The sequence below is a fragment of the Haematobia irritans genome, chromosome 3 (assembly GCF_050003625.1).
Source record: "Haematobia irritans isolate KBUSLIRL chromosome 3, ASM5000362v1, whole genome shotgun sequence".
Taxonomy (NCBI): Eukaryota; Metazoa; Arthropoda; class Insecta; order Diptera; family Muscidae; genus Haematobia; species Haematobia irritans.
The window spans coordinates 60,650,589-60,906,934 of record NC_134399.1 but is presented as its reverse complement, the minus strand read 5'-3'; the positions used below and the strand labels follow the sequence as shown (position 1 = coordinate 60,906,934).

The 256,346-nt window shown below is 33.8% G+C and overlaps 11 protein-coding genes and 2 long non-coding RNA genes across 17 annotated transcripts; 8 read left to right on the top strand and 5 right to left on the bottom strand.

Annotated features, from left to right (window-relative positions):
• The first annotated feature begins 14,137 nt into the window (after positions 1-14,137).
• LOC142229560 (uncharacterized) lies at positions 14,138-32,263 on the top strand. Its single transcript, XM_075300125.1, has 4 exons — positions 14,138-14,272; positions 25,463-25,818; positions 25,902-26,241; positions 29,486-32,263. Exons 2-4 carry the CDS (start codon positions 25,493-25,495, stop codon positions 29,843-29,845), a joined length of 1,026 nt encoding a protein of 341 aa, XP_075156240.1. The 5' UTR covers positions 14,138-14,272; positions 25,463-25,492; the 3' UTR covers positions 29,846-32,263.
• Positions 32,264-35,384: 3,121 nt separating this feature from the next.
• SWIP (strumpellin and WASH-interacting protein) lies at positions 35,385-49,579 on the top strand. 2 transcript variants are annotated; one of them, XM_075300917.1, is made up of 8 exons: positions 35,385-35,495; positions 35,562-36,106; positions 36,172-36,393; positions 36,878-37,618; positions 37,684-38,046; positions 38,102-38,963; positions 39,025-39,242; positions 48,374-49,579. In XM_075300917.1, exons 1-8 carry the CDS (start codon positions 35,477-35,479, stop codon positions 48,857-48,859), a joined length of 3,456 nt encoding a protein of 1,151 aa, XP_075157032.1. In that variant the 5' UTR covers positions 35,385-35,476; the 3' UTR covers positions 48,860-49,579. The 2 variants fall into 2 exon arrangements, with proteins under 2 accessions (XP_075157032.1, XP_075157033.1); XM_075300918.1 differs by lacking the exon at positions 48,374-49,579 and adding an exon at positions 39,317-39,553.
• Positions 45,714-46,531, bottom strand: LOC142230271 (uncharacterized). The gene is made up of 2 exons (XM_075300921.1): positions 46,430-46,531; positions 45,714-46,365 (listed from the first exon to the last, which is right to left on the bottom strand). Exons 1-2 carry the CDS (start codon positions 46,439-46,441, stop codon positions 45,766-45,768), a joined length of 612 nt encoding a protein of 203 aa, XP_075157036.1. The 5' UTR covers positions 46,442-46,531; the 3' UTR covers positions 45,714-45,765.
• A 1,177-nt stretch (positions 49,580-50,756) lies between the features above and the next one.
• On the top strand, positions 50,757-59,177 carry CalpC (calpain C). Its single transcript, XM_075300919.1, has 2 exons — positions 50,757-52,105; positions 56,369-59,177. The coding sequence occupies exons 1-2, from the start codon at positions 51,393-51,395 to the stop codon at positions 57,684-57,686; spliced, it is 2,031 nt and encodes a 676-aa protein (XP_075157034.1). The 5' UTR covers positions 50,757-51,392; the 3' UTR covers positions 57,687-59,177.
• A 165-nt stretch (positions 59,178-59,342) lies between these two features.
• scw (screw) lies at positions 59,343-61,147 on the bottom strand. The gene is made up of 2 exons (XM_075300920.1): positions 60,454-61,147; positions 59,343-60,391 (listed from the first exon to the last, which is right to left on the bottom strand). The coding sequence occupies exons 1-2, from the start codon at positions 60,857-60,859 to the stop codon at positions 59,457-59,459; spliced, it is 1,341 nt and encodes a 446-aa protein (XP_075157035.1). The 5' UTR covers positions 60,860-61,147; the 3' UTR covers positions 59,343-59,456.
• A 145-nt stretch (positions 61,148-61,292) lies between these two features.
• On the bottom strand, positions 61,293-61,710 carry LOC142230272 (mitotic-spindle organizing protein 1-like). Its single transcript, XM_075300922.1, has one exon. The coding sequence runs from the start codon at positions 61,632-61,634 to the stop codon at positions 61,368-61,370; it is 267 nt and encodes an 88-aa protein (XP_075157037.1). The 5' UTR covers positions 61,635-61,710; the 3' UTR covers positions 61,293-61,367.
• Positions 61,711-64,184: 2,474 nt separating this feature from the next.
• On the top strand, positions 64,185-65,492 carry LOC142230267 (uncharacterized). The gene is made up of 2 exons (XR_012720631.1): positions 64,185-64,532; positions 64,693-65,492. It is a non-coding gene; the product is annotated as an uncharacterized LOC142230267 (long non-coding RNA).
• A 1,255-nt stretch (positions 65,493-66,747) lies between these two features.
• On the top strand, positions 66,748-70,040 carry Dip-C (dipeptidase C). The gene is made up of 3 exons (XM_075298699.1): positions 66,748-66,840; positions 68,136-68,154; positions 68,372-70,040. Exon 3 carries the CDS (start codon positions 68,378-68,380, stop codon positions 69,818-69,820), a length of 1,443 nt encoding a protein of 480 aa, XP_075154814.1. The 5' UTR covers positions 66,748-66,840; positions 68,136-68,154; positions 68,372-68,377; the 3' UTR covers positions 69,821-70,040.
• Positions 70,041-78,042: 8,002 nt separating this feature from the next.
• On the bottom strand, positions 78,043-188,869 carry Prp16 (ATP-dependent RNA helicase l(1)G0007). 2 transcript variants are annotated; one of them, XM_075299186.1, is made up of 5 exons: positions 186,901-188,869; positions 186,642-186,835; positions 84,360-85,272; positions 78,833-78,974; positions 78,043-78,770 (listed from the first exon to the last, which is right to left on the bottom strand). In XM_075299186.1, the coding sequence occupies exons 1-5, from the start codon at positions 188,780-188,782 to the stop codon at positions 78,173-78,175; spliced, it is 3,729 nt and encodes a 1,242-aa protein (XP_075155301.1). In that variant the 5' UTR covers positions 188,783-188,869; the 3' UTR covers positions 78,043-78,172. The 2 variants fall into 2 exon arrangements, with proteins under 2 accessions (XP_075155301.1, XP_075155302.1); XM_075299187.1 differs by lacking the exons at positions 186,642-186,835; positions 186,901-188,869 and adding an exon at positions 92,944-93,055.
• On the top strand, positions 154,388-173,814 carry l(1)G0469 (lethal (1) G0469 NlpC/P60 domain-containing protein). Its single transcript, XM_075299273.1, has 4 exons — positions 154,388-155,689; positions 170,057-170,235; positions 172,683-172,787; positions 172,885-173,814. Exons 1-4 carry the CDS (start codon positions 155,068-155,070, stop codon positions 172,972-172,974), a joined length of 996 nt encoding a protein of 331 aa, XP_075155388.1. The 5' UTR covers positions 154,388-155,067; the 3' UTR covers positions 172,975-173,814.
• Positions 170,242-172,305, top strand: LOC142228764 (uncharacterized). Its single transcript, XR_012720264.1, has 2 exons — positions 170,242-171,817; positions 171,872-172,305. It is a non-coding gene; the product is annotated as an uncharacterized LOC142228764 (long non-coding RNA).
• Positions 188,870-191,118: 2,249 nt separating the features above from the next.
• na (sodium leak channel non-selective protein na) lies at positions 191,119-228,999 on the bottom strand. 2 transcript variants are annotated; one of them, XM_075299662.1, is made up of 19 exons: positions 228,968-228,999; positions 219,566-220,632; positions 219,107-219,219; positions 218,912-219,022; positions 210,474-210,617; positions 210,155-210,412; positions 208,443-208,971; positions 207,639-208,381; positions 207,451-207,576; positions 202,372-202,737; positions 201,549-202,299; positions 198,642-198,941; positions 198,383-198,577; positions 197,953-198,139; positions 194,338-194,514; positions 194,187-194,264; positions 193,838-194,111; positions 193,614-193,776; positions 191,119-192,040 (listed from the first exon to the last, which is right to left on the bottom strand). In XM_075299662.1, the coding sequence occupies exons 2-19, from the start codon at positions 220,583-220,585 to the stop codon at positions 191,309-191,311; spliced, it is 6,267 nt and encodes a 2,088-aa protein (XP_075155777.1). In that variant the 5' UTR covers positions 220,586-220,632; positions 228,968-228,999; the 3' UTR covers positions 191,119-191,308. The 2 variants fall into 2 exon arrangements, with proteins under 2 accessions (XP_075155777.1, XP_075155778.1); XM_075299663.1 differs by having other exon boundaries at positions 202,372-202,710.
• A 21,565-nt stretch (positions 229,000-250,564) lies between these two features.
• LOC142229763 (plasminogen receptor (KT)) lies at positions 250,565-252,620 on the top strand. 2 transcript variants are annotated; one of them, XM_075300333.1, is made up of 3 exons: positions 250,565-250,954; positions 251,017-251,257; positions 251,882-252,620. In XM_075300333.1, the coding sequence occupies exons 1-3, from the start codon at positions 250,874-250,876 to the stop codon at positions 251,953-251,955; spliced, it is 396 nt and encodes a 131-aa protein (XP_075156448.1). In that variant the 5' UTR covers positions 250,565-250,873; the 3' UTR covers positions 251,956-252,620. The 2 variants fall into 2 exon arrangements, with proteins under 2 accessions (XP_075156448.1, XP_075156447.1); XM_075300332.1 differs by having other exon boundaries at positions 250,567-250,954; positions 252,145-252,620.
• The last annotated feature ends 3,726 nt before the right edge of the window (positions 252,621-256,346 follow it).

Here is a 256,346-nt window from a genome sequence, read left to right as displayed (position 1 = left end):
AAACTATTTTGAATTTAAAGTAAAATTTTGCAAAAACAGTGCCGCCTATATAGCAATTTTGTTCTTTCTTAAATATATTGACTACAACTAAAGTAGTGGTGTAAGACATTTGGCAACGGACGTATAAAAAAACTCCGAAACTCTTTTCCGGATTAATGTAACATTATTTCAAAGTCAAAGTTGGTGTATGCAGATGCTTTACACCATTTTCTAAATTTTATTATTAGTGTTTAAAATAAAAATAAATTCAAATAAAATTTTATTAAAAGTAAGCGAACCGTGATTTGAACCTGGATACTTAAATAAACCTTGAATTCAACTCACTCATCAACGAGTTAGGCCACCCCCTCGACGATAATCTGCGCAGCGAAACTTTCCTATGACGTAATTCCAGGTTTTGTCTTTAAGTAAACACGGGTAGACCTCAACATACATATGACAAAAATAAGTAAATAATTTTCGACATGTTCCAGAAATTCATTGTACATTTTTAGCAAAATTTACAAATTTTAGGAAATTTTAAACTTTTTTCTGAAAAATACGAAATCCTTCATTTGTGTAACTTGTTCTTCTTTTGTAGTTCATCTACATGCACACAAAAATTATTAAATTTAAATAATTTTCTCATATTGGGGAAATTTAAACTAAAACATAATAATTTTCATTAACTAAAATAAAGTTAAGTTGACTTTAATGCCATGGTGCGTTCACTGTTTTTAGTGTAGGCATTCTTACTTTATAAACCAAAAAATATAATTGCAACCACTTTATTTTCGAGTGACCTACGTGCACCAAATTCATTGCAATTCATTTAATAATAAGTTTTTTTCTTGAAATCATGTCCGCATTTCTATTGTAATTTAACTAGATAAATCTAATAAATATTATGGTGTATATTAAAAAGAACATTGGCAATACTACAACATTTAACGTGAGAGCAAATAGAAAATACCCATTTAACTCTTTAAAAACCAAAGAGAACCAAATAACTTAATCCCGTTACTATTTCAATTTTTGAGAAATGGATTTTGGGGTGGAAACGCAAACACACATACTTGAGCGTGAACTAACACTTGCAATTGTAGTGGTATATCGTTTAGTTGAGTTATTCGCCACATAGTTCAAATGATTGGCATAGCCGAATAGGTTGAGCGTTCGGTACAATCTAATTTTGTTCAAGGGTTAGGTGTTCGAGCCCACTTTTGACTATATTTATACATATATATGTGTATATACATATTTTTTAAACCCTCCATCATAGGATGGGGGTATACTAAATTCGTCAATCCGTTTGTAATGCATTAAAATATTGGTTTCAGACACCATAGAGTGTATTTATACATTCTTGGTTGTGGGGAAATTCTGAGTCGATGAAATGAATTTTTTAGTAAAAAAAAAACAATACAGTAATCAAAATAAATAAAAACGTGTCACAGTCAATCAAACGTGGACTCGAACTCGCATCTGTTGAATAAAGAAAAATACGCCAAACGCTTAACCTACTAGACCATCCTAACTCCACTGAATACTTTAGCGAATAGCTCAACTAAACGACTACAAGAAATGATAACGATCTCTTATATGTGTGTATTGGGGTTTCACTCATTTCCTTAAAAATTGAAATAGTAACGGTGTTACGACATTGGTTCTCTTGCGCTTTAAAAGGGTAAGCATACATTTTCTCTTTGCTCCCTCATTGCACGTGCGGCATAGTGTTGCCATTGAGCGATTTTATAATATTCTTGAATTTAAAATTTGTTAAAATTATATTTATATTTAACCCAAAGAGCATCTCATTCACACAAATTGTGAATGATACCAATCTTTTGCATCACGTATAAAGATTATATGAATTACACTGTATAGCAAAAAATTGTATTACGCAAATAGTTAACAACAAACTAAGTCTAAATAAACTAAGTTTACATCTTCATTTTAATTATAGTATTACCTTAAGTTTACGCTACTCATCGTACGCTAGATACCTTAAAAACTTAATTACAAACTTAACGAAATCCTAAACGGCACTTATGCACTTTAGCTCTATACAGTGTCTAAGATTTATAAATTTTACTTAAAATTTTGAATTTTAACAATATATTAGATAAAAAAAAAAAAATATTAAATAAATTTAGTCAATCTTTGCTTAGCACCAAGAAATCTCTTGAATGCACAGCAACAAAAAATTTGGGTTCCAGTGCTGATATTTGTGGAAAACAACTAAATTCACTACTTATGGTAAATATCAATCTTCGAAAGTTTTCTCAGCATTAAAGAATCATAACAATAAAAACTTACAGTAGGTGCAAAACCACGACTTGTTTGGTGGTAGTTTTTATGAAACCCAATATAGCAAAGGGTTTCATAAAAATTCATTACTTGTGCAATTTACTTCTAATGACATTTCCTGGGTGTGGAGATTATACCAACTTTCTACAGAGGTTTTTCATTAATTAATTGTCATTAATTTTCGGAGTTGGTAACCCTCTTGACTCTGTTAAAGCATAGACCAAGAAAATATAGAGACATACCTTGATAATTCACCATGGTTTTGTTTATTTGCAGTGCGCAGTCATTCCACTCAATTGCGCAGTCAAGTGACTCAATTTATTTTTGGAAAACGAGAATAACCGTATAAATTAGTCAATTTGCATTACAAAAAAGGTGTGGATGAATAGTATTTTATAAACTTTCACAGTATTTGGTGTTTCAACGAGAGAACAAAGGAAAGAAAACAAATTAAAGCCAAATTAAAAAATCACTCAATTGCAGACGAAAAAGAGCCATCTACGGTGTGCAGGCAAACTACAGCGCTGTAAATTCACTTGAGATGTCTATACCTTCCTTGGTCTATGGTTAAAGCAACTGAAACAGGTAAGCCTCAGCATTAACCAAAATGGCGTAATTGAAATGTAGACATCTTACAGAAACTATGTATGTTGAGGTCTACCTGTGTTTAATTAAAGACAAAACCTGGTATTACGTCATAGGAAAGTTCCGTTGCGCAGATTATCGTCAAGGCAGTGGCCTAACTCGTTGATGAGTGAGTTGGAATCAAGGTTTATTTAAGTATGCAGGTTCAAATCAAGGTTGGCTTACTTTTGATAAAATTTTATTCGAATTTATTTTTATTTTAAACACTAATAATAAAATTTAGGAAAAAGTGTAAAGCATCTGCATACACCAACTTTGATTTGGAAATAATGTTACATTAATCCGGAAAAGAGTTTCGGAGTTTTTTTATACGTCCGTTGCCAAATGTCTTACACCACTACTTTAGTTGTAGTCAATATATTTAAGAAAGAACAAAATTGCTATATAGGCGGCACTGTTTTTGCAAAATTTTACTTTAAATTCAAAATAGTTTTTCTTTAAAGCCACTTTTTTGCAAACACAAAAAAAAATTTTTTTCTTACCCTAATCTATTACAATTGATTCCAAATTTGAACAGGCGTATTTGGGTATACCAAAATCAATTCTGGAACAAATTGACACCATTCCGGAAAGCAGCTTCCTAGTACTATACAACAGTGGTTATTTCATGTCGGCAGGATAATTCGTTCCGAAGATATGGCCACTGCTCCCGGCCAGAATCTGCTATGAATGGGCCACATTTGAACAGGCGTATCTGGGTATACCGAAATCAATTCTGCAATAAAGTGACACCATTCCGGAAAGTAGGTTCCTAGGACTATACAACAGTGGTCATCCCTTGTCGGCAGGATAATTCGTTCCCCAGATATGGCCACTGCTCCCGGCCAGAATCTGCTATGAAATGGGCCACATTTGAACAGGCGTATCTGGGTATACCGAAATCAATTCTGGGATAAAGTGACACCATGCCGGAAAGTAGCTTCCTAGGACTATACAACAGTGGTTATTTGATGTCGGCACGATAATTCGTTCCAAAGATATGGCCACTGCTCCCGGCCAGAATCTGCTATGAAATGGGCCACATTTGAACAGGCGTATCTGGGTATACCGAAATCAATTCTGGGATAAAGTGACACCATGCCGGAAAGTAGCTTCCTAGGACTATACAACAGTGGTTATTTGATGTCGGCAGGATAATTCGTTCCCAAGATATGGCCACTGCTCCCGGCCAGAATCTGCTATGAAATTGGCCACTTTTGAACAGGCGTATCTGGGTATACCGAAATCAATTCTGGAATAAAGTGACACCATTCCGGAAAGTAGGTTCCTAGGACTATACAACAGTGGTCATCCCTTGTCGGCAGGATAATTCGTTCCAAAGATATGACCACTGCTCCCGGCCAGAATCTGCTATGAAATGGGCCACATTTGAACAGGCGTATCTGGGTATACCGAAATCAATTCTGGGATAAAGTGACACCATGCCGGAAAGTAGCTTCCTAGGACTATACAACAGTGGTTATTTGATGTCGGCACGATAATTCGTTCCAAAGATATGGCCACTGCTCCCGGCCAGAATCTGCTATGAAATGGGCCACATTTGAACAGGCGTATCTGGGTATACCGAAATCAATTCTGCAATAAAGTGACACCATTCCGGAAAGTAGCTTCCTAGCACTGTACAACAGTGGTCATCTCGTGTCGGCAGGATATTTCATTCGAAAGATATGGCCACTGCTCCCGGCCAGATTCTGCTATGAAATTGACCACTTTTGAAAAGGCGTATTTGGGTATACCGAAATCAATTCTGCAATAAAGTGACACCATTCCGGAAAGTAGCTTCCTAGCACTGTACAACAGTGGTCATCTCGTGTCGGCAGGATAATTCGTTCCAAAGATATGGCCACTGCTCCCGGCCAGAATCTGCTATGAAATGGGCCACATTTGAACAGGCGTATCTGGGTATACCAAAATCAATTCTGGAATAAAGTTACACCATTCCGGAAAGTAGCTTCCTAGCACTGTACAAAATTGGTCATCTCGTGTCGGCAGGATAATTCGTTCCAAAGATATGGCCACTGCTCCCGGCCAGAATCTGCTATGAAATTGGCCACTTTTGAACAGGCGTATCTGGGTATACCGAAATCAATTCTGGAATAAAGTGACACCATTCCGGAAAGTAGGTTCCTAGGACTATACAACAGTGGTCATCCCTTGTCGGCAGGATAATTCGTTCCAAAGCTATGGCCACTGCTCCCGGCCAGAATCTGCTATGAAATGGGCCACATTTGAACAGGCGTATCTGGGTATACCAAAATCAATTCTGGAATAAAGTGACATCAATCCGTATAGGTGTTTCTTGGAGCTTTATAATGGTTTTTATGCCATGTCGGAAGGAGATCCCGTTCCATCGATATTAGCACTGCTCCTGGCCAAGCATCTGGTGCGAAATTTTTCTGCTTTGCTTCTATTCAGTTTTGTATTTTTTGGTCTGAAAAAGGGTCATATTGATGAGGAGCTGGAGCAATCCCAAAATCAATTCTTGATTCGCTGTTTCTTTTGTTCGAAAAGGCGTCTTTAGGAGTATGGATTTGTGTGGGAGCTATGTCGGCAGGATGTACCCCACTCCTCCTGGACGCATTCCTCCCCTCCGAAAATTCATAGGTAAAATAACCAATATTGGAGGAACAATTTTGGAGTTCTGAAATATCGCTTCAACAAATGTTTACCCTCTGGTTGAAGGGTGTTACAAGCACATTAATTTGTCATAAATTTTAGGTCAGAGGGTAGCTTCGTTCCTGAGATATGGCCACTGATCCCCTCCAGAAATTTAGGATAATAAATACAGAAATTAAAAGAGCGTATTTGGTGTCTTAAAAATCAAATCTTGATATATGCTATACCTTGTTCGATAGGTATTTCATAGGACTATACACTGCCGCATAAGTAGTCCTGGCAGGATATCCCGTTCCAGAGATATGATTCCCCTCCCATTGCCAAATGTCCCACCACATATCTCTTGCGGTGGTTAATATATTTCCAAAATAAATAAACCGTTATGTAGGGTGTTCCCCTGGCATTGTTCCTGCGAAATTTTAATTTTAAATTCCCAGTAGTTTTTCCAAAAAATCAGTTTTTCGAAAAAATCCCAAAATGTTTTTACCCTAATCTATTACAATTGGTTTGTGTCTAGGGTTTTAAATACGTATTTATCTTCACACACATCATATTAGGTCAATATTTTTTTTTTCGTGTAAAATTGAACATATTTGATTTATACGTTATAGATAAAAAACTGTTTCAGAAAATGATTTATTTTTTACATTTAATGGATATCAATAAATTGACTAGTTAAAGTTATACAATTTTGTAAAAGAAGGCAATGAATATAGAGCATTTTTGACAAGGGGATTATATCCTCAAATTTTTTCAGCTAACGGTTAAACTGAAAACCAAGTTGTATTTTTACCTTTTTTATATTTAAAATTATTGGAAGCTCGAATAAAAACTAGTCACTACTTTTTCTCATCTTTCTGGTAACATTCGGATACCGTTTCAATTTCAATTTGGGTTTATATCAAAAATGTTTTTGTTATAGGTAAAAATAAAAAATTGGAGTAAACTAAAGTTTTTTTTTGTGATATAATAGGTTTGAAGTTAGTTGCACTCAAAAAAGTTTACTTCACTCAAAAAGCAGTGAATCCACTAGGAAGGAAAATTTTGGTTAATTTTAGGAAAGTTAAGATAATTTTAGAAAATTTTAACTAAACTGTATTACAACTGCAAATGTTACACGGATTTCACAAAAATAAGTACATATTTTTCGACCAGTTCAAGAAAATTTATTGGTCACAATTAATTGTTTTCACTCATTTGAAGGAAAAAATTCATGATGGGCGCATTATTAGTAAAATTTACAAATTTTAAGTAATTCTGAAATATTTTGTGGGAGGCACAAATTTAAAATTAAAAACTTTCTTTCAGTTAAAATTTCATTATTTTAAAGAATTTACACAATATTAAGGATAAATTTCTTGTCCTTAATATTGTGTAAATTGCGTGTCTAAAAATTTAGACAATATTTTTGTCAGTGTGATAAGGTTTTGCTTTGTGTATCCGTATACGACTCGTTGTAATAGAACAAACACCAGACAAGAAACAAATAAAAGCACTATTATCCGTGGTAATGGTTGTAAATGCTAAAGGAATGCATACCATATCTATATTGCTCTCATATTGTCAATGTTTCCGGAGCAGTTGCAACTGCGTTCGGAGGAAAGGTTTAAATTCAACGAATGGAAAAACAAAAACACTGAAATACTCACTGCAACTTTACTCTTTGACATTTACTATAATAGTTTGTAACAGGTCCCAAAGGCATCCATTCACTCATACAATCCATTAAATATTTACTTTAATTTATATCAGTGAAAATCTGTGGTCTCCATCAATCCAACAATTAGTACATGTCACATTGCACTTCAGTATACTCTGTGTCATAAAATGTGGTTGTGACCTGATATTAAATAAATCTCGTTTTATATAGTAAATTTAGTTAACCGACACTGAAACAAACATTTAAATATTTTCTCGAAAGCAAATATACAATTTGCATTTTAGGCGTGAATAAAAAAAACGTTCACAGTCGATTTCTTTTATATTAAGCACTGCTATTTTCCGAAAAGGAATTGCTTTATTACACAAATTGCAGGAAAAAAGGGCTTCCAAAAAAGTAGTTTGGATCCCCAATTTGTGACCCGGAAGTAGTGCAAAGTTGGATCATCTCCAATGAATTTTACATAGGCTTGTCATAGGGCGAAAGTATTCCATTTTTGGATCCTTTGCATTGCTTTAGAAGTTGTGCCTTGGAAGTTCATTTGGATGAAGAAATTAAAAAAAAAAACTAAAAACTATTTTTTCCAATTTCACTTTTTCTTTTCATCAGTATTTTTGTCAGATTTTTATTTATGAACGCATGTTCGTGGAAGTAGTGAATACCTAGTTATATGGCTACCTTATCACAAAGATCCGTACCTATGATCCTGACTACCGCCTTTGTATTTGAGCGGGAAATTTAATGAGGATATGTCGCTGAAAATAACCAATAGACTACTAGCTGCACTGTCGGTAACCATTTATATACAAATGAAGTCCTCAAATGCATTCTTTTTCAGATTTCAAGGATAATTTGACAATGTCCTTCTGTTACACAGAAAAAAAAATATCACCAAATATTTCCAATTAAAAAGTTGATTGAAATGAATTGATATAATTATTTTTTTAATCATGATAGAAACATTAAGTTAGTTAAGCCAATGATCGAACATTTTTAAATTTTTTATTAAAAAATTATTGATACAATTAACTTTTTAATCAAACTCAGAAGACAAGTCAGTTAAAAAAAGTAATGGAATTTTTTTTAAATTAATTTCAAACAATTAATTTTTAATTGATCTTAAAACACTATCGGCCATTTTCATGTAGCTCCGTTAGGCTTTAACTGCCAGTTAACAGAAAGAAAATTCCAAATATCTTCTCTCCGGTTAACTTTAACTGAATTTTTTTTGACAGTTAAGATCCTAATTGGCATATAGAGTATATACGCTATGCCCATAATACGGTTTAAAAATTCGTTAGTTAACGGAGCTCCATGAAAATGGGAGTATGTCAGTTAAGAAAGTAATTGACAATAGCTACGTTTTTAATAAAAACAATTAAATGAGTTTTACAATCAACATGAATGAAATCAAGTTTTAAATCAGTGTTGTTTATATTCAATAAAAATTTTGATTGATACTATAATTTTCATGATTAAAGACATGTCAATTAAAAAAATAATTGTATCAATGATTGAATCAGAAAAAATTTTTTTGTATGTACCAGTATCCAAGCAAAAAAAGCGTCGCCAAAAAAGTAATGAAAATGTTCTTTTTGGATCTGGAAGTGGTGCAAAATTGACGCAGAAGCGATGAATTCAACATGGGCTTGTCTCCATTTCAACAGCCGTTGCACTGTATTCGCATCACTTCTTTAGATGTGATCCGAATTCAATGTTTTGGATGTAAATTAAAAAATTCTGTGATATTTTGTCAAATAAATAAATAACTATTATAATTTTTTTTTATAATTTTTAATGGATTTTAACGCTTGTCGAAAACGTTTGACCTCGAATATATTCAAAAATTCACAAGTTTTTTACAATTTAGCATTTTTTCGACAAAATTTAAATGATTTGTACCATTTTATGAATTCTTACTCTGTTTTTAACCTATATGAAACAAAAAAGATAAAATTACATTGAAAGTATGAAAAACCCAAGTTATAAAAAATTGAATTAAAACAACTTCCTGGGTAGTTAAAACAAAGAATATCATTGAGAGTGCATCTTCTGGAAGTGCTTTTAAAGTTGTGCCTTTGGAAGAACTACCAAATTTTTTTGCTGGGATATTAACAGGTTGGCTGATAAGTCCCTGGTCTAACAAAGAAAAACACATTTTTCGCAATTCGAAGAACATTTCAGAAATTTTTGCCATCGTTCTCAATGTCTTGTGGCACGGTGCGTTGTCTTGGTGGAACAAAACTTTTTTCTTCTTCATATGGGGCTGTTTTGCCGCGATTTCGACCTTCAAACGCTCCAATAATGCCATATAATAGTCACTGTTGATGGTTCTTCACTTCTCAAGATAATCGATAAAAATTATTCCAACACGTTCCTTTGATATCTTTAAGGCCTCTGCTATCTCGATCAACTTCATTTTACGGCCATTCAAAATTATTTTGCGGATTTTTTGATGTTTTCGTCGGTAACCACCTCTTTCGGGCGTCCACTACGTTCACCGTCCTCCGTGCTCATTTCATTTATACCAATCAATTATCGTTGATTTCCCTGGGGCAGAGTCCGGAAACTCATTATCAAGCCAAGTTTTTGTTTCCACCGTATTTTTTCCCTTCAGAAAACAGTATTTTATCACAACACGAAATTCCTTTTTTCCATTTTTTTCACAATAAGAAAAGTTGCTTCACAAAAGACGCTCTATCTCACAAATTACAGCGTCAAATTTTGACGCGAATCATTTGAAGGTTGGTACTATATAAAAATAATATACATTTAATACTAGCGACGCCATCTATGTCTCAGACCGGGGACTTATCAGCCAACCTGTTATATCAAAAAGTGAATTGGTTAACATGGGGTTTTATTGTTGTTTATATTTACTTAAAATTTTAAATTAAAAAATAGTACATTAGTGTTCTGTGTTACTGTTGCATTGAGATACCATATTTGGTGAGTTTTTATCGTATCAATGATCTATTTTATAAGACCATTTTTTTATACTTAAGGTAATGGTGGTATAATAAGTTTGCCAGTCTATCGATTTTTTAAACAGGGTGAACGTCTTAGAGACAACCTAACGATGTCCAACTGTGTGCCCGTCTCGAAATTTTACCAAAATTTATAGAAATTGCCCACCAAGCATATCTACAAAAACATATATCCAATTTTAGGGGGAAATCCACAAAATTGGCAATAATACCCGTTCGCCATTTATTAAGACATCGGAGAGCCACTAATACTTTTGGATACACAAAATGTAGAAATCAGAATTGAACCTAATGGAAAAATGGGGTAGTCATCTTCGGTCTGGAAAATTATAACAGAAAGCAACATGTAAAGATTTTTGATCCTCTTAAGTCTCTCTGAGTAAATATACCTTAATGTGATTGTTACCCACTTTTGCCTTTAAATATGCCGCATGAAATCTGGATGAGAAACGTTGCTCTCATTCCATTTCTATTATTTCAACACAATATCTTAAATATAACAAGTATATACGGCCGTATGTTCGGCCAGGCCGAATTTTATGTACTCTCCACCATGGATTGAGTAGAAACTTCTATGAAAGACTGTCATCCACAATGGAATTACTTGGGTTGTGTTATCTTAAAACTTTTTAACATCGTTTTCTAAATTGTGAGTTAGTCCATACGTGGTATATATTAGACAAAAAAGGTATGTATAGGTAAGTCTACAAATAATTACGAATCGATATGGACTTTTGCACGGTACGTAGAGAGCCAGAATTGAAATATGGGGGTCGCTTATATGGGGGCTATATAAAATTATGAACTTGATATGGACCAATTTTTGTGTGATTGCGGATCGATTTATCTGAGGGCTATATATAACTATAGACCGATATGGACCTAGATAGGCATGGTTGTTAACGGCCATATACTAGCACAATGTACCAAATTTCAACTGACTCGGATGAAATTTGCTCCTCCAAATGGCTCCAAAACCAAATGTCGGGATCGGTTTATATGGGGGCTATATATGATTATGGACTGATATGGACCACTTTTGGCATGGTTGTTAAATATCATATACTACCACCACGTACCAAATTTAAACCAGATCGGATGAATTTTGCTTCTCCAAAAGGCACCGGAGGTCAAATCTGGGGATCCTTTTATATGGAGGTTATATATAATTATGGACTGATATGAACCAAGTCCCGCATGGTTGTTGGATACCATATACTAACATCAAATTTCAATACAATCGGTTGAATTTTGGTATTCTTATATGGGGGCTATACATAATTATGGACCGACTTCGACCAATTTTTGCATTAGTGTTTGAGGCCATATATTAACACCACGTACCAAATTTCAACTGAATCAGATGAATTTTGGTCTTCCAAGAGGCTCCGGAGGTCAAATCTGGTGATCAGTTTATATGGGGGCTATATATAATTATGGACCGATGTGGACCAATTTTTGCATGGTCATTAGAGACCCTATACTAACACCATGTATCAAATTTCAGCCGGATCGGATTAAATTTGCTTCTCCTAGAGACTCCGCAAGCCAAATCGGGGGATCGGTTGCTATGGGGGCTATATATAATTATGAACCGATGTGGACCACTTTTTGCATGGTTCTTAGAGATCATATGCTGACACCATATACCAAATTTCAGCCGGATCGGATGAAATTTGCTTCTCTTAGAGGATCCCCAAGCCAAATGTGGGGGTCCTTTTATATGGGGGCTATACGTAAAAGTGGACCGATATGGCCCATTTACAATACCATCCGACCTACATCAATAACAACTACTTGTGCCAAGTTTGAAGTCGATAGCTTGTTTTGTTCGGAAGTTAGCATGATTTCAACAGACGGACGGACGGACATGCTTAGATCGACTCAGAGTTTCACCACGACCCAGAATATATATACTTTATGGGGTCTTAGAGCAATATTTCGATGTGTTACAAACGGAATGCCAAAGTTAATATACCCCCCATCCTATGGTGGAGGGTATAAAAAATAAGTGAAGGGATATTTCCTTTGCCTTGTACAACGAATCAATAAATATGGTCGAAGGGAGTAAAAGGCTCACACCCCTTAACCAACAAATATCGCGGCAACTTGTTTCGCAGTGGTGAAGAGGAATCTCTCTTCTTACTATGTACAGTATATTAAACCCTCCTCTTTCTCTCACTCTCTAATAGAGGACACTGTTAACACATAAAAATATGTTCCAAAAACAACACCACTATAGTAGTAGTGGACAATGGGAAAGCAAATAAAATAACAATGATGCAAACGAAAATGGAACAACTCCAAAAATAATTAAATTTTCAATAGAATAAAACGTTAACACTGTTTTAGGCTATGTTTAAAAAGAGCTCCCGCCGTCCATAAATCAGGGCTGGGGCATCTCATGTCTTCATCCCCCATGTCTATACCCCCCATTCTCCACCATAGGATGGTGGTATACTAATTTTGTCATTCCGTTTGTAACACGAGGAATTATTGGTCTCAAAGCCCAAGAAGTATATATATTCTGGGTCGCGGTGAAATTCTAAGTCGGTCTAGCGATGTTCTTTCGTTTCGGTATAGCCCCCATTTAAACCGACCCCAACCTCTTGGAAGAGCAAATGTTTTACTTTTTAGCGTTTTAAGCTTAATCCAAATATTAACAATAATTGCCGCCGTGCCCTTCGGTACGAATAACATAATTCTTAGGGTAGCAGTGGGCGTTTTACTGGCAATCCCGCAACCATCCAAAAATTGGATCATATCGGCCCATAATTATATACGAGTACATATAGCTCTCATATAAAGCGATCCCCAAATTTGACTTCCGGAGCCTCTTGGAAGAGCAAATTTCATCCGTTAAAATTTGGTACATGATTTTACTACAACGAATTTCAACCATCCGGTGTGAGTATCTTTGTTTTAAAGAAGTCGCTTCACCACATTCAATAAAAATAAAATAAAATAAAATAAAATAAAATAAAATAAAATAAAATAAAAAATAAAGCAGTATCCTCAAACTGATTTTTTATTAAGTTAATATTTTTAACATTTCAGAAAAGTAAACAACTTAAAACTTCGTTTTATGTATAAAACCCACAGTGCCACCCAATACCCCTTCCTAGTAAACACAATCTTCAAACCACTTAGTGGAAGGGGCAGGAAAGAAAACATTAAGGGGGCTGATGACGTCTGGCCCAGCGTATGGTAAAAGCAATTTACGCTGTTGTAATCTAGACGTTTGTTTTTCTATTTACACAGTGCCACAGATGTAATGGAACGAAGGTGGATAAATCAGTCTGTAAACCCCCAATTTCCATGCAAGGCCTACAACGATTTCGGCAGTGACGTTGATTTCGATTGATAAGAATGTTGTTGTTGAGGCGAAAGCACAGAATGTGGTAGTCGTTATAGACGAATGTACCGTTAAATTCATTTGCAACACCACAGGCATGTAAACCAACACTCGAAAGAAAACCAACCACCCACTAAAACCTCAAAATATGTTAACTCAACCAGTAACAGAATGTAAGAGTGAGAACCAGAGAGTAGGAAATGAAAATGAGGGATGAGAATTCAAATGCATTTCGTTAAAGAGGACACTGAGAGAAAGACATGCGCTCTGTCCTTAATGTTGAATTCTATTATCAAAACACTAGCAAATCTGATTACAAAGTTCAGTATTTACTTGATAAAAATATTTAAGTGAACAAACAATAATGATAACGAGGAGTTATAGAAAATAAACAATTTGAAAATATTTCTTAAAATTGTTTATTTCCATAACTTTAATTCGTATCCATTCTCTCTATCTCTCTCTCTCTCTGTTATCTCTCTTAATGAGAATTGTACTCGGTTTTGTTTATTATTTTCTCCCAAAGTTTCATCAAAAAAAAGTTTCATCAATGATAGAGACTTATTCCTTTATCCTTTCTCTGAAATTTCAGTCTAATTTCAACCACAATTCGAATAGGTTATCCACAAGTCAAGACCATAGGAAATTCCATCAGAAATAGCAAGAAAATCTGAAATAAGAAGAATTATTTCATTAATAATTAATCGATTTGCATAATTGGTAAGTTTGTTGTCTGCTCATATCTTGCGTTGGCATAAAAAGCAAAACATAAGTGAAAATCTAATGTGAGGACCCTTGCGTCGTCTGCCCCAAAACGAAGGAGTCATGGCCTTATGTGTGTACATCAATGTGTACTCAATTTGGGGAAAATTGATTTTTCTAAAGGCAATTACTCACTCCCTTAGTCAAATGACAATGCAGGTAAAACTGTTGTGTATACAAAAATAACAAAAGGACATACACATATTTATATATTATACTCGTATATTGGGAGTATAACAAATCCAGAATTTGTTAATCTATCTATGGAAAAACGCAATAGAATTTAAAAAAAATATATAAAACAAAGGCTAATTACAAGTGTATTTAAATAAATGTGTGAAATATTACAAGACATTGTAACCACTTTCTAAAATATGCTTTAAAAATGGTAGTGTTTTCTTGTATTGATATATGATACTACACAGTCGGTCAAGTACTATCCATATCTTTTAATTTTTCTGGAAAATAGTCGTGATTTCTTTCAAATACAATCGGTATGTGAATCGTAAAATATATAACTTTAATAACTTTACTGTACTTTCTGTATCAAAAAGTGTTGTCCATAGTTCTGATCAAATTTAGTGTATTCGAGGATAGTTCGATAAATACTCAGCCTTACATCTTCAAGCAGGAATACCGCAAGAGCTATTTACTATCATTTAGTAAATTTCCGTAAACAATTACTTCCTAAATTTCAACTCGAAATATTTTTGTTTTTACGGGGTGTGTAAGCGGGATTGAGTCCACAGATACTCTCAAAATGAAAAGTGACATATCGATCGGAGATATGAAGTGATCTTCGTTGGCTGCCAAATTGCACGTCGGATTTTAATGAACTCCGAAAACTGCTACAACAAAGGGTAAATTGTATTATAATACCGCCGATGAAAATGCATGGCTGAGATAGTAAGCATGTCAAAAGATTACGTGTCACATATCCAACACAAAATTTCGGCATAATGGGTGCCTCGTTTGCTACCTCAGAAGAGCAAACTCATCCGTGGGCCGTTTCAGAGCAGCGCTTAAAGCGTCGTGACAGTCAACGAAACATGGATCCACTGGTATACAACTAACCTATACAACGAAAGCCTAGGAATAGTTAAAATAGTGCACTGAACAAGGTATACAAAAGTCGAAAACAAAATGAAGCCGATCCATTTACGGCTGAAACGATACAAATTTGTCTATTCAGCGCTGGTCAATTATACTTGTAAAAAAATAATTAAAGGAATCTGAATTGATGAGATTAGTATTATTCCGCCGACAATTGTTGGCCAGTCGACGCCGCTGCCGATTAAGTCTGACTGAAGTATAGTCAATCAATTAATTTATATTACTAAAAAGCTGGAAAAGGATTCAAAATTTTCCCCTATGCTGACAAAAAATGAATGTACCCTATTTCCGCTTTCCCGTCCCTTCCGGCCGTGGAACTTACATCCCCATTACGTAGAAATAGCTTACACACCATATTCCGGACCATTTCGGGGTTGGGGCAGAGGGTTGTAACCAGCTACATAGAAATGTACTCATAAGATGGCTATAAAGACTAAAACACTAAATACTCAAGACTTTACTTAAATACTCACGACTTTAGTTTGATACTAATGTTAGTATCAATAAAATTATGGAATGAATTAAAATCAACACACATTCTTCGGATAGATTCAAATAACACGTAATTGGAATCGATATCGAATCAATAAAGAGGAACCGATAATTTCTAGATGGCTTACAGGAGATTTTAATCTCAATCCTGGATACTTGTACAGCACAGGAAAAAAAAATATATATACATATATATATATATATATATATATATATATATATATATATATATATATATATATATATATATATATATATATATATATATATATATATATATATATATATATATATATATATATATATATATATATATATATATATATATATATACATAATCCCAATGAAGATGCCTCAGGGTAAAAAGTAGGAATTGTTTCTGTAAATTCTATCAATATATAATTCATAACCCATATCGCAGGGTTATATTCAAGAATTGGTCTGACAAGGGAGGTAAAAAGCCGCTTGGTGACGTAAGGATACGATTCGGTTTCATAAGGTGCTGAGCGAGCTTTATGCAGCCCAGAACATCAAAGACCAATTTTTGGACAGAAAATAAAACAATTGTAAGCAATTTTTCAGATTGAAATAATGTTAAATTTGCCAACATAATCGGTAGTAACTTCGACTTGTGTAACATGCGACTCGGCGGGTTCATTCTTGACTAATCGCTCTTAGTTTTTAAACTCGAGTCAATTCTACTAATTGACGAAAGAAAATATCGAAAAGTCTAATTTGAATTGAAAGAAAAATGTAATGTACCTCTGTGCTAAACATTTATATATGTCTCTACATTAAACGTCACTTTTGCACAATGTCATTGCAGCCAAAGATACACAGAAAAAAATATCACCAAAATATTTCCAATTAAAAAGTTAATTGAAGTTGAAAATTTTTTCAATTAATAAATTAATTGATACAATTAACTTTTTAATCATGATAGAAACATTAAGTTAATTAAGTCAATGATTGAAATTTTTTAAATTTTTAATTAAAAAATTAATTGATACAATTAACTTTTTAATCAAATTCGGAAGACTAATTCCCTTTCACTACCGAAATAAACCTAATATTAAAAAACTTTAATTTTTCTTCTGGTTTTAGTTGAACTAACAGCATGTAGAACAAAAATTGCCATTTTGAAAACCTACTTCAAATACTTCAAGAGCTATATGAGCTTGTTTTGAAAATTTGATTCTTGAATTGTGACCAAGAGGCCTTACGAAAATAAGCGCTATTTGGCCTATAATGTCCTTCAAAGTGTGAGCAAAAATACAAAAAAAGAACCCGAAAAAGTGTCAGCTATAGTTTTGGTATGAATGTCCATTTACTAGAAACATACAGTAGAAAAATTGTCTCAAATTTACGTATTTTTCGTTTATTTCTAAAGAAGTTTACAAAAATGTATTTTGGACCTCACCAATATGGAAAATATTTATAGGTTATTTAGATTACTTTAAAATAACATCGAGAAATAAATCAAAACTAAGTGGAAAAATAGAATTTGGTGTCTTTTTCGAATGTCCTTCAAAGCGGACATCGGTAGTGAAAGGGTTAAAAAAAGTGCTGATTTTTTTTTAAAATTTTAATTAAAAATGTATTTCAAACAATCATTTGTTAATCCAAATAAAAACTCTAAGCCAATTCAGAAAGTAATTAAAAATAGTTACCTTTTTTAATTGATAAATTAATTGAGTTTTGCAATCAACATCAATTAAATTTTTAATTGAATCAATTAAAAAATTAATTGAAATTTGCTGAAAAAATCAATTAATTTTTTAATCAAGAATTTTTTCTATGCCCAATTAAAACTGTGATTGATACTATCATTTTCGTGATTGAAGACATTTCACTTAAAAAATTAATTGGATCAATTAATTTGGTGATAGAATCAGAAAATTTTTTTTTGTGTGTACCTATTATGCTGGTCTTGGGAAGACGTATTTTCAGACTTGGAAAGGTGTATCGTGTGTTATGTTAAAATAAATCGAAACTTTTCCATTTTTTATAATTATACAATTATTTTTCGAGCTTTATGGACAGATATAGATTAAGGAACATGGTTAATAGAGCCATTGAAAAGAAAACGCCAGATACAAATTAATACACGCCATTTTTTTTATACCACACTGTGGAACAGGGTATTATAAGTTAGTGCATATGTTTGCAACACCCAGAAGGGGACGAGATAGACACATGGTGTCTTTGGCAAAAATGCTAAGGGTGGGCTCCTGAGTCGATATAGCGATGTCCGTCTGTCCGTGAACACATTTTTGTAATCAAAGTCTAGGTCGCAGTTTTAGTCCAATCGACTTCAAATTTGGCACAAGTATGTGTTTTGGCTCGGAATAGATCCCTATTGATTTTGGAAGAAATCGGTTCAGATTTAGATATAGCTCCCATATATATATTTCGCCCGATATGAACTTATATGGCCCCAGAAGCCAGAGTTTTAATCTAATTTGCTTAAAATTTTGCACAAGAAGAACAATTAGTACTATAGTCAAGTGTGCCAAATTTTATTGAAATCGGTTCAGATTTAGATATAGCTCCCATATATATCTTTCGCCCGATATGGACTAATACAGTCACAGAAGCCAGAGTTTTATCCCAATTTGGTTGAAATTTTGCACAGGGAGTAGAATTAGCATTGTAGCTATGCTTGCCAAATTTGGTTGAAATCGGTTCAGATTTAGATGTAGCTCCCATATATAGCTTGCGCCCGATTTACACTCATATGACCACAGAGGCCAATTTTTTGCTCCGATTTAGTTGAAATTTTGCACAGGGAGTAGAATTAGCATTGTAGCTATGCGTGCCAAATTTGGTTAAAATCTGTTCAGATTTAGATATATCTCCCAAATATAGCTTTCGCCCGATTTACTCTCATATGACCACAGAGACCAATTTTTAACTCCGATTTAGTTGAAATTCTGCACAGGGAGTAGAATTAGCATTGTTGCTATGCGCGCCAAATTTGGTTGAAATCGGTTCAGATTTAGATATAGCTCCCATATATATGTTTTTCTGATTTCGACAAAAATGGTCAGAATACCAACATTTTCCTTGTAAAATCGCCACTGCTTAGTCGAAAAGTTGTAAAAATGACTCTAATTTTCCTAAACTTCTAATACATATATATCGAGCGATAAATCATAAATAATCTTTTTCGAAGTTTCCTTAAAATTGCGTCAGATTTAAACGTTTCCCATATTTTGTTTATTTTTTACTAACATTGTGTTCCACCCTAGTGCATTAGCCGAGTTAAATTTTGAGTCTATAGATTTTGTAGAAGTCTATCAAATTCTTCCAGATCGAGTGATATTTAAATGTATGTATTTGGGACAAACCTTTATATATAGCCCCCAACACATTTGACGGATGTGATATGGCATCGAAAATTTAGATCTACAAAGTGGTGCAGGGTATAATATAGTCGGCACCGCCCGACTTTAGACTTTCCTTACTTGTTTTTTTTTTTTTTTGTAAAATAATCTCTGTGATTAGGTTAGGTTAGGTTAGGTTAAAGTGGCAGCCCGATAAAATTTCAGGCTCACTTAGACTATTCAGTCCATTGTGATACCACATTTAACTAAAAGTACCTATTACATATGGGCACTTCTAGTCTTAACCACTGAACCTTCTCTATTATTAACTTTTGTGGAACCAACCAGATTGCTCCAAAAACATTAACAAACTGCTTAAGTTAACGTTTTCCAGGTCAGCCAGTAATCTAAAGCTATATGCTCCTAAAATTCGCTTACTCCTTACACAAAAAGCAGGACACTCACACAAGAGGTGTTTAATTGATTCCTTTTCCTCCACGTCATGACAGCTTATACAATAGTCATTATACTTCGCACCTATAGTTTTTGCAAATTCGCCTATCAGGCAGCGACCCGTTATAGCAGATATTAGGAGTGCTATCTGACGCCTTGAGAACACTAGCATATCTAGTGTGCGGTTTAAGTTTAAATGGGGCCATATTTGCTTGGTGTCGTTACAACCCTTGCAATTTTCCCATCGAATATTGGCCATCATAACAGCCTTCTCACGCAGTAAGAGCTTGCAGGTGGCCAGAGGCATACCAACAGATTCTAGTTCCACTGGAATATGTAAGGTAGTTCCTAGCCTTGCTAACACATCTGCTTCACAGTTCCCCGGTATGTTCCTATGACCAGGCACCCATATTAGGTGAATATTGTACTGCTCAGCTATCTCGTTGAGAGATTTGCGGCAGTCTATGGCCGTTTTTGAGTTAAGGAACACAGAGTCCAAGGATTTTATTGCAGGTTGACTGCCTGAGTATATATTAATGCCAATATTTGTTGGAACATTACTTCTCAGCCAATTCACCACCTCTCTTATTGCCAATATTTCAGCCTGAAAAACACTACAGTGATTAGGTAATCTTTTCGCTATTCGAATTTCCAGATCTTTAGAATATACTCCGAACCCCACTTGTCCATTCAATTTGGAGCCATCAGTATAGAAATCTATATATCTTTTATTCCCCGGGGTCTGTGTACACCACGCCTCACTGTTGGGAATTAGATTTTCAAACTTTTTGTCGAAAAGTGGTTTTGCCAGGGTGTAATCCACTACGTTAGGCACATCTGGCATTACTTTGAGGACCGAACGATGACCGTACATTTTTTCCGACCACAGCGATAGCTCGCGCAACCGCACAGCCGTTGTTGCAGCTGACTGTTTGGCCAAAATGTCTAAAGGCAATAGATGTAGCATGACATTAAGGGAGTCTGTTCCTGTCTTACTAAATGCGCCTGAGATACATAAGCTCGCCATACGCTGAACTTTATCTAAACAAGTCGGTTTCTGAAGTGCCGGCCACCAGACTACAACACCATATAGCATTATAGGTCTAACCACTGCCGTGTATAGCCAATGCACAATTTTTGGTCTTAGTCCCCACTTTTTCCCTATTGCCTTTTTGCACGAGTACAACGCTACCGTGGCTTTTCTCGCCCTCTCTTCAATATTAAGCCTAAAATTCAGCTTCCTGTCCAAAATAACGCCAAGGTATTTTGCACACTCACCAAAGGGAATTTCAGTACCCCCTAAGGAAATGGGCCTAACCGTGGGAGTTTTGCGATCTTTGCAGTACATGACTATTTCTGTCTTTGCTGGATTTACACCAAGACCATTATCTTTCGCCCATTTCTCAGTCATCCGGAGAGCTCTCTGTATAATATCTCTGATTGTGGATGGGAATTTTCCCCTGACTGCTAGCGCCACATCATCTGCGTATGCCACCACTTTTATCCTTTCTTTTTCTAGAGAAACCAGAAGGTTGTTTATAGCAACATTCCAAAGAAGAGGTGATAGAACTCCTCCTTGGGGAGTGCCTCTGTTCACATACCTTTGTATGTTTGCTGTGATTACTTGGATTTCTGATGAAACTTGCATCTCAGCTCTTAATTTAAATTTTGAGAATTTACTCTGTCACGAGAATGTTTAATTTAATTTTCTTTAGATTTCACCCACTGTGCATGGCTTACTAACATTTTCATATGCTTGCAAAAAAACCAAAAAATACTTTGCTTACGAAGCAAAATCGTTATACTGTTGTTATACTATATGTATACTAGAACAGAGAACCATTTTTAAATGAATAATAGAACTGCAGTCCAAGCAGGCAAGAATACTAGAGTGACCGCAACTTATATGGGGCAAAAACAATGTCGGAATCTTGTTCGCCTTAATCCCACAAAACGAATCCCCTTTCCAGATATTGGGATAGCCAAAATTTGAGCACGATTAAACGCGTTAACACGTGCCGCTTTTCGCTCAAAATTTGAAAAAAAAATTTTTGGCCAAAAAGTTTGGCGGCACTTGTTAACGTCGTTTAATCGGCTCAATTTTTGGCTATCTCAATATCTGGAAAGGGGATTCGTTTTGTGAGGTGAAGGCGAACAAGATTCCGATATTTTTTTTGCCCCATATAAGTTGCCGTCACTCTAAAGAATACAGATGTTTTCGACTTCATTAGTTCCCTTTATTTTACAAACTACTCATTTCAATTATGTACAATGCTAATCTCCAAAACCCTACATGTGCAAAAAAGGAATAAAGTAGAAATTATATTATCTTCCAACACTCAAAAAATATGAACTGATGTTCGATGTTAATTCACACTGGGATTACTAAATTATCCGAATTTATGCTGATACTTGGTTGATACTATCAACTTGGTAGTTTCGCTACAAGTAGAGGTTGCTGATAAGGAATGTGGCAGTTTTGACACGATCGTCCATCCAACCATCTTGCAGTTAAAGGTCTTTATCCAAATCGATTTGGCAAACCTACGTCACCTCTGTTGGCTAAGCTATAGTTTAGCCAATGTGAGATTATTTGGGGGCTATGTATGACTATGGGCCGATATGAACGAATTTTTACATAAATGTTAATGAGGCATATACCGATTTCACGTAACAAAATTAAAGCGGGTCGGATGAAATTCGCTTCTCCATGACGCTCGAGAAGCGGCCGATATGGACGCAATTTTGCATGATTGTTAGGAGGCATATACAGGCAGGCAGGCTATACCTATAATACATTTGCAATACCGTCTAAACTACATCAATAACAACTACTTGTGTTTCAAGATTTGTTCCGTTTGGAAGTTAGCGGGATTTCAAAAGACACATAACCTGAAACCAATATTTCGTATATGATAGAATGACAAAGATAGTACACCCCCATCCTGTGGCGAAGTATATAAAACTTGGTTCAAAAATTATTTGATTGCAAAACTCAATCATTATTTTAATTGAGGCAGCCAATTATTTCGTTGAACTTCCCCTTCTTTTAATTCACTTTTAAGGTAAGTACTATGTTCATTATTCAAGCAATTCAATGAATCAGTTAATTTGGAAATATTAATAACATTTTATATCCTTCACCACACTGTGGTACAGGGTATAATAAGTTTGTGCATTTGTATGTAACGCCAAGAAGGAAAAGTCTGAGATCATTCGTTTAGTATACCGATCGTCTTAGAATTGAATTCTGAGTCGATTTAGCGATGTCCGTCTGTCTGTCCGTCCGTCTGCCTGTATATGTAATTTTGTGTGCAAAGTACAGGTCGCAGTTTAAGTCCGATCGTTCTCAAATTTGGCACAGAGTTTTACTTTGGCTCAAAGACAATGCTATTGATTTTGAAAAAAAATCGGTTCAGATTTAGATATAGCTGCCATATATATTTATCACCGATCTGGTCATAATTGACGTATTTATCAAGGTATTTTCTTAAAATTTCTCAAGGCCGAATATTTGGAGGCTCTCGTAAAATATGCAAAATATCCAAAAATAGCCAAATCGGTTCAGAGTTAGATATAGCTACCATATATATCTTTCGACCGATATGGACTTATCTGGCCCCAGAGTTTTACCCTAATTTGCATGAAATGTTGCACTAGGAATGCAATTAGTAGTGTAGTCAAGTGTGGTAAATTTTATTGAAGTCGGTTCAGATTTAGATATAGCTCCCATATATATCATTCGCCCGATTTGGAATTATATGACCACAGAGGCAAAAGTTTTACTCTAATTTACGTGAAATTTTGCAGAGGGAGTAGAATTAACATTCTAACTCCACTTGTTAAATTTTGTTTAAATCGCTTCAAATTTACATATAGATTTCGAATATATCTTTCGACCGATTTAGACTCATATACCCACAGAGACCAAAGACTTACCCCGATGTATGTTAATATAGTCGGCCCCGCCCGACTTTAGACTTTACTTACTTGTTTGTCTATATTTTTTCTGGGCTTTCAAGGCCATTTTTAATGCGAATAAAACAAATAGCGAATTATTCCATTTTGCTGGATTTTCAATTTATTGTTAATTAAATTTCAAAAAAACGTCCATTAATACGATTCTAATAAAGTACTTATGTTGCTATCACATATGGTAACCGACTTATTAAAATTGTATTTAATACAATATTAAATTTTTGCAATCAATGCCTACACTCAAAAAAAAAGTGAACTCTCTATTTCACTAAAGCCAATTTAACTTTATTTTAGTTCATAGAAATATTATGTTTGGAGAAAGTTTTCTTTACTCTAATACTTTTTTGTGTACGTTAGTTATATTAACTAAACCCGAGGAAAAAAATATACTCAAATGAAGCATAAAGATTAACTAAATTCGTGTCTTCCACAAAATAGTTCAGAATTTCTTTAAATTTGTAAATTTTACCAAAAATGCGTCCATCGTGAACTTCGTATGTCACTAAAGACATTCTTGCAATTTTGAACTCCAAGTTTTTTCTTCAAACTACAAAATTTTCTTTAACAAGTGAAAAAACTTAGTTATGTCTAATAAATTTTCTTGTATTTGTCGAAAAATATTTACTTATTTTTATGACTTCGGCGTGATGCCAACGTTTGTAATACTGTTTAGTTAAAATTTTCTACAAATATTCAAAATTTTCTAAAATTAACCGAAAGTTTTCTTCCTGGTGGGTTCACTGTTTTTTCAGTGTAGGATCGTTTCCATCCATAATGTGACAAGACTTGATAAAAATATTATCATCTTCATATCCTAATTCATTCATTTTCCTAAACATCTAGTTTCTGAACCATAATGCTATACAATACAAATATTTTATATGATTCTTATGGATAAAAAATTTAATTGGAAAAAATCAAGACAAAATATGGAATGGTTCAATAATTATAGACAATTCAAAATTTTGCGTTTTGCGAATTCGTAAACGAGAACATGGGAACGAATATAGTATTCTTCTTTATATGAAATAATTTTCTTGTAGTATTTATAATAGGGTATATGATTTTGCATTTTCTTTTTCTATATATTTTTTTTAATTGATATATTTTGGTGACATTTTTTCTTTATCGTTTGCTGTTATTCCGATCTATACACAACCCTTCGAAAGAAAAAAATTCACGAAAATTTTTCAATTAATGTCTTCAAAATTTTTAATTGAAACAAAAATCAATCACAAAAATTAATAGTATCAATTAATGTTTTAATTGCATCAATTAATTTCTTAATTGACTTTCAATTAATTTTTTAATTGATACTATCATTTCTGTGATTGAAGACATTTCAATTAAAAAATTAATTGGATCAATTAATTTCGTGATTGAATCAGATTTTTTTGAGGGTTAGATTAAAGAAAAACGATAGATACTTCATCTGTTAATGTTTATTAGTTTCAATTTTCAACATTGAACATTATATCGTCATTTAAACTGTGGGTTTAAATGAAATGGGTTTTTAAGTAAACTAAGGACAAAATTGTATATTTTGAATCTGCTCTTTAAATTCCAAGAAACAATTCACGAACTCATTATGTATTAGTCGAAGGAAATATAAGGCGTATAGACCTCATTGGTCTGTTTTATGACCAAATTAACCATTCATACTTACACACAAACACAGGAACACATACATACTTTATTGATGGATACGTACAACACATCAATTAAATGCATCCCCATTAATTTAGTTCACTTACAACATCCTTTCTTATTTTCCTTTCCATTGCAGCAAACGACCAAGACTACCACTGCCATTACTATGCTGGGTAATTGTGTAGGTAATTGCGCTTTCAGTGCACCACCGCCTCCCGACTCCATATTGTCCATGCCCCCACCCCCATTACCATCATTTTTGTTGCCAAAAACTGCTGTCCTACTATCGCCGAACAATGATTCACATCCTTGCTTTGCTACATTGATGTGCGATCCGAATCCACATCCACGTGAAAGTGGCATGGAATTCGTTGAACTCACTGGCACCAATAGTGGCCTGGAGAATACATGGCTTTTCGTTTTAATTTCATCCTGTGTTGGCGTATTAATCCTGGGTGGACTTCTGGCCGTCATTCTACTTAAATGTCGAGAGTAAGTAGTCTTTGTGAGTCCAATGTGAATAATGCCACTAACGACAACATGCTCCTTTGGTTGCATGTTTCTCTAAATTACAGCACACTTTTCTCCAGCTGCAATTTGTCCTATCACGACAGCAACATCAAACAGGGCACCATGTCCGCATTGGGTGAACCATCAAAGTCGAATCCCTTCATGGCCGGTGGAATTCTGTATCCTTGTACATCAGCTAATAGTCGTGACACGCTACAAAGTCAAATGGCCAGCGATAGTCGCTTGCTGTGGGCCACATTAACGCCACATGGTACACGTCATTTTATTACCGATTATCCCGTAACCACGGCCCAAGAGACAAATGGTCACTACGAAGTTGTGGATTATCGTACCAAGACTCCTAATCAGCCGTATCGTGATTATGTTAAGCGGACACCTATTAAGGTATGTTGGACAAGTATAATAATACCAAGCAAGAAAATTTGCATATGCAAATGAATATGATTTAGTTGACGACACGCAGAGGGATGTCCGCATGGTATATCCTTCGGAAAACGTGTTGAGATTTTGATTTTGTTAATTTTCTTAAAATGTCCTTAATAAAATGGTCACTGTGTGTGTGTGCGCGCGCTTGTGGATGGGAGATGTAGGTGAGATTTTGAGGCTGCTAGGGGACAAGAAATTTAGGGGAGTGCTATGTAACCAATAATAAGTGTAACCATAGTTAAACAAAAATATATTTTTGTGCTAGGGATGCCAAAGGGGAGTGTAAATAGCTGAACTTCTAATCGAAAAAGTCCCCTACGGGAAATGGATCCGTTGTCCCTGGTAGACACGGGCCAGTCTTAGTTCTGGTTAGAACGTATGGAAAACTCAAAAATCAGTGAACCCATCAGGAAGAAAAACTTTCAGAAAATTTTAAGCAAACTATATAACAAAAGCCGTTTAAACGCCGATATCACAAAAATAACTAAATATTTTCGTCAAATTTAAGAAATTTTATTATACGTAGTTAATTTTTTTTCGCTTGTAGACGAAAATTTCGTAGTTTAAAGAAAAAGATTGGTGTTCAAAATTATAAAAATGTCTTTAGCTCCATACGCATTTGTGGTAAAATTTACAAGAAATTCTCAACTATTTTGTGGGAAATACGAATTTATTAAATCTTTATGCTTCATTTGTGTACTATTTTGTACACGCTCCCAAAAAATCGCTTCTGTAACATATACTCCCAAACATATTTTGCTTCAAGCATATACATTTTTGGCTATTGCCCAAACATTTATATGTTTGATCTCTTCCAATATATAATATGTTTGAAAGCATATTGGTCTAAACAATATATGTTTGGGTAGTCTAAGTTCCAAACATTTTGTATTTTTCCATCCAAATTCAATAATGTTGTCTTCCAAAAAACAATATGTTATTATTTGAACATATAATATGTTTGGAAGCATTTTGCACCCAAAAATATTATATGCTTAAAAAAATTCTCCCAAACAATATTGTGCTCAAAATTTTATTTGTTTATTTATATATTTACAATCATAATGAATTATGAAAATAAACAGGTAATATAGGTGCTAACAACATAGGTTTTCGACCTGAATGCTCAAAATTTTGTTTCTGCCCAATTGTATATTCCCCCACATCTTTCTCACTTTCACGAGATTTTTTAGTTCTTAGCACCTTTTTCTGTAATACAAACATTGTAGAAGAAATTATTCAATTGTATGATTTTTTTTATTTTAATTTTACCTTTTGCCGGACGGGGATTCGAACAGCGGACCACACAGTTTGTAAGGATCAAAGAAGTAGCTGATCAAATGCCCAAGGAAAAATAAAATGCTAATTTTGTAATAACAAGCAACAACCACCAACTTAATTCAATATCGCTCCCTGTTAAATAGCGCTCCAAGCTACTAAACACATATATGTTTATAAGCTATTTCTAAATTAATATATGTTTGCATCCAAGCATATTATATTTACAAACATTTTATGTCCCAAACATAATATGTTCTAACATATTAACATATATGTCCCAAACATGTTATGCTAGTTTATGAACATTATATGCTTGCACTCAAAAATATTGTGTTTAAAAATTTGTGTTCCAAACATATAATGTTTATAGCCAAACATATGAAAAACAGTCTTTTTCATCCGTGTACTTCATTTAACGCTGGTATGCAAACAATATTAAAGCTAAGGATCCTTTATCAAAACATAATAATGCTATGAACTAAAATATAGTTAAATTGGCGTTAGTGCCCAAGAGAGCCCACTTTTTTTTTTGAGTGAAGAGACCGGTCACTTTAAATATGGTTTAAACTAAAAAACAACGTGTGTAGCAAACGTTTTTCATTTTATTTTTTACATGAGGTATTTGAACCAATCAAGTTGGTTCAACAGAACTGAATAATTGGGCGTGTTTACAACTGAAAATGTGCACATGTACACCAAAATGTAGATTTTTTAACGTTTGGTAGATTGGAAGAGTTCTTGATGTTTAAATGTTTCAAAATATTCTTCTCCAACTAAGATGTACTTTACAAATTTTCTATAGAAATATTTTTGTTATAAAATTTTCTATAGAAATAAAATGTTGGCAACATTTTCTATAGTAATAAAATTGTGAAAAATATTCTATAGCAATAAAATGTCTACAAAATTTTCTATAGAAACAAAAATTATCCCCAGCTTCTATGTCAGTAGGCCATTATACATGATTTATAGAAATGTTCTAAAAAAGGTTTAATTTATCACGTCTTTGAATTTTGACAAAATTTTATAGTTGTTGTATAGTTGACCTTTAAGTATAATTTTTTGTAGAGTTTGTAAGGCTTGAGGTCATGTTGTAACAATACAATATAAAATTTTAGTTTTTATAGTGTTTTATTTTTAATTCATTCCAATATTTCGAACACCATCTTTGTCCGTCTTCAGGGAAATTAAATTTTAAACAGGAGATCTTGTTGTGACATGCTCGCCAATACGTTTGAGTTTACACTCATAAGAAATAAAATTTTGACAAAATTTTCTATAGAAATAATTTTTCTTTGTTCTATAGAAATAAAATTTTGACAAAATTTTCTATAAGAATAAATTTTTGACAAAATTTTCTAAGAAATAAAATATTGACAAAATTTTCTATCGGAGTGAAATTTTGTCAAAATTTTATTTCCTAGATAACAGTGAGTAAATATTCAAAGAAAATATGAGTTCCTGGAGCGCTTTTCGTAAGTACACGCATAGAAGGAATATGATCACTGCAAAGATGTTTGAAGAGCATAATGTAACATGGGGAACATGTATCGTGTTTATTTATTATTTTATTTTCTGGGAAATTATGTAGTTGATTTCGTTATGTTCATGTTTGGCTTGCGGTAATAATATTCCTTCTCCGGGTGTACACATCAATATAGGAGTGAATGACGTACTCCATTCGAACCTTGTAGAAATCGTTTAAAAAATTTTTAGTGTTGCATCGCGTGGAACTGAATTTTCTAAGCGATCCTCAAATAAGAAACTTTAACATGAACCACTTTTAGTAAAAGCCTCAAGCAGTGATTAGATTGTTAATCCACTCTTTAATTAAATTTCATTAATGCTATAAATAATTGTATGTGTATTTTTGGTCACTAATAATTATACTAAACTAATTTTCGAATGCACACTTTTTCAGTCCTTCGACAACAATGGATTTATTGATTATGATTATGAGGATCCCACTCCTTTAATGGATTCCTATCACGATGACATGGATTCTGGATACCAAGAACCTCAAGAAGTTCTAAATACCATGCAAAGAGTATCGCCAAGACCACGTGTATCTTCTCCCACACGAATTGATAATCCTAATATGGCACCCCTAAACTACTATCCGTCGAATCCTCGCAATTATTCCACCCATCATTTACCATCAGCCAACAATTCTCTCCAACGTCCCACTAATTTGGCACCAGGTTCAGCAACTTTGAATCGTAAAACTACTACAAGCAGACGCATCAGTGACGCTTCATCCTACAATGGACAAAATATCTAAAGATAGGAACTTTAGAAGTAAGTCCAAGCTAACAAAAGCACATTAAAATTGAATCAGAAAACCAGTGTGGAATTGTGGTTTCAATGAAACTGAAATTTGAAACAGAAAGATTTGAATATGGCAGAGAGAAAACGTAACGCACAGTGGAAATTACAACGAAACACGAATTTTCAAGGAGCCCCAAGCCACAATAATCAAGTATAATAAGACGATAACACCAAAGACCTACAAATAAACAAAAACAACAAAATAATAAGAACATATAGCAATATTTTAAAATTTCAAGAATCTTAACACAGTCTAAAAGTACATGCTACTTACCAAATCTATTCGCAGACACTAAATTTCAGACCATAGAAAATAGAAATTAATTGCATCCCAAAAAAAAAAACTCGTATTAAAAAAAGCTTCAAATTGACAAATGCATACTACATATAGCAATATACTACTACTAGTATTAGTAAATCATCGATGATAGGAACATCAACAAGAATTAAAACGCTAAATTAGTATTTAGGCTTAGTTTTTAAATCATAATCATGTCGATATTAATATTGGCATTTGAGTCTTTAAATTTAGAACAAATCGTAAAGCCTGGTATGCAGCACAAGTCCGTTGTGCAGCAACTGCATTATCGACCACCAACAGGATTGTTTACTTTTTCCCCATAAGAAATACATGTCTAAATCGCCCTATGCATGCAGCAGGAATTTTCGAAGCATCCGTACACTGGGCTTCAGAAAGGCGCAACTGCTTTTACTTGCGAAGTATTTGTTGGGATGCTAATCATTGTTTACATTTTTCACATAGGAAACACACGCCAATATCGGCATGTACCTGTTTTGCCATGTAGCGGAAATTTCGCTAGAATTACATACCGAGGCTTAGAAACGATACCAGGCGTATTTCTTATGAATACCGGAAAATTCATATACCGGACGAACAGGCAGGAAATTTCGTTTTCATGCCCATAATACAATTTTGTTATCTATTTCTTATGGAAGCATATTGTGAACAGTCGATAATACCACCTCACGGATTTTTCTTTAGCAAAAAAATTATTAAATTTCTAGAGCTTTAAGCCTTTAGCAAAAATACTCTGTATGTATTTCTAGCGGAAACTTCTGCAATCCATAAGAAATGCATTCCCATATTTGTTAACGCAAAATTTCATGTTATCGATTGTATACAGTTTGTTCCCATAAAAAATGAATTTTCACACCCGCCTAAAGCCCGATATGAACCTCTAGCGGAAATATCGTTTGCTTACTAATAACACAGTTTTGAAAGGTGTTTCTTATGAAAGCAAAATCTAAACATTCGAAAACAATTCCTCGCGGAATTTTCGTTAGCAAATCTAGCTATGTATTTCTTATGGGCAGCAGAAATTTCCGCTAGAGGTGCATACCGACCTTTAGAAGGAAATGGTTATTTATGTCACCGAACATTGTGTTAGAATGAGATTATCGTTGTTTACATTTTCTTCCTTAAGAAACACATGGCAAAACTAGCAAACGAAATTTTCGTATACCAGGATTTAAAGGCCGGTGGGCACCTCTATCCAATCAATTCATTGACTTGTTTGCTATCGAAAATTCCGTGAAGAATTTTTATCCTTGTTATACACGGGAAAACTGTATTATCGGCACATAACAGGAATTTTCGCAATAGCTGCACACTGGTATTTAACGACGGCTAAGTACTAATGATCTGTTGTAGAAGATTCTCTTATATAAAGGGCCGTGTATACATAATGATTTTTATTTAATAATTTAATTAGTTGAACTTACAGTTAAAAATATTTCTTCAGTTTCTTTACCCTTTATGAAAAGCAATCACATTCATAAAGGTTTCTGCATAGAACAAAATCTTCATGTATACACGACCCGAAACAAATATAATGTCCATATAAATATAGTAAAACTACAACAATTTTTAAAATATTGAATATTCCTACAAGTATTAAAATACTCAAAACACGCATATATATTCCTCAATCAAATACTCACATCACAACATGTATCTTTAAGAAATATTACGTATATTTTTTTTTATTTAAGAAACGAGAAAAAATGCAAACTATTCCTTGTATATTTTAAAAGCAAAAGCCAGAATCAAATTGAAAAATGCATACTTTAAAATCAAATACATACTTAATAAATATATACTGACATGAGAAATCCATTAAATGCAAAATCTATAGCAAACGGTTGTGTTATATTTTAATTATTTACTAAAACGTTTCAGTTAAATCCATTGAATTTCATATAGAGGCATAACCATCTTATATATACAGCTGTTCAATATTAACTGAAGCTCAATTTGATATTCTTTTTAAATTTTATGATTTAATTGAATTTATTATATAATATGTATAAGTGGCTACATGATATAAAAAAAACACATAAATAAAATCAACATTTTTAATAATATATAAATTATACGTGTTTTTTATTATTATACGATAATTAAAAAGAATTTGTTAAATCAAATTGGAAAAAATTACCACATTTCATGCAAATTGCTTAAAACAGTTTCTTGTTCAATCATGGCGCTCTTAAAAACATGGCGCACATTTCTTAGCAAAACATGAAATGATAAACTAGGATAAACTCTGCTGATAATGGCAAACACCGACTGCTGTTTTTCAATAGATGGTATATTTTAACAGTTTGTGTGCGGTAAATCCAATATATTGCCAATTTTTGTTATCACTCGAGTTTTCTAAATGATTAATAATTTTTGTTACAGTTCTCGGTTCCAAGAATGTCCCTACAGTAGATAACGGATATAAGAAAGTCGCAAAATACACAATTATTTGACCCATTACAACGTGATGCAATGGGTCATCCAAGTTTTGAGCGAAGAACAAACTATTTTTTAGCAGTAGATTATCCCCTCTCAGGATAATGCTGATGACATTTCCAAGTGTTTCACACTTCTTTAATAGGTTTCACCGTAATTCAAAACACTGTTCGGACTCGGTCATTGAGCTAAGTATGGATTCGGGCAGCACTCGGTGATAAGAGAGAAGTTCACCACTGTGGTATCACAATATAACGGTTGGCTGATACGTCCCCGGTCTGACACATAGATGGCGTCGCTACTATTAAATGCATATTATTTTTATATATTAACAACCTTCAAATGATTCGTGTCAAAATTTGACGTCTGTAAGTCAATTAGTTTGTGAGATAGAGCGTCTTTTGTGGAGCAACTTTTGTTATTGTGAAAAAAATGGAAAAAAAGGAATTTCGTGTTTTGATAAAATACTGTTTTCTGAAGGGAACAAATACGGTGGAAGCAAAAACTTGGCTTGATAATGAAATCAACAATAATTGGTTGGTATACAAAATTCAAGCGTGGTGAAATGAGCACGGAGGACGGTGAACGCAGTGGACGCCCGAAAGAGGTGGTTACCGACGAAAACATCAAAAAATCCACAAAATGATATTGAATGACCGTAAAATGAAGTTGATCGAGATAGCAGAGGCCTTAAAGATATCAAAGGAACGTTTGACCAAAAACAACAACGTGTTGATGATTCTGAGCGGTGTTTGCAGCTGTTAACTCGTAATACACCCGAGTTTTCCGTCGATATGTGACAATGGATGAAACATGGCTCCATCACTACACTCCTGAGTCCAATCGACAGTCGGCTGAGTGGACAGCGACTGGTGAACCGTCTCCGAAGCGTGGAAAGACTCAAAAGTCCGCTGGCAAATTAATGGCCTCTGTTTCTTGGGATGCGCATGGAATAATTTTTATCGATTATCTTGAGAAGGGAAAAACCATCAACATCAACAACCATGACTTTTATATGGCGTTATTGGAGCGTTTGAAGGTCGAAATCGCGGCAAAACGGCCCGTGCCACAAGTCATTGGGAATGATGGCAAAAATTCATGAATTGGGCTTCGAATTGCTTCCCCACCCACCGTGTTCTCCAGATCTGTCCCCCAGTGACTTTTTCTTGTTCTCAGACCTCAAAAGGATGCTCGCAGGGAAAAAAATTGGCTGCAATGAAGAGGTGATCCCCGAAACTGAGGCCTATTTTGAGGAGTACTACCAAAATGGTATCAAAAAATTGGAAGGACTTTATAATCGTTGTATCGCTCTTGAAGGGAACTTTGTTGAATAATAAAAACGAATTTTGAAAAAAAATGTGTTTTTCTTTGTTAGACCGGGGACTTATCAGCCAACCTGTTAAGTGAGCCTGTCCTAACCTAACAACTTCATTCGGCCATAAAACAAACAAACAAAAAATAACGTTGTAATTTTCAAAAGGGCCTAAGTCCCTATTCGACTGTGCATGCTATTGCTTGTTAGTTATAATGTTTTACAGCTTATTTTCTCCTTGACTTGCTTGTAGTGTCTGATATCATTCTTATATTTCACTTATTACGAAAAATGGATAGATATGAGTTATAGTGCAATTGACTAGTTACCGTCTCATAACCAAATTTTCTTCTAGGAGTTTTATATATAATAGGATTGTCATCTTGCGTTCCTTTTGTCAGTTTTTTTGTTTTTTTTTTTGTTCTTATAAACAATTCAAATATATAAAATCCATCTTTTTCCTAGTGAGGCCAGCGCATGACAGCAAGTGTTTTTTCTTTGATCGGGCAAAATGTTTGGTAAAATTATCTGACAAAATGTGACTTTATTCCATTTTGATTTTCGATCATTTTTCACCAATACATCTTTCACAAATTTAAGCGTAATAACAGTTTTCATTGCTTTTTTAATATTTTTACTCCTGGTGCTTCAAAAATATAAAAAAGGCTCTCCTTGCAATAGTGATAGCAAAACACTTTCAAAAGTGGTTGATACTCTTCCCATCACAGTTACCGATTGTTTTGCATCCTATCGAACATTTATCACGGTTTTACCATGTATTTCTTATGGGAGCAAAATGTAAACAATCGATAACAACGCCTCCCGGAATTTTCGTTAGCAAATATAGCAATACATTTCTTATGTGTGGCGAAAATTTCGTTAAAGGTGCATACTGGCCTTTATTTTTGTGAAAACTAGCGGCTAATCTCGAACTTAATACTCACCTTAAATGTGAATAATATGCGCTTTACAGACTATCAGTTATTACGGTCGGTGTTTGTAAAGAATCTTACAGTGTGTCGGATCGATACAACTTGTCGGCGGTGACTAAATAATCGGTAAATGTGTTATCGATCCCATAAACATGCGGCAGTATCGATTATGCCTTCTGACTTAACTTGTAATGAGCACTATATATGGGATATGTTCGACACGAGCACTGTCGTCCGGAATAACTGATAGTCTGTAAAGCGCATAATGCGCCGATTATTTAGTCATCGCCGACAAGTCGTATCGATCCGACACATTGTAAGATTCTTTACAAACACCGACATTCCGTCCATAATAACTGAAGATAACATTTTTGTAAACTGTAGTATCGACATTTTCAGTGAAGATATTTTTATAATCACCTAAACAGGCGAAACCGTCAAACTACCTTATTACTGCACCATGCCTTCATTTCAGTTTATGAATGGAACAGCTGATTTTGTTTATCGGTATATTCAGGATGTTTCTTTGTTGATTAATTAAATTCATAAAAATTATTAAGCTGCACACTAATAGTTACAAATATGGATCAAAGTGTAATAAGTATGTTAGTGTATAAATTATATGTATTCTAAACCAATCTAAGCCTTTAAAAACTTATTATTATAGTTTCATCGGCCGAGCAACAGTTGAAGAATTTTGGTTCATTTCTGGAGGATCATGATAAAAAGCTGAAGAACCTTCTCAACAAGAACCAACATAATGGCAACAGTGAGAAACCCCTAACAAGATCCCCTCTGGTCAAAATAAATTATGCCTCCAATAGAGAAGAATTATCTCTGGTTAAATTGCTAGAATCGGAAAGGGTATTGAACAAAGTTCTGCTCACGCTATGCCATCTTTGTGAAGAAATTAATTACATCAATAAGGAAGCTGATGAAATCCATTTGAAATTTTTATATAAAGATGAGGAATTGCTACTCACATTACAAAATGTTGAAAGCGGTGGTGATGAGGGAGATGTTGACTTGACAAAACAACACAATTCGACGAATAGTAGTGTCTTATTGCAAATGAGCGAATCCATGGAATTTTTGTGTAAAATGAATTTTCTCTTGCAACGGTGCATTCTACTGTGTAATAATCTCTTGCATCAATGTGGTGCAATTTTGGATAACGAAAACAATGTTTCAAGCGTTGACATTAAACTAACGGTAAGGAAACATTTGATTATTTAGTAAAGAAAATCCAATTTTCAATCTAATTTATTTATTTTAAGCATGTGTGTGATTATTTGTCACAAATATTCGTAACTATTCTTATTTTCGATGAGATATTGTATCGTTCGAATTTCGCCCGCTATTGGTTGATGTACAAGAAGGCAGTGGAAACACTAACAAACAGCAAAACATATTGGGAAAACTGCACAACATCAGAGTTGCATGGTATACATAATTGTTTGCAGGAACTGGACTTCCTTTTTAGTGGTCATATATTTCGGGTATGTATTGTTGCTTTTATGGTGAAATTAAATTACAATAGCTTCCGAACAAACATAAAATATATCGGCTTTAAATACAAGTAGGCGTATATTACAAGTCATATAGGTTCAAATTGCGCATATCGACCAAGTCTATAGGCACATAAAACATATTCATACTATATTCATGTTATATACATCTACATACATCGGTGTCATAATTTCTTGGACTTTGTTTGGTATATGAAGTTAGTATTTTCTTTATAGCTACCGTAGCAAAAATGGCCCATAATTAGATATTGCCCATATTTATATATATAGGTATCCATTACTAAAGTGATTTTTCCTGGATACATTGGTAGCTTTTGCAATGGTTTTGGCTGATTCAACAATGATGTAGAATCATCACATCATTGTCGAATCAATTACTGTGTGTTGTGTCTAAATAAATTTCCCCGCAGCAATTTTAATCAAATTTCAATACAATGACTGTTTACCATTATAGCATTTTCTCGACAGCACATTTAGTTTGAAAGAAAAAATAGGACCCCGAGGTATGGGCCTGCTAAATAAACAGTTCAACGACTATCTGAAACAACAGCTGCATGATGTTGAGAAAACAAATCCTGGCGAATTAAATGTTTTCACCGATACGCATCATATCATTAGAGTTAATGCATTTTGTGTGGTATTTCATGATTTTTGCGGTCAAGTGGATGTCAAGTCCATAAAACATTTGTTTGAAACAAATTCCAAATACCAAGGAATTATGTTGATAGGAAATATTGCATGGTCTTCCCTTGATTTCCTTAGCAAAAATGCATTTTCATTGGTAAAGGCCCATGGAAGACATCTTTTGGATTTAAAACGGCAACAACAGCTATTTCTACAAATACATGGACCGAAATTAACAAAAGATTGCCGAACATTTTGTGGTGAAGTAGCCCTATGGTCTTTGAAAATAAATAGAGCCTTGAGCCGAGGACCCTTTGATCAAAGAATAGAACAATTCAAGGAACTTGCTAAATACCTAATGGAAGGTATACGAATGGCTGGCCATTTGAGTTTCTTGGTAAAGGGAATCGTAAATTCACATGAGAATTTACAAATAGCCATGAGGAAAGAAACATTAATGGCCATATGTAAACTACTGGAAATATTGAAAATGATACAACTGTCATTTTATGACCATGCCTCGAACATAAGCAAAATAATGCATTGCATTTCACAGTATTTCCAATACAAGGTATTGAATCTTTTATTGGTATTTTGTTGTTTTTCACTAAATTTATTTATCTAAATTATTCGAAGGTATTACATTTATTGAATACGAGCAAGAAAAAATTACTCTCGTCAAAGCTTCGAGACAAAGGTGTGGATGCCTTGTCAGCATTAAAAATAGCTGAGCGTTGTTTGTATGGACCACCAAGTAAAGTTCGAATACTGGTGGCTAAACTAGCCTTCGATGTGGCTTGTAATGGAAGCATTAAAATGTTATCCGTTGAACATTTCGAACGTTTTCGTTTGCTGATACAACGCATCGAGATGATTAGTGATTTTCAGGAGCATATTACACAGATTTGTGATACTTCATTTTTATATTGGCATCAGTCAATTTTAAGGGCATACCTTAAACAAATTATTGACAAAAAATTGGATTTCCATTCATTCCAAGTAAGTGCATATAGACTCTGTAGTCGTCAGAAGAGACCTTGTATTTTATTTGCAGTATCTGGTGCAAGCATCCAGTGATTGCAATGATCATCTAAATGTACTCAACTTTGGTAATTCTACACTCTCTTCAGAGTTGCAAAAATCAAATTTTGAAAATATTCGTAGTGAAATTATAAGTAAGCTTTGTGCACAAATTGAAATTTTCTTACGTTTGGAAGTCCATGTGAATTTGCAAGTGGAAAAAATGAATCCATTTGATCAGGGCATAAACGATTACAAGGAACTGATAAATGTTTGCCCAGTTGAAGTGAATGGCAGTTATTTGATTTTAAAGGATCATGTTGAAAACTATCTAAGCGCAATGTTTTATAATCTCACCACCATATCATTACACGATTGGAAAACCTATGAAGAAATGAGACATTTGGCCAACAATCGCTTGCTTTTGAAACCAGTTGAAGACTACTTACCCAATCAAACGTTGGAGCAAGGTATCGATATTTTAGAAATTATGCGCAAAATTCATGTATTTGTTAGTTCCTATGTCTACAATATGAATTCGCAAATCTTCGTGGAGCAACATAGTAACAACAAACATTTGGACACCATTGGCATAAGACATGTGGCAAATTCATTACGTACCCATGGAACTGGAGTCATAAACACCACTGTTAATTTCACATATCAATTTTTAAAACAAAAGTTTTATACTTTCTCGCAATTTTTGTATGATGAACAAATAAAATCTCGCCTAATGAAAGAGTTGCGATCATTTGCCGAATGCAAACAACAGAATAAATATCCATTATATTCATATGAAAGAGCAGACGCCTTCAACAAAGATATACGTAAATTGGGTTTGGCTAAAGATGGGCAAACGTATATGGATCTTTTTCGTAAGGTCATAACACATGTTGGTAAGCGGTTAAAATTTAATGTAATCATTAAGATTTTTTCTTATTGATAATTTTTATTCAGGAAATGCCATGGGTTATATTCGCTTAATACGTTCCGGTAGTATCCATGCAAATTATAGTGCCAGTTTGTATTTACCCAAATTCGATGAAAATTTGAAATTTCATAGTGCTTGCAAAGACCAAGAATTGAGTGATGTTCTTCAGACTGCAGCCGAAAATCTGGAGACTAATATTAAAAATCTGGCAAAGAGTTTCGCTGATAGCACCGATTATTTTAAGGTAAATATTTATAAGTTTTTTGTTTGCTTTTTCAATTAGCCGTTCGAATATTGTACTAAGCCTACTAATCCTAGATCAAGAGATCAGTCAGTATATACATGGGGAGCATGTGAGGCAATGTCATGAAGCTTAGGGAGAAACAATGTCATAAAGGCACTTAAGTGCCGGAAACCGTTTGGAATATGATTAAAATCAAAAATTGTACTTTTGGATTTTTAAATTGATTTGATTTATTGGTTTATATATTATACCAAGCACAACAAGATAAATCTTATAAATTATAGTACCGGTCGAAAGCACTGGCCAATATATACGGAGGGGTGGGATTGAAGTTTAAAAGCAGCTTGAGCCAGAAAATACTGTTTTAACTGATCAACGGGCTAAGACTCGCGGAGCACCTGGAAAGCGCGACTTTCTTGTATGTATAGTTCAGGTTCTTTTGTGCAAATTTTTTTGTAGCTGTACCAAATAGATTATATTTAACAGATTGTTAATTTTGACCAAGTCTACTTTAAGTTTTTATGATTTTTTTTTATTTTCAACTTTTTCAAAATTTAGAAATGTCGACTTTTGATGCACGTGATTTTTTGTCTTTTTGGTGAGTTATCTGCTTTAGATAATTTTAGGTATATAAAAAGGAATACAAATCGAAGAAAACGAATATAATATTACCTTATAATATATTACTTTAATGTGACGATCATATAACAACAAAAGGTCTTGGGTAGAAAATGTCTTGGGCAGGTATTCAAAGGATGAAAAACAAGAATTGCTGGCAAAGTTCGTAATAAAATGAGCTACGGCTTAAGCGGTTTGCAAGTCAGCCTTGAGTAATTATTGTGAAACGTGGATAATTTTACACATTCATGTGCACTACATCTCCGTAACTTTTATGAGCCATAAACATCATTGACATAATATAATCCTCTACATATAGTCTTAGAGTTGACATAAAAGGATTTATTTGAAATTCCCCTTTCAATCGAACATATTATTGCCAGACTTTTATTGGGCTTTCGTTAAGTCTATTAGTCGAATTTGAAGTGCGGACAATTTAGCTCACAGACCACGAAAATAGTAACAACTTTACAAATTTTAATTAATAATACACCATAAATCCATTGTAATATAATGTGTTAGGGGGTAACCCTGCAATCATAAACATAATAATTCGCAACAGCGATAATACTGAAATTGCTAGACAAGGATAGCAATAGAGCAAAAACTGACGCGCACAAAAGCAACACGTTCAACCGCGTTTTTCAGCGTTTCTATTATTGTATAGTTTTACCATTGTTACGAAGAATAGGAATAAACACTTTGCTTTATATCGTTAACATTAACAGTTATAGTCTTTTATTTAAAATAAAAGCACAACATTTGTGGCGACGAAGACGGAGCAATAAAATTTTTTCTAATTTTATTCAAGTTATTGTGAAATTCTTATAAGCAAAATGTCCGACGACAAAATTGTAAGAATTTTGGCTGAACAACAAAAAGCCATGAACGCACAAACACAGTTGCTCGAGAAACTCGCAGAACTAATCAAAGGGAAGGAGTCATCCACATCCACTGCAGTTTCCCAAACAAATTCAGGCTCATCTAAAGCTGCACTTATGGAGTCATTGGCACACTCAATGACAGAATTCGTCTATGAACCAGAAAGTGGTCTCACATTCCAGACATGGTACAACCGTTTCGAACATGTGTTCGAAAGGGAAGCAAGTTCTTTGGAAGACCATGACAAAGTGGCTCTTCTCTGGAGAAAAATGTCAAACCAAGTCCACGAACGCTTCACAAACTACGTTCTGCCAAAGAAACCCACAGAAATGCTACTGAAGGACACAGTCGATCGTCTAACAAAACTTTTTGGTAAAACTGAAACACAAGTTGCACAGCGCTACAGATGTCTACAGCTGGCGAAAGCAGACAACGAAGACTTCAGAGAGTACGCAAGTCGCGTAAACTTGCAATGCGAACTTTTCAAAATGAACGAATTGCAACCCAATCAATTCAAGTGTCTTATTTTCGTACTTGGTCTCAAGTCCAGTAAAGACAATGAAATCAGGATACGTCTTCTCAAAATGCTCGATGAAGAAACCGACGGCATGAATTTGGACAAATTGGTGGATGCAACACAAAGGATCTTAGACCTGAAAGCAGACAACACTTTGATCGAAAATCAACAAAAGGTAATTTGTGCTGTTACGAAGGCAAAAAGCGATTCTAAGCATGCAGACCGAACACCAAAGACACCCTGTTGGTTTTGTGGAGATTTACATTACGTTAAATTCTGTCCCTATCGAGATCACAGATGTACCAGATGTCACCAAACTGGACACAAGGACAACTACTGGACAAGTGCAAGAACTAGCAGTACAACAAAACCGTCTCATAGTGGAACCAAGCAGAAAAACAACAAAAAGTCCAAAAACAATTTTCGCACAACGGCAGTTTTCACAACAAAACAACTAAACTTCAAGGAACTTCGTAAGTATGTCACTGTACATTTCAACGACAAGCCCGTGAAACTGCAAATAGACACAGCATCAGATATCTCCATGATTTCTGAGCAAAATGGAAAAATATCGGCAAACCCGAAGCTCATACCACCACTGACAGCGCTAGTGACGCCAACACAAACAACATTAAACTTCTAGCTAAGTTCAACGTAAATGTCACCACGAACAACACAACAAAACGTTTACAGTGCTACATCACAGATGTAGATCAACTCAATATCATGGGTATCGATTGGATACAAGCATTTGAACTATGGGACAAACCAATTTCGATCTGGTGTCGTCAAATTTCTCTTGACGATGAAATAGCGGCATTAAAATCTAACTATCAATCTGTATTCGACAATTCTAGTCTCGGACTTTGTACAAAAACACAAGTTAGAATCCAATTACTGCCCAATGCAAAAGAAATTTTTGTTCCAAAGCGACCAGTCCCATATGCGGCAAGAGTAGAAATCGAAAATGAATTGGAAAGACTTGAAAAAGCCGACATAATTACACCAGTGGACACGTCAAGGTATGCAGCACCAATAGTAGTGAGTAAACGGAACGGGAAAATTAGAATTTGTGCAGATTACTCAACTGGACTAAATTCAATCGTTGAGTCTAATCAATATCCGTTACCAACGCCAGATGAAATACTCTCCGATTGCCATACAGCAACAATTTTTAGTCATCTTGACCTATCAGACGCCTACCTTCAAGTGGAAGTTGACGACGATAGTAAATACTATCAACACCCACAAGGGTCTGTATAGATTCAACCGCTTGACGCCCGGCATCAAATCGGCTCCAGGGGCATTTCAGAGGATAATGGACCAACTTTGCAACGGCATAGATGGAGCAAAAGCATACATAGACGACATTATGCTTGCCAGTAAGTCAATTTCTGATCATATTACTAATTTGAATTTGCTTTTACAGAAAATTCAAGAATTTGGTTTCAAGCTCAAGATTGAAAAATGCCAATTTTTCAAAAACCAAATAAGGTACCTCGGACAAGTCATCAGCAAAGAGGGCATTCGACCCGATCCGAACAAAATCGACGCCGTTCGAAACCTAAAGTTACCTCAAAATATATCAGAAGTTCGAAGCCTTCTGGGTTCTATCAACCATTACGGTAAATTTGTCAACAACACGAGAAATTTACGCAAGCCTCTAGATGACCTATTGAAAAGGGATACACCATTTCAATGGACCCCAGATTGTCAAGCGTCATTGGATGAGTTTAAGAAGATTCTCTCATCGCCTCTTCTTTTAACGCATTACAACCCGGAATTACCGATACACGTCGCGGCCGACGCTTCTTCACACGGTATTGGAGCAGTAATTTACCACACATTCCCAAACGGCGGTATGAAGGTGATATATCACGTTTCAAGATCCCTCACACAAGCAGAGAGGAAATACAGCCAAATAGAAAAGGAGGGCTTAGCGTTAATCTTCGCAGTGCAAAGATTCCACAAAATGTTATTCGGACGCAGGTTCACGCTACATACCGATCACAAGCCTTTACTAACTATATTTGGTTCCAAAAAGGGAATCCCTGTATACACCGCAAACCGACTACAACGTTGGGCCCTAATTCTACTTGCGTATGATTTTGAAATCACATATACCAACACCAACGATTTTGGTCACGCAGATGTTCTTTCAAGGCTAATCTCGAATCACGAGAAACCACCTGATGATTACATTGTCGCTTCAATATCACTCGAGAAGGACATACAACACGAATTGAGCGAGAGCATGTCAACTCTTACAATATCACACGAAATGATAGTAAATACTACCAAAAAAGGCAACGTTTTGCAACAAGTCATCAAATACATGCAAAATGGTTGGCCCGAAACTAGTAAGACAATAAACGCTTCCGTTCTTCAACCGTAAGGAATCACTCTCAATGGTAGACGGACGTCTTATGTTCAACACCCGAGTCGTAGTACCCGGTATTTTTCATCAGAAAATTCTCAAACAACTGCACCGAGGACACTTGTGTGCTGAAAGGAGCAAATCGATTGCACGGAGTTACGTGTACTGGCCGAACATCGACAGACAGATTGAGGAATATGTTCGTAAGTGCCAAAACTGTCAAAAGGCGGCAAAAAGTCCGGTTAAAACCAACCTCTGTTCATGGCCAGTCACATCCCACCCGCTTGAGAGGATACACATCGATTATGCTGGACCTGTAAAAGGCAAATATTACTTGGTGATTATTGACTCATACTCAAAATATCCAGTAATATATGAGACACAAACCATGACTGCAATCGCAACAATAAAACTACTTACCGAGTATTGCGCTCTGTTTGGTAACCCAGAACAAATCGTCTCAGACAATGGCACTCAATTTTGTTCTGAGCAATTTCAAACATGGTGCAAGGAAAGAGCGATCTTACACACAAGGACAGTGCGATTCCACCCAAGCTCCAACGGGCAAGCTGAACGATTCGTCGACACGCTTAAGCGAGCATTGAAAAAGATGGAAGGGGAAGAGAATACCACAGCAGCACTTCAAACATTCTTGGAAGTATATCGTTCCACTCCAAACCCCAATACTTCAAATTCCAGAACTCCAGCGGAATCTTTTATTGGCAGAAAGATGAGAACTGTCTTTGACGCCATTATAAGACCAGCTCCAAAGGAACCAAAATTTAACAAGGAAATGGAGGAGCAATATAACAAGAAACATGGTACACGACCTAGATCTTTCGACCACGGCGATCTAGTCTACGCCAAAAACTTCAAGGGCAACAAAAGCTACTGGGTTCCTGGAGAAATCATAGAAAGAATTGGTAAAGTAATCTATAATACACACATCGACGTTGGAGACAAAAAGATACTCGTCAGAGTACACGCCGACCAACTTCGAACAAGAACCGCAGATATTTCATGCGATGAAACCACTTCGACAGGATTACCTCTAGACTTTCTACTGGATGAATTCAAGATTACAACTACTTATCAGAATGAAGACTTTGCTACACCACCATCTTCACCAAACTGGGCTCCTCAACGTATAGTATCAAGAAGACAGCCAGTGGAACCAGTATCGCGATCTCCGCTTCAAATCTAAAGAGGGAGATGTTAGGGGGTAACCCTGCAATCATAAACATAATAATTCGCAACAGCGATAATACTGAAATTGCTAGACAAGGATAGCAATAGAGCAAAAACTGACGCGCACAAAAGCAACACGTTCAACCGCGTTTTTCAGCGTTTCTATTATTGTATAGTTTTACCATTGTTACGAAGAATAGGAATAAACACTTTGCTTTATATCGTTAACATTAACAGTTATAGTCTTTTATTTAACATAAAAACACAACATAATGTTAGTTTATAATTTGACATATAGGGGGCAATCGTTTATTTTGATTTTAAAAAGCCAACAGCAATTGAATTTTACGGCGTTTCTTAGAATCCCCACCGTGTCGATAACAGTCATATCCGATATCTGAATCTCATCCGAAAAGCGCCGTCATTGTTGAGAAGTTGTACCACCTCAAGTTACTAAATTAACAAAAATATTACTTTTAGATCTGTAAAGTTATAAGCATTTGAAAGTTCGATTCTATCCTAATCGCTACCATAGTGTGGATTGGATAGGTATTCAATGGCGATCTGTGGTATTTTTATTTTTTAAATAAATAGAGAATTAATAATTATACAAAGATCTAAAAACTATATTTTAATGAAATCTTACATTTATATGTTAGAAAGGTTCTTGTTGTGTACTTTTAATTGTTTCCTAATAGACGCATAGTAAAGATACTCTAACAATCCTTAAACTTGCCTTTCTAAAACTTTTCAATAGTGACGGGGCTTTTCCGATGAGATTTCGATATCATATACGACTGTTTCCGACGTGTTGGGAATTCTCAAAAGTGCCGCCAAATTCAAAAAATTGTAACAAGGATAATCGAAACCATTTAAGAAACTACTCAGATTATATTTCACCACTTCAGTTTGAATTGATTTATTAAAATTTCACAAAGTTTTTATTCATTTTTACCTCTTTTTTGTATAAATTTTACATTTAGTGCTGTTTGATCTCTATGCCACTTTCTATGTCTGGATAGTCCAGCTGATTGTTGATATGATTTATCGCAGAGGTCACATTTATATTCCTTATTTTGTTTGTGTATTGCTTTGTGATGATACAATGTTTTACTGTTTGAAAAATCCTCGCCGCATACTAAACAATAATGTCGTTGGTCATTGGCTGTGTTTCGATCACTATTATGACTAGTTTTGTGAGCATTCAATTGGTATGATGAAGAAAATCCAATAGCACAATATTCACAACAATAGGGTTTTTCCGTTGTATGTTTTTGTTGCCGATGAACAATTAAATTGCATTTTATATGCGTATGATAACCACAATGTTCACAGATATAATTTTCTCTGTTCAAATGATACCGTCGCTTATGATCCGAAAGTCTTTTGGGATTCTTAAAACTCCGACCGCATGCATGATAATTACATATATATGATCCGTTTCCAGGAATATGGGAAAAGAGATGATAACGCAAAGTTCCTTTGGATTTGAAGGCTTTACCACAGTGGTCACAGATGTAGGAGTCTGTACGCGGTATTTTCTTAAAAAAAAAATATTTATTTAATGTCCTAATAACATTGCGATTTTCTTCTTTTTTTAATTACTTGTTTAACCATTGCAGTTTATTGCAAAGAGATTATTCTCGCCGTACTTCCTACCAAGTAAATTGCAAATGCAATTATTTGTCAACCAATTCGCTTGAGATCTGGTAGCAGAATAATAAAGGGTATTCGCATTTTATTTTATTTGTTTTTTCCTTTTTTTGTGTGGATTTTTAACATCAAACAAATTACAAAAATCTAAATTTAACAATAGAGACATTCATAAAGGGTGATTCTTTTGAGGTTAGGATTTTCATGCATTAGTATTTGACAGATCACGTGGGATTTCAGACATGGTGTCAAAGAGAAAGATGCTCAGTATGCTTTGACATTTCATCATGAATAGACTTACTAACGAGCCACAACGTCGAATTTTCAGTGAATGGGCCCTAGAAAAGTTGGCAGAAAATCCGCTTTTTTATCGACAAATTTTGTTCAGCGATGAGGCTCATTTCTGGTTGAATGGCTACGTAAATAAGCAAAATTGCCGCATTTGGAGTGAAGAGCAACCAGAAGCCGTTCAAGAACTGCCCATGCATCCCGAAAAATGCACTGTTTGGTGTGGTTTGTACGCTGGTGGAATCATTGGACCGTATTTTTTCAAAGATGCTGTTGGACGCAACGTTACGGTGAATGGCGATCGCTATCGTTCGATGCTAACAAACTTTTTGTTGCCAAAAATGGAAGAACTGAACTTGGTTGACATGTGGTTTCAACAAGATGGCGCTACATGCCACACAGCTCGCGATTCTATGGCCATTTTGAGGGAAAACTTCGGAGAACAATTCATCTCAAGAAATGGACCGGTAAGTTGACCACCAAGATCATGCGATTTGACGCCTTTAGACTATTTTTTGTGGGGCTACGTCAAGTCTAAAGTCTACAGAAATAAGCCAGCAACTATTCCAGCTTTGGAAGACAACATTTCCGAAGAAATTCGGGCTATTCCGGCCGAAATGCTCGAAAAAGTTGCCCAAAATTGGACTTTCCGAATGGACCACCTAAGACGCAGCCGCGGTCAACATTTAAATGAAATTATCTTCAAAAAGTAAATGTCATGGACCAATCTAACGTTTCAAATAAAGAACCGATGAGATTTTGCAAATTTTATGCGTTTTTTAAAAAAAAAAAGTTATCAAGCTCTTAACAAATCACCCTTTAGTATCATGATGCTGCTACTTTGACTGCTACTAAATGCAACGAAATTAATCAATTCACTTTAGGTGTGAGAAAAATACAGATTTAGTTAATCGTCACGATTAGTTGGGCGTTCGTTAACATAGGCATTCTGTAAGCACATATGAATCTCGTCCGACCATGTACCCTTTTGTGATAAATCAAGACATTTCCCCTCATTATTAAGTATGAGGCGAAATGTAATCATTAATGCTTGATAGTGCATGTATTTTCAACATTGCCACGTAATATTGAAGTCATTTTTAAAAGAAAATATAGATAGGGGGTGTTTAGTACACAAACGCATTTTGTTCTTTGCCAATCCGGACATATATTATTAATTACCATTAAAATGTACTTTTAATTTGATTGATGTTTTCGACACTTTTAATTAATTTTTGTTGTTGATTCAATTAAAACTTTAATTGACCTTTGATCGACTTTTTTTTTAATTGAAACATCAATTATTTGGATTGTACTCCTTTTTCAATTAATAATTTGATTGATTAAATTGCCAAATGATTATCACTTAGGTCTTTCTGATGTGTTTTTTGATTATAGTTTAGTTTTTCCTTTGATTTGAGTAAACTAACAAATGAACCTAAGTAATTCCAAGCTCAATTTTCAATTATATTTTTTATTTAATTGAAATGTTAATAATAATAATAATAATTAGTATAGAAATTTATTATACGATATAATTATTTAATCCTCCTAAATTATTTTGACTAGCCATGTCTAATATTTGATGCTATTTGATCTAATTTCTAGTTACTAGTGGATGCCTTTCAGCCATTTTTCCGAAATCCTCATAACTTGCATTTGCGCAACTTTTTCCTCATTGTACCACCGCTGATAATGAATTATGTAGAATATATGCTAGCAGTTAAATCCAAAATAAATAAAAAAGATCGTGAAGAAGCTGTACTCTTCGACGATGGATTTGCTGTGGGCCTCTCTTATATTCTTAAACTACTTGATCAAATTGGTGATTTTAACTCTTTGCAATGGTTTACAACAGTAAAGGATCGATTTGAAGCCGAACGACGTAAAATCAAAGAGATGTTATTGGAAATCAATAACTCAAGTGGATCAACTTCATCCAAATCGAACACAAATGCTGCGGCATTACAGAAAGACGAGAATGAAAAATTACTCCAGACCTTAGTTCTCACAGAAAGGCGAGTGAATGCTCATCAAATGGAATATAATTTATTATATTATAATTTATGCAGTGCAAAAATATTTTTCCAATAAACATTTAAATAAAGTGTATTCACAATTACATTTAGTATATGTTATACACCTTGTAAATAATAATATGGATATGCCATGCCAAAATAATTGTATAGCTAGCGGTATATGTATCAATTCTCACAATTTTGGGACGAAATTAAAAATTTGAATACACTCAAGAATAATGGATATTTGAGGGGTGATATACAACCAAAACAATATTAACAAGTCTTGTAAATCTGTTACGAGTCATTTGAACAAAATTTAAAAATTGCCACTCGCTAGACCAAGTATGACAGAAGATAACTTCAGTGAATTGATAAACGATTTTCTATGAATTATAATTTTATATACAATTAAAGATTGATTATCCATCCAATAACCAAAATTTTATATTATAATGAAATTATTTAGTTAGAAAAAACTTACCTATATGCTTACATTGACTGTTCAAAAGCAAAAATATAGAAAAATCGCTTATGTCTTCTTCACACCTAGCCAGATGCAATGATTTTTCTTCGATATAATACAAATACATAAAGAAGTAGATTTTGTTAGTAAATGTTTTGTGCCAGGATGAACACTGAATCAGACAAGTAAAGTGTAGCAGTATTGTGCGTTGTCATAATGGCAAGGCATATCCAAAGTTATTGGAGTAGTTATAAGTTATGTATTTTACTCTTTAAAAATATTGATTTGAATTAGTGTTAAATAAAACTGTATTTTTTATTGTATAACTAACACTTTCAGTTTTCTGTAATTATTACTTTCTCAAGGTGGGTATTAAGTTCGAGTTTAGCCACTAAAATCGATAATAGTTCTATAAAAAAGTATAAAATAAACTTGATTATAACTTGTGGGGCATGATCCATAGCAGCAATTTAAAAACTTTATTTCCTTTAAAATAAATTATTAAAACAAGTAATTACTGTGTCTGCATGCCGAATTGTGGCTTCATACCATAGTGAAGGAACACAATTTGCTGTAAATTTTCAGCAGACAAAATTGCCAATGAAGATAGCAATGAACAACTGCTATGTTTCAGCAGGTTGATTTAATATCAATAATGGTCATATAAGAACTTTCTTTGTAAAACACATATTTTCAACAACACTCTCTTGGAAAATAATCAAAAACCAAAGATAACTTGCAAACAACCCCATTCACATACAAAGAACATTTCCAACAAATTTCTTTGAGGCAATGGCCTGTGTAAAGTTCGCAATATTGCGTTAAAATATCCATATTTCTCGTTTGTTTTTCTTTAATAAATCATTTTATAGAAACAATTTTTTTTAAATTTTAAGGTGAGTATTAAGTTTGAGTTTAGCCGCAAAAATCTGTAAAAGAAGAATAACATAACCTTTTTGGCAAATTTTATTATACCTTGAAAAATCTTATTTTCTTTAAAATGTTAATAATCATAGAATAATCACAGAAAAAAAACATGGCTATTTTAGCGCGATAACGCTAACTTAATACCGTCCTTAAGCGGCTAAACTGAACTTAGTACCCACCTTAAGGTGCTGTGGCAGCCACGAACTTGCTGTCTTCTCAAAAAGAACAAGATGACAGCCCTTCAGCTGAGAGATGAGTTGTACAGCCTTTATTGGTAGAATTTTTGTAAAAGAAAAATCCATTAATTGTCGCACAAATTTGTATTAAATAAAAATAGTTTTAAATACTTGCTAAGTGAAACGGAAGTCTTTTATTTACACCAACAACTCTATTGCAATAGAAATTATACTGGTTTGTGATTTGAAAATAATGTAACAACCACTTAACACATAGTCGTATTTTAAGCCACTCTTATCGACGTTACCATATTTTCAAGCTGATGAAAAGTGGCAACATAGTTGCGCATGCGCATGCCTAGTTCCAATTGTCAATTAAAACATTCCACATTTCTGGTTGGATTTTTGATGTTTCCCATTCGGGTGGCCACGTTTGCGCAGCCTAACTACTTTATTTTTGCCTCTTTGCGTTCTACCATTATTTGCGTGTGTGATTTTATTTTTCATTTTTATTTTCTTACAACTTTCACTTTGTGTTTGGACAAACGAACTGCAACGATCGGGTGGTAGTGTGAAATTTTGGTTTGTTGTTTTCTCGAAATTTTCCCAAAACAAGGTCATTTACAAGTGTTGCTTGCAAAAATACGTGATTGGAAAATTAAATAAGTCTGCATACAAAACAAAAATATAGTATTCGCCCCTTTTTTGGAAAAGGGTTAATAAACGAATACGGAATACAATTTGACGTGGAGTGCTCTTTGTGGTGTTCAATTAGAAATTACGTAGTCACTTAAAGTAGTCTAGTATCCATCGTCGTCGATGGTTATTGTGTCAAGAGTTTCTTTTGGTAAAATCTTGTTAAAGCAAAAAAAAAACAGCAATAATATAAATAAAAACATATGGAATTCTTTGGAAACTAAAACGCCCACAAACTTTATCGCACATAAAATTTGATTTGAGCCTAAAAACAAAAATCCACAAGTCAAGTGGCAAGCAAAGGTGTTCGTTCATGTGGTTTTCGCACCTTAAAACGTAAAGAAATGACGTCAAAATATGAACGTATCAAAAACGAGTGTCGTGCTAATAATGCTCTGTGGGAAGATCCAGATTTTCCAGCGGTTCAATCATCAGTGTTTTACTATCAGACACCACCATTCACATTTCAATGGCGGCGCATATCCGAAATTGTCGACATCAAAAATGCCTGTTTTGTCAATGAATCTGAGAATTTCGATGTTATACCAGGAAAAATGGGTGATCGCTGGTTAGTGTCATGTTTGGGAGTTTTGCACTCTTTACGTAATCTCTTCTATCGCGTTGTGCCAGCCGATCAGAGTCTGGACAAGGCCAATGGTGTTTTTCGCTTTCGCCTTTGGTGGTGTGGTGAATGGGTTGAGGTGTTGGTGGACGACCGTTTGCCTACAATAAATGGACGTTTGGCTTTTTTACAGCCACAAGGCTCGATTTGCTATTGGGCCTCATTGCTGGAGAAGGCTATAGCGAAATTGCATGGTTCTTATGAAGCTCTCAAATATGGCACTCGTTCAGATGGTTTGAGTGATTTGTTGGGCGGAGTGGTGGAATGTATACCCATCAAAGCTAACAGTACGTCGGAATTGATACGCCCTCAACAGCTGAAAGCCCATTTGGATACAACATGTATTATAACGTGCATTGCAGACACAGCAGTGGCCCAGCACAAAAATGCTACTGAACGTTTGCCAAATGGCATAATTCCTAATGTTAATTACAGGTGAGTTTCTATTCTCTTTATTGTGAGCTCTATACAGTTTATGCGCTTGGTTGGAAGAAGTAGTGTAGGTGAACTAGATAAAACTGCAGGTGTTTAGGGATTTCGTTGGCGAGTAATAAAACATTAGGAGATTTGGAGATAAGCCGATGTATAAATCCTTGGAATAGTTTAACAATTAACACCAAAAATATTTGTTTTTCTTCGATCACGAAATTAATTGATCCAATTAATTTTTAACTGAAATGTCTGCAATTAAACAAATGATAGTATCAATCACCAAAGTCAATTAATAAATTAATTGATACAGAAACATTGATACTTTTTCAATTAAAAAAAATTTGTTGAATTAATTAAATTTTTAATAAATAGAATATTTTTTAAAACTCAATTAAAATTTTAATTGAAAAAATGTTCGTGATCTTTTTTCTGTGCACTATAGACTCATCTTGGATGATTTTACCTATTCCTATTACATGCATTCGTTATAAGGTCCAATATACATCGCCCCACAATGAATTTTTGCTAGCGATTCACATCTTGGTCTAACGGATACATATTTCATTTGGGCGCCAATAATACAGTTGTCCAAAAATGTCTTATTGGTGCGAGCAATGTTGCCAAATATTGAGAAGCGAAAATAGGAAGCTCAAACAAATTTTATAGCAGAAAATAGCGCTAAATTTTAAATGGAACTTATTAAATTGTCGACTTAAAATTGATTAATATTTACTATTTTCAATAATCAGTACGAATTTGAATATTTTTAAAGGTTAGCAAACCAATGCATCACGTTTCATACCTATAGAGCCCATATCTATGAAACCGAAATAAATTCGAATTCATAATGCCGTCAAGCAAGAGTAGGTTCGCGAAGTCATATCTGGATAAATCTTCGTAGGGTAGCTAGAGGACGGATACTGACATCATATGCTGAATTTTTATCTCCAGAAAACTGTGGATCGGTATTTATGAAGGCTGTACCTAAATTGGTCCGAGACTACACGCTTGCACCGCCATTTGACTTACATCAACAACTACTACTTGTGAAAATTTTCAAGCCCATAACTTGGCTCGTTCGAAAGCTAATATGATTTTAACAGACAGACCGGCGTATAGGCTATATAAACTCACCAAGACCTAGAATATATACATACACTTCATGGAGTCTGAGACCAATAATACGGTTGGGTTTGTGTAACTACACACAAAAAAAAATTTTTCTGATTCAATCACGAAATTAATTGATCCAATTAATTTTTTAATTGAAATGTCTTCAATCACAGAAATGATAGTATCAATTAAAAAATTAATTGAAGGTCAATTAAAAATTAATTGATCCAATTAAAAAATTAATTGATACTATTAATTTTTGTAATTGATTTTTGTTTCAATTAAAAAATTTGTTGATTCAATTAAATTTTTAATTGAATGTTTTTTAAAACTCAATTAAAATTTTAATTGGAAAATTTTTCGTGAAATTTTTTTCTGTGTATGTACATTAATGCAAGTTTTGGTTTATCTGAAATTGCAGTGACAACACAGCTATTCTAAATGTAAAATAGCTAAATAGGCACCACTTTAATAAAGATGTAAAGAAATGTAAAATTTCCATTAGAATTTCATTCTGAACTTTAAAGCCCACAAAAGGGGAAATTTCTGAAACCCATAATGCGTTAGTGTATTTTTGCATGATTATCGATTGTTTACATTTTGTTCCCATAAAAAATTCTGTGTTATGACCAGGATTTTTCGAAAGTCTTTCGTACTTCGGGGAGAAAAATAAATTATCGGTAAAATCGGAAAGAAAGTAGTTCCATAGATAACTATTGGTTAAATTTGAAGTACCTCTATGAACACTTTAGTTAAATACGCTTTTTTTTTAAATGAAATTTATAAATTTGTCATAAGGCCGGTATGCACCTCTAGCGAAATTTTCGGTAGCAAAAATTTATTTAAGTCTACAACAAAAAAACAGGGCTGTGTACACAAATTTTAAACCAGCTAATCGTTTTTAAAAATTGTTAATATATGTTCCAAATATTCCTCAAATAAATTGTTTATTATTTACAGACCTTTTAAAACTTTTACGCACACAATGATTGTAATAAATTAAATGTTTGCTGCCAAAATATGCTTTTAACAACCCTGTTATTTTCATTAGAGGTGCGTACCAGCTTGCGATATTGAACGCTACCGAAAATTTCGTTAGCATAAATAGCAATGCATTTCTTATGGGAATGAAATTTTTCGGTAGAGGTGCATACCTGCCTATAGAAGCAAAAATTATGTGTAATTTTTTGCTGAGTAAATTAGTACAGTTGGATAATTTTTTGCCATTCATTTAATTCCTAATATCGCCATCTCTACTTTTGTATTGTGCAAATTGAATTCTTTCAAATTTCATAAAAATATACGCACTTCTTCACATAAGCAATTCAATATAAAACATTTGTATTTTTTTACATATAGTCTGTGTAAGATTTCTATGGCTCAGTCATAATCGAGGATGTATGATAATGACTTTAAAAGTCAGAACTAAGTAGTACATGATACTACAAAAGCAAACACCGTGGGATGTCAACCAATGCACACAACGTTCTTTTTGATCTACTGGTTGAAGTTTATGAACAATATTTTATTCAAAATTTAAAAAAGAGTGGAAAAAATATTTATAGAAAAGTTTGTCCCATATCTACGTGCCCAAATATGGTCGATTAAAGCATTGTTTATTGGACGGATGTTTTTTTTTTTGCCAAAGTACATTTGCTTTTACTTCTCAACGGTATGCCTCCGTTTAAAATAACAGTTGTTTGTTGCCAAAGTATGTGACATGAATTAATTGATTCATTTAAGAGAATTTATGAAATTGTCAACATATAATATTCTTCCATTATTTGGGACGAGCACAGACGCTTAAAGGTTTGTATTCTCGCACATACTAAAAAACAGACTGCAAGTAATGTGCCAGGTGCTAAATTAAAAAAAAAAAAAACTACTGAACGCTATCAGTAAATACTTTGATTCAGATTTGTTAGCAAACGCAAAACGTATCTAATAGATTATCTTCCTTTTTAGTGGAAATGCCCTGCAATTTTTTGTCTTGCGCCATACAGAGTCTCAACCTACGATTTTCGTTTTGAAATTTTCCACAATCCAATGCAATTTTCCTCATAAACTAAACCTTTATATAAAAATCAAACACCTTTATATAAAAATCAAATGCTAAGATTATACTATGACATGGTTAATATCACCATGATATGGCTCCAATGATTTTTTTCTTTAGTTTTAGTGAATATTTTCTTTTATGACCGAGTCGTTGCATTTATAAATTTTAAAAAAATTTTCTTTTTTCTATAAAAACAGCCCAGCAAAAAGTGTAGTTGAAAAAGAAATGGAAATGTTGTTTGTAGATCTGGAAGTGGTGCAAAATCGCATCAGAAACAATGAGTTTACATGGGCTTGTCATAGGGTGGAAGTCATCTTTTTAAGCATCCACTGCATTGATTCCGCATCAATTCTTCAAATGTGTTGTTATTTCAGAATTTTGAATTCCGTTGTTTACTGTTGTATCATAATTTGACAAAAAAGATCAGATATTAAGAGCAAGTACAAAAAATTAAGATTACTTTTAATGTTCTATGAAAACTCCTGGATTATCTGTTTCGTTGGTTTCTGCCAAACGTATTTTGGGGCAATGGCATCTAAAAAAATTAATAGAAAAAGGTCTTAGCTTAAATAGCGATGAATATCTTATGGGTAGAGGAATTTTCGCTCACGAAAATTTCCTAAATAATTTTGTATGGTTACGAAAACCCTTTATTAGCACCAATTCAAAAAAAAAAATTATAGCCTTCAGTTACTCCTGTTACCCAACAAATGCTGTATCCATTTATATATTTATTTAGTTTATTTAATTTAAGTCATTCAAATCCTTAAAGCCTTAATTAAAATGAACTACTCTAATGGATATTACAATCTTACATGAAAATATAAATAATAACAATCTTATAGAAAATTGAACTAGCAATCTTAAACCATTTTTTTAAATGAGTAAATATATACATATTTTTTAATTTTTTGTTTTTATTATATGTTCGCAAGTTTGAAATTTAATAATAATATTTTTAATTTAAGAATATTTTAGATCCCATTGAAATTAAAATATATTTTTATTCTGAGTGAAGAGACTACTCATTACTCTCCTATTTTTATATAAATTTGCTCAGTATTTTAACATATGCATTTTCTCTCTTCACATAGGCTTTGTTCTCTGGATAAAGTGGAAACTCTTCTGGGTGATGCGGTTCAATTGGTCCGTATCAAGGACCCTCTCAAATGCAATGCATTTGCAAACAATAATGATTTTGAAGGCGATTGGTCCGCTATGTCAGCAACCTGGGAGCGTGTATCGGTACAAGAACGTGATCGGTTATTTGGACAATTAGATGTTGGCGAGTTTTGGATGTCTTTTCTGGACTTTACACAGACATTTTCTAGCCTAGAAGTTATATACTTGGATGCAGACACGGCAAAAGACGAATTATCACTTCAGGATAGGCCAAAACGTTGGCAAATGAAAATGTTCCAAGGTCAATGGAAACGTGGAGTAACCGCTGGTGGTTGCCGCAATCATGAATCATTTCACATTAACCCTCAACTCCTAATAAACATACCAGAAAAACAAGAAATTGTGGTGGCGTTAAACCAACATACGGCCGTTGAACCAAAAGTCATTGGATTTACCATGTACAAAATGAGTGGAATAGCAGGTTCAAAAGTTAATCAAAAAATTACCGAAAGTTTACCCAAAGAGTTTTTCAGAAACCATCTTAGTTTCCTGAATTCAGACTATGGAAACACGCGGCACATTACTTGTAAGTGTCAATTAGAAGTGGGTCAATACGTCCTTATGCCAACCACATATGGACCAGGAGAAGAGTCCAGCTTTACAGTGCGTATACTTGGCACATTACCATTACGATTGTCATTATTGGAAACACAAACACTAATGCTATTGGACCCATTTCCGGTGCTCAAGAATGAAGCGGATTCAATAAAAATCAAAAATGTATGTCAATATGAGCCAGTTTTTATGCAACTAGCAGATGAGAATAAAACCATCAATTGCTTCGAACTGCATGAACTTCTGGATGCCTGCCTACCAAACGACTACATAAAGGGTTGTGCAAATGTCGACATCTGTAGGCAAGTCATTGCACTGCAAGACAAAACTGGAACGGGTCGTATTAACTTTATACAGTTCAAAACTTTTATGGTCAATTTGAAATCATGGCAAGGCGTTTTTAAAATGTACACCAAAGAGAAAGCCGGAATTTTACGGGCCGAACGTCTTAGAGATGCTCTCTATGATGTAGGCTTCCAGTTGAGTACTGATATTATGAACTGCATCATGCAACGTTTCATACGTAAAGACGGAACATTACGTTTAAGTGATTTTGCATCGGCAGTTCTACATTTAACAGCAGCTTTTGATTATTTCCAACGCAAAGACCATAATCAGGATAATGTTATTGAAATAGAAATGTCCGATTGGATAAAATGTGTTTTGCGTTGTTAACAACGACACTTGTCTTTCAAAATTTCGAAATAGGTAAATTGAAACAAAATAGTTGGCAAAAGAAAAAATATAGTCTAATTTAGTATTTATTGAATATTACTTTAATCTTAAGGATCCATAATCATTATCCATGTTCATTAATTTTTGTCTTCCTCATAACATCATCCTTGTGTGCTATAGAAATTATATATATACGTTATGAAATTTAGATACCATTTAAGTTTACAATACCAGATTTGTGCAATTATGGAGTTTTTCCATAAAATTTCTAAATTTATGCATACGTTCAGAATGTGAAATTTCATATATTATAGTATGACCTGTATTATATAATGAGTTTCCAAGAAACTTTCAATAAAGAGGTATTTTCTTCGTTCAACTTCATCCTTGGCATACATATAGATGGGATAAAATAATTCGAAATTCTCGTGCAAACAATAAGAAGTGTGCTCCATACCAATAGCAATTCATTTTTATATGTAGCCTAAATTTTCGCAGGGGATATGCATGTCGGGCGTGAGGGCGAAATGCAATAGTCCTTGAAAAAGAAACAGTTATCGGATTTTACTAGCATTCTATAGTGGCTATGATTTTAAGTGAGGACATTCTATAATTTTAATTTTTACCATTACATACTAAGATATTGGAAAAACAAATTTTTAGAAAGATGTAGGGGAAATATGGCGATTTAAATTCGTTGTTGCTACTGTAAATAGATGCACATTTCTTATAGGTAGAACGATGTCCTTTTGTCCATTCTTCTTCTATTTCGAAAGGCTTTATATTTGTTGCTGTTGAGTAGGAGTCGATCGTATACAATATGCGCCAAGAAGAAACATATTAATACAATTTGAATGAGTTCTCAGGCAAAAACGTTGAAAATATTTTTCGAATTCGAGTGATTGTTTTTCTTTTGATGGGGTTTTGTACGATTTACGTGTGAAGTCTTAAGTTAAGTCCGATGAGTACTTACATTCTGATGCTAGAGAATAGTAGGAGTAATTATTCGCTTAGTACATTCTCGTAGAAGACAATTGTCGAAAGGCCGGATTCGTATTTTTATTTTCACGGCGTATGTTTTTTCTAGCTAAGGCAGTGAAATCAAAGAACTTTTGGTGCCGACTACGGTAAATATTTCTTTCAATATTATCGCAGAAAAGGGTTTAACAAGTTTCGCTGTAGTCGATGTTTGGTAAGCCACACCATGTGATCCAAAAAAGGTTACATGAATGTAAAGTGGCAAAAAGGTAAATACAGGCCTGTACTAAGTTTTTTCATTGAAGGAAGCCAAAGGCTGCGTATAAAATTCTGAGAAACGTTGTTATCAACTCTCGACGGGGAATTTAAGCCAGGTGTGCTGTTTTTTTAGGTATATGTAAACAATCAAAAATTGTCTTTTGACCTACTAAATAAAATTTATTATATTAATTAATAATTTTGTATAAATAACAACGCAAAAAACAAACAAAATTTTGGTACTATTGCAAATAATCTATATATTGAGTTTAATGTTATTATCGAGACATATAAACTTGTTTCTTAAAAAGTAAGATTTTAACGAACGCACTCTGCAAATACCCAGTAGCTTATGTAAAGAAATATTACCAAGTCCTTAAATATATTTGTTGAATAACTCAATTTTTAATATATGCACACTTATTTTAAGTTATATTAATTTTATTAAATTATATTTATAAAAAAAGAATAATAATTAAATAAAAACTAAACAAAAAATCTAAAGTTTCTTCCACCCCCATATAAAACTACGTTTCAATGGCAGCCACATTCCTTGGCTACACTTTGTGGATATTTGCTTAAATTCACACTATCCTCATTTAGATAATGTAATATTGATATGGAGCCTAAAACGGTGGGTACACAACAAGGTTTTGGCAAATTCGGTTGTTTTAAATGCATTAAAGTCTGAACAATTGCATGGTTGGTGGCATTCATTTTAGAACCTAAAGGAAAATTGCACTCGCCTCCACAAAAGAAGGCCTCAAATTTCTTTGGTGCAATAACCCAATCGTGCATATGCAAATCATTGAAGTCCAAAGTAAAATTTAAACGTTCACAAGTCTTGGGCAACTTATAGATCTCCTGTATTGGTTGTGGTGGTGGTCTTCGTTGGTAAAAATCAGCTTTTCGTTTTCGTTTGATGACGTCACGTTTGAAACGTAATTTCTGGATTTTGTTCATCAACTCTGGCCCATTAAAGTAACCAATAATAAAAGGTTGTAAATCAATCATTTCGTCAGTGACATTGGGTTGTACCATGCCCAAATCGCTAGGCAATATTTCAATAGATTTCTTTTCATGAGCCGCATTTTGCATTTCCAATGACACGCCTATCACCAACTCATTAAGTCGATTGACCTGTGAAGATTTATGTTGAAGCCATCTGCTCAATATGCGGGTCATATTGAATTCTAACCAGCCTTTATGCGTGGTTGTTGTATTCACCGACGCCAAAATTCTTAAAGCACCAGTATACTGTTTACGTGACCACACACGTTGATAAATAGATATAGATGCTTGCTGGGTGTCAGTATTCTGAACGAATTTTCCTAAACTAGGCTGTTGATAGAGACGCAACGCTGAGTGTACCAATTGTAAGTCACGGGGTACATCGTTTGTGTTAAATCCAATGATCATATCAGTGGCGATAGGCAAGTCAGCAATATTTGAATTTGGCGCCAATATTTCTAAAATAATTTTTGTAAAAATTTATAATCAAATTTAAACAAATGCTAATATTAAAACTTACTTTTACTAGAAAAGGTTATTATATTGTTACACTTTTCAATTTCCATGCGATCGAATTTTGTTATAAAGCGTTCATCTCTTAAAGCTCTTCTCTGGCGTCCTCGAGTTAAGTGCTCTCTTACGTGATCCAATTCTTCCTCATTTTCTGTTATATCATTATAGACTTCCAGAAGAAATTTCGATGCCGAATTTTTTAGAGACATTTGCCGTTTCAAACGTTCGTGGTGATCTGGCCCCAAACCCAGAATATCAACCATGTCAAATTCATATCCATTTAATTCTTTTACATCATTATGTACTGGCAATTGGTCAATAGTCTCCATTATAAAATCGGATTTCATATTTTGTGCAAACGTAACTATTATAAATAGAACCCAAGCAAGCAGTATACTGAACAAGTTTAACATTTTGTGATGTTATTCTATTGCCTACTGGATTCCAATTGTCAACATATGGTCTAGGGTGATTACATTTTATATATGTTGAACTTATCCTAAATGTAACGGTTTGTCTACCTGAGGAATGCGACAAATCTTATCTGATTTATGACGATTTAACCGTTTCACTCTATACCTGTTGTATCCTAAAGGTGTGGGTAATTTCAGTTGAGGTAGTATAACTAGCAAAGTGTTTTCAATAAGAAGTGTTTTCTTGGAAAGGATCACATGTTTAAGGTAAGTGGGATGGAGGATTTCTTTAGTGAAACATATTGCATAAACCAAATAGACCTACATAATTAAGGTATATAACATATTATATAGAAAATGTTGATTTACACGAGCAGTACTTGTTTTTCAGCCATCTGCATATCCTATTTCACAATGGAAATGAAATTAACAGTTTATTTATCATTTATTTTTTTATTGTAAAATCGAATATCTTAAACACTAAACAATGCTTATTGGTTACACATGACTATTGTTCTTCATTACTTCGTAGTGCGGATACTTCCCGTCGTATTTGTGTAATTACTTCAGCCAATGCCTGAGGATGAACACCAGCTTCAATTAGTTTTATGCAAGTATCCAAACTTTCCGCATTCAGGCCTGTGTTCAACAACTGTGAGATTGCATGAATATTGTTGCGTATAACCTGAGACTGCTGAAGTTTCAAATAATTACTTCCATTGACTTTGTTTGAGCCTCCATCAAGGCAGTCTCCACTACCAGGTTTATTAGACATCTGTTTTAAATGTTAACAAAATCTCATCCAGATTTGACAGATACGAATAGAACCCAATAAACACAGGATGAGCGTTTTTCAAATGCAACAACTTTTCAGTTTGAGGGTAAATATAATTTTCAACATAAATTCAACTTGACTTGAAATAGCTCATCTTCAATACATCTTCAAATTGTTTGCGAATTACTTCCATTTTGCCAAAATGTTGACGAAATCTTTGAAAAGGTGTTGAAGATAATATGAGAAAACTTTGACAAAACACTACCCTAAAATGCAACGAAAAAAACCATGTGGTTTTCAATACTTATTTGTGCAACGAAGTTCGTGGTCAATTGCAAGAAATTAAAAAAATGGAAAATTTTAGACAAATAACCAAATAGTTTATAAAAATAGGTAAGTGAAAATAAAAAATGAAATAAAACTTTAAGGAAGTCACTAAATGTATATCTCTTTGCAGAAAACTAAAATTATGGATTCTACGTTCTTGAAAACATTAAAAAGCTGACCGATGAAAAAATGGTGGACAATTAAGGTGGGTATTAAGTTCGAGTTTAGCCGCTAAAATCGCCATTTTTTCACGATTACTTTTCTTTAACAATACTTTTTAAGGAATACAAACTTTGTGAAAACTTGCTTTGGGCTATTCCCCATCAAGTTATAGTAAAATCTGCAACAAATATGTATAATTTTATTCCTTTTTTTATTGATTTAGTTTTCACTTTAGTGAAAAAACTCGAACTTAATACCCACCTTTAACTGGAACTGCTTCAAATAGTTTAAAATAATTGGTAAGTCAATATGCAAAATTAAATCAACACTTTAGAGAAGTCACTAAATTTAAATCTCTTTGCAGAAAATTAAAACCTTTGGATGCTACATTCTTGTAAACATTAAGAAGCTGACCAATGAAAAATGAGTTGCTTATAGACAAGAAAAAGTTTCCAGAAGCATTACAAGTGCAACCAATTAAAATTGTTAAAAACAACAAATTGTTGAAATCAACAACTTCTGGATGAAAATGTGCATCAAATCGTCAGTTTAATTCATATGCTATTATCAGTTTAAAATGGATATTTTGTGAATTCGTTCTGCTGGAAATCAATTCTAACACGCGGTCCAGTACGTTCCTAATTTCAATTTGCCCGCATGTTAATAAATTTTAATGCTGTTTTATGACACCAAAAGGAAGGAAAACGAATTATCAATGCAAAAGTGTTTACTAATAATGTTTAAGATATTTAAAGTTTTGTTGTATGTTTTTTTGTGTTCTTGTTTGTTGATATGTTTAATAAGATTATTTATCAATTGGTATTGTAGTGTATTATGTAGTGTAGTGTATTATTATATATTTTATTTTGATGAAAATGAATAAATTATACAAAATTCATAGAATTTTGGCTTTGACTTTCAATTTGAAGTGGGGATATCATTCATACAAATTTAGGTTGAAAAGTATTTGACTCGCATCGAAAATTGTTTGACAAATTATTGAGTAGCGATGCATTTCAATTTGAGGATAACACTTGAGATATTATTGCTAATGTGTTGAATTTCACTGTTGAGGGTAATGTCTGTTTTTTGTTGAGAACGCGATTTTCTCAACAATTTCTCAACTTGAATATTACCCTAATCCTTTGAAAAAATGTTTGAAAAATTGTTGAAATTTAGCATTTTTCAAACGTTTGTGTTTATTGGGAATGGACAATGTTATACGAATTTACGAAGGAGATGGGTATTTAGGTAAATAACATACCAAATTGAAAAGCGTTCAAAATTATTTGTTATAATTGCAGAGAGAATGGAAAGACAAGAGGACGAAAAGTTCTCTTGTGCGAAGAAAACAAAAGCTTTGGTATTACCGACTTGGCGATCGAAGCGCTGTTTTGATAAATTATTTATAAAGGCATCGGCTGTTATAATTTCAAATTGTCTGCCAAAAAATTTAATAGAATGAAAAGATTTATATAAAATAATATATTTAACTACACAGTAGGTTCTAAATCTTTTTTTCCTTACGTTTCTTAAAGTCGGCAGAGAACTGAACTGGGTGAAGCCGACGCAAACTGTATGATATTTGAGACAAGCGCCGACAAAAACTGCATGATATTAGAGAATTTTTCCTCATGACTGCCACCTATTGACGCAGTTTCGCTTCACAGTTTCGTCCTCTTGTATTTTTATTCTCTCTGATGATTGCGGCAAAGATGTTGCCAAATTTCTATCAAATGAACCTGATTCAAACAAAATTATTTTATATTGGAAAAGCAAATATTTGGACAAACTCAACCTTTACAATTTTAATATTACGTTCACAATATTTGGTCGAAATCCTCATACATTTCAGTAGATTTTCAAATCCTCATAGATCTCAGTAGATTTGTAATAGGCAAATATTAGCTGGCTCGTAGAGGATTTCAAAAAAATCTTCTTCAAAATCCCCTATACTGCCTTGTACAATTGTGGTTTTAGTACTAAAAATGCGCTTTTTGGAACCCTGTCCCATTTTTCCATGTGGATGAATGTGTGTGCACATACGGGTTTGTGTTTATATTGATATATTTACAAACAGCTGTTAAATCCTCAAATCTACGAAATCTCCTTATTTTGCCAGTCCGAACACTGGAAATTTGTAAAGAGATTTGGGTTCTAATAGTGAAATTTCGTTTCTAGTGCGAACGTAGTATGACAATGTGTTCAATCGATTCAATTCTTTGATGACAAAATAATGCTGTAGTATCGATTATGCCTTTGGACTTAATTTATATTGTGGCCATTATATGGGATATGTTCGACTCGACCACTGTCGTCCGGATAAATTTATAATATGCACGGCGCATAATAATTCTTCTCTTATTTCTTTCTTTCAAAAAAAGTTAAAACGTTCATAATTATATAATTGTGAGTACAATAAATATGGGCGCCGAAGCGTAAAAATAAGTTGAATAAATTGTAATTTTTTCGACCTGCTTTTTTTCATTGTATTTTGGCCTTATGTTCTTCAAAGCCTTTTTTATTCGTATTTTCTATGAAATTTATTTATTTATAATGCGCTTTACAGACTATCACACCCAGAGAAATGGTTGGTTGCAATTCGATAATTACAATGATGAGGAAATGATGTCAGTAACTTATTTTTTGTTACAAGAACAATGTTTTGATTATTTTCCCCATTATACATTAAACACGACCATAAAAAAGTTCACAGGATCAAAACGAAATTCCCATAACCATTCAATTGGTTACAACAACCAATGCCGATACATTTGGTTTTATGCTGCATAAAATTCTTGAGCTAACCACCAGCATAGTGAGACCTACATCATGGGAATCAACAAATGGTTGGTACAACCAAAAGTTGAGTATACTAATAGAATCTTAGTTCAATTATAGGACGGGCGTAAGATAGTTGTTGCAACAAATAAATATTTATATCAACATCGACATGGTAAATGGTATGACGCTACAAAATTTGCAAAACGGAATATTACAAAAGTTTCCATAAAAATTGCAGGCTTCATACACCAACAAACACAAATACTTTTTACGGCAAGCGAGCTTTTTTTTTATTGTATTAAGAATACAGGAAGAGTCTAAGTCGATCTGTATTTATATCTAGAGGCTTAAGGAAGAAATTTCTGGCAAGTATATATTGAATTAGGTTCTGTAGTTTGACCACATAATTGCAACCTAATAATCATCTGTCATTGGTACATTACCTATAAAAAATTGTAAATTGTAATGTAAATTGATCTCACATATATGCAGATCAAAGCCTCTGTTGTTAGCACCTTTTGTATTTATTTTCGTAGTTTATTATGATTGTAAATCTTGTAATAAATTAATAAAATCTCAATATAATCTGCCCTTTCATTTGATATTGGAATTTGGTTGGAATAATAGTAAAGAAAATCGAGGGCGGTTGCACCAACAAACAAAACAATTAATATGAAATTGCGACAACCAATGCAAAGTTGATCCAACATACTACCATGTAGTTACAATTGCCAAATGTTAGTTGTGCTGACAGATATCATTGATAGTTGATGGAGCCACCTGCTTTCGGTTGGCAAATAATTCGGTTAAAGCAACGAATTTGTTTTCCGTCCGGAATAACTGCACCCAGTGTGTCGGATCAATACGACTTGTCGGCGATGACTAAATAATCGGTAAATGTGTTATCGATCCCATAAAACTTTGTAACTATATAATAATAGTTAAATAAGCCTGCCTTCAAATACCCGTCGGACGTGTTAGCAGCACACATTCCACCTCAATGCAATTCATTTGCCGCTCTACCCTTCTTTGCCGAAGGTGGCTACCAAAAGAGACATATCTGTGGCCGAGTGTAGCCTGAACAAAGTACGTAAAGAAGTCATAAACTTATTTGAAGAACACCTATGCCAGATGTGTTGAGAGGGCGCATCTCCGCATTATTGCACCTATATTATAACAGGAAGGGGTACTGTAGTTTAAATTAAAAGCCTTTATTTTTAAATATTTTTAAAATATGTAGAGATCTGTGTACATGAGATGAGGATTCGGTACTTGAATGCATCCCCTCCTGGGGCATGACACGACTCTTTTATTGGTTTGCTTTTTATTTGTGGTTTTTACCTGAAATTACAGAGAAATGATGCATTTTGTTTGCAACTCCCTTAAATTTTTTGCGGAAATTATTTCCAAAAAGTGTACCATTATTTTTCCCCTTTTAATGGTAATACCAATTGTCCCCCAGGGAAAAGTTTCGTATTTTGTTTCTAGGGAGTTGTTTTTTTCTGAATTGGGCCAATAGTAAAGTTAAAATTGAAAACTTTACCCAAAATTCGACAAAATCCATCTGAGGTACTACATAAGCAAGATCGCCGTCAACAACTCGATTAAGTGAACACCAGTTTGGTGCTGTATAACGATATACAAATTATTTTAAAATCCCAAAAATTCGGGATCCCGAAAAGATTTATAATACTCTATCTCGAATGTCAGCCCTAAAAAAGAGATATTCATAAACAATTGAAAGTTGTTTTAAGGCCGCTACCGCAAAGTAATTGAACTCTGCTTTGAGCCAATGTAAAACAGCTGATTTTCTATCTTCCCAGCCCTGTCTTCGCAATCGCAAAAAAAAAAAACAAAACATGAGAAAATGATAACGTATCCAACTGCAAGAAAGACCCACAAATAATAAGCTGTTTTATTGTAGATTCGTATTAAAGGCCTGCACAAGACGTCTTATAAGACATATCAAGACATTTTTGTCTATTGAGGGTCATTGTTTACTCTCATTTGTTCCCGCAAATCATTGTATTTTTCCCTACACATGAACTATTATCTTGTGTGTACAAATACAAAAACTCACGCCAAACACTATTTACATATTCAGCATTTGCAAACTTACACACATCTCGCGTATTTGCAAGTTTTATATGGTGTACCTATTGTATTTCCATCTCCACGCTAGTAAAATGTATAAAACCACCACCATTTGTTTGGAGTTGTGAGTAAGTGAGAGAAGGAGAAACTGAGAAGCAGAAGAGAGCAATATAATGTCAAGTAGGGATGCCATATCACAATAAAACGAATGCTTTTATAGCTGAAAGCAGGGAGATTGATGGTAATTGCGGTGGTAATCAAATTCCTAAATATTTTTTGGTTTAAACTGGTAATATTACTACTAATAACTGACTATTTTCAGACTATTGCACCAGCAACTAACAATGAAAATATAACGGTTCACATATGAATTCTCTCCATTAGTGTTACCGCCTATTTTGCCGCTGCATGTAAATATAAAACTCCAAAATCGCAATATTTTCAATAAGCATAGAAAAGACAACCATATTATGTTATTTGAATTTTGATATATAACATAGGTACCTTTATGTTTAAATAACTAATAAACCAACATTCGTTATTTTTAAATTAAGTTTCTTTGCATTTCGATTAATAACATTTAATTAAAGGAGGTGATTCAGAGTCGATCGGTATATATTTTATGGGGTCTAAAATCAATATTTCTGGTAGGCACATTTTTTGTTTTTGTTGTTATTATACCCTGACCACTATTTAGGGTATAAAAATGAATGTAATTGATCGAAACACAGTCAAAAAATACCACTTTTTCTTCCTACAAGTTGGCAACTCTGACTAACAAATGCACCACAAAAGCATAGCAAAGCAAAAAGATGAATCTCTAGGAATACTCGGTCGCTATGCTTCGTGTCCCGAGTATTTGATGTTGTTTTGTGTTATTTATTCATTATCGATGAATGTGTTTATGCATTTTGCCTTTGCAAAGAGAGTATTTGAGTTTGCGGGATCAGGGCAAATATTGGAAGTACGAGTATTTGTTGAAATAAATACACACTATGTTTAATTTGCTCAGAGCTTCTTCGGTTACAAATACTATTTGTACTCTCATCTATACTCTCATGTCTTGACTTTGGCCGTAAACACCATTTGGTATTTGCCTGCCAAATACATTTGTGCAGGCCTCTAATTCGTATTGCAGCGGAACAATTACAAAGTAAGTGAGCGGAATAGCTAATTCATACAATAAAAAAACTAGAAAAGAATAGGTCAGCGATAAAGCAAGTCATTTGAGTTGCTGGATAAAAGACATTTAAAATGGGTGTTTTCTTTGATATCAAAATAATTGCCGAATTAAGACTCGAAGAAAACGACTTGAAATTTATGTATAGAAATTACATTGAATATTAACTTTCTATTTCATACTTTCACAGGAGACGATGGCATCGTTCCAAATGAGTCCATCCACTTATGCAGTGCCTATGGCTTTGTTTAGAAAAAATCGCCGCAATTTGTGTGCTGCACTACGTGGACAATCTGCGGTAGAGAAACGAACCTACGTACTCTTGGAGGGCGGCAAAACTGTAAGTTTCAACGATACGGATACAAGTTATCTCTTTCGCCAGGAATCCTATTTTCAATACCTTTTCGGAGTGAAAGAACCTGATTGCTTTGGGGTGTTGAATGTAGATTCAGGAGAAGCTACACTTTTTGTACCTCGTCTACCAGAAGAATATGCAACATGGATGGGTCGGTTGCATACATTGGAAGAATTCAAAGCTATGTATGAGGTTGAAGAAGTGCGCTTTGTCGATGAAATACCAACGTTCTTCGAGAAAGTTAATCCTAATCTTATTTTAACTTTGAGTGGCGTAAATACTGATAGTGGCTCACGTTCCGAACCTGCAAGCTTTGAGGGTATTGAAAAATATGTGGTCAATTGTGATTTATTGCATCCCATTGTTGCCGAGTGCCGTGTAATAAAAACACCAGAGGAAATCGAAGTTTTACGTTACGTCGCCAAAGTATCTTCTGATGCTCACATCAAGGTTATGCAATTTATGGCTCCAGGTCGTAGTGAATTTGAAGGAGAATCAGTTTTCTTGCATCATTCTTATTCTGTCGGTGGTTGTCGCCATACTTCATACACTTGTATTTGTGGCAGTGGAATTAATTCTGCAATCTTGCACTATGGTCATGCTGCGGCTCCCAATGATAAAGTCGTCAAGAATGGCGATATGTGCCTCTTTGATATGGGTGCCAATTACTGTGGATACGCCGCAGATATTACTTGCTCTTTCCCAGCAAATGGTAAATTCACTCCTGACCAGAAGTTCATTTACAATGCTGTATTGGATGCTCGGAATGCCGTTCTAAGCGAAGCTCGTGAAGGCGTTTCCTGGGTAGATATGCATCGTTTGTCATGCCGTGTAATGTTACAACGCCTTAAAGAAGGCGGTATGTTGAAGGGAGATATTGATGAAATGCTTGCCGCTGGTTTAGCAGGTATGTTCCAGCCTCATGGACTTGGCCATTTAATTGGCCTGGATGTTCATGATGTTGGCGGATATTTGCCCGGCCAGCCCCCACGCCCCGACGAGCCATGGCTAAGTAAGTTACGCTTTGCTCGTATCCTTAAAGCTGGAATGTATGTCACAGTAGAACCTGGATGCTATTTCATTGAATCCTTAATGGATAAAGTTCTAGAAGATCCCATTCTCAACAAATTCATTGTTAAAGAAGTATACGAACGATTCCGCTCCTTTGGCGGTGTGCGCATAGAAGATGATGTTCTTATTACAAAAACGGGCAATGAGAATTTTGCTATTGTCCCCCGCACTGTAGAAGAGATTGAGAAGTGTATGATTGAAAGAAGTTCTTAGTTGGGAGATTTACATTGCAGATTGTAAATAGTTGTATAAATATTTGATATATAGGGGGATTTATAGCTTGATATACTTCCAATGTGTATGCTATTCACATCGACAAATGTAAGTATGCGTGTGAACAAATTGATTGGACAATGTGGGTTGTTTTGATAAGAATTTTTGTATTGATAATCGTATCTATGATAAATAAAATTGTATAAAAGATTAGATTGAATTGTTTGTCTTGTTACTAAATGGAAATAATCAAAGGGATTACTTCAAACATGGTTTATAGCAGTACAGAATATCGTAGGATTTATTATTAAAACTAAATTTGATGATTAGAAGCACAATTCTATACCACAATTATAAGAATTAAATGAAATTTCCGAAGTTTTTATAATCGACTCTCTATGATCTTAAAACTCATTGCACATTGCAATTAAAAGCTGTCCTATTTTTATATTTGACTCAATGACAAGGGTTGCTCCCCACTCACGGTTGCCACTCGAGCAAAAAAAAAATTTATCAAGATTTGGAGCAGATTTTACCAAAAAAGTACCAAACAAAAAAATCTTATTTTGTCAAAATTTTATTTCTATAAAAATTTTGTCATTATTTTATTACTATAGAAATTTTAGTCCTAATCTTATTTCTATAGATTTTTTTTCAAAATTTAATTTCCTAGAAAATGTCAAAATTTTATTTCTATAGAAAATTTTGTCAAAATTTTATTTCTATAGAAAATTTTGTCAAAATTTTATTTCTATAGAAAATTTTGTCAAAATTTTATTTCTATAGAAAATTTTGTCAACATTTTATTTCTATAGAAAATTTTGTCAAAATTTTATTTCTATAGAAAATTTTGTCAAAATTTTATTTCTATAGAAAATTTTGTCAAAATTTTATTTCTATAGAAAATTTTGTCAAAATTTTATTTCTATAGAAAATTTTGTCAACATTTTATTTCTATAGAAAATTTTGTCAAAATTTCATTTTTATAGAAAATTTTGTCAAAATTTTATTTTTATAGAAAATTTTGTCAAAATTTTATTTTTAAAGAAAATTTTATCAAATTTTTATTTTTGTTGAATATTTTGTCAAACTTTTAGTTTTATAGAAAATTTTGTACCTCTTAGTTGGAGAGGATATTTTGCAAAATCTACCAAAACAATTCTACCAATCTACCAAACAATAAAAAAATCTAGCATTTTTGATAGAATTCTACCAACTGTGCAACCGTGTCCCCATTACGTATTTTACGATAGATAAGATTTTATATGGATTATTGTCAGCCTTTTGTGGTCACAAAGCTGTGGTTCTAATATCGAAGATAGCGCTAAGTCCGAATGGCAATATGATAACATGTTACTGCAGGGTATATCAGTCCAATATATCTTAATTTTCACATTAAAGAAATAAAAGAACCCTTCGGCCTTCTTAATTTGAAAAGTGTTGAATTTATCAAAATGCATTTATGCTAAAAAGAATACGAAAACTGAAAACTCGAAAAGTCAATTTTTATAAGATTAAAAAAAGTATACTTTTCGATTCCCTATTGTAAAACTTTTAACATTTTTTAAATTCTACGATAATCGACTGTTATACTTTTGACAGGTATAGTGGCACCCCGTTTTTTCGGGCTCACATAGTTAGCAGTGCATAGGGAGTGTACTTTTTAATTCATTATACCCTTCACCACTACTGTGGTACAAGGCATAATAAGTTTGTGCATATATATGAAACGCCAAGAAGGAAAAGTCTGAGAACCGTCATTTAGTATATCGATAGTTTTAGAATTAAATTTGGAGTCGATTTAGCGATGTCCGTCTGTCTGTCTGTACAGTACAGCTCGCAGTTTAGGTCCGATAATCCTTGAATTTGGCAATCGGTTCAGATTTAGATATAGCTGCCATATATGCTATCACCGATCTGGTCATAATTGACGTAGTTATCATCGCATTTTCCTAAAATTTCGCACAACCAAATATTTTGGGGCTCTCGTAAAATATGCAAAATGTCAGTCAAATCGGTTCAGATTTAGATATAGCTCCCATATATATCTTTCGTCCGATTTCCGACGCCATATAAGTCGTCAAAGACAGAATTTTGTCCTGATTTGCTTCAAATTCTATACACACAAAAAATTATCACCGAAATTTTTTCAATTAAACACTTAATTGAATTTGAAAACGGATTCAATTAATATGTTAGTTGATTCAATTAATTATTTAATTAATTCTGAATAATATCCAATTAAAAAATGATATTTATTACGTTTCCAATTATTTCAATCACAAATGTGATTGAAAATTTTTACGTTCCCAATGAAACATGTGATTGATTCAATCACCTTTTTTTTATTCATTTCCTTTGGGGATCAATTTTATTTCGTCAAATTGGGCAATCCACCATTTTAATAAAAAAAAATAATCTAGTATAAGAATATTTTTTTGCAATCAAAATGTGGGTTATCGTATTAATCTTTCAAGTTGCGAAGTAGTGTTGGCATTAAATTGCATTTTTGTTTTACATGTCTGTTTCAGTTTGAACCCAAGTAGAGATCAGCATATCTGATACATAACCTAATGAGAAGCAATAAAATTTCTATGCAATGGTAAAACATTTCTTCCTTTTGGATTTAACATAAAAATAGTTAAATTTCCAGAATTTACAAATAATCATCAAGATTTTTGTCTCTGATTGGTTCAGATTTTAATAGATGATTTCAATGTGTGGAAATTTTGGAAAGGAATTGCTACTAAAATTAAATTAAACCGAGCCCCTTTTATGCCAAAAGACTATAAAGGCAAATGAAGATTATAACTAAGGAACTAAGAAATCAGGTAATGTTTAACAAAATTAACATTTAATTAAACAAAAATAAGTTCAAATTATTCTATTTACTTTCAGAAAAACTAATTTAGCTTACAGGTTGCTGACTTATTGGAAATCTAGGCGCATATTAGAAGGAGCATGGTTATTATGATAAGGACATGGTTATTATGATAAGGAAGATATTGATTTATACAGTTTATTATTACACCCTTTAGTTGTTATTTATAGTAATTGTAAGTGTAAGTTATGTTAGAAAAAACACACAAATGACTAGAACCAAATTCTTTAGTCTATTGCATAATTCACAAAAATAAAATATTGAATATGTTTTATAAGAAACGCATATTTTCTCTTATTTCAAATAAAACTAAACAAGATTTTGGGGGCGCAATATATAATTTTTTTGATTGAAATTTATTGGCAATTTCAATTAATTATTTAATTGAATCAATCAAATAGTTGATTGATTTTTGTCGTGAAATTAATTAAAATTTTAATTGATTCAATTAAAACATTGATTGAATTTTATGTGAAAAACCAATGACTGTTTTAATTGATTCAATCACACAATTAATTGATTCCGTGACAAAAGTCAATTAAATTTTTAATTGAAAATCGTGTTGGTTTTCAATCAAAATAGATGATTGATACTATCATTTTCGTGATTGAAGACATTTCAATTTAAAAAAATTATTGAATCCGCGAATTTCGTGATTGTAATCAAAAAAAATTTTTTTTTGTAGTATCGTTAATTGTGCCAAATTCGGTTGAAATCGGTTCAGATTTAGATATAGCTACCATATATATGTTTCGTCCGATTTGGACTCATATGACCACGTGAAATTCTAACTATGCATGTCAAATTTGGTCAAAATCGGTCCAGACTTAGATATAGCTCCAACATATACATATGTACTCCAGAGTTGGGGGAATATGGTAGAATGTTTCATATTTTAGAACCATTATCAATGGGGTTTTCATCCAATTGACTCGATAGTTTCCACAGAGAATATATTTAATATGCTATTTAAGTGTGTCAAGTTTGATCTAATTTGGTTCAGCTTTAGATAAAGCCTCCATATATTTTTTCCGGTTTATACAAATATGGCCAAAATACCCACTTTACTTGTTTTGTATCTGATACTTTAATTTGGAAATAAAGAATATAAATCTATTCAATGCATATTATCAATTAATAATTTTATGGAATCAATTAAATATTTGATTGGTTTTAGTCGGGAAATCAATTATAATTTTAATTGATACAATTAAACTCATAATTAAATTGGATTTCAATCGAAATGGGGATTTTCATGGTTAAAGACATTTCAATTAGAAAAATGAATCTTCGATTTTCGTGATTGAAACTAAAAAAATGTGTGTAGTTAATAGCAATGAAAACGTTTGCGTTGCTATAATGCAATCGATATCGAATACCGTGATTACCAAATACAATATACTTAGGAAGATGGTAAATTGGCTGCTGAGAACATCAAACCATTGACGGCTCTAAGCCACTAATTGTCGTTTACGCGTTTGGTTCGACACATTAAAATGCAAATAAAAAGAAATTAAGAGTTGGAAATATTTTGGATCAAACGGGAAAATATAATTTGTAATTTATTGCTCAATAATTAACATTGTTCAATTTAAAAAATTAAGTTTTTTATTTAAAAAAATGCAAACAAAAAACAAAAAATCGAAAAAATAAGATTAAGGGATTGTAGTTATATGAGAAGATGATGTGCAGTGGTGGTGAAAAAATGATTCAACTTGGGAGAAATGATTCACGTATGTAATTTCCATAAGAAATTAGCATATAAGATCCATATTGAATCATCTCACCAAGCCAGATCTTACTCGAGATTATGGAAATGTGGATTAGCCAACACTGAAAGATATGTATAGTCCGGCTTGTAAGATGGGTATCTGGCATTTTCTTTTCAATAGAATAATACCAATTCCTTAATCTTCATGTCCAATTAGCTCGCATTTAAAATTGTAAAGTAATTGATTTGGATGAAAAAACAGCCTGCGTTGATATCAGGCTAACATAAAAAAATACAAACAATGTAATTTCTTTGGTATGACGCAAGCCAATTTCCTATCTTCTAAAGTTTATTGTCTTTGGTGATTACTCATATCAAATTGGCACATTATGAGCCGTCCAGACTATAAATTTATCCGGACGGAATGTGTTTGTAAAGAAGCTTACAGTGTGGCCGAACGCTATGAATTGCCGGATGCAAGTAAAATATCGATAAATGTATTATCGATCCCATTAACAAGCTGAAGTATCAGAGAATGAAGCCGACCGTTTTTTTTGTCAGCGGCGGCTGACACTAATTTTTTGCCTCCGGTGGCGGTGGCTTGACGGCTAAACCGATATAAATTTGTCTATTCGGCGGCGGACAATTATCCATTATAAAATAAATTTGATATTATTCGTTTGGTAATGAGATTAGTTGTACAACTAATCTTACAATTACATTTACATTCCATTCAAATTTTCTGAGCTAAATTTTGGCAAATTTATTATAGCAACTTGACACTGACGGATTTTGGGTGGAAAGACAAACATTTTGACAAAAAATACAATAATTATTAATATTTTTTCTGATTTATATAATTATTTTTGATTAATTGGCGGCTAATTTTGAGTCGACACCCAATAAACACAGGATGAGCGTTTTGCAAATCCAACAACTTTTCAGCTTGAGGGTAAATATAATTTTCAACATAAATTCAACTTGACTTGAAGTAGCTCATCTTCAATACATCTTCAAATTGTTTGCGAATTACTTCCAATTTGCCAAAATGTTGACGAAATCTTTGAAAAGGTGTTGAAGATAATATGAGAAAACTTTGACAAAACACTACCCTAAAATGCAACGAAAAAACCATGTGGTTTTCAATACTTATTTGTGCAACGAAGTTCGTGGTCAATTGCAAGAAATTAAAAAAATGGAAAATTGTAGACAAATAACCAACTAGTTTATAAAAATAGGTAAGTGAAAATAAAAAATGAAATAAAACTTTAAGGAAGTCACTAAATGTATATCTCTTTTGCAGAAAACTAAAATTATGGATTCTACGTTCTTGAAAACATTAAAAAGCTGACCGATGAAAAAATGGTGGGCAATTAACTGGAACTGCTTCAAATAGTTTATAATAATTGGTACGTCAATATGAAAAATTAAATTAACACTTTAGAGAAGTCACTAAATTTAAATCTCTTTGCAGAAAACTAAAACCTTTGGATGCTACATTCTTGTAAACATTAAGAAGCTGACCAATGAAAAATAAGTTGCTTATCGACAAGAAAAAGTTTCCAGAAGCATTACAAGTGCAACCAATTAAAATTGTTAAAAACAACAAATTGTTGAAATCAAAAACTTCTGGATGAAAATGTGCATCACATCGTCAGTTTAATTCATATGCTATTAACAGTTTAAAATGGATATTTTGTGAATTCCTTCTGCTGGAAATCAATTCTAACACGCGGTCCAGTACGTTCCTAATTTCAAATTGCCCGCATGTTAATAAATTTTAATGCTGTTTTATGACACCAAAAGGAAGGAAATCGAATTATCAATGCAAAAGTGTTTACTAATATTGTTTAAGATATTTAAAGGTTTGTTGTTTTTTTTTTTTGTTCTTATTTGTTGATAAGTTTAATAAGATTATTATTTATCAATTAGTATTGTAGTGTATTATTTGGTGTAGTGTATTATTATATATTTTATTTTGATGAAAAAGAATAAATTATACAAAATTCATAGAATTTTGGCTTTGACTTTCAATTTGAAGTGGGGATATCATTCATACAAATTTAGGTTGAAAAGTATTTGCAACGATGTTAATTTTGAATTTGACTCGCATCGAAAATTGTTTGACAAATCATTGAGTAGCGATGTATTTCAATTTGAGGATAACACTTGAGATATTATTGCTAATGTGTTGAATTTCACTGTTGAGGGTAATGTCTGTTTTTTGTTGAGAACGCGATTTTCTCAACAATTTCTCAACTTGAATATTACCCTAATCCTTTGAAAAAATGTTTGAAAAATTGTTGAAATTTAGCATTTTTCAAAGGTTTGTGTTTATTGGGCATATTCGGCGGCGCGACTGTACACTATCGATTATGTCATGGCTGAACAAGAAGGTTAAATCATGGGCCCATATGATTACAATTTTTTTATTTCGGCAAAATTTTAAGATGTCAAAATCATATGTTTATGGTGATTGCAGCTCTCCAAATGACACTGCATAGCAAATGCATCTCAAACAAACTCGCGCATTCATAGCTGGAGAATTGTTCAAAGATGACTTGAGTATCTCGATAACATATTCCAGACCCAAAATACCAAGCACATCAGTTTTTAAACTGCATCATAAACTGGTTTTGTTAATAAATGGCGAAGATCCCTTTGACTGACTTTCATTCTTAACTTTGGTGGGTATTATAGTCTTATTTGTCTCATATCGGCGTTCCTCGGATGAATTATCCAGTTCACAATCACTCATAGGTGACGCAATTAAATTTGAACCTTTATTTTTCTCTGGATTTGAATTATTTTTTCAGGACAACTGAAAGAATAAATAATTGTCACTTTTACCAATGCCATACGATTATCTTATCAGCTGATTTTGACTTCTTAAAATTGTAAACAACATATTGAAATTTGTTGTTTTTGTTATCGTGATTCAACCTCCTTATTCAGCCATGGATTATGTCTTCGAACGTAACGTATAGTGTGGCCAATATCTAGGATATGTTTGACACGAGCACGTCCGGATAAACTTATAGTCTGAATGGCGCATTACTCACATTTCGAAATCGGATGGCTTAAAATTTCGCACAGTGCAATTGTGTCTGATACCCTTTGAATGTCTTCAAAATATCAGTCATATTTATACTTGGGCATAAAACATGCCTAATACTCTGTAGAGTCGTGGATAGGGTACAAATTCGCACAAGTTGTACCATGAAATAGAAAAAACTATCGTTGACTAAAAATTAAAGCATACTTTCAGGCGAAATTCATTACTGTTACGGTACGGTCACACTAAGCAAATATTTGACAGAAATCAAAAAAGAATTCGTCGCCATAGTAAAACCGGCAAATATTTTTAGCTCATATTGGGTATATAACATCATGATAGGAGTCTTTTCCAAAAACGGCATCCGGATATTTCGAAAATTGTCCTGGAAAAAAGTTTGACACTCATTTTCGTCAAATATTTGCCTAATGTGACCATACCCTTAGCAATAGCTAAATTATATTCATGCTTTGATTACTGTTTGCGAATGTTGGGTTGTCCGTATCATATTCAAGTTTTATAATTCAATTTCAAGGATCATTTTTTTCAACAATACAACAATAATCAAAATCGTATTCAAAAACAATTTTTTTTAAATATATTTCTTGTATCACTTTCTTGAAATACAAAATTATATCGAATGAATTTCTCGACTATATATAGACAAACTATTACAAATTATTTACCGGCACAAGTCATACTATATTACAAGCCAATCTTGGATGGAGTACGACGAGGGGTTGCATGTCCCGGTGTAGCTATTTCTTGTTTATTAGCTAGCTGCTCTTCACGTTGGGCTGCTTTTAACTTACGCTCTTCCATTTCTTCTTGTGCTAAACGCATTTGGGTTTCCATTTCCTTAAGGTGTTCAGCTGCTTGCTTCTTTTTCTCACGACCACTACGGCCAGTTTCTTTGACAGAGAAGAACATAGGACCCAATTCCGCCAACCAATAACCATCGACAGCGGTGGCACATTGCATATACTCCTTGGCTGTCATCACCAATTCGTGATATACCACATAATCAGGGGTGGTGCCAAGACCATATAATGCTGATGTGGGATGAAGATGACAGGGCATACCAGTACGTAGGTTCACATACTCTCCAATGCCTTTAAGTCGAGCCGCTTGATAGAAATAAGCGGAACAAATACATTTTCGTATAATATCCCAATCGGTACCACATGACTTTACAGTGAGCTTTTGTTGTAGCATAATATCCTTGAGTTGTTGCCGTACTTCACGTACTTTACGCATAGCCTTAACATGAATGAAATGTTCATTGCACCAATTGGAACTATAGCTGTAGTTGTAGAGTAGAATAATTAATTATGTGGCGAATAAGATTCAGTATGCATAACTTACTTGTTTTGTTTCCATTGTAAATAAACATTGAGGTATGTTAGATGGTCTGATTCAGGAACTTGGAACTTTTCACGCACACCATCTGCCTCTTCTTCGCGACCCTTTGGGCGGTAGAATATAGATGGCACTGAAAGCATTGAAACTGGAAGAGCAATGTTTTATTAATTAGCAACAATAATGTGATAGACAGTTAGGTTGGATTAGGAACGGCCTCAAATTAACATAGGATTCTTTTTTAATACGTGATAACGCTTTACAAGGAGAGAAGAAACATGATTGACACAATCATATTCGAAGAGCAACCATGCTCCATGTTGGCTCAGTGAACATGGTTCTAAGAAAAATAAAATTGTCCTCATCTAAAATGTTGTTATATTGATAAAAAGAAATTTGTTTCCATTAATAGAGTAGTATCCTGTTGTTGTATTATTGTTAGTATATTAATGTTAGAAATAAGAGAAATGTTTTGAGTAGTATTTAAAATGCTGATTTAAGTAACTGTATAAGGCCTTTGTAAGGCTTAGTTACATATGAAAATAAATAAATTAAATTAAAATAAAAGACAATGGTCACGATCTAAAATGTTATGGTATTCGCCAATAATGTTTTTCTTCCAGTTAAAAGAAAAGAAAGAAAAAAAGGACGCCACTTGAGAAAAGAAAACACGAAATTAACTTTATTTATTTGTTTTGATTTATTTATAAACTAATTCATTGTTTATTTGTATTTATAATGTCGTGCAAGCAAACATCACATATTTTTACACACTCTATTTTGGTTCAATTTCAACAATAAGTAATATGTCCATATTTACTTCGTGCCCATCAAATGTACCAACGCAGACATCATGTAATTGCAAATAAAAATAAATTATACCATATATCAAAATGGAGAACAAAAAACAGGTACATTTTTTTCAATTACACTGAAAAAACAGTGAACCCACCAGGAAAGATAACTTTCGATTAATTTTAGAAAATTTGGAACTTTTTTAGAAAATTTTAACTAAACGGTATTACAAGCGCTGGCATCACTCCGATATGGCAAAAATAAGTAAATATTTTTCGACAAATTCAAGAAAATTTATTAGACATAACTAAGTTTTTTCAGTAGTTAAAGAAAATTTTGTAGTTTTAAGAGAAATCTTGGAGTTCAAAATTGCAAGAATGTCTTTAGTGACATACGAAGTTCATGATGGACACATTTTTGGTAAAATTTACAAATTTAAAGAAATAATGAACTATTTTGTAAGAAATACGAAATTAGGAAATCTTTATGCTTTATTTGTGTATAACTTTTTCCCGTTTTTTAGTTCATTTAACTAACATACGCAAAAAATTATTTGACTAAAATAAACTTTTTCCAAACATAATGATTCTATGAACTAATATAAAGTTAATATGGCTTTAGTGAAATAGAGAGTTCACTTTTTTTTGAGTGTACACTTTCCTTTTTTGTGTTCACATAAAACCACGTGCCACTTCTGAATAAATAAATTAACGCAAAACACAGTAATTCCGTATTCTCCGTCCATTCCAAGAAACAATCAACACACGACTGACGCGCAAAATGAAAATCGTGTGTACCTGCTCAATGTTTTTATAAAATTCTTTTCGCTGCAAAAAAATTAAAAAAGTAAATGGTCACGAAAACAATGTATATGGTCTTTATGGCCATGTAATGGTTCTAGACATGGTTATACGTAACCTGTAAAAATACTTTTTTCTCTGCAAAAAAGTAAACAAATTAAATGGTCAGGAATACTGTAATGGTCTCAAATTCTATCATTTAAATAATAGAACATGTTTGAGAACCATTTAAATGCCTATTGCCAACATATTCTCCGCTCGAAAATTATTTTTACAAAGACAAAATACATGGTTTTCGCGAAAATTACCTACTCTAGATAAGCATTAAATGAATGCGACAACCATGCCCAAACATGTTTTTTCTCTGCGTATATCTGATGAGACTGTCCTAACCATCGTAATATATTTCGTATTGATCTGCATAATTTATTCACATGTACACTCATGGGATTCGAGGTTTTAGTTAATGCACAGAAAAAATGTTCACCAAAATATTTCCAATTAAAATTTTAACTGAATTTTCAATAAAATTTTAATTGATTTAACAATTTTTTTAATTAAAACAAAAATCAATCACACACAAAAATTTTTTTTTGGATTCAATCACGAAATTAATTGATCCAATTAATTTTTAATTGAAATGTCTTCAATCATAGAAATGATTGGTATGTCGAAGTCAATTAAAAAATTAATTGATCCAATTAAAAAATTAGTTGATACTATTAATTTCAGTGATTGAATTTTGTATTAATTAAAAAAATTGTTGAATTGAATTGTTGAAAATGTTGAATTGAAATTATTATTTGAATATTTTTGAAAATTCAATTAACATTTTAATTGGAAATATTTTGCTGAAATTTTTTTCTGTACACAAGAAGTAAGTGTATCAATTAATTTTTTTAACTGGATCAATTAATATTTTGATTGCCTTTGGTGATTGATACTATCATTTCTGTAATTGAAGTCATTTCAATTAAAAATTAATTGAATCAATTAATTTCGTGATTGAATACAAAAATTATTTTTTGTGTGTATGAGGTTTAAATAAGGTTCGTGTTTTGTTTCACTGAAAAACATCTTTTCACCGAAAACAATAAACCTTGAATCGTCGTAAGGTTCAATTACATAATATGCGACGACAGAAGGGACGGGGTTTTTCAGTTTGAAGCACCTATCCAAGCTATTGCTTTCAAAGACAAAATTCAATTCTTCAATCAACGGACGCATGGTATGTAGCTTTTGAGTTTTAAATGTATTTTTATTTGTTTAAAGAACTTTTTTATTGGAAGTCAAGTTTAGAATGGAGAAAATTTTCATGAATGACAATATTAAAAAAGTTTTTACAAAGCCTTCTATGATTACAAATTTAAAATAGAAATAGAGTGTAATGATACAAAGTTGTTAAATCTCTCTCACTCTATTAAATTTAATTTACTTCTAAATATTTGAAAATTTACATTTCCTAATACCTTTGTATAAATATCAGCAATTTGGTCAGCTGATCTAACATATTTTACTTCTATGTCTCCTTGAGCCAAATGATCTCTTATGAAATGGTGTTTGATATCGATATGTTTCGATCTTTTGCATTCAGTGTTCTTTGCCATAAATATGCATCCTTGATTATCCTCATATAAATGCACGCAATACATAACGGCCACAATATTCAAATCCCGCAAAATTCCTTTCAACCATATTGCTTCTGAAGTAGCAGCACTTAATGCGATGTACTCAGCTTCAGAAGAGGATGTAGCAACGGTAGCTTGCTTTTTCCTTGACCAAGAAATTGTGTTATCAAATATTTGAACAATGAAAGATACATTTTGGGTCAATTAAATCCGATGCCCAATCTGTGTCACAATATCCAAGAAATGTTTGACACTTTTTATTTCGTTTATAACCAGATGTAATTATTTGGAGCACTTGATGTATCTTAATATTCTCTTCAACATTTTCCAATGAACTTCCGTTCTTTAAGTTCTTAACGTACTGGCAATAATCATGTTTAGACCTTATAAATCCGATCTTTAATAAAAATGCGTTAAATCTTTCATTTCAGCATCGTGGACTTTGTTTTAGCCCATAAAGCAATTTATTTAATCGAATAATTTTATTCTTGTCGAGGAAAATTCCTTCGGGGTCTTCCATGTATATTTTTTCTCTTAATTCTCCGTGAAGAAAGGCAGTTTTTACATCCTTTTGATGAAAATGATAGCTGCGTTGGACACCTATGGTTAATACCATTCTTAATGTCATGAGCTTTGCCACTGGTGCAAATCTTTTTGCAAGAAACTTTTGCCACCAATCTGGCTTTTTATCTCGAAATTTGTTTCTTTCTTCAATCGAAATACCCACTTTTACTTAAGAGGTTTGACATTATTTGGTCGTTCAACAACAGTCCAGACGTTGTTATCATCCATCGATTTAATTTCTTCATCAATAGCATTTAACTATTCTGTTTTATCATGCCTCATTAATATATCTGCGTAAGTTTCTGGATTCTCACTTACAATGCAATCAACCACATCTGCGTTATAGCCAGGGTTGGCCTGTCACAAACTGTGACTTTTGCGACATACATTTGCGACGGTATAATACGTATGTCGCAAAAGTCGTAAACCTACTGTAGAAAACCACATTTTGAATAGAAGAAATCCTGAACATTTTTTAATTTAGTTTGACAGCATTCGCTGTGAGTTTATGCAGAAATTTGTGAAAGTTTTCCCATGGTCAAGCCTATTTTCTTAGGTGATATCGAAATTCCCGTTGGTGAGTGTGCAAAATACCTTGGAGTTATATTGGACAGAAGACTGAACTTAAAGCTAAGAAAAGACGAGAGAATCCACGGTTACCCTGTACTCGTGCAAAATGCAATAGGGAAAATGTGGGGACTAAAACCGAAAATTGTGAACATTCCTAAGAATTGAAACTTCTTCGCACATACCATCGTCTTGGATATCATCAAATTCGCTGCCTAGCCGACACGACTAAAGTATTTTCAGTTTGCGACTTTTGTTACTTTTTCTACATTTACGACGCGTATGTGACGTTTACGACGTTTACAACTTTGCGACAGTCGCAAACCTAAAAAAGTTTGATACAGATAGCTCGCAAAATAATCAGTAAAAGCTTTTGGTATAAGACCCCTAGCACTTCTTCTTAAGCCAGTTGATGTATCATACTTTGTGCCGAGATTTTGGTTACTATTGTCCGGATTTTCTTCCTCGGTATCATGAGTATTAAGCGTCCTCAATTTCTAAACAACTATTTTCTGTACTTTGATCACATATTTTTCCATTGCCATTAATTAAGTTTCCAGTATTAATGTTTTCCTTCCCACTCTTTTGTTCATAGTTGCCTACTTCAGTTATGACACTTTATTTATCCCTCTCTTGTTCATAACTATCTATTTCAACAATATCATCTTGAGCACCGCTGGTGTTTCTGGTCCACTCAAGTTTCTAGTTGAGCATCGATTTAACAAATAAACTGCCGTCAGTGCTTCTTCTCCCCACATTTCTTTCGGAGTATTTGCACCTATCAACATTGCTCGAACTTTTTCAACCAATGTTCGATTGAGCCTTTCAGCAATACCACTCTGTTGTGGTGTATACGCAATTTTTTCTTCAATTTGAATACCTTTGCCTTTATAATATTTATTTGCTCTTTTGCGCAACATATGTTCCTTGCATATAGTGTAATAATAGAGTGTAATAATACAAAGTTATTAAATCATTTCAATAGTAACTCAACATTTACAAACGAACAACGCTTGAATTTTATGATCAAAATGCGTGCTCTTGTAAGAAACTTCATCGCGAGCTTCTTATCGAAAAATTGTGTTCAGTGACGAGCAATGCAAAAGTTACCAATGCATCTAGGTAACATATAGATTTTTGACATAGATTGCAAAATATTAAATAAATATGTACACTTACCTATAATCAAAACCTCTGCACTGCATTCCATTTGACATGAAACAATTAACATCTGGCACTGTGGAGGATCCAGAGGGAATTCTGCCATTTGTCGACCCAATGGCGTTAGAGCTCCTGTATGATCTAAGGCACCCAATATCCAAAGTTGATACAAGGAATTCAAGATATTATCTTGTGGTGGTGGATCCATAAAATGGAATTGCAACAAATCAACCACACCCAAAGACTTTAGCAACAATACTGTGTTGGCCAAATTAGTTCGTTGAATTTCAGGTACTGTTAGAGGCAGTAGTTCATCCTTGTACTGACGTTGGGTATATAAACGGAAAGCTTGTCCAGGCCCAGTACGGCCAGCACGACCAGAACGTTGATTTGCATTGGCCTGCGATATGGGATAGATTTGGAGAGCATCCATACCAATGCGAGGGTTATAGACTTTCAATTTACAAAATCCGGAATCGATAACGTATATAATACCGTCCACTGTAAGTGAGGTTTCGGCAATATTTGTGGCCACCACACATTTGCGTAAACCTTCGGCGGAACGTTGAAAAATTTTCGCTTGCAAATCCGAAGGTAATTGTGAATAGATCGGCAGTATAGATAGCTCGGGGGCATTGTCGATTTCACCCAAACGTTCGGCCAATACCTCGCATGTGACCTCAATATCTTCTTGACCCGGCATAAAAATCAACATATCACCTTCATTGGGTGTTAGATGGATTTGAAGGGCCTGTTTCACGGCCGACTCTACATAATCCTCACAAGCATTCTTGCTAAATAAAACATCGACGGGGAAGGTGCGACCAGGTATTGTGAAGGTCGGCACATTGCCAAAGAAGGTGGCAAACTTGGTTGAGTCCATGGTGGCTGAGGTAACAATCAACTTTAAATCACGCCGGCGGGCTACAATCTGCAATGGGAGAAGGGGAAAAATGAGAGAAAAACAATTAAAAATATAAACAATGCAGGTATTATAAATGATTGAATTTTCCGAGTTCAATAGGTCAAGGGAATTTCTTATGAATTCTCTCTGATTTTTCAATCGTTAAGGGATGAATTAAGTAGCGATTCTCTTTGGGTTTGTAAATAAGCCCCAAAATTTACTCTTAAGAAAAATTCACCACACTTGTAACCACCGGGCAACGATGATGATTGCCGAATGTTTAGAGAGTATTCGTAAAAAATTACACACGCACGCACATTTCACTGTTCTCTTTGTAATCTTGAAGTAAATAATGTGTACTACATATTTACATGTGTATATATGTCATTTGTGTTGGGTTCAGTTAAATTGGGTGGGTTTGTTATTTTTTTTCTTTCTATGTGCACATGGAATATGGGAGACTACTGTCGTAGTTTTGAAGTAGACACATGCCTGTCGGCACGTAGTCACGCTCATAGCATAGGCTGGAGAGACCATATGACAACAAGATGAATTGTCCCATTCTAAAGTGTAAATTCCATTTGTGCGTGTACCACTGATATGTACGAACACAAATTAACAACTGGCGAAGGGTACAACCAAGGTCACTAAGAAGTGTGGAAGGTTTTGTAATAATAAGGATTCGTAACATGGTACAATATGAGTTGTAGGAGTGAACGAATTTGTGAAGGACCCTAACTCATAAGATCAATGGAAACGGAATTGCCAAGATGTTTACTTTTAATAACCCGAAAACTTATCGATTCCATAGAGTTATAGTTCGAACTCCTCCGCCACGCAGACTGGGAATAGCATTTGATTGGGCTAAACCGAAAAACGCGAATCCAATAAGACAGATATATGTCTATTTATCAAATAAACAAAGAAAGTCCATTATAATATTTTCTCGTCAAACAAAACATACCTATTCGCAAACATAAGATGTTTGCGGTGAACATGTTACATTCACAAGGGTAATTGAACCAATCGTTCCATACCCATCAGTATACTGAATGACGTCAATGGAAGCAAAGATCAGACTTAAGTATTGAGGCAGTGGACTGAGATCAAAAAAAACAAGTCGAACATTCAATGGATTTTGCAGTTATCAATGGTGGAGGCTACCAGCATTGTCTAACGTATACACTGAAAGCGGATTTTTCTGAGGAACGAAATTTTAGACAAGCGACGTTTTCTTTTACCGGTAAAAAAATTCACTTTAAAAGTAAATGAAAAATATTAGAGACAATCCTAGTATCATAAAATCGGATTTATTTGCTTTTACAGAAAATACTTTATATAAAGGGGGATTTCGTTTGTCTAAAAGTATTTTTGCTTTGGGTGTAGCCGAGTTTGATCTGCTTGGGAATATATAACCAGCGAAATTTTATTTTGATCCAAATTTTTTCCAAAATCGGGCCGAAAGTCCAACTAGTGGACCAAATTTCCAATTTCGAAAATATGCCTTTAAAACTAATTTATTGCTGTACACGCAGAGAAGGAATATGATCACCTCAACCATGTTTCGAGAGCAAAATGTTATTTTTGGACGGTGACCATGGAGTTTTTTTTTGTCGCAAAAATGTTGTTTTCTCGGCAAACATATACATGGTTGCCGGAGTCTGACATAGGCTTTTTGAGAAAATAACATGTTTGCCGCAAACATGTTACATGTTCTCCGTCCAAAAGTAACATTTTGCTCTCGAAACATGGTTGAGGTGATCATATTCCTTCTCTGCGTGTACATAAAGTAAACCAGAAAGGATTTAATACGATTTAGCGGTTGATATCGGAATCAAAACTTCGACTTTTCAACTTATTTTATAATTTGGAAAAGTAGACTTTTTGAAAAGGTTGACATTAAAAAGTCATCAAAAAAATGACTTCAACTTTCGTCTTAGGCATTCCAAGACAACAACAGACACACAAGTAAAATCGGGAGATCTGTAGCTCTATGAAGACCGATCTCTCGATTTTACTTCTTGAGAGAATACATGGCCGGTTTCAAGGATTTTAAGTTCCCCAGGCAACGCACTGAAATTTTCGAATCAAAAATGCCAAATGAAAGCAGGAATTAATAAAATTATACACTGAAAAAAGCTCGTCCGATTCCAAAAATTTTATCTTCTCCCAGAAAATAGTGAACCCACCAAGAAAGAAAATGTAGATTTATATTAGAAAATTGAATTGAAATTGAAGAATATTTATTGAAAATTATATTTTTTCTGTTGTTAAAGTGTCTATAGCGCTATATGAAGTTCTAGATAGACATAATTTAAGTAAAATTTACTCATTTGAGAAATGTATGAACTCAATTTCAGCAAACTTCATCTATTTCAAAATATGAACTATTTTCATAATTAGTAAAATTGTGTACTTAATTTGTATAAAACTTTTTTATCATTTTTAGTTCACGTCATTAAAGCGTGTAAGGAAAAATAAATCCGTATATGAAAATTCGTTTCAGCGCCACCTATATGCGAAAAAATGAGTTATATACGAATACAAAAAAAAATTTGCGATGTAATCCTCCATAGAAATTGGCATAAATTGGCCGCAGCCTCGTGAAAGACCAAATTTCAGATTTTGTTCGTGAAGTTATAGTGTGGCCTCAACCACCATGAAAAAATTAGTCCATATCAGTCAATAATTATATGTAGCTCCCATATAAACCGATCCCTAGATTTGCCTCCACATTATTCCAGGCCATATATTGAGACTCCCAAACACATTTACCAATATGCGTTTTTACCTTCGGATAGAACATCTATCTTTCACATATAAATCTGGAACCCCATCATTTTCCAGTTGGTCACAGTGGTCTCTTTTCTCTCGAGGAGCACACGCACAGAAAAAACATGTTTGGACATGGTTGCCGCATCCATTTAATGATTATCTAGAGTATGTAATTGTCTCGAAAACCATGTATTTTGTCTTTGTAAAAATAATTTTCGAGCGGAGAAAAATATATGTTGGCAATAAGCATTTAAATGATTCTCAAATGCCGCAAACATGTTCTATTATTTAAATGATAGAATTTGAGACCATTACAGGGTCGGGAAAATCATGTACCTGACCATTCTATTTTTTTACTTTTTTGTAGAGAAAAAAGTATTTTTATAGGTTACGTATAGAAATGTCTAGAACCATTTCATGGTCATAAATACCATGTACATTGTTTTCGTGACCAGAGAAGAAGAATTTTATAAAAACATTGAGCAGGTACACATGATTTTCATTTTGCGCGCCAGTCGTGTGTTGAGAATATGGAATTACTGTGTTTTGTGTTAATTTATTTATTCGGAAGTGGCACGTGGTTTTATGTGAACACAAAAAGGAGTGTATTTGAAAAAATGTGCCTGTTTTTGTTCTACTTTTTGATATATGGTATAATTTATTTTTATTTGCAGTTACATGATGTCTGCGTTCGTACATTTGATGGGCACGAAGTAAACATGGAATGATTAGTTATTGTTGAAATTGAACCAAAATAGAACCAGAATACAAATAAACAATGGACTAGTTTATAAATAAATAAAGTTAATTTTGTGTGTTTCTTTTCTCAAATGGCGGCCTTTTTTCGACGACGAAAAAGTTTTTTTCATAAAGATCAAAACATTTTAGGTTGTGACCATATTCTTTTAGCTGGAAGAAAAACATTTTTGACGAATACCATAACATTTTAGATCGTGACCATTGTCTTTTAATGGAAACAATTTTTTTATCAATATAAAAACATTTTAGATGAGGACAATTTTATTTTTCTTAGAACCATGTTCACTGAGCCAACATGGTTGCAGGTGAAAATGTTACATGGTCGCCGCAAATATAGCTCCTATCATATTATTTTGCCCTTCGAATAGGATTGTGACAATCATGTTTCTTCTCTGCGTGCAGTGCCTCCACCTTTTTCCTGGCCATATATTGAGACTCTCAAACACATTTAGCTGTTTCAATTTTTACCAACGGATAGAGCACTAAAAGATCTATCTTTCATATATAAATCTGGAACCCTATCTTTTTCCATTTGGCCACAATGGTAAAATTTTTCTCTGTTTCGTATATACAACATTACTGCGATTCTGGCAAAATCGAAAGCTATCGTTTCAGTTTATCTTTGGTTAAAATTTGGCTTTTCTATCTCTTCCCGTTTGGCCAATTTTTATGGAGGATTATATCGCAATTTTTTTTTTATTCGTATATAACTCATTTGTTCACATATAGTTGGCGCTGAACCGGATTTTCGTATACATCATTAAAGCAAGCAAAAAATAATTAAAATAAGAAACATTTTCTCACATTTGGCACAATAGAATTAAAATCAACTAATTTTCATCAATTAAAATAAAGTTAAATCGGCTATAAATTTCGTTGTCTTTTTTCTGGGTTTTACACTAATACTTTGACATTGCATCGGAGCCAAAGAAGCAGATAATTGAAGCAAGTGTACATTTATGAAACCATTTAAATTTTAATTTTGAATACTTGCTACCAGGTGACAAATTTGAACTTATACGTTTTTCTGTTTTTTTCTTCATGTGCCATCAGTGTCTTTAAAAATGTGTTAAGGGCAACTCCTATTTTTGAACGTTTTTTAGCGTTGTTGTCAAGATGCAAAAATATTAATTTTTCAGAATTATTAATGCCAAGTTAGCTCAGTCCAACAAAATGTTTTCTCATGTAAAGATACCCATTTTAACTCGAATCACTTAACTATAAGGATATTATTTGCAGTGTACTTAATTTTTAGACAAAAAAGTGGGAATAATTAAATTAGAAAGAAAAGAAAATTGTATTTAGATGACACAAGGCAAAGTCATTTTTAGTCGCCATATGAAGACCCAATCAAAAATTTCCCTTTCTTATAAAATATATTATTTTAGTGAAAATATGCCCAAATTTAGCTCGGAATCAATACCAATGTCATTAGAGTAAAGACAAAATCTTTGGAACTGAGAGCTTTTTTCAGTGTTGGTAAATTTTAGTCGCTGAAACAAAAATATTAGTAGACGCTGTGGATCACTGCATGTCACAAAGGCCATTTTTGATTTCTTTGAACCATGGTTGAACAGAAAAAACGTTATGGGGAGGAAGTGCTGTGGAAAAATTAAGTATTTTTTGGTGCAATTTCATTCTTCTTGGGTTAAATTAACAGGTTGGCTGATAAGTGCCCGGTCTAAAAAAGAAAAAAAATTTTTTGTCAAAATTCGTTTTTATTATTCAACATAGTCCCTTCAAGAGCGATATAACGATTATAACTACCTTAAAATTTTTTGATACCATTTTGGTAGTATTCCTTCGGTTTTGCCTCAGTTTCGGCGATCACCTCTTCATTGCAGCCAAATTTTTTCCCTGCGAGCATCCTTTTGAGGTCTGAGAACAAGAAAAAGTCGCTGGGCCAGATCTGGAGAATACGGTGGGTGGGGAAGCAATTCGAAGCCCAATTCATGAATTTCTGCCATCGTTCTCAATGACTTGTGGCACGGTGCGTTGTCTTGGTGGAACAACACTTTTTTCTTCTTCATATGGGGCCGTTTTGCCGCGATTTCGACCTTCAAATGCTCCAATAACGCCATATAATAGTCACTGTTGATGGTTGATGATGATTATTCCATGCGCATCCCAAAAAACAGATGCCATTACTTTGTCAGCGGACTTTTGAGTCTTTCCACGCTTCGGAGACGGTTCACCGGTCGCTGTCCACTCAGCCGACTGTCGATTGGACTCATGAGTGTAGTGATGGAGCCATGTTTCATCCATTGTCACATATCGACGGAAAAACTCGGGTGTATTACGAGTTAACAGCTGCAAACACCGCTCAGGATCATCAACACGTTGTTGTTTTTGGTCAAATGTGAGCTCGCGCGGCACCCATTTTGCACAGAGCTTCCGCATATCCAAATATTGATGAATGATATGACCAACACGTTCCTTTGGATTTTTTTGATGTTTTCGTCGGTAACCACCTCTTTAGGGCGTCCACTGCGTTCACCGTCCTCCGTGCTTATTTCAACACGCTTGAATTTTGCATACCAATCAATTATTGTTGATTTCCCTGGGGCAGAGTCCGGAAACTCATTATCAAGCCAAGTTTTTGCTTCCACCTTATTTTTTCCCTTCAGAAAACAGTATTTTATAAAAAACACGAAATTCCTTTTTTTCCATTTTTTCACAATAACAAAAGTTGCTTCACAAAAGACGCTCTATCTCACAAACTAATTGACTTACAGACGTCAAATTTTGACACGAATCATTTGAAGGTTGGTACTATATAAAAATAATATGCATTTAATACTAGCGACGCCATCTATGTGTCAGACCGGGGACTTATCAGCCAACCTGTTAGCTATGCCATCAGTTGAATCTACATTCTAAAAATAAAATGTTCCTTGTCTAAAGCTGGGTACTATGTTCAGTTTTCAAGCTGAAAACCAGCTTGTTTTCACAGTTACTTTTTTTTAATTAATTAATTTTGAAATAAAAAATTATTTGCAATCAATTCCTCTGATCTTTTCCATCCATTATTTGTCAAGACTTGATCAAAATATAATCGTCTTCACATACACGGATGAAAAAGGCTGTTTTTCATATGTTTGGCTATAAACATTATATGTTTGGAACACAAATTTTTAAACACAATATTTTTGAGTGCAAGCATATAATGTTCATAAACTAGCATAACATGTTTGGGACATATATGTTAATATGTTAGAACATATTATGTTTGGGACATAAAATGTTTGTAAATATAATATGCTTGGATGCAAACATATAATAATTTAGAAATAGCCTATAAACATATATGTGTTTAGTAGCTTGGAGCGCTATTTAACAGGCAGCGATATTGAATTAAGTTGGTGGTTGTTGCTTGTTATTACAAAATTAACATTTTATTTTTCCTTGGGCAATTGATCAGCTACTTCTTTGATCCTTACAAACTGTGTGGTCCGCTGTTCGAATCGCCGTCCGGCAAAAGGTAAAATTAAAATAATAAAAAATCATGCAATTGAATAATTTCTTCTACAATGTTTGTATTACAGAAAAAGGTGCTAAGAACTAAAAAATCTCTTGGAAGTGAGAAAGATGTGGGGGAATATACAATTGGGCAGAAACAAAATTTTGAGCATTCAGGTCGAAAACCTATGTTGTTAGCACCTATATTACCTGTTTATTTTCATAATTCGTTATGATTGTAAATATATAAATAAATAAATAAAATTTTGAGCACAATATTGTTTGGGAGATTTTTTTTTAAGCATATAATATTTTTTGGTGCAAAATGCTTCCAAACATATTATATGTTCACATAATAACATATTGTTTTTTGGAATACAACATTATTGAATTTGGATGCAAAAATACAAAATGTTTGGAACTTAGGCTACCCAAACATATATTGTTTAGACTAATATGCTTTCAAACATATTATATATTGGAAGAGATCAAACATATAAATGTTTGGGCAATACCCAAAAATGTATATGCTTGAAGCAAAATATGTTTGGGAGTATATGTTACAGAAGCGCTTTTTTGTGAGCGTGTAGTATTCACCTTAAAGTTTATAATCAATATCAAAATCTTTTAATTGTAATCAAAGTCTTTGGATACAAACCCACTTTTTATTAATGCACCGTTTTTTTTCTTTTCTCTAACACTTACGATTGCATTTGTGGACAATAAATATTTCGTACACTTTTAGTTGTTATTTGTATGGTCTTCGTCGAAATGCAGCATACGATGGAGGAAGGTGTGTCACACCCGTCTTTATTTAAAATAAAATATTACTATTATGACCGGAACAACCACAAGAAATCATAAATATGATTACACCAATTCATATTGGAAAGAAAGCAAATATTGCTGTGTAATGCAATGGAGGCATGACTTGGCTTTTTCGCACCATTCTATTGCTTATTACAACGGACAATGAGTAAAAATGTCCATTTATATTGAATGAACTGATTATTCAAAATATTTCAATTGATGTAGGTTAAAATTTTGTAGTTTTGTAATCTACGAATGTTTTTGGAAATCACTATGGAAATCACTATTACTGGCACAACACGCAGAAAAAAGTGAACCCACAATGAGAGAATGAGGTTAATTTTAGAAAATATTAACTAAAATATTTTACTAATTGCAACATGACACAAATAAATTTAAAATTTTTGTGAAAAATTGAATAAAATTATAATAATATTATTTTCTGTTGTTTACGAAAATTTCATATTTTAAAGGAAAAAATTAGACTTAAAAAAAAAGTTCAAGACAGAGACAATTTAAGGACATTTTATTCATTTCAGTAACTTATGAACGCAATTTAAGTAAACTTCACCCATTTTAGGAATATATGAACTATTTTCAAATTTAGTAAAATTGAGAACTTCATTTGTATACAACTTTTTTTCATTCTTAGTTCACGTCAATAAAGCTAGAAATAATTAAAATAAGGAAACTTTTCTCTCATTTGGCAAATATTAAATCAACTAATTTTTATGAACTAAAATAAAGTTAAATCGTTTACATTTTTCTGAAGTAACCAATATTTCCTTCACATTGCAAAATTTACATACTACAAATTTAATACTTCAAATATTGAAAAAAGGTCTTAATCAGATTCATGCATTGCATTTTATATGAGGCGAAAGCGAACTTTATACTGAAAAAACATTGAACCACCAGGAAGAAAATTTTCGGTTAATTTTAGAAAATTTTGAATATTTGTAGAAAATTTTAACTAAAGAGTATTACAAACGTTGGCATCACGCCGATGCCATAAAAATAAGTAAATATTTTTCGACAAATTCAAGAAAATTTATTAGACATAACTAAGTTTTTTTCAATAGTTAAAGCAAATTTTGTAGTTTGAAGGAAAAACTTGGAGTTCAAAATTGCAAGAATGTCTTTAGTGACATACGAAGTTCATGATGGACGCATTTTTGGTAAAATTTACAAATTTAAAGAAATTCTGAACTATTTTGTGGAAGATACGAATTTAGTTAATCTCTATGCTTTATTTGAGTATATTTTTTTCCTTGGGTTTAGTTAATTTAACTAACGTACTCAAAAAAAGTGAACTCTCTATTTCACTAAAGCCAGTTTAACATTATTTTAGTTCATGGAATTATTATGTTTAGAGAAAGTTTCCTTTACTATAATAATTTTTTGCGTACGTTAGTTACATTAACTAAAAAACGGAGAAAAATTATACATAAATTAAAGATATACAACATAGTTCATTATTTCTTTAAATTTTTAAATTTTACTAGAAATGCGTTCATCATGAACTTCGTATGTCACTAAAGACATTCTTGCAATTTTAAACTCCAATTTTTTCCTTCAAATTACAAAATTTTCTTTAAGAAGTGAAAAAACTTAATTATGTCTAATAAATTTTGTTAAATTTGTCGAAAAATATTTACTTATTTTTGTGATATCAGCAAAAATTTTCTTCCTAGTGGGTTCACTGTTTTTTCAGTGTAATTATTTTGGTATTGATTCCGAACCAAAGAAGCGGATAATTGAAGTAAGGATAACTTTAAGAAACCATTTGCTTTTTGAGTTCTGCGTTCTTGGTTCTGGGAAACAAAATTTAATTTATTACAGCTTTTTTCTTCATGTCCCATCAAAGATCTTTAAAAACTTTTTAATGACAACTAAAATTTCCAAATGCAGACTCGACTGAGTCGAAATTATGCTTCAAGTAAAATGCGTTTTTAAAATAAAATATAGAATAACATCTCCTATTATTGAACGCTTTGTAGTCAAGATACAAATTATAAACAAATTTAGATGTAAAAGATTTAATTAATTTTGAAGATTTGTTTTCAGAATTATTAAAGCCAAGTTGACCTTAGTCTAACAAAATTCGTCTTCATGTGCAAATTTATTTGGGTCAAATCACTTAACTATAAGGACAAAGCGACTTCATTGAAAAGTTGATCGACTTTTGGACTATTTTATATCATTTATATCAGAGAAATGCGTATTACTCGTATGTTATATGCTAGCCAAACTTAGCATTCGTATTTTAAAAACATGAAATCTTACCTCATGACAATATTCTTTTCAGTGTATATGTGATATATACTTTAGTTAAATTGATATCGTAATGGACTGAATAGTCTAAGTAGGCCAATATAAATACATTTGTTACAGGGCTTAAACTTAATTCGCATATTTCAACGGGTGAGAGTACATTTTGGAGATCGATTGCATGAACATTAAATTCATGCGCACTTGAGAAATCAACAAATATGACTATAAAAACATAAATATAATTTTTTGTTTAGTTTGGATCAAGGCCATTGGGGATAACAACAAATATTGCTGTTTTTTAAACAATTTAATAAATAACAGAAACTAAGACACATAATTTGATTTTATTCGATCTTTTTTTTTTGTATCAAATAGAAAAGATCTCAAGGTTAAAAATTCTTTTCTATTTATTATACCAAAAGTTTTACAAAGTTCGATCTTAAAAAATAACCGAGTTCACGAGTCGAATACTATATCTGTGGGCAATTTTTCTTTTTATACCCTAAACCAACGTTTCTTAAACTAGGGGTCGTGAAAAAATTATGAGGGGTCGCAAGAAACAGGATTTTATTACTTTTAGACATTGCATGATTCATTGCGAAGCATTGGTGGCCAAGAAGGTATCAAGGAAGGTATCTATCGGTTTTACAAGATGCAGTTAGAATCATCAACTTTATTATTTGACACATATATTCGAGAAACTGAACGAACTAAATTTGTCTCTTCAGGGGACGTAACATATACAAATATTTTTAATTTGGGCAATAAAATCCAAGCATTTGTGGAAAAAATAAATTTATGGAAAAGTTCAATCACAAATTACAGATTTGAAATGTTTTCATACACGAATGATTTTGTTACTGAAAATGATTTGGATTGCAATTTTATCAAGACGACTATAATTGATCATTTGGAATCTTTGGAAGAACAATTCAAGAAATATTTTCAGCCAGATTTTGATTGGGTGCAAAAACCACTCAATGAATCAATTCAAAACATCACACATATTCCATTAAAAGCTCAAGAAGAATTCGAGGAACTTTCGAGCGATACAAATTTAAAGCTAGAATTTGCTCAAACAAACTTAAATACTTTTTGGATCAAGGTTAAAGGCGAATTTCCAATACTCTCCGACTTAGCGATCAAAATGCTACTGCCATTTGCTACCACATACTTGTGCGAATCAGCGTTTTCAACGCTAAATCAAAAAATCGTTCTTACCTTACTGATGTTGAAACAGCCCTGATACATGCGCTATCTGAAATAAACCCGAGATTGGATCTACTATGTAAATTAATGCAAGCACACCCATCTCATTAATTATATACTTTTTTTGTTTTTGCTTCTGAATTTTGAATTAATTTTAATTTTTACATGGACATTCATACGCATTTTTCGTTTGGTTTCTGAATTTTGATATTAATTTTAATTTTTTGTAATAAGAAATTTATAGTAAATATGTTATTCTGTATACATTCTTATTATTTTAAATACATTCTATATAAAATCATTAGAACCTGCATTTTCAAAATTAAATTATACTTTGTTGGGGGTCACTAAAAATTGCGTATTACGAAAATGGGTCACGTAACAAAAAAGTTTAAGAAGCCCTGCCCTAAACCATATAGTGGTCGGTGTATAACAACTTTGATTTGCAAGGAATATTGAGTTTGACCCCATAAAATAAAAATACCGATCGACTAGAATCACCACCTGAGAAGATTTAGCCCTTGATGTCCGTCCGTCTGTCCATGTATTTATTGTTCTCAGGATTCCAGTCGCAAATATTAACCGATTTTAATGAAATTTGGTACAGGGTGCAGAGATGTGCGCGGGAGTGAAATTTCACTCACGCACATTCACGAAGCAAAAATGTTTTATTCACGCATGCTCACGCACGATACGTGTGGTAGCCAATCACACTCACGCACATTCACGGAATGAAAACCAGTACTCACGCCCGAACTACTTTTAAAGACTCACGCACGATTCACGAGACTCACATTTTTCAATCGGGAGTGAGCAAAGGTAACAAAATTCAGTTAACACATGTAACACTGCTACTTTAGTGATTCCCAAATCAATAATTCGAAATTTCAGTTAGCGATTACTAAGTTGCCTCATTATAAGATTTACGTTCAATATATGCTTTTGGACAAATTAAGGAGGCCATGATTTTTCTTTAAACCATTTTCTAAAATTTCATTATCATACTTGCCTTTAATACATACCAAATAATTTTAGAAAACTAGGCAGGCCATGGTTTTCTTTAAATCAATTTTATTTCATTATGTCAACGACTAATTTAAAAGACTTTCTTTAATATATTTGATTCTCCTGTACTTGCCTCGAAAATTTTGTTTTAACCATAGTAAGCCTTGGATTTTGGTTTGGAGAATTTTGTTGATTTTGTTGTGAGGACAGAAATTAAAAGAAAGAAACATATTTGAAACTTGAATAGTTCGGTCACTTTTGTGTGATAATAGACTCTGTAACAAAAGTAAAAATTTTATAAATAATAGAGAGCTTGGTGACCGCGAGTGATTAATTATACAAACAATTATTGAGGAACATGTTCTGTGAAACCATCGATAATATAATTTTCTGCCGTTTTGAATTAGTTCTAATATTCTGGACGAGAAAACACCATTTGGGTTTGCCAATTTTTGCCCTGCTGACCGTTAAGGCAGAGGAAGCTGATGGGTTCTTTCGATATATTGCCAGGATTCAAGAATATAACGGACAACTAAAAATTTTGGATTTTCAAAATCAGTGTGGGGAGATAACTTCTCTAGAACGCTGCAAAGGATAATTTTATGTGAAACAGCTTTTTGATTCCCGGCTATTGGGGTGAGATTGGTGAAAACCCCATATTTTTGAAAATCAAGATATTTTACATTGCAAGAGCACTTAATAACCAAGGATACGTTGTCATATAGAGAGTTTTATTTCATTAATTGCATAAGAGAAATAGGAACAAGTATATACAGCAGTAAGTTCGGCCGGGCCGAATCTTAAATACCCACCACCATGAACCAATTATTAGGGTTTCCTTTGAAATTTCAGGAGGGCTTGAGGACTTGAGGACACTTCCCGATGATAAATTTAAAGATTTCACCTATGAGGACTATATCAGATTCTGGATTTAGTTCTAAATTTCAGGCAAATTGGATAAAAACTACGAATTCTATAAGCCCAAAAAGAAAAATCGGGAGATCGGTTTATATGGGGACTATACCAAAAGATGGACCGCTACTCACCATTTTTGGCACACCTCTTTATGGTTCTAAAATACCTCTAGAATTTGAAATTGAGGCAAATTGGATAAAAACTACGGATTCTATAAGCCCAAGAAGTAAAGTCGGGAGATCGGTCTATATGGGGGCTATACCAAAACATGCACTGACACTCACCATTTTTGGCACACCTCTTCAAGGTTCCAAAATACCTCTAGATTTTCAATTTCGCGCAAATTGGATGAAAACTACGGTTTCTATAAGCGAAAGGCCCCAAATCGGGAGGTCGGTTTATATGGGGGCTATACCAAAACATGGACCGACACTCACCATTTTTGGCACACCTCTTCAAGGTCCCAAAATATCTCTAGATTTTCAATTTCGCGCAAATTGGATGAAAACTACGGTTTCTATAAGCGAAAGACCCCAAATCGGGAGGTCGGTTTATATGGGGGCTATACCAAACCATGGACCGACACTCACCATTTTTGGCACACCTCTTCAAGGTCCCAAAATACCTCTAGATTTTCAATTTCGCGCAAATTGGATGAAAACTACGGTTTCTATAAGCGAAACACCCCAAATCGGGAGGTCGGTTTATATGGGGGCTATACCAAAACATGGACCGACACTCACCATTTTTGGCACACCTCTTCAAGGTCCCAAAATATCTCTAGATTTTCAATTTCGCTCAAATTGGATGAAAACTACGGTTTCTATAAGCGAAAGACCCCAAATCGGGAGGTCGGTTTATATGGGGGCTATACCAAAACATGGCCCGATATAGCCCATCTTCGAACTTGACCTGCGCGCAGACAAAAGACGATTCTGTGCCAAATTTCAGGACGATAGCTCCATTATTGAATGCTGTAGCGTGATTACAACAGACAGCCAGACAGACAGACGGACATGCTTATATCGTCTTAGAATTTCTCCCTGATCAAGAATATATATACTTTATATAGTCGGAAATCGATATTTCGATGCGTTACAAACGGAATGACAAACTTATTATACCCCGTCACCATTCTATGGTGGTGGGTATAAAAATAATTTCATTGATGTGCATATAAATAAGACGAAGACGTTTGTCTCCATGCGAGAAATCCTACAAAATTTTGGCTTTATCCATAACAATAATTTTTTTTTTTTTTAATTTCCGAATCCTTTCCGCTAACTACATAACAACTTTTCTTTATCTATATAGTTAACAATTTTTTTAATGTTTTAAAGTCATTTAAATCAACTTTCATTTAAGAATTATTTTAATTTATAAATGTCTGTGTATACCTTAAATTAGAATTCACTTATCCACTAATCAGACAAAATTTTTATAAAAACTTTCTCGTGAGCTATGCAATTTTGAAATATCTATAATATACATTTTATACCATTTAAGAACAACAGATCCGAAGTCATCAGGCCTGGAGACAACTAAGGATTAATTTGGTGAGTCAAAATTTATTTATTTCATTTTTGTATATTCTCAAAATTACACTTTAATATTTAACAATTTTACTACATTACACCTATAAAATGTTAGCCAGATCTTAACTAAATTCGATCAATTTTTTTTATCTAACATCAATTTTATCTTTTTGTCAAATTTTAAACATTTCTCCTACGTTATTGTTAGTATGTTTAGTAACTTTTTGTTAATAAATTTTATTTAGTCAAGTTTTCTTTAAAAATTTGTTACCCTATATTTATGTACACACAAAAATTTTTTTTTCTGGTTCAATCACGAAATTAATTGATCCAATTAATTTTTTAATTGAAATGTCTTCAATCACAGAAATGATAGTATAAATTAAAAAATTAATTGAAGGTCAATTAAAAAATTAATTATTCCAATTAAAATTTTTAGTTTCAATTAAACAATTTGTTGAATCAATTAAATTTTTAATTGAATATTTTTTAAAACTCAATTAAAATTTTAATTGGAAAAATTTCCGTGAAATTTGTTTCTGTGTATGTAAATACAATCTATTGAAATGAATTTCTAAGTTTAAGTTTTCTTTACGAAAGGTGAAAAACTCATTGTAGAGGATGGCAATCCGGGTCAACATACAAATGTTGATATGTATGGGTGGGAGGTTTAAGAATAGGCGGCAGGTCGACATCTAATGCTGCACTTTTAAATAAACATATTTCAAAATTTTTAGTTTCTATTTTGCTCTAATATCCCTACTTTGCTCATCTGTGTCCTACCAAAAGAGCTTCCTTATTTTACTTATATGATAATGATTTTGTGTCTGCTTCCAAAGAGTAAGAACCGCCCAAGACTGAGCACGGCCGGCGGCAAGGAGGTAGCCAATCTCGGAGGAAGCAGGGCCCGTGAAGGTGGATCGTTACACACACGAGTAAAGCTGAGTACTATGTTCAGTTTTCAAGCTGAAAACCAGCTTGTTTTCACGTTTACTTTTTTTTAATTAACTAATTTAGAAATATAAAATTATTTGCAATCAATTGCTTGGATCTTTTCCATCCATCATTTGGCAAGACTCGATCAAAATATAATCGTCTTCATAAATATATTTGTACGTGATTCAGGTGTGTCACTAGAATTTCGTGTCACGCTCACACCTCAAACAGTGTGTTTTTATGGAACTTTTTGAATTTGGAAAAAATCGGATCAATTTGAGATACATGTATCGATTCAATAAATGGAATTGATTGTACACTTACAGAACTAGTATACCACTAAAATTGAGTCCATTATTAAAACAAGTAAGGAAAGTCTAAAGTCGGGCGGTGCCGACTATATTATACCCTGCACCACTTTGTAGAACCACATTTTCGCCATATCAAATCCGTCAAATGTGTTGGGTGCTATATATAAAGATTTCTGTTCCCCTATACATGCATTTAAATCTGACTCGACCTGGACAAAATTTGTTAGACTTCCAAAAAAACTGTAGGCTTAAAATTTCAATCTAATCCCCGGGGTGGAACACAATGTTAGTAAAAAAACAAGTGAGAAAGGAAAAAGTCGGGCGGGGCCGTTTATATCATACCCTAAACCACCCCTACTGAATTAGTAAATATTGTTTGTGGGGTATCAATGGTACAGGTTTGGGGAAAACCGCATTTCCATATTTAGGAATGGGGAATGGGAGTTTAATCACAATCTGAACAGAAATGTCTGATTTTAGGAGCTAGAGTTACATGTAAGTCTAAATACGATCGGCTAATACATGTACATTTCAAATTCGAACAACATTGGTTAATAAATAGGAGTATTATTGCCAAATTTGGGAAAATTAATCGATACATATATATGGGAGCTATATCTAAATCTGAACCGATTTTAACCAAATTTTGTACGCATAGTAACAATGTTATTTCTACTCCCTGTGCAAAATTTAAAGTAAATTAGGGAAAAACTCTGGCTTCTGGGGCTATATAAATGCATATCGCCGAAAGATATATATGGGAGTTATATCTAAATCTGAACCGATTTCATCCAAATTTGGCATGCATAGCTAAAATATTAATTCTACTCCCTGTGCAAAATTTAAAGCAAATTAGGGCAAAACTCTGGCTTCTGGGGCCTTATAAGTGCATATCGGGCGAAAGATATATATGGAAGCTATATCTAAATCTGAACCGATTTCAACCAAATTCGGCACACTTTACGACACTTTCAATTGCACTTCTTGTGCAAAATTTAAAGTAAATCAGGCTGAAATTCTGGCTTCTGGGGCCCTATTAGTAGATATCGGGCGAAAGATATATATGGGAGCTATATCTAAAACCAAAATCAATAGGGTTCTATTCTGACCCAAAATACATACTTGTGCCAAATTTTAAGTCGATTGGACTTAAATTGCAACCTAGACATGGCTAGATCGACTCAGGGACCGACCCTGAACAATATTGCCAAAGACACCATGTGCCTATCTCGTCTCCTTCTGGGTGTTGCAAACATATGCACTAACTTATAATACCCTGTTCCACAGTGTGGCGCAGGGTATAAAAAAGAGAAATCCGTTAAATTAGTGTGGGTTAAGTAGCCGAATTTGTGAAAATCGAGTAATATACATATTTAAGCCTATATCTAAATGTGAATAAGATCGTTTTTTTTTATGATTTTATGGCCAAATTTAGGCAAATCTGATGATACATATATATGGTAGCTATATCTAAATCTGTACCGATTTGGATGATATTTTGCAGGTTTGAATCGATTGCAAGGAAATACATTGCAACATCGCGGATCAAATTTATATGTACCAATTATGTACGGAAAATATAGAAGTGTGAAGCATCAGCCACACGTATATATCCAAAACTTTTTTTAATAATTCCCCCAAAGGGCATAGGTTTGGTATTTCAACAGGAGTGATTAGGGAATAATATAGACGCCTTACTTTACTCAAGTGTTTTACCATGTGAGTTTGCAAGACAACATACAATCCTTTATGTGGAAATTCAAAACCTATACAATTATGTAGTAAATTCTTGATATTGTCAACTTCTTCATACAATTGGTGCTCATAATCACACTAAAGTCTCTGCAGATTGAGTGCTAGTATAATAGTTGTCTTTACGTTTTTCTCGTATGGCGAATGCATTATGACAATTAGACCAATAGCAAACACATTAGCTTAAGTAAATGAGAGTATTGACTATTATGAGAAAGAACGTAATATCTTCAATTAACATTATTGACAAATCACGTACTTCTTATAGTTGGAGGTCATTTGAAAATTGTTCTGTCATAATGTTTATGTACTTCTTCAATTAGCATTGCCCACACCTGATACTTGTTAATAATATTCACACGTAGAAACTAAATTTTCAATTTATTAAAATTTGACTTTAAAATTACATGTTGATTTACATCTTTGTTTAAAATCCATGTGTAAAAAAGTAAGAGCGATTCATGTTTATTTTACCAATTAAATTAATTTGCAGATTTAAAAGAATTATGACCGGTTTCTCGTCCTATATTGAAGAGAGCACATAATGTGCTCTACATTGGTATTTTTAGGGGTAAAAAATATTTTAAACCTGGTAAAATTGAGCAATTCTCAGCAAAATTCGGAGCAATTCTGTCATGAATTTGAAGACAAAATGGGGTTGGAGGTCAAATCAAATTCCTAAATATAAGCAAGTATGCATTAGCATTACTTTCGCTACGTTTATAAAATGCTTCTGTTGGCAGGGCATTTTCAAAGTTCGACATAGTTAAAAACAAATTAAGAAATCGTATGTTAACTTAAACCGCTGGAAGTATTTTAAGAGTTGAGTATTCCTTAAATTATGGATGTTATAATTTACACCTACAAATGAAACGATTAAACTATTCACTTCCAACAAATTGTAACTGCAACTGCAGAAGATTTAGACATTTTTGACACTTTTGGCAAATAATAAATGAATTTTATTTTTTTTTCCACTTTATAAACCGATTTATTTTGAAGTAATTTGATTAAAACATTTATACCTTGATTTATTTTGTATTGCCTGCCTTTTAAATTGATATACATATTGTATTATTATGTTTTTTTGCTGGATGAATTTTTAAAATGTATCGTTTCAGGATTTTTTCACAAAATTTGGAAAGCCATTTTGTACTTATTTGCAAAAAAAAAAATTGGGGGTTTTTTACAAAAAATTTAGACCAATTTGGGGGTAAGGTTCAAAAATAACTTGCAACTCTGCTGTAGTATTACAATAGACTGAATAGTACAAGTGAGCTAGAAATAGTGGGATGCCACAACACCTAACCTAACCTACCATATTACCACATTTTTAATTAGACAAAATACTTTTCTCCACTTTAAGTGGAAAAAAACTCTTTTATGCGAATAAATAAAGAAAATATCGCTTCTTTGAAATGTTTAAGTGCTCTTCGTAAAATTACTCTTATGTATTTTACTCTATGAATATAATAACGACAACCATGCTTCTTCTATGCGTGTAAAGTATAAGAAGGCTATCAGGAAGGTGACAGTGCACTGAAAAAAAGCATACTCGGTTCCAAAGATTTTGTCTTTACTTTAAAAAAATTGGTATTGATTCCGAGCCAAAGAAGCGGAGAATACAAGTAAGGATACTTTTAAGACACAATTCTCTTTTAAATTTAGGTTTTGTGTACTTGCTTCTAGGAAGTAAATTTAAATTTTTCGCTTTCTCAGCTTTTTTTCTTCATATGCTATCAAAGTCCTTTAAAAACGAGTTAACGGCAACTTTATTTTCCAAATTAAGACTCGACTTCCAGTAGAAATTATGCTATGTTTGAAGTAAAAAACTTCTTTAAAATAAAGTTTTGAAAAACATATCCTATATTTGAACGATTTTTTGCTTTGTAGTCAAGATGCAAAAAGACAATTTCATTAAATTTTCAAATTTCATTAAATTTAAAGAATTTTTCTGAATTATTAAAGTCAAGTTGACCTTAGCCTATAAATTTTTTCTTTCATGTTAAGATACCCATTTTTAAGTCAAATCACTTAATTATAAGGACAATATGACTTCATTGAAAAGCTTAATGACTTTTGGAGAAGGAAAATAACTTTATTTTAGAGAAATGCGTCTTCTATGCTAAGCAAAATTTGTATTCGTATTTTAAAGACATGAAATCTTTGACCTTACGACAATATTTTTTTCAGTGTGATTATTCCTCGCTTAGGTCTAAATTAATGGCAATAGTGCACCTTAACGCCTTTATTGGTCTTTATTTAGGAATATAATTAAATGAGCAACAAAACATAGCATTTTATTTTGTTGCTTACATTTCGTATCATTGGGAATTTCACCAACAAAACGCAGCAACACGACTAAACGCAAAATATGCATATTATATAAAATTTATTAGATAAACATGACAGAGAGAAAATGGTGTGGTCTTTGTCAAATTGACCCTTCTTCATATGATTTGAAAATGGCATTATTATGTTTTTCACATATTCCGGTGTAAGCAATATCCTATCCTATAATATATGTGCTTCTTGTAAAATATGTTTGGACATATGTTATAGAAAATTTTGTCGATATTTTAATAATGTTGGTATTGATTCAAAGATCAAAATAGCAGTGATTGTAACAATTTCAGATTTTAATTTAGGACCCAGCAAAAAAATTTGGAATTTCTTCCTAAAGTACATCCAAAAATGGGCTTCTAGAGATGGATTTAATTTTCATTTCACAAGAAGTTCTTTTGGGGTGATATATAAAAATCCTTTGTTTTTCGCAGTTTTCGCAATAAATTAAAATTTTCTGAATTTTACTGTGCATAAAACAAAGCAAGGACTAATAAAATAATAGAAATTTCCAAACAATATTCGAAAAGTATATCGATCCATTTCTCAACAGACAGTGATAAAATATTGGCTGGTATTTTTCAAAGTATCTTTACGTAGAGATAAATGTCGAAAAAGTTAAGAAACAATTTATTTTTATATATGTTTTCCTATTTTTTTAAATAAAATCCAAATTATTGAGATAGCATCACATCTGAAGAACCAAAAAAAAAACAAATTAATGCTGGTTTAGTAGAATTTACCTTTATGTAAATATACATAAATGAACCTAACATAATAGGCCTAGCATTTATTTATTTAGAAGAAATGTATGTATTTATGACATTTGTTTACTTTATTATTTAAATGTGAAGCTGATCACGTTGCAATTCTTTGGGGGTTTTGTTTTGTTTGTTTGCTCACATGATTAATTGAAAAATGCAATTGATTCCGATTATTCAGTTATTCGGAAATGAAGTTCTTAAATATAGTATATATCTTATCGTAAAATTTATTATGGCTGTATAACTGCTGCTTTTATCATGGGATGGACATACTCATCGCTTATAATATATACATATGTTGATCATTATCATCATTACGATTTATTTCGCAAGAACGTAAATTATTGCAATGAATACTACGTTTGTTGTTTTTTTTCCAAATTTTTTTCTTATTGCTGTTTCATTCATTGCTTTTTTTCTTATAAATTTATATGTATATCAAAATTTCAAATAAGTCATTAATGTCTATCCTTTGAGTACTATTAGAATTTATTTAAGTAGTTCATGTGATTTGCTATCAAATATCAACAACAATAAATTCAATTATTGAAGAAACTAAATGAATACAATCTATTATGCCATAAAAATGCCATACCTTAAATATAACATTAAACTGGGGGTGGTTTGGGTTTGCAATTTAAAGTTGAAATATGCCATATACCAACAATCAAGTCTTTCTTTTCCACAATTTTAAATTTGTGGAAAATAAAGGTTCGCTACTACAAACTTAGAGGTAGGCTCAAAGAGAATGGCCCCATTCGATGTTTAGGTAATCCATCACGACTATAAGATTTTTATTTTAGTATAGTTTCCAAATTTGTACAATATTTATTTAAAAAATGTACACAACAAAAATAGTACGATTGAAAAATGGCCACTGCAAACTTTCTTCGTTTGTTACAGTTTTTTATAACTTCCCGAAAAGTTCAAACTTCTATTACTAAATTTCGATTAAAAAAATGTTTATGTATTATTCAAAATTATTCGAAAAAATTTGCAATATATGTCAAATTATATTTCGAGAAAATATTTCATAAAAAATTTGCCGTTGCACTATGGAGGCAACGACCGGATTTTGAGGTAAAAACTACACAGAAACCGTTAATATTGCATGTTTTGTATTAAATGTCTATTTTTTTTCAATTCAATTTTAGACCAATTGACCAATTTTGCACACATATGTGGTCAGGTTAGACCCCTATTGATTTTGGAGGAAATCGGTTAGATATAGCTCCCATATATATCTCACGCCCGATACGTACATATAAGGCCCAAGAAGGCATAGTTTCACCCCGATTTTCTTAAAATTTTGCACAACGGTTATCAGATTTAGATATAGCTCCCATACTCAGCAAAAAATATTTCAGCAGTAAAGTTTTGTTGCGCTTTTTGGTATACAATGAAGTAGGCAGTGCATCCACACTGCATGTATCGGCGGCAATAACGTAAACGAGTAATCAAACTAGTTTATGATCATTCGTTTACGTTATTGCAACCAATTCATGCAGTATAGATGCGCGAAAGGTAGTGCTGTTTTCCTTCATACCAATAACAATATTGCTCACTTCTGAGCAATATTGTTATTGAAATGAGCAATTATATCAGCGCTATGTTGAAGCTGCTATAAATCGGGACATCGCCCACAAAAATCAGCGCTGATTCGGTTGTATTGTAAGCAGTTCGTACTGCCTCTCTCCCTTACAATCCTGCTGAAATAGTGCTCCATTTTTTGCTGGGTATATATGCTTCGTCGGATTTACACAAATGTGACCACAGAGACCAAAGTTTTACTGCGATTTACGTGAAATTTTGCACAGGGAGCAGAATTAACGTGAAGCATTTTCCGCAAACAGCCAATGGGAGGCATCTGCTTTTTGTGTTTCTTCCCTTTTTGTTTGGCTCGAGCGAAAATATTACATGTTTTCTTAATTATTGATGCCATTAAAGCTTACTTTGTATGACTTTAAAATCACATGAAAGTACACACAATAACCTTTCTTCCCATACCAAAATGTCGGTGAATACACGTGAATACAGAAAGTACTATTCCACGAAACACAAACATTGCATTGAAAATTATAAAACAAAAACTTAAAGTGGTAACATATTTCTTTTATCACAAACTTTCTTTTTGCACAAAACTGTAGTACTATTTTCCATTTTACGGCCAATTTTTTACAATGTGTTTTTTTGACTAGCGATTCAAAATGTAAACTATCTAAAAACAGCCAACTTTGCCAGCTTGTTTTAAAATCACTGAGTTGCCATATGTTTCCAATATTTTGTATTTCGAGCTACTGGGATGTCTGAAACAGAATGACGTTATCAGTTTTTCCAATTCAAACTACCGAAAAACTGACTTTTCGCCGCAGAATCCGGTCGTTTGCCCCATAATGCGCTGCACAGTGGTCGATGCCTTTGGCCAAAAATAAAGAATCAAAGTTAGAAATTTGTCAAAAAGTGTGGCATCACTGTTCCTCATGCAAACAAGGTTTTACAATTTGTATTTGTTTTATTTATTTTTGTTTTATTCCATCTGTACTCTTTAAGAACGGCTTCAAAAGAGAGAGTAAGCAGTTGGTTTTTGAAGGGTGAAAAATTATAAAATTAAGTGCACTTTTAAATAAATATAAATAAAAGAAAAAAAATTATATCGAAATAAATCGAAATGAATATTGAATTAAATGATAGCTATATTTTAAAATAAAAAAGTGTGTAAAAATTGCTTTAAATTTGTTATAAAATCAATTTTTGTCAGTCTCATTGTTTCGTGTTCGTTCGTTTTTACATGTAAATTTTATGTAGAGTTTTGGTTGTGTTCCCCCCCTGAAGTCTCCAATGGGATTTTTTGTGGTTTATTAGTTAATATTTCAAGATTCCAAATTGATAAAAATCAGCTGCTTTATTTCGCCCCCCTTTGTGTTATCTCCCTAATACCGAAGTGGTCTTGTTTCTTTATATCCAAATATGAATTTTTATGTGGTGTTTGTTAACACTAGCTTACACTGAAAATGTACATTTGATGACTTATTTATGTATTTTGATCTGCTGAATTTGAAAATGAATGTTAAAAAAATTTTTATGAAACCGTTTTTGAGATATCCCGTTATTTTTAGTTTTTTTCTGATTATAATAAGATCTGTGATAAGTTAAGTGGTTCAAAATATATCGATGAAAATATGGCGAATTTTCAAAACAATCTTGTTTTACAACTTCATGAAAATTGGATAAAAACTACTGCCCTATACCACTGGCTATATCAACACATGGACTGATTCACATCATTTCCTTTACATCTACTTGTGATCTTAAAATAATTCTAGATTTCAAATTTCAGAAAAATCGGATAGAAACTACGTTTTCTAGAAGTCTAAAAAATAAAATCGGAAGATCGGTATATATAGGGGCTATACCAACACATGAACCTATAACCATAATTTTCTTCACACCTATTTGTGGCCCTAAAATACCTCTGTATTTCAAGTTTAAGGCAAATCGGATAGAAAATACGGTTTCTAGAAGCCCAAGAAGTAAAATCGGGATATCGGTCTATATGGGGGCTATATAAATACATGGACACCATTTTTGGCACTCCTATTTGCGGTCCTAAAATACCTCTAGATTTCCAATTTCAGGGAAATCGGATAGAAACTATGGTTCCCTTAAGCTCAAGAAGTAAACTTTGGAGATCGGTCTATATGGGGGCTATACCAAAACATGGACCGATATACACCATTTTTAGCACACCTATTTTTGGTACTAATATACCGTTAGATTTCAATTTTCAGCCAAATCGGATAGAAAATACAGTTGCTAGAAGCCCAAGAAGGAAAATCGGGAGATCGGTCTATATGGGGGGCTATACCAAAACGTCATCAATCAATCCCATTTTATCATTAAATAGTCCTGACATTATTATAAAGCCGTGACCGAAGTTTCAAGATGATAGCTCTACTGGAAGTATTTTTGGCCGCTAAGTCCATATAGCACCGACCACTGTGCGCTGGTGTGATTTGAACGTGTGTTTTTGTTCATACTAAGCAAAGATGGTCCAAGTAGAATTTTTTGGGTTTCCTACTGTCAAAAAGTTGTAAACGTCGAAAACGTCATATACCTGTATAAAAGGTAAAAAAACGTAGTAAATGTCAAAAAGGCCTACAGGACTTAGATTTGATTTCAAAAACTATTTTTAGTATCCTAAGCCATGAAAACGTCATATTGAAGTATTTTAGATTTTTTTTATAATAATATTTTGAAATTTTTATTCAAACGAAATTTGTACGATTCGCTGGCATATACATTTGAATGCAACTCGTTTTCATTGTTGTGGCACAAATCGGAGTTAGGTACAACGTGTGGGCATGCAAAATACCAACCACGCAGATTTAATTTTATTAATAATCATTCCCAAATCAAGTAAGACATAAATGGTTCTAATAAACGTACAAAAAAATATATTTTTGCCAAATACTAAGTATTTTACGAAGGTTAGCATTTTCTTTTTTATAAAGAAAAGTCATTCATAAATACAAAAATTAAAAAAAAAGTACGAAATAAACGGTTCTAAAAAAGTATTCAATAGAAATTCGTATATTGTCAAAAACTAAGTATTTTACGAAGGTTTACGACGTTTTTGACGTGTGGAAAATTACGTCGTAAATGTATGTCAAATACCTTACAGTTTACGACAGACCATCTCTGATACTAAGTAGTTAGAATGTTATGCCTAGGTGTCATATTACAGTCATATCACAAGCCATTATGTTATGTTGCCATCAAACCCATGTTGAACCCTCGGTCGGAGCGAAAAAGGTTTTCAAGTTGTAAAAATTATATAACTAAAATATAAAAGTGAAATAAAAATATTGGTAAAAAAGAGAAATTGGTGAAAAAATTGGTTTTTAGTTTTTTTGTTTCTTAATTTAAATGAACTTCCAAGGCACAACTTATAAAACAATCAAAAGGATCCGAAAATGAAGTACTTCCGTTCCATGTAAAATTCTTTGGAGATAATCCAAGTTTTCACAACTTCCGGATCACAAGTTGGTGATCCAAACCAGGGATCCGGAGCGGTCCATTTTTTTCGCTCCGCTCCGCTCCCGCTCCGGAGAAAAAAAAAACCGCTCCGCTCCGAGAAAAAAAAATCGCTCCGCTCCACGCTCCGCTCCACGCTCCGCTCCGCTCCTCTTCGAATAAATTATAGTACAAACATTGTATTATTTGTTCAATTGAGTTTTATTTTATTTAGAAAAATCGGGCGGTACATATATGGGAGCTATAGGTAAATCTGAACCGATTTCGATGATTTTTTGCACATATAGTTAGTGCTATAGAAGATTACATTTCGCCAACTTTGAGTAAGATCGGTTGATAAATAAGGGTTTTATGACCTAATTTGACAAAATCGGGCGATACATATATATGGGACCTATATCTAAATCTGAACCGATTTCGATGAAATTTTCAGACTTAAAGGGTGATACAGAAGATTATTTTGTGCTAAATTTGACGACGATCGGTTAGTAAAAAAAGTGCAACGTGACCCCATTTGTCGAAATCGGGCAATACATATATATGGGAGCTATATCTAAATTTGATCCGATTTCTTCCAAAGTCAATAACGTTCGTCCTTTCATCAAAATCGGTTAATAATTGCGACCGAAATCCTGTGAACAACAAATACATGGACAGACGGACGGACGCCAAGCGCTAGATCGACTCAGGAGGTGATTCTGAGTCGATCGGTATATATTTTATGGGGTCTAAAATCAATATTTCTTGTAGGCACATTTTTTGACAGATCAAACTTATTATACCCTAACCACTATGTGGTTTAGGGTATAATGACTTTAAAACAATGTGTTGAAATATTTTATTAATTTTGAAGATTTTTTCAGAAATATTAAATCCATTTTGACTTCATTAAAACGAAATTTGCATTCATGTTAGGATACACATTTTTATGTCGAATCACTTAGCTATAAGGACAACCAGACTTCATTGAAAAGTTTAGAGACTTTTAGACAAGGAAAAACTTTTTTTCAGAGAAATACGTCTTCTATTCTAAGCAAAATTCGTATTCGTATTTTAAGCATGTGAAATATTTGGCCTCCCGACAATATTCTTTGCGGTGCACCATCTACTATTTAATATGTGATAGAAACCAAATTTATGAAAATGGACCAAAATGGACCAAATTCTGTTTGGTCTGACCATCGGACTAAATTTAAAAATTAGAAATCTTTTGGACCAATTTTGGTCCGATCGGACCAAAACGGCAACGCTGATTGGTATTGAAAGTCTATACACAGAGTATAAGTAACTACTCTCCGAAAGTTTTTTTTGTTTTGCAACAGACGTAGAGAAGAGGTTTTGTTATATATGTAATGTGTGTGTGTATGTTTATGTTTGCAACAACCTCCATCGACATCAGTCCGTGGTATACCTACGAATATTCTTACTCAGATCTAGTGTTACCTAATTTCGCTTTTTTCCCCTTTATTGTGTAATAAATGTATATGCGCACATTTTTCAACCAAAATTGAAACTATCCATAATTTTAATTAAATTTTCGAGAACTAATATCAGAAATAAGAGAATGCTACACCCAGAAAAAAAGTGACCCCTTCTTTAAGTTAAAATGAACTCATTGTGAAGAAAGTTGAACTTCGTATAGCGCCAAAGACATTTTATTTGTTTGAACGATGTGATTTTCGTAGAAATTAGGAATAATGCATTCCATATATTAGTTAACAATTTCCTATATTTATATACCACTATACTACAGAATGAAAAAATTTAACTAATTTGAATTCATATATGGAATGATTTTATTGAAATTTTTTCATTCATTTCGACAAATCTTACACATTTGTGGTAAAACTTTTACTTCATTATTAGAACTGCTTACATTTGTTTTTAAATACAATTTTATTTATTTCTATAAGCAATTTTATCTTCAAAAAAAGACATGTTTTATTAATATATTGAATATATTTATTAAGAATCAACAGCATCGAATCTCTTTGAAATATTAGTTTATTATTCCACTATTTCCAATTTCCGTGTGATATTATCAACTGTAAAACGCACTTTTTCTTCTTCTTGTACTTTTCACTTTTAATAAGTTGCTGCCTAACGATTTTGTCCTCCTTTTACAATTTCAATACCTACAAATATAAAAAATCATAAAACATTTTTGTTGCAAAAGGTTAGCGTCACTGATAATTGAAGATTCCAAAATGAAGACAAATGGAAATGTTATTCTGCTGGTGTTTTCTTTCTTTATACACTATCACGAACATTGATAGATTTATTTAAAAAACGAAAATTTTTCTCACTAATTTAAAATAACAAATATATTATATATTTTATTTGTTATTTATTATATTATTTTACCATATTATTTTTTAACAATCTCTCCGTATACCAAAACAACGCGATTCCAACTAAAAAAACAACCGATGCGCAAATATATCGATTACACCCACGCGCAAACACATCGATTACGATGACAGGTATCGATTACAGGTAGACAATAGAAATTTAGGAAAATTTCCTATATTCTAACAAGTGTGTTTCCTTAAGTTTTGAAAGGATTGCATACTTCTTAGTACGAATGAACTAAAATATTTTTCTATGCCGAGTGTTGTTCGTATGTATGAAAAACTTTCTATTATAAAGGAAGTCGCAATTATCATTTTATAAGAAATTTTACTAATTTTGAGGAAACTTGGTTTTAGTTCGGTTTTTGTTTATTTTTACGAATGCTTTGTTATCGGTGAATAAAATTTTCTTTTTCAGTAGTAAATTCTTATATTCAGCGAAGAAAATAGTATGAGTAAAATCCCATGCCTTATTCTAGTTAATGAACTATTCCTAACTGCTTACAGTTTAGGATTTTTTTACTAAAACGAGTAAATTTTATTATTTTTCACAAAAATTTACCTTAATGGAAATAAAATGGATAAACTATATTGATGAAATTTTTTTCCTTTAGTTTCGAAGGCACTTTTTCTGGGTGTAGGTATAGTACAATAGTAAAGCAAATGTGAATGAAAAAAAGCATGCCCGATTCCAAAGATTTTGTCTTTACTTTAAAAGTTTGGGTATTAATTCCGAGCCAAAGAAGCGGAGAATACAAGTAAGGATACTTTAAAGACTTAATTCTCTTTTAAATTTGGGGGTTATGTACTTGCTTCTAGGAAGCAAATGTTAATTTTTAATTTTTTAGATTTTTTTTCGTCAGTTGTTATCAAAATCCTTTAAAAACGAGTTAACGAGTTATTTTTTTTTCCATATTAAGACTCGAATTCCAGTAGAAATTATGCTATGTTTCAAGTAAAAAGCGTCTTTAAAATAAAGTGTTGAAAAACATGTCTTATTTTTTAACGATTTTTTGCTTTGTAGGCAAGATGCAAAAAGGTAACAAATTTAAAGACAATTTTAAAATTAATAAAATAATAATTTCTTAATTATTAAAGTCACGTTGACCTTACCTCAAAAATTTTATCTTTCATGTTATGATACACATTTTTAAGTAAAATCACTTAATTATAAGGACATTACAACTTCATTCAAAAGTTTATTGACTTTTGGACAAGGAAAAAAACTTTATTTTAGAGAAATGCGTCTTCCATGTTAAGCAAAATTTGCATTCTTATTCTAAGGACATGGAATCTTTGACTTCACGACAATATTTTTTTTCAGTGTAGAAAACTATAAAATTAAATATAAATAAGATCGTTTAATTGCATTTATTTGACGTTCATTACAAACATCTTTGTAGTAATACGGAATGAAATTGATCGAAAGTACTGTTGTTACTTTTACAACACATACTAGATATATATTTTGACATTTGCCGTTTTTGAAAACAATTACTAAAAAACACGCTGTGTTTTCCCCAATGTACGTACGTACAGAAATACATATCGTACATTTTAAACGTTTACTCACACTACGCTAAGTACTAGCTAAATTTGAAATTACCTACACAGTGTAATTTCAAAGTTACACATTTCATTCAAGTAATATTTTATTCGGAGCGGAGCGGTTTTTCATTTGGAAATCGCTCCGCTCCGGCTCCGCTCCGCTCCGGATTTTAGAAATGCCGCTCCCGCTCCGGCAAAAAAAGGGCTTGCTCCGCTTCGCTCCACGCTCCGCTCCGCTCCGGATCCCTGATCCAAACTATTTTATTGACCATCGAAACCTGAGAACAACAAAGATACGGACAAAGGAATGGCCGTATAGCCAGAGCTGTATCAATTTCAGGAGCTGATTGTACAAATTTTCACCCACATTAATTTACTATACTCCGACTACATTAAGGTATAATTTTTTAATTCCACGAAAATTAGACACCTCTTCTATGGACTTTTTATATAGGCTCTATAATTTCACAACATACCATTATGTCTGATATATGCGAACAAATTAAGAGCTACGTGACATTTTAATCTCAGTCCACTGTGTTCTTCGTCAGTCATATTTGCAAATTTTTGTTTTTGTTTTTGTTTTTTGTATTTTTATGAAGGCAAGAAAAATAAATATGTGAATCGTATTTGATATTTGTGCGTGTCAGTGTATAATAGAAATTAATAATAATTTTATCATTATTATAATGAAAATTGTATTCGGGTTGAGTTTTCCCCATTGGCATTTCCTCCATATGAAAACTCAGACAGACATACTTGCATAATTAATCGCAAATAAATTAACAGACGTTTTATGTGTTCTTTTTTTATTAAATGGACACATACGAGTATATATTTATTTGCGTGTGTGTAGATATAAACAAATATGTAATAAATTTATAATACTGGATAACAAAGGAACTGTACGTTATGAATATTTATTATTCTCATAGAGAATATTCACATATGAACTTGCACAAACACTTGATTATACACATTGTCATCTTCAACTCAGAGGAAGGTCCTGTGAGGAAAAACAATCCAAAGATATGCACTATGTCATTCAGGACTATTTGGGTATGAGAAATATCTGGAAAAATATTGAAGAGTTAATGATTGAAGGCTCCATCATTTCAATCTGAACCGACTCTGCTACTTAAGTGCTACTGTTATAAAAGGATATATTTTGGTATTAAACAAGTATATACGGCCGTAAGTCCGGCCAGGCCGAAGCTTATGTACCCTCCACCATGGATTGCGTAGAAACTTCTACTGAAGACTGCCATCCACAATCGAGTTACTTGGGTTGCGGTAACACTTGCCGATGGCAAGGTATCTCAAAACTTCCTAACACAGTAATATATGCCACATAGTCCATACGTGGTATATATTAAACTAAAAAAGGCCGATTAAATACGTATACAATTAAGTTTAAAGTTTCTATAGAAATAAAATTTTGACAACATTTTCTATAGAAGTAAAATTTGGAAAAAAATTTCTATAGAAATAAAATTTGGATAAAATTTTCTATAGAAATAAAATTCTGACATAATTTTCTATAGAAATAAAATTTTGACAAAATTTTCTATAGAAATTAAATTGGAAGACGTACAAATATTTAATGATTTAGGTGTGTTATTTGATCGCAGACTGAAGTTTGATTCTCATGTTGAGTCAATTGTCTCCAGGGCTATGTCCACACTGGGTTTCATTAAGAGATGGTCGAGGGAATTTAATGATCCTTACCTTTCGAAACGTATCTATACCTCACTTGTCCGTCCGATCCTGGAATATGCGTCTGTCGTTTGGTCTCCCAGTTATCAATGTTATGTTGATAGGGTTGAATCGGTTCAGAAGAGATTTCTACTTTTTGGTTTACGTTACGTGGTTTAGGTTGGAATGATCCTCTGGATCTCTCTCCTTATGTAAATCGCTTGAAATTGATAGATTTACCGACTCTGGAGCGAAGACGTTTAGTGTTTGATGTAATTTTTATTAGTAGACTCCTGAAAGGTGAAATCAACTCACAGCAATTGATTAGTAAACTTGACATTAATGTTCCTTCACGTGTTACGCGACAATACATTCCATTGAAACTACCCGTCGTTAGAAATAATTGCGAGGAACACAGTTCCTTTTACCGCCTCTGTAGACATTACAATGAATTTAGCAACGTATTTGATTTATCTGATCCGATTCATATTGTTAAACGAGTTTTGATACACGTCGTCCAGCATCGTACACCACTTTAAGCTTTGCCTTGGAACTTCGTTATAATTCTACCTAAGTCTTTACCCCGTACCCTGGAAAATTGGCTGTCTCGAGAACTGTTCCAGTAAAATTCTCTCCTGTTCTTATCGCATCACTGTTCCTGCCTTCCAAGTTGTTCCTGCTAACCTATATCATCTGTCAGCAAATTGTTCCTGCCTCTACCGTTCTATTTGTCTCTTCAATTTACTGCTTCCTGATTTACTGTTTCCTGATTGTTGTCTCACCAATTCCTATAATCTGATGGATTCGAATGAATCGGATGAATTTTGCTCCTCTAAGAGGCTCCGGAGGTCAAATCTGGGGATCGGTTTATATGGGGGCTATATATAATTATGGACCGATGTGGACCAATTTTTGCATTGTTGTCAGAGACCATATACTAACACCATGTACCAAATTTCAGCCGGATCGGATGAAATTAGGTTAAGTTAGGTTAAAGTGGCAGGCCGATTTGTTTCAGATTCACTCCATTGTGATACCACATTAACTAAAAGTACCTATTACATATACATATACGATTATTTTCATCTGTTGAACCAACCTGACTAAGTTAACGTTTTACAGGTCCGCCAGTAATCTAAAGCTATATGTCCCTAAAATTACACAAACCAAATAAATTGTGAAAAATGGCACTTTCGATTTATGCGAAAACCGGATTTTAAACATCGTTTAACCGGCTTTTCCCATTTAAACTTTGCGTAGAGATGCACAGAAATAACAGCTGATTCATTACCAGTTTCAACGTTGTGCCTTTAGTGGTAAATTTGACACTTTTTTCAAGCGACTTTTGTGTTGTGACATACTTTTTCATTCTTGTGCCATCTTCTTTCGAAACTGTGGCACTTTTTAGTTAATTCATTCTACACTGAAAAAACAGTGAACCCACCAGGAAGAAAACTTTCGGTTAATTTTAGAAAATTTTGAATATTTGTAGAAAATTTTAACTAAACAGTATTACAAACGTTGGCATCAAGCCAATGTCATAAAAATAAGTACATATTTTTCGACAAATTCAGGAAAATTTATTAGACATAACTAAGTTTTTTCACTTGTTAAAGAAAATTTTGTAGTTTGAAGGAAAAAATTGGAGTTGAAAATTGCATGAATGTCTTTAGTGACATACGAAGTTTATGATGGGCGCATTTTTGGTAAAATTTACAAATTTAAAGAAATTCTGAACTATTTTGTGCAAGACACGAATTTAGTTCATCTTCATGCTTCATTGGAGTATATTTTTTTCCTCGGGTTTAGTTAATTTAACTAACGTACACAAAAAATTATTAGAATAAAGAAAACTTTCTCTAAACATAATAATTCCATGAACTAAAATAAAGTTAAATTGGCTTTAGTGAAATAGAGAGTTCACTTTTTGTTGAGTGTACATTATTATTTTTTTTTAGATTTTGATTCCAAATACCATGAAGATTACGGTGTTTTAACAAATAATCTAGTTCTCGAGCCGAATACTATACTTCCTTTTATATGATGTTTCCAGTGAACATATGCAACGCCTAAAAGAATACACTCAAAAAAAAGTGAACTCTCTATTTCACTAAAGCCAATTTAACTTTATTTTAGTTCATAGAAATATTATGTTTGGAGAAAGTTTTCTTTATTCTAATAATTTTTTGTGTACGTTAGTTAAATTAAAAAAACCCGAGGAAAAAAATATACTCAAATGAAGCATAAAGATTAACTAAATTTGTGTCTTCCACAAAATAGTTCAGAATTTCTTTAAATTTGTAAATTTTACCAAAAATGCGTCCATCATGAACTTCGTATGTCACTAAAGACATTCTTGCAATTTTGAACTTCAAGTTTTTTCTTCAAACTACAAAATTTTCTTTAACAAGTGAAAAAACTTAGTTATGTCTAATAAATTTTCTTGTATTTGTCAAAAAATAGCGTTTGTAATACTATTTAGTTAAAATTTTCTACAAATATTCAAAATTTTCTAAAATTAACCGAAAGTTTTCTTCCTGGTGGGTTCACTGTTTTTTCAGTGTAGAAATGAGTTTAATTCTCGTTATGAAAATTTTTGAAAAGAGTACGCCACGTCTAAATTGCGAGCGACACTTCATGTGCAAATTTTGGGAAATTCTCAACTGTAGCGCAGATCATTTTTTTTTATTAAACAATCATTTTCAGCGACAAACTGCATTTTTTTTTACTAAAAAAACGCAACATAAAAAGAATGAATCAATTATTTTTTACTATAAATTATTCAATACAATTTAAAACTCACCCAAAAAACAGTTTTTGAAAAAGTTTTATTTAAAATAATTTTGATTATAATAAAGAACCGTCGAAATATTAAAAAGTTGTAAACATTATTTGGAGTAAAATAACTTTCTATCGAAGAAACTTGTCCTTTATATTGTATAATTATCGCAAATACATATTAAACTCAAGGATATGGGTAAATTGTAGGGATTTACGACTTTTCGATATTTTCAAATTATGAAAAATTCGACTCGATTTTTTCAAGATTTGAAAATTTGACTTTCTATTTTTGCGAATAATGACATCCACTTTTAACGTCGCATCTTTCGATTTTCATCATAAGTTGAAATTTCGTCTTTTTGATGAATTTTTAGCGGTGTATTATCCCCTCCCAGTAATGCTGGTGACATTTCTGCGTGTATTCGAGCTTCTCTGGGTTTCACGTTAATTTGAAACAGGCCGGTCCCCTGTCATTGAATCGGAATCGGGCAGTGATAAGAGAGAGAGAAAGAGTTTACGATTTTCACAATATTTGTAAAAATATTTTTAAAAAAAATTAATTGTTTTAATTATTGTTTACTCAAAATAAAAATCATTCACAAAAATTATGGGTAAACTGTGATTGATTGACGACTTCTCGATATTATCGAAATTTTTTTTCAAATTTTAAAAATTCGTCTTTTAACTTTCGTTTTATTTTTAATGAATTTTTGACTTTCTGACGAATTTTCAACTTTTTGATTATTGAAAAGTCGGTTTTTAACGTCGCCACTTTTCGATGAAAATATTTACATTACGTTTCTTTCTCAATACAAATTCGACTTTACGACTTTTTCGTTAAAAATCGAGCTAAATCGACTAATCGAACTTTATGTTAGCCAAAAAAAACTTATCGGCCTTTGATATGGATAAAAATCGACTTCACTTCAATATCGACATTGGCTAACATAAAACTTCGACTGCTCCATTTTCCAATAAGATCAAAAGTCGATTAGTCCAATTTGAAGATTACAAAAAGTCGACTTCGACTTGTTTTGGAGCTTAAACTGTTTGCTGATTTATTATGATGACGATTTCTTTTTTTCATTTTTCAACTTTTTAACTACACAACTTTTAAACTTTTTTTCAACTTTTTAACTACACACATATATGTTCGATGAACCTCTCAAAATTTGGCATAAACAAAACACTTATCACTTCATGCCGTAAAATTTTAGAAAATTTGAAAAATAAATGAGGAATACCTTCATATCCATATATAAATTTTATACGATTGATTGTGTGTACGTACACTGCCGCGCTTCTTAATAATTTCAATTACCATACATGATAATCAAAAAGTGTTATTGAAAGTTTCTGTTCTAAAAGTAGGTTGAAGATATCTTTTACCTTAAAGAATGTTCAAATGAAAATTTGCGATTCAACATATCCTAATATACGAAGGAAATAAAACCCTTCATGCAAGGTTAGTTTATTAACCTCAAAATGTTGGTGTCTGGTTTTCATCTTGAAAAAATAAAAATCGACTCCAAAGCATCAAGAAGACTGAGTTTCCGAATTTTCACATCCTCTTGTGGGATGTTTATTGGACAAACTACTGGTCACAGCTATCAGACAATCGATGAAGCCAATCATCGCACTTCCAGGTACAAAAGACACAGAAAAGTATCACTAATTCAAAATGAAAAAATATTCAATAAATTTGCCAACTTCGTATTACGTAACATTTCGTTTAGTGGTTAAAAGATAAAGAAAAAGGCTTTATTTTGTTTTAAATTTTGGAAAGGAAAAAATTTATTTCATTTCACAACTGTAATTAATTTACTTCACACATCCATGTCGCTGCCTTTTGACATACTTGCACAAATATTTGATTGATTTGGCGGAATGACAACTCTAATGGATTTAATGCACCGCACGGTCCATGCACCATCTCTGTTGTCGTGTAGATGGGGATCAATGACTGAATCAGGAATTTCAGCTGATATGATGTCATCCACTTCATTTGAATTTTTTCAGCAACCAAATTAGGATATGAGCATGCGGTAGCCCACGCTTCTGCCATTCCACCGAGTACATATAACAACGTGTGTCACCAAAAACTCAATACTTAGTAAGGATATCCATCATAACCTTGAGTTTTTGCTGAATCCGAAGTTCCGTATTCGTGCTTGTGACAGGCTTCCATTATAAGATGATGGGAGAATGGTCAGACGTCTAATATTCTGAACATCGCCATCTGAATGAATGAACAGCATCACGCAAGTTTATATAGTCTCAGAACGTAGCTTTGACTAATTGAATCGGATTAACTCAAACGTTCGGTCTCGACTTTGACATATATACCCACAGCGAATTGCTGGAATAGCCGACGGCACTTCAGAATGGTATTCTCCTAATGTGTACAAATTATCATATGATACGGATTGCGCTTAGACTTTTATTCGCTGATACGCCAGAAAATTCAAAATTAAATGAATTGTTAATGGAAACAATACCCACCGTGGTGCAATGGTTAGCATGCCCGCCTTGCATACACAAGGTCGTGGGTTCGATTCCTGCTACGACCGAACACCAACAAGTTTTTCAGCGGTGGATTATCCCACCTCAGTAATGCTGGTGACATTTCTGAGGGTTTCAAAGCTTCTCTAAGTGGTTTCACTGGAATGTGGAACGCCGTTCGGACTCGGCTATAAAAAGGAGGTCCCTTGTCATTGAGCTTAACATGGAATCGGGCAGCACTCAGTGATAAGAGAGAAGTTCACCACTGTGGTATCACAATGGACTGAATAGTCTAAGTGAGCCTGATACATCGGGCTGCCACATAACCTAACCTAACCTAATGGAAACAATAACAGCAATAATTAGTGTATGGATATTGTACCTGTAATTGGATTTACCATCTTCAACGTGATGTCGTATCCGTCTTGCCCTTGCCAATAAATGATTGAATATTGTAACGCATCTTACAAACGATGTGTCTCGTTTACACGATGCTTGATATTGCTTCTTCGCTGAACGACAATGTCTCGCGATTTAGTTGGATCGCCAACAATAATTGCAGCAACATCATTAACGGTGGGTGCATTTAATCTTCGCACATGTTCACCTGTTGGGGTACAATCCGCTCTTATGACAAATTTGTGCGTATCCGCTGGCATTCGTTCCAATGCTGTTTTAAACATATCAGCGACAGCATTATTAGCGTGAAAAAAATGCTTGCAATTGTTCAATAATTGGTCTCTTTAACTGTTGTGTTCCCAGTATATTGCACCGAACATTCAGCTGAACCACCATCGACGAAAGTAAATAAATTTGCAGAAATGGATCATCTAATGTTGGCACCATTGAACCATGCAATAGATATATTTGCGCTTGTATCTATTTACAAACAATCATTTAGTGAAGAAATGCGGTATAACTTCTGATCGTGTAGTGAATACTTAGTTGTTATGTATTGCAATTCATTGTGTTGGTGTGAGTATGTGTTATATCTTTTAACTTGCAAGTCGGCATGAAGCCGCCTTCTCGAAAGATATTAGCTCCAAAGGTAGTATTCAAGGATGTGTTGAAGAAAATGGCTGGAATCGGGATCACTTCCATCGAAAAATGATTTCAGTGGCTGTGGTGGTGAAAGTAATGGATCCAGTTTGACTTTTACACTTGCGCAGCACAATCCAGCCGTTTTTTTTTTTTTTTGAATTTTAACGCATTGCAATATCGGCATATAGTCGTCATTGGTCCAATATCTAAATTTTCGTCATCACTGTAGGTCGGGATCATATTGGAATACCAAGGGATTGTATGCCAAAGATCTTCGTGTGCTCACGCGTTGTCTCAATCGGGCATATTCTCTTATTATATTTTTTCTTTCTTCCCTTGAATTCTGTGAATACACTTGTTGCTGGCTTGCATGTCTTTTGGCCAGCCGATGTTCGCTCGTCGACCTATTTTGGACTATAGGCAGAGTGGTGAATTTTACGTTCCACCTTAAAGACAAATGTCTGCTGTTGAAATTCAATCAAAATTTTCACTATACACGCAATTGATTTGACGATTTCCAATTGAAATGTTAGGAAACGATTAAGTTCTTTTTTTTACTATTTTTTCACAATTTCACAGTGTACACAATTCCGGTTTGTCACATAAATCTTTGTCACATCAATTTTCATAAACATTACCGAATATATTTTATTGAATGACAATTCAAGTGAAAAAATAAAATTATTTTATAACAAAAGCAACTGCGATGAATTCAAATTATAATTTTCAATATTCATCTTTTATCAATTCAGAGCAAATATCGTTTGAATCATTAAAAATCGTTTTATTTGCTATAATTCATATGGTTGGATTTCTGAGTTAAATGGTTGTCAGAAAAATGCTATACTTTTCTTTTAACAATCTTCTTTTAATTTTTGCGTATATCCGTTTTATAAGTAAAAGTCATTGTGACCATATAGCAATACATACATTCAAGCAATTCTATTTATAGACCAGATTGTATGTAGGAAATAAACAAGCAGATTTAAAGAAGCTTCATTTAAAGAGTACAAACTACTTTAGTTGCAAACGTCCGACCCTCACAAATAGTGTAACGTTTAACGGCCATTTTCATGTAGCTCCGTTAGGCTTTAACTCCCAGAAAGAAAAATGCAAATATCTTTTCTCCGGTTAACTTTAACTGCAGATAAGTTTCTAACTGGCATATGGAATATATACGCAAGATGACAAATATGTACATATCACGGTTTAAAAGTTCGTTAGCTAACGTAGTACTAACGGAGCTTCATGAAAATGGGGGTAAATAGTATAAAATTGGAAATAATGTAATTTTAGATAAATTCCAACATTTTCGTTAGCTTTCAAAAGAAGGCATGTTATATAAAATGTATAGATTTGTCTTAAAAAAAATATTTTTGGATCGAAAAGAAAATTTTAAACTATGTTTTTTGGGGAAACATTATTTTTTGGTTGTATAGTGAACTTGTTCATACGGGCAACAGTGTAACAAATTCTCTGCAAATATCAATAATGTCTGAAAAATATGTTTGCAAAACGGAAGGTGTGTATCTGAAAAAGCGAGAGCTTCAGTAATGAGAATACATCGAAATAATCACAGTTTCTCTTAATATTCGATATTCTCCTGTATTCAATTACTCGTTTTCTCTTTTTAAGAAACAACGTGGACTAAGCAAATAAAAAAACAATAAGAGTAATGAAATGAAAGGCATGAAGGATAAATGAATACAAAATATCTACGTATAGATAAATTCTTCGACAAATCAGGGGGTAGGAGAAACACGAACACACACCAACAACAATGGCCATAAATTATTTTTTGTTTGACCCCCTTCTCTTTGAACAAAATTTTGTCAATTGCCAATTGTTGGTAGAATATACAAACAAAGTGAAAAAAGATTAACAAAAAAAGAAACCTGTGGGCATGATATCAGCTTGCGTTTTTTGCAAGTTTTATGAAGTTTCGTGTGTAAACAAGCCATGAATGAGGTGAATAACACCAAAGATTAGCAAAACAAAATGGAAAAAAGTAAACAAAACGCAATTGCCTTGGTGTTGGTCTTAATGCGTCGTTCAAATTTTAAAACCTCACTTTAAAAGTTATTTAAATGTTGTGTTAGTGTTTACATTCCCCCTCTTTGGTTGCTGTACTAACACTTTCATCTTTATTGGTGTGTTGTCAAATTCATTTCGTACTGCAATTAATTTGGCACAAATTTTCAAAAAGACATTCAAATGGTTCTGAAGATACAAATCGTCCAAATGACTGATGAAGCCAGTATTTTTATTAGCGAAGACGAGAAATTTCAAGAAAATGATAGGGAATCAAGCAACTCTTCTACCTTGTCTGAATTCATGAATGATACTCGTTTATCTAAAATTTCGTTTGGAAGGATAGATTTTTCGGACCATTTATACGAGTGCATTTTTCTCCTGAAAAAAAAATTCTTTCCTCCGGGACGAAAATCTAGGTAAACGAAATTCCCCTATGTTATAAAGTATTGCATTTAAGAAGAATAAAACCTAATTTATGTCGAAGGTGGACATTTGAATAGTTTAATGTTTAATATAGCACTTGCTGAATCTATCATATTTTGGAACATAGTAGCTTTAAATAAATTTTTCCGTGAATACATTCTAATAAAGAACTGTGTTTTTATAACCAAATCTCATTCTTTTCATTTTTGGGGGATCAACTAAAAGACAAAAACGTAGAGAATAGCAATACAGAGAGATTTTAAAAGAAGATTACATACGTATAAAGACGAAGAATAATGACGACTGAAGAAAGAATATAATGGACCATGAAGCAAAGAAGAGCCGAGACGAAATGTCTGAATACATAGATGGTGTTCAGGAACCAGCTTTGGAATATGTTCGTCTGCCTGTATGTATGTTGTAATCGTATTACACCCTTCTCTAATGAAGCTGTCATTTTGATTCGTCTTTTGTCTGCGCAAGCAGATGGGCTATATTGGTGCAGGTTTTGTTATCGCCCTCATATAAAACGGATCTACCGATTTGATTTTTTGGGCTTCTGGACACCAACATTTATTATCCGATTTGCCTTAAATTAAAAATCTTGAGTTATGATGTGTATAGGTCCATGTTTTAATACAACCCCCATATACACGCAAAAAAAAAATAATTCTTTCCTCCCAAACGAAATTTTAGACAAAGTTCGTTTCTCATTTGCTTTTCGTTTATTCTTTTCCAGGATGTAAAAACAATTTCATAAAGACTAACTCAAAAAATTTTTGTTTCTGGCTAATTACATTTTCCCTCACATCTTTCTCACTTCCACGAAGTTTTTTAGTTCTTAGCACCTTTTTCTGTAATACAAACAATGTAGAAGAAATTATACGATTTTATAAATTTTTAAATTTTTTTTTACCTTTCGCCTGGACGGAGAATCGAACCGCGGACCATGCAATTTGTAAATCAACACACTATCCACTGAGCCATGTGGCCGTTATTGTCATCAATAGACAATTACCCATATAAGTTATATTTATATAGCATAGCTTGCGGCGCACACGAGCCGATTAAACAAAGTTTATTTAACAGAAAAATACATTTAGTTGGGCACCGTGGAGCAGTGGTTGCTACGTCCGACTTGCATGCCAAGGGTCGTGGGTTCGATCCCTGCTTTTTTTTTAATATATGGTCGGCAGATTCCGAAAAAATGTTCAACATTACATTCTACTATATTAAATTTTTACTATGAACTGTAAAATGTGTCTTATTAAAGACCTAAATTTAGAAAAGAACAGTGTTTGATATAAACGAAATGGACTGTGTTGTTGGTTCAAAAATAACTTTTTTTATTGAAAAAATTTATTGAAAACAAACTAATTTTTTGGTGATAAAAGTGTATACTTTTCGAAGCAATTCAAAAAACTCAAAAGAAAAACGTTTTCGGTACACGTTTTCCAAACGTTTTTTTTTTCTTTGCGTGTACAAAAAAATTTCCAATGATGGAATATAATAACAAGTATTCACGAAAAAATATGTAAATGAACACCCATTTTATGGAAGAGTCCATAAATTTATAAAAATGTACAAATTCATATTTTATTTATTTTTGTTTGTTTTTTTTGTAGGTGAGTCGAATACGGTGTGCATCGGTTCACGGTTTCGAATTGCATTTGAGCTTCCGTTTTGAATTCTTGGGCACTGCTATTTTTATCCAATTGCGTTGAAATAATAAGTTGTTTAAGTATTTTGTGGTCTAACAGTTTGGCTGATAAGTCCCCGGTCTGACACATAGATGACGTCGCTAGTATTAAATGCATATTATTTCTATATAGTACCAACCTTCAAATGATTCGTGTCAAAATTTGACGTCTGTAAGTGAATTAGTTTGTGAGATAGAGCGTCTTTTGTGAAGCAACTTTTGTTATTGTGAAAAAAATGGAAAAAAAAGAATTTCGTGTTTTGATAAAATACTGTTTTCTGAAGGGAAAAATACGGTGGAAGGAAAAACTTGGCTTGATAATGAGTTTCCGTACTCTGCCCCAAGGAAATCAACAATAATTGATTGGTATGCAAAATTCAAACGTGGTGAAATGAGCACGGAGGACGGTGAACGCAGTGGACGCCCGAAAGAGGTGGTTACCGACGAAAACATCAAAAAAATTCACAAAATAGTCTTGAATGACCGTAAAATGATTGTTCATATCATTATCAATATTTGGATATGCGGAAGCTCTGTGCAAAATGGGTGCCGCGCGAGTTCACATTTGACCAAAAACAACGTGTTGATGATTCTGAGCGGTGTTTGCAGCTGTTAACTCGTAATACAGCCGAGTATTTCGGTCGATATGTGACAATGGATGAAACATGGCTCCATCACTACACTCCTGAGTACAATCGACAGTCGGCTGAGTGGACAGCGACCGGTGAACCGTCTCCGAAGCGTGGAAAGACTCAAAAGTCCGCTGGCAAAGTAATGGCCTCTGTTTTTTGGGATGCACATGGAATAATTTTTATCGATTATCTTGAGAAGGGAAAAACTATCAACAGTCACTATTATATGGCGTTATTGGAGCGTTTGAAGGTCGAAATTGCGGCAACACAAGTCATTTCGAACGATGACAAAAATTCATGAATTGGGCTTCGAATTGCTTCCCCACCCACCGTATTCTCCAGATCTGGCCCCCAGCGCTTTTTCTTGTTCTCAGACCTCAAAACGATTCTCGCAGGCAAAAAATTTGGCTGCAATGAAGAGGTGATCGCCGAAACTGAGGCCTATTTGAGGCAAAACCGAAGGAGTACTACCAAAATGGTATCAAAAACTTGGAAGGTCGTTATAATAGTTGTATCGCTCTTGAAGGGAACTATGTTGAATAATAAAAACGAATTCTGACAAAAAAAATGTGTTTTTCTTTGTTACACCGGGGACTTATCAGCCAACCTGTTATAAAGAGGTATGTCCAATTTGGTCCATATCGATATTTGATATACCCCACTTATAAACCGGTCTCCTTATTTGATTTCGTGGGCTTTTGGACAACACAATTTTAATCCGTGTTGTCAAAAATTACAAATCTAGAGATATTTTGGTTCACAAATTGAGGATTCTTTGAGTCCTCACAATTTCAATAAAAAGCTTCTTCAGCATTTCTGTGAGTTAAATTAAACCCATCATAACTGTTGTCGCTAACAATTTTAACTTTATTGCATTTAAATATTTAATAATTGGTTTTATTAGGGAAAGTGCGTTTTGATTTTAGTTTAGGATATCTATATATAAGTCGCATAAATTGTATTTCTATCAAAATGGGCCTTAATTGATTAATAAAAGATTGAATTGAATATGGTGTGTATCGGATGATGTTTTGGTATAACCGATCTGCACTAAGGATGCACTTAAGAAATTTGAGTTTTGCGTACTTCAAAATCCAGAATCTGTTGTAGCTTCCATATGTAAAGAATTTAAATTTGCCTTCGTGAAGTGCACCATTTCAACCGATCATTTTGAGGAAGTAGGTTTAATCAAATCCATTTGAAATTCTATATAAAGGGTGATTCTTTTGAGGTTAGGATTTTCATGCATTAGTATTTGACAGATCACGTGGGATTTCAGACATGGTGTCAAAGAGAAAGATGCTCAGTATGCTTTGACATTTCATCATGAATAGACTTACTAACGAGCAACGCTTGCAAATCATTGAATTTTATTACTAGAAAAGTTGGCAGAAAATCCGCTTTTTTATCGACAAATTTTGTTCAGCGATGAGGCTCATTTCTGGTTGAATGGCTACGTAAATAAGCAAAATTGCCGCATTTGGAGTGAAGAGCAACCAGAAGCCGTTCAAGAACTGCCCATGCATCCCGAAAAATGCACTGTTTGGTGTGGTTTGTACGCTGGTGGAATCATTGGACCGTATTTTTTCAAAGATGCTGTTGGACGCAACGTTACGGTGAATGGCGATCGCTATCGTTCGATGCTAACAAACTTTTTGTTGCCAAAAATGGAAGAACTGAACTTGGTTGACATGTGGTTTCAACAAGATGGCGCTACATGCCACACAGCTCGCGATTCTATGGCCATTTTGAGGGAAAACTTCGGAGAACAATTCATCTCAAGAAATGGACCGGTAAGTTGGCCACCAAGATCATGCGATTTGACGCCTTTAGACTATTTTTTGTGGGGCTACGTCAAGTCTAAAGTCTACAGAAATAAGCCAGCAACTATTCCAGCTTTGGAAGACAACATTTCCGAAGAAATTCGGGCTATTCCGGCCGAAATGCTCGAAAAAGTTGCCCAAAATTGGACTTTCCGAATGGACCACCTAAGACGCAGCCGCGGTCAACATTTAAATGAAATTATCTTCAAAAAGTAAATGTCATGGACCAATCTAACGTTTCAAATAAAGAACCGATGAGATTTTGCAAATTTTAGGCGTTTTTTTAAAAAAAAAAGTTATCAAGCTCTTAACAAATCACCCTTTATTATCAAATAACCTGCTGTGACGAGGGGGTTTTAAAGCAAACTACAATATTTGGTCCATGGTGGTGGGCATTTAAGATTCGACCTGGCCATATACATATATTTGTTTTGTTAGCTTTTAAATATTTTTAGCTTCAAAACAAACCCTCGATTGAGTAAAAATTCGTTTCTCAGAAAAGAAAACTTTTCTTTCAGTGCATGAAATCACAATCACGTTTGCTACCCAAATCATAAAAAATGTACCAAATTTTTAAGAAAATCCTACCAAATTAAAAAAAATTTTGGTGGATGTCATAGGGGAAAAGCTGTTTCTTCCAAAGAAATATTTTATATTTTATTTTAGAATATTATGTTTTCATTAGCTTCACAATTTAAAATATATATGCATAAAACGATCATTCTTAATAGCGACTATTTTTTTGGTGTATAAATATACCTTGATTTTTAAATGTGTCGAAATTTTAAATGTTGACGATGGGAAACTTACTATGTGATACCACATAGTCACCTGAAGGTGCACGCAGAGAAGGAATATGATCACCTCAAAAATGTTTCAAGAGCAAAATGTTACATGTTTGTCACTAAAATGTTACTTTCTCGTCAAATATAACCTGCTTGCCGAAATCAGATACATGATTTCCGAGAAAATAACATGGCTGCGAAAACCATGTTACATGGTTACCGCCCAAAAATAACATTTTGCTCTTAAAACATGTTTGAGGTGATCATATTCCTTCTCTGGGTGTGGGTACAATGTTCGGTCTTTCCGTAAGAACTGCAAATTAAAATTGCAAAATAATAAATGAAAAAAAATTATATTTTTCAAAACTTGGATGGAAAGGGTCCAAAGCATTGATTACGTACTATTTTGTCGTTTGAAATAAATTGATTGAAAAATGTAGCCGTGAAAATAAGCTGGTTTTCGGCGCGGAAACCGATTTGCCTTAATAGTTCGATAATTCAAAAACAGATGTTATAGAGAAATAATTGAAGTACCTCTTTGCATGGGAATATTTTGCAAAATCTACCAAAACACCAAGAATTGCACCAAACAGTAAATTTTAGGCCAACAAAGGTTTTGTTATTAAAATCGCTTTTTTAGTCCAAACAAACCATATTTTTTTGCAATCATTACTATTTTTTATTTGCAATACCTTGACAGCGTTTACAAAAAGTGTCTCCAATCCGCTTAAGGAAAACTTTGGTTGTCTAATTTTGTATTAATTACTGAGAAAAAAAAATCTATTCAATTTCAATATATTTACAAAAAAAAAAAAACAGGTCTAAATATTTGCATCTGAGTACACTATTTTTCTAATGAAAATATGTACTTTAATGCTGGCAACTCTTCAATGCCTTTAAAACGAATGCGTTTCATTTTACAAATGCGTTACAAAACAGATGGATCAAAGTTTTACCCATTTGTGAACATTCCCAATTAAAATATTGTACACAAAAACAACAACCCACGATCTTGTGTATCTTGCCTCGAGTAATCACACAAAAATGCAAAAACAAATTTTAAATTTATATGTCGTAGTATTATTTTTTATTTTTACTTTGCTTTTTCACATTTGTTATATTTACAATATCTTGGCGCTTGAATTAGTGTTATTTTGCATTCTTTGCACCCTATATTAGGTCTGCATAGCATATTAATTGTTTATGGGTATTACGAAGGGATATAAAGATTATAAATGCGACATAAAAATTCTAAACAACTGTATTTAGTAATTCGTTGGCAACCGTTCAAGCATTATAAATTAAGGAACGAAAAATAAAACGAACAAAAAATTCAAAGATTTATACGACAAATTCAATGTCGTAACCATGTAACAATCGTAAAAATAGCTTAGCATCAAAAACAATTTTGTAATCAAAAAGTAATATTTTGCCCAAAAACCAGCGTAAAAATTGTGGGGTCTGGATGACCTACGTCGTCATCTGATGGATCCACGACATGAGGTGGAATTTGAAACTGGCATTTGGCTTTATACATACCTTCTAAGTTAATAAGGAAAAATTCTAACAGTTTTGGAATTTCTTATGATTTAATAAAATATTTTTTGTTTTGAAAGAAAGTCATTAACAATGAGATTTTTTTTCAAATTTGGTAGATGTTTGGTAGATATTTTGATTGATTATTTTTAGCTTGTATGGCAAACGTTGCCATATTATCACAACATTTCAATGAAAGTTTTGATGGTGCTCAAAGGCGTTTATGATAGAGTGTCCTAAGAAGTTCATTGAAGATAATCTATATTTGCCCTACTGCCAAATCACAAGTTGGAGATCTATTTTTTATTGGGTAAGGGTATATTTAAGTCGGTTAATCCGACAAATGCGTGCCTACTTGTTTTAATGTTGCATTGTTTTGAACGAAGTATGAACAAATCTAAATATAGATTTGTACTGGTCTGGTGGCGAATAGCACATTCTATACGACACACAATCACAATGTGAGACAGCGGGTGAGAAAAGAATGTTCGTCGTCGCCTTCGTTTATATTTTTTGCTGTCTGTTGGGCAGTCTGTCAATAAATACATTGAAATAGGTGCACACCTACATATTCGCATCGATATCACAGTGCTTCATACATTCAATCGTTTCACATTGATAGGTGAAGGGGGTGACAGATGAGTGAATGGGCAAATGAATAGACTTGTATTTGAGCCTATGTAAATGATGCCTTGTTTTATTGTTGCTTATATTGGTTGTTCTTTTGATTTCATTGCTGTTCTCTCGTGCTTGTTTTTTTTTTTTTGTTTTAATGTAATATAATAATGTTAACTTATGGACTCATTAAAGGTTTCTTTTTATGATTGTTTAAGTAATCTGAACTCTTTGGAATGTAGATGAAATTTTTGAAACAAAAAAAATATATGTAATTCTTTGGGATCATTGAATTGGTCCAGACCGGAAAAGGATTAATGGCCGTACGGTGCAAAGATATAATAAGACCGAAAGACTACTAAATTTGTTCGTGTTTCTTCAAAATTTTATCACAAAAATATTTCTTGTTTATTACAAATTTGCCAATTTTGGCGTAAAAAAAAAACAATTCGACTTGGAGGATTCGTATGTTAAGCACTATTTTTTCTAAAATAAACCAGTAGCTTTATGACACAAATATGACACTGGCATATATTACAAAAATATTATTTGTTTATTACAAATTTTCTATCAAAAATCAATTCGACTTGGCGGTTTCGTATGTTAAGCACAATTTTTTTTTTCTAAAATAAACCAGTAGTTTTATGCCACAAATATGACACTGTAATCCACGCATAATTACCTCGTTGGGTAATTATCCGAGTGGGGCATTTATTCATGCTCGCTTAAGTACCTAATATGATCTGTCATAAACTGTAAGGTATTCGTCATAGATTTCCGACGTATTTGATCATACGTACTATTTCCGGTTTGATTTGACATAACCATATGAAAGTCGGGCTTAAGGCAGGTACTATGTTCTGTTTTCGAGTTGAAAATCACTTCATTTTCGCGATTACTTTCCCTTAACCAAAATTATAAATGAAAACAAACATATTTCTGTAAAGTCTTGGCGAAATTTAGAGAAACATGAAGCTGCGCATTAGTTGAGTTAATGTATTTGCTTTCTATTGATCTGCTTTAATAAAGTAGCCGCGAAATAAAGTCAACGCGAAAAGCGAACATATTGCTGACTTTTATATATACATTTAAATCGACGTGGTTGGTATTTTGTTTTCCACACTAGGGCTGTCACTCGGGATAAAGCCTGTCCCGAAATTCCCGGATTTTCGGTACGAACTGTTTTGCTCCTACATACTTTGTATTAAAGGGTGATACGGTCAAAATTTGGTCAATATAAACTTGACGTATTTCTTTCAATTTTGCATTTAAAAAACCTGAACACCCCTCATTTTGAAGGTGTGTGTGTGTAGAATGTTGCTCCTATTTTGATTATGGAATTCACTCTTCAGTTGTCAAAATGCCGTCCAAGCAAGAAGAGCAGCGTATCAAAATTTTGCTCGCGCATCGCGAAAATCCGAGCTACTCGCACGCAAAGCTGGCAAAATCGCTAAAAGTTGCCAAATCAACCGTTACAAATGTAATTAAAGTGTTTGGGGAACGTTTGTCGACAGCCAGGAAGTCTGGATCGGGGGGAAATCGAAAACCGGAAGCCGCTGAGATGATAAAGAGAGTTGCCGGTAGTTTCAAGCGAAACCCTAACCTCTCTCTCCGAGATGCCGCAAATAAGCTGGGTGTATCGTCTACAACCGTGCATCGAGCCAAAAAACGAGCCGGACTATCGACTTACAAGAAGGTAGTGACTCCAAATCGCGATGATAAACAAAATACGACGGCTAAAGCGCGATCCCGGAGGCTGTACACGACGATGATGACGAAGTTAGACTGCGTGGTAATGGACGACGAAACCTACGTCAAAGCCGACTACAAGCAGCTTCCGGTACAGGAGTTTTATACGGCAAAAGGAAGGAGAAACGTAGCAGATATTTTCAAGCACATAAAACTGTCAAAGTTCGCAAAGAAATATCTAGTTTGGCAAGCCATCTGTACCTGTGGCTTGAAAAGCAGCATTTTCATAGCTTCTGGGACTGTCAACCAAGAAATTTACATGAAAGAGTGTTTGAATAAACGTCTGCTGCCTTTCCTGAAGAAACACGGTTGTTCCGTACTGTTTTGGCCGGATTTGGCATATTACCATTACGGTAAAAAGGCCATGGAGTGGTACGCCGCCAACAACGTGCAGGTGGTTCCCAAGGACAAGAACCCTCCCAACACGCCAGAGCTCCGCCCAATTGAGAAATACTGGGCTATTGTCAAGCGGAACCTAAAGAAGACCAAAAAAACTGCTAAGGACGAGCAGCAGTTCAAGGCAAACTGGCTTTCCGTGGCGAAGTAGGTGGACAAGGTGGCTGTACAAAATCTGATGGCAGGTGTCAAGCGTGAGGCCCGGCAATTCGGATTTGGAAAAGCGAAAGTCTAACTGAATGTTTGAATTTTATACTAATTGAACTTGAAAAAGAAATTTAATTTGATTTTTTAAATAAACGATTTCACCGATTTACACGCGTTTTCCCTTGACCAAATTTTGACCGTATCACCCTTTACTGAAGAGAAAGTAGTGAGCGCTAAACAAATCTCGTGAAAGATACAAGAAATACAAATAAAAAAGAGCTACACTCAAAAAACGGTGAATCCTCTAGGACACCAAAGCCAATTAAAGTCTATTATTGTTATGTTTTAGTTAAAGTTTCCTTGAATTAAAAAAAGAGAGAAAAAATTATATACTAATAAAGTATAAAGATTTACTAAGCATTTCCAACAAAATAATTCAGAATTTAAAATTTGCAAAGGTTACCATAATTGTGACCAACTTGAACATTTTGCAATTTTTAACTCCAATTCTTCCAAATACGAAATTTTCTTAGACAACATGAAAAAAATAATTTTTTTTCAACATGATTAAAACTATGCCCAATTTTGTAATATTCAGAATCGCAACTTTTCCGGCGATATTTTTTTAAACCTAAAAAATATAGACTTTTTAGGCAATATAGTCTTTTTTTAGTGAGAACTTCCAAGTATAATTGGATTTAAGCCCGATAGTATCTGAACAATAATTTTTTTAAGAACAATAAATTTTTGCGATTCTGAATATCGGAGCATTTTAATTAATTTTTTCAAAATTAAAACTTACAATTTCTTTCATTGTGGATTCATTGTTTATGTATGTGAGCCTACTTTACTATTTATCTTCCAATTGTACATATCTACATGAGTAAAATAGGCACGTTCTTTTGTTTTATTTCACATGACAACTTTGGCCAATTTTTGATAACTCGAACGTTTTCATTTCAAATTGTCACCTACATTTCCACTGGGACTGCGATATGAAAGATAAGATTTCGGTGAACTGTTAAAAATCAAGTGCCCTCAAGGTCTTGACGCCACAACTCTGCACCGTCAATGACGCATAGTGACGCATGAAATGTTAAAAATTTATTTCGATAAAGGGTTTGGAATTTTGAACCTTAGCAATGCAATTCTTCTATATATGAATATGTTCCGCTAATCCCATAATTAGTCATTGTGTTTAGAACTTAAGATTACTATTACGGTAGTTTTCTGTGAATGTTATCATGGGTTTTATTAACATTAGTAATGAATGACAGAAAAATATAAATTGATCCCTTGAAATAATTCGCCTTAAATCCCATATATAAAGTTATAGTATTAACAAATTTGTTTTATTTTTCTATTCTAAAGGGTGATTTGTTAAGAGCTTGATAACTTTTTTTTTAAAAAAAACGCCTAAAATTTGCAAAATCTCATCGGTTCTTTATTTGAAACGTTAGATTGGTCCATGACATTTACTTTTTGAAGATAATTTCATTTAAATGTTGACCGCGGCTGCGTCTTAGGTGGTCCATTCGGAAAGTCCAATTTTGGGCAACTTTTTCGAGCATTTCGGCCGGAATAGCCCGAATTTCTTCGGAAATGTTGTCTTCCAAAGCTGGAATAGTTGCTGGCTTATTTCTGTAGACTTTAGACTTGACGTAGCCCCACAAAAAATAGTCTAAAGGCGTCAAATCGCATGATCTTGGTGGCCAACTTACCGGTCCATTTCTTGAGATGAATTGTTCTCCGAAGTTTTCCCTCAAAATGGCCATAGAATCGCGAGCTGTGTGGCATGTAGCGCCATCTTGTTGAAACCACATGTCAACCAAGTTCAGTTCTTCCATTTTTGGCAACAAAAAGTTTGTTAGCATCGAACGATAGCGATCGCCATTCACCGTAACGTTGCGTCCAACAGCATCTTTGAAAAAATACGGTCCAATGATTCCACCAGCGTACAAACCACACCAAACAGTGCATTTTTCGGGATGCATGGGCAGTTCTTGAACGGCTTCTGGTTGCTCTTCACTCCAAATGCGGCAATTTTGCTTATTTACGTAGCCATTCAACCAGAAATGAGCCTCATCGCTGAACAAAATTTGTCGATAAAAAAGCGGAGTTTCTGCCAACTTTTCTAGGGCCCATTCACTGAAAATTCGACGTTGCGGCAGATCGTAAGTCTATTCATGATGAAATGTCAAAGCATACTGAGCATCTTTCTCTTTGACACCATGTCTGAAATCCCACGTGATCTGTCAAATACTAATGCATGAAAATCCTAACCTCAAAAGAATCACCCTTTAATTGGTCTTGGAAAACTTAAAACATTAAAAACCTTTGAAATGAGTCTGTTTGGCTTTTCTCGAGTTTATAACTGCCACCAATGTTCGAAAGTGTATACCTTAAGAAATATTCATTATATTGGTAACAAAAATCCATATAGTGTTCAGTTGACAAGAGATGTGTCTAGAACTGTCCTTCAGGTGAATGTGGCGAACACCGGCTTGGGAGGTTTTGAATATGATAGTACCTGAAGAGCTCAATACAAATAGGCATCAAGAGAAAGTTTCGTTTAAATTTTTTTGCTTAAACGAACTAAAAAAGAGAAAAAAGCTATACACAAATAAAGCATAATAAAGCAAATTCCAATTTTGAACTATCAGAATTTCCTTACAATTTTAAAGTCATATTTTATTTGAAAATTTCTCTAATCCCACAAACCCATGATTTTACGACTCATAAAATGGATGCGCTTGGGGAGATATATATAGTACACAAATAAAATACTAGCGGGCAACACTCACATACTAAGAGAGAAGTTCACCACGCAAAGTGTGCTATTACAGATGAAAAAAATAAAACTAGTATACACGGCTGTATAATCGGAAAGGCCGAATCATATGTACTCTCCACCATGGATTGCGTAGAAAAGTCTACTAATAGTTCAAAAGATATTGATTGGCAATTTAGCACGCTGTGCCACGTCTAGTATCAAAATGGACTACTAGGGCAGTTCGGAAACTTCTTAGCCTAGCACAAAAAGCGCGGTATAAACAGAAAAAAGTTAAGTGTTTTGGAAACTTCCACCTCTGTTATGAACACATGTTAAATTTTGTTTCGATCTGTCAACTCCTTCATATAGAAACAGGTGTTCCCTCGTATATGTGCAAAAAACCATCGAAATCGGTTCAGATTTAGCTCTAGCCATAAAACCCTTATTTATCAACCGATCTTACTCAAATTTAACTATATGTGCAAAATATCATCTAAATCGGTTCAGATTTAGATATAGCTCCCATATATATGTAGCGCCCGATTATAACCTTAAAAAATTTGCCCCTTATAACCTTATTTTTGACCATAGTGGCATAATTTATTAACCAATCTGTAATATCAACAAAACCTGCAAAATATAATCCAAATCGGTTCAGATTTAGCACAAGGTAACCTTCTGTGGTATCAGTCAAATCTGGAATATATAATTGAAATCGGCTCAGATTTAGATATAGTCCCATATACCCAACAAATAAAATTGGAAGTTCTTCTAAAGGCACAACTTTAAAAGCACTTCCAAAAATGCCCTCACAAAGATGTTCTTTATTTTAACTACACAGGAAGTTCTTTTGATTCAATTTTTTAAAACTCGCTTTTTCGTATTTTTAATAAGAAATTTTAAATTATTTTGTTTCAATAGGTTAAAAAGAGAGTAAGATTTAATAAAATAGTACAAATTATTTAAATTTTGTCGAAAAAAATTCTAAATCCATTCTAGAAAAATTGAAATTTTTGAAAATATTTGAGGTCAAAGCGTGAGAATGCATTAAAAATCATAAAAAAAAAAATTATAAAAAATATTTATTTTGCAAAATATCACACAATTTTATAATTTACATCCAAAACATTGAATTTGGGCCACACCTTAAGAAGTGATGCAAATTCAGTGCAACGGCTGTTGAAATGGTGGGCGTCCATCCTATGACAAGCCCATGTTAAATTCATCGCTTCTGCGCCAATTTTGCACCACTTCCGGACCCAAAAATTATATTTTCGTTACTTTTTTGGGGACGCTTTTTTTGCTGGGTATATGCATCGATCGATTTTCCCAAATTTGGTCATAATACTCTTATTTATTAACCAATGTTGCTCAAATTTCAAATGTACATGTATTAGCCGATCGTATGTAGACTACATGTAGCTCTTATATAAATTTATTGCCCTATTTTGCAGAAATTTTGGATTTATTACCCACATTGAGCGATTTTCTCTTTTTTAATAATGGACTCAATATTAATGGCATAATAGGTTCAGAATCAACTATAGCTCCTAATATCAGACATTTCTATTCAGATTGTGATAAAACTCCCATAACCATGCTTGGGTTTTCCCCAAGCCTATATCATTGACACCCCACAAACAATATTTACTAATTCAGTAAGGGTGGTTTACGGTATGATATAGTCGGTCCCGCACGACTTTCTACTCACTTGTTTTTTTTTTCTAAAATTGCCTAAAATTTTCATTCCTAGTTGGTTCACTGTTTCTGCAGTGTACTTTCTTAGTTATCTCACGCACCTTCGGTATGTGATTACAAGATCATTCAAACAAACAAAAAATATATATCTTTCTTCCAAACCGAAAATTATTTGCATGAAGAATTTAGTTAGCACAGGCACAAACTACTTTTTAGCAGAGCTCTGTCTATTAGTTAACAGAATTGCATACAGGTGTTAACAGATCACTCTAAGGAGCTAACAGATTTATCTTCTGTGCTAACCAATGATATTTTGTATCATCAGGAATCACGTGAGTCGTGATCAAAATCCAAAGCAACTCTCGTGAATGTGCGTGAATGGGACTAAAATAAATATGTCGTGCGTGAGCGTGCGTGAGAAATAAAATCGGTTCGTGAATGTGCGTGAATAAAATTTCTGCAAAATCACGCTCACGAAAATAAGTTAATTATTCTTGCAATTAGTAAATATGTGTTCTATGTCATGCTGTAATAGCGTCGTATTAATAGACGTATTTTTTGCATAAGTAATTGACGAAAATTGAATATCCAATAAATAAATCATCCCTGATGAGGCTGGAAATAATCCCAGCGAAACGTTGGATGGAAATAATGGAATAATTCAATTCTTGCTTATTCGCATGTTAATGTGACCTTGAAAGCCCATTAAAAACAAAAGCTAAGAAAAATTTACAATTGATACAATTGTTGATTCTTAATAAATATATTTAATATATTAATAAAACATGTATTTTATTGAAGAAAAAAATGCCTATATAAATAAATAAAATTGTATTTAAAAACGAAGATAAGCAGTTTTAATTTTTAAGTAAAAGGTTTACCACAAATATGTAAGATGTATCCAAATGAATGAAAAAAGTTCAAAAAGTATGAATTCAATTCAGTTAAATTTTTTCATTCTGTAGTATAGTGGTACATAAATATAGGAAAATGTTAACTAATATATGGAATGCATTCTACCTAATTTCTACCAAAATCACATCGTTCAAACAAATAAAAATGTCTTTGGCGCTATACGAAGTTCAACTTTATTCACAATGAATTCATTTTAACTTAAAAAAAGGGGTCACTTTTTTCTTGGTGTACATTCAAACATATGGCAAATAATTTTACAGAAAATCGTGTTTTTTGGCTCAAGTTTTGGAGACGCTTGATTAATTCAAATTTAATTAATTTTTTTTTTGCAGAAAAAGTGTTGGAGATATTTTTTCTATACGATGAGATATTACGATTATTTTTACAATAAAGTGGAGTACATATAATTCCATTTTCACACGAGGCAGTACATATTCTCTATAAATCAGTTTTTTCAGTGTATTTTTGGTTCGAAGTTAGTACAACGAGTCGAATAACGTCCTTGTTGCAAATTTAAGGTCCGGTTTCTCAATTTCTTGTTTTTATTTATCGTGACGATCATACAAAAAAAGTACTAATGTTATCCTCCGGTCATAAATGACTTAATTTCAGACAAAACAGAAATAATTTCATAAGAGTTATATAATAATTATTGTTTTATTGTGCATAATGTATTCCCTATAATAGCTTCGCTAAAAAACTCAATGCACAATATAAATGGCATTAGAGTAAGCAAAATCCCCATTGATTGACTAGCTAACTGACCTATTCTAGATTTGCCGCGAATTCTGATGATGATGAGTTCACAAATAAAATGCAATCGCATGAATAGACAGAGATAATGACGCCATACGACAACGGAATATTAAGCAATAAATTCTACAATATAATCGATGCCATAACGATTTTCTGTCATGCATATTTAGATAAATTTTACAAATGACGATTATACTGAACTGATAGTGTGATTACACTGACTTTTTGTCGACAATTGGAAAATCGACTCTTACCCAATTTCCATGATTGTTAAAATCGCTTAATCGATTATCGACATTGGACAAAATTGACAAAATCGGATTTAAAATATCCAAAGTTTTAGATTTTTATACCTGCCTACCAGAAATATTGATTTTAGACCCCATGAAATATATACCGATCGACTCAGAATCACCTACTGAGTCGATCTAGAGCTTGGTGTCCGTCCGTCTGTCCATGTATTTGTTGTTCGCAGGATTCCGGTCGCAATTATTAACAGATTTTGATGAAATTTGATACAGGGTGTTTTTTGGGTACAAGGACGAACGCTATTGAATTTGGAAGAAATCAAATCAAATCAAATTTAGATATAGCTCCCATATATATTTATCGCCCGATTTCTACAAATGGGGTTAAGCTACGCTTTTTACTAACCGATTATCGTCAAATTTGGCACAAAGTAATCTTTTTCATCACCCTTCAAGTGTGCAAAATTTCATCGAAATCGGTTCAGATTTAGATAAAGCTCCATATATATGTATCGCCCGATTTTCCCAACTTTGGCCACAAAACCCTTATTTATTACCCGATCTTACACTCAGAGAAGGAATATGATCACCTCAAACATGTTTCAGGTGCAAAATGTTATTTTTGGATGGTGACCATGTAACATGTTTGTCGCAAAAATGTTGTTTTCTAGGCAAACATAACATGATTTCCGAAAACAGATACATAATTTCCGAGAAAATAACATGGTTGCAGCGAACATGTTACATGGTCACCATCCAAAAATAACATTTTGCTCTTGAAATATGTTTGAGGTGATCATATTCCTTCTCTGGGTGTACTCAAATTTAGCAAAAGGTAACCTTTTGTCAATCAATCAAACCTGCCAAATATCATTCAAATCGGTTCAGATTTAGATAAAGCTCTCATATATATGTATCGCCCGATTTTCAAAAATTTGCCCTAATAACCCTATTTTTTACCAAAGTAGCCTTATTTATTACACGATCTAACTGAAATTTAGCACAAGATAACCTTCTATTGCATCAATCACACCTGCCAAATATTATCAACACATATATGTATTACACGATTTTGAAAAAATTGCCCCTAATAACCATATTTTTGACCATAGAGGCCTCATTTATTATGAGATCTTGCTCAAATTTAGCACAGGTAACCTTCTGTGGTATCAATCAAACTTGCCAAACATTATCCAAATTAACCAACGTTACTTAAATTTCAAATTTTGATGTATTAGACGATCTATTTAACCATTCATGTAGATTATATATAAATATATTGGCCGATTTGTACAAATTTGGATTTATTACCCAAAATAATTGAGCGATTCCCTATTTTTTTAATAATGGAAGCAATATTATTGGCATACAAACTTTATAGGTTCAGAATCAACTATATCTCCTAATATCAGACATTTTTGTTCAGATTGTGATAAAACTCCTATAACTATGTACCTCTTAATGTTCTTACATATGGAATCATATACCACTCATACCCCACAAACAATATTTACTAATTCAGTAGGGGTGGTTTAGGATATGATATAGTCGGCCCAACCCAACTTTCTAATTTACTTACTTGTTTTAATTATCTTTTCCAAATTTGATAGCAGCAAACTCAGTATTTTTGGTTCTACATTAGATTACATGTAAAAAAATACGGCTTTATGACAAGACAGAATTTGGTATTAGATGCTAACATATATCTTTATGGAAAGAAACATGCCTTTAGCATCAAATTGTTACCGAAATCTAGAATCGGGGTTCAAATTGTTTATATCCAACTAAAGTTTTGCTTAAATACTCTAAGAGTTTGATATGAGAAAAAACAAGAGATCAATAATATTCAGTTCATCTATTCAAAACTAGATAAATAACTTATTTAATATATTTTATGTTATTTCCACATTCATTGGAGACTAGATTGCTTCACATCCTACACCCAGAAAAAAGTGACCCCTTCTTTAAGTTAAAATGAACTCATTGTGAAGAAAGTTGAATTGTGTATAGCGCCAAAGACATTTTTATTTGTTTGAACGATGTGATTTTCGTAGAAATCAGGTAGAATGCATTCCACATATTAGTTAACATATTCCTATATTTATGTACCACTATACTACAGAATGAAAAAATTTAACCGAATGTAATTCATATATGGAATGATTTTATTGAACTTTTTTCATACATTTGGAAAAATCGTACATATTTGTGGTAAACCTTTTACTTCAAAAGTAGAACGGCTTACCTTCGTTTTTAAATACAATTTTATTTATATAAGCAATTTTTTCTTCAATAAAAGACAGGTTTTATTAATATATTGAATATATTTATTAAGAATCAACAGCATCGACTGGCCTTGAAATATTAGTTTATTATTCCTTTATTTTCATTTCCAATTTCCATGTAATGTTATCAACTGTAAAACGCACTTTTTCTTCTTCTTGTACTTTTCACTATTAATAAGTTGCCGAAGACGAATGAAGGGGTTGTTATGCTTCTGGTGTTTTCTTTTTATAGTTTTATTTTTAATAGTTTTCAAAAAAACGAAAAAATTTCTCACTAATTTAAAATAACAATTATTTTATATATTTTATTTGTTATTTATTATATTATTTTACTAAATTATTTTTTTACAATGTCTCCGTATATCATAACAACACGATTCCAACTAAAAAAAAACAACCCACGCGCAAACATATCGATTACGTCGATGACAGGTAGATGAAAGACATGTAGGAAAATTTCCTACATTCAACAAGTGTGTTTCGTTAAGTTTTGAAAGAATGGACTACTTCTTAGTACGAATGAATATTTTTCTATGCCAAGTGTTATTCGTATGTATGATAAGCTTTCAATAATAAATTATCATTTTATAAGAAATTTTACTAAATTTGAGGAAACTTTTTTTTTAGTTTTTTAGTTGGTTTTTTGTTTATTTTTACGAATGCTTCGTTATCAGTGAATAAAATTTTCTTGTTCAGTAGTAAATTCTTATACCCAACGAAGAAAACAGTATTAGTAAAATTCCATGCCTTATTCTAGTTAGGTTAGGTTAGGTTATATGGCAGCCCGATGTATCAGGCTCACTTAGACTATTCAGTCCATTGTGATACCACAGTGGTGAACTTCTCTCTTATCACTGAGTGCTGCCCGATTCCATGTTAAGCTCAATGACAAGGGACCTCCTTTTTATAGCCGAGTCCGAACGGCGTTCCACATTGCAGTGAAACCACTTAGAGAAGCTTTGAAACCCTCAGAAATGTCACCAGCATTACTGAGGTGGGATAATCCACCGCTGAAAAACTTTTTGGTGTTCGGTCGTAGCAGGAATCGAACCCACGACCTTGTGTATGCAAGGCGGGTATGCTAACCATTGCACCACGGTGGCTCTAGTTAATGAATTATTCCTAACTGCTTTCAGTTTAAGATTTTTTACTGAAACAAGTAAATTTTATTATTTCACACAAAAATTTACCTTAATTTACCTAATTGATGAACAGTTTTTCCTTTAGTTTTAAAGGCACTTTTTTCTGGATATACAAAAGAAAATAGTAGTAATCAAAGTATAAACAATATTGGATTGTAAACATAATAAATACATGGGTCACATATACACCATACGACTCACATCTTCAAATCATTTGCTCATTTGTCGTCGACTAACGGATCGACAACGCAAAACAAAGATAAATATGAGGGTATGACTCTGGTCCATATGGATGCTGCCTTGGGCTTTGTGTGCTCTGTAGTTTGCAATGATTCTAAAACAAATCTGACACAATGGCCACTTGTTAACCTTATTTCAATTAAAAAATTAACTTTTTTAAAAATAAACATAAACATCATTTTTTGTGTTGCTTACACTAACCGCGGGTATTATGCCGTTCATTGAACACTGGTGTCAAACACAATAGGGACTTCTAAACAATGGAAAATGCTTTTGCATAAACTAAATATTAAATAACCACTCTAGGGAAAGAAAATATTCAAAGGTATATAAAAAAGGGACATTACCCTTATAATTTTTTATCACTTTTACTCAAAAACAGTAGTTTGCTTTTCTTAGAAAAAGAATGAGTGAAAGTGGTTATACCCGCTAGTAATGTGGAGGAAAATTGCCAAGCAAAATTAGAGTTATTATACATAAAGCCCTCCTCTAAAAGTAAATGCTGAACTACACTGAAAAAATATTGTCGTGAGGCCAAAGATTTCATGTCCTTAAAATACGAATGCGTTTTTTGCTCAGATGACGCATTTCTATGATATAAAGTTATTTTTCCTTGTCCAAAAGACGGTAAAATTTTCTAATTTAAATTTCCAAATTTAGATTCGACTTTAACCCATTACCGCCCTCGTCTCCACATGAGGACACTTGTTTAATGTCAAACAACTATGAACTATGAGTGTTATTTTTGTATGACAGCCTTATACTGCATCTGATCTATAAACAAAGACACTTGGTCGCATTTGATAAACAAGTGTCATATTCAGTGCGTTATATTCTGGTTATTATTCGGATAACTTTCGTAAAATACTTTCAATAGTTTTATGTGTACCAAGTGATCTAAAATCTATAATTCTTCACATATAATATCTCGATTGTGTGTAGATAAAATGTTAAGTTTATTATAATAAAAAGGTTTAAAATTGTACTACCATGTAATTGCCCAATGTCCCCACATGGGGAAACCCCTTTTTTCTAAAAAGTGTCAGTTTTTTCGAGTAAAAATCTCTTTAAAATAAATTGTTGAAAAACATCTCCTATTTGTGAACGCTTTTTTGCTTTGTAGATGAGATACAAAAAGTCCACAAATTTAAAGACGATTTCATTAATTTTGAAGAATTTTCCAGAGTTATTCAAACCAAATTGACCTTAGTCCAACAAAGTGTTCTTTTATGTAATGATACCCATTTTTAAGTCGAATCACTTAACCATAAGGACAAAATGACTTCATTGGAAACTTTATAGACTTTGGGAAAAGGAAAAAAAGTTTATATCACAGATATGTGTCTTCAATGCTAAGCAAAATTCACATTCGTATTTTAAGGACATGAAATCATTAGCTTCACGACAATATTTTTTTCAGTGTGCTCATCATATAATTAAATAAAAAGTCACCGTCTAAAATGTTATGATCTTGTTGAAAACACTTCTTCCGTGGCCAAAAAGGATCAGTAATCAATCATTTTTTGATTAATTACTGATTTATTTGCGTTTATAATTATGTTCCGGGAAATATGAAACATTTATATGTAACCTATTTTTGAGCACTAGTGATGTAAGTCCGACATATCCAAACATTTTTAGGTATAGTCCCATATCACAATGGACTGAATAGTATAAGTGAGCCTGAAATTTAATCGGGCTGCCACTTTAACCTAACCTAGGTATAGCCCCATACACAGAAAAAAGTAAACTATTTTATAGGATGAATGAACTACCTCGTGCGAAAATTGGACTAAATCGTACTCCATACTTCGATATTTTCACAAAGCGTTGTCAAAACCAGGAAAATTTAATGCCATGGTGTACTGTTTAATTGCACTTCACTAAATTACACAATCTCATAAACCATTTTTGCCATACAGTAGTTCATTCTTACTATTTTTGGGAATCTTTCGAAAATTTTCTTCTGATTTAGTTCATGTTGAACTTATGTTGAACTTATGTATGATGGCAAATGTTCGATGGGAGAATTGCAACGGCTGTAACGACACCAAGCAAATATGGCCCCATTTAAACTTCAACCGCACACTAGATATGCTAGTGTTCTCGAGACGTCAGATATCACTCCTGATATCTGCTATAACGGGTCGCTGCCTGATAGGCGATTTTGCAAAAACTATAGGCGCGAAGTATAATGACTATTGTATGAGCTGTCATGATGCGGAGGAAAAGGAATCAATTAAACACCTCTTGTGTGAGTGTCCTGCATTTTGTGTAAAGCGCAAGCAACTTTTAGGAGCATATTGCTTCAGATTACTGGCGGATCTGGAAAACGTTAACTTAAGCAGTCTGCTAATGTTTTTGAAACAATCTGGTTGGTTCAACAAAGAAAAATAATCAAGAAGGTTCAGCGGTTAAAACTAGAAGTGCCCATATGTAATAGGTACTTTTAGTTAATGTGGCATCACAATGGACTGAATAGTCTAAGTGAGCCTGAATCTTAATCGGGCTGCCACTTTAACCTAAGCTAACCTAACTTATGTATGAGGTCATTGAACTTTATACCCAGGTTTAGTTTATAAAATGTTTGATACATACTTTAAAAAAATTAAAAAATTTTCGAAAAATATAACAAAATTTTAATCATGTTTTGGCAATAAAAATAAGTTAAATTTATGGTTAGTTTAACTACGGATTTTTTTTTATTGTATAAACCGACATCCATATTTTGCTTCCGGAGTCTTTAGAAGAACAAATTTCAACCTATCCGGTTCGTACGTGCTGTAAGTATACAACTATGCAAAAATTGTTCGACATTGTTCCATAATTATATATAACCCCCATATAAACCGATCTTCAGATTTGACTTCCGCAGCCTCTGGGAGGAGTAAATTTCATTCGAACTGGTTGATATTTGGTACGTGATTTTAGTATATGCCATCTAACAACAAGAATAAATTGGTCCATATCTGTTCATAATTATATATATCCTTCATATGAACCGATCCCTAGATTTTTAGAAAATGTTAACTAAATTAAGTAATTTTTTTTCACATGCTATAGAAAAATTTGTATTTTGAAGGAAAAAATTAGAGGGTAAAAATATGAAGTAAATAATATTTTATTTGCATAAACTCATGACCTTGAAAGTCTGACTAAAAACTCTAGATACGTAAAAAAATTGCAAAAGTTCAAGATTTTTGTGGCAAATATGGATTTAGTAAATCTGTGTGTTTCATTTTTAGTTAATTTAACTGACGTACACAAAAAATATTAAAGTAAATCAAACTTTCTCATATTTGGGGAAACTTTTACTAAAACATAATTTTCATTTTAACTAAATCATAATAAATTTCCAAGTAGAAGTGGAGGGTTCAACCTTTTTTGAGTGCGGTGATCACGTTTCCAAGGTTGTTTTTATATTTGCATGTTGAACGGTGTTTTTTCTTTGCTGTGTAGAAGTGTAGTAATTTCCTATTGATAAAATGTTTTCGTAAACGCGGCAATTTTTTTTTTTATAAATAAGTTGGACGAGAAACATACAGAATATTAAATATCTGTATATTGAGAGAGTCAATTCCTTAATTCTTTTCGAAATCTTATCGTTCAATGCCAGTGAAATGAGAAAGATGTTTATGTTTTTTAGGACCATAAAACTGTCTGCTCATAATGACTTTCGTTTTGCAAAAGAACTTGAAAGTTTATTGACATTATCATACAGCTGTTTCTTTCGGTGTAGTTTTCACAACAACTATCGATAATAATGTCTGTCACATCTATCAACCACCTCTCTCAATCACATCCTCTCCATAGACAACATTTAAAAATATAAACAAAAACCCAATAAAAACAATAACTGAGAGAGGCACTAAGAATTTTGTTAACCCCCCGCAATTTAGCAGTGCAATACTGCTACATTCATTGCAAATATTGTGTAGCACCAACAACAATGGCTAGATATACATATACACAAATAGATAAAAAAACAACCATACATCTATGTATATATAGGTGTGTAATATTTTTATATTATTGTTATAAAATGTATGAATATATTTTTTTTGCAAATGCAATATCATGTTGTAGGTGGGTGGATGGGTGGGTGTGTATTAATGGGTTTTAGGTGTGTGCGAATGTCTGAATGGTGAATAGAGATAACGATAGCTTTTTTGTTTTGATTTCGATAAACGTTCACATATACAATAAACCCCAAACAAAATAAATGCAGAACAGTTTCACAATGGAGAGGCCTGCATTGAAGCAGACACAATCATTTATGTGTATATAACATTTATGTGTATGTATGCATATGTACATATCATATTAAGGTTTTTAAGTACTACAGTGGATACCAATTTTATTGCACATAGTTTAAGTGTATATTAGATATTGGTGATAACTACAAGTTTGGATCTAGAAAGATTTTTTTTTAAGTTTGTCTTGTAAATTAACAGACTGTTTCTGTATGTCGACCGAGCTCTATAGATAGAAACTTTCTATGCATTTCCGTCGATCTATAGAGCTCGTTGGACATAGAGAAACTGGCTGTAAATCTTGTAGCAGCTAATTGCTATCACCACAAATAAAAAAATTCATTAGAAAATTTTGAATTGGAGTCTCTCAAACTGGGAAGAAGACTCATAGTTGGAAGACCTTTCCATGTATTCTCATGGCATAAACTATATTTTAACAAATACGAGGTGTATCTGATCTTTTACACAGATGGATGAAAAGTTTGCATTTGTAGGAGAGAATTTATCTACCAAAAGGCGCTTGTTTAATTTCTCATCCATCTACACGTGTGAACTTCTTACAATTAAATCATGCGTAGAGTCAATTAGCTACACTGAAAAAACAGTGAACCCATCCGGATTTTTTTTTATTAATTCTAGAAGATTTTTAATATTTTTACAAAATTTTAACTTAACAGTATTACAAACGTTGGCATCACAATATCACAAAAATAAGTAAATAGTTTTCGACAAATTCAAGAAAATTTATTAGGCATACATAATTTTTTCACTTGTTAAAGAAAATTTTGAGTTTAAAAACAAGTAAGGAAAATCTAAAGTCGGGCGGAGCCGACTATATTATACCCTTCACCACTTTGTAAGTCCACATTTTCGATACCATATCAAATCCGTCCAATGTGTTGGATGCTATATGTATCCATACACACACTCTTAGAAAAATATGTTTTTCATATGTTCCGATATAAACAAAATGTGTTTCGGGCACAATTTTAAAACATAATATATTTAAGTGCAAACAAGGAATGTTCCTAAACTAACACTAAATGTTTGGGACATCTATGTTAATATGTTAGAATATATTATGTTTGGGGCATGAATGTTTCATAAAAATCATATGTGTGAATGCAAACATATATAAATTTACAAATTTCGACTAAACATACATATGTTGTGATATTTTATTCAAAGCGACAGAGAGAGTATAGAGAAAGAAATAGAGATGGAAACCGGGAGTGTTGACGGGAGAGTCCACGTGGCAAACAAATGTATGTTTCTGTTAAATAATGTTATGTTTGCATGGGCTCGTGGGCGCTGCAAACTATGCTATATAAGTGTAACTTATAACGATAATTATCTACCAGTGACTATAACAGCTACGTAGTCCAATGGGTAGTTTGTTGGCTTACAAACTGTATAGTCTTCGGTTCGATTCTCCGTGCAGGCGAAAGGTAAAATTTAAAAAATGTATAAAAGTGAATAATTTCTTCAACATTATTTGTATTACAGAAAAAGGTGCCAAGAACTAAAATATTTCGAGGAAGTGAAATTTACGAGTATGTTAGGCAATGAGCACAATCGTCTTTGGGAAAAATCCTTCCAAGCATATAATATTTTTGGGCTCAAAATGCTTCCAAACATATGATATGTTCACATAAAACAAACATATTAATGTTTTGGCAGTATCCAATAATATATGTGCTTCCTGCAAAATATGTTTGGAACATATGTTAAAGAAGCGATTTTTTTTTGAGGGTGCATATATTCTATATATAGGAGCAGATCTGTACAGAGTTCTGCAATACTTATAGATTTTACATTTAAGTCGGCTAATGCGCTGAGGTGGAACACAATTTTAGTACAAAAATATAGGAAACATTTAAATATGAACCAATTTTGAGGCAACTTCGCAAAAGTGTATTAATGATTTATCGGTCGACAGATGTGTATTAGAGTAGTAGAAAAATGTGAGTCATTTTGAAAAGTTTTCGACTTAGCAGTGGCGATTTGATAAGGAAAATGTGGGTATTTCGGCCAGTTTTGCCTAAATAGGAAAAACATTTATATGGAATATATCTGAACCGATTGCAATCAAATTTCACATGCGAAGTGACTATGTTGAATCTACTCCCTGTGCAACATTTCACGTAAATCGGATTACAACTTTGACCTCTGTGGTCATATGACGGAAAATCGGGCGAAAGATATATATGGGAGCTATATCAAAATCTGAACCGATTTCAACTAACATAAACACGCATATGCAGAACCTTAATTCTACTCCTGTGCAAAGTTTCAAGTTCAATTCTACTCCCTCTGCAAAATTTCACGTAAATCAGAGTAGCACTTTTGCCTCTGTGGGCATATTAGTCCAAATCGGGCTAATGATATATATGGGAGCTATATCTAAATCTGAACCGGCTTCAACTAAATTTTGCACACTTATGTTAACGATACTATTAAACGTACTTGTCGTGCAAAATTTGAAGCAAATCAGGGCAAAACTCTGGCTTTTAGGGCCATATAAGTCCAAATCGGACAAAAGATATATATGGGAGCTATATAGCTGATATTTGGCAGTTTTTACGGGACTGGCAAAACATTCAGATGTAAAAAATTTGAAGAACGTCGGTTCATAAATACGTGAATTATGATCAAATCGGTGATAACTATATATGGCAGCTATATCTAAATCTGAACCGATTTTTTCCAAAATCAATAGCGATTGTCTTCGACCCGAAGAAAGACGTTATGTCAAATTTGAGGACAATCGGACATCGCTATATCGACTCAGAATTTAATTCTAAGGCGATCGGTATACTAAAAGATGGGTCTATGACAATTATTTCTTGGCGTTACATACAAATGCTCAAACTTATTATAAAAAAAAAATTGAGTAAAATTTACAACTTTATAGAAATAATCAATTATTTTGTGAGAAATACGAATTTAGTAAATCTTTATGCTTAATGTGTGTATAATTTTTATCAGAGTAAATGAAACTTTCTCCAAACATAATAATTCCATGAACTAAAATAAAGTTAAATTGGCTTTAGTGAAATAGCAAAGGAGGCACTAATGGATGCTGACGATGATACTATTCACTTTCAACGGATATATAAAGAAATAATTCTTGACCTGTGAAAAATAACAAAACTATTCAAACTAGAAATCCCGTCTCCCAAGGTTAAAAACAAGCCAGTTTAACAAGAAATGACTTAATCAAATTTAATAGATTAAAAATTGGTCACATAAATAAATAAACTATATTTTGTGTAATGAAATACTGAAGATTACAGGCTTGAAGCGTTATTAGCGTTGTGTAACTTCAGTATGACACTTTTTTATGATGCCACTAAATGTCATACGTTTTCAATTTTTGTGCCACCTTTTGGACTTATTGTGCCACATAAAATTAATTTCGTTTATGCTATTATAGTTTTTAATTTGTAATTTTTTTAGTTTTTAAATTTTAATTTTTTTAAATGCATAAGCACCAAGAAAACATAGTTGCAAACGTCTGATCGTCCCTTTCTTACAAAGGATGAACCATAGGTTTTATTTTTTTGCTTGTAAGTGCAATGAACAAAAGATATCTATTATAAAATGCAAATGTTTTTCATTAAATAAACCGTCAACCCACTGTTATTTTTTACGAATCTCTTGCATTTTGTGATAACAACGATTAACAAGAGAATTTTCGCATTTATTCACCTATATTGAAGAGAGCTTAAGAGAAAAGTTCACCTTGCCAGAATTCGGATTTTATTCTGTTTTTGGATTGTGGCAAAAGGCACGTAACCTACGAACACATGGGAATTTAGAATGCTTCCATTGATATACAACTTAATGTAGAATTGACACGACATAACTCATAAAGAGAAAAGTTTGGAAAATTCTACAAACACACAAAATCATATAGAGAGAGGTAGAAAACATTTGATTTTGTAACACACTTCAATGGAGCGAAAACAACACAAGCACACCAGAGATGGAAAGCTATGAAAATATTCTAAATTAGTACAAGTTTTTGACTCTACGCATAGAGCGATATGTAAACAAATTAGATTACAAGATGCAATTTTAAGTGTTTCAACAATAACTCATTGTCACAGTGATTTTTTTTTTTTAATTTATAAAAATTTATAATGCATACTTAGACCAAACAAGAGGTGTGCGCGTGACACGAAATTTTCTTGACACGCGAGATTCACGCTTGAATCACGTGAGTCGTGAACAAAATTTGAAAGAACTCTCGTGAATGTGCGTTAATGGGACTAAAATGAATATGTCATGCGTGAGAGTGCATGAGAAATAAAATCGGTTCGTGAGTGTGCGTGAATAAAATTTCTGCAAAATCAAGCTCACGAAAAAAATCAATATTTAATTCATACTCGTATGTAAGCTGAAATTAATTAAATTAATTTCAATTTACATACGAGTATGAATTAATTTAGCTCTCGAACTATATTCTATTTTTGAATTTTGTTACCTTTGCTGATTTCCGTTTGGAAAATGTAGTGAGTCTCGTGAATTTGTCGTGAATCGTGCGTGAGTGTGAGTGAAATTTCAGTCACGAGCACACCTCTAGACCGAACTTCCAGAAAACAATTGTATAAATTTGATAGCGGTTGGACCATCAATAGGGTGAATGCGTAAACAATTCGAAGCACAATTCAAGGATTTTCGTCTAATTTTCATGGACTTCTCAACGAAATATATTCCATGCCAAGTTCATTCTACAATGACATTGACAGCCAACTGTTAGGTTATGGAGTGGTTTCATCATTTCAGGCAACTCGAATGACTATCAATTTGGCTATTGAGAAATAATGGAGCAATATTTTATCAGCAATACATAGTTGAATTATTACTTGCCATTGATTTATTCTATACCATGTTGTGTTCTTCCAATTAATTGATCAAATAAAGTGCTAATTCTATATGCGTTTAGTGAATATACGCCTATCAATGAAATCTCTTTTTCATATTGAAAAATTACTACAATTTTCTGTGCCGCCAGTGTATTTCCCATCCCTGAGTTACACAGCATAATTATTTGTCACCACTCCCTCTCTATCTCTCTCTCTCTCTCTCTCTATCTATGAGTAGCGAGTAAGAGAACGATTGTATGGTGAATAAGGTGAATAGAAAACAAAACAAACCGGCTTTAAATAAACCCATTTGCCAGCGATTTTCGGTATTTATCTTGTGCATCTCATACAGAGTGGAACTCAGAATAAAATCGAAGAAGACCAAGAAATTTTAAAACTTCGAACGTTTGCAGTAAATAATAAAACAAAAGAAATAATAACGCAATCAACTCGGTCATAGACACAACTAACGGATTCGCTTTTGTAAATAAGCTATCTGAAGAAAAAACAATATTACCAACAATAAGTTTCTCTACTACAAACAACAAAGTGCATTTATTTACGAGCATATTTAACCAATAGAAAAAATTTAATTTCTGTGTTAAATTAAGTGCAAGTAGGATACACGCAAATAGAGAATTGATTACAAACAATAAATAAATCAACAAGACCAAGAAAGTAACGTGAATTCATACAAAAACAATTCACCAATCACAAAAAAACAAACGGAACACTTGCCAAAAAACAAATTCCTCTCGGAAAAAAACTAGTGAAAGTTAATACTGTTGGGTTTCTGGCTCAATTATATGTCCACAGTCTAAGTGAAATAATTGTTTGAGTAGTACATTGTGTGCTCGTACAGATATAAAATAAAAAAAAACAATCAAGATTTGAAATTTTTGAAAGCATTCCAAATTGAAATTTTAATAAAGAGGGGGCCTTTATAAAAATAACCACAATCACGGCGCCAATAGCAGCATCAATACCAGAACCCGCTCAAGATATGAATCGATCCAATAGTTTTGTCAATGCCCTGAAATGGTGGCCTTTACAAAACAACCATCAGGTTAATGCAACAAATCAAACAACTGCCTCCCATACAAATGGTGATGGAGGAGGCGGAGGTGGTGGTGTAGGTTTCCGGGTTTTCATGCCTTTTAATAAATCCCAAACTCATGCCACATTTGGTAGTTCAGTGGCAGTGCAAAAGCTACGCGAATCCAAGTGGTTTAAGGCAGATGAACAGCGCATTTTTTGTGCCGTAGTCGAATGCGGCTTCATTGTAGAGCTACGCAGCAGTGCTGCTGTGGCACGTAAGTTAGCAGTCCAGGAACAGCGACGTCAACGTCTGCTGAGTTTAAGCAAAAAAACACCACCACGACAACGGGATAATAGTAATAGCAGCTCAAATGATAGCAGCTGCAGCAGTAATGGTTTCCAACGCATTGAGGACCTCAGCGGTAAATCATGTATGGAACTTGGCAAAAATCAAACCACAAATATGTCCTTGTCATCTGATTATGATGATTATTATGATGAAGATGAGGAAGATTTGGAATTCCAAGATGAAAATGAAACACCAATAGCTACATGGTTCGGCATTGTTTTATGCAAAACCACAAAAGGTAAGTGTTTTGGTAAAGTGGTTTGGATAAAAATTGCACCTAGTCCATATGGTAGGATAAAAATTATTATTTGCTCCAAAAAATAATTTTACACAAACGCTCGATCATATTGGTCAGATGATACGATACAAAGAAAATTTTATTTTCTTTGATTTTCTTCGACCTTTTTATGTTATAATAATAAATTAATGATTTTTCAAAAAGACCTCGAGCTTGAAAAAGCATTAATTTATTATTATAACAAAGAAAATATCCATTATGGTAATTTTACTTTAAGTACATGAAATTTTTCGTTAATCATGAGAAATGCATTACAAAATCTAAATAATGCATTATATTTATGAAATTGTTCATACGTATAATGTTATTCAATTTTATCGAAAAATTAGGTTAATGAAGTCTTCTGCTAGTTTATGTGTCACAAAAGTTTTCCTCAGGGCAAACACCCTTGTAGACAAAGCATAACAAAATTAATGAATTTCTTAATTAAAATTAAGCGAAACAATTTCATTAACCCTTTTTGATATTACGTTATTGTGATGAAATGTCTTTTAAAGCGGAATCTTTTTGTATACTTTCATTGCATAAATTAAAAATGGGAAGAGCGTTTTAATTGTATGAAATGATTCACTATTCAATATGGAATAACGAATAATTTCTTAATATTTTCATTGAACTTTTTTTTATTTTTATAAAGAACATTTTTCATTCATACAATGGAAACATTCATTAATTGCATGAAATATTTCGTTATTTAATAGAAACACGAAAAGTTTCTTTGTTGAGAAAAAATCTTTCTCTAAAATTTCGTCACGAAAAAATTCAAAAACGATGCCTTTTTTATAAGAATGACCACGGATTTTTATTGACATGATAAGTTACAACGTTATTGAAACGATTGAATGCTAAATGGCGTCTACAATCAAAGGAATTAATAGACTGTAATTAAAACATTTCGTCAGCAAATGTAATTGTGGCGAAGAAACAAAAATATACGATGTTGTTTGTTTACATTTCATTTGCAAATAATCATTCTAAAATATTTATAACACAAATAAGTACCTATTTACTAATCAAATTCAAGTGAGTAGCCCACTCGTGACATTGTTTTTTTTTTTTAATACACATGTGTCTTTCTTCTTCACAAGAAAAAAAATGAAAAAAACATTTATGAAATGTTAATTTTTTTTTATTTATTTATAGATGCCAAATAAATTTTGTTGATATCACGAGTGTATATTTCTTCACACCCGTTCAAATTCACAAAGTTTACAAATTTCTTTGTAAATTGTTCAATTTATATCGAAATAGCAATAGATCAAAAATTTAGTTTTCAACCCATCCACTAACTTTTACTCATCTTTATTTATATTTCTGGAAGCCATCGTGGTGTAATACCCACAGAGGATCAGGTTCCAATAAAAGTCTCTCTTCTCAGAATGAATTTCTCATAAATTATTAGAGAATTTTTTCTGTAATATACAGCGAAGATGACACGGAGTGTACCAATTCAAACGACCACATTTCTAAACCCACTGCCCCAACGCAGCTTCCAATATTTTTTCCCGATAATACTTATAATTTGCTTCGACCCTGGCTCAATGAAAACGATTGGAGAGCTGGCATGGACAGTCACATAAAATAACTTCGGGTGCTCGGTCATGGACCCGAATTCTCGTGAGCTCGGTTAAGTAAATACGATGAATACTGGTATTTACGAAATGCTTAAGTGTTAACAACTTCTAGTCAGAGATCATGATTTTCGAAAAGCGCAGCAATTCTTTTGGTCCTTCGAGGCGAACATTGTTTTTGTTTGATATAAGATAGTGTGCTTGTTGAAACTTTTAAGGTTTTGGCATGAGATCGTTTTCTAATATGTGTATGTTGCAACCTTTCACGGCGCATTTGAAAATTGGAAGCCATTGACTGCCACTTCGGTGTGGAATTCGATTTTTTCTAGTTAGAGAACATGATTTTCGAAAAGCGCAGCAATTCTTTTGGTCCTTCGAGGCAAACATTGTTTTTGCTTTGGGTATTTCTTTGCTACCAGAATGATTATAACGATTTAGGGTGCGATACACAAACATTTGTTTCACTTTGAATGGTTTGTTCACTTTGAAGGTTTAGTAACCGATTGTGATTTTCCTGTCAAATACAAAGCAATCGCACTACTACTCTTAAATTCCATCACGAAAACAAATATGTATTTCACTTCTAGTTTAATGGATGAACTTGATGTCAGCTAGCCTATATATACTTCCAAGAAAGTTAGAAATCACTTAAAAGTTTTCTGACTATCCGTATTTTTTAATAAATATTTTTTTTATATTAAATCTCAGGACTAACTAATTGCGTCGCATCCTTAAATACGCCCAAAGAAAAAGTTCTTTCCTCCTGAACGAAATTTTAGACAAACGTAATGTATCTCTGTTTTAAGGTATTTTTACCATAATTTATGACTAAATTTACATTGTATTTAATATGCTTTATTTGATTTTAAAGAAAATAAAACTTTGCTTGTCTAAAATTTCTCTCATCCGAAAAGAAATCCCTTCTTTCCGTGGATCTTCATTACCAAAAAGAGGAATCATTGGCTTAGAGTCAATAAAAAACAACTTAAACGAAAGTCAACATCTTTGAGTGTAACCATTCTTTCATTTGTTATCTACCCCTTTGCACGATTTATTGCTATTATGAACCAACTTTTCTCATTAACTGTATGATATATTTTTAGCAAACATTTCTTTTCTGATTTATTGTTTTTCTTGTTGTTTCAAAAAACATTCCAAAAATAAGAAACGTGCTAAAAATTTCTTTATGATATAGCCACAAATGTCGTTTTGATTTTCTTACCCGCTCGATGAAATCTCTTAATAGTCTCCATGGATTTAGAGGACACACAAATTGACAAAAAAACGGGGCAGCTCTTATAATCTATATATATGCTGGTGGGGGAAGTGATTCGAATCCTCCAAAATATATAAAAAAAATATATAAATTCGCAGCACTGTAAGATCAAGTACATGTATATGCCTACATGTATTCAAACAAAAATACTCATCAAATAGATAATGTGGCGAATGAAAATGTCATAATACGTACATGTGAGACCCTCGACTATAGACAATCAGGCGGTGGCAAAATGATAACAAAGCTCCAACCAACCAACCAAACAAGTTGGACATCTCTTACAAAATTACATGGCATACCAGAAAAGCTTATTATAAAAAAATGTTTCCTCTTCATTATCAATACGAGGTTAGTGGTTTCTTATGGGTCTTCTGCCTCCTACCACAATTGCATTGGCAGAACAAGTGTGAGCTTCAAGAGTTCAATGAAGTCGGTGGGCGATGAATGGGGGCAGCAACCAAAACAGAGGAAATGCAAATTTGCATATTATGGGGGGAATAATGATGGTTGCTTATTTGAGTAGTAATTGTCCATGTCTATAAATAAGAGATGCCATTCGGCATCCAGAATGGGTAATGTGAGTTAAAACATGCAAACAAAAAGTTGACATAAATCTGAAAATTTAGAGTTTTATCTAAAGGTTTATCATATTGAGTTGGAGTTAAATAAGCGTTTATTTCTATAAGCAAATCATCAATGCAGATTTATTTAAACCATAAATATTTGTCTTTAAATTAAAGACACAAAACCTTACCGGATACAAATTGCAATTTGTAACAAAGATACAAATTTTCAAGAGAAGTATGCTAACTTGAATAAAAAAATTAAAAATACAAAGACAAAATTCTAATACGAGTATTAACATGAAAACATAATTATAAAATAAGTTTTTTGTCTCTTCTATACTTGTTTTTTCCTGGTTTAAATAGTCACTTGAAATATTTTATACTCTAAAAAAGTTGGATTTATGTTGATCATTTAAACCATTTTTATGTCCTTATATCCTATACCCAAGAAAAAATCTAAGGCATTTTATATTTCCTAATTATTTGGTTTAAACTGCGAAGAAACCTGGTTTTCAGCTTGAAAACTGAATATAGTACCCACATTTAGCATAACATTCATGGAAGTAGATCTATTTGTTTATGAAAAATGTGTTATGCCGACAGAATTTAAAATTTTCCAAAAACTAAAACAAATTGTCACATTATTAAGGACAAATTTATTTGATATAAAGATGAATTAATTCAAAGGAAGTCCATTATAATGTTTTAATTTTTTTATTGAATATATCCTTAATGAGAAAAAATATTTTTGGTTTTATAAAATTATCTTTAACCTTGAAATAGGGAGCCACCGTGGTGCAATGGTTAGCATGCCCGCCTTGCGTACACAAGGTCGTGCGTTCGATTCCTGCTTCGACCGAACACCAAAAAGTTTTTCAGCGGTGGATTATCCCACCTCAGTAATGCTGGTGACATTTCTGAGGGTTTCAAAGCTTCTCTAAGTGCTTTCACTGCAATGTGGAACGCCATTCGGACTCGGCTATAAAAAGGAGGTACCTTGTCATGTGATAGGAGAGAAGTTCACCAATGTGGTATCACAATGGACTGAATAGTCTAAGTGAGCCTGATACATCGGACTGCCACCTAACCTTGAAAAAAGTGTTATTTAACTCATTAAAAGCAAATAAATAAAAAAAAAAATTGGTTGCCAAAATTTTGCAAAATTGAAAGGGGTGAAATTTACCACCACCACACTCAAAAAAAAGTGAACTCTCTATTTCACTAAAGCCAATTTAACTTTATTTTAGTTCATGGAATTATTATGTTTGGAGAAAGTTTTCTCTACTCTCTCTAATAATTTTTTGCGTGCGTTAGTTAAATTAACTAAAACCGAGGAAAAAATATACACAAATGAAGAATAAAGATTAACTAAATTCGTGTATTCCACAAAATAGTTCAATATTTCTTTAAATTTATAAATTTTACTACAAATGCGTCCATCATGAACTTCGTATGTCACTAAAGACATTCTTGCAATTTTGAACTCCAAATTTTTCCTTATAACTACAAAATTTTCTTTAACAAGTGAAAAAACTTAATTATGTTTAATAAATTTTCTTGAATTTGTCGAAAAATATTTACTTATTTTTATGACATCGGCGTGATGCCAGCGTTTGTTATACTGTTTAGTTAAAATTTTCTAAAAATATTCAAAATTTTCTAAAATTAACCGAAATTTTTCTTCCTGGTGGGTTCACTGTTTTTTCAGTGCACAGTATATGTTTCACTTCAGTAGTTAAAGGTTCAATTGAGATTTTCAAATTAAAAGGAATCTTTCATTCTCCCAATCAGATAACTAAATGATAATCGAATTATATGCCTCTATGTTTGAAGGCATATAAGGAACACTAGACCTTAAAAAAAAAAAAAAAAAAAAAAACTTCAAAGACAAATTCTTCTACACGTAATACTATATTCAGAATGTCTCAATAAACTGAGAGATCTCATATCAGTAAGCTAATACAAATGATTTATATGTCAACACACCTTCATTCCACGGTAGAGGAGTGTAACACAAAAACTATGCAACAACAAAAGAAAAACTGTCTTTGAAGGTCAATTTTCTTTTAAATAACTACAATATCAAAAGACTGTTCAATTCGAGAAACTTCGAATGACATCCCTAATATGAATTAGTTGGTCTCGTTTCTATGCTTTGTAGTGAAACGTGTTTGTTGTTTTTGTTTTACACTCAGTAAAAAAACCGACCACTTCCAGCATTGAGTCAGTCGGTAAAGACGGGCTTAAAATCATATTATTAAATTATTTGAATAGGTCGCACAGTGTGAATAGAGGGGTAGGAAGGTAGTAGAAACACTGACCTGAGAGTGTGACGATTGTGTATATCTGAATTCGTGTTGAAACGTAGAAAATCTGGAAAGTTCTTAATGATTTTTGACACTACGACTTATTCACCATGACGGTCAGTAAGCAGCGGTGGTTAGAGTATTTCGCAGCATAGAAAGTAAATAAATAAACCATATGGCTTCATCGCATGTTATGGGTAGTTGTATTCAATAAAATGACAACAATGGTAATATCCAGCACATATGAAATAAAGAGAAATATCCTATTATCTTTATTACGCTCTCTTTCTGAGTAGTATTCTCTTAGAAACTACAAAAATGAGCTACTAAAACAGTTTTATGAAGAAATCGGTAATTTCGGAATTTGCGGTTTTAAAATTGAAAATAGAAAACTTATATTGTACGTATATTAAAAAATTGGACACTAGGTTAATAGTTGCAGAGAATGGATCTTTATTGCAAAAACATACAAATCTAAGATATTTCTCGGATGTGAAAAGTTTTTAGTATGTTATATCAAAATGTGCAATATTTCTATTGAATACATTTCATATTTAGATGAGATGTCAATCTAACATACTACACCCAGAAAAAAGTGCCTTCGAAACTAAAGGAAAAAATTTTCATCAATATAGTTTATCCATTTTATTTCCATTAAGGTAAATTTTTGTGAAAAATAATAAAATTTACTCGTTTCAGTAAAAACATCCTAAACTGTAAGCAGTTAGGAATAGTTCATTAACTAGAATAAGGCATGGAATTTTACTCATACTATTTTCTTCGCTGGGTATAAGAATTTACTACTGAAAAAGAAAATTTTATTCACCGATAACAAAGCATTCGTAAAAATAAACAAAAACCGAACTAAAACCAAGTTTCCTCAAAATTAGTCAAATTTCTTATAAAATGATAATTGCGACTTCCTTTATAATAGAAAGTTTTTCATACATACGAACAACACTTGGCATAGAAAAATATTTTAGTTCATTCGTACTAAGAAGTATGCAATCCTTTCAAAACTTAAGGAAACACACAGTTAGAATATAGGAAATTTTCCTAAATTTCTATTGTCTACCTGTAATCGATACCTGTCATCGTAATCGATGTGTTTGCGCGTGGGTGTAATCGATATATTTGCGCGTCGGTTGTTTTTTTAGTTGGAATCGCGTTGTTTTGGTATACGGAGAGATTGTTAAAAAATAATATGGTAAAATAATATAATAAATAACAAATAAAATATATAAAATATTTGTTATTTTAAATTAGTTAGAAAAATTTTCGTTTTTTTAAATAAATCTATCAATGTTCGTGATAGTGTATAAAGAAAGAAAACACCAGCAGAATAACAACCCTTTCATTTGTCTTCATTTTGGAATCTTCAATTATCAGGTAATATTCAGTGACGCTAACCTTTTGCAACAAAAATGTTTTATGATTTTTTATATTTGTAGGTATTGAAATTGTAAAAGGAGGACAAAATCGTTAGGCAGCAACTTATTAAAAGTGAAAAGTACAAGAAGAAGAAAAAGTGCGTTTTACAGTTGATAATATCACACGGAAATTGGAAATTGTGGAATAATAAACTAATATTTCAAAGAGATTCGATGCTGTTGATTCTTAATAAATATATTCAATATATTAATAAAACATGTCTTTTATTGAAGATAAAATTGCTTATAGAAATAAATAAAATTGTATTTAAAAACGAAGGTAAGCAGTTCTAATTATGAAGTAAAAGTTTTACCACAAATGTGTAAGATTTGTCGAAATGAATGAAAAAATTTCAATAAAATCATTCCATATATGAATTCAAAGTAGTTAAATTTTTTCATTCTGTAGTATAGTGGTATATAAATATAGGAAAATGTTAACTAATATATGGAATGCATTATTCCTAATTTCTACGAAAATCACATCGTTCAAACAAATAAAAATGTCTTTGGCGCTATACGAAGTTCAACTTTCTTCACAATGAGTTCATTTTAACTTAAAGAAGGGGTCACTTTTTTCTGGGTGTAAGGTGAGAAAAAATTGCTAGTTTGCTACTTTATACAACTACTTTTTGTTTTGAGATAATTAAAATATGCCAAGCGATATGATGTCGTAAATTTAAAGAATTTTCCCTAAATGCCAAATTTCTTACTAGCCCTCCAAATTGTCCCCATATTGGGACTTTTTCGTCCCAATAAATTTTGACATGTTTTATGAAAAAAGTAAAGGAATATCCCCTGTTGTAAAAAATCCGTAATATTTTAAAAATTGAAAAAATTGGCAATTTTTGTTATGCCTGTTTATGAGTTGCAATAAGATGAAGGTTTTAAAACACAAAACAAGGAGGCGGGTGTTGAAAATATCCGATACAAGCTCTCATCAGCTTTATGTTAATTATGGGTATAAAGAGTCATCGAATTTTTATCTTATGGAAATCGTCTTCTAAATGCTCGAGAAATAAAACTAGGAGTTGGGTCAACATGTGTATTTATGAATCAAAATTTTGTTCTAAATAGTCAAGAAATAAAATTGGGTGATCGATATGGCGTTGTTGGACATATATGAACTCTATTCTATATGCATGGGATATAGCAGAGCAGAGTAAATTCTAAATTAGCTCTTGGACACCAAATAAATGCCGTGGTATATAGAGGAGGGGAGTTTTTATTTTTATATTTGAAAGATTCCCTTGACTTCTTTAAGCATGTAGAAGAAAAGAATTTCATATAAAACGTAACTCTAAACCTGGTTTAATGAACTGAATAGACTTCGGAAATTCCCCACCAAATCCCCAAGTCCCCAACCTGATTTAATGAACTGAAATACTTCGCCATATTTCGCCAAATTCCCCATAAATTTCCCCCAATTTCTGGAAATTCCCCACCAAATCCCCAAGTCCCCAACTCACGAAAAAATATCCGAGATTTGGGGAAAACTTCCCAATACTGGCAACACTGATCTATACATTCATTTGTCGGGTGACATATATATAAGCCAGTATGTGTCTTGTTGCGCACTTTAACTTCTTCTTTCCATCACACTTATAAGAATCTCTGTGTTAATAACGAATTTTATATTTTTTCTGTTTCCAAGATGAGAGCCAGGGCACAAATGATCTCTTGTCCGATATAATGGACTCTATACCTTGTGACACCAGCCAGAAGGGCTGTAGTAATAATGAAGGGGCACATCTGTGCCGAATAGGAGCAGAGGATGATGGTGTATATAGATCGTTTATACTGAGTTACGAAAACATTTCATGGGATACTCGTTTTCAGCAAAGCGTCGTTGTAGATAAAAAATTTCTCGTTCCAAAGATATAATTTTTAATATACTATCTATATATTGTTCAGGTTGATGAAGGCAAATTATTATATTAACATTTTTTCGGTAGGTTCGAGTGTAATTCAAAATGGTTTCATAAATTGACGGAATATATTCTGCCCTAATAAATATGACAAACATATATTTCATTTGTAGTTTAGTCGACATAAAATTTTAGGTGGAGAAATGTCATTGTCTCATAATCCTAACAAAACCATTAAAATAGATGCAAAGCCCTTTTTCAGTATATTTACCTATGCTATAATAAATTTATGGGAAAAACACAACATCATATTGTTTATATATGATCATATATAGGTCCAATTCCCGCAAGACATTCTAGTAAAGTCTATGACATGCGTTATTCCAACTTTAAACTAGGTCTTTATAGTTTTTATATTAATTATTTTATCTTATATTGTTTGTAATTTTTCTCCATTTATTAATAATTCTCTAATTAATCTAGCTTTAAGTTTTTTCAAGAATTCTTTTCATTTTTTCTAGGATTTTCAAGGATTTCTTGATTTTTTGATGGTGATTGAAAAGGTACGGCTATCAAATTATGTTTCTCTAACTTCGATTTAGTATATTTCTTAAAGAATATGTAAATATGTTTGGTGTCGTATACGAAGATTCAAGAAATTCAATTTTCAAAGAAAAACTAAAAATTGTAAGCTTTTTAAATTACTTAATTTTCTTATGTAGATATTTAGATTGTTTTTAATTAAAATATTTACAGCCATTTTCATGTAGCTCCGTTGGGATTTAACTGCCAGTTAAAAGAAAGTAAATTGGAGATATTTTCTCTCCGGTTAACATGACTTGAAAAATTTGCAAGCAGTTAAGTTCCTAACTGGCATATGATTATATAGACAGTGTGTTAAAGTAACACTAAGGGAGCTTCATGAAAATTAAGATTAATCGTTTAAATTTTCAATAGGAGTACATATAAAGTATTCATATGGTCGTCTGGAAATAAATTAAGCCTGAGAAAATGTGTTTTTTTTTTTGTAATTGTGTTAAGAAATAATTGGCTTATATTTGCAATAAGTAAAATTTACTTGCGCTGTGAACTATTTCTAACAGGATAAATTTTGATACAAATTTTGTAACGAAGGAATTCAAGTCGTTGAAATCCTAATGTAAATAATGAATTAAATTATTAAATTCAATAAAAAAATATTTAATTAAATTAGAAAAAGCACAAAGTGTGCAGTAAATATTTTTTTGTTTTTTCCGTGATAAAACAGAATCGAAAAAGTTTTTCGTCACATTTTTGAGTAAAGAATATATCTTCGACTTTATTAAAATTGTATTAGAATAATACTTCCTATTAATAATGACAATCCAAAGTACAGTTCATAGGTTTTAGTTTATATTTAGAAGTTCTTCGAAGTCTATATTGAAACTTATGATAGCTAAAAAACAACTTTAATAAATTTATTATTGACCAATCTCAACAGTTTGTCTACTCATTCAATTAATTGAAATTAATTTTAGTTACCATTTTCAGATAAAGCATATACAAATGTCATTTCAAAATTAGTCAAATATTCAGTGTTTTGTTTTGTTGTTGGTAATACAAAAATGTTTTTGTTTTGCTATCAATTCTAGATTATTCTCGAAGCAATAAATTTCACATAGAACAAGTAATTGTTAATCGAATTTAATAATGGCCGATAATATTGACAAAACTTTATTACAGTTGTTTTATAGGGCAAGGGAGTTTTGTCTAACATAAATATTTGGGTCACCTTTGTTTTAAAAATTTCATAGAATAAATAAATAGAAAAAGTCTTAACTGTTTGAGATTATATACAAATATTTTACGTTTTAAATATTTTGCAATTATTAATTTCAAACAACATTATATTTTATATAGTAAATGATTGATGAATTTCTTATTATGAATAGTCACGAGCTAAGTAATGAGTTATCATTACGACGATAAGACCATGCCGCCAATGTGATTAAAAAGTGTCATAAATGTTACTTAGAAACCCAAAAATTGCGAAATTTACTTTATGATAACAGGCATTAAGTGCAGATAAATCAAATACAAGTCAGTCAAGCCTCTTTCAATATTACTAAATATCAGAAATCCATTATATTTTCATGAAATTAATGGCTTTAATTACCACATTTCGTGGTAGTTAAAGCCACAGTTCGATTTTGGTTGAATTTACGCCGTTTTTTCGATAATTTTCTTATTAAAACTTCCCTCGTTTCGATTGGCAAAACATTCGATTTTCATAAGCCTCTATGGACAAGAACAGATGGCAATAACTTTGTACCATGTCAGAACTAAAAGGTGGATGCATAACAATCTCCCATCTAAGCTCTGCGAGCGAATAAACTTCGCTGCCAGTCCCATCCAAATGCACAATAAAAACTTCCTGGCGACGTTGTCATATGTGATCCAATTTTCATCACCAGTCACTACACTAAAAACAAAGCATGCCCGTTTCCAAATATTTTGTCTTTACTTTAAAAATTTTGGTATTGATTCCGAGCCAAAGAAGCGGAGAATACAAGTAAGGATACTTTTAAGACACAATTCTCTTTCAAATTTGGGTTTTGTGTACTTTTCAGCTTTTTTTCTTCATATGCTATCAAAGTCCTTTAAAAACGAGTTAACGACAACTTTATTTTCCAAATTAAGTAAAAAACGTCTTTAAAATAAGTGTTGAAAAACATGTCCCATATTTGAACGATTTTTTGCTTTGTAGTCAAGATGCAAAAAGACAACAAATTTAAAGACAATTTCATTAAATTTAAAGAATTTTTCTGAATTATTAATCAAGTTGACCTTAGTCCAAACATTTTTCCTTTCATATTATGATACCCAATTTTAAGTGAAATCACTTAATTATAAGGACAATACGACTTCATTCAAAAGTTTATCGACTTTTGGACAAGGAAAAAAAGTTTATATTAGAGAAATGCGTCTTCTATGCTAAGCAAAATTTGCATTCATATTTTAAAGACATGAAATCTTTGACCTCACGACAATATTTTTTTCAGTGTAACCGCTTCAGAAATGGTTCATAACACCAGCTTAAAAAATTATTGATAACACCAATAATTGTATCAATGATTCTTCATTGAAGGATTTAGGTATGATTTTTTCTTTAAAATATTAAAATATTAAAAATTGCAAGAATGTCTTTAGTGACATACGAAGTTCATGATGGACGCTTTTGTTATAAAATTTACAAATTTAAAGAAATAATGAACTATTTTGTCAGAAATACGAATTTAGTAAATCTTTATTTAGCATAAAGAAAATTGAACTGAAACATAGTTAAATTGGCTTTAGTGAAATAGAGAGTTCACTTTTTTTGAGTGTAAAAAATAAATTTCAAAAAAAACTCTTAACCTTTTTATGAAGGTATTTTGTGTTCAAACAAAATATTCAAAATCTCAGTTAATTTATAGATCATTTTCTTAAACCTCAAATGTTTTTCTCTACATTTTCTATCTTCAAACACCCCCATGATCCGATATCCGGTATTGCAAGAATTTTTCTTATAACGCAAAAACGAAAATACTATCGGACTTCAATCTACTTTCAAATTGAGCTGGAGAACTATATTGCGAAATTTATATGTTTTAACCCAAGGAAATATCGCCAAACGAAATATATTAACAAAATGATGCATCATTTTCTTGCGGAATAAGTGGAAAAAAAAACAAACTAAATTAAACTGATTTTCAAAATTTAATGCGAATCATTAAACTTCGCAAATCAAGATTTCAATCACAGATTTTTTTCTGATTCAATCGCGAAATTAATTGATTCAATTAATTTTTTAATTGAAACTTCCTCAAGCACGACAATGATAGTAGAATTCACAGAATTAAATACAAATAGAAAATATATTTGACTAAAAAATTAATTGATTTATTCGGCACTTTCAATTAGTTGCTTAATTGGTTAAATTAAAAATTTAATTGATTTTGGTCGAAAAACTTAAACAATTTTTTAATTGATACAATCAATTATTTAGGTGTGTTATTGTTTACTTATTTATAATTATTTTTTCCTTAAGATGAAATAATTTTTTGTAATTTTACTTAGTTTATACTTTCTTATAAATTTTCCAATTATAAATATAGTGGGATTTTTCTTTAGATTTGTGTGGACATTTAATGAAACAGTGAATGGTATATAAACTTATTATGGATTTTTTTATTTAATTTAAATATTAATTGGGATAATATAATATTTTTATTGAAATTTTAAAGTTGATTAAACAGTTAAATGTATCAATTAATTTTTTAATTGATTTAACTTCAACAAATTTTTTAATTGGAAATATTTTTGTGATATTTTTTCTGTGTAACTGTCATTTGCCATATAAAAGGAGATATCACATATCGAAAAGTATGGATTTTAAGTGTAATGACCATTTTCAATTTAAATTTTTTTTTCTGTTATAGTTTTTGGAAATTTTCCTCATCATAAATAAAGTGAATAAACATCCCCAAAAACTGTGTTGATCGCTTTATTGAAACCATATTTGAGGTCTGGCATATACAAAACAAATATTTTTGATTTTTATATTCTTGATATTCTCACGACTTGTTGTTTGCTGTATTAAGAAATACACGCACTGCTTTTATTTCCAGTCTTTTCTATGAGTGAAAATCATTCATTTTTTAAACCTTGTAAAAGCAACGTAATATCCATAGCCCTACAGATACGAAATGTTTATTTAAACAAAAATTTAAAACTAGGGCAAATAGCCTTTAACCTTTTCATAGTAATATCTACAAAGTGATATGATGAACATTTAAGGCCTACCTAAAATGAATAGACTAGAAATTTCCTTTTTTTGTTTATCTTACAAATGAATTATTTAAAATGACACAACAGCCGAACAAGCAAGCAAGTTTTAAATTATATCAGAAATAAGATAATTGCATTCGTGGTGGTTGGAATTCCTAAAGAATTTAGAGTGAATTAAATAAAATTGAGCTGAGATTTGTTTTAAAATCAAACAAAAAATGTGCGAATGTGTGTGGGGGTATACAATGAATGATGACAATAATTTGCAGAACTTGTATTTGCGCTTAAGTAAATTGTTTTTAATATTTTTTAATGGATTACAAAATTGTTCAAAAAATGGAAATTTTTACGAAATTTCCAACTGAATGAGAATTTCAGAACATTTGTGAACATTATACAAATATACAGAATAACAATTTCTAACTACTAATACTAAAAATGTATATTAATAATTTTTTGCTATTTTCTTTATTTACAGACAATAAACCCAAACCCGAGACAATAGAAATATTTTCTGTGAAAATACGTGAAAATGGAACATTCAAAATGTTAAAAATGTCCCTGGAGGATGTTTGGAAAAATGGCTGGGAATTACGTATTAATAATTTCTCCGATAAAGAAAAGCCTCCACACAATGAAAAGGATATAAGAAATCAGGTATGTTTCTACACTCAAAAAAACTAATTTAAGTGCAAACGAAATTGCATTATAGTCAACAAATAAACACTAATATATGAATACCATAGACATAATTGCCTATAGTGGGATTTATTTGGCCTTAAAGAACGAGAGTTTGAAAATATAATTCGAGAAAACGGAAAATCATTTCAACTAGTTTAATGGACAGTGTAATTTTTAAGAGGAAATCCCAAGATTTATTTAACTTAGATAGACAGATCGTTTTATTCTATTGTCCCTTCAGTCCATTCATTAACTAAAATCCTAAGTCACGTTTTGCCGTTGAATTCACCCAAAAACATGTAGACTTGGAAGAAAACTTCATTTTGGTATTGATACCGAGCCAAAGTCACGGGTCTTTAAACTAAAAACATTTAAAAGAATTAATGGATTTGGTCTTTTCGGTCTTTTACCAAAAAATTATAAGTCCGCTATTTGTTGTTAGATTTTGTTAAGGGCTTATTTTCTTTGTAAAAATTTCAGCTATACGCAAAAAACCAAAATTGCTGTTAGCATCGTGTTTTATACTTTATATGAATTTTTATATGGTTTTTTTCTGCCACATTTTTACTAAAAAACGCCGTTTTTTAACTTTTTTAAGCCGCCAACATCCAAACTACTTATCCGATTTGAGAATGAGTTGTAGACGGCTCAATTTTTTAATTTGAGTAGCACTATGATCAAATAGGTCAAAGAAGACGAAAGATATGCTCAAAATTGTAAGTGTACCTCCAAAAATTAAAAAAAAAGTTCAAAAATTTGTATCTCGAAAACCAATCGACAGAAAATTTTTTAAAACTCATTTTCGTGTTTAGTAGGTCAAAATCAATGGGAAAAAGTATGCTAGAAACAAATAACAGAGAAAATTTTGTTATTTGTGACCTAGTGTTATTTATGGCACGAGTGGCACCCGTGGCTAACAGTCGCCTTAGCACATTGCAAAACCAACGGAGTTGCCATAATAACTTCTAACGAATATTTTATTTCATGGCCAAAGAAAAACGAAAGCCGTTCACAAAATCGTGAACACCCGTGGGCGAAACCGTGAACATTCCGTTTTGAATTTTCGTTTCATTTTCTTGCCGCCCGATTTTGGAACGTAATTTTTTCTATTATTGAACTGATATTTTGATAATGCATTTTTAAATAGACTTGATTTTACATTTACAACAAACATTCTTGTATCGAAATGTATTATTTAGAAAATAGCTTATTTAAATATTCACCAAAAACAGGGAGCTAATCACGGCATTCGATATCGAATTCATAATCGTATCGAAAAAATTGTCGATACGATTAAAAGTTTGGATCACGCCATTCGATCGAAATTTGAGCAATTTCTCTAGCATTGCCAACAGCAAAAAACGAAGCAGAACAAAATGAAATGACGAAATTATGTTAGCGGCACAAAATAGAATGTAAATGTAAATTTTATTGCATTATATATTATGGACCCATATCTCTATTTACATTCCTCCGAATTCTTTCCTAATTGGAGGATGAGATGAATATAAAATAATTCGGCGACAGATAAGGAATAAGAGTGCACATTGTTATTGGTGTAAGTACATGGGTTTGAAATGGTGTGCACTGTTAGAAAGTCACCTTTTTGCAGGCTCAATGGACGATTGCGGCTGACGAAGGAGGCATTCAAATGGAAAATAATTTTTGGTGGCATGTCAACGTCAATTCTATCGCTTTACAATTGTCTGCCGTCTTAAAACTTTTTGCCAGTGGAAGCCTTCATCATTCACTATTCTTACAAGGTGATCCAGAAGCATTATGTTGTCACGGAATGGTACCGTAATTGGTTGATCACAATCTCTTGGATATCGATCTAGGATGGGCACTTTATATATGGTTCTTTGCCAAGCGAGGATGCTCGCTCCCGAACTCTACTATGACCAATTTTTGTTTAACTTTTATTGCTGTTTCATTAGTTCTAAATATTCAAAATATGTTCATTATATGTGAATTTACTACAAATTAGCAACAATTCGAACTAAAACTAATATATTTACTACAAATTAGCAACAATTCGAACTAAAACTAATATATTTGCTATTCCTATATGGCGAAAACAAAGTAAAAAACTAGTAAAAAATGTTTTACGATTGCAATTTACCAATCGAAAATATTGTCGATCAAAAAAACTCGATATCGACTCCCGTGATCCGAAAAATTTAGATTTCGATCAAAAATTTCGATATCGAATGCTGTGATTAGCCCCCAGATCCTATAAAGTGGAAGTTTTGCATACCGATTACAAGAAAACATAAAAGATCTAAATTGAAAAAAAAAAAACTTTTTGTTAGGATATCAATTACATATCCATTGTTTGTCAAATGAATAAATAAAAAAATCGTCCAAATTTAATAATAGATAATAATTAATTTACGTTATCCCTCTTATCCGTTCTTTTACAGATATCCTTTGCACGCAAAGCTAAACATAGCTTGTGGAATAATAATCAGCATTTTGTATACTGGTGTCGTTATGGTAGCCGCCAGCAGGATGTTCGGAAACGTCAGGTAAGGTACAAGACAATTAAATTCCATTGGAATTTGTTAAATAAACGTTGAAGACAATTACCACGGAAATATCTAACCATGGAATTTCTCTTTACAGATGTCTGAATGTGTCAAATGGGGTAGTGTGGGTATGAATGCTGGCATGTTGTTACTGATGAACAAGAAATCCTATTCCGCTTCAAAGTAAATGCAACAACAAAAGTAAACAAAAAATATTGAAAAAAAAGAAAACACTATAAAGCTAATCTTTCTACTTTTTGTTTCAAAAAAGACTACCAAAGAATGGCTTAATTATTTTATAAATGATCAATCAAATTTAAATAATGAGGGTTAGAACATTTGTTAATTTTTTCAATGATAAAAAGAGAACTAAATTAAAAATATCGTTACCCAACAAAAAAGTCCCGCTATAAATAAATGAATTGCATTTCAAGAAAATAAAAACAACGATAAGATAAACGTTAAGCTAAATCTTATTATAGAACACAACTTAATGTTTTGTCGAATCATATACATATATTTTATAAAAGAAAAATTCTTTAAAAGAATATATAAGGAAATACATGTTCTAGTCCTCGACGGAAACGAAGCACAGTCCACACTAGCCAAACCTTATAGAAACTAAAGGATGAACTATTTGATATCTCTTAACGGAAACCTCTAAGTACCAATTTATAAATGGAAAGATGTATTTACAACCCTACCATCTACCAATCACAAAACCTGTTTAGCGATAATTTGTTCTAATATAAACTGTGAATTTTATTATAGTTATTATTTTATCTTTTTTATGAAAAAAGGAATGAATGAAGAAAAGACTTATTTATTATTATTATTATTATTTTATATACATTGAACTTAGTTTTTATAAGAACAAAAAATATATGAATTAGTTTATAAGTGCTTGTTGCTATTGTTATATCCCCTCCAACATTATCTATTAGCTTTTAATTGTATTGCAGCAAATCAAATAAAAATAAAATCTATATAAAGCGTTCATGTTACGTTGTAGAACGAAATCTAAAAATTGTTTTTAATGTGAGATATCTCTGTTAGTTGCTATAAACATGAAAATTGATTTTGATTTATATTCTTAGCGCCGTTATTATCGCAAATAAACTGTTTAGATTTCTAAACACGCTTATGACCGCTTCCACATTCTCCTATTAGTACGTAACCGGAGTATAAACCACCGGTTAGTGTAACATTTGTATGCCATCAGATGTTTTATCAAACCGATAAATAATAACAAGACATTGAGAATCGACCCTTAGAGAAGTTTTCATGCCCAATTCCTGTAAACTGTACAAAAATCCATTCGAACGAAAGGCAGTCATGCAAATTTGAAAGAATTTGGGGTATTCTTTTTTTGAATGTTTGTTTCGTTCGTATGAGAGATTCGGTCCGGCCGAATCTTAAATATCCACCACTACATATTTTAACCTACATTATTCCAATGACCACGAGAAGCAAAATCTGAGAATTTTACTTCTAGTTTCGAGCAATTTGGATGACCTGTGCGCCTTCTATTCCCTCAAGAAGTTGAATGGGGAGACCGGTGTGTATTAGAATTATAATGATGCCATACTCATATAAAACCAATTTGACGCATCTCTTAATGCTTTAGATTTACAACATCAGGTAAATCGAATACAAATTGTGGTGTCTAGATGCTCAAGATTTCAAAACGTGAGCCCTACCAAAATATAGACCGCTGTAAACCAAATCCGTCAGATGTTTTTGTTGACCTAAAATACAACTAGATTTAGAATTTCAGGCAAATTGAGGAAAACTTGTGGCGTCTAGAAGTCAAATCAAGATATCAGGCAATATGAGGGTTTTACCAAAACATGGATAGATAAAAAAAAAAACAAATTCAACACATATATTTGTGGACCCAAATTACCTCAAGATTTGCAATTAAGGCAATTCAGATAAAAATTGTGTTATCTAGACACGAAAGAAGTCAAATCGGGAGATCGGGGAACCATACCAAAGCATGGACAGGTATACATCATACTCGGCACACCTCTTTGTGTACCTGAAGTACCTTCGTATTTGCGATTTGAAATCAAATCGTATAAAAATTGCGGTGTATAGAAGCCCAAGAAGTTAAATATGGAGATCACCACATTCGGCACACGTCTTTGTGAATCTAAAATACCATTACATTGTGAATTTCAGCAAAAAAAAAAATGGGGTGCCTACACACTCAAGAAGTTAAATCGGGAGAACGATCTATATGGGGGACTAAAACGTCCCAGCATAAAAGCGTCGCCCAAGAAGTAGTGAAAATGTTCTTTTTGGATCCGGAAGTAGGGCGAAATTGGCCCAGAAGCGATGAATTTAACATGGGTTTGTCATAGGACGGATATCCACCATTTCAACATCGTTGCAATGAATTTGCATCAGTTCTTAATGTGTAATCCGAATTAGAAATTTGTGAAATATTGCCAACTAAATAATTTTTATAATTTTTAATGATTTTTAATACGGTTGATCTCATATATTTTTAAAAATTCGCAGAATGAATTTATCGTTCTTTTCGACACAATTTTAATAATTTGTACCATTTTAATAATTCATACTCTGCATTTAATCTATTTGGAACAAAAAAGGTTAAAAATACCCATTAAATATACTAAGAAAGGGAGTTATAAAAATTGAATCAAAAGAACTTCATGCGTAGTTAAAATAAGGAACATCTTTGGGAGTACATTTTTGGAAGTGCTTTTAAAGTTGTGCCTTTAGAACAACTTCAAACATTTTTGCTAGGGTGGACCGATAGTCACCATATATATGAACCTAAGGTATGTCTAGATTTCTGGTAAATCGGATGAAAATTTTGGTGTATAGATTCTCAAAACCATAAATTGGGGGATCGGTTTATATGGGAGCTATATCAAAACCTGAACCGATGTAACTCATCTTCGAACTTGGCCGGCATGCAGACAAAAGACGAATCTCTGCCAAATTTCAGGACGATAATACCATTATTTTAGGCTATAGCGTGATTACAACATACAGACGGATCGTCTTAGAAATTCTTCCTGATCAAGAGGACATATACTTTATATAGTCGACAACAAAATATGAAGTAACTTGCCTTTCGAAATAGTATACTCAAATTTTACCTCGTTTGGAATACGAAAAAAAGGTTAGGTTAGGTTAGGTTAAAGTGGCAGCCCGATTAAATTTCAGTCTCACTTAGACTATTCAGTCCATTGTGATACCACATTTAACTAAAAGTACCTATTACATATGGGCACTTCTAGTCTTAACCACTGAACCTTCTCTATTATTTACTTTTGTGGAACCAACCAGATTGCTCCAAAAACATTAACAAACTGCTTAAGTTAACGTTTTCCATGTCAGCCAGTAATCTAAAGCTATATGCTCCTAAAATTCGCTTACGCCTTACACAAAAAGCAGGACACTCACACAAGAGGTGTTTAATTGATTCCTTTTCCTCCACGTCATGACAGCTTATACAATAGTCATTATACTTCGCACCTATAGTTTTTGCAAATTCGCCTATCAGGCAGCGACCCGTTATAGCAGATATTAGGAGTGCTATCTGACGCCTTGAGAACACTAGCATATCTAGTGTGCGGTTTAAGTTTAAATGGGGCCATATTTGCTTGGTGTCGTTACAACCCTTGCAATTTTCCCATCGAATATTGGCCATCATAACAGCCTTCTCACGCAGTAAGAGCTTGCAGGTGGCCAGAGGCATACCAACAGATTCTAGTTCCCCTGGAATATGTAAGGTAGTTCCTAGCCTTGCTAACACATCTGCTTCACAGTTCCCCGGTATGTTCCTATGACCAGGCACCCATATTAGGTGAATATTGTACTGCTCAGCCATCTCGTTGAGAGATTTGCGGCAGTCTATGGCCGTTTTTGAGTTAAGGAACACAGAGTCCAAGGATTTTATTGCAGGTTGACTGTCTGAGTATATATTAATGCCAATATTTGTTGGAACATTACTTCTCAGCCAATTCACCACCTCTCTTATTGCCAATATTTCAGCCTGAAAAACACTACAGTGATTAGGTAATCTTTTCGCTATTCGAATTTCCAGATCTTTAGAATATACTCCGAACCCCACTTGTCCATTCAATTTGGAGCCATCAGTATAGAAATCTATATATCTTTTATTCCCCGGGGTCTGTGTACACCACGCCTCACTGTTGGGAATTAGAGTTTCAAACTTTTTGTCGAAAAGTGGTTTTGCCAGGGTGTAATCCACTACGTTAGGCACATCTGGCATTACTTTGAGGACCGAACTATGACCGTACATTTTTTCCGACCATAGCGATAGCTCGCGCAACCGCACAGCCGTTGTTGCAGCTGACTGTTTGGCCAAAATGTCTAAAGGCAATAGATGTAGCATGACATTGAGGGAGTCTGTTCCTGTCTTACTAAATGCGCCTGAGATACATAAGCTCGCCATACGCTGAACTTTATCTAAACAAGTCGGTTTCTGAAGTGCCGGCCACCAGACTACAACACCATATAGCATTATAGGTCTAACCACTGCCGTGTATAGCCAATGCACAATTTTTGGTCTTAGTCCCCACTTTTTCCCTATTGCCTTTTTGCACGAGTACAAAGCTACCGTGGCTTTTCTCGCCCTCTCTTCAATATTAAGCCTAAAATTCAGCTTCCTGTCCAAAATAACGCCAAGGTATTTTGCACACTCACCAAAGGAAATTTCAGTACCCCCTAAGGAAATGGGCCTAACCGTGGGAGTTTTGCGATCTTTGCAGTACATGACTATTTCTGTCTTTGCTGGATTTACACCAAGACCATTATCTTTCGCCCATTTCTCAGTCATCCGGAGAGCTCTCTGTATAATATCTCTGATTGTGGATGGGAATTTTCCCCTGACTGCTAGCGCCACATCATCTGCGTATGCCACTACTTTTATCCTTTCTTTTTCTAGAGAAAACAAAAGGTTGTTTATAGCAACATTCCAAAGAAGAGGTGATAGAACTCCTCCTTGGGGTGTGCCTCTGTTCACATACCTTTGTATGTTTGCTTGCCCTAGTGTGGCTGAAATACGTCTCTTCATTAGAAGTTCGTCTAACAGCCTAAGTATACCTGGATCAACATTCAGAGTTTTCAGTCCATTTAATATCGAGCTAGGATGGACATTATTGAACGCCCCTTCGATGTCTAGAAACGCCACGATTGTGTATTCTTTGACAGATAGTGAGCTTTCAATAAAGCTGACCAGTTCATGCAATGCGGTCTCAGTAGACCTGCCCTTCGAGTATGCATGCTGTCGTTTCGAGAGCAAACCTGAATCGACGCTAGTTCTAAGATACATGTCTATCATCCTCTCCAGGGTCTTAAGTAGGAATGAGGATAAGCTGATTGGTCGGAAATCCTTCGCACTCGAGTGAGAGGCTTTTCCTGCTTTAGGTATGAAGACGACTTTTGTTTCCCTCCACTTTTCTGGAATATATGCTAAGTTTACACATTGTTTATAGATCACCGTCAACCAGGGGATAATTCTTTCAGCCACTGCCTGTAACTCCGCCGGAGTAATTCCATCAGGTCCGGGGGATTTGAATGGTCCAAAGCTATTTAAAGCCCATTTTATTCTAGATTCCGACACAATTTCCTCGATAGGAAATGATCGCTGAGCCTCTGTTACACCGCCGGAACATGGTTCAACCGTCTGATTTCCAGGGAAGTGTGTGTCCAAAAGTACCTCCAACGTCTCCTCACTGGACGTTGTCCAATTTCCCTCCGATGTTTTAATGAAACCTGGAGCGGTGTTAGTGGACGCTAGTACCTTCCGTAGTCTGGAAGCCTCTGACGTATTCTCAACACTGCTACAGTAATCATCCCAAGAGTTTTGTTGAGACCTTCTCAGTTCTCGTTTATATTCTCTCAGATTCATCTTGTAAGTGTCCCAATCCTCCGGAGCTCTTGTGGACTTTGCTTTGTTAAAGAGCTTCCTGCAGGATTTCCTCATATTACTTAACTCCGTAGTCCACCATGGCGGCCGATTTTTTCCCCTTGGCTTTCCTCTAGGGCATGCAGCTTTCAGTGAAATGTTGAAGGCCTTAGTAATCCGCTCCACTGCGTGTTCGATATCTTGCACAGTGCTCATATTTGTATCCGGCACTTCCGGTATCATCAAATTGAACGATTCCCTATACCTATTCCAATCAGCTTTCCTAACATTTGGCGGAAATATGGTCTTTGAAGTACGAACAGCCAATCTGAAACTGATGTAGCGATGATCTGAGAAGCTATGTTCCCTCAAAACTTGCCACTCAGATATCTTATCATTCAGTTCCGGAGAGGTCAACGTTACGTCCAAAACCTCTTGTCTGTTCCTGGTGACGAAGGTTGGTGCACCTCCCTTATTGCAAACTACCAGGTTAGTACGCAAAATAAACTCTATTAGCGACTCTCCCCTTGCATTAGTATCACTACTTCCCCAAATACTATGATGTGCATTTGCATCGCATCCCATAATGAGTTTTGTCTTTGTTTTTAGTGACTCATCAACTAAGGTCTTAACGGCACAGGGTGGCATATCCCTATCATGTCCCATGTAGACCGAAGATACCCAATATTTGCATGTGGATATCTCTAGACTGGCTACGACAGTGTCTGCATTGCTCAATGAAGGAAGCAGAAACAAGTTTAGTTCGTTTTTAGCAATTATACATGCTCGATTTATATCGTTACCGGTATTATGCAAAAGTTTGAAACCCGGAGTGCTTAATTCACAGATCTTGTTCTTATATATGTATGGTTCTTGAATAAGAACTATATCTATGTCTCCTTTCATCAGGAGAACTTTTAAGGCAGCACAAGCGGCCTTACAATGGTGAAGATTTATCTGGAGGAACCGTAGAACCATCCAAATTTTCAACCACCGTCACATCAGCCGCTTCAATTGAGTCATCAAGGGCTTCCTCTTCACAGATCTCGGTGACTCTCGCAACAATCCGCGGTTCAGCTTTGGTGAGGCTTGAGCCTGTAGAAACTTCCCGCATATGATTTTCGCCATAGTCTGCAGGTTTTATGTCTCCTTCGGCTTCGCTAGGAGACTTTTTCACTGCTGACTCTACCGGAGGCTTGTCCGTTTCGGTATCCTTTGGCTGATCGCTTTTGTATACCTTCATATGGATATCATGAAAGCCATAACTTACGCGTCCTTGGGTCTGGGCTAGATGTTGCAGCGACTCTATGTTTAATATAAACACCGCATGTCGTCTTGGTCCATCCACCTCATCCAAACGACCAACCTTCCAATCGGCGGTTGGAAGATCTGGGTTACATTCTTTTAGTCTCTCTAGTATTGACTCAGGATCAGGAGGGTTTGCCGGTATCCATGCATGTGCTCTAGGTTTAGCCGGTATGTCTTTTTTATCGACTAACTCCAAAGCGGCTCCTTCCCAAACTTCACCAATTAGCATCAATGCAGCTTTAAAGCAATCCATAGACCTCTGGTCTGCAAAAGCTATTAACTTATATCGTCCTTGATACCATCCAGCATCTTGCCGTCGAGGACTTGGTCCGGGAAACTTTTTTCGCACCTCTGAGTAGACACCAGACATCGCGTTCTCAATTTCCCCCCATTTTTGCCTTGGAATCATACCGTCCAATGCTCCTTTATTAATAATAGCCATCACAAGGCTGTCTTTTGCAACTGAGGCAAACGATCTTTGATCCCGTTTAGAATATGGTAGCTCATCCGGTGATCGTTCCCTTTTTCCAGCTTCAAGAATTCCTTGAGCCCATTTTAAGGAATCACTTTGCTTAGCCGACAACGTGCTTGGGTCGACTGATCCTAATTTCTTTAGGATAAACAAAGCATTTCTTCGTTCCTTGAATCTCTTTCGAGAGGGATTGCCTCCTTTTGATGTCGTCACCTTAGAAAAGGTTCGACTTGCCAAAATGTCACCGCCAGTCGACCCGTCTACAGGTCGACTAATTGGGCCTGACTCTTGGTCGCTGCCCAAATTTATAACTTACAGTCGTTACCCGTCCACTGGGCCCTGAAGTTAGCAACCCAGTGGATGACTTTGAATTTCGCTGCATGGTGGTTTATTATTTCCACCACACGTGAAATTCGTAATAAGTACTTATTACGATGAAATCCTCCGCTATTAGAAAACACGTCCGTTCAGTTCGACGGTTGAATTTAGAGTATAATATATAAAAAGGTTAGGTAAGGTTGAAGTTGCAGCCGGATTTAGTTTCAGGCTCACTTAGACTATTCAGTCCATTGTGATACGAAAGAAAGTTTTCTTATGAGATATGGAAACAGGTCATCAGTGTGTATTGAAATGTTTTCTAAAATAGAATAGTATGCTGAAAAATTAGGCATACATATTAAGAGACAGCATTGAATTGGTGCCATATAAATGAGCGACGTCCAATTTCAATTTTAATATTTAATTTAATAAGGGGGTTTCAAGCTCTGGGTTGGTCCAAAACAAGACTACAATTCGGTGGGTTCAACGTTAAGAAAACTGCAAATGCCCATATCTACTAAATTGGTTTCGTAACAGCTTCGAGACGTTGAGTTGATAAACCTTAAATTCCTGATATGGATATTGTGGGTGTATTTACTTCTTTGTTGGTTAAACAACAAAGCAATGTTGTTTACGAAAGTCCATGCAGAGACAACAATAATGAACAATGCGATCTCTTATACATAGGAACAACAAAACGAAATTTACACACAAGAGTAACTGAACATCGAATGGATATAGGTTAGGTTAGGTTAGGTTAGGTTAGGTGGCAGCCCGATATATCAGGCTCACTTAGACTATTCAGTCCATTGTGATACCACATTGGTGAACTTCTCTCTTATCACTGAGTGCTGCCCGATTCCATGTTAAGCTCAATGACAAGGGACCTCCTTTTTATAGCAGAGTCCGAACGGCGTTCCACATTGCAGTGAAACCACTTAGAGAAGCTTTGAAACCCTCGGAAATGTCACCAGCATTACTGAGGTGGGATAATCCACCGCTGAAAACCTTTTTGGTGTTCGGTCGAAGCAGGAATCGAACCCACGACCTTGTGTATGCAAGGCGGGCATGCTAACCATTGCACCACGGTGGCTCCGAATCAGCGTTGCCAATTTTTCCCGCTAGATTTGGCTTTTTTTGAAGACGTTTAGCGGGGAAAAAATGCATCTAGCTTTTAGCTTTTTTTCTGGCTTTTTTTCATGACCCTTTTATCTATTTTTGGCTTTTTTATTTTCGACATGTTCCTATTGAAATATGGATAAAACTTCGATTTTATCTAAGCTAGAATACGGGTTTCCGCATATTTCAAAGCTCAATTGAAACATTAATAATTATTCCAGTCATTATGCGGGCATTTTTGCAGCAAATACACCCGGTTGTAAAGTTTTTTTTAGCATTTGTGAATTTCTCTTATATAAACTATTTTCCTTGTCCAAAAGCCGATAAAGTCGTTTTGTCCTTATACGAGTAGTTAAGTGATTTAACTTAAAGATGGGTATTTTTCATGAAAGAAGGCTAGGGTCAAATCTAAAAATTTCTTAAAATTAATGAATGTCTTTAAATTTGTGGAGTTTTTTCATTTTGAACACAAACCAAAATAGCGTTCAAAAATAGAAGAGGTTTTTCAACATTTTATTCTACTTAAAGTCGAGTCTGAATTTGGAAATTTAAGTTGTCGTTAGCACGTTTTAAAACACTGTGATAGCTCATGAAGAAAAAGGTGAAAAAACGAATAAAGTCAAATTTGACTCGGAATCATTAGTGTACAAAATCTTTGGAACCGAACATAGAAATAATTAAGGAAATAAAGTTTTGAATGTGGTATTATTTTTTTTTAACATCAAAAAAGGCAATAAAAAATTCGTAGTGATAGGATCAAAACAAATCTGCTATTTATTAATGGAATGGATTTACATTTACGAAAATTGGACAACAATAGGTTTGTATGGGAAATTTTCGAATAAAAGTTATTCAGTATAAATTTGCAAGACAGTTAAAATGGGTTTTATTCTCTTGGGCAAAATTAGGAGAATTTTACACGTTCACGAATTTATGATTAATTCGATTAAAACGAAATATATTGATATTTTCTAATGCAGTTCTATGTGACATTGTGCAATATATCGCACATTGGACTTGTTGATGATTAAAAAGCTGATAATTGCAAGTTTACTGGGAAAAATGTTTTTCCTAGGAAATATAAACGAAGGACGAAAAATTTGTGATAGTAATCAAAATGTATCGAGTACGCAAACAGACTTAAATTTTCTTACAGTCTCACAGAAATGGAATTAAAATTAATACAATTAAAATAATATGCATTTTAAGTGAAATAAAGCCTTTAAGTTTGTTAAATTTCAATCAAAAATGTGACTTTTGATACAAAAAAATTTAGCTTTTTTTCTAGCTATTTTTTTAATTTTTTAGCTTTTTTTGGTTAGTTTTTTGGACAAATCTAGCGGTTTTTGGTGAAACAATTCTGGCAACGCTGCTCCGAATGGACATAGAAAAGAAAAATGAGAGTACAGCATTATCACAACATGTATTGCTCCATGGACACACAGCTGATTTTGAAAACGTACGCATACTAAAGGTAAAATTACATACCATGCGTTCAATGCGTTAAATCCGTCCGATGATTGAAGAGTTGAAACTTCTCTTTGAAATTAAAAACTCGAATAGTCAGCCGCAAACAGAAAAAATCAACCCTTCCATCAACGCACAAATCAAAACCATATGACAAGTGTTGTCAACGCACTCGAACGCATTGAAAAGTTAAAAGTTCGTCAACTTCATGCGGCCGTATGCGCCAGTTACGTTGTCGTGTAACTCAAACAATAGTATTTCCCACATTTTAACTTTTTTTGACAATTGCATATAACGTACGCACGCATGACCGCATGGTATGTAATTCCACCTTAATTCAACCTTAAAGAGGGAAAATAAAGAGATAAATAGACTAACACACAGACAGAACAATGAATGTTAAAGAGGACACTGACAATTTAAGCGTTAGTTACAGAGTTGCAATATCTTAATTCACTGTGATAATAAATTTAAGCTGTGTTTTGTTTTCATATCTATTTTAATTTTATATTCAGATTGTCCGCTCAAAATTTATGTTTAAAAACTGTGATATAAGTATTTAAATGTAAATTTTGAGAAAATAATTTTGTAAGTTGAAATCCCAGCAAAAAATAATTATAAAATTGGAAGCACTTAAATATTAGTTTTCATACTGTAGGCACTATTCTGCACAAAGTTGTAGGGGCAGAATTCAGCGTTATTTCTTCTAAATGTGTAAGTTCTTCGTATATAGCGGGAGCCACCGTGGTGCAATGGTTAGCATGCCCGCCTTGCATACACAAGGTCGTGGGTTCGATTCCTGCTACGACCGAACACCAAAAAGTTTTTCAGCGGTGGATTATCCCACCTCAGTAATGCTGGTGACATTTCTGAGGGTTACAAAGCTTCTCTAAGTGGTTTCACTGCAATGTGTAACGCCGTTCGGACTCGGCTATAAAAAGGAGGTCCCTTGTCATTGAGCTTAACATGGAATCGGGCAGCACTCAGTGATAAGAGAGAAGTTCACCACTGTGGTATCACAATGGACTGAATAGTCTAAGTGAGCCTGATACATCGGGCTGCCACATAACCTAACCTAACCTAACCTAACCTTCGTATATAGCGGGCGACGCAAAATTTATTAAAAATTTGTTAAAGTATGGAAGTGCTGAAATTAGCGTAATTCCGTTGCACTAGAGTAAGCGGGTGCTTCCTCCTTCACTTACCAAGTTGCACTTTCGTAAGCAAGAGAAATTTCTGTTTTTTTTTATCACGGCTTCTTACGAACGAACAATTTTGTCCGGAGAGATATTAGTAAAAATAAATCAGTTGATGTATTTGAAGGATAAGGACGTATTTTGCGGACGATTCAATTCATTTTGTGTTCTCTTGTTTTGTGTATTGTTGAATTTAATTCAAGGTAGGACTTACTCTTGCGACCAGCAACGCGGATCGGGCCCAGCTAGTATAATTATGAAAAAGGGAGACTATTACTAATGTGTGTTCATTTCATAATTTTTAAAGGAAGTATATTGCCGCTATCTGGTAGTACTTTAGCGCTATAATGGTTCCAATATTCGAAAGTATTATCTGCATTCTTGAGCGCACTAAAGTTGTAATGATTTCCTCGTGTAAATGTACTGCTTCTGAAAGCGCTGAATTTCATACAAAGGAGAAGCGCATTTAAGTGGGACATTTCCTTATAAATTCATCAGTGAATTCCTCGCAGAGGAAGCGCTGATTCAGCAGGTTTTTTGCTGGGATGCTTCAATTAAAAAAGTGTAATCGATCATTTTATTATTTTTCAAATAGACGAAATCCCCTGGAAGAAGTCAACAAGTATTGACGAAACGTTGGGATAAAAATGTAAAAAGGGTTTCTTCTTTACATCAATGAATTTAGGTCCAATTAGCTAAATAAGACATAAAAGGAACAGAAAATATTGACCAAGCAAACGATTAAACATAAAAAGTTAGTACTCCCTCCTTATTTAGCGGTGTTTAGCTATATATAGAATGGTAATGCGTGCAAACTTGGATCATCTCTAATGGATTTTACATGGGATTGTCATAGGACGGAAGTATCCCATTTTTGGATCCTACGCATTGCTTTAGAAGTTGTGCCTTGGATGTTCATGATAAAAAAATAAAGAAAAACCCTTCTCAACTTCCATGGAAGTGAAAAAGTCAAACGGAACAGATTCAAATCCCAGCGGGGATGATTTTTTTTATTCTTTTTTTTTAATAATTTTTTTCTTTTTTATTGATTTTCTATTCTTTTTTTGTGAAATTTAATTGTATAATATATATAATAAAACTGCATCGAAATTTTTTGCGAAATTTAATTGTCCAAAAGGACTGCATCTGAAGTTAAAAAATCGATAGGAAATCCCGGGATGTGCTTTAAAAGAAATGTTTGTGGACTTGTCCAAAAGGACTGCATCCGAAGTGGAAAAAAACTTGATGGGGGATTCCGGGATGCGTTTTAAAATAAATGTTTGTGGAATAACGTCCAATTTTTTTGCAGAGATGCTATAGATATCTCTTTGCGGAGCGAGATTATACAACCTATTTTGGATGATACACATTGACTACACGAGCCGAATTGTTTCATTCAAAATTTTCCTTGATGGACAATAACCGAAAATTGGTTTACAAGGTTGTGTCATCAAATTATGAAACCAATATACTCCTTTTTATGGAGGTTGTAAAAACGAAAAAATAATGCAGCAATATGACATGCATTAATTATACATCCTATATGCCTAGAACATTGTAAAATATGGATATCGATCTACATAAGAATATGTATTAAATGTTGTTAAATGGAATATAAAGAAACTGTTAGAGTTAGATAAGTTCGGTTGTAAATTATGGGTTCAAATTTTAGTATATATATCTTTCACATATATGTATAGCCTGATTTTCTATGATTTTAACATATCAAACTCATTTTATTACTCTCTTTATATGGGATAATAGAACGATATCAAATTTTATTTATATAATGGATTTCAGATTTAAACTGGGCCTTTAGAGTGTGGGGGCTTTATATGATACTTTTGGCTTGGCAACTTTACATCAAATTCTTGTATTTGAAGATTAGTAGAAACAAAGATTTCAAATTTAGGCCGATAGCCTCTAGTGGCCTTAGAAATACGTTTATTATAATTTGTAATTATAATATATTAAATAATAAATTAATAAATAAAAATACAAGTCCAAAATTGTTGTTTCATTATTCTAATAGGCAAAGTAATAATAAAAAATCGGTTACTCACCTCACGCAATAAACCAAACAAGACGTCAGTAGAAAGTGAACGTTCATGCGCTTCGTCCATAATTATTGCAGAATATCCATCTAAATCTGGATCTCTTAAACTTTCACGAAGCAGTATACCATCTGTCATGTATTTTATGACAGTTTTCTCAGATGTACAATCCTCAAAACGAATAGCATAACCTACTTCTTCTCCTACAATGCGAAAAAAGCAACTATAACTTTGTGCGACTTTAAAAATATATCAATGCTATACTTACCTAATTTTGTACCCATTTCATCGGAGACACGTTTAGCCACTGACATAGCAGCAACACGACGTGGTTGAGTACAACCAATCATACCAAAATTACTATAGCCATCCTCATGGAGATACTGAGTTAATTGGGTAGTTTTTCCACTGCCAGTTTCACCGACTATTATGATGACCGAATTCTCTCGTATGATGTTTAAAAGTTCTTGACGGGCCGCAAATACAGGCAAGAAACGCCTCTGCTCAGATATGGATTTTTTACGGGAGAAATCACTCGTTCCCGTAGAGCTATCTTGATCACGCATGTGATCGGCGAACTTTTGATCTTTTCTATAGTCGGCCGTATCAGTATCTTTGTCATACTTGGCATCTTCTTCGTCTGCCTTTTTCTCAATGCCCATTATATTACCAAGTTTAGTGCCACCCAATTCCCAATGCTTTTTTTGAGCCTTGCGTCTTTCTTTTTGTTCACGATAGACGCGTACTAAAGCGCTACCTTTGCGTGCCAATAGGGCCATGTCTGATGTGGGATCTTTTACTGGTATAACCGGTTCGGGTTGTTTAGTGAAAACAATACGTCCATCTAGAAATGGTGGTATAATGTGATGAACTAAAAGATGAACACGTTCCAAAGCTTCTTCGTCGAAATCATCATTGACATTGATAGACATAACCACACCCGATGTCAACATTCGATTCCGTTCCCACAATTCATTGTCCTTGTTGTTTTGTCGTTGTTGGGCACTAATACGTTTGGTACGCTTTTGCTCGAGCATTTCTTCGCGCTTCTTAAAGTATTCGGCATTAGCTGATCCAAACGGATTGTGATCATCGTCGTAACCTTCGTCAATATTGTACCATTCACGATCAAGACGTCGTTGTTCTTCTTCCCACATGTCGCGGTCTTCTTCATTTTGACCCCACGGTTGGCGCGTACTACGACTTGTGGACGGCGTAGCTCCAGAACGTTTGCGATCATGGGCCCATTGATTATATTTATGGGAAGGTGTCGGTCGGGTTGTATCATCCTCGCGTTGTTGATCCCTGCGCGATCGGCTGCGGGAACTAGAGGAAGAGTGGGATACAAAACCACTGCTGTTACTACGTTCTGACCAATCGCCCTTCTCAGAGCTGGCATAAGACTTTGGTGTAGGGAAGTCCCAAGATGATTTCCGATACGAACGTTCACCTTGCTCATCATCGTCCCATGCACTACCGGACACTGATACTCCAGACGGCGTTTTGGGTTCATCTTTAAATCGTGGTGTATTTACACTTCGAGAACTATGGTCTCTGTCGCGATCACGATCGCGGTCCCTATCCCGTCTTCTTTCACGACTTCTATCACGATCGCGGTCTCTATCTCTATGACGATCGCGATCTCTTTCACGGTATTTATCTCTAGATGAGGAGGACCTGCTTCGATCTCGATCATCCCTGTGTTCTTTAGACGAATAGTGGACTCCTCCTTTGTTTTTATCTCTTTTGATATGTTCTCTCAGGCGTTCTCGTGCTTCTTCCGACACTCCTCCGGTATGGGATGGCGTTTCATCTTTATGAGCTCTCAGCTGACGACTGACTTTTTGAAAACTTTGCGTATCTGGCTTCTTAAAAGCAAACTCACTCACATTGCTAGGAGTTGAAGGCGTTCTGTTACCACTCCCTTTGTCATCATCATCATGCTCATTATCTCTGAATGAGATGAGACGCTCCTTATCTTCACGTTCTTTCCGTTTTTGTGCCGCCAATTTATCCAATCCCAAAATCGAAGGTTTGGGAACTTTAAATTTATTGCCTTCATCAGATTTTGCTTTTTTAATAATAAGACCGCCTCCAGTGCCACTCGTACCTTCCAGCCGGTGAATGCCAGATTCGTCGTCATCAGCCATAACTACTCCAAATTATTGCAAACCTTTTTTTTGGAGTAAAATAGTTACTCGAAACGTTCACACCGGCAAATTGAATAAACTATTGCAATAATCACACAATAATAACATTGTTTTTGTTGGTCTTCTGTTGCGTGAAGGTAAAATAACAGGGTAACACATGCTGATATAAAACAGATAGATTCCAGAAGGTGATTCAGAGTATTGAAAACATATTTTAAGTCGTTTTTTTAGGTTGAAATACGTGTAAGAACTATATTATCGGCATGTACTCGAAATCGGTTGGTAGAGTTTGCGAAAAATTCACAGTATGTGCCGATAACGCTGTTCTTATGGGGGAAAACAAACAACCGAAATTAGCACTCAGCTTTACATATACCAAAAAAGGCATTTTCGCAAAAGCTGTATACCGGAAATACATGGCAGAACTTCCTTATTAGCATCCAATCGAAATTTCCGGTATAGACACATACCATGAATTAGATAAACGTGATAAAAACAACAAGAGAGCGTACAACTAGCAGATTGGGGGGTAAAAGCTCGCGCCAAGTTTCCATTAAGCCTGTTATGCATCTCTGGCGGAAAATTGAATCATGCGACAGGAATTTTCACAAGAGCTACATACTGGGTTTAAGCCTGGAACGCAAATTTCGTTTATGTGCCTATAACACAATCTTTATATGTATTTCTTATGGGAGCAAAATTAAAAAATCGATAACAATGTCTCACCGAATTTTCGTTAGCAAATATAGCAATGTATTTCTTATGGTTAGCGGAAATTTTGTTAGAGGTGCATACCGGCCTTAATGAAGAAGTTGCTTACCAAACAACCTAATCAGCGCTGATTTTTATGGGCGATGTTCCGATTTAGAGCAGCTTTTACATAGCGCTAGGCTGTCCATTACATCTCTTTTAAAGAGAACATGTTCTCTTTTTGTGTTCGTATCTTTTTGTTCACTCTCTTTTTTTGGTGCGTATTTTTATGTCCAACAGTGCTCTTTATGTACTCTATTTCAAAAAAAAAATCCTAGATTGATGGAATTTTATTTATTTAGTAGGAACTCGCCACAATTGATCGCCACTAATTGTTTACTGGGTTAAATCTGTTGACAAATTAAAGGCCGGAACACAATTGCGACGTTTCGACGTACGGCGTAAAAATTAGAAATATATGTAATTGAACGTACGACGTAAATACGCCAATACGTTGTCGTCGTCAATTGTGGGCGAGATCATAGGAACATGTGTGTTTTATTTTTGACAGCGTATTTTTGAATTTATTTTGTTTATTTTTTAAGAAAATGTGATTCTTTTTGTTTTTTATTGTTGTATTATATTTTTATTTCGTTGTTTCTATCATTAGAAACTATTATTATTTTAATTTTAACATCAATAAAATTATTCATTATTTAATAAAGATTTTTTTTATTGTAAACTCTTTTTTAGTTAATATGTTCTCTTTTTTTATAGCGAAAGTTATCTTTTGGAAATTATCCATATGGAAACCCTACATAGCGCTGATATATTTGCTACTTTGAAGCACTGACTTTAAAACATCTATTACGCGCCAGTAGTGGCAGTCTATGCATGTGAAAAAGATGCTCGATTTAGTAGAATTACTCTGAATTGTTATACAATCTGGGGTTGCATATGTTATAGCATTGTTGGTATGAAGAAAAACATGCATTTGTTGCAATAACGTAAACGAATGATCATAAACTAGATTGACTACTCGTTTACTTTATTGCTACCGACACATACAGTGTGGATGCACTGCTTACTTTATTGTATCCCAAAAAGGGCAACTAAACTCTTACTGCTGAAATATATTTTTGCTGGGTTATTACCGATTGTTTACATTTTACTCTAGTAAGAAATACATTGTAAAACTGTGTTATCGGTACGCATACGAAAATTTTCCTTGAGCTGTGTACCAGGCTTAAATTGTCTAAATTCGTCACTGTCAAATACAACGCCGACAAAAAGTGAAGCTATTGACGACGAAAAACGTCGCGTAACTTTTTGTCGATAGCAAAATAAATCGGCAACAGAATACCAATTACAGACTACAGACGAAAAGCGACCTCGATGACGACATCAGGAATAAAGGTGAAGGTTAGGAATAAATTATACGGTATGATGGCAGCCCAACATTTTAGGCTCATTTAGGCAATTCTTATGACATATGTAAAAAAAGATGTTTCCCAGCATTGAATTTTCATGAAAATTAATGATATTCAGAAAATATTAGCGGAAGGCATAGAATTACAAAATCAGCAAGACGACAACTGCTTGTCTGTTTTAGCTATCACGAGCATAATATATCGATATCTGTAATATATTTTTTAACAACTATATTTTCTTTATTATCTAAAATCTAACACCAATATAACAATTTTACAGGATTCTTATAGATAAGCTAAAATATGTGTGTACCTTTTTCCATAGGACTAACACTATACTGCATTATAAAAATATATTCATATATAAATACTATTTCCATTAATACTATTTGGCATGTAATCAATACTATATTTCATCATCGCTGTTCTGGGTGCAAAGAACCTGTTCCTGCCACCAATCATGAACTTCATACACTGCATTGGCCTGATTATTAAATGGAAGCAGTTTTGTACCAGGAATAATGTGTGGCATTAATCCTGATGGACTACCTAGTGCTGGAATATGTCCATGATCGAAATGATTAAGCATTGGATAGTGAAACTGGCTTATATCGGCGGCAAAGAAACTGTTTTTCTTGTGACCTGGCCCAGAAATAACCGGAGCTGGCACCACGGGAAGTGTACTTGTTGTCATCGAATTTTTCTTTTTCTGTTGATTTGCAATGTGCAAGCGTTCCTTGTCGCTCAGAGTTGAACGCTGTTGAGGATCTGAGGATGTTGGAGCGAGAAATTTACGGCCTGCTGAACTTCCAGTGGAATCGGATCGATTCAAAGCATATCCACGTTTTGTGGCTGCTATGACACGTTGTGTAGCCTGAACGGTGGCAGTTTCTGCTGCTCCCGGTGTTGAAGCCATGGCGCTCGTACTAAGATCTTTTTCCTCATTTTCTGTAGAACTAAAGGTGGGCGAGAAAGCATCACTAGTAGGAGGACAAGTAGCAGCTGCTACGGAACCACTTATTGTTGCTATTGCTGACTTATCTCCCAGACCAGTAGGAGTCTTGTCTTCCTGTACACTTGGACGCATCATGGGTTCGTTGGTAGCACGAAGTCCAGCTATTAGAGAATTTTGTTGTTTCTAAAAAATAAAATATAAGAAATCGTTTACATATTCTTTGTAACGGTCAGCATGCAAATCTAGCGGAAATTTCATTATCATGTCAATAATAAAGTTTTTCATATATTGCTTATGGAAGTAATGCGTCGTTCCCAAAATACCTTTATTCGTACAAAATGTCTGACAATCAGCTTATAATGCGTTTTACAGACTATATATTCTTTACAAACGGAATGTCTGCGTTTGCAAAGAATCTTACAATGTGTCCAATCGGTACGACAATTCGTTGATGACTACATAAATGAGATCGGTGACGCATATGTATATAGATGTTTTCTTATGAAGCCCGGTATGCAGCTCTTGCATGCCAATTATGAGTCTTACAGATTATAAGTTTTTCCGGACGGAATGTCTGTGTTTGTAAAGAATCTTACAGTGTGTCCAATCGATACGACAATTCGTTGATGACTAAATAATCGGTAAATGTGTTATCGACACCATAAACATGCAGCAGTATCGATTATGCCTTCGGACTTAACTTATAATATGGCCAATATATGGGATATGTTCGACGCGACCACTGTCGTCCGGATAAACTAATGCACTTTACAGATTATTAGTTATTCCGGACGACAGAACTCGTGTCAAACATATCCCATATAATGGCCATATTATAAGTTAAGTACGAAGGCATAATCGATACTGGAGCCACCGTGGTGCCATGGTTAGCATGTCCGCCTTGCATACACAAGGTCGTGGGTTCGACTCCTGCTACGACCGAACACCAAAAAGTTTTTCAACGGTGGATTATCCCACCTCAGTAATGCTGGTGACATTTCTGAGGGTTTCAAAGCTTCTCTAAGTGGTTTCACTGCAATGTGGAACGCCGTTCGGACTCGGCTATAAAAAGGAGGTCCCTTGTCATTGAGCTTAACATGGAATCGGGCAGCACTCAGTGATAATAGAGAAGTTCACCACTGTGGTATCACAATGGACTGAATAGTCTAAGTGAGCCTGATACATCGGGCTGCCACATAACCTAACCTAACCTAACCTTTATGGGATCGATAACACATTTACCGATTATTTAGTCATCGCCGACAAGTCGTATCGATGGGACACACTGTAAGATTCCTTACAAACATCGACATTCCGTCCGGAATAACTGATAGTCTGTAAAGCGCATTGTAGTCTGCAAAGCGCATTACAGCTCTGCAATACATTTCTTATGGGAGCAAAATGTTTTTGTATAAATGTCCATTTACTAGAAACATACAGTAGACAAATTGTCTCAAATTTTCGTATTTTTCGTATATTGTTAAAGAAGTTTATAAAAATGTATTTTAGTGCTCACCAATATGGAAAATATTTATAGCTTATTTAGATTAAAGTCTTTAAGCCTACTTTAAAATAACATCGAGAAATTAATCGAAACTAAGTGGTAACATAGAATTTGGTGTCTTTTTCGAATGTCCTTCTAAGTGGACATCGGTAGTGAAAGGGTTAATCGACATGCATTTCTTATGGTTCCAATATACTAATGCACTACCATCAAAATTTAGCAAAAGTCGATAAAATATATAATTTTACATACGTAAGCATTTTGGGCTCTTATCTTTTTAAGGCAACCTTCCAGCCAATTTCTAATGGTCATTTTGGCAACTTCCTCTTCCACTAAGTATTCAAACTCTTCTCGAGCTAGTAACTCCTCTAGTTGTAAGGCTTTTCGGATATCTACCGAACGATATGATAACATGCTGCAATACAAAATATATAAAAAATACTAAAATAAAAATATATGACATATTCGTTACTTACTTGATGACATCGTGGAAGGTAACATCTTCACCATTGTGTAACTTATCCAGTTCATAGCACATGTATTTGAAGAGCAAACGATCCTTTTGGGGATCGCACTCTAAACGCCCTTTTAACAGACGTAAAATGAATTTCACTCTACGCACTGGTATCACTCCACGCTGATGAATATCCACAATATTCCAAGTGTTTTGAAAGTTCCGAATGTCAGCATATGATAGTAATGCATCTTCTTCATTTGAGTAGAATAAAGAAAAGTTCTCCATGATAATAGCTGCAAAAATAAAAATATGGATTAAATCAATTGGCATCACAATTCTAACCCAAATTGTGAACTGATAAAACTAACCCACAAGTAAGTTCAGCACTATATAAGTGATTATTACATAGAAGGTGCAAAAGTAAATAAGGCTGGCTGTAAAATTACCTGATTTCGAAAATAGAATAGTTAGATATTAAAAAATACGCAAATTTAAAAAATCATCAAGCACAAGACTTACCACAATCAGTTTCCCAGTAATTTTTCCCTGGTGTACAGTACGGAGGCTGGACCATACAATCATGCATAATTTTATTCCAATCTTCGCCTGTTACAATACGAAATAGCATAGCAACTCCCGTTACAGGAGAACCAAAATTAGCCCTTCGTCCAATACCTTCTCCATACTTAACAGTACCTGTAATTAAAGACAGTTAATTAATAGAATAGTGCCGAATGGTGAAATTGTTCCATACAAGCTCCGGCCTAAAAAATAAAAATATTTTAGCAATGATTTGCCTACTCTCTCAAAGTGATTTCATACATGGCGTTTAATACCAATCCGACTTGGCAATAAATCCCAATATGCGCTTCTAACGAAATAAAGGGTTATTTTTAAGTTATTATCTTTTTGTCAACACTGGTTTGGCGGTCAACATTTCCATGATATAATTTTCAAACATGGTCCCTACTATCGTTTCAAATAAAGGTTTTATTCAATTTTCTGGATTTTGTGTGTGTGTGTTTTTTAGAAAACATGTCTTATAGGTCTTAAAAAATCACCCATTACATGACAAGATCAGGGAATATGGTATATGCAGATAATATAATATGGTACCTTTTTTCGCTATCTACGCCCCAAGAAAGAATCACTTCAAATATGTTTCAAGAGAAAAATGTTAGTTTTGAACATGTATCATGTTTGTCGCAACCATGTATCGGATTTCAGCAAGCATTTTTTTAAGGTTCGTGATAGGTTTTCAAAAATTTCGCATATTAATCGGATTTAATTAAATTTCTACCGAAACTGACTTTATTTATGTGGTCTATATAACCATAGACCGATAAGAACCAATGTTTTCATGTTTGTTAAAGCGTGTGTATTAACATCGCGTCCCAAATTTCAAACGGATCGGATGAAATTTGTCCCTTCCAGAGGTTCCCGAAGCCAAATCTGAGGATCGGTTTATATTTGCATCGTTATTAGAGGGCATATACTAACTTAACGTACGAAATTTTAACCGGATCGGACCAAGAGACTCAACAAACCAAATCTGGGGATCGGAGGTTATACCTAAAAGTGGTCCAATATGACCCATTTGCAGTACCATCCTACCTTCATCAAGTTTTTCTAGATGCGGACGGAAATCGCTGGATCGACTGATAATTTCACCACGGCCCACAATACTTTATGGCTCTGAGACCTATATTTCGGTGTGTTAGAAACGGGATGACAAAATTAGTATCTATAACCCCCATCCAATGGTCAAGGGTATAAAAATTGGTCAGAAGTAATAAAGTACAATGACTCTGCCAGTACTTTTATTTTATTAACTGAATCCACTATAAGAGTTCTCTGTTTGCCAAATAAAGGAATCGAACGAGTACTTAGCCAAGTGAACATGGCGAAAAAAAGTTAAAATATGGTGGAGCAATGATTAGCATACTCGCTTTGCACACCAGGGGCAATGGATTTTATTCTAGTTTCGACTGTTGACATTTCTGATTATTTCAAGTCTTCTCTAAATGGTTCCGCACGTAATGTGACAGCCCGTTCGCAAGTAAAAAAAAGGTCGCCTTCCATTGAGCAACACATAGAAACGGGTAGCACTCAATGATAAGAGACAAGTATGATAAGACACACATTTTTTCTCACAATAGTAAACAGTTTCGGTTTCGAACAGGCCCTGACCAGAGAATGAAGCCGCCTAGTCGCGCCGCTGATTTCAGTCGCCGCCGACCATTTTTTGCCAGTCGACGCCGCCGCCGAATATGTCGACTCATCTCGACTCAAATTAAGCCGCCAATTAATCAAAAATATCTATTTAAATCAGAAAAATATAATAATAATTGTAGTATTTTTGCCAAAATGTTGAACCTTCCATCCACAATCACTCAACTTCAAACTGCTATGACATTTTTGCAAATATTTAGCTCAGAAAAGTTTAACTACACAGATGAAAAAGACTGTTTTTCATATGTTTGGCTATAAACATTATATGTTTGGAACACAAATTTTTAAACACAATATTTTTGAGTGCAAGCATATAAATGTTCATAAACTAGCATAACATGTTTGGGACATATATGTTAATATGTTGGAACATATTATGTTTGGGATATAAAATGTTTGTAAATATAATATGCTTGGATGCAAACATATATTAATTTAGAAATAGCCTATAAACATATATGTGTTTAGTAGCTTGGAGCGCTATTTAACAGGGAGCGATATTGAATTAAGTTGGTGGTTGTTGCTTGTTATTACAAAATTAACATTTTATTTTTCCTTGGGCAATTGATCAGCTACTTCCTTGATCCTTACAAACTGTGTGGTCCGCTGTTCGAATCCCCGTCCGGCAAAAGGTAAAATTAAAATAAATAAAAAATCATACAATTGAATAATTTCTTCTACAATGTTTGTATTACAGAAAACGGTGCTAAGAACTAAAAAATCTCGTGGAAGTGAGAAAGATGTGGGGGAATATACAATTGGGCAGAAACAAAATTTTGAGCATTCAGGTCGAAAACCTATGTTGTTAGTACCTATATTACCTGTTTATTTTCATAATTCATTATGATTGTAAATATATAAATAAATAAATAAAATTTTGAGCACAATATTGTTTGGGAGAATTTTTTTGTAAGCATATAATATTTTTGGGTGCAAAATGCTTCCAAACATATTATATGTTCACATAATAACGTATTGTTTTTTGGAAGACAACATTATTGAATTTGGATGCAAAAATACAAAATGTTTGGAACTTAGACTACCCAAACATATATTGTTTAGACCAATATGCTTTCAAACATATTATATATTGGAAGAGATCAAACATATAAATGTTTGGGCAATACCCAAAAATGTATATGCTTGAAGCAAAATATGTTTGGGAGTATATGTTACAGAAGCGATTTTTTGTGAGCGTGTAAATGTAAATTTGATTGTAAGATTGGTTGTACAACTAATCTCATTACCATTCGAATAACTTCAAATTGATTTTATAATGGATGATTGTGCGCCGCCGAATGGACAAATTTATATCGGCTTAGCCGTCAAGCAGCCAGAGGTAAAACTTTAGTGTCAGCCGCCGCCGACAAAAATGGGTCGGCTTCATTCTATGGCCCTGACCCTGAGATAACCGACTGCCATTTTTTTATCGATAAGGTAATTTTTTCTAGCTTGACCGAGCAATGTCTTCTAATATATTACATATTCAAACTTATTATTTAACAATTAGATTGTTTGTCAAATTAGATATCATCGTATTACTTGCTTGAAATTGTTAATGTTATTGCACTAGTTAAATAAATTTTATTTAGCTATACATATTTAATTAATTTAGCTATTTTCTGCTATTAGTTTCGTTTGATCTAGCTATTTTTAGCCCCCAATAGTTAGCAACATTGGATGTGTAAATCGGGATTTATAAAATTTTCCCAAGACTGTAATACTCAGAAATGTCGCTAAAATTATCGTGTGATTTATCCACAGCAGAGAAAAGTGCTTTGGTATTTATTGAAACACGGTGGTTGGTTGATTTCCAGAAGATAAATTTAAAACAAAGTTATCGACAAGCATTTATATGATTACGAATCTAAGTAATTATGTTTTTGTTTTACATAAACTCACCAAATAATATTGTTCCAGCCAAAGCATAAAAGAACACCAACAAAAACATGCCGAATATAATGAAAAATGATTTACACACCGATACACCTACAGTCAACATCAACATTTTTAGCGTGGTGTGTTTGCCGGTTATGGTGAAAAATCTCAATATAACGACCATAAATCCGAAAAAATATGATAAGTCATTCTGAAAAGAATATAACACATTTATATTCCAAATATTCAATTCTTAAGCTCGGTATGCAGCTCTAACGAAAATTCCTGTTGCATGTCAATAATACAGTTTTGCTATGTATATCTTATGGCAGTTAAATGTAAACAATCAATAACAACTCCGCACGGAATTTTCGTTTACCAATATAGTTATGCATTACTTAAGGGTAGCGAAAATTTCGCTAGAAGTGCATACCGGGCTTTACGTTTAAATTACCCTTAATATGGTTTGTAGAAATATCCAAACCACTCCAGAAACAGTGACCAATAAATCGTAGCGATTGCGTCTCGATTGCCAATAACCACGTGGTGTAAAGGCAATAATTTTCATAACCACCTCAACGACGAAAACAAATGTTAATGTGACACTTAACAAGATGCAAATCTCTGTTATACTCTCCCCTTTGATCCACTGAAATCAGTTGAAGAAAAAATTGGCGATAAACTTTCAATTGGTTGATTTTTTTCATACATACCGTTATCGACAATAAAGCACTGTTTATCAATACAATGGCTGCTATAAAACGCTTAAAATATATATGCTGCGTAACATCGTAGGCAAAGGCTCTAACTTTACGTCCATCCGGACGAGGTGGTAGATGTAGGGGTTGGGCGATTTTCAATCTCTTCTTCAGATCACACCAACGTCTCTGATCAACGGTCAATAGCGCCGTACCTTTATTCTCTGAATAGTTTGCAATTACAACACCAACAAACAAGGTGAGACCAATCATACAGCCCAAGAAAATGTAAATGTGAATATAAACAGCTTGTATCTGAAAAGATAATACACGATTAATTTGATTAGTTATTCAAATGATTGCAAACAATAATAATAAGAAATTGAGTTTTCCTATATTTTTAATTGCATTGTGAAACCCCAGGTGATGAACTTCTTGCCACACAACTACTCCAGTATGTCACACAACTAAGCCAGTATTCAGTTTATAGTGCGCTCAAACTTCTTTTATCCATAAAACTTTTAATTTTTCGCGGAACTCGTTGTTTTCAACGAAATCTACAATATGTTGAGGTCCATTTTGCCAATCTGAGATCGTATTCAAATAGGAATGAGATAGTTATAGGCAGTCCTCCAAAAACTCCTCGTACTGAAACCACTTCCCACATAGATCATCATCGGCTACTCCTATTCAGCGCAGATGTGTTCTCAACTCTAGGTATCCGTCGTGATTCCCAAAGCCATTCTGACTATCATCCTACTCTCTTTCAGTAGTGCTCTACTTTTTTTCTTTGTTTTCGCCAACCCATAGTAATTTCATCGCGCTTCCAACTGATGCACTATTTCACTCGTATTTGTCTCCCGTGCCCATTCATCCAACTTGACCGCGCAACCTATATGGTCTTTTCGAGCACCAAGTTTATTTAGCTTGGTTCTCTAGCTCTTATCACCAGTTTGGCATGTCTCGGCATTCATATGATACGGATCCTAGCCTATTCTGACAAAACATAGATCATCCATTTGCAATCCAATACGGTTCGTGATGCCACCGTAATTTTCATGTTCTCTGACATCGGGGAATTTCCGAGCCCTTAAAAATATTCTATTACCGCCGCAAAAAGGATAGAACCATCGTTGACAAAGCATTTCGGCGTTCGGCTGAATCTGGGATAGATCCCATGGCCTCCGTAACGTAATACGTAACGTAATAACGTTTATTTACCGGCGAAAACACCATCGCCGGTAAATAAACGTAACTTCCGATAGAGATGTAAGTACTGCATTATCTTCACATAAACAATATTTTATCTAAGTAGACATGATACATAAGAAATACGATGTTATCTATTCTATCGAAGATTCAGTGGATATTGGTATTGATTATTTTGATTATCATCCCCCATTCTAAAGGCCGGTATGCACCTCTAGCGAAATTTTCGGTAGCAAAAATTTATTTAAGTCTACAACAAAAAAACAGGGCTGTGTACACAAATTTTGAACCAGCTAATCGCTTTTAAAAATTGTTAATATATGTTTCAAATATTCCTCAAATAAATTGTTTATTATTTACAGACCTTTTAAAACTTTCACTCACACAATGATTGTAATAAATTAAATGTTTGCTGCCAAAATATGCTTTTGACAACCCTGTTATTCTCATTAGATCATTCGTTAGCATAAATAGCAATGCATTTCTTATGGGAATGAAATTTTTCGCTAGAGGTGCATCCCGGCCTTAAGGACAAAGGGACCCACCGTGGTGCAATGGTTAGCATGTCCACCTTGTATAGGAAGGATCGTGGGTTCAATTACAGTTTAGACAAAAACACCAACAAAAGTAGATTATCCCCACTTAGGAATGTTGGTAAAATTTCGTAATGCTAAGGCTATTTCTACTTCTCTAGGTGGTTTCACTGCAATGTGAAGCGCCCTTCGGTTTCGGCTATAAGTAGGATGTCTCTTGCCATTGAGCTAAACATAGAACCGAGCAGCACTCATTGATACAAGAGAAGTTCACGACTGTGGTATCGCAATAAACTGAATAGTCTAGGTTAGCCTATATTTAACCTAAGGATAAAAAGCCTACATCAAAGAGTTTTTCCACGTATGGTCATGTTAAGGAAAACTTGCATTAAAGATAAAGAATGAATCCATTTTAAAGACCGTTTTTCTCGTCCCAACAAAAATATATCTAGTAAACGTGTCTACGCAGTTCTTATAATATAATATCATAACTGGCTTTATGAGAGAAAATGTAAAAAGGTAAAACTCCGTGGCCCATTTTATCGACTGTTTCCTATAAATAGCTTGAAGTATGTTATCGATTGTTTGTATTTCCACCTATAAAGCCCAATACGCATCTCTAGCGGAAATTTCCTTTGCCTGCTGTTTAGATTTCTAAACATGCACTATCTACAATATGTGTATTTAGGATAGATAAGGTTTATGGCATAATAAAATGAAAACGCATTACATGTGTAGCCGAAACTGATAACGCATCAATGTGGTGCACATGCGTGGCCATAAATATTATTAAGGGGTTCGTGTTCTTAGCTAGTTTAAGATTTAATATTTTTTAGAATAAATTAGTAACTTACAACCACTCGTGCGTGTAGAGACTATTATTTATTTACATTCTGTTAAGGAGTATTATAATTTCTTTGCACCCGCCAATAAGATAGTTTTGCTAAGTATTTCTTAGGAGAGCAATACGGAAACGATCGAAAAAAAAGTCTGTATAGATTTGTCCATATTAATCACGGAATTTTCGGTGGCAAATGTTCCAAAGTAATTCTTATGGGTAGCAGAAATTTCGCCCCCACAACTGTTTGATTAACATGCAAAGAACATTTTCATTAGTGCCTACCGCACCTAAAATGTGAAATGTGTTTGAAAACTCAATGCTTCTACATTTTGAACTTACCGGTCCAACAACTTTTATAAGTACATCTCTTACATCCAGCCATCCCTTAAATGATAACACTTCGAACAATGTCAACATGGCATCTCCAATATTATCAAAATTAAATCTTCGTGGATTAGCCCATACTCTAGGTACTAACATGGCCGGGTACGATTCACCTTCTCCGAGAGTTAGTTTCATCTTTGTGACAAAAACGCGGCGCATAAAAACACCCACACAATCTTCACGTCTGCTTATGGTTGGATCATTGCAACGAGCCAAACGACCTCCATACAATTGCACTCCATAGCTTGCGAAAATGAACATCAACAGAATCAGCAAAGTTGATACTAAAAGAATTTCCTTGAAGCCGCGGCATAACTCATAGACAACTTTACGCATATGGGGTACCAATGTAAATATTCGTAAAGGCCGTATACAACGTAGAACCATTAGCAATTGGGCTGCAGAATTGGTGGGGATTTGCTTAGGCATCCAGCATAGAAACAAGGTCGAAACTATATAAATGAATACATCCAACACGGCTGCCACGTCTTTAATATAGGCCTTGGGTGTGAAAAACAATCCATCTGCCAGAATTTTCAAAGCTAATTCCAGACTCATAAAGATAACAAAGGTATATTCGGCTATCTGTAATGTTGGATGATCCATAACACGATCATTGGGGGTCTCAAACATCATCGATATGCAGGAGAGTGTTGTAACAAAAATCATAACCCAGTCCAAATAGGTTACTAGGCCCAGAAAATTACTGAAGTAGAAAATAGAAATGTCCAATTTGAGAATAAGTGTATGGTAACTATTCGACGGATCTACTACTTACTGTAAACTTTTATATTGGACTTTTCGTTCCTTCCCCGTCAAAGGATCTTTGAGTCGAGCATCGTAGCGTCCATGTACAATTTTCTGGCAAATTTTCCGAAATCTGCTTTCTCGCGGCACAAGAAATAAAGGCGTATCGAAAAAAGGATGATTCTCACGCAAATCTTCTTCTCTTTGATTACGTCTCATTTCTGCTTGTTGTCTTTTCGCCTGCAATAATTTAATATCCAAATCGTGGGGTCTTGCTCTTCCTGAATTCGCTCTGGGTGCCGAAGCGATATCACCATTTTCCATGAGATGTTCATAAGTTTGTTTTAGTTTTATGGAACCAGAACGTACACTGCGCCGAATGGATCGTGAACCAAACCTGTAAAGACAGTTCATATAAACCAGAGGTGGGCCGCAGAGAGCGTTTCCCATAAGAATATGCCCTCTACCACCATATCCTTAAGAGAAACTCTGCTGCTCTGCACTAGTGCCCACCACTGATATAAATATATAATGTACAACCATCTAATTTAATATTGTATGGCAGAGGACAATATCTCATTGAGATGACTGAACAGTAATAAACGTCCTATTAAAGATCCCCAAAACAAATAGTCTACATGCAAATTGAAAGCTTTAATAAGAACAAAAATTACCCAAATTAAGTTACGTATGGACCATAAGTAACTTAATTTGTAAAATTGTGCATATTACTATAGTTTATATTGTTTCAATAAAATACGCATAGTAGACATTAAAAATAGCATTCGCTTGCGTGATTTCTAGTTCAGAATGCAACCTTGTCGAAAATTTCGCTACACTAATAGAAAAATCGGCTTTCTATGTTTATGTATCGTGTATAGTCTTCGAATTTATAGAAATACTACAGGACAAAGGAAAACTGATATGTTTGTGCAAATTTATTAAGGCAAAGTCGAATATCAAAAAATATTTCATCGGGAGGTTTAAGTGAAATTCCCTTTGGGTTTAGTGAATAATCCGATTTTATTCTGATGATTGCCTGATAGTTTCGCTGCAAGTAGAGGATGCTGATTAGGAATGTGGTAGTTCCGAAACGACCGACCATCCAACCAACCATCTTGCAGTCTGAAGGGCTTTGCCCAAATAAATTTGACAAGCATACTTTTCCTCTGTTGGTTAAGCTATTCTTGTAGTTTAGTCAACGATTGGTTTTAAGCTGAAATCAAAATAATAATAATAATAATAATAATAATAATAATAATGCAAGATAGCTGACACGAAGTATTACCATCACACCGGCATCGCACCATAGTTATAATGATACTGGTCAAACATCATAGTATTTTCCTGGCTTTTATCACCAAATTGAGTCACTTTCATTTCAAAAAATTCACAATTTAAAAAAAAAAAATATATATATATATATATATATATATATATATATATATATATATATATATATATATATATATATATATATATATATATATATATATATATATATATATATATATATATATATATATATATATATATATATATATATATATATATATATATATATATATATATATATATATATATATATATATATATATATATATATAAATTTGTCAAATTTGTAAATTTGTATAAATTCGGAGGTGCACAATTTTCCATTATAAAATCAATTTGATATTATACGAATGACAATGAGATTAATTGTACAACCAATCTTAAAATCAAATTTATATTTCATTCAAATTTTCTGTGTTAATTTTTAGCAAAATTGGTTGGCATTGGCAATTTGGTTCTGATCAATTGTGGGTGGAAAGTGCAAAAATTTTGAAAAAATACTACATTTATTAAAGCTTTTTCAGATTTTCTGAATAATTTGTCGACTGGCAAAAACTTTGATACTCGCAGTGTTGCATAGGGTCCAAAAATTGGGCGAAAAACGGTAAAACGGGGCCTTAGCCCGCCAGGAAATTTTGAAATTTTCGACTCAAATATTTGAAACGAAAAAAATTGGCGTGAAAAGTAAAATTATATGAAATTAATTTTTACACACAACGTGTGAATAATTTAAGGAGAAAATTTCCAAAATTTGTTCGAAGATGAGCAAAGGCATTGCCATTTATACACTCAACGAAATGTGAACCCACTTTCTATTCCAAGAGCTACTTTCCAAATTACTTTGTTTCTAAGAAATTGTTTACTATTGTGAAATTATTTCGTAAGGACTTGGGTAGAAGTGTTGGCCCCTCATCTGCGTACATCATTGATTTGGAAAATATATACCATACATACTCGTATATTGTTAGGTTAGGTTAGGTTATGTGGCAGCCCGATGTATCAGGCTCACTTAGACTTTTCAGTCCATTGTGATACCACATTGGTGAATTTCTCTCTTATCACTGAGTGCTGCCCGATTCCATGTTAAGCTCAATGCCAAGGGACCTCATTTTTATAGCCGAGTCTGAACAGCGTTCCACATTGCAGTGAAACCACTTAGAGAAGATGTGAAACCCTCAGAAATGTCACCAGCTTTACTGAGGTGGGAAAAACTTTTTGGTGTTCGGTCTAAGCAGGAATCGAACCCACTACCTTGTGTATGCTAGGCGGGCATGCTAACCATTGCACCGATCTGGATGGATTCTGCTTCAAGCATATATATTTTCAGAATATGTTCAAACAAAAAAATGTTTGCGCTGTGCAAAAATGTTATGTTTCACCTTAAGCATATCTTTGTTTAAGGCTCCAAATAGTTAATTCTAGTTTCTAAACATTTGTTTGCTTGCAACAAAATTTCTTAAATATAATTGTGTTAGAATAGAAATAAGCATGTATGTTTGTAATAATTAAAAAAAATGTAAGTCGATAAGCACGAAATTACATCTTCCCATAGAAGGAAAAATTAACTAAAAGTAAAGAAAAAATCATGACCATTTTAAACATACTGTAGTTCGTTCTTACTATTTTTGGGAATCGTACGAAAATGTTCTTTTGCTTTAGTTCATATTGAACTTTATACACACGTTTAGTCATGAGACGTACTTAACAAAAGGATAATTTCATTTTCCAAATATTTTATTTATACCCACCACCATAGGGGGGTATAATAACTTTGTCATTCCGTTTGTAACACATCGAAATATTGCTCTAAGACCCCATAAAGTATATATATTCTGGGTCGTGGTGAAATTCTGAGTCGATCTGAGCATGTCCGTCCGTCCGTCCGTCCGTCCGTCCGTCCGTCTGTTGAAATCACGCTAACTTCCGAACGAAACAAGCTATCGACTTGAAACTTGGCACAAGTAGTTGTTATTGATGTAGGTCGGATGGTATTGCAAATGGGCCATATCGGTCCACTTTTACGTATAGCCCCCATATAAACGGACCCCAAAATTTGTCTTGCGAGGCCTCTAAGAGAAGCAAATTTCATCCGATCCGGCTGAAATTTGGTACATGGTGTTAGTATATGGTCTCTAACAACCATGCAAAAATTGGTTCACATCGGTCCATAATTATATATAGCCCCCATATAAACCGATCCCCCGATTTGGCTTGCGAGGCCCCTAAGAGAAGCAAATTTCATCCGATCCGGCTAAAATTTGGTACATGGTATCAGTATATGGTCTCTAACAACCATGCAAAAATTGGTCCACATCGGTCCATAATTATATATAGTCCCCATATAAACCGATCCCCCGATTTGGCTTGCGAGGCCTCTAAGAGAAGCAAATTTCATCCGATCCGGCTGAAATTTGGTACATGGTGTAAGAATATGGTCTCTAACAACCATGCAAAAATTGGCCCACATCGGTCTTTAATTATATATAGCCCCCATATAAACCGATCCCCCGATTTGGCTTGCGAGGCCTCTAAGAGAAGCAAATTTCATCCGATCCGGCTGAAATTTGGTACGTGATGTTAGTATATGGTCTCTAACAACCACGCAAAAATTGGTCCACATCGGTTCATAATTATATATAGCCCCCATATAAACCGATCACCAGATTTGACCTCCGGAACCTCTTGGAAGACCAAAATTCATCTGATTCAGTTGAAATTTGGTACGTGGTGTTTATATATGGCCTCAAACTCCCATGCAAAAATTGGTCGATATCGGTCCATAATTATATATAGGCCCCATATAAACCGATCCCCAGATTTGACCTCCAGAGCCCCTTGGAAGAGCAAAATTCTTCCCATTCGGTTGGAATTTGGTACGTGATGTTAGTATATGGTATCCAACAACCATGCAGGAATTGGTTCCTATCAGTCCATAATTATATATAGCTCCCATATAAACCGATCTCCAGATTTGACCTCCGGTGCCTTTTGGAGAAGCAAAATTCATCCGATCTGCTTGAAATTTGGTACGTGGTGGTAGTATATGATATTTAACAACCATGCCAAAAGTGGTCCATATTAGTCCATAATCGTACATAGCCCCATATAAACCGATCCCGAGATTTGATTTTGGAACCTCTTGGAGGAGCAAATTTCATCCGAGTGAGTTGAAATTTGGTACATTGTGCTAGTATATGGTCGTTAACAACCATGCTTAACTAGGTCCATATCGGTCTATAGTTATATATGGCCCTCAGATAAATCGATCCCCAATCACACAAAAATTGGTCCATATCAAGTTCATAATTGTATATAGCCCCCATATAAGCGACCCCCATATTTCAATTCTGGCTCTCTACGTACAAAAAGTCCATATCGATTCGTAATTATTTGTAGACTTAACTATACATAACTTTTTTGTCTAATATATACCATGTATGGACTAAATCACAATTTAGAAAACGATGTTAAGAAGTTTTAAGATACCACAACCCAAGTAATTCGATTGTGGATGATAGTCTTTCGTAGAAGTTTCTACGCAATCCATGGTGGTGGGTACATAAGATTCGGCCTGGCCGAACTTGCGGCCGTATATACTTGTTTTGCAATAAAAATAAATTAAATTTTTTCGATGTACTGGCAACAACAACTAATGAGTTATTCTGGATAGAACACCAGGGCTACGATGTTCTGGATTGCTCATTCAAATATTGCATCCAGTACTAAAAGAAAACTAAAGGCCTAATGTTGCATACGTTTCTTCCCCATTACTTACTTTTTTTGGTCAACTCTCCACGGTTTCGAATGCGTTATCGTCCCCTGACTCTTTAGACCACATTTTCCACCCACTACTGGCAACATGGCAGAATCTCCCAACATTAAGCGTTGATTGTTGGAATCACTTGAAAAGAAGAAATCTCATTATTCAAAGGAATTTCGCATCAGAGAAAATTTCGTACTTACTTTATAATGTGGGTGATGGCTAACTTTCTTAAGCTACTTCCAGCCGAACGTACTTTGGCCGTTTTATTCATTATTCTTACGGGTTTTTGTTTACGGAATACCATCTTCGATTCCCAATATTCCGACATGGGTCTCTTACAGCTCTCCATTGAAGGATCATCCGTTTCAAGTTCAATCACAAATTGCTTCATAAAAGATTCTCGCACCTTGGGCAAGGTAAAATCATTGGGTATCCGATGTAATATAGTCATCTGCGGTGATTGGGGAAATTTCTCAAATATCCTCAAGCGAAATGGCAATGTTTCCTTAATTTCAGCGCTTTGCTCGCGGAACTTGAGTTGCTTCAATTTCTTTATGTCCTCATCCAATTCCAAGTTATCCAAAATAACCGCCACGAACAAACTCAGCACAATGAGTGTTACGAACAAATGGTAGAGTATGAAATATATAGCCACTAGGGGAGTAAGAGTTTTACTAGTTCGTATCATTGTTTCGTCCATAACTTCTACCCAAGCTTCTTGGGTTAGAATTTGAAACATAGACATAAATGCCTCGGGAAATGTTTCAAATTTAGTAAAGTCACATAGGAAACAAAACAATTGCATTGATATGCTTGAACTAATGATCAGCAAGCAAACGGTGAATGTGATGAGAGAGCCAAGTTTTTTGCCAGGACCAAAGATTTTGTAGACAAATCCTTCGAGCATGGGTGAAGCTTTAATGAGGCGAACGACTCTTAACACCTGGAATACAGACATAAGACATATGCATTAACGAGCCTCTAAAATTCATCAGTTCTCTTACTTGGAAATATGTAAAACCTGAGAGATAAAAGTATGGTACAATATGTATCGTTGTTCCTGCCGCCAACAATAATTCAAACTTATGTATGGAATGTTTGTAATATCCTCGCCAACCCAAACAATAGATCTTAAAAAGTGTTTCCAAATCCAAAAGGAATGTAAACGCAGCCTCAATGTAATAGTAGCGTTCATAAAATACATGACGTGGACGACCATCATGTTGAAATGTCATGGTGGCGGTGACAATACCATTGGCCAATATAATTGACATTACCAACATACGAAAATATGGTGATCGCAATATGGCGTGACATGTTTCGGGTGCCAATCCTCCATGTTTACTGTCATCGATGGTTACCAAACGCCAGCCTTGATCATTGCCACTTAGAATCTGAGATGCTGCTGTCTTTTGTATATGACCTCGAGCACCCCACATTTGTTGGAATTGTACACGGATTTCATTGAAAGTCTCGGTGATAACAGCAATGAAGACATTCTTCACCAACCATGCCAGGAAAAATATCATTGTGCTAATGATTGAGAAAAGAGGATTAGATTTCGGTGACATTTCAAATAAATGATTAGTTTTCTTCTTGGGAGAATATATAAGCGGTCGATAACAGCGTGAAATATAAGTGTTTTCGCCGACAAAGATACCTGTGGTTAAAAAATCGCTACAAATATACAAACTACTTTTTTCATGATGCGATTTCATTTTCTTATCACGAGCCGCTCTAGAATACAAGAGGACGAACACGGTCGGCCAGGGTTGAACTGTCGCAAACTGTGACTTTAGCGACATACATTTACGACGGTATAATACGTATGTCGCAAAAGTCGAAAACCTAGCGTAGACTACCTAATTTTGATCAAAAAAATGTTAAACATTTTTTTAATTTAATTAGTTTGGCTCGCCGATAAAAAGGATGCAAAAAATATACTGTTACATTCGATTTATTGAAAACTCAACTAGTTTTACATCTCACATTCGTCCTTCAAACTTTTCGGGTTTCGCAGGGTCCATTATGTTCATCCAAGCTTTTGTTGCATCAGCGACCGACTAGCTAGTTTTGAGAGTTTTTAAATAGTATGCAAATTGACTCTAAATAAACAAAAAGTGAATTTATAAAATTCTCTCTAAACAGCAATTCACTTATGCAAGACTCAAGTAGTGGTTTTTCGTCGCTATAAGTTTTTGCAGAAACTTGTGGAAGATTAATTATATAAAGAAAATTATATTATTAGGTGTATAGATCACGTCACGTTTACTGCATCATCGAGTAGGATATAGTAATTTTGGCTTGAAGTCTCCCATTGATATAAGCCTATTCTCTAGTCTATTTTTTTTTTAAATCCGTTAATAATTTTATGAATATTCCTGAGAATTGAAACTTCTTCGAACATATCGTGATCTTGGATATCATCGAATTCCCTACCCAGCTGACGCACAGTGGTTCCAAATGGCCTTTTTTGGGAATAATTCTGCAACTTTTGAACGGATAAAGATATCAACATAATTTTTTCTTTGTGTGAAAGCTGAGGTGGTTTACGCGTAAATGTTAAAGTAAATGTAAATGTAAAAATCTGTATCAAATATGTAGGGTATACGTAGTTCAGTATATGCCTTTTCACTTACCATTGCTTATTTTTTCACAATTTCTTATACACAGTCATCTAACTAAATATCCACGATAAGAATATAAAGACTATTACCTGAAATAGAATGCCGCCCTCCAAGCTGGCAATGAGTCAATGGCACGATACATTATAAAGACCCAACCCTCTTGGGAAGCTGCCTGGTAGACGGTAAATATACTTGTGGCTATATCCTCGAAACCATTAAAGCCAATCACATAGCTGCTAAGGAAATCCAACTTCATACATTTCATTCCAGGTGAACATTGATAACCAGAATCCGGATCCATGGAACAAAATGTATCGGGTATAGCTAAAGAATTCAATGTCAGGAGTCTAAAATGGAGTTGAGAAATAAGAAAATCAATGTCAATCAATGGATGCATTTCAAACTTACGGTCGATCATGTTCATCGTATTCACTGTTGTTCATAACACAATGATTTTTCAATTCGCCAAAGAATTGCACACCCATTAGTCCATACAAGGACATAAAGAATAGGAAGAATAATGTTACATTATAGATTTGTTGACTCGATCGCCTGGAGAGAAAAAAGAAATTCATTTAGTACATTGAAACAAATATTGACCAAATGTGAAGGGTTATGCAACCATAATGTTAGGACAGGCAAATTAAACAACATTAAGGACACATTTCTTAAAAATAATGAATTTTGAATTAAAAGAAACTTTTAAAGCCAGACCAAGCGGGAAAACCCCAAAGCGGCAAAGCTGCTTTAAATTCAGGCATCACTGTAAACTAAGGTCCACATCGGATTTAGCTATAGATCCCATATATTGTCAAGTTACTTTTTACAATACCATCATGTATTAGCTAATCTTTTTCAAATTAAGCAAGGGTAATATTATATAACAAACTTTGAATTTGAAAAATATTTGGGATATCGGTTCAGATTTAGATAAAGCTCCCATAAATATATACTGCTGTATGTTCTTAAATACGAACATGGAATAGAAGTGCTAATCATTAGGCCATTGTTGAGATTTGGGTCTACCTCCCAAATGCTTAGGTTTACTAATTCAGTAGGTGTGGTTTAGATATGATATAGTCGGCCTGGTCTACCTTTTACTCATTTGTTTTTATTATAAATTATTAATACAACAAGTATGTATAGCAGTAAGTTCGGCCAGGCCGAATCTTAAATACCCACCACCATGAATCAAATATAATAGTTTCCTTTGCAAATTTCAGGGGGGTTTGATGACAGATATTCTCCCAAGCAGATCAGTTCAACCAGTACACTTCCCGAAGATAAATTTAAAGATTTTACCTATGAAGACTAGATTAGATTCTGGATTTATGAGAACCATTTTTGTTTGAATTTTAGAGGAATTATAAACATCGCTTGTAAGTGTGCAAGTAAATTATAATAAAAATAACGCCTTGATTTGAAATCTAAAATAGATTTTTACCCCCATTATTTAAATGATTACGATAAGTAAAATCTGACAATTTTGCATTCAGTTTCAAGCAATTTTCATGATCAGTCTGTACCCTCAAGTAGTGGAGGCCTTACCAAATGGATCGATAAAAACAAAATCCTATACGGGTTTTTGTGGGTCTAAAATTCCAGTAATTTACAATTTCAGGCAAATTGGATAAAAATTTCGGTTTCTAGAAACCCAAGGATTTAAATCGGGAGATCAGTCTTATGGGGGCTATGAAAAAACATGGACGGATAATATTCAGCACATCTAATTGTAGTTCTATAATCTAGACCCCAAATCGGAGGGCCGGTTTATAAGAGGACTATATCAAAAACTGTACCGATACACAATATATTCGCACACCTATTTTCGGTCCTATAAAACTCTAGATTTCCAATTTCAGCCATATTGGATAAAAACTGCGGTTTCTAGGAGCCAAAGAAATAAAATCGGGAGATCGGTCTATATAGGGGCTACACCAAACCATGGACCGATGCACGCCATTTCTTGGCCACCTCTTTACGGCCCTAAACTATCTCTAGATTTCCAATTTCAGGCAAATTGGACAAAAACTCGGTCTACATGGGGGCTATACCAAAACATGGACCGATACTCACCTTTTTGCAACACTTCCTTATGGTCCCAAAATACCTCTAGATTTCTAATTTCAGGTAAATTGGATAAAAACTACGGTTTCTTTAAGCCCAAGACCCCCAATCGGATGATCAGTCTATATAGGGGCTATATCAAAACATGGACCGATACTCACCGTTTTCGGCACACTTCTTTGTAGTCCCAAAATACCTATAGATTTCCAATTTCATGCAAATTGATAAAAACTACGGTTTCTATAAGCCCAAGACCCCAAATCGGGAGTTCGGTTTATATAGGGACTACATCAAAACATGGACCGATACTCACCATTTTCGGCACACCTCTTTATGGTCCTAAAATACCTCTATATTTTAAATTTCAGGCAAATTGGATAAAAACTACGGTTTCTATAAGCCCAAGACCCTAAATCGGGTGATCATGGGGGCTATATCAATATATGGACCGATACCCACTATTTTCAGCACACCTCTTTGTAGTCCCAAAATACCTCCAGATTTCCAATTTCATGCAAATTGGATGAAAACTACGGTTTCTATAAGCCCAAGACCCCAAATCGGGAGGTCGGTTTATATGGGGACTACATCAAAACATGGACCGATACTCACAATTTTCGGCACCTCTTTATGGTCCTAAAATACCTCTAGGTTTTCATTTTCAGTCAAATTGGATAAAAACTACTGTTTCTGTAAGCCCAAGACCCCAAATCAGCAGGTCGGTTTATTTGGGGGCTATATCAAAACCTGGACCGATAGCCTGGATGATTTGCCTGCAGACAAGATAAGTGTTCAGGCAAACGATTGCTTCATTATTGAAGACTGTAGCGTGATTACAACAGACAGATGGACAGACGGACATGGTTAAATCGTCTTAGAATTTCTCCCGGATCAAGAATATAAAGGGTGATACGGTCAAATTCAATCAATATAAACTTGACGTATTTCTTTCAATTTTGCATTTAAAAAACCTGAACACCCCTCATTTTGAAGGTGTGTGTGTAGAATGTTGCTCCTATTTTGATTTTGGAATTCACTCTTCAGTTGTCAAAATGCCGTCCAAGCAAGAAGAGCAGCGTATCAAAATTTTGCTCGCGCATCGCGAAAATCCGAGCTACTCGCACGCAAAGCTGGCAAAATCGCTAAAAGTTGCCAAATCAACCGTTACAAATGTAATTAAAGTGTTTGGGGAACGTTTGTCGATAGCCAGGAAGTCTGGATCGGGGGGAAATCGAAAACCGGAAGCCGCTGAGACGACAAAGAGAGTTGCCGGTAGTTTCAAGCGAAACCCTAACCTCTCTCTCCGAGATGACGCAAATAAGCTGGGTGTATCGTCTACAACCGTGCATCGAGCCAAAAAACGAGCTGGACTATCGACTTACAGAAGGTAGTGACTCCAAATCGCGATGATAAACAAAATTTGTCCAAAAAATTATAAATTTTTAAATTTGGTCCGATGGTCGGACCAAATGGAATTTGGTTGATTTTGGTCCATTTTCGTTAAATCGATATTTTTCCAAATAAATAGAAATACAATTTTGACAAAAATTTCTGTACAAATAAAATTATAACAATATTTTCTATAGAAATAAAATTTTGTACAGAAATAAACTTTAAACAAATTTTTGTATACTCGTAGATACAAAATAATTCAAAAATTTTGTAAAAAAAAATAAAATTTTGCAATAACTTTCTATATAAAAGTTTGACGAATTTTCTATAAAAATAAAATTTTTTATTGAAATAAAGTTTTGGATACATTTACTATAGCAATGAAATTATGACAAAATTTCCTAATGAAATGAAATTTTGATAAAATTTTCTATAGAAATAAAATTTGGAAAAAAATTCTAATTAACTAAAATTTTAACAAAGTTGTTACAGAAATAAAACTTTGACAAAATTTTCTATAGAAATAAAATTTTTGTGACATTTTCTATGGAAGTAAAATTGTGACAAAATTTTCTATAGAAATAACATTTTTACCAAATTTTCTAAGAAATAAAATTTGGACAAAAAAAATCTATAGAAACAAATTTTTGCCAAAATTTTCTATAGCAATAAAATTGTGACAATATTTTCTATAGAAATAAAATTTTGACAAAATTTTCTATAGAAATTAAATTTTTACAAATTTTTTTACAGAAATAAAATTTTGACAAAAAATTCTATAGAAATAAAATTTTGACAAAATTTTCTATAGAAATAAAATTGTGACAAAATCGTTTGGCTTGAGGTCATGGACTAATGAAAAATGCTGGTGTTGTTGGTTTTCATTACTTTTTAAACATTGTAAAAGTTAATACTGTTAAATATTTAAATTATTACAATTTATAGATAATATCTCGCTGAAGATGATCACCGATGGTGTATCGAAATATCCGAGAACAGCAACATTTCAATAAAAAAGTAATGAAAAACAACAAAACCAGCATTTTTCATTAGTCCATGACCTCAAGCCAAATGAATAATCCCAGAACTAAATTTTTTACAAAATTTTCTATAGAAATAAAATTTTGAAAAAATTTTCTATACACCGGAAGAATTTTCTTCGTAAAAAGAACGAAAAATTGCGATAAAAGTACGAAATTTGTCATTGTTTTACAGCCAAAGATACTTTTCATTAAAAGTACGAAATATTACATACTTTTTACGAAGAAAGTTCTTCCAAAATTTTCGTAGATTGTAAGAACATCTTACAATCTTACATCTTAAGTTTTTGAATAATTTTTAGTTTTATTGCTTCACTTTTATTCATAGCGCGCTATCAACCAAGGAATAATAAAGGAATACACTCAAGCACATTATCACAGGCAATTTTATGTCGTGAACGGAAATTTTACAACTTCAATGAAATTTCTTCGTTATTTTAAAGAAAATGTTTCGTACTTTTTATGAAGAAATTTTAAGGCAGAATGTTTCGTAATTCGTAAAAACTTCTTCACAAAAATTATGAAATTTGAAGAATGTTTCGTTAAAAGTACGAAACTTTTACGAAGAAAAATTAATTTAGAATATTTCGTAGACGTTTCGTATATTCGTAAAATGTTCTTCGTAAAATTTACGAAAATTAATGAAAATTTCGTTGTTTTAATGAAGAATTCACGAAGAGTAGTTAATGAAGAATTCTTCGTAAAATTAAAGAAGAGAATTCTTTCGGTGTAGAAATAAATAGAAATAAAAATTTTGAATAGAAATAAAAATTAGACAAAAATTTCTATCGAAGTAAAATTTTTAACTTTTAAATGATATTAATATAATTTGGGAAAATGGTCAGCTGGTAGGAATTTTGGTTCAATTTTGGAAAAATCTTGGTCCAAAATAAAAATTCATTGTAGCATAAACTGTTTTATAGCAAAAATGAACTACCTAGTGCGAAAATTAAACTAATTTATACGCCATATTTTGAGATTTCCACAAAGCGTTGTTAAAACCACGAAAATTTAATGCCCTGTTGTAATTTTTAACTGCAGTTCATGAAATTATACCCTCTCATAGAAGAAAAAATTAACTAAAAATAAGAAGAAAATCATTGGCACCAAATCATGGTCATGTTAACCATTCATTCTTACTATTTTTGGGAATCGTACGAAATTTCTTTTGCGTTAGTTTATATTGAACTTATGTGTATAGCCATTGAACTTTATACCCCCGTTTAGTTCATAAAATGATTGAGACATACTTGAAAAGATGAAAATTTCATTTGGCTGTGGAAAATTTCGCAAGAAATAATAAAATTTAACTATCAACAAATAATTTTTTTGCAATAAAAATAATTTAAAATTAGCGATAGTTTAACTACGGATTTTTTTTCGGTGTATTTTTGCTTTTTGGGATTTAATAAGGATTGCCATTTTTACTGAAAGTCCTGTATTTACATAGATTTAAATTTTGTTGTACAGCATACCGCTTAAATAAATAACCTTATACATAAGAAATAAATATATAATAAATATATAAACTTGAATTTATTCGTTTCTTCTGCTTGAAAATTTCAAAAAAAAATTATTAGACATAAATAGAAAGAAAATTTCGCAGTTTGATGGAAACAAATTGTACCGTGGTGCAATGGTTAGCATGCCCGCCTTACAAACACAAGGTCGTAGGTTCGATTCCTACTTCGACCGATCACCTAAAAGTTTTTCAGTAATGCTGGTGACACTTCTGAGTGTTTCAAAGCTTCTCTAAGTAGTTACACTGCAATGTGGAACGCCGTTGGTACTCGGCTATAAAAAGGAGGTCTCTTGTCATTGAGCTTAACATGGAATCGGGCAGCAAGCAGTGATAAGAGAGAAGTTCGCCACTGTGGTATCACAATGGACTGAATAGTCTAAGTGAGCCTGATACATCGGGCTCCCACCTAACATAAACTAAACCCTAAACCTAAGGTTCAAGATGGGCGCACCACAGTAGTGGTGAAGGATATAAAAATACATATTCCATATGAGTGTAGTATATAATACTTTGGAAGTAATATGTTATTAAACCAGGGAGATTGGAGTGCAGGTACTGCGTAAAGTTTCGAGTTTTTGGAAACAATACCATATACAAATACAAAATGTAGTCTTTATTCAATGTGCATGTGCATAAAAACACCATTGTTATAATATAAAAGATTATACGTTCTAAATTGAGGGCAAAATTCTACCAAATAAAGACATTTTAATAAAACTCATTGTTTTAAAATATTATATCTTTAAATTTTGGACACAAGAAACTATTTTTTACTTCGAACTATCTGTTATAAGTTAGATTTTTAAAATGGCATTTAACTCATAATGGATTGCTTTTTTAAAATACCGCAAGAAGAAAATAGAAATTTCGATAATTAGGATCTGAATCCAAATTTCAATTATAGAGAACCTACACGAAAACAAAATAATTACCTAATATCAAAGACTATGCAACATAAATTGTAGGGCACATAATTTGCACAACATTAAGGACAAATTAAATATAAAGACAATTTAAATAATTCATAACATTTGCTTTAAACATGATTTACTTAAATGTATGATACCAATCTTTGAAATCTACGTCCATCCGTTAAAGTCGTATGTTTAAAGTTAAGCAAGTTTTCCTCAAAGAAAAATATTTTTCATTTAAAGAAATAATCTTTAAATTAACAGATATATTTAATTTTTTAATTAAATATAAAAAAAGCTTCAAATATAGACGATTTGCATCTTTGGTTTAAAGTTTCTTTTTTTGGAATTAAGAAAACTTTTTTTTACTTGGAATTGTCAGTTATAATTAGGATTTTTAACTGTCATTTATTTTTGTGTGGATTGCTTTCTTAATATATCCTAATTTTAATTTTACAGATCCTTAAAGTTTTATTTTAAAAAAGCAATATCTTTCGCTCGAAATCATTACCAAAATCCTTAAGGAAAGGTTAAAATCTTTAAATACAACTAAAAACTTTTTTAGTGTTGATATAGCGTTCGGGTGATTCCTTATAACTTCTTTATTTAAAAACAAGTAAGAGCAGAGTTAAGTTCGGCCTGGCCGAAGCTTAAATACTCACCACCATGGATTGATTTAAATCCCTTTGTTGGTAGTTGTCTTTCCGTCAGGCTACTGGGTCCGTTTCTACAGATGTTGAAATCATCAAGAATAAATCATAGACCGAAAATGTGGCTCAGGGTATGAAATACTTCTATAAACTATCAAAGAGTAGCATAATTTTAGCAGAGTACTGAAAATTCCTTTTGGAAAGTTGGTTCCGATTAAATAAGCCTTTCAGCTTGACGTATACCATATTACCACGCTTTTTCATAAACTTTTGAATATTTCGGGGTGAATCCAGTCGTAAAAGAAGCGTGGAATTAGGTATTTAAAATACCTCCTTTGAGAAAGCTCACTATATTTTGGTCTTTGGCTATGTCATGATGGGTTTGTAAACTTTGGATGGTTTAGTAAAACAGCTGTATTTCATCTCCCGCATCGAGCTCAATATTGACTGGATCCGTGTCAGAAAATTGTGTGGGTGTCACCTATGCCCTCAAGAGGAAAGATCGGAAGATCGGTCTATATGGGCGCTATAGCAAAACATGGACCGAGATATATATATATATATATATATATATATATATATATATATATATATATATATATATATAATATATATATATATATATATATATGTATATAAATATATATGGATATATATATATATATATATATATATATATATATATATATATATATATATATATATATATATATATATATATATATATATATATATATATATATATATATATATATCCATATATATTTATATACATATATATATATATATATATATATATATATATATATATATATATATATATATATATATTTATATCAAGCCATGGACCGATACACATACACCAAATTTGGCACTGTTCTTTGTAAACCTCATATACCTGTGGTTTTAAAATTTCAAAAAAATTGGTTGAAAATTGTGCCATCTATGCACTCAAGAAGTCAAATCAGGGGATCGGGGGCTATGCCTATCTTCGAACTTGTCCTGCTTGGAGACAAAAAACTAGTTTGTGCAAAAATTAAGCAAGATAGCATCATTCTTAAAGGCTGTAGCGAGATATCGTTATATCATCTTAGAATATCTCCCCGATCAAGAATATATATATACTTTATATAGTCGGAAACCAATATTTCGATTTGGTACAAACGGAATGGCAAACTTATTTACCCCCATCACCATCCTATGGTGGTGGGTTTAAAAATCAAGTGTTTGAAATAAGGCCATAATAATTTTATTGAATGCTTACTTGAATATTTGATTGATACGACTTTTTGGCATCGAAAATTTCAGGAAGACTCTTAGGAATCGTATCATTATCAATGGTCTGGGGGCTCTCATCATCGACAGTGAGGAAAACCTAAGGAAAGAAGACAGATAATTAAACTACGTTCACATTTCTTCGAAAGATATTTATACTAGTTAGGATAATGGCAATACTTACTTTGGCACCACCTCAAGGATTTCAAATATTTGGAGGATTATTGAAATCCATAAAAAGAATACCATTGAAAAATCAAATTGACACCAATGATCCTTTAAATATGGAACTTCGCCCTAGTGTTAGTGTTAATATATGGGGGTTAAGAAAAGGGTTAATAAATCTTTACATTGACAATAGTCGTCATAGAAGATTAGATTGCGATATATGTCATGAAGGGATTTAAAGATTCATTCGGGAAATGAATCACGTTAATTTTTCTCTGTATTTAAGGTTCACTTTTTCTATAATCAAATCCTTGTGAAGAAGGGAACATATTGTTGAATAAGCCGGTTTCCTTTCTCCACTTGGATTGTATTTCGATGGCCAATTCGTTATAATCTAATAGACCAAACCCTTTCATGACACTGGGCCGCCGTATCGCACACTACGTTTTCAGTTGAATTTGGTTGGAATACTCACGTGCACTACGCCGCGTATGTGCATTTTGGCTATCATTTCAGCGGTAAATAGTAGCGTCACCGCTATGTCCGATACGAATGTTATTGACTGCAGGGGTGGATATCGTTCGAAAGTTTTCGGAGTATTCAATGAGACTGAGGCCAAGGCTACTAAAGCGCAAAGTCGCATTAGGCGCCTTACCCACAGTTTATTCACCCATTCAATATCGGCACTTTCGTTGAGCGATTCCTCAGGACCATAATCGGCGAGAAATGGTTCGCCGCCTTTTAGACTTTGCCTGCGACCAAGCATCTTGTTACCAATGCCGGTTGCAAGTCCAAGTCCAATTGGCGGAACCCCAGTTATAACTGCAGCATTGCTACTAATACCGCCGCAAATGCCCATACCGACGCCGCCTAAGTTGCCTCCGACGCCACTAAGTCCGCCAGATGTTGTAGCCTGAACATTGCCCCCGCCTCCAACACCGCCACCACTACCTCCAGTCGTCGCCGAAGCACTACCAAGTTGGCCTGCAGTGACACCAGAACCATTATTATGCCCGGACGATCCACCAACACCTCCGACAGGTCCTCCAGAGGTGTTGTGAACAGTATAACTGTTATTTATGGCAACAGTGGCCGATGTTCCCAGCATTGGTCCCATATTGGTGATGGGCATACGCAGACCACTGCCACTCCCGCTGCCTGAATTCAGAACAGTTGGACTATTAATGCAACTGGTGCCATCAAAGCCATAACCTCCAGTTGTGCTACTATTATTTGCCGACTGTGAGGTATAAGGATGTGTACCTCTGGTACTGTCCGTATGTTGGAAAGTGAAATATTGAGCCTGTGTTGAATTCAGCGATTGATTACGAAAGATGTGTTGTTGTAAGAAATGGCTACTAGCGCTGTGACTAATATTGGGCGTAACTGTAGTACCACCACTACCACATCCCGCACCTACAGGTTCGAGATTTGATGCTGAAAGTGTTTTATTACGACCAGCTACTAAACGACGTGTTCGCAATTGTTCACTCATCCAAGATGCCTGTCGTCATAATCACAATAGCGGTGGCTTCCAAAAATCTGAAAACATAAAAAATAAAATAATTTAATACTTAATAACATAAAAGGTGGCACACTCATTTGAAAAAAAGTGGCACAGTATTTCATAAAGAAAATTCAACGCATTTATATCAGTGTACACTCAAAAAACAGTGAACCCACTAGGAAGGAAAATTTTGGATAATTTTAGAAAAATCAGGCTAATTTTAGAAAAATTTGACTAAACTGTTTTAATACAGATTTAACGCCGATTTCACAAACTATGTTTCAACAAATTCAAGAAAATTTGTTACACATAATACTTTTTTTCACTTGTAAAAGAAAATTTCGAAGTATGAAGGAAAAAATAGGAGTTCAAAATTGCGAAAATATCTTTAGTGCTAGTAGTTCAAGATGTGCGCATTATTGGTAAAATGTACAAATTTTAAGAAATTCTGAACTAATTTGTGGGAGACACGTATTTATGAAGATTTGCTAAATACGTGTCTGCCACAAACTAGTTCAGAATTTCTTAAAATTTCATTTGTGTATAATTTTTCCCCTCTTTAGTTAATTTAACTAACGTACCCAAAAAATTATTAAACTCAAGAAATCTTTCTCAAAACATAATCACCCATGTTCCGATATTCGGAATCGCAAATCGCAAAAATTTAGTTTTCTTATAAAGAAAAAATTAAACAATTAGTGTTCATAAGAATAACAAGTTCTAACTTTCTTATATACGTTTTTTCATATATGAGATGTGCTTATATTCGCTATACCCGTGTTTGGTAACTATTTTTTTACTTCTTCGCCATAAAATAAAAATATTTATATCATTTAAGTATAGATATAACTACACTGTTAGAAAAATACGTTTTTCATATGTTGCGATATAAACAAAATGTGCTCGGGCACAATTTTTTAAACACAATATATTTAAGTGCAAAAATGTAATATTCCTAATCTAGCATTAAATGTTTGGGACACATATGTTACAATATATTATTTTTGGGACAAGAATGTTTCATAAAAATAATATGTGTGAATGTAAACATATATAAATTTACAAATTTAGAGTAAACATATATATGTGATATTTTATTCAAGGAGCGACAGAGAGAGAGAGAGAGTATAGAGAAAGAAATAGAGATGGAAACCGTGAGGGTTGACGAAAGATATCAACATAGCGAGAGAATCAAAAGAGAACAATTTCTGTGAAACTGCTTTTATGTTGTTTCGGGAAACTGTTTTATGTGTTCATTTGTTTTGGCTATGCGCTTGGCTTGTTAATAAGGCTTCGCCAACATTTGATATGCTTAAGTCTAAATATTATTTAATTTGAATATTAAATTGCGTATTCGGAGTAAAGAGAATAGACATTCGGAACCAAGAGAATAGACATTAAAAAAACAGAATTGGTTTTTTTGCTGTGAGAGCAGCAATTTAAATATGTGCACACTCAAAAAAATCGCTTCTGTAACATATACCCCGAACACATTTTGCTTAAAGCATACATATTTTCGGGATTGATCCAAACAAAATATTGTTTGTATTGTTCAAACAAATTATGTTTCACCTTAGGGCATACTCTGGTAGAAAAAATTTTAATGACATTTTCTTTGTGTGGATATATGTTTAAGGCGCCAATTGGCTACTTGCAGCATACACTCTAGGTCTCTCTTTCTAAACACATATATGTTTATAAGCTATTTCTAAATTTATATATGTTTGCATCTAAGCATATTATATTTACAAACAGTTTATGTCCCTAACATAATATGTTCTAACATATTAACATATATATCCCAAACATAACACGCTAGTTTATGAACATTATATGCTTACACTTAAAAATATTGTGTTAAAAAGTTTAAGTTCCAAACATATAATTTTTACACCCAAACATATGAAAAACAGTCTTTTTCGTCCGTGTGTGGACATGTATTTTGTTTATCATTCTGGGATTATGGGCACAATTTTTTGTTTTGGTTCGTCAAAAGAAATCGGAAGGTACGACGAGTAAGTCAAAATATTTAGGAAGAAACGAAATTAAAAAAAAAGATCTTCAGAAAAAAATAAGTTTAGTTCCTATTTATTAATAAGTAGACCAATATTGACGGACACTTTCAAAATAAAAGCGGGTATTTAGTTCGAGTTTTGCCGCGGCAAAACTTGAATCTCTAAAAGCAGAATAACAAAACTTTTTTGGCAAATTGTATTATAACTTGGTGGGGAATGATACAAAGCAACAATTGAAAAAGTTTATTTTCTTTAAAATGAATTATTAAAGAAAAGAAAACGTGAAAACATGGCCATTTTAGAGCGATAATGCCAACTTAATACCGGCCCAATAGATAAAAATGAAATTAAGTACAAAATTATTCGTTAATAAATATTCATTTTTATTTGTATTTCTAACTACGATAAATTTTAAATGCATTTAAAATGGTGTTAAATGCTAATAAAAAATAGTTCACACCTAAATAGATTTATGTTTATATTGTAAAATTATTTATGTTTATACTCGACTTCACGTTCTTCATTTGTTAGAGTTTTTGAATTCCTTCGAAAATTTCAAAGTTTTATACCAAAACCTTTTTTTTTGTTACAAAATTGTTTTTTTTGCAATAAAAATAATATCTTATCCAAAAGCTCAGTCCATTTCGTTTATATCAAGCACTGTTCTTTTCTGACTTTAAATCTTTAATAACACACATTTCGAAGTTTCACTGTAAAAATTTAATTTAGTAATATATAAATATATAAATTTTAAAAAAATGGTGTTCGGTCGGAGCAGGTATTGAACCTAGGATCCTTTGCATGCATTGCTCCACGTGGCCAACAAATGTATGTTTCTGTTGAAAACTATTTTGTTTGCATCGGCTCGAGGGCGCTGCAAGCTATGCTATTTAAGTGTAACTTATAACGATAATTGTCTAGTGGTGACTATAACAGCTACCTAACCCAGCGGATAGTGTGTTAGCTTACAAACTGTATGGTCCTCGGTTCGATTCTCCGTCCAGGCGAAAGGTAAAATTTAACAAAGTTATAAAATTTAATAATATCTTCAGCATTGTTTGTATTACAGAAAAAGGTCCTAAGAACTAAAAAATATTGTGGAAGTGAGAGAGACGTGGGGGAATATGCAATTGGGCAGAAATACATTTTTTTAACACAATCTTCTATGGGAGAAAAATATTCCAAGCATATAATATTCTTGGGCTCAAAATGCTTCCAAACATATAACATGTTCACATAAAACAAACATAATAATGTTTCGACAATATCTAATAATATATGTGCTTCCTGCAAAATATGTTAGAGAAGCAATTTTTTTGAGGGTGTTCAGCCGGACCGAATATTATGTACCCTCCACCATGGATTGTGTATAAAGTTCTACTAAAGAGTACTCTATACACTGTTAGAAAAATATGTTTTTCATATGTTCCGATATAAACAAAATGTGTTTCGGGCACAATTTTTAAACACAAATATTTAAGTGCAAACATGTAATGTTCCTAAACTATCAATAAATGTTTGGGACACATATGTTAATATGTTAGAATATATTATGTTTGGGGCATGAATGTTTCATAAAAATAATATGTGTGAATGTAAACATATATAAATTTACAAATTTCGAGTAAACATACATATATATGTTCTGATATTTTATTCAGAGAGCGACAGAGAGAGTATAGAGAAAGAAATAGAGATGGAAACCGGGAGGGTTGACGAAAGATATCAACATAACACAGCGAGATAATGAAAAGAGAGCAATTTCTGTGAAACCACTTGTATGTTGTTTCGGAAAACTATTTTATGATAAGGCCACAAATTTGATACGCTTAAGTCTAAATATTATTTAATTTGAATATTAGAATGAGATTAGACATTCGAAACCAAGAGAATAGAATACCCATAGGAATATGGGTAATTGGCATGCGTCACACCTGTTGCATTGACGGTGCTAGTTCCACACATGTTTGTATTTTTTTCGTTATTTTTTTAATGAAACAATGTTAAATTTTAGGCAACAACAAAAAAATTTAATTTTCCCGTTTATGGAAATTTATTTCCTGCACTTAATTTCTTTTTATTTGCATTTTAATGCTATGTCAATACTTGTCGTATACACGTTTGGTTCGATAAACGAAAAGTATGAGCCTAGCACGGTAATTGGTTTGATGTGCTCGGCAGCCAATTTCCCATCTTCTTCTCTCTATTATCTTTGGTGTGGACATGTATTTTGTTTATCATTTTGGCATTATAGGCACAATTTTTTGTTGGTTTGTTAAAAGAAATCGGAACGTACGAGGAGTAAGCCAAAATATTAAGGCAAAGGAAATTAAAAAAAGGTGGCAAATATACAAAAATTACAAAGGGATCTTCATCAAAATAACGAAAGGGCACTATACTCTTGTTAGAGTTTATTTATTTATTTATTTATTATTATTTATTAAACAGTAAAATGTATAAAAACATCGTCTAAAGTTCGCATCTATCTTCCAAATGATAGGAATGATGCGCTATATCCTCTGCTTTAGCATTTTGATGAATTCATGGCGAATCGAATTGCGGGTAAACAGGTGTGCCAAGTATCATGATGTTCTTGGACGATTATTGCCAAATGACATTTTAGATCCCTATTCTTTTGCTCTACGGGCAGGCTTCGGCCGTAGCATCAACAAGTTTAAATAGTTCAACTACCGGCTTGCTACATCTTCGGCAATAAATATCCACTTGTAGCCTCCATCGGTTTGCTTTATACCGCTTGCAATCGATGCAATTCTTCACATGTTTAGCGATATCACTGCGCATCCCAGGCCAAAAATATCTGCTGGCTATATGCGCTATTGTCTTCTTCCATAATGTCCAGCGGTGCTGTCATCATGATAAGCTTTTAATATGTCAGACCGTTCATGGACTGGGATAACGAGTTGAGCATCATCGGTATCATCGTCAGCATAACAGAATTGTATTCAATTGTTAAGGATATAGTTTCTATTTATCCATATGAAGGAATTTTCATCTTGGTTTTCAATGGAGGTGATTATGCTTTTCATGTAATCATCCTTTAACTCCTCCTCTCGAATCTGTGATGTACTTTTGTTCGGAATATTGATGAAAAACGAGCAGATAAAATTATCCGGATTATCGTGTTTTTCCTCCGGGCATAGTGGCCTGGAAAGCATATCCGCTGTAACATTGTTTTTCCCTGGTAGATATTCTATAACAAAATCATAATGCTGAATTTGTAATCACCATCTCCCAAGTCTACCTGTTGGTTAGGTTAGGCTTGGGTCATAAGCACTTGCATCAGCCTGAATTGGAAAAGGGACACCGTCCACTGCTTGTTTCAATATGGGTGGAGTTGTTAGAAAATATTGGTTGATGCTCGCCAGTATTAATTTTATGAACGGCATAAGGGATAGGGTTACCAAAAGGCTCGAAAACGTATATATTTGGCCAAGAGCGAATCGATTTGCATCTTTTCTTTTTTCCTTTAAATTTGTGGCATCCGATTCTTTAAGGATTTTGTGTTCAAAAATATTTAAAGGCATGGAAACTGCGTCTTCATCACCATCATTATGTCTTTGTGAGAATCTAGGCAAGAGGTCATTATCCGTTGCCCGTTCTGGTGTTACTATGTCCTGCGGAATTGCATCCTTAAAAATTGCTTGTATTGAATGGGGCGAGTAATCTAAACCACTATGGTAATCCGGGCCATAAGTTTCGAAATCGGGGACATAGGATTTGCATGATCGCTTGGGGGTTACAAATTTTGGTTCAACATGTTGGGCTGCAACTTCTGTCGGCTTACGCTTGAAATGTGTCTCTTCCACTTTTATTGTTTCCATCAAATTCAGCTCCAAAGGCCATTCTTCGACGAAATCAAAAACTTGAGTAGGACATCCCTCGAAGTGCCAATTTTGTTGACCCATATTTAAAACAATTTGTGTTTGCTCCATAAAATCTGTACCAAGCTACGTTCTATTATTTTTGTCATCTGGGAAAATTAGGAAATTGATATCCAGACATCTACATCCTATGACAATTTTACATGTTGTGGTAGAAAACTTTCGAATATCTGTGGTTCCATCCGCTAGAGTGGTTCGACAATCCAAAGTCTCGAACTTGCAGCCTTTAAACTGCATTATACGTTTAAGATTGGAACTAGCCACACTCGTTTTAGTACCTGTGTCGAAAAAGGCCTGGCCGGGGACACATTTGCTACTGGGATATCACACACATACCAAGGGAGTTAAAACTGACACTCATTGGTACGCTATTACGAGGTTTCTTGCTACATTTCGGGCAATTTGAGCGCACATAACCTGGTGCATTACATCCATAGCAGGCTAATTTTGGTCTCACTAGCGCTTCTTCTACATCCGCCGTTACCTTTGAAACTCCATCCTGCTTTTTATAAAAATTTTCGACCGTATGCCCCTTTTTACGGCAGAAAGTGCATCGTTTTGTAACGCCATGGGGACCACCGTTGCTGGTTGTTCACCTCGTTACGTTCACTCAAAACTTGCTCTGCTTCTCTTGCATCATCAAATGTTTTTACTTTATGGCGGTATACACGCTCCCTTATTGGAGAATGCAACATCCCAAAAACATGTCAATTTGATCGGTTTCCTGTGGTGCCTTTGGCAATTGGGCAAAAAGTGTCCTCTTTTTACGAATAAAGCTGTCAGTCAGTTCGTTCTTCTATTGCTTTGTTTCATTTATTTCGGCGTAGATGCGCCAGGTTGGTTTTGGTGGTGCAAAAGCATCTCGCAACATTCTGATTACGTCAGCAAAGGTTTTTGCATTCGATTTAAGTCCACACCCAGAAAAAAGTCGATGCTGTTAATTCTTAATAACTATATTTAATATATTAATAAAACATGTCTTTTATTGAAGAAAAAAATGCCTATATGTATAAATAAATAAAACTGTACTTAAAAACGAAGGTAAGCAGTTCTAATGTTGAAGTAAAAGGTTTACCACAAATATGTAAGATTTATCCAAATAAATGAAAAAAGTTCAATAAAATCATTCCATATATGAATTCAATTCAGTTAATTTTTTTCATTCTGTAGTATAGTGGTACATAAATATAGGAAAATGTTAACTAATATATGGAATGCATTCTATCTAATTTCTACGAAAATCATATCGTTCAAACAAATAAAAATGTCTTTGGCGCTATACGAAGTTCAACTTTCTTCACAATGAGTTCATTTTAACTTAAAGAAGTGGTCACTTTTTTCTGGGTGTATATATAAGCTTCAATCAAAATTGTCAAGTCAAATTAATACATAATTCAACCTGATAAACAAATTAGTAATAATTAAAGAATTATTTCAGATTCATAAAAGCCAACCTCATTTAAATTTAATTGAATTTTCTTTTATGTAAGGATGCCATTTTAAAGTCGAATACTTTAATTCAAAGAACAAAACACTTCATATAAAAAATTATTGTATGTGCATTCGTGTTTTAAAGGCAAGAATTCTTTGTTTTTACGCAAATGTCGTTTTTTAGTGACCTCCATAATTTAGTTTCGAAACGTTACTTTGCATTCCCTGAAATATTAATGGAAATAGGTCTTGAACCTATTTTAATTTAATTTATGTAAACCCATAAAATAAATTAGAGTTTGCCCGTTATTAATGATTTTAGTCCTTTATTACATGTTCTTTTCACAATTTAGATTACTGATAGAGGCGCATGTGTGTTTTTCTAACCAGCCGGTAAAATAGCACACGTGCTATGTTCTGTAACAAAATAAACAAACTATTGTTTACACGTTTTACACGTGTTTATAACAGTTAAAAATGTAAACAGAACTCAACAAGTTGATTTTCAGCTGTTCATCAGCTGATGATTTGTTTATCAGCTGGTGTCGCAGCTGATGCTTAAGTTATCAGCTGGTCCCTCAGCTGATTTGGCTATCAGATGTTTAGTATAACAACTTCATTTCAACCCCAATTAATAAGGGATGTTTTTGTATAACACTTTTGAAAATTTTCACTGCATACACACATATCAAACTGTTCCTTTTTCTCATATCTAGGCATTTTTATATTAACACATGTAATTTCATAAATTAAATGATTTCTTTTTAATAAACTTAATACATTCGTGGGGAAAAAGATCACAATATTTAAACAGATTGATTAAACTTTCGCAAAAATAATAAAATATTTTTGATTTCTTTTAACTTAACGAGTAGTAACTTTCTCAAATTATTCATATTTCATGAATACTGGGTAAAAACTCTTCAAAAAAATAAAAGTATTATATTAAAAAGACTTCACAATTTATTAAGGATTTAATATTACTATAGTACTACTAAAAATTAATTAAAAATCTTCCGCACCGTGAATAGTAATATGTATAGCTGGATTGACAAAACCGAACTGAAGTTTTGACCAGTATAACAGTTGTAACGAATATGTAGATATGTTATTAATCCTTTAATAGCAGTATTATAGAATATTTGGCATCTCAATGAAAACACTCTTAGCGTTATCCAAATTTGGTCTAAATTATATATAAAAGGGTGGGGAGCCACCGTGGTGCAATGGTTAGCATGCCCGCCTTGCATACATGGGTTCGATTCCTGCTTCGACCGAACACCAAAAAGTTTTTCAGCGGTGGATTATCCCACCTCAGTAATGCTGGTGACATTTCTGAGGGTCTCAAAACTTCTCTAAGTGGTTTCACTGCAATGTGGAACGCCGTTCGGACTCGGCTATAAAAAGGAGGTCCCTTGTCATTGAGCTTAACGTGGAATCGGGCATCACTCAGTGATAAGAGAGAAGTTCACTAATGTGGTATCACAATGGACTGAATAGTCTAAGTGAGCCTGATACATCGGGCTGCCACCTAACCTATATAAAAGGGTGCAACGGTTGGTTGACCAAATTTACTTAAACCGAGTATAAATTCAAAATTCCCCGAAAAATTATTATTTTTAGGTGCTTGTACATTTATTTTTAATCTATTCTAATACACGCAAAGAAGAAATGGGTATTGCAAACGATATCCTTTTCTTAGAGTTTTTAATTTCTTTAAAAAGAACACAATTTTATCACAAAACATTTATTCTGTTACAAAATTTTTCTTATTCCAAAATCACAGCCCACTAATGTGGTTTGTTTTATTTAAATAAAATTTCTTTAACATAAATCGGCGCAATCGTTGATGATGTTAATAATAATAAGAGATTCATGACCTGCTGTATTTGCTTACAAACTGTAACTGTACGATTCTCTGTGTGAACGAAAGTAAAATTTGAACAATCTATAAAATCGAATATTTTTTACTAAAGGGCTGAGGAAGATGCAATTAGGCATAAAATATATACTCGTATGGTAGACGATTTTTTTGTGGAAAATTACGTTTAGATTTTGTTATGCCTGTACGTACATATATTTTTGATTTTAACTTTATATTTGAAAAGTTTAATTATTACTTTGCAAAATAGCCATGAACTTCTCATATGTAGTAGATATTTCTCGAGAGGTTCATGAGGAGTTATTTGATCCATAGATCTTTTGGTGAGAAATACGTATGAAGTTTGTTATAGAAACTGTCGTTACCGATCGCATTCATTTTTTCTCCAATAACAAATAGATGTCGAAACTGCATTATCGGTATGCAAATTTATTTTTTACTGTTAATGTATATGAAATTTGGCTATAGTATGTACAGCGATCCCCCAATTTACGTCGCCTCAGTTTACATTGTTCCGATTTACGTCGTCAAATTTTTTGTTCCACCCAACTTCGATTAGAGAAGCTTTAAACACCCAGAAATGTTACCAGCATTACTGAGATGGGATAATCCACCGCTGAAAAACTTCTTGGTGTTTGGTCGAAAAAGGGTTTGAACCCATGACCCTGTGTATGCAAGGCCATTGTACCATGGTGGCTCCCATAGTTAGTGTACTAGAATTCCTCGCTTCTTTGGATCGGAATCAATACCAAGGGCATTAAAGTAAAGGAAATACCATGGCTGAATAAGGAGGTTGAATCACGATAACAAAAACAACACATTTCAATATGTTGTTTACAATTTTAAGAAGTCAAAATCAGCTGATAAAAGAATCGTATGGCATTGGTAAAATTGGCAATTACTTATTATTTCAATTGTCCTGAAAAAATAATTAAAATCCAGAGAAAAATAAAGGTTCAAATTTAATTGTGTCACTTATGAGTGATTGTGAAGTGGATAATTCATCCGAGGAAAGCCGATATGAGACAAATAAGACTATAATACCCACCAAAGTTAAGAATGGAAGTCAGTCAAATGGATCTTCGCCATCTATTAACAAAAACAGTTTATGATGCAGTTTAAAAACTGATGTGCGTGGTATTTTGGGTCTGGAATATGTTATCAAGATACTCAAGTCATCTTTGAACAATTCCCCAGCTATGAATGCGCGAGTTTGTTTGAGATGCATTTGCTATGCAGTGTCATTTGGAGAGCTGCAATCACCATAAACATATGATTTTGACATCTTAAAATTTTTGTCGAAATAAAAAAATTGTAATCATATGGGCCCATGATTTAACCTTCTTGTTCAGCCATGGGAAATACCATTGTGTCTGGGCAAGCTTTTTTTAGTGTTGTCATGCTCCTCAAGCTCTCGCTGATGGCGATTCAATATACATATACACGCAAAAACTTGTGAACCCACCGAAAGAAACAATTTTTTTACTGTGAATTTTAAATTTTATGCAGGACTTTGATATTACATGACGAAAACAGACAGAGAATTAGTACACTACATTAAAATACTTTCGAACTGTGTAAGCTCCTTTTCGATTGTGGGAAATACGAATTTAGGAAATCCTCAAATAATTATTAATGCCCAGAAATCAATATCATATTGGAAAAATTTTAACTACAACATAATATTTTCCATCAAACTAAACTAGAGTCAACTTGTCTTTAGTTCCCTGGAGGATTATTCTTTTTCTAACGCTCCAAATAACTAATTCCAGTTTCTAAAGATTTGTTCGCATGCAGCATAATGTCTTAAATTATTTGAATATTGCACCCCAAACATTTATTTATGTACCAAATATGTAAATCGATAAGCTTACAGTTTTACATATCTATGTATTCTTTCGTTATCATTCTCCGTCGCCATCTTAAATTAATACATATTGCCATTCAGATGCATCATATTTAAGAAAATGTAATATCCCAAATATAATATGTTTTAACATATTAACGTACACCCAGAAAAAAATGCCTTCGAAACTAAAGGAAATTTTTTTCATCAATATAGTTTATCCATTTTATTTCCATTAAGGTAAATTTTTGTGAGAAATAATAAAATTTACTCGTTTCAGTAAAAAAATCCTAAACTGGAAGCAGTTAGGAATAGTTCATTAACTAGAATAAGGCATGGAATTTTACTCATACTGTTTTCTTCGCTGGGTATAAGAATTTACTACTGAACAAGAAAATTTTATTCACCGATAACAAAGCATTCGTAAAAATAAACAAAAACCGAACTAAAACCAAGTTTCCTCAAAATTAGTAAAATTTCTTATAAAATGATAATTGCGACTTCCTTTATAATAGAAAGTTTTTCATACATACGAACAACACTTGGCATAGAAAAATATTTTAGTTCATTCGTACTAAGAAGTATGCAATCCTTTCAAAACTTAAGGAAACACACTTGTTAGAATATAGGAAATTTTCCTAAATTTCTATTGTCTACCTGTAATCGATACCTGTCATCGTAATCGATGTGTTTGCGCGTGGGTGTAATCGATATATTTGCGCGTCGGTTGTTTTTTTAGTTGGAATCGCGTTGTTTTGGTATACGGAGAGATTGTTAAAAAATAATATGGTAAAATAATATAATAAATAACAAATAAAATATATAAAATATTTGTTATTTTAAATTAGTGAGAAAAATTTTCGTTTTTTTAAATAAATCTATCAATGTTCGTGATAGTGTATAAAGAAAGAAAACACCAGCAGAATAACAACCCTTTCATTTGTCTTCATTTTGGAATCTTCAATTATCAGGTAATATTCAGTGACGCTAACCTTTTGCAACAAAAATGTTTTATGATTTTTTATATTTGTAGGTATTGAAATTGTAAAAGGAGGACAACATCGTTAGGCAGCAACTTATTAAAAGTGAAAAGTACAAGAAGAAGAAAAAGTGAGTTTTACAGTTGATAATATCACACGGAATTGGAAATAGTGGAATAATAAACTAATATTTCAAAGAGATTCGATGCTGTTGATTCTTAATAAATATATTCAATATATTAATAAAACATGTCTTTTATTGAAGATAAAATTGCTTATAGAAATAAATTAAATTGTATTTAAAAACGAAGGTAAGCAGTTCTAATTATGAAGTAAAAGTTTTACCACAAATGTGTAAGATTTGTCGAAATGAATGAAAAAATTTCAATAAAATCATTCCATATATGAATTCAAATTAGTTAAATTTTTTCATTCTGTAGTATAGTGGTATATAAATATAGGAAAATGTTAACTAATATATGGAATGCATTATTCCTAATTTCTACGAAAATCACATCGTTCAAACAAATAAAAATGTCATTGGCGCTATACGAAGTTCAACTTTCTTCACAATGAGTTCATTTTAACTTAAAGAAGGGGTCACTTTTTTCTGGGTGTATATGTCAAACCATGTTATGAAGATTATATGCTTGCACTTAAAAATAATGTGCTAAAAATGTGAGTTCCAAGCATATTATTTTTACACCGAAACGTATGAAAAACGGTCTTTTTCGCCCGTGTACTATTCCTTTCTGTTAAAAAATACTTTCATTGTGTAAATAAACGGTCTTGTGGAAGAATTGCTACATCTGGCGCTTAAAGGGAAAATTTCTGTTATACATTCAGATGGTATTTAAGATCATGCGCACTTCCGCTTTTTTATTGGGAACAATCACCTGCTTCAAGAAATTTAACAACATATGATCAAATAATGTCAGTATACGTAACATATAATGCATCCTATCTTATACATTATTAAGAAAGACATGAACAAAAAAATGTTTCGACACATTTGCCGCAGCCATGTAATATTATCGAGAGCATGTAATTATGGCAAAAAGCCGAGAAAAAATAAGCATTTACTCGTAAGCGTCAAACATGTTCTATTAGTTAAATGATTTGAGACCATTACATTGATGGGGAAATCATGGTCATGTTTTTCGTGTATATTAATTTTTTACTTTTTTACAACAAAAACAGCATTACATGGTCACAAGGACCATGTACATTTTTTCCGTGATCATTTAATTCTTGGTTTGTTTGCGGCGAAAGGATTTTTTTAATACTTCAAAATTTTTTAATACTATACAAATTATTGTCAGTTTACGTGTCAGTAGGTTGTTGCTTAAAATGGATGCAGGATATGCAATTCGTGAGCTTGGCTTTGATTTTGAGTGTGATTTTACAGAAATTTTATTCACGCACATTCACGAACCGATATTTTGCTCTTGATCATATTTGGTATTATTGATATTATTAGACAACTTTGGCAATCGATTTATTAGATATTTAATGCCATTGAAATTGCTTCAATCACGAATGTGATAATATTAATCAGCAACCATATAGATATACACCCAGAAAAAAATGCCTTCGAAACTAAAGGAAATTTTTTTCATCAATATAGTTTATCCATTTTATTTCCATTAAGGTAAATTTTTGTGAGAAATAATAAAATTTACTCGTTTCAGTAAAAAAATCCTAAACTGGAAGCAGTTAGGAATAGTTCATTAACTAGAATAAGGCATGGAATTTTACTCATACTGTTTTCTTCGCTGGGTATAAGAATTTACTACTGAACAAGAAAATTTTATTCACCGATAACAAAGCATTCGTAAAAATAAACAAAAACCGAACTAAAACCAAGTTTCCTCAAAATTAGTAAAATTTCTTATAAAATGATAATTGCGACTTCCTTTATAATAGAAAGTTTTTCATACATACGAACAACACTTGGCATAGAAAAATATTTTAGTTCATTCGTACTAAGAAGTATGCAATCCTTTCAAAACTTAAGGAAACACACTTGTTAGAATATAGGAAATTTTCCTAAATTTCTATTGTCTACCTGTAATCGATACCTGTCATCGTAATCGATGTGTTTGCGCGTGGGTGTAATCGATATATTTGCGCGTCGGTTGTTTTTTTAGTTGGAATCGCGTTGTTTTGGTATACGGAGAGATTGTTAAAAAATAATATGGTAAAATAATATAATAAATAACAAATAAAATATATAAAATATTTGTTATTTTAAATTAGTGAGAAAAATTTTCGTTTTTTTAAATAAATCTATCAATGTTCGTGATAGTGTATAAAGAAAGAAAACACCAGCAGAATAACAACCCTTTCATTTGTCTTCATTTTGGAATCTTCAATTATCAGGTAATATTCAGTGACGCTAACCTTTTGCAACAAAAATGTTTTATGATTTTTTATATTTGTAGGTATTGAAATTGTAAAAGGAGGACAACATCGTTAGGCAGCAACTTATTAAAAGTGAAAAGTACAAGAAGAAGAAAAAGTGAGTTTTACAGTTGATAATATCACACGGAATTGGAAATAGTGGAATAATAAACTAATATTTCAAAGAGATTCGATGCTGTTGATTCTTAATAAATATATTCAATATATTAATAAAACATGTCTTTCATTGAAGATAAAATTGCTTATAGAAATAAATAAAATTGTATTTATTTATTTCTCTAAGCAATTTTTATTGTATTTATTTATTCTATAAGTATTTATAGAAATAAATAAAATTGTATTTAAATAAATCGGGCTGCCACTTTAACCTAACCTAGGTCCCATAATGAGATATTGTTCATATCGGACCATATCACAAGGGTTCCAAATCGCTTTTGTGGAAATAATTGTGGAACTTTTGAATGAATAAAAATATTAATAGCTCATTCACATTAGACTCGAAATCTACTAAAAGTGGATTTGAAATCCCTTTTCTATAAGGCAAATGACAATTGAAATCTAGTTAAAGTAGATTTTGGAAGTGTAATGTGCATGAGGTATAACACAATAAATGGAGCTCCGAAATAACTTCCAAAGATATGTCACACTTGTATCTATAGGCGTAGGAAAGCCTCTGGGCTGGGGAAATTTGTTCCTGCATGGGGCTCCAGAATTATAATCTTGGGGGTCATATTGGGCTATAAAGAAGTATGAACCGATGTGGACCAATTTTTGCATGATTATTAAAAAGCATATACTGAAATCACGTACCGATTACAAACACATCGGGTGAAATTTGCTTTTTCACGATGCTCTGGACGTGAATTTCGGGAAAGGTTTATATGAAGCCTATATATAATTATGAACCGATTTCGACCAATTTTTACATGGTTATTACGGAGCATAAACTTACATCACAGAAGAATATGTTTATAACCAGTCCTTTTACATAATTTCTAGTCGATGGCTTATTTCTTTCAGAAGTTAACGTGATTAGATGTGTGCACGTGACACGAAATTGTCGTGCTGACGGCAGCGGAGTGAGTGTGCGTGAGCGTGATTAACCAACCAAATGTATTGCGTGAGCGTGAGACACGAATGTCATATCTTCGTGAATGTGCGTGAGTAACTAATTTCAGAAAAATACATACACTCACGAACATAAAACGCATACGGTTTGAATGTTAAGAGTTTAAAAACGCTCTCCATTTTAATCATGATCATGTTTTCAGTCAGGTCTCTCAGGTAAAATACTCATAAAATTATTCGTGAGTCATGGGATTTCTCGAGAGTCACGACATTTTTCAATCGTGAGTGTGAATTGTTAAAAGATTTTCTTTTCGTGAGTATGCGCGAGTCCTGCAAAAATATAGAGCCTGAGGAAGATTTATCCGTCGTGAGTGTGTGTGAGCATGAGTAAAATATTACTCACTATTAGAATTCCAAAAAAATCTAATATTCCAAATAAATACACACACACAATTGGTGTTTAAGTCTTTATATTTTAGTCTCACAACTTCTCAATTCAAAAGTTAAAATAGAATGAAAAATTATTGTCATACTCAATATTTAAATGTAGAAGAAAACTCAAATTAAAATATTTAAAAAGCATACTTGATGAAAATAAATTTCAAAATTAAAGTAGCAAGTTAAAATGATGCAAAGTATATTAGACCGATATATTTTGTATAGTAGCATTACAACACTCACGTTCAGATCTTTAAACATGATTTCAACAGACGGTCGGACAGCCGGAAGAATAACTTAAGTTATTTTTAGTTTCTTTATTATGAGTGAATTTTTGAAGATATTTATATAATAAAACTGTGGTTGAACTTATGATTTAAGTATTTTTAGTTTAATACCTAAGGCTTCTTTATTATTTTGTCAAGTCTGATCTTAAGTAGATTTAATTAAAAGAAATAGTAATTAATATTAAAACTATTGTTTCATTAATGAATATCTTAATAACCCTGCCCAGAAGCGATAGGTTAGATTAGGCATGTCGTAGGACGGATGTCCACCACTTCCACAACCGTTGCATTACGTCTTAGTGTTTTGGATGTGAATTAAAAAATTTTGTGATAAATAATTTTTATAATTTTTTATGATTCTAAAACACATTTTTCTCAGAAAAGAAAACACCATTAGACTATTCTATCCATCGTGATACCACATTAACTAAAACTAGTTTAAAAAACCTGACTGTTGAGTAAATTTCGGAAAACGAAATTACGAATTCTTTTAATACCTGCTTAAATCTACAAATTGTTTACGCAGAAAAAAATTTCACGAATATTTTTCCAATTTAAAATTTCATTGATTCAACAACATTTTTAATCGAAACAAAAATTAATAGTATCAATTAATTGTTTAATTGGATCAATTAACTTTTTAATTGACCTTCAATTAATTTTTTAATTGATACTATCATTTCTGTGATTGAAGACACGTCAATTAAAAAATTAATTGGATCAATTAATTTCGTGATTGGTACAGTAAAAAAATTGAGTGATTTATTCGATAATACACAAATCTGTATTTGAATTAATAAAACCAGTTTTTTTAATAAACAATTTTAAAACGGCGTGTCACACAATGTGGAGAAGCTTTGGTGACGTTTCTGAGTGGTGACTCACCATCATTTCTGAGACAAGATAAATCATCGCTGAAAACCTTTGTGTTATTCGGCCGAAACTGGGATTGAACCCACGAACCTATGTATATAAAGCGGGAATGCTAAAAATCCAGCTCTCATAACACATACATTGTAAATAAGTGTTATCGACATTCATACGACATTTCCGCTAGAGGTGATTTCCGTTACCGATAAGAAAATCATTGGCACTTTTGCTACCAATAATTCCGTGAGATATATTTCTGGCATTTTGTGCTAAAGCCCGGAATGCAGCATTTCTGAGACAAGATAAATCGCAGCTGAAACCCTTTGTGTTATTCGGCCGAAACCGCCTATGAGTGTAAGGCGGAAATGCTAACATTCCAGCTCCCATAAGAAATACATTGTAAATCAGTGTTATCGACATGCATACGAAATTTCCACTAGAGGTGCTTTCCGTTACCGATAAGAAAATCATTGGCACTTTTGCTACCGAAAATTCCGTAAGACATATTCCTCGCATTTCGTGCTAAAGCCCGAAATCTAAATATAAACAATGTGCAACAACTCCTCATGAACGAAAATTCCGTGAACCGTTTACATTTTGCTCCCTTAAGAAATATATGGAAAACTGTATTATTGTCATGCAAGAAGTATGAATCAGTCGATAACATCGCCCACAATGTCTGCATTCATAACATCACCCACAATGTCTGCATCATGTTATTATTCAACCGTCGAACTGAACGGACGTGTTTTCTAATAGCGGAGTATTTCATCGTAATAAGTACTTATTACGAATTTCACGTGTGGTGGAAATAATAAACCACCATGCAGCGAAATTCAAAGTCATCCACTGGGTTGCTAACTTCAGGGCCCAGTGGACGGGTAACGACTGAAGTTATAAATTTGGGCAGCGACCAAGAGTCAGGCCCAATTAGTCGACCTGTAGACGGGTCGACTGGCGGTGACACTTTGGCAAGTCGAACCCTTTCTAAGGTGACGACATCAAAAAAAGGCAATCCCTCTCGAAAGAGATTCAAGGAACGAAGAAATGCTTTGTTTATCCTAAAGAAGTTAGGATCAGTCGACCCAAGCACGTTGTCGGCTAAGCAAAGCGATTTCTTAAAATGGGCTCAAGGAATTCTTGAAGCTGGAAAAAGGGAACGATCACCGGATGAGCTACCATCCTCTAAACGGGATCAAAGATCGTTTGCCTCAGTTGCAAAAGACAGCCTTGTGATGGCTATTATTAATAAAGGAGCATTGGACGGTATGATTCCAAGGCAAAAATGGGGGGAAATTGAGAACGCGATGTCTGGTGTCTACTCAGAGGTGCGAAAAAAGTTTCCCGGACCAAGTCCTCGACGGCAAGATGCTGGATGGTATCAAGGACGATATAAGTTAATAGCTTTTGCAGACCAGAGGTCTATGGATTGCTTTAAAGCTGCATTGATGCTAATTGGTGAAGTTTGGGAAGGAGCCGCTTTGGAGTTAGTCGATAAAAAAGACATACCGGCTAAACCTAGAGCACATGCATGGATACCGGCAAACCCTCCTGATCCTGAGTCAATACTAGAGAGACTAAAAGAATGTAACCCAGATCTTCCAACCGCCGATTGGAAGGTTGGTCGTTTGGATGAGGTGGATGGACCAAGACGACATGCGGTGTTTATATTAAACATAGAGTCGCTGCCACATCTAGCCCAGACCCAAGGACGCGTAAGTTATGGCTTTCATGATATCCATATGAAGGTATACAAAAGCGATCAGCCAAAGGATACCGAAACGGACAAGCCTCCGGTAGAGTCAGCAGTGAAAAAATCTCCTAGCGAAGCCGAAGGAGACATAAAACCTGCAGACTATGGCGAAAATCATATGCGGGAAGTTTCTACAGGCTCAAGCCTCACCAAAGCTGAACCGCGGATTGTTGCGAGAGTCACCGAGATCTGTGAAGAGGAAGCCTTTGATGACTCAATTGAAGCGGCTGATGTGACGGTGGTTGAAAATTTGGATGGTTCTACGGTTCCTCCAGATAAATCTTCACCATTGTAAGGCCGCTTGTGCTGCCTTAAAAGTTCTCCTGATGAAAGGAGACATAGATATAGTTCTTATTCAAGAACCATACATATATAAGAACAAGATCTGTGAATTAAGCACTCCGGGTTTCAAACTTTTGCATAATACCGGTAACGATATAAATCGAGCATGTAAAGGGTGATTCTTTTGAGGTTAGGATTTTCATGCATTAGTATTTGACAGATCACGTGGGATTTCAGACATGGTGTCAAAGAGAAAGATGCTCAGTATGCTTTGACATTTCATCATGAATAGACTTACTAACGAGCAACGCTTGCAAATCATTGAATTTTATTACCAAAATCAGTGGCAGAAAATCCGCTTTTTTATCGACAAATTTTGTTCAGCGATGAGGCTCATTTCTGGTTGAATGGCTACGTAAATAAGCAAAATTGCCGCATTTGGAGTGAAGAGCAACCAGAAGCCGTTCAAGAACTGCCCATGCATCCCGAAAAATGCACTGTTTGGTGTGGTTTGTACGCTGGTGGAATCATTGGACCGTATTTTTTCAAAGATGCTGTTGGACGCAACGTTACGGTGAATGGCGATCGCTATCGTTCGATGCTAACAAACTTTTTGTTGCCAAAAATGGAAGAACTGAACTTGGTTGACATGTGGTTTCAACAAGATGGCGCTACATGCCACACAGCTCGCGATTCTATGGCCATTTTGAGGGAAAACTTCGGAGAACAATTCATCTCAAGAAATGGACCGGTAAGTTGGCCACCAAGATCATGCGATTTGACGCCTTTAGACTATTTTTTGTGGGGCTACGTCAAGTCTAAAGTCTACAGAAATAAGCCAGCAACTATTCCAGCTTTGGAAGACAACATTTCCGAAGAAATTCGGGCTATTCCGGCCGAAATGCTCGAAAAAGTTGCCCAAAATTGGACTTTCCGAATGGACCACCTAAGACGAAGCCGCGGTCAACATTTAAATGAAATTATCTTCAAAAAGTAAATGTCATGGACCAATTTAACGTTTCAAATAAAGAACCGATGAGATTTTGCAAATTTTATGCGTTTTTTTTTTTAAAAAAAGTTATCAAGCTCTTAACAAATCACCCTTTATAATTGCTAAAATCGAACTAAACTTGTTTCTGCTTCCTTCATTGAGCAATGCAGACACTGTCGTAGCCAGTCTAGAGATATCCACATGCAAATATTGGGTATCTTCGGTCTACATGGGACATGATAGGGATATGCCACCCTGTGCCGTTAAGACCTTAGTTGAGGAGTCACTAAAAACAAAGACAAAACTCATTATGGGATGCGATGCAAATGCACATCATAGTATTTGGGGAAGTAGTGATACTAATGCAAGGGGAGAGTCGCTAATAGAGTTTATTTTGCGTACTAACCTGGTAGTTTGCAATAAGGGAGATGCACCAACCTTCGTCACCAGGAACAGACAAGAGGTTTTGGACGTAACGTTGACCTCTCCGGAACTGAATGATAAGATATCTGAGTGGCAAGTTTTGAGGGAACATAGCTTCTCAGATCATCGCTACATCAGTTTCAGATTGACTGTTCATACTTCAAAGACCATATTTCCGCCAAATTTTAGGAAAGCTGATTGGAATAGGTATAGAGAATCGTTCAATTTGATGATACCGGAAGTGCCGGAGACAAATATGAGCACTGTGCAAGATATCGAACACGCAGTGGAGCGGATTACTAAGGCCTTCAACATTTCACTGAAAGCTGCATGCCCTAGAGGAAAGCCAAGGGGAAAAAATCGGTCGCCATGGTGGACTACGGAGTTAAGTAATATGAGGAAATCCTGCAGGAAGCTCTTTAACAAAGCAAAGTCCACAAGAGCTCCGGAGGATTGGGACACTTACAAGATGAATCTGAGAGAATATAAACGAGAACTGAGAAGGTCTCAACAAAACTCTTGGGATGATTACTGTAGCAGTATTGAGAATACGTCAGAGGCTTCCAGACTACGGAAGGTACTAGCATCCACTAACACCGCTCCAGGTTTCATTAAAACATCGGAGGGAAATTTGACAACGTCCAGTGAGGAGACGTTGGAGGTACTTTTGGACACACACTTCCCTGGAAATCAGACGATTGAACCATGTTCCGGTGGTGTAACAGAGGCTCAGCGATCATTTCCTATCGAGGAAATTGTGTCGGAATCTAGAATAAAATGGGCTTTAAATAGCTTTGGACCATTCAAATCCCCCGGACCTGATGGTCCTATCGAGGAAATTGTGTCGGAATCTAGAATAAAATGGGCTTTAAATAGCTTTGGACCATTCAAATCCCCCGGACCTGATGGAATTACTTCGGCGGAGTTACAGGCAGTGGTTGAAAGAATTATCCCCTGGTTGACGGTTATATAAAGGGTGATTCTTTTGAGGTTAGGATTTTCATGCATTAGTATTTGACAGATCACGTGGGATTTCAGACATGGTGTCAAAGAGAAAGATGCTCAGTATGCTTTGACATTTCATCATGAATAGACTTACGATCTGCCACAACGTCGAATTTTCAGTGAATGGGCCCTAGAAAAGTTGGCAGAAAATCCGCTTTTTTATCGACAAATTTTGTTCAGCGATGAGGCTCATTTCTGGTTGAATGGCTACGTAAATAAGCAAAATTGCCGCATTTGGAGTGAAGAGCAACCAGAAGCCGTTCAAGAACTGCCCATGCATCCCGAAAAATGCACTGTTTGGTGTGGTTTGTACGCTGGTGGAATCATTGGACCGTATTTTTTCAAAGATGCTGTTGGACGCAACGTTACGGTGAATGGCGATCGCTATCGTTCGATGCTAACAAACTTTTTGTTGCCAAAAATGGAAGAACTGAACTTGGTTGACATGTGGTTTCAACAAGATGGCGCTACATGCCACACAGCTCGCGATTCTATGGCCATTTTGAGGGAAAACTTCGGAGAACAATTCATCTCAAGAAATGGACCGGTAAGTTGGCCACCAAGATCATGCGATTTGACGCCTTTAGACTATTTTTTGTGGGGCTACGTCAAGTCTAAAGTCTACAGAAATAAGCCAGCAACTATTCCAGCTTTGGAAGACAACATTTCCGAAGAAATTCGGGCTATTCCGGCCGAAATGCTCGAAAAAGTTGCCCAAAATTGGACTTTCCGAATGGACCACCTAAGACGAAGCCGCGGTCAACATTTAAATGAAATTATCTTCAAAAAGTAAATGTCATGGACCAATTTAACGTTTCAAATAAAGAACCGATGAGATTTTGCAAATTTTATGCGTTTTTTTTTTTAAAAAAAGTTATCAAGCTCTTAACAAATCACCCTTTATAAACAATGTGTAAACTTAGCATATATTCCAGAAAAGTGGAGGGAAACAAAAGTCGTCTTCATACCTAAAGCAGGAAAAGCCTCTCACTCGAGTGCGAAGGATTTCCGACCAATCAGCTTATCCTCATTCCTACTTAAGACCCTGGAGAGGATGATAGACATGTATCTTAGAACTAGCGTGGATTCAGGTTTGCTCTCGAAACGACAGCATGCATACTCGAAGGGCAGGTCTACTGAGACCGCATAGCATGAACTGGTCAGCTTTATTGAAAGCTCACTATCTGTCAAAGAATACACAATCGTGGCGTTTCTAGACATCGAAGGGGCGTTCAATAATGTCCATCCGAGCTCGATATTAAATGGACTGACAACTCTGAATGTTGATCCAGGTATACTTAGGCTGTTAGACGAACTTCTAATGAAGAGACGTATTTCAGCCACACTAGGGCAAGCAAACATACAAAGGTATGTGAACAGAGGCACTCCCCAAGGAGGAGTTCTATCACCTCTTCTTTGGATGTTGCTATAAACAACCTTCTGGTTTCTCTAGAAAAAGAAAGGATAAAAGTGGTGGCATAGTCAGATGATGTGGCGCTAGCAGTCAGGGGAAAATTCCCATCCACAATCAGAGATATTATACAGAGAGCTCTCCGGATGACTGAGAAATGGGCGAAAGATAATGGTCTTGGTGTAAATCCAGCAAAGACAGAAATAGTCATGTACTGCAAAGATCGCAAAACTCCCACGGTTAGGCCCATTTCCTTAGGGGGTACTGAAATTCCCTTTGGTGAGTGTGCAAAATACCTTGGCGTTATTTTGGACAGGAAGCTGAATTTTAGGCTTAATATTGAAGAGAGGGCGAGAAAAGCCACGGTAGCTTTGTACTCGTGCAAAAAGGCAATAGGGAAAAAGTGGGGAATAAGACCAAAAATTGTGCATTGGCTATACACGGCAGTGGTTAGACCTATAATGCTATATGGTGTTGTAGTCTGGTAGCCGGCACATCAGAAACCGACTTGTTTAGATAAAGTTCAGCGTATGGCGAGCTTATGTATCTCAGGCGCATTTAGTAAGACAGGAACAGACTCCCTTAATGTCATGCTACATCTATTGCCTTTAGACATTTTGGCCAAACAGTCAGTGGGATTCGGAGTATATTCTAAAGATCTGGAAATTCGAATAGCGAAAAGATTACCTAATCACTGTAGTGTTTTTCAGGCTGAAATATTGGCAATAAGAGAGGTGGTGAATTGGCTGAGAAGTAATGTTCCAACAAATATTGGCATTAATATATACTCAGACAGTCAACCTGCAATAAAATCCTTGGACTCTGTGTTCCTTAACTCAAAAACGGCCATAGACTGCCGCAAATCTCTCAACGAGATGGCTGAGCAGTACAATATTCCCCTAATATGGGTGCCTGGTCATAGGAACATACCGGGGAACTGTGAAGCAGATGTGTTAGCAAGGCTAGGAACTACCTTACATATTCCAGGGGAACTATAATCTGTTGGTATGCCTCTGGCCACCTGCAAGCTCTTACTGCGTGAGAAGGCTGTTATGATGGCCAATATTCGATGGGAAAATTGCAAGGGTTGTAACGACACCAAGCAATTATGGCCCCATTTAAACTTAAACCGCACACTAGATATGCTAGTGTTCTCAAGGCGTCAGATAGCACTCCTAATATCTGCTATAACGGGTCGCTGCCTGATAGGCGAATTTGCAAAAACTATAGGTGCGAAGTATAATGACTATTGTATAAGCTGTCATGACGTGGAGGAAAAGGAATCAATTAAACACCTCTTGTGTGAGTGTCCTGCTTTTTGTTGTAAGGCGTAAGCGAATTTTAGGAGCATATAGCTTTAGATTACTGGCTGACCTGGAAAACGTTAACTTAAGCAGTTAGTTAATGTTTTTGGAGCAATCTGGTTGGTTCCACAAAAGTAAATAATAGAGAAGGTTCAGTGGTTAAGACTAGAAGTGCCCATATGTAATAGGTACTTTTAGTTAAATGTGGTATCACAATGGACTGAATAGTCTAAGTGAGCCTGAAATTTAATCGGGCTGCCACTTTAACCTAACCTAACCTATCATTAACGATTTTGTCGCTAGACACCAATTCGATGTACCGTTATATGAAAATTGTAATGAAAGTTAGAAGTTCAATAGCAAATAGTTATATGTGCATTGTACATCATTTACATTTTTTCGCTGAAGAGTGCACAGGTTCATTACAGTTTCGTTGTGAATAATAAATATGGATTGTGGGTGAGTTACATTTATGTTCTTTTTATGTATTAAGAAGGAATTTAGTGCAAATTTTTAATCTTTAGTGAAAAATGTCTCGAGGAAGTGAAGCATCTGCGACAAATCGAAACCGCAATACGATTAGCAATTTTTTAAAAAATCGCACAAACTATGGTTGTGCTAAACGCAGTGGGCGCATTCCAAAGAACAAAGCGACATATTCGCCAACTTGCTGCCAATGAAAATATGAGCTACAGAGAAATAAAAATAGAATTGGGTCTGAATGTGACTAGACAACGAATTCAGACAACAAATTCCTAAACCGAGGTTAACACAACACCATAAAAATGCTCGTATTTCTTTTGCTGAAAAATACAAGTTTTGGGACGAAGAGTTCGAAATGGTTATATTTAGCGACGAAAAGAAATTCAATTTGGATGGTCCTGATTGCCATTACAAGTATTGGCGAGATTCTCGGTACCCTCGTCAAACTTGCTATAAACGCACCCATGGGGATGGATCTCTTATGGTATGGACAGCTTTTGGAGCACGAGGAAAATCCAAAATATGTTTTGTCCCCACTAAAATGAACAATTTAATAGATTTTGCAGATGGGTTATATGGTGAAGTTTGGACTTACACCTTTACTGGACTGGCCAGCGCTAAGTCCCGATCTAAATCCTATAGAAGATGTGGTATATCAAATGTAAATTTACCAAAACTTTTATTCTTAGGTATTATAATGTTTTTATTTTATATTAAATGGATAATTGTAACATGTAACTGTAATTATAAGAATCTAATATTCTTATTGTACATGTCATAAATAAAACAATCAATTCAATTCATATTATCCGCTATGGTATTTGCGAAGTCCAAGCAATATACAACACCAAAAGAACTGAAGTCTGAAATTAAGGAAGAATGGGAAAAAATCGATATGGCAACTCTGAAAAACTTGGTATGTTCTATGCCTCACCGATTACGCAAGTTCTAATATACTATATCGTATTAGTTAATCAAATTATCTTAATTTTATTTTGACATATAACTAAAATTTAATTTTGCACATATAAATATTTTCTATGACTAAAAATTTAGGTATGGATTTTCTATAAAAGCAAACGTTAAGTAAAGATTTAATTTATGTATTTTAGTAACGTACAAAAGTGTAAATAAAATAAGAAAACATGTTTTCAATAAAAGTTGTTTATAAGACTATAACATAAATTTACACGTTGCACATATAATTTTTTACGGGTGTATATTGGAGCTATATCCAAAACTAATATTTTACAAATTTATTAGGCACCATAAAATATTACCTTGTGTCACAATCCCACGGCGGCGGGTTCTACGCACCGGATTGACCCGATGGATACCAGCCATCGGCCAGCGGCTGCCACCTCAGTGTACGTGTTGTCTCGTCCATTTTTTCGTGTTGGAGAAGGTGCATCCCGGGGAGCCTTCTCCGCCTGCTTTTGGTCCGAGCCGGGATAGAGGAAAACCCCGGACCATGGTACTGTGCCGTCTGCCGAAATCGAATTCACCATCGCTCGGTTTCGGTGAGGTGTAACCGGTGCATGGAATGGGTGCACTTCCGGAATTGCTCCGGCCTAACATCGCTGCGGGAGTATAGTCAAACTGACTTCGTGGCAGGATGCTGTGCCAATGACAGCAGCAGTGGGTCATCTGATTATGTGACCCCACCGACTTCTCCCGCACAACAATATTCTCCGCCGCAGCATCTTACACCGAATATTGTTGTACCAGTTCCGGAGAGTGCATCATTTTTGCAATTTAATTGCAACGGGCTCCGTGGTAAGATTAGTGAGATCGTAGACTTTATGAATCGGAAAAGGATAAGGGTCGCGGCGATCCAGGAAACAAAGCTGAATCCCACCTGCCGCCTACGACATTGTGATGGGTACAATGTCCTACGGAAGGATCGCACAAGAAATGGAGGTGGTGGCCTGGCTTTCATATTACACCGTTCCGTGCAGTATAGACCTATCACGCTTGTGCTAGACACTAATGACCCGTACATGGAATGTATGGGGGTAGCAGTTAAGTGTGGGGCTGCCGAGATAGAGCTATACAATGTGTACATACCGCCGGTTGGTAGCTGTGCTCCTGGTTATAGCCCAAACATTGAGTGGTTGTTGAGCGGGCATAACCGATTGGTTCTAGGAGATTTTAATGCCCACCATGAACTTTGGCATTCTCTCCTGGGTAATGACCAGAGGGGCATAGCTTTGGCAGAGCAGATAGACGACTCCACATTTTGCACGGTGAACGAAGAGGCCCCCACGAGAATTATGGGTGACTGCAGCAGTTCGCCAGATTTATCGTTAGCATCGCCTGGTCTGATAAATGACGTCTCCTGGCAACCCGTCATTTCATTGGGTTCGGACCACCTCCCCATAATTCTCACCATCAACCGACCCTCCGATTTCATAACCTCTGAACGCCGGACGTTTATTAATCAAAAGAAAGCCAACTGGGAAGGCTTCAGAGAATACACCGATCGCCGCTTCAGTGAGCTCCCGTCCCCCTCACATGTTCATGTTGCCCAGAGGGAGTTCCGGGACATCATCAACGCAGCAGCCGCTCGCTTCATACCCGCTGGTCGAATTGCCCAGGTGAGGCCCAACTTCCCAGCCGAAGCGGCGGGACTCGCAGACGAGCGTGATGAACGCCGTCGTGCTAACCCTGCTGATCCTAGAATCAGAGAACTAAACCTAGAGATTAGTAAGATAGTCGACGAGCACAAGCGGAACACTTGGTTAGAGCACCTGAAGCAATGTAACTTAGGAACAGGAACTGGTAAATTGTGGTCAACAGTTAGAGCCCTCTCGAACCCCTCCACAAGGGATGATGGGATTTCAGTCACATTTGGCGACGTGACTGTGACTGATCCGAAGAGGTGCGCCAAATACTTCAACCGACAGTTTGTCGAGCATCCCGAGAGTGATAGAGCGAAAAGGAGAGCCACCCGTCGTGTACGTGGTCTCCGAGCCGATGACACACCACAATTTACTGCAGCCGAAGTTACCAATGTCATCAACAGCGCGAAACCATCTAAGGCGCTGGGCGCTGACGGAATTTCAATGCTAATGCTGAAGCATCTGGGAATACTGGGAGTTGAGTTCTTGACCAGACTCCTCAATTTGTCTTTGGAATCACACATTATACCCGATGTCTGGAAAATGGGAAGGGTGATTCCACTACTGAAACCGGGCAAAGATTCGAGCAAAGGTGAATCGTACAGACCGATATCCCTTCTTTCGCCAGTAGCCAAGACACTTGAGGCATTACTCCTCCCCAGCCTTGTGGAGAATTTTCCAGCTGCCCACCATCAACATGGATTCCGTAAGGTACATAGTACGACAACAGCCTTACATGCCATTTCGACACATATTAATAAGGGACTTAACCAGCCCAGGCCGTGTCACAGGACGGTCCTCGTGGCGCTTGACCTATCGAAAGCATTCGATACGGTCAACCATGCCACATTATTTGAGGACATCGAGAATACGTCCCTACCGGCAGGAGCGAAGCGTTGGGTGCTGAATTATATGTGTGGACGCCAGTCGTACGTGGAATTCAGGGACAGAAAGTCAAGACCGCGTAGAGTTAAACAGGGAGTTCCCCAAGGTGGGGTGATATCTCCGGCACTGTTTAACCTCTACATGTCCTCGATTCCACCCCCTCCTGACGGCGTCGAGATTGTATCATATGCGGATGACTGTACAATCTTGGCATCTGGGCCCAATGTTGATGACATTTGCGATCGGTTGAACGTCTACATAGCTAATCTTACCAGTTATTTCACTGCGAGAAACTTGAGGATATCCCCCACCAAATCCTCAGCCACACTATTTACTACATGGACGGCAGAAGTGCGCAGGCAGTTGAATATCAGAGTCGATGGAGTAATAATTCCGACCACAAATTACCCCAAGATTCTTGGGGTCACATTCGACAGCCTTTTTAGGTCATCTGCCCATGCCACTGCAATTTGTAATAAGCTCCGTGGTAGAAACAAGGTCCTCAAGTCACTAGCCGGCAGTACTTGGGGTGCGGACAAAGAAACCTTGCTAACTACTTATAAGGCAATTGGCCGGTCAGTGGTAAACTATGCAGCGCCAGTGTGGACACCGCAGACCAGTGATACGCAGTGGAATAACATACAAACCTGCCAGAACGCTGCTCTTAGAACTGCGACTGGGTGTCTCCGCAGCACACCCCTGGATCACCTTTATGTGGAGACAAAGATCATCCCTGTGCGAAGACACAACTACATGTTGTCAAAGCAGTATCTCCTGGGTTGTTATCGCAGTAATCATCCAAACCACCATCTTATGGATACACAACCACCACCCAGGAACGTGAGGGTTGATATACATAATCTAGAGCGCGAGATCCAGCGCTATAAAAGAGAGCCTCTAGATCAAGCAGCGTACCAGGCAGGTTTGAACAGGATTCATGAGGATACTGTAGCTGAAGCGGTGAGAAGCTACAAGGTTAATCCTGTTCTTGGAGTCCGACCACCGCCCATAGCACCGGAGGAAAGAGACCTCCCACGGCAGACTAGGGTAGTTTTGGCCCAATTAAGATCAGGCAAGTGCAGCCGCCTCAATTCCTACTTATCGGTGATTGATAGCAGCGTAGCTGACGTTTGTCCAATTTACAACCAAGGGCCACACGACACGCGTCATCTTTTCTCTTGCCCAGCCAAACCAACCGACTTACCACCAGATCACTCTGGACACACCCCATCTTAGTCGCAGAGTTCCTTGATCTGCCAACAAGCTGATGTACCAAGCGTATAACATGAAATGGATGAGATCACAATAAACTGTTACAACAACAACAACATTACCTTGTGTCAAATTTGAATCAGATCGGTTAAAATATAAGGGTAATATCCAACTCAGAGCCTATTTGAATGATACTAAAGCCCGGTATGCAGCTCTTTCGAAATTTATTGTTGCATGTCAATAATGCAGTTTTGGTATGTATTTCTTATGAAAGCAAAATGAAAACAATCGATAACAATGTTTCACGGAATTTTCCTTTGCTAATTTCTTATGGAAAGTGGAAATTTTGGTTAGACTCTGGAGCGAGTTACACAAATTTTAATTATTGATATCCCTAATATCAGCAAATTAAACAGCTGACAATATTGACGTTTTGCGATATCATATAACAACAAAGAATGATTGCATTCCGGTGGTAAAAGCGCATGATCCAGGATAAATGGTGACCAGCCAATCTGTCAATCCAAAGTTCTCGGGACATTTCGCTACAGCACAAATAGCAAAGAGTTTGTTTTCTTTTTTTCTACATTACTAATTGGAAGATAGAGATTGTACATAATATAAAAGAAAAATTGTGGCCAAACAAACAACACATAGAGCAATAAAATTCATTAAATATTGTGATTAGGATTAGGCAACTTGTACAAAGTTGAAAAAAATATATAAATACAAATCAGAAAGATTTATAATAAGTAATAATAAAATGGGTAATAAGTCAAGCAATACAAGCTCATCATACCCACAACATGATGATCCGGCCTATAGGAAATGTCAAGAGTTAAAGGTAGGTTTATTGTAATTTATTGGAAGTGCTTGTAAACTAAATTTGTTACTTTATTTGTTCAGATGGAACGATGGATTCAAATGCATTATCAAATTAAAGAACGGGAAGAAGCTATAACCATTGCTCACAACAGAGAATTGTTCTATTGGCTTAGCGGTTTCTATATAACATCATTGTTTGGATGTTTTTCTTTTTATCAACGCAGCAGAAGGCCTGCTAGTCTTTTACCAATGGTGCCACTCTCCTTCGTTATGGGCTATTATGCCGATTTGGCCTATGGCAGTAAAATACATCGTATAAAAGGTGATTATGATATCAAAGAATCGGAAATAAAAATAGCACCCCCCAAACGCGCAAGAAAAGATTTCACTTCAAAGAATTTTCCCCCAAACTTATCTGTTTATTTGTTTTTGAATTGAAGGTCATGACTCCACTCTTATATAAGAAAAACGCATTGACACTTTCAATTGTTTTTGTTAGCGTTTTAAAGTGGTTTTACTCCATTCTAAAAACAAATATAAAATTATTCCATAAATACACATTTTCCAAAGCAAAAGATTGTCCAAAGTTACAATTTTTATAATATATCCTTTGAAGTACATAGAAGATTTCTTACATGGTCATAAATATTATGTAGTGGCACATATTCTCATTTCTAGCCCAATTATTAGTAAAATGAAATAAACATGAGTAACTACATGTACTCATTATATAGACAAAATTAATTACATTCAGCCAAATAAATTACATTGCACTTAATAGCTATAATTTTATTACCTTTCCTTTATTAATGATAAAATTCATGGATTCTGAGTCATCTACATCGGTCAAACCACCACATCTTAAGACGCACACTATCACATGAATTTATGTTTAATTTTTTTTTTTCTTTTTTTGACTAGATTTAATATCAATATTATTTTTCAGATTTATCCATAACCAAGATCGTAACTGACTTGGGATTACTACGCCCACTTTTGGGTATACCGCCTTCAAAATGATATAAAATTGCACATGTTTTCATTTTGCCTAGCAACTTTATATTTTCCTTATGTTTCTATTTTGCTGGATCGGCCAAAATCATGAATAGCTAGCTATAAGAAAGAAATGCCGTAACGAAAATAAAATTATCGCAAATTTTCAAATGCCTACATACAAATGTGTTGTTCGCTTTTTTATACAAATTCCAGCTGAGGCGAACATGATTATGGAACATGAATCTGAACTACTACATTGGCCTGGAGGATTGCCTACTGTTGCGACCATAGACGAAGGCCGTGTCGAAGCCGAAATGGAAAAGAAAATGCACCCACATCATTCATAGGCTCACATAGAATACTTGGTGATGGCTCACAAATTTAAGAGTACATTTCCAGAAGCTCAATTGTGTTTCACAATGACAAACTTTTCCAACACAAGTAACGATGACAAATATTTAAGTATGTTATTACTGTTACAATTGATAGACATTTAAGACAATATAAATCTTTAAAAATTGTTTACTTACTCCATATTAAACAAATATATTTATCCATTATATGATTACTTTTCATATTCTCTCTATACCAAATTCAGTATTTATTAATACATTATTTCTTCACATAATTTCAAAATCTCGATGTATTTAAATTCGAATTAAAAATAATTTTCAGATCAAAAACCAAAATTTGTCTGTTACTCATAGCATATATTAATATAAACTTTTCACATGTTACTATTTCAGGATCAAGGATCATTAATTGCTATTTTTAGGCTTATACCTAATTTAGCACAAGTTGTTCGATTGGTCCATTGTTTGAATAGGATTTTTCGATTTGGAACTGTAATGAAGATTTTTTTGTCGGCAAGGCCTATTTTCGGAGTTACGAGCCCCGGAAGTTTTCATTATCACTTATATTGGACTTGGTATCCATCGCACAAAATAAGAGGTAATAAGGGTATATTTAGAATTCAAGCAAACACCCTCATCACAAGGGTACCCGGAGAAGTCCCTGGCCTTTGAAAATTTTGCAATATGGTACTCACAATAAATCTTATTTCGAGTACATTGCGAATTAAAAAAAAAACGGACTTACGAAAGACCATTAATGCGAAATACCAAAAAAATCAATTGTCCATATCTCCAAAAATGAAAATTTTAATCAAAATGTAGTTATATTTACCAAAAATAGTAATTTTCAGGGATCAATAACTCGGAAGCTAGACTTTTACGACAAAAAAGTGTTCTACCAATTTCGCTCTAAAATACTCTCTCCTACCCCCAATTTTGTAACAACTTGAGGTAAAGTAGATTTCTTCCTGCCCAATAGAGATTTTCAGCTAAAAAAATTGTTGGGTGAAATCTAAAAAAATATATCTTTGAAGTTGATTATTAATTTCCGTTTGTAAACACAACAATATTTTTCAGCAAAAATTTGCTGTTTATTAGCGAATTTTTCTTTTGAATTTATAATTATCTTTTCGAACCGGTTTATTTCAATACTATTTGTATTTTATATGATTTATGTATCTCTCTGTCACCCTGCAATTTTGTTTCATATTTACCTAGGTTGGTATGAAATTTTCTGGATAGAAAACCAGTGCAACGATGTTCTGTATTTTGCATCCAGTACTAAAAGAAAACGGACATATTGCTATCATCCCTACCAGAATTTCAAAGTTCGATTTTATCCCTGCCAACATTTTTTGAATTTGACGGCACTACTGAGAATCCCCACCACGTCGAAAACAATCGTATACGACATCAAAAACTCGTCGGAAAAGCGCCGTCACTATTGAGACGTTGTACCACGCCAAGTTACTACAATTATTAGGTGCCTTTTTAGATCAATTTAGAACGACGCCAATAAGAGCCTCTTCAAACTATCAGAAAAAGTGCACATTTAACATAACTTTTTTCATTAATAAAAGAACTATCAGCCGTTTGTTTATTCTCGATGGGGGCAGCGTGTTTGGAAAAATATCTGAAAAAACAATCACTTTATTCCATTTGGAAAGTCGAAAATTGTTCATCTTTCACCCATCACAGTTGGCGATTGTTGTAGTGACATTTACGAGTCTATGGTAGCAATGAGGATGAAATGGAACTTTAAAATGCTGGCAGGGTAACTAGCTTCTTATAATTTATTTAAATAAAATCGATAATAACCCTGCCCTCAAGCTGAAAAGATGTTTCGTTTGAAAAACGCTCAACCTGTGTTAGGTTAGGTTAAAGTGGAAGCCCGATTAAGATTCAGGCTCATGCGCTTTACAGATTATCAGTTATTCCGGACGACAGAGCTCGTGTCGAACATATCCCATATCAACATTTTTTGAATTTGGGGGCGCTTCTGAGAATCCCTACTACGTCGAAAACAGTCGTATACGATATCCAAAACTCCTCGGAAAAGCACCGTCACTACCCAAAAAACGCAGGATGAGCGTTTTTCAAATGCAACAACTTTTCAGTTTGAGGGTAAATATAATTTTTAACATAAATTCAACTTGACTTGAAATAGCTCATCTTCAATACATCTTCAAATTGTTTGCGAATTACTTCCAATTTGCCAAAATGTTGACGAAATCTTTGAAAAGTGTGATGAACGTTTGAAATAGAAAATAGATTGAGTTTGCCTCCGTAAAAAAATTTTGTTTTGCTTTTCTGCTTCTTTATTTTTTTATATTGGTCATTCACACTGAAAGCATGTCTACTTCAAAGAGGTATAACATTGGTAGTATCGCCACCTACATTATATATCATTCACACATTGAATTTTCATTCGTAAAGGATTTTGTTGATATTTTTCTTTAAATGTGATTTATAATGCTCCCAGGACTTAAAATTGGTCACCGATAAGAAAGAAAATCGATTTGCACGATCGATTATTCATGGGGCATTAATGTGAACGGCGTTAGTGTGAGCGGCGTAGAAGTTGAGTTGGGTTCAAGCTTTATGCTTTTCAAGAGAGGATCTCTTTCATTTTCTAAAAGCGTAAGCGTGCACACCAATAATTAATAAATAATAAGTCGAACTATTAAACTTTTGAATAAAATTATTGAAGATTAAAATTAAGAAAAGTTATGTAATGATTCGTATGTGTGCGCAAAGGATATAAATATTTGGAGAAATTAAATAAGGGTAAGAAAGAATAAATGGAAAAACACGTGTGATAATATATATATATATTGTTACGTTTTTATATTGAGGCGTTTTTAATTACCCGACAATTAAAACACAGTTCTTTTAAATAACGACAATCTACAATTTATTTACTATGACTTCACACTTTACAATTCGTTCACACTGAAGTTATTCGTTTGACGCTTTAATTAAGACTGACTCGTTAGCAGCATGTGAGCGCTTTTATATATGACGGTGTGGCAATACGAGAACATTCTGGTAGCACTACAATATTCTGGCAACGCCATAACATTCTTAGACAAGGCTAGAAGGATCTACGACCATTAAGTTATTCGTCTGGTGGCTGCCAAACACATACACACTCACATAGATATATGCTCGCATTACTACAACAACAATGACAATAGACAATGAGATGAAATGAGAAAGCAAAATAACAAAGCAAAGGGGTTGTTATTCTATGAGAGAGTAAGAACTAACATTTCGGTAAGCAAACAAAAGAACATAAAAGAAATTCAGGAAAATACTAGAAAATGAATAGATGATTCCAAGAAGTGATAGCGAAATTTTATCGTTACAATTTGAAATTTTAAATTAACGGAAACTAATTTAAATAAACTTATGTCTATAATTATCAAATTCGTCACACTGCCTCCCGCTTAAGCCTGTTCGTCCCGAACAGGCACAGAACCTGTTCCGTAAGGAGCCAATCGTTCCAGATGTACAACTTTCATCTTTGATCTAGGGCTGTCGTCCTTCTGAATCCGGTATACAACATCATTGATCCTCTTGATGACTTTGTATGGGCCTTCCCACTGTGTTTGCAGTTTAGGACACAATCCTTTCTTTCGTTGCGGGTTAAATAGCAGAACCAATTCTTCTTCTTGGAAGCCCTTAGTATTTACAGCACGATCGTATCTCGCCTTCATTCTGTTGGTGACCATTTTTATTTTGTTGCGCACTGATTCGTGAACTTCACCGAAAGTGTTTGGGATGTCGTTTCTGTTTTCTTCCATGGCGAGCTCATTAGGTTTAGCGCCGAATATCAGATCTCCAGGCAACTTCAACTCAGTTCCGAATAGAACATTGGCCGGTGTTCGAGAGGTGGAATCATGAATGGCAGATCTATACGACAGCAAAAACTTTGGTATATGCTCGTCCCAGTCCCTCTGGCCGTTGTCCACTACTTTTCGAAGATGTTCTTCCAGAGTGCGATTAAACCTTTCTACCATGCCATCGGATTGTGGATGTAATGGTGTAGTCCTCGTTTTC

Bases quoted from the DNA above. Each gene is read 5' to 3' on its own strand.
- LOC142229560 (XM_075300125.1), top strand. From the start codon at position 25,493: ATGCTGGGTAATTGTGTAGGTAATTGCGCTTTCAGTGCACCACCGCCT. The intron at 25,819-25,901 runs GTAAGTAGTCTT...TCTAAATTACAG, and splicing joins ATTCTACTTAAATGTCGAGA to CACACTTTTCTCCAGCTGCA. The intron at 26,242-29,485 runs GTATGTTGGACA...ACACTTTTTCAG, and splicing joins TTAAGCGGACACCTATTAAG to TCCTTCGACAACAATGGATT.
- SWIP (XM_075300917.1), top strand. The intron at 36,107-36,171 runs GTAAGGAAACAT...ATTTATTTTAAG, and splicing joins GCGTTGACATTAAACTAACG to CATGTGTGTGATTATTTGTC. The intron at 38,047-38,101 runs GTAAGTGCATAT...TTTTATTTGCAG, and splicing joins TGGATTTCCATTCATTCCAA to TATCTGGTGCAAGCATCCAG.
- CalpC (XM_075300919.1), top strand. From the start codon at position 51,393: ATGACGTCAAAATATGAACGTATCAAAAACGAGTGTCGTGCTAATAAT. The intron at 52,106-56,368 runs GTGAGTTTCTAT...CTCTTCACATAG, and splicing joins ATTCCTAATGTTAATTACAG to GCTTTGTTCTCTGGATAAAG.
- scw (XM_075300920.1), bottom strand. From the start codon at position 60,859: ATGTTAAACTTGTTCAGTATACTGCTTGCTTGGGTTCTATTTATAATA. The intron at 60,392-60,453 runs GTAAGTTTTAAT...AAATTATTTTAG, and splicing joins AATAACCTTTTCTAGTAAAA to AAATATTGGCGCCAAATTCA.
- LOC142230272 (XM_075300922.1), bottom strand. From the start codon at position 61,634: ATGTCTAATAAACCTGGTAGTGGAGACTGCCTTGATGGAGGCTCAAAC.
- Dip-C (XM_075298699.1), top strand. From the start codon at position 68,378: ATGGCATCGTTCCAAATGAGTCCATCCACTTATGCAGTGCCTATGGCT.
- Prp16 (XM_075299186.1), bottom strand. From the start codon at position 188,782: ATGGCTGATGACGACGAATCTGGCATTCACCGGCTGGAAGGTACGAGT. The intron at 186,836-186,900 runs GTAAGTATAGCA...TTCGCATTGTAG, and splicing joins TGAAATGGGTACAAAATTAG to GAGAAGAAGTAGGTTATGCT. The intron at 78,975-84,359 runs GTAAGTGTACAT...TTGCTCTTCCAG, and splicing joins TGCAGAGGTTTTGATTATAG to TTTCAATGCTTTCAGTGCCA.
- na (XM_075299662.1), bottom strand. From the start codon at position 220,585: ATGAGTGAACAATTGCGAACACGTCGTTTAGTAGCTGGTCGTAATAAA. The intron at 219,023-219,106 runs GTAAGTATTGCC...TTCTTTCCTTAG, and splicing joins ATCCTTGAGGTGGTGCCAAA to GTTTTCCTCACTGTCGATGA. The intron at 198,942-201,548 runs GTAAGTTCAAAA...TTATCTTTTCAG, and splicing joins TTATAAAAGTTGTTGGACCG to ATACAAGCTGTTTATATTCA.
- LOC142229763 (XM_075300332.1), top strand. From the start codon at position 250,874: ATGGGTAATAAGTCAAGCAATACAAGCTCATCATACCCACAACATGAT. The intron at 250,955-251,016 runs GTAGGTTTATTG...TTATTTGTTCAG, and splicing joins GGAAATGTCAAGAGTTAAAG to ATGGAACGATGGATTCAAAT. The intron at 251,258-252,144 runs GTGATTATGATA...TACAAATTCCAG, and splicing joins TAAAATACATCGTATAAAAG to CTGAGGCGAACATGATTATG.